Source organism: Acinonyx jubatus, chromosome B1 (assembly GCF_027475565.1).
Source record: "Acinonyx jubatus isolate Ajub_Pintada_27869175 chromosome B1, VMU_Ajub_asm_v1.0, whole genome shotgun sequence".
Taxonomy (NCBI): domain Eukaryota; kingdom Metazoa; phylum Chordata; class Mammalia; order Carnivora; family Felidae; genus Acinonyx; species Acinonyx jubatus.
In genome coordinates this window covers 192,236,869-192,525,226 of record NC_069382.1, presented here as the reverse complement: position 1 = coordinate 192,525,226, position 288,358 = coordinate 192,236,869, and the positions used below count along the sequence as shown (strand labels likewise).

Below are 288,358 nucleotides of genomic sequence, written 5' to 3'. Positions count from 1 at the left end.
TGACAATGTATTTCAATTTTCTGAAGTAATAGGGACAGTGAGGCATGAACCCCCGAGTATCCTGCCTTGATCTCCTCGGTTCTGACTCTACACATGCACCCACTGTGTTTGCTGCTGTGGTATAAGTTACTGTCCCCAGAGAATTACACTGCAGTCTTAACTCCCGAATGTGAGTTTGGATCAGGGGTCTTTGCAGATATGGTCAAGTTGAGATGAGGTGATCCTGGCTTAGGGCCCCCTAAATCCCATGACTGTTATCCTTTTATGGAAAGAGAGATTTGGAGACTGCTGTGGACTGAATTGTTCCCCTCCCCCCTAGGATGAAGCTCTAATTTCCAATGTGATAGTCTTTGGAGATGGAGCCTTTCAAAAACAATTAGACCATGAGAATAGGGCTCTAATGATGAGGTTAGTACCCTTATAAGAAGAGGTAGCACAGAGCTTGCTCTTTCTCTCTTCCCATCACACAAAGAACAGGACATATGAACACACAGCCCAGCCCTCTTCATGAAATCTCCCTTGTTGGCATCTTGATCTTAGACTTCCCAGACTCCGACCTGAGAGACAGAATTTCTGTGGCTTAAGCCACTCATTCTGCAGTATTTTGTTATGGCAGCCTGAGCTAACTAGGACAGAGACCCAGAGACATACACAGAGGCAAGAAGGCCAGGTGAAGACTGTGGCAGAAATTGGAGTCATGCAGCCCAAGCAATTACGAGCATTGCCAGCACCATCAGAAGCTGGAAAGAGACAAGGATGGATTATTCTCTAGAACCTTCAGAAGGAGTATGGTTTTGCCAATACCTTGATGCCAGTCTTCTAGACTCCAGAACTCTGAGACAATAACTTCCTGTTGTTTTAAGCAATGCAGTTTATGGCAATTGTACGAACCTAATACAAAAATGGATTCTCTCTTCCTGTTGATTAGGCCAGCCTTTCCATCCTTCCTATCTTCCCTGGGATGTAGGACTGGAACCTGACTTCACATTTCTCTTGCTACTAGCTCCTTCCTATGGCCAATATAAACACTAGGGTCTCCCATATTTGAAACAACAGCCGCAATATCCTTTGGGACTCTACATCCCTGTCTAGATTAAGTAATAGCTCCCTCTTTTCCTTCACAGCTCAAGTCCACAGTTTAAGAGCTTGCTCTTGCCATCCCCAGTCCTCAACGTCTATTTACTCTTCATCCTGATAAAACTGGGGTTTCTTCCCATTTCTACATTGAAGTCACTCTGCAAAAGCCTTGGATTGCCAAATTCTATAGTCTGTTTTTAGCTTTTACCTTACTTGCCTCACTAAGTAGACTCCTACTTATCTGTATCTTTGTCTTAGTCTGTTTGGGCTGCTATAATGAAATGACACAGCCTGGATGGCTTATAAAAAAACAGAAATTTATTTCTCACATTTCTGGAGGCTGGGAGTCTGAGGTCAGAATACCAACATGGTCAGGCGAGGATCCTCTTCCAGGTCACAGACTTTCTCTGGGTCCTCCCATGGGGGGAAAGGAGTTAGAATATTTTGTGGGATAAGGGCGCTGATCCCATTCATGACCTAAGTACCTCCCCAAGTCCCCATCTGTTAATACCATCACCATTGGAGATTACGATTCAAAGTATGAATTGGGGGGTAGGGAGACACAAACATTCAAATAATAGCACTTTTCTTTGGCTTCTGTACCACTATTTTCACCCCACTTCCTTCTGTGCTCCTGTCTTCTTAGTCCCTTTGTGCATTCTATTTCTTCTACTCTACCCACGTTTATTCATATGGCAGAACATTCTGACATTAGTCCTCCACACTTTTTACTCTATATACTTTTCTTAACCAATTTCATCTATCCCATGTCTTCAACGACCATCTACCTGTTGACTAATCTCCTTAAGAAATGGTCAGTTGGCCATTCCTGAACAGGCTTTCTGATTCTTTTCAATATGGAGAAGCTGAGAATATCTCAAATATTTAAGTTTTATTGCCCTATTGATTAAAAACTCCATGTTTAAATCATTTCTCTTTTCTTACACTCCTATAAACAGGAGAAACCATGCTGTTCCTTCAATGCATCGTCTAGATATTTCCTCAGCCAAATATCCAACTTCAGATCTCTCTAGTTTTACTTCCCACCAACCACCAGGACGACAACACAATTTATCCATATTCTTTGCCACTTTATAACAAAGACTGTCTTTCCCTTGTCGTCTAACAACATTTTCCTTATTTCTCTCTGAGAGCCCATCAGAATGACTTTTTTGTCCATATTTCTACAACAGTTTGTTCAGGATGAGTTAGGGATTCTCTGAAAAGTTTGAGACTTTTGCTATAGACCTCTTCTTTTCCTGATTCACTAGAATCATCCTTAATGGTGCAGTGTCAGCAATGTAGGCTTTCCTAGCATGCATCCCAAAACTCTTACAGTCTCTACTTGTGACCCAGTTACAAAGCCACCTGCACATTTTTAGGTATTTGTGACAGCAGCAGCCCACCGCTGAATGTCAATTTTTATCTCAGTGCTTAGATACTTATCTGGTAACAGTAATGTGGATCTCAGTGTTAGCAAGACTGACACCTAGAGGAATGCCTCCCAGAGAAGGAGAACCATTCGCCCTTGTCAAAAACAATCACCATCTGAGCTCAAGGGAACTTCCTCCTTTTTGATCATGCCCATGGGAAGATGTCTTTCCTTGTTATCTCTAAACCCAAACTCCTAGATCCCAGCATTTCAAGAAGCCACTTTGGATCATACAAATGTGCAGAGGTATTATCTTCAGTTCATCGACACAGTCCATCGGCTGTGATCAGCCTACTGCCCACAGTCGCTTTCAGTCCAAAAGACAAAAGGCAAACCACTCTACACACAGACCAACCAACTGGGAGGCCACAATACCAGGACAGAACTTTTGAATGGTACATTCATCGGACATACCAAGTCCTCAAATTGTACTTGAGAATTCTTGGAGAGCTCCCTATATCTTCCTAGGTATGATGGCACTTTAATCGACTCAAATATTAACTCATAGTTTGAAGACTGAGCTTTCCAACAACCTACAAACACTATTACTGCCAACCATATTCTTGATTTCATAAATGGCCAAAATTCAGAAAGGAAAAATTGATGCAGTTTGGTAAAATGGTTTTGAAACAGTGTATTTAAAAATATGTAACCTTTTTATTCCCTGAGGAACAACTGAGAACTGACCAACGACATTGTGTAGAATATGTCTCTTAATTTTGAACTCGTGTGAATTCCCGAGGAAATGTAATCCCTGTGTTTCAGAATCATTTTCTTTTCAGTATTGCACATATTTTGTGAGTATTGTTTTATGTCCATAAAGTTTTCTCATTTACAAAAAAACCTATCAAAATATATTCCAATTGATCACCGTTGAAATGGAACCCAATCTGGTAAGTTCCCCAGGGGCCAATGCTCAAGTGTGTTATAACCTTGAAAAAACACATCGTCATCTCTGTTGACAAAAAACATCTAAAGTGCAGGAGTGTATTCAAAAATGATTTGAAGGTATGTGAAATAAGTCATTTAAAAATATTATGTAGGTTGCTGAAAAATAAGGCTGTCAGAAAATGCTCACTTCAATTTATCTGATATAAACAAAAAGAAAGATCGTATATTATACAGCCTATGCGTCAGTCTATATTCAGTTGTTGCAATATTTGCAAGCAGTTTTTCCTTTCAAACAAAGACTCAAAGAAATACCCATTTTTAGTTTTTGTCTCTAGAACGTCAAGTTTAGCACCCGGCAGTGGTGGGTATAGATAATCCAGCAACACAAATTGCTGGGGGTCCTGAGCTAAACATTGCTGCTGTCAGGCAGAAGCCATACCTACCTGAATCGAGCAAATAGGCTTCAGGTTTTAGAAGGAAGTCTAATGTAGCAAAGTGCTGTTTCCCAAATATCAGTTCCCCTCTAGCTGATTAGTCTAAGCCCTCTTACTCATAATTCACTTAGGGATAAGCAAGCCTAAGCCATTTCCGGTAGATGAGCAGAGAAGTTTGCTTGGGGCTCCGAGAGAGATGCTTTCTGGCTTTTATCAACATAAGTCAGGTTTACTTTCTCCTCCAAGTCATGAATGAGAAAAATGTATCCTGAGCTATTGACAGGTGTTTCATAACCGTGGCTGAACTTCCCTTAGGACAGAGGGAAAGGCTGACCTGACGATATTATTAACTGCTGGACTGACCAGTCTTGAAGACCACTCACCTCTGATTTCTTTTTCATGTGAACGTACATGTTTCCATAATGTTCACATCCATTTGAGTTTAAACTCCTATTACTTTCTGCCAAAACCATCCTAACAGATATTCTTTCTTTTCCTCTTTATTTTTTATATCAAACCATACAATGGGAAAAGCTGATAAGATTTCAGCCCTCTCAGGAAAATATGGACAAGAATTCTATGCTATTCTCTCCCCTCTATTGGTCCTCTGCATAAGAAGAGTGAATACTGTTTAGGTGGCTAGTGAGCACGAGGGAGGGTCAGGTCTAGAGAGCTCTAGCTCGCTCCTGCACCAAGGGAGAAAGGGAGAACTCCACCCGCCATGTTGTTGTACGATACTGCTGGGCAGGTGTCTGTTCTTCCCACAGGTGGCTCCCAGGTGCCTGACTGAAGAGTAGAGAGAAGAAAGTAGAGCTTTCCTGCTCAAAGTTCTCACACTTGCTGATCAAGCTTCACCAGTAATAAAGCTAACACTATGCATTATAATGTACTCTATGTATATGAGTCCAGTCACAATTGGCTCAGAATCAAGGGAGATTAATTAACACCTTCAAAGCATGGCAGAAGTGTTTGTATCCGAGTACTGGGAGAGGGGGAGGGGGGCCTTCGTTGGGTAACTTTTATACAACTGACTATTCTAAGTATTTTATGCACGTTATCTCTAACCTTCACAAAATACCAAAACATTATTCCTAATCTTAGATGAGCTAAGATTTAAAAAGGAAGCAATTTGTTGATACGTATCAAAGTTGAGATTAGAGCCAAAGTCTATCAAACTCCAAGACCACATTCTTCTCACTCTGATGCAAATTTGCACCCCTTACTTTGTATAGCAAAAACAAAATGAAATCCATCTTTTGAGCGTTGGATCTTCATTTATAACAACTTATTCAAAGTCCATATTTTAAGATGTCATAGTGTCTTTGGAACAAGGGCTGTGCAGCTGCTTCATGTGCGTTAGTCATTTCCTTCCAGTAATACTTCAGTTTTCCCAGTACTAAGTAAGTGGACACAAGAGCGGGAAAATGCCCCGGCAAAGGTTCTAGAAGTTTTGTCACAAGGAGCATGATAAAGGCTGTGGGCTGCAGGCCTAAGCAAAAGGTCTTTTACTACCCAGCAGCCAAGAGTAATCCTTGTCGGCTCAGCACTATTGGAATATGCTTCTGGGGATTTCCACATTTTTCATGCAGCCAGCCCGTGAACTCATCCCTGATGTGGCTCAGGATTTGTAGTCAAAAGATTTGTGCTTGACCCTCTAATCCACCAGCCGCTACATTATGTGACTAGGCGTAGCCACGTATCTTTTTAAATTTCTTCCCCTAAAATACTGATTATGTGAGGTCACAGTCCTAGTTGAAAGGATTGTGGTGAGGATTCTTTAAAATAATATATGTATAAAATCAATCGCAATTCTTGACATATAGTAAGATGCATTAAGATTTTCCTCTGCCTGTGAAAGGTCCATGTGGTGTCTATTTACGACAGAGCATAATGAAAAGTTTTCATTGATTGCTATCTTCCGCATCTTATGAAAAATAGATTCAAAGAGCTTCTAATCCAACTCGATTCAATTAAGAATGTATCTCATTTATTTAACAAGCTGTGAGGAAATACACAAGAATAAGCCAAGTAGACAGTCGCTTAAGTAATTCTAATGCAATCTATCAGGTGCCAATCAAAATCATAAACAATCATAAAATGAGATAGTTACCATCTCTTTGAATTGTTCATAATCCTATAACATTTGAAATAATGGAAGCTATTAGGTTGGAACAGAATGATGTGATTGCTTATGTAAAAAATAATATATTCATAGCAAGCAAATAATAAAACGAAAAGTCATAAAAGAGATTTAGGAAAATGTTTCTATCAAAAATACAAAAAGATTACTATTTATAGCCTTAACATGTTTGGCGTCTTTAAAAATAAATATTAAGGTACTTGAATAGAGATTTCACAGTAAAAGACATACGAGTAGAATGTGTGCTTAGTTATAATTCTGGTATTACAGGAGGAGAGAGTGAATTTTGACAATTGGTCATCTCCACTCATAATCTTAAAGACACAACAAATGTAAAAAAAAAGCATTTTTAACATATATAACATTTTTGTATATATAAAATACTTTGTGTGTATATATATATAAAATATGTATATCTGTATATATAACGTGTGCATGTATATATAGATTAAATGTATATGATCCATTATACACAAATGTTATATATAAAAAGATATATATATATACATACAATATATACACAAATATCTATATCTATAGATCTATATCTATATCTATATCTATAGATAGAGAGTATCTAAGAAGACAAAACAACCAGCAGAATCTTGTATTTTGGGACACTTTACAAGTTCACTAAAGATTTTCATATGTTGCCATATTTGATTATCATATGAATCCCATGAGTAGAATTTAGCTGAGATGACATTTGTTGAGAAGTCTTTAATTGTTGACTTGAAGGGATCGCTAATGTGCCAGCAACCCAGGACTCCATCAATGCCCGGTGTGTTTTGTTTGCGTTCCTGCTGTTGTGCTCTCCCGTGAAAATATGATCAGTACATTTTCGAGCTGTCTTTTCAGAGTTTACAAAAAAACAAAGAAAGACCTTAAAACAGTCTCTTCCACAGAACCAGTTTTATTTTGGTTTCACAAAAAGTTTCCTGTCCTATACCGCAGGAATCCTTGCTTTCTTTTTTTCATCCCTGAACTTCTTGGAGCAGCAAGAAATATGTATTCAGGAACATAACACCTCTAAGCCAACAGAACCTGGTCTAGTTTCCATCCCCAAACCCTATCACCAAGGCTTTAAGTGGTTACCAAACTTGTTCTTTAGTGTGAAAGTTTGCATCAAATCATCGTGAAGGAATTTATCTTTAATTAAGTACACATCAACACAACACATACCCACTAAGCACCTGCTCTGGGTAAGGCCTGGGACAAAGAGCAAGCTGGATCAGAACTAAGGATTACTTTGGCAATTTCCTTCTGTAACAAACATGGAAATCACAGACACAAAACTATGTTTTACTTCTCCCATTTCTCCCCTATTATAATAGCTCTACTGAGATATAATTCACACACTATAGAATTCGCCTGCGTAAGGTGTACTATTCCGGGCCTTCTAGTATATGTGCTGAGATGTATCACCATCGGAACAATCTGATTTTAGAATATTTTCATCAGTACCCAAACGAACCCCTTACCTGTTAGCAGGCACTCCCCGGTCTCTGTCTACTCTCTCCTACCCAGCTCAGGGCAAACCCCAGTGTATTTTGCATCTCATATATTTGATAGATTTTCTTTTTTCTTGGATGTGTACTTAGGAGTGGAATGGGCGGGGTCGTATAGTGACATTTTAAAGAATTGACAAACCATTTAGCAAAAAAGTTACACCATTTTTACATCCCCATCAAGCATGTGTGACTTTTTTTTAACTGAATATCCTAAGTTAGATTATAAAGTTTGTTTGTATTTATTTATTTATTTATTTATTTATTTATTTATTTATTTATTTCACACTGAAAATAAATTTATGAACTGGTCTTCAGTTACTCTGATATTGATTTCCAAATATAATGTCCTATTTTTTTTTTTAATTTTCAATTAGTTTTTCAGGTCTTTAGTTACCCCCATGGCCCAGCTGACTTTTTTAAGAGTAATCATTTTTCTAAGTGTTTTTTGTTTGGGAATTAAGCGTGTTAGTCAGTAGTCAAAACAACGCGTATCTTCTATACTTTGAATACATTGATGTTTTGCTGTGGTCAACTTTTGCAAATAATCCAAGCTGTGTAGTTTGGAAAAGTGAATGTGATTCTTCGTAATGAGCTACAGTTTCTTAGAAAAGTATTAGTTCCATATTATTCATAGGATGATTTCTTCGCCCATTGTTCGTGGTTAGTATTAAACTCATAGTTTATTGGGAAGATATATGCACTAAATCATAAAGGGCTGGGGGAAAAAAGACTGGCATATAGAAACAATTCAGTATCATTAGCTTTTCATATTCAGTCATGTTTAGACAGAAATGTCCTTTTACAATTTGCACCCTTATCTATTTCTTCTTGGGTTCTTCATTGTTTGCTCATGTATCCAGATGTTGTGCTATTTAACTTGTATATAATGATGTCAAAACTTCATAATTGAGTGTCTTTCATTATAATTTAATGACTGTATTTACTAATAATGTTAAATTAATTCTAACTTGTCTGACTCTCCTATTGGCACATTTACTTTCACTTTGTTTTAAGCTGGAGTGAAAATAGAGCTTTGTTCATTAATTTTAGATTTTTCAGAATCACGTTGATCATCTGTGTTTTTCTAAACAAATATTGTTTGATGTAATTTGTTGATCCATTCTAGAAATTAAGGTCTGCTGACAGGAAAATTTAGGTCAATAGTGTTTATTATTGTGACTTTTCCTTGTGCTCTACAATGTCATTCTATGATATGCTGTTTTCTCCTCCTCGATAATCCTTTGTACCATGTATGTTATAAATGAAAGTTAAATTTGTCACGTGACTTGGAATTTTATTTTATGTGTAAGTTGAAACAAATTCAGAAAAGGCAAACAAACAAACAAAAAAAGACTATTTCATTTTTTAAAATTTATAATCTCCTAAAAATTTACTGGCTTTGGAAGCAGCTACTGGAGACATGCATCAAATATATTTATTGCAAATTGCTAGCCAGTTGGGAATGAAGGAAAAATAACCAGAATTTCCCATGAAAATGCTGACAGACACTCTTAAAAGAGTCATTTTCATAGAACTTTTATATGATGGCTGTCTCATAATAATTTGTCATCATATTGACTATTTTATGATAGTTTTCACAGACATCTAGGGTGGTCAACTCACTGGCTCCCAGTAACACTTCAGTTCTTCGTTCACAGAAAGAATTATCTATGAGTTTGGACTTTTAGAACTCAGCTTTCCTGTTAATGAAAATGAAAATGACAAAAATAAATTAGACGATTCAACTAGAGTTGAACAGTTGGTGTCCCCGTGTTCTTAGAACAATGGTTGTTGTCCCCTCTAGAACACAAGGGAAATAATGTCTTTCCCAAGTAGACTTACTAAAGACAATTTGGAGTCATTTAATAAATATGTACAACCTTTATAAAAAAAAAAACCAATATGGAGGTTCCTCAAAAAATTAAAAATAGAACTACCCTATGACCCATCAATTGCTCTACTAGGAATATAGTCAAGGCTAAAAAAATGCTGATTCAAAGGGGCACACGCACCCTGCTGTTTATAGCAGTGCTATCAACAATAGTCAAATTATGGAAAGATTCCAAATGTCCACTGACTGATGAATGGATAAAGAAGATGTGGTATATATATACAATGGAATACTACTCAGCAATCAAAAAGAATGAAGTCTTGCCATCTGCAACAACATGAATAGAACTAGAGTGTATTATGCTGAATGAAATAAGTCAGAGAGAGATAAATACCATATGATTTCACTCATAGGTGGAATTTGAGAAACACAACAGATGAACATAGGGGAAGGGAAGGCAGAATAAGATAAAAACAGAAGGGAGGCAAACCATAAGAGACTCTTAAACACAGAGAACAAACTGAGGGTTGCTGGAGGGGAGGTGGGTGGGGGGATGGGCTACATGGGCAATGGGCCTTAAGGAGAGCACTTGTTGGGATGAGCACTGGGTTTCATCTCATGTAAGAGATGAATCACTGGGTTCTACTCCTGAAGCCAAGACTATACTATATGTTAACTAACTTGAATTTAAATACAGAAATAGTTCTGAATAAATAAATAAATAAAACGATAAAAAGAGACCTGTGAGTAGGAACTGTCAGTTGTCACCAATATTCCTTCTTTCCATGGACATGGGGCAGTTTTAGCCTGGACACAGGGGCCTGGAATGGAGGCCATGTTTGCAGGCTACCCTACAGTTGGATGTGGCCATGTGAAAGAGCCATGTCAGCAGACGTTACCAGGTAAATGGAAGTCATTTATAAGCCCATCACTTGCCACACCCTCTTCTTCACCTCTGGCTCTATACTGCTGTGTGGAATGTGGAGACCACGCCGCACCATGAAAATAGGAACTACTCTAAAAGGAACCGGTGATGTTCTATCTTCACCCATGATGGTTTGCCTCGGGGCATTGAGTAGGGGCAAGAAGGGCTCGGGCTCTGGAGCTGGATAGCCTGTGTTCAATCGTGGGACAGTTAATTTCTCCGTCTCAGCTTCCCCATTTGTAAAATGGAGATAATAAGACCTGTAGGGTTTTGTGAGAATTAAAAGAATCAGCAAATGGGAAGCACTCAGGACAGTGTCTGATACACGACAAATGCTAAAAATGATCAGCCATTCTTGCCCACTTGAGAGAATAAACCTCTATCTTATTAAACACATTGCCTTTCTACTTTCTTTGCTGCTAATCACAGCCAAACTTACTTATTTTTTTTTAATTTTTACTTATTTATTTTGAGAGAGAGAGAGATAAAGAGAGCATGAGTGGGGGGGCAGAGAAATATGGAGAGAGAGAATCCCAAACAGTCTTCCCACAGTCAGCACAGAGCCCAGTGTGGGGCTCAGTCTCATGAACTGAGAGATTATGACCAGAGCTGAATTCAAGAGTTGGACGCTTAATCGACTGAGCTACCTAGGCACCCCCAAAATTAACCCTTCATTAAAACAACATGCAGACATCAATTGCAAAGATAATGTAGGTCTTCATAAACGCATTTTTAAACCAATTGAAGAGTCTATCCAGCTTCTCCAAGGATACCACAAAGGCAATACTGGGAAAGAAAAAGAGAGAGAGAGAGAGAGAGAGAGAGAGAGAGAGAGAAAGCATGTTTAGTATTTACATACTTGTGTTGCTATGAAGATAGATAATAACTTTTCCAAGTCAGATTTTCCTTCTCCATTCAACCTGAGAGCGAAAGCCATTGTGGGCCTTTCTCTAAGCTTTCTAGCCTGGTTATTTATGCTATGCACACACACACGCATGTGTGTATACACACAAACACGCACTTATATGTGTGCAAATATACACATATATGTGTGATCCCATTGTGGCTATTGGTGAGACACTGTTCTGCCTTTTACATTCATAGTTAAAAAAAGAGGAAAAAGACCGAAATCATAGATTCTGGCAAAAGCATGATCAAAAGTGTGAAGTTTCGGTGAAAACTTTTGGTTCTACTCTCTTAGAATGTAAAAGATTGTATTTAAAAATAAATTATTTAATTGAAATTCCAATAACATATTGTTTTAAGTTTTTGGTAACTGTATTGTTTTTGTAATAACAACAGCAACAAACAATGAGCACTAAATACATTTTTCTGTGACCATTTCCCAGACTGGGAACTCATGGAGGGATTTTGTCTAGTTTCTCTGTCTACATGAATCGTGTTGTACCAGTCACATAGCTAGTTTGCAATAACTAAGTATTGATAGAATGAGTACATGAATGGGTTTCATAGGCTCCCAGGGCTGGTAGTGACTCCATTAAACATAAAAGAAAATTAAGGCTCCAAGAAATATGTGGAGTCTTGCTTAACAACTTGTAGACACTTCAGGGTAGAAACAAGACAAGAGCTCTGGTCCCCTGTTCCTTAATCCCATAGAATCTGTTTAACCCCCCACCATATGTCTGAAATTTTAGGAGTGAGACCTTTAATTTTTTTCTCCCATTTTTTAAGTGGTGCTGAATGATGGGGGGAAAGAAGGATACAATTCAAACCAATGGTGATGAATATAAATTAGTAGGAGGCATCTTGAAGGCCCAGGAACTAATAACCATGCATGGCAGCAGGCGTATGTTTTTCCTGGCACACTTGACTCCAAATGTAAGCAAGAACAGAAGTTGGTATTTCGTTACTTTAAGCATTTGTATTATGGCGTTTGTATATGTCAGTGGTGTGTAGGAAGAAAGATTAAAAAGAAATTTCTTGTTATAACATATTTTGAAATGTTCTATAATTCTACAGTACAGTTTATTTTTCACTCCCTTTGTCAGCATGCAATTCTGACAATTTGGAGATAGAAAAATCCCTTAACAGACAAATCCTTTGACACAAATTCTTATGTACATAGAATATCTGACATGGGCTGCCCACATTTGAGTCCTGGCTTCATTCCATAGCTGTGTGACTTTGGCATGAGAAATAACATTCGGGACCCAATTTTTTTTCTCATTTGAAAATGCACTGTTGAAATTTTCAAAAACAATTGTCGTACCTACCTCATCAGGATGTTTTGAGTGTTGAACACGACAATATAGATAAAGCATCGAGCACGGTGCCTGATGCTTTTGAATAGTCTATCAAGAAATTATTTCAAACTACTTGAACACCCAGTGGCTTAAAACAATAGGCATTTATTAATACAGTTTATTGATCCATGGAATGGAAGTATTGACTGACTTGGGCTCAGCTGGGCAATTCTGCTGGATCCTAGCTGGCCTCATGCATGCATCTGAAGATTGAATGGGACCCTCTGTTCTAGCTTAGAGTTGGCTGGAGCACTTAACTGGGGCAACTTAACTGAGGAGACAGTTCTGTTTTCATGTTCCTCATCCTTCTCCTGGTACTTAGCCAGCTAACCCCAGCATGACCTTCTCAAAGAAATGGTGACAGCATAAGAGCAAGAAGCCCAACATGCAAACACTTTTCACAATTTTGCTTGCTTAATTTCTGAAAATGTCTGCTCGGCCCAAAGCACATCTCATGCCAAGATTAGGCTTAGAAATGTATCCCTCCAAACCATGTCCCTTGGTATGAATGAACTGCAGAGTTAAAGGAATGAAGGGGAAAAAGAATTTTGGTGCCAATAACACAATCTATTACAACCACTCAATTGTACAACACTGAATAATACGAGTTCTATAATTTACTTCCTGAATCTTCACACGTAAAATGCCTTATTTTTTCTGAATCTATTGGTTGTCACAGAGTATTTGATCAAACTCTTTCTAATATAATGAGGCCGAGGCTTAATGAGTGGTATAGATAGTCCCCACAGCTCAGAGCAGCCTATGTCCTTCTCAACCATCAGAAATGGGAAACTCAACAGTGAAGCTCTCATTCTCTCATTTTCAGGTGCCTTTCTTTAAGGTCACTCTTTTTTCAAACATAACAGTTGGCATTGTTTTCATGGGTAGAACTTTGAGTACACTCGATTTCTTAGCCTTTCTTTTTCCTGTCTGTTCTTTGGATGGAGTAATTTCTACTGATCTATCTTTAACGGAACTTTCTTCTGTTGAGTCTCTTTAGTAAAGTTTTCATTCTGTTCTTGTATTTTTTAGCTAAAGAGTTTCCATTTATTTATTTACATAGGTTCTGCTTTTCTGTTGAGATTCTTTCATTCATTCATTAAGATCATTCTTTCCTTTAATTCTTTGAGCATATTTTTAACCTTGTTTTTTGAATGTATTCATAATATATACTTTGAAGTCTCTATCTGCCACATATAACAAATGGACACACTTAATGTCATTTCTACCGATTGTCTTTTTTTCCTGAGTATGGATCACATTTTATGATTTCTACGTATGTCTTCTAATTTTGTATTTAAAACTAGATAGCTCAGGGGTGCCTGGATGTCTCAGTCAGTTGAGCATCCAACCCTTGATTTGGGCTCAGGTCATGATCCCAGAGTTGTGGTACGGAACTCTGCATCAGGCTCTGTGCTGGGTATGAAGCCTGCTTAAAATTCTCTCTCTCTCTCCCTCTGCTCCTCTCTCCCACTTGCTCTCGCTCTCTCTTTCTGTCTCAAATAAATATAAAATAAAATAAAATAAAATAAAATAAAATAAAAATAGTTCAGATGCAGATACAGCCACTTTGTATTCTGTTATATTGTTTTGATTATTTTAATCTTTGTTCTAATAAGTCAGCAGTTAACTAGCTTGAACCCAAACCACAATGCCACTTCCATGGTGCATATCAGCTGAAATCACTGCATACTTCATACAGCTTCAAGCTGCCACTATTTCAGTCCCGTCTCCTTGGGGTGTCCCTTTTATGTTTACAATTTTGTCGTCAGTGAAGATTTGGGCGCTGCTCCCAGTCAGATTTTCAGACTCATCTTCTCTCAGTTCTCTTGATTTTGCAAATTCTTCCCCTAATTGCTCTGCTCACCTCCATCTCTGTCCTTTGATGTCTCAAGCTAGTAAGGCTCAGCTTTTTGCTATGTGAGTTATGTATTTGGAAAATGCTTTCAATAATAATACTTACAAAAACAGCACACTCATGGATCTCATATAGTGAAATTCTGTTTTTTAAGGATAGGTTCTCACAGTTCTCTGCTTGCATTTTCATTAAGTCCCTTCAGTCTAACCGCCAGCGTGCATGATCAGCCAAGGCTTTTCACATAGGAATGGTCAGATACTGGGCCCAGTTCTCTTCCAGAACAAAATTCTGTTTTTTGACACCTTGAGCTAATAAGTTTTTGAGTTTCTGCTGCCAACTCATGGGGAGTGCCCTACAGCAACTAAGCCGCAAACTTGCAGTCATTACCATTTACTGTTGGAGGTTTCTTAAGAATAAACTCTCCTCTGGCTTCTGTCTGATTTTGGATACATTCCAGTGCTTTTAAATGGTTGTTTTGTGCCTTTTTTTTTTTAATACTATGTCTAGACTACACAAGGGATTTGCAGGAGGATTCTTATGAGCACTTTACTTCACTACCATACCACAAATTCTCTGCCTTTTGGACAATGGTAACAGTGCTGACCCACCTCCTCCCTAGGGTGTTTTTAAAAAAGATAGCAGCAGGGCCTGAAGAGAAGAACATGGAACCATATGCCAAAGTATCAGTCAATCGAGGGAAGTTCTCAGGAGGTTCATAGATGAAAACCACCATGCTGTTAAATGGCAAAAACCTCCAAGTAGCTGACATTTTAAAAAGAAGACCAAGGAATAATGCCGAGGAACAGCTGTGGGAATCAGGAAGGACACAAAACCAAGCTCTAAATCATGAGAAAGGCTGAGCATCCGTAGGGGGCTGTAGCTGAAAAGCCGTCTTCATAATTGAATTCAGTAAAATGCAGTAAGTTTGTTATAAACATTCTAGGATGTTATAAACATTCTAGGAAGAGAATGGGAAAGTAGCGGAATGGCTAACCATAAAAACTGTTGAAGACAGTGGAGAAGCTGTACTTAGCAATGGGTTCTGGCACCTGCAACCCTCCTCTACCCAGACTCTGTCACTAACTGCGTAACTGTGTACAAGGTATTAAACCTGCTGATACTCATTTACGAGCACCCAGTAGAAACTCAGTGACCAGTGGTTGTTCTTATACTGCGGGAGCAAGAACTCGGAGGCTAGAGGGCAAGATTTTTGGTAGAGAGGGAAAATGAGGGGATGTGGCAACAGGCACTCTTGCAAGGATGCAGGGATTAGGAAGAGTGGATAATCTGCATTGTAAATTTGTAATGGAGCAACCCTAAAGAAGAGAAGGGTGAGCTGGATTTAATTCTGGCACATATTTATGAAGAAATTATATAAAAGTTATGGAGGACTCCCAGGTCTCGTGGAGCAATAGACATTTAGTGAGTAAGCAATAGCCACATTCTTTCATCCCCGCTTCCGTTCCCCAAGCTCACAGAGAGTCTAAATTAGTCAAGTACACCCATCCATAGGGGACACGGAGAGGGGCACAGTGATCAACATCTACTCTTGGAATCTCTCTTCTAATTCTTCTCACTTGAGTGAGGACCAATGCCACTCTGTCTGGCATCATCAGCTTAAGGGAACTGCTATAGGTAGGACCACAGAAACAAACAAACAAAAAAACAACAACAAGGAATTACACATTAGTGAGGTCTAACTAGAGTCTTGAATGCTGGGAGAGGAATAATGGTATCCCTAGGATTTCTACGTTGTCCATCCCAGATCTTCAAAGAAAGAGGCAGGAAGGTATTTGCAGATTCAAAATCTAAGAAGTAACCAATTTGAGTTATTTTGGATGGAGCAGATTACTATATAAACTAAGAGTGTTACAGCACATTAAGGTCTCCCTGCAGCTTTAGTATTCTAGAACAGGAAGAGAGCATGAGCGGAGAGAAGAAAGAGAAGGGTATTCTTTAAAGGGAGCAAGATGTCTTTAGGCCTGAAACTGGCATTAAGATGTTAAGAAGACTGTATGTTTAAATTGCTAAGAGCACGGACCCCAGAGTCCAACACCCTGGGTTTAAATCTCAGCTGTGTCCTTTAGTAATTGCTTTAACTTGTTCATATTATTCAAACTCTTTATGCCTCAGTGTCTTCATTCATAAAAGTTAGATGATAGTAACTATAATTTTTGGTGAGAATTAAATCAATATATGTGTGTGTGTGTGTGTGTGTGTGTGTGTGTATAGAACATTAAGTGTCATATTTTATTTAAAATATGCTTTTATTTAAAAACAGTGAATAAATTAGAAAATCTAGTTCCATTTGGAAAGTTTACTAGAATCAGCATCATAAAGCACAGGTTTGAGGATCAGCCCTTCTGCATGCCAGCTCTATGATCTAGGCCATATCACATCCTCTCCGTAAACCTGTTTGTTCGCAAGATGAATAACTTACTTCCCACCCATCTCGTGAGGTTGTTGTGGAGATCAGATCACATGCTGGGTTTTGCAAGGTCTCTGGAGGCTGCAAAGTGCTGGACGAAATATTGGTGTATCGATAGGGAAAATATTTGGCTTAAGAAATGAATCTCTACTTTTCTACAAGAATTGACTGCGCTGGGTCACACCACATTTTCTTCTCAACTGAAAATTTGCTTGTAGATTTGCTTTATTACTGGAAACACTTGCTCTGTTTTTCTGTGCTGGTTCCAAGATGCCACACAGTAGTTGCCTGCCTTGCGCTCCTGGATTATGTGAATCCTTAAAATAAACCATGTTAGGTCTGATGCTTTAACTGGGTATTTGAAAACATAGAATGGTTTAAGTTTACGTGAAATATACCCAAAAAATGAGAGGAGGGAAAATGAATTCATAAAAATTCAGTAAAAACATTTTTGTCTTAACAGATGACCACATCCTGGTACAGAAGTGCATTCCTAATATTCCGGCACCAGGGGTCCTTTACAGGAATGTTGAAGTGTTTCTTGAAAATCCCTGCACAGGGTAGATACAGTACAGGCATAAAACAGTGGGTTCTTAAGATTCAGTTTTTATAAAGTGCTCAGAATGCCCACAACATTTTAAAGCAGAGATGGAAGTAGACAAAATGCCTTTCTGTTTTTGTGCAAATTCTAACCAATCCTTGTGGTTACGAACCCACATATTAATAAGCAAACTGATCCTTTTCTACGGAAATCCAACATAATGTTTATGTGATGCTACCCTAAGCTATGCTTTTCTGGAGGGATGGTTCCCATCGTGCCACCAATTCCTTTGTGGAAGTCAACGTGGGTTGTTGCTACTGTTTGGGTCCGTTAGGAACGCCTCCAGCTTCGGGTTAACGATATCTGAACACACATAGCCTACATTCAGCTGTTTATTGTTCTGCAATAACAAGAAGTCTGCAAATACATAATGGCTACTAGTGTTGATTTAGTGGCCAATGATATTAGCGCTCAGCATTAGCATTTCAAAGATTCGTGTGATCTCATGACTGCCCCGTGGCCTGCAACCATCCCAAGTATCACATACTTGAAGCAGGTACATTCAGAGGCAAGACTGCAGTGGGAGAGGGGGGTCCAAGGGCAAGCAAATCATGGGACTGCACATTTTTTCTTCACAAAGGTTCTTGTTTTCATGGGGGAGATTTCCCCAAAAGCTTTCCAGTATATTTTATATTTAATTAGCCAGACTGGGTCACATATTACTAGAAGGAGAGAAAGTAGTTGAGTTCACTTTTTCCAACATCTGAACAAAACCATAACTGAAGTCAGTTTGGAGTCAGGCAAACACCAGACTATGCCATTTGGGCTTTTATTTTATGCTTATTTTTTTGTAAATATATCATATGTAACAAAGAATTCAAAGCAAAATGATAGTTTCGGTTCCAATACAAGGGATTATCTAGATTCTCCAACAGTTAATATTTTAGTACATTTACTTTTTTATTCTCACTCTTTCTTCCATCTTAAATGTACACGTATTGATCTTTTTATGAAGTAATTGAAATTAACTTGTAGACACGATCCCTTATAAGTTTAAATACTTTTAAGTATGTATGTCCTAAAAACAAAGAAAAAAAAACCCTCCTACATAACTACATTATATCTTTAAAATCAGGAACTTGACATTGATACTCTCCTCCTAATAATTAGATTCAGATTATGCACTTGGGGCAGCAATATCACAGAAATTATGGTATCTTCTCAGTGTTCTGTTAGGAAATATGTAACACTGATTTGTCCCAGTATTGGCAAGGTAAACTATGACTACACAGTTAAACTGGTAGCTGCTAGCTTCTCCACTCCAAAGTCACTATGTCGTCCTTTGTAATTACAAGGATAGTAAAACCCTGGTTCGCGAGCATAATTCGTTCCAGAAACATGCCTGTAATCCAAAGCATTTGTATATCTAAGCGAATTTCCCCATAAGAAACCATGGAAAGTCAGATGATTCGTTCCACACCCCCAAAATATTCATATAAAAATGATTACAATATTGTAATACGATACAAAATAATAAAGAAAATGCAAAATATAAAGAAAAATAAACAAATCAACCAGCACTTACCTTTGAAAACCTTCGTGGCTGGTGTGAGGGAGGCAAGAGAGAGGAGGGTTATTGTGCAGGACAACTTTCACTTTCACTAACGGAATCACTGCTATCTATTGGCTCAGTGGAATCTTTCTTTCCATGCAACTTTAACAAGGAATCTATCCAGTGGCACTTGCTTTGGCCTCCTTTTGAGGATTTCGCAGAAATGTGACATCGCATTGTCATTAAACAGATTCATCGCTCACACTGCTACAGCCTCATTTGGGTGCTGTTTTCTACAAAATTTTGCACTGTTTCCCCCATTTTACACACGTCCCTAATCTCCTCTGAAGTGAGGGATTTCTCTGTCTTTTTCTCTTCCTCCTCTGCAGACGAGATGCAGAAGTAGGCTTCTTACAAGATCTTGCAATTTCTGCCACTTGCATACCTCGTTCGTACGTACTTCTCGATGATTTCCTTCTTAATTTCCACCGTAATCATCTCCTTCTTTCTTTTTCTTTTTTTTTCTTTTTTTTCTGTTTTTTTGAGAGAGAGACAGAGTGTGAGCAGGGAGGGGCAAAGAGAGATGGAAACACAGAACGTGAAGCAGGTTGCAGGCTCCCAGTTGTCCGCACAGAGCCCGACGCAGGGCTGGAACTCATGAACCACGAGATCATGACCTGAGCCAAAGTCGGCCAGGCAGCTCAACCGAGTAACCCAGGTTCCCCTCCTTCTTACTGCCTTTCTTTTCAAACTTTTTGTTCATGGGGGCCGTTGAAAACCCTCGCACGATGTTGAGTACAGTACAGCATTAATTAACTCTTGTCATATACTGTATTGGATGTAACTGGCAATAAGGCAGCAGAGGAAAGGGTCTATACCTGCAGGCAGCCTGACCTAGAAGGAAGCAAAGCATTCCTAAGCTTCCTCTTACATGGAAAAACAGAGGACTGTCCAGAGGTGCTTTGCAGTGACAAAAAAATACACTAGTGCCCGCTGTGGGCACCTTCCACGGTTCTGAAAAATCATTGATTTCTGCAAAACACCTCACCTGAGACCAAGCATCCGAGCATGGGAGATGACCACCCACAGTCCCACAGCGAAAGGGAGAAAAAAGGAACATGGGCTGAGTTGTGATCGTGTGATGTTTGGCATCGAATACTACTCATATTGCAAGACATCGTTCCTTTAACAAGTTAATAATTATTAGAAATGTTTGCTTGTGCTGCAGAACACTCAATCCAAGGTTTTGCAGAACACTCAATCCAAGTTACTCTCAATCCAAGGTTTTCCTGTACTTTGTTAACAAATACTCTGAGGCTATGAAAATATCCTACCTCTCATTACACTTTCACTGACTGGTTTTAATATCCATTGATGCTTATTCTAATAAGTTAGTATTATGATGGTTATTAGATGGTTATTTTATAACTCTATAACTCCATCTACATTGAGTAGTTTACATGCCACTATTAGGAAGAACGTTCTTTTCTCCCCATTAATTCATTTATATCAATATAGATTTATAGATTCCTTCTTTGTTCAATGGATTAATATCCAATGATATTATTTCAGATGATAAAATTATCCCCTATTTGGCCAGTGGTAGCCCTTCCAAATTGACCTCTGTACCCTTGTAGTGAGGTATTATTATTATTCCTCGAACACTTTTTTTCCTTTCTGTCAAAATAAATTGTTCCATGTTCAACATGTATTTTTGTAGCCCCAGGCCCCAAAGCACCCATTTCTACAAGAAGTCCTCTTTCCTTTTAATGGAGAATGTTATTTGTAAATGTTATTTGTAAACCAGCATCTGGGGTCTACATGTATTCATTACTACTTAGATCTCATTGCTTTCAGTCTTCTTAGTAAAAAGAACTAAGAAATATGTATGCATATACCTATATATTATATGTGTGCATTTACTTTTATATTTGTTTATATATCTATCTATTGAAAACAACGGGCTTACTCCAGAACTTCCCATTCTAATCTAAACTTAAGAATGGTCTAGCATTCCCCCCGTCCAATTTCCAACTCCCCTTCTCCAACAGTGAGAAACACGACTTCATTATCCTTGTTGTGTTAATTTATTTGTTCAAGTCTCCTCCATGTAACCAATGTCCGAGCAAGACTGGTTCTTGGCCATAGGACCACCTCTGTCTCTGGTTCAATGACGACTATACCATAGACTTCCTGTTTACCTTTCACGGCATATTATAGTCAGTGTTTTAGAACTACTTTGGCACAAATCCACAGAAATAAATCGATTGACCCATTCAGTTGGAACAGTCACAGGCTCCTGTGAACAATGAGGAACACTTAAATTAATGAGCAGAAAACTAAAAGCAATCACGAATAACCAAAATAGTTGCTCAAATCTTACTATTTCTTTCCCCAATAGAATGTGGTTCAACATTATACCACAGACATTTTCTTAAACTTTCCATATTTATTTATTTTATTTTTTCCCAAATGTTTATTTAAATTCTAGTTAGTTAACGTATAGTATAATATTGGTTTCAGAAATAGAATTTTATTTTATTTTATTTTATTTTGTTTTGTTTTATTTTATTTTATTTTATTTTATTTTATTTTATTTTATTTTTAAGGTTACTTATTTCTTTTGAAACAAAGGGTGTGTGGGAGGGCAGAGAGAGAGGGAGAGTTAGAGAGAATCCCAAGCAGGCTCCACACTGTCGGCACAGAGCCCAACACAGTGGTCGAACCCACAAACTGTGAAATCTTGACCTGGGTCAAAATCAAGAGTTGGATCCTTAACTGACTGAGCCACTCAGGTGCCCCTCAGAAGCAGAATTTAGTGGTTCATCACTTACATATAACACCCAGTGCTCATCATAACAAGTGCCCTTCTTAATACCCATCAAAGCTTCCATATTTAAAACCTGCATCATTTTTTATGCTGCTATAACTCATTATGCCTACTTTTGTCCAGGCAACATGATACCTTCCATGAAACTGTCTGTTTGCCAGTCTCTAGCCAATGTTGGAGCTCTTGGAAGACAAGAACTGTCATTTCGTTCCATATCAGGGCGTATCCCAGTGGCTAGCACCCTGGTTTTTTATAAACATTTGCCAAATCACTGAGTTACTCAATAACTAAATAATGCCACCATTAGTTAAAATGAATACACACGACCATTAAGTGAATGATCTAATATCTTTCTGGGTTTTTTTTTTCTTTTTGAGACTATTTTGATTGTTTTCCTCTTTCTTATGGATCTTCAATACATTTTGATAAAAGCCTATTAAACATTTATGCACCAGGCCCTGTGTTTGAAACTGCTACTTGAACCCGCTTTCCTATAGCAATCGTTCTGTAAATACCCAGTCTCAACACACTTGACTCAAAAATGAGTCAAGAGAGTCCCAATCAGGTTCCACATTGTCAGCAAAGAGCTTGATATGAGGCTCGGGCCCATGATCCGCGAGGTCATGACCTGAGCCAACATCAAGAGTCAGCCGCTTAAGCGACTGAGCCACCCAGGCACTCCAAATTATCTCATTAATTTTTAAAGTTAATTGCATGTTATGATGCATATGATGATATTTTGATGGGTTTCTGTTGCTGTTTCTTTTCTCTGTTCTTCTTTACAAGAAAAAGTCTTAAAAGCATTGCCTGTTGTTACTGTCTCCACCTACCTTACACTCTTTCCTATACAAGCCCCAGTGAGTTTTCTTGGCAGAAATACACCAAGATCTGAGAATCACTGTTTCCAAAATGACCTTTATATTTCAAAATTGTGTAGTCATGAGTCTGTTTTCACTGGTTTTGATCTCGGCATTACTGGACATAGTTGATGCCTCCATCCTTTCTGAAATTCTCTCTTCTCCTGGCTTGAATGACACATATGCTTCTAGTTTCTTCCTTAACCTCACTGGAGCTCTTCTTTGCTGTTTCCTTTCCCTCTCTTTGCCCTCTGAATATTGCAGGACCTTAGGTTCAGTCAAGGGACTTCGCTTCTCCTCAACATTTGCTCTCTCATTCACCCAGTATTTTAGTTTTAAGCACCATTGGCATTTCAAAAAATCCAAAATGTTTCTTCAAGCCCTGAATTATTTCTCAAATTCATGTATACAACTGCTACTTAGTATCTTTGTCTGGTTGCCTCATGTGCATCTCAGACTTTATTCTCTCTTTCTCTCTTGATCGCCCCTTGGATCCTTCCCATTAATCTTCCTATTTGTAGTAGATGGCCCCACCATCTGCTCAGCTTCAACATCTAGGATCTATTCTTTCTCTTATATCCAGTCCATCAGTGTATCTGACTGATCCTACTTCTAAATCATATCCCAAAACTGACTTCTCTCCATCTTTTCTGGCTGCTCCCTAGTCCGTGTGACCATTTTTTATCACCTAAGCAGCTATAATTGTCTACCAACTAGTTTTCCTGTCTTCACTCTCACGCCACTAAAATATATTCTCCCTATTTAAGGCAGGGCCATTCCTTACATTATAAATCAGATTATTCCATATTCCTAAAGTTTCCACCCCTAAAATTTTCTATTGCCTTATAATAAATCCAAACTCCTAACTCTGGCTAGTCATGGTTTACTTCTTCATCGTCTAAGGCAACTTTCCAACTTTTAAACTATGCTCCAGACAAGCTCTCCTTTTTAAAATTCCTTGAACACAACAAAAATGTTCTTCCTGTCTGTTCCTCCTGTTTCGGTTGCTTTCCCCTAACCTTGCCATGGCTAGCTCCTTCTTTCCATTTATATCTCAGCTTAAATATCATCTTACCAGAGACATCTTCCAAGCGACCTCATCTCAAGTCATAATTAATCACTCTCTAAGACAGCAGCATATTTTAACTTCTTACTTATCCCTAATCAATACCACATAATATTTTCTTGTTCATTTGTCCTTCACTTGTTTGATTCTCCTTGGTATAAGGCAGGACCTTGTCTATGTTTTTTACCAGTATACTCCCAGTGCCCACAACCGTGCACAGACTGGCTACTCAAATACTTTCTGAATGAATGATTCCTTAATCACATTATTTTATTCACTAGCACATGGAAAAGAAACTTCAACATGGGTGCTGTCGGGGACTGTTATCAGGTTTCTCAATAAACTTAATGTTGCATTTTTAAGTCTGGCCGCTTTAGGAGGTAGATATAACTCTCAGTGGTGGGCAATACCTGAATACTTGCAATGTGACTAGTGAAACTGGGAAAGCGAACATCTAATTCTATTTTGTTTACATTTAAGTAGCCACATGTGGCTAATGGCCATGATTCTGGATAGAGAGCTCTAGTGAGAAAGTTCCTCCATTGGAGACAGTTTCTCTGTCTTAATTTATCTCTCCATCTTGAGTACTGAGCAAGTTTCTGACGCAACACAGATGCTCACGAGGCTGAATGAAACTCTTGCAGCAAAAGTGGCACTGGATGGCAAGTTGGTGAGAGCCCTTAGCCTTGCTGGAGAGAGGCAGGGAACCCAAGTGATGCCTCAGTGGTACAGAAGGCTCTCATATGATGTCTCCTCTTCAGTGTAGTCATGGAAATAGTACAGATCTTAGGGTTTGGAGGTAATAATCCGAGATGCCCACCTGCTATTGACAAGCTATTTGACTTCAGTTGAGCTGCATCAGCACTGCTGAGCTTCTTCTTCATCACCTGTAAAATGGTGATGTTAAATAATGCAGCTTATAACTCACTGGATTTTTATAGGAATCCATTGAGGCCAAGAATAGGAAAACCAAGCTGTAAATTGTGAAGTGGTCTGTAAGTATATGGTTTTGTTATTAGTCCCACAGATTGGTCCCGTTGGCAGATAAATATTAGGAGTCAGTTATCAAACATCACATCATCTAGACAGTATTGGCCCTAGAAATGTTGGCATCTGCTCATTTTACCCCATGATGGAAAAAGAATAAATAAATCATAAATGATTAATTTAGACTTCCCTCCACACCTCCCGTTAACAGCTCAAAGCCCCCACCACACAGCAGGCTTGGTGATGAACTGCTGTGGTAGAACCTTCAAGACGGCGGCTAACCCCTTCTCCAAGTACAACCAGCTGTGAAAACAAATTTAGCTCCACCAACATTGCAAAAGAGCAAAGCCTTTTCATAGGTTAGAGATATAATGTTCACCCCATTCAGAGGAACCCAAACCAAATACCAATGGCTTGTGGGGTAAGAGGATATTAAGCATAATAGACAGATTATCTGCTAGTTTACTGAAGGTGAAGGAAGAGACGTTTGTCATAGTTTTCCTAGAAAATGAGACTTTATCAAAGGCAGAGAAGGTGAAAGGTCACCAGTTCTATTGGTGCGATTATTATCTTTACATAGCTGGAGTGGCAAAAGAAATGATCCCAAACAGAGCAAAACAAAACAGACCTCACCGAAGCACTTCAAGATGAGCCCCCAAGAAGCCATCACGCCAGACCTGCCGGCTTCACCTTAATTTATCATCTCAGGTCTTGTTGACAAGAGTTGATTGGGTTTTCCATCTATCCAGGCTGCAGCAGGTTTCGTCATGACAAACCACTTGGTGAACACTGGGAATGGTTATTTTTTAGGAAACACCATTAGAGCAAAAATGGTACTACCATTTTTGAGCACGTACTGCATCCCTGAAACTATTCATCTCAACTGACGATCCACAAAGTAAGTTACTGTTACCACTTTGCAAATGAAGCAACTTGGGCTTCAGCAAATCGGCCCATCATAGCTGGCTTCAGGGAAATTTGTGCTTTTAGTGTTAGTAAATACGGTAGTGAATATCATATCAGAAACAGCCACTTATATAAAGTACCTTTCCTAATGCCTCAAAGATGTGCACATAAGAGACTTGGTAAACAATGCCTGTTAGGTATTTCTATCAACGTATCTTGCTCACATCTCTCTACAGCTTCTTATCTTGGAAAGCTTGGAAATCTTAAGAAACTCTTCTTCTGTTCAAGCTAGTTTGCTTTTGTTCCTCTTTCATCTGATCTGAGTGGTCTACTCTTACTGGTTAATTGCACTGACCCCTCCCCGGCATCTGGTGCATCTGCTCTGTCTAGCTCCTGCCATTTAGCATGTGCCTTAGTTGACCGGTCTGGCTTTTATTTTACCTTCCTCTGAAAACATGGCTCTTTGGAGTTTCCTAGTTCTTTATATTAAAAAAAAAATGAGACTTTCCCACATAGGCTTCTCAGAACCAGGAGTTAACCCAGAACTGCTAGTTCCTTTGACACTTTCCACACACTGAGATACCTCATATTTTATTTCTTTTTAACATAATTTATTGTCAAGTTGGTTTCCATGCAACACCCAGGGCTCATCCCAACAAGTGCCTCCTCAATGCCCATCACCCATTTTCCCTCTCCCCTACCCCTCATCAACCCTCAGTTTGTTCTCAATATTTAAGAGTCCCTTATGGTTTGCCTCTCTCTCTCTCTGTCTCTCTTTCTCTCTCTCTCTCTCTCTCTCTCTCTCTGTAACTTTTTTCCCCTTCTCCTCCCCCATGGTATTCTGTTAAGTTTCTCAAGATCCACATATGAGTGAAAACATATGGGAGATACCTCATATTTTAATGGAAATAACTATTAACTATGATTTAACAAACTCGGATGTTGCAACATGAATTGAAGCTTAAAAAAAATGACGGCAGCTAACATTTCTTGTTTTCTATGTGACAGGTAATTTACTGAGCCTTCACACACAGCAACACATTTAATCATAAAAGAACATAAGGAAATGGAGGTCATGATCATTTTTATTTAACAAATGAGTAAACTCAGGCAGAGAGAGATCAGAAGATTAGTCTAGGGCCACAGAGGGGCCAAGTGGTAAACCAAAGTTTGACTCCAAACTTGAATTCTTATGTGATCTAGAGTGGTAGCATGTAAAAAAGTACACAGACTTTGTAAACCAGAGCCTTGACTCAGGCCATCTCTACCACTCCATGTGGGCCAATCTCCCCACCCCAAGCAAGTTGGCCAACATTTCTACATGGTGGTTATATGCATGAGTTCTGGAACTGGACTATCTGAGTTGGCTCCACCCCTTCTTCTTACCAGTTACTGGAAGCTTGGACAATTGAACTGACCATTCTGTGCATCAGCTTCCTCGTCTAATGATGGTATATTTCCCCACAGATGATTAAAGAAGTTAATACAAGTAAAGTGTTTATAACTGTGCTTGGCCCAGAGTAAACGGGTAACAAATAGTAGCTAGGATTGTCGTTATGGTTGAGATTTGGGGTCCTCACTTGTTAAACCAGGATGACATCTGACCGGTCTTGTCAACGTATGGTGGAAATGGGGAGATCAAAACCACCCACCAGTGGGTGCTATTACCCTTTTGCTTTGGCAGATGCTTTGGAGAAGCCACCGAACCTCCACAGCAATTTTCAGAGAAGGTTTGGATAGAGACATTGTTCTAGGGCCCAGGGGCTGCGTCTGCTTCATTTTTTTTTCTTTTTCCGGATCCTTTACTGACTTAGTTCACCCACAGCCTGTTCACACAGGACAAACAGATGGACAAGCTTTCAGAGCTGGGCAGACAGGAGGGGAGGTAGAACCAGCAGAGACATGAGTCGGACAGCCCCGACTTCAAGTCCTGTCTCCCACGCTCCATAGGCTGGTCTTGGGCAGGCCACCCACACCCTCTGAGCCTGGTCTGACACGTCTAAAACGCAGAGAGCAGCACCAGACTCACGGACTACCATATCATCTTAAATGTACCATATGTAAAGCCCACAGGAGAACTGTTTTCCACCCAACCTCACTTCACCAAACGCTCAGGGTCATGGGCAACTCTATCATCTCCTGGTATCAGCTCAAGAACTATGGGATGGATTTTTCCAATGGAAAAAAAAAAAGAGGGGAAAAAAACCTACATTGTGTGATTAATTTAAGTGCATGAGAACTGTAGCATTGATGGTTGGTTAAATAGAGCTCTGCATTTAGGTTAAGCACTGATTTCCTTTAGGTAGAGTATGCACTTAATTATTCAGTATGAGTAACACTTAAATACAGTAGTATGGATTCGGTTTAAGGGAAGTACAATACTGGTTCAGTTTAACTAAATGGATGCAGGTCAAGTAGGAGCTAAAATACAGCGTCAAGTTGAAACGTAGAGATGAGTCCCCGCTAAGGCAGAACATGAAGGTGGTCAGAAGCGAGACAGGTTCCATGTTCCATGGCTTCATGTTCCAACTGCTTCCCTGTTCCCTCCCACCTCCACCTTCGAGACCACCACTAGGATCCCAAGCTCTTCTAAAATGTTAAAGATAAATATGTAATGAAATGCTCATACGTGTCATTCATTCTAACGGTATTTAACAAGCACCTACTGTATTCCAGGCCCCAGAATATAAGTGCTCAGGGCATAGATGTGCCTCAAGCACATTACTCGATGCACTCAAAGAGATTGAATAAACAGGCAATTTTCCTTGGACTTAAAAAATAAAAAAAAAAAATCATCAGCTATGGATTCCTCTCTCAGGGAATTTTCTGGAGTCTAATAGGTTGGGGGAAGAGAAAGCTGGGGCAGGAGAAAAGCCACTGGCAAAATCCCCCAGAGTTTGGGGGGAGAGTGGCTGTGACTGTGGAAACCCCCCACACATTCCAGGTAGAGAGAAGGGACATGAGGAAAAGCTGGGTGTACAAAAGTCACAGGAAGCAGACTTTCTGGAACAGCCTCACGGGCTCAGTGAACAGAACCCAAGCCACTTGACTTCCACTATTGCTGCCTTTTTCCATTTGATCTTTTCAAGTTAAAGCTCATTTTGTGCACCATTTTGGAGAGGCATGGGAAGGTGCCTCCAGGCACCAGGCACTGAAGCAGCAGAATGTCCTAGAAGAAGCATCGTATTGGTTTTAGCAGGCCAGGCACCTCAACCCAATGCCAGGTGACTGGACATCCCCCCCCCTCAACAATAGGTACTTCTGTTTCCTCATCCATGACACAAGTAGGTCCCACAATATCGCAGACTCCACTAGCCTTCGTATTGTTCAAGTCTGTAAATTCTCCAATGCAAACTGGCCAGGGAGAACATGTCTTCCTTCCTGGCCTTCCACTGTCCCCTTAGAATAATGCATGACCTGGTCTCTTTGGATTCTTGTTTGCCTTCCCAACACCCGAATATGCACGTTGTGCCGAAGCACAAAGTAATGAGTTTCCGCTTCCAAATGTTGTTTGACGCTCGGGAACCCTGGTGAAGGGAAAATATGTTTCAGTGGGAAACAAAGATGCTCTGTCTACTTCCGGCACCTACCCTCACAGGCTCTGGTCTTAGCTCATCCTAGTCTCCAGGTTCTTTGCAATTCTGTAAATTGTTGATAATCTATAGCAATATAAAGTAACCGTTGTCTATAGACATGCAAATTCAGTCCTGTCCTTAGAGGTCTAATTGACTCTCCTCCTCACCTGTGAGTAAACAGTTTTATATTCCAGTAGTCCTGATCTATAAATGTCAGTTCTTCATATTTTCTTTAAAATTAAGGACACACTCTTAGACTGATCATTAACCCTCAACCTTCGCATCATGAAATGGGAAACTCAGGTAGAGTGTGGGTCTGGAGGGGTGGTAAAAGTTCTTTTACTTCTAGCATCTGATACCTTAGACCCTCTGTGGATCTGCATACTACATTATACTAACACTAGATGAACTGTTAGGAATTTTTTTTTTCACTTACAGCAACAACAACCACAACAACATTTTTTTTTTTAATTTTTTTTTTCAACGTTTATTTATTTTTGGGACAGAGAGAGACAGAGCATGAACGGGGGAGGGGTAGAGAGAGAGGGAGACACAGAATCGGAAACAGGCTCCAGGCTCTGAGCCATCAGCCGAGAGCCCGACGCGGGGCTCGAACTCACGGACCGCGAGATCGTGACCTGGCTGAAGTCGGACGCTTAACCGACTGCGCCACCCAGGCGCCCCCACAACAACATTTTTTTAAAAGTAGGCATATCGGTTTGCTAGAACTGCCATGACCAAACACCACAGACTGAGTGGTTCCAACAACAGAAATCTATTTTCTCATAGTTCGGGAGGTTAGAAATCCAGGATCAAGGTGTTGGTTCCTTCTGAGGGCTGTGAGGGAAAGGTGTGATCCAGGCCTGTCTCCTTGGCTTGTTGATAACTATCTTTTCTCAATCTTTATATCATTTTCCCTCTGTTGAGATCTATGTCACATTTCCTCCTCCTCTATGACACCAGTCATATTGGAATAGGGCTCACCCGAATCACCACGGTTTAATTTAAGTACCTCTTTAAAGACCCTATGTCTAAATCTAGTCTAGTCTCATTCCGAAATTTAAGGTTTAGGACTTCGCATATGAACATTTTGGGGTGACAAGTCAGCCCATCACAGTAGGACTGAACAAAAATGAGTATGCCACTTTGCTCTGGGTCACCCATGGCCTTTGTGACTATCTAGGCAACAGAAATAAAAGATATGAGTGCACTTCACCATATCCTCTGCTAGGATGCTATAACCAGTTCCCTAAATGTAACAGTGCTCCAAATGAGAGCTGCTCAATTCAGCAAAGCAAAATATAAAACGCCCAATTCTATTTGAATTACAGATAAATAATGAATTGGTTTTTATTAGTATAAGTATATCCCATGCCACATTTGGGACACGCTTATGCTAAAGTTATTTGTTATTAATCTGACATCCAAATTTAACTGGATGCCCTGTCTTTCATTTGACAATGCTACTCAATGATATACAGATGTTATTATATCTAGAGTTCTCACTTGTCACTTCCACGCACTTTACATAGATAAGTCCTCATCACCTCTTGACTAAATGTTTGTGTCCCTGCCCAAACTCATATCTTTAAGCCCCAGTACCCAACGTGGCTGTATTTGGAGATGGGGCCTCTAAGGAAGTAATTAAGATGAAATGAGGTCAGGAGCATGGGGCCCTCATCAGATTGGATTAGTGTCCTTATAAAAAGAGACACCAGAGAACTCTCTCTTTCCCTTTGTCTCTATGCACACATAAAGAGGCCATGTGAACACACAGTGAGCTGGCCCACAGGCCAACAGAAGAAGGCCTTAAACAAAACCTACTTTGCCAGTACCTTGATCTTGGACTTGTCAGCCTCTTGAACTAGGAAAAAATAAACTTCTGTCGTGTAAGCCTCTCAGTCTATGAAATTTTGATATGAAAGCCCTAAAAAACTAATATAAACCTTAAAACAGTTCACCAGGGACTATTACACAGTGTATGACATAGAATGGAGTGCTCATGACTAGTTGAATGAATGGCAGGTCTATTCATTTTGGATCCTCTGAATGAAGTGGGTACCCACCTTCCCTTTTAGGAATGAATCTGTCTTAACCAGCCTCTGCTGGAACCTGTCTTAATACATTGCTCCATATTGCCAATGCTTGTTCGTTTGCCTGCCTATCACCGGGGATTCTGGAAGACAAAGACTGTAAGCCATTCATTCATTGTTATGCCTCTAACACTAAGCAAAGTCCTTCCCACACTGAATGCTCACGATTTCCAATGGCACACACTCAAGAGAAAAATACATTTGACATGTAATGAAATGTGATATTAGTTGAAGTGCTTGGGACTTGGGATGTTGACAGTAGAGCTAGGGGGCTGAAGTCAGTTTCCGAACACCTCCTTCAAATTCCCCAATTAAAATATCTTCTAACCACGGTGTTTAGAGGCAAGCCACGTATCTGAGTACACATGTCCGGGCACTGCTGGAATGAGATCAAATGTTTCCTGTCAGAGCTGGGTCTCAACAGCCCTTGGGGGGGCTCTCAGTGACCCCTAGAGCCGGTGTGAAAGTGGACCAGCAGCCAGATGGCTTCACATTTCCACATTCCTTCAGCTTGTTTTCCTACTGTGGCAGATACTCAAGAGCATCCCAAATCCTCAAGAGAGATGGTATTTCAGGAAGATCCTTGTTACTTTTAGAAAACAGGAGATCTGAACTCTTGAGCCCAATGAAGAAAGAGAAGATTTTAAACCTACACCAACAGTTTGTAAGCTATCTGCAAGGATAGAAGAAAAATATCCAAATGAATAGTGGTGTTTTTTTTTTTTTCAACATTCAGTTCCACCTGGGGACAAAAGTGCCACACATATATCCACTCCTGAAGATTAAGACAGGTCAGGGATCACAGAGTTGTGGCCACACAAACAGATTATCCTGTTTCCTGAGACATCATTTTATGTTGCAGCTGCCTCCTTGGAGGAAGATCATGAATCACATTGTTCTTTTCTCTTCCATTTGATCCGACACCATGTAAATAAGCAATGTTGAATGGGAAAGAAAACATTTCAGGCAAATGATTTCAATACAGTTGGAACTGCTTACCTTGTGTAAGCAATATGCTTGCTCAGTAACGAGGTCTAGAAAGAAGCAGTCTTTCCAGATACTAGAAAGAGGTGGTAGTCTTGGAGATGAATAGCTTGGATAAATTAATAAGGAAAAATTATTTACCTTTCGATTATGTGACAGGGGTTTATTGGGGTTTATTTTTCCCCACAGGTAATATTTTACTCTGCTACCCTGGGGGTGGGGCAGTGATAATGGTTCTACTTTTTATAAGTTGTGATAAGAAAACATGCCTCCAGTCATTTAATAAAGAGGCAAAGTCAGCCTTTGAACCCTCACCTCTCTGACTCTAAGTAATTAATTTATTACCGCAGTGAACATTTAACTATAATTAGCTGTGCCAAAGATCAATGATTATTGAACAAAGAATGAATAATTTTATTTGATCTCATTTTATCTATTTTTGGACAACTTAAACTGAAATAAAAGAGGTTGAAGAATTGACCTATTTTCACAAGTCTCAAAAACCAGAGGTTTGACCTTTTCTCTCCCATGAAGGAATTGAAAGATGAGAGAAGTCCATTTTTAAGATATAAGATAATATGAGAGAACAAGATAGCCATAAGATATTACAATGTGCCAGTCTTTTGAATAAATTGGTTTGGGATGAGTTGTTTCTTAACGTATTCACATATGACTCTCCTACAAAGTCTCACTCTGCTACCAACAGGATAAAAAGGAAAAAAGTAGAGATCGAGATGGAGATATGAGAAAGATATCTCTGACAATTGGCCACCAAAATGAATGAAATATTTGGTTTGGATTGAATAGCGTGGTAAAGTTGGAAAAGCTGCAGTAATATAGCATGCCTTCAATATGTGTGATATCTTGCCTCAGTGTGCTTCATCTAAAATTTCTCAGTTTGGGGTAGGTCTGAGTGTGTATCCAAGTTCTGCCAAATAGCATGTGTAGACCTTGAGAGACCCACCTACCTCTCTGAGTGCAAAGGAAGGGGTATAATAGTTATAGCTACTTCATTTAATATTATGATGCCTTATGAGATAATCCTTCCAAAGCACACAAAAAATGTCTGACATATAATGTACCTAAAAAAAGATAGAATGAAATTATTTAATGCAAGAAAACCTTTAAAAAACAATATATTTAGGCCATAACATAAAATGGCCTTACTTCATTTTACTAATACCATCAAAATCGTGGTTAGACAACACTAGAGTTTACAAATAGGATTATATCACCATGCCTTCTTTGACCTATTTTCCCTACCAATGACCTAAGGCTTACTTTGCTTAGAACATCATTATTAATCAAAGTAATCAGAAAACCAATAACTATCCAATCATACAGATGTCAATCTTAGTTCTAAATTAGCACCATGATGTTTGTAGAGGGAGAAGGACTAATACTAACCAGCAACAGAACAATGGAGTATTATGGAAAAGCATTGAATTAGTAATCAGCATAACTTCAGACATGTTTTCTTTCGATTTACATCGTGTCTCTGGGTCTTAGATTCCTCATCTGGACCCAAGGGGCTCGAACAAAATCACATGCATGGTTGCTCCCATTTTTCTCAAATGGAAGTTATTACCTTTTTAATGTTGCTTTAGTAATATCATACAAGTATCAGTAACAATTATTATTATAAATAATTTGAGTTCTTCTCCTTCCTGAATCACTGCCTCAGTCATTAAACCCAATTACCTCATTATCTGAATTCACACGGATTATAACCCTGAAAGGCATGTACAAGAATGGCTTTGAAGAAACCAACGTGTCACCTCATGCATTCATAAAATAATCAAAAGTGTTGAGGCCATATGGTGAAAGGCCCAAGGTTCGCTGCCTCCTTTCCCCAATCTCTCCTTTGACTTCCATTTCCATTCCACATTTTGGAGTATTTATTTACCTTAAGCTTAGAGGAGACCCTGCAGTCCCTGAAGGGGATATGGAGAGATGCAGTTCTAAAGAGGGACTTGGGAGAAAACCATATTTCATGCCCATTGGCATTTGGAAGGCCGTCCAACTATCTGTTGGGAAGTTTCTTGCAAAGAGTATAAACAGAGAGTTAGAGGGTGGCCGAGCATTGGACTTCCCATCTGACTTGAAGCTCTCAGCACCTCCAGTTCACCATCTGCAAGATAGATCATCAGAATGTAACAGACCATTTATTCTGATGACCTTGTTTTACTGATGTAGAAATCGGGGGCCCTGAGAGTGAAGCAATGTGCCCAAGGTCACAAAATGAGTTAACGTTGTTCTCAATCAGAGACCACACTCTAGGCGATCCCTTTCCTTCCTTTAAGTCAAGCATGAGTTTGTGACAAGAAAGAATTTGGATAATTGTAAATAACCAGGCACTATTTAGTCATCTTGCACGCTTCAGCCACACAATGAATTTAGTTTGCTGGAGTGGCTTCTCTTTCAAGAAAACCTTAGCTGGATGTTTTTTATTCAAATTCTGTGTTTTTCTTTAGCCTCTGGGTTACCCTCTGTTCCCCTCTTTGTAAAACAAGGATAATAACATCTACTTCATCGAATTGCTGCTGCATTAAAATGAAACATGATAACATTTGCTAAGGAGTAGAACACGGTGCCTGACACATGGTGGGGACTCTAAAATATCCTTTTCTCCTCCTATGACTCCCCTGAACGGTGATCACCACACTTCAGTCCCCAACAGTCAGACATTCTTCATAGAACACCCAGCGAAATGTCATGCAACTGCTACGTTTCAAATATTTTTCTTCTCTCTTATTAGTCACATTGTGGACGGATTCCTACTAAAAATGCTTTGCCAGAGAATGAGAAAGGAATTCTAAAAAATAACTGTTATGAGACTTCCAGTTAAAGGAAACAGAGACAGCACAGGCATACGCCCACAAACACACACTATACATACACATTACTTCTATCTCCCTCCCTAACCGGCTCCTCCCCTCAAAAAAAAAAAAATACATAAAATCACCAAAAGGACAGGTAAGTTATTTTTAAAGGTTTGCATTTGTAAGAACAAAGAGGAGAGAATCACATAACAATTTTGGAAGCCGGAAAGCAGATGCCTGAGTTGTAGTAAGTCACTTAGCAGACGCGCAGAAATCGATTTTTAAGCTGGCCGTTAAGGAATCCAAGAAGCAACTTGATTTACACCACAGAACTCCTGAAATCCTCAGAAACTGAAGCATCATCTATCCCTGAGGATGACAGAGAAGGTGGGACAAAATGCAAAAGGAATAGGTTGAAACGCTATTGAAACAGAATCAGATCACTAGATCTCTCTCCCTTGCCTATACAGCATTCCACTCATCTGGCAGAAAAGGTGAGGGTTATTCCTAAAAAAAGGTAAAATAAAAAGTTTCTGGACAGGCAGATGCCAGGCACATTGGGGTATGAAGATGGGGGGTGCTTTGGTGAAAAAAAGGAAGCACAAGTACAAGTTCACACACTCGCTGTTGAGTCATGGAGACCTCCCTGCTGTCTGCCTACACAGCTTTCAGAGTGCTGGCAGCCACTTACATCGGGGACATCAGAAGAGTCCTCTCTAGAGACCTGGACTAGTCCAAGGGAAGAGACCTTAATGTACTGGCCTCAGAAATTTCTGATGGAAACAGCCAGTTAAGTTTCCCTACGGTGGGAAAACCAACTGACGGAATTGAAACTTCTAATCAGATATCAGTGCCCATCCTTATAAACTGGCAACCAGCTAAGGTCACCTGAGATTGAAAAAGAGCATCTAATAGAAAAGCCAGAAATGAGAGAGAGAGAGAGAAAGAGAAACAGAGAGAAAGAGAGAAATTGCAAGAAAGATGAACCACACAGAAAGAAGAGAACATAGCAAAAATACAGTCTTTGGTATCTTCCAAGGGATAAGAGAATACATCTAATCTACAAAACAAGAACAAAAAGCTATGAATCAGGAACTCCCAAAGAGCAACAAAAAGGGCTCCTAGGATTATGAGAAATAAGAATGAATGTAGAGAAATATGCAAAAACATGAGAGAAGAAATGAAAACCCAACAGAGGCTTTTCAAAATAAAAATCAGTAAATCTCATGGAAAGTTAGAGCAGAATAATAGAGATGTAAAATGAACGAAACAAAAAAAAAATGTGACTCATCCCAGAGATTTAATATCCGCATATCAGTAATTGTTGTCAGCAAAAGGAGAAAATTTGGAGGTAAAGAATTCACCAGAGAAATAACTAAACAGTTTCCCAAGCCTGAAACCCATAAGTTTCTGTGTCAAAGGGCTTAGCACAGGCATGGAAACTATACTACATCAAGGCACACTATCAGAAAGTTTCAGAACATTGGAAGGGAAGAAAAAAACAACAACATTCCACAAGCTTCCAGACAAGCGGCCAGGTATTGCAGAGGAGGGAATAAGTTTTACATACAGGATCAAGAATCAATATAACACTGCATGTCTCAACAGCGACACAGGAAGCAAGAAAGCAATGGAGAAAACCATTAAAAACGATGGGGGGAAATGATTTGCCCCCTAAGACCCCTCTGCACAATCCATTGATTTCATACGAAGACATAATAAGGGTATTCTGAGGCAGGTGAGGTCTTAAAACTTTCTAATCATGTATTCTTTCTCAGAAACCACCTGGCAGATTGGCTTCGCTTTCTCTGAGAAAGGGCATAAGCCAGGAAAGAGGAAACAATGGAATGATCACCAAGAAGGTGACCTGATACAAGAGAGAGACAAAACGGATCCCCGGAGTGAAGGCAAATAAGGGGACGGTCTGTGCAGCAGGCCAGGGAGGAGCCGTCAAGAAGGGCTTACTCTCAGAAAATGACATTTTTACATGCCTGAGGTATTTGTGTGTATTCAAAAGAAATTTATACAACTGGGAAAGAGTTCAGAGTTGAGTCAATAACACATATATAGAGAATGAGCCAATGAAACAAGGAAAATTCATTGACTTCATATTTTGCTGGAAAGCAAAGACAATCACATTGCATGGTATGGGTCGATTAAGAGTAGACCGTGCATATCATAATAACGTAATACTGAATATTAACTAAACAAAATCGCTAGCTAAGCATATGGGCGGATGGAACGATAGGAAATATGGAGGAGAGTAAACGAGATAAAGATGGGGTAGTGGTGGAGGGTAGAGAAAAGAAAGCTAAACCCCATCTTCTATATTGGGAAGTCAATATGTCACGTCCAAAACAGAAAGATCTAGAAGCATAATCATGTCATTGGAAAACATGGAGATAAATGCCAAGGATTTGTCTAAAAAAAAAATTTCCAAGCAGTTGCCTCTGGGAAGAAGGTCGTGTCTAGGGTAGGGCCATGACTGCCATTTTTCTTAAGTCTTTATAACTATTTGATGCTTTTCAAACCCATACATGTTTACTTTTGAGAAAAGCAAAATTAAATTAAAACTAGTGTTTTTGAAGCTTCCTCTGTAAGACTTTTAGCTCTATTAACTGAAAACTGAAATATATTAATTACCTTCTTTAAAGTGCCTCATGTCTGTTTTAACCAAGAACAAACAATATCCATGCAATCACCAAGTCTGATGCACTGTTCCATCAGTTTCTTCCAAGACACGAAAAATTTAAATTAGCAATACTAAAATTAAGAAATGCTCGTCTACATTACCACCTAGAGTCATTTTACTTGAGTTGTCCACCTGTATATACATGCCACACTGAAAGCACCCCAACAGAATCATTCATGAAAGAGAGCTCACTGCCCTGAACTCACCACTAGAGGGAAATGTTGGTCTTTTGACTAAGCATTCAGTCCAACCAGGACCTGCTTCTTTAGGTGATGGTTAAGAATGATAAAACCATGGCTTGTGTCATTTTTCCCCCCCTTCCTAGTGTAAAATACTGGAGTTTGAGGGGACCTTGGTGTCCACCTAGGTCAAGTCTCTGACCTCTCTTTTTCTATGCTTGTAGAAATCAAGGCTCAGAGATGAATAGTGCTAAGGACAGGAGAAAGTGAGTACTAAAGTCAGTTTCCTGATTTGCCTAAACTGGGCAAATCTGAAATTAAACGGGAGAGTGGTTCTATAGAAGTGGCTTTTGAGTGCAAGATCCTTGAGCAGGAGAACACTCCTTGAATGTTGCTATGCACCTGGCATGGGTGATTTACCTTGGGCTTGCACTTTACATTCTTTATTTTTGTCCTGGTTGAGTTTTGTGAGGTAGAAACAATCATTATCTCCTTTCTACAGATGAGGAAACTAAGGCACAGAGAAGTTGAGTTACCTACCCAAAATCACAGGGAATAACTCCCAGAACAGGCATTCAAACCCAGACTGTATAGCTCTGGAGTTCATGACTATGACCGCCATGTTTCCTGACTACCTATGGAAGACGTGGAATCTATCTACAAAGTATCTCTTTTCTCTGGGGACGTGATCCCACTTCGCTTTTTGCCTAGATGGGATGATTTGTCCCGATGGCCACTGAGATTCTTCAAGATCCCAGCCCTGTAGGCAGAGCTGCCTCAGTGTCTGATGTCCTTCTGTTCCCAGTGTCTCTCACAGTGCCACCTAGCTCAGAGGACCGGCTCATGAAATGACAGGAGAGTGAATAAATATAATGCTAATTACTTTAGAAAACATACTCACATCACATCTTACAGTTCATACTGTTTAAGAAAACAGTTAAGAAAACAAAAGCCATCATTGTGCACTTGGTCTCTCTTAAGACTGTGGAATCGATCCAACCAAATTCTTCCTGACCTCCCCCCACCTCACACAGTTTGCAATGCTGCTTTTCAGTCCATAAAATACAGTCGTGTCACCGCGTACATGGGCAGGCTCCTGGGCCCACTGCATTGTATCTTTCATGAGCTGACGTGTCACTGCTTTACAAAACACCTGGAGTCTGTGTCGTTTATTGCTCTGAACCCAGCCAAGTTCTTGTTCTGCCTTTCTCAGAACTTGGAGCTGGTTTACCTCACCATTGCTCAGAACGCTGGGGCTAAGGGGCTTGGGGGCACAGGCTCCTGTGCAAAGATGGAAATCATGTTCAAGGAGGAGGACTTCCTAATGCAGTTTACAGCTAGGGAAATTTCCTCCCAAAGACTGCATGTCTCTGCACAGATTTTCAAACTCCCTGCTGAAGGATCTGAAGTCATTCAATGCAATTCTGGAAGGGTTAAAATGCCCCTGACTTGCGCACCGTCCCCCAATCTTTAATCCGTCTTCAACATATTTTTTTCTTAACATTGACTTTATTTGAGTACATGGTGCTGTGACTTGTAATCTCTGTATAGATTCTTGTAACCGCCACCACAATCACGAGACAGAACAGTTCTGTTACCACCTGAAACTAAGATTTATTTATGGCTACACTCTCTTCTGTCCCTAACCCTGGCAAGCATCGATATATTCCCCATCACTGTAATTTTGTCCTTTTGTGACCATCATATAAACGCAATCATGGGGCGTGTAAACTTTGAGGCTAGTCTCTTCTACTCAACATAATGTTTTTAAAATGAATGCAAATTGTTTTGTGTATCTCTGGTTCATTCTTTTTTATTGCTGAAAACTATCCCATTGTATGAATCTCCCACAATTGGCTTGTTTGATTGATTGTTTGTTCCGATTATTCAGCCACTGAAAGAAATTTGAGTTTCCGTTTGGGAGCAGTTATAAATAGGGCTGCTGTAAACATTCATATGTAGGTGTTTTGTGTGAACATAAGGTTCCATGAAACTAGGATCAATGTCTAGAAAGGGGATTGCTGTGTCATATGATAAGTGTATTTTTAACTTTATAACAAACTGCCCACGTTTTTTCTCTATAGTAGCTCTACCGTATCACATCCCCACTGGTAATGTACAAGCACTCCAGTTGCTCCTCATCTTGTCCAGAACTTCATATTGTCAGTATCCTTTAGTTATTCCAATAGTTGTCTACTGTTTCCTAATGGCTTATGACATTGAGCATCTTGTAACATGCTGATTTGTCCTCTACATACCCTCTTTGTTTCAGTGTCTGTGCAGAGGTTTTGCCCATTTTTTTTAAAGTGGGTTTTTGCTTCCTCATTGTTGACTTTTTTTTGAGAATTTTAAATATGTTCTGCATACAAGTCATTTGTCAGATATGTGATTTTTAAATATTTCCCCCTGGTCTGTGACCAGAGTAATTTAATTTTTTTTTTATAAAGCCCAATTTATCATTTTTTAAAAATTTCCTGGATTAGGATTTGAGGACAATGTCTAGTAACTTCTTGCTTAACCTTAGGTCACAAAACTTTTCAAAAGTTTATTGCTTAATATTTTACATTTAGGTCTGTGATCCATTTGAGGTTAATATTTGTAGAAAGTGTGAGATTTAGGTTGAAGTTCAATATCTTGCATGTAGATACTCAATTTTTTCCAAACCAATTTATTGAAAAGACTATCCTTTCTCTATTGAATTGCCTTTGCATCTTTGTCAAAAACCAATTGGCTACCTATGTGTGGGTCTATTTACAGATTCTCTTCTGTTCCATTAATTTATGTACCAGTCCCTTCAATGCCATGATGCTATGTTCAGTGTAGCTTTATAGTAAGTCTTAAAATCAAGTAATGTGAGTACTCCAAATTTATTCTACCATTTGACAATTCTAGTTCATTTGCCTTTCTTTAATAATTTTAGAAATTTTAAGTATGATGTTAGCTCTAGGTTTTTTTGTAGATGTTCTTTACAAGCTTAAGGAAGTTCCCTTCCATTCTCAGTTGGCAGAGAATTATTTTTTTTAATGTTTATTTATTTTTGAAAGAGACAGAGACTGAGCATGAGTAGGGGAGGGGCGTGAGGGGGAGGGGCAGAGAGAGAAGGAGACACAGAATCTGAATCAGGTCCAGGCTCTGAGCTGTCAACACAGAGCCTGACGCGGGGCTCAAACTCACAGACCGTGAGATAATGACCTGAGCCTAAGTCGGAAGCCCAACCGACTGAGCCATCCAAGCGCCGCTGAGAATTTTTATTATGAATGATGCTGTATTTTGTCAAATGTTTCTTCTGTACCTATTGATATGATCATACTTTTTTTTTTTTCAGGCTGTTAACACAGTGGATTACGTTGACTGATTTCCAAATATTGAATAAACCTTGCATTCTCTGGGAAGATTCCATTTGATCATCATGTATTGTATAGATTGGCTAATATTTTATTGATTTTTGTGTCTATGTAGGTAAAGGATTTGGTTTGTTGTTTTCCTTTTTGTACTGTATTTTTCTGGTTTTGGTATTTGCCTTATAAAATGAAGTGTTCACTCCTCTATTTTCTAGAAGAGATTGATTTGAATTGGTATTAGTTCTTCCTTATGTGTTTGGTAGAATTCAACAGTGTATCTACCTGGGCCTGAAGATTTCTTTTTTGAAAAGTTTTTTTATGAATAAATTCAATTTATTAATAATTAGGGCTATGTTTGAGGTATCTGTGTCATCTTGGGTGAGGTTTGGTAGTTATGATTTCTGAGAAATTGGTAAATTTCATCCAGCTTAAGTTATAAATTTATGTTCACAGAGTTATTCACAGAATCCTTTATTATTCTGTTAATATTTAGGCTTATTAAATGACATCTTATTTTTCATCCTTGGTTGGTAAATTTTGTCTTATTTCTTTTGTTTTTCCTTTTTCAGTCTTAACAGAAATATATCAACTCTATTGATTTCTTGATGTACTTTTTGTTTGATTTGATCTAGTGTTCTGTGTAAATTTCATTGATTTCTGCCTTTATTTTTATTCTTTTCTTCTTTCTACTTGTTTGGGCGCATTTTGTTTTTCTTTTTCTAGTTTCTTAAGGTATGAATTTAGATTATTGTTTTGAGATCTTTCTTTTTTAACATAAGTATTTAATACCATTATTTTTTCTCAATGAACTACTTTAACTGCATCCCACAAATTTCGATATATTTTATTTTCCTTTTTTGTTTAGTTTGAAATAGTTTCTTAATTCCCTCGAAACTTTTTGTTTGACCATGGATTACTTAGAAGCACACTATTTGATTTTCAAGTGTTTGGAGATTCTCCTGTAATCTTTGCTATTAATTTTAGTTTAATCTATTATGGCAAAAGAATAAATTCTGTATTATTTCAAGTATCTTGAATTTTTCACTCTGTTTTGTAACCCAGAATATGCTCTATCTTGGTGAATATTTTGTGTCCACTTGAAAATAATGTGTACTCTTTTGTTATTGGTTGGAGTTTTCTATGAATTTAAAAAAAATCCAGTTGATTGATGCTAATATTCAGTTCTTCTATATCCTCATGGACTTATGTCCACTAATTTTATTGATTACCCAGAGCAGCAGTTGAATTATTGACAACAGAGTTTATATATCTAAATATGATAGTGGATTTGTATCCCACTCCTTTCAGTTCTGTAAAATTGTTTCATATGTTTTGAAGTTCTATTGTGATGACTTATTTTTTTTTCAACGTTTATTTATTTTTGGGGGGACACAGAGAGACAGAGCATGAACGGGGGAGGGGCAGAGAGAGAGGGAGACACAGAATCCGAAACAGGCTCCAGGCTCCGAGCCATTAGCCCAGAGCCTGACGGGGGGCTCGAACTCACGGACCGCGAGATCGTGACCTGGCTGAAGTCGGACGCTTAACTGACTGTGCCACCCAGGCGCCCCTGTGATGACTTATTTTATACATTCATTTATACTTTTTAATTTCTTTATGATTTTTTTTTTTTGGTGAACTGACTTTATTATCATTATTCCATGTTGTACTTTATCCCTGGTAACATTCTTTGTTCCAAAATCTACTTTGGCTAGATATTAACTCTAGCTTTCTTTTAATTAATGTTCACATATATAGCTTTTCCCATCCTTCCACTTTTATTTTAACTTTAATATTATATTTGAAATGAATTTCATACAGACAGGATATAGTTGTATTCTGTCTGATTTTTTTTTCTTTAGAGGTTATTTTAGAATAGGTCTGCTGACAACAAATTCTTAGTTCCCCTTTATCGGAGGATGACATTATTCACCATTATTTCTACAGGAACTTTTCACTTGATAGAGAATTCTGGGTTGACTATTCTTCTCTTCCAGCCCTTTAGAGGTGTTTCACCTCCTCCTGGCCTCCTTGCTTTCCAACGAGAAAGTTCTCGTCATCAAAATAGTTGTTTCCCTAAATAATGCATCGCTTTCCTCTGTCTTAAGATTTTTTCTTTGTTTTTAGTTTCCACAGGTTTGATTACATTGTGTCCTGGTGTGCATTTCCTCTTTTGTTTGTTTCTTTTGGGGTTTGATCATTTTCTTTAGCTTATAAGCTTACGGGTTTTGCCAAATTTGGGAGGTTTTTCCATCATTATTCAATATTTTTTTTTCGTACTATTTCTCATCTCCTTCTGAGACTTTCATATCTCAAATGCCAACTATTTTTGTATTGTACCACAGATCCCTGTTCATTTTTCCTCTCAATCTTTCTTCTGTGTGTGCTTCAGATTGAATAACTTCTATTGATCCCTTTCAGGTGTGTTGACTCTTCTTCCTAACATCTCTATTTTGCTATCGAGACCATTCTATACTTTTTGTTAGTTGCATTTTTGTTTTAAATTTACACCTGGCTCTTCTTTATACCTTCTATTTTTTTGCTGAAACTTTCCTTCCTTCCTTCCTTCCTTCCTTCCTTCCTTTATTTATTTATTGATTGATTGATTGATTTTCGAGAGACAGTGCAAGTGGGGAAGGGGCAGAGAGAGGAGGGGACAGAAGATCCAAAGTGGGCTTCATACTGGCAGCAATGAGCCCGATGTGGGGCTCGAACTCACAAACTGTGAGATCATGACCTGAGCCGAAGGCAGACACTTAACCGACTGAGCCACCCAGGCGCCCTTCTTCGCTGAGACTTTCTATCTTCCCACTTGTTTTAAGAGTGTTCACCTTAACTTGTTGAAGCATTTTCAAAATTGCTGCTTTTAAGTCTGTCAGACGATTCCAATATTCACTCTAGGGTCTGTGGACTGTCAGATTCCCTGTGAGGTGATATTTTTCTGCTTCTTCATCTCTTGAGTAATTATTTAATTGTATTCCGGATATATTGAGTGTTGCATTATGACATTCCAGGGCTCATTTAAATCATACGAACATTTTTTAATATTTTTTCAGTGTGTCCATGCATGTACACAGCTTGAAGTGTGTCCAGACATTCACAAACAAGTTTTAGGGTCATTTTCTGGAACAGTTCCCTCTCTGAATTCTCCTCATAGTTTCTTGATTTTCTAGAACTCCCCCTTTTAGTCCTTGACCCTGAAAACTGAGGCTTTATTTGTTTTACTCTCCTGTTGTTCTCTTGTGACAGCATACGTGTGTGGGGTCAAACCGTGGAGGACACAGAGAAAAAATATAAGTGGAGTTTTCTCACCCCTCTTGAAACAACAGCTTCTCTGATCAGAGAGGAAGTCTTGACCACCTCAGAATTTTAGATGTTTGTGAAGCTATGGGCTGCAGTATGAGAAAATTGATTTTGTTTTTGAGTGGGATGTTTACTCCCTCTACTGGGATGTTTATTCCTCTCTGTCCATTAGGAAATTAGCTCTTATCACTTGAGCCAGAACTAGAGTGCTTCTCCTTGTGTTCTCTCAACACTGAGTGGACCCACACAAGTCCCACTTTCAGGTTCTGGGCTATGTTGCATCCAGGGTCAGGGATACTAGAATGAAAAAGAAGGGAAAACTCACTGAGAGTTCAGTGGTACTTTGAATTCCACTCCTCTTCCTCGACCCCTCTGCTACTATTTCTTTTTTTAGAATCTGAAAAAAAAAAAAAGCTTCTTCATGCATTCGGTCCAGGTTTAATAGCTGCCGTCTGCGGGGCAGCAAATGTGGAGTGAGCCTACTCTACCTTACCCATATTCAAAACTCTTGCATTATTCCAATTAAAAAAAAAAACACTTCCTTGAAGGCCTTCCAAAATGTCTTTCTATGTCTGGCATTTGCCTAATCATTTAGCTCCTATCCAAACTAGAATAAAATCAACCTTCTTGCTGTTTTCCATGTCATTGCTGCAATGCACAAATCCAGAGTTGCAAAGGCTAAAATGTTAATAAGGTTGCTGAAAGTGACACACACAGGCCATCCAATGTCATCAGTGTCTGATGCTCTTAATCCCTCCACCCACATTTGTCTGTTTAACTTTAAGATTCAGATCAAGCGTTGGCTTGAGGTTGAGTTACATGTTCATATTCTGTTTATACCCTGAGTATTCTTGACTGACTGCTGAAGAATGCTTACCTGACCAGCTGTGACTTCTTTTAAGGACTGTGTCTTTTTCATCTGTGAATCTTCAATGTCTGGAAGAAAGTGAATGTTTCATGAATGGTTGTTGAATTAAGGAGGAAAGAAAGGAATTAAAATTTACTGAGTGCTCACTTTATAAATATTTTTCTTATGTAATCGGTACAAGCTTAAAAGAACATAATTGTATTAGACATGTTTTGCAAGTGACTGTCCTTCACACTTCCTGTCCATAAATTTTGCTAAAGGTGAATTGCCCTCACCCACAGTCTCTGCTGTCACAAACAATTGGATCAGGGTGGGCATTTGCTCAACTTCAGCTTCCCCAAAGACTGACTAACATCCTATGGCTGGAAAGAAAAATATGAGCTAAGCCAATCGTCATAAGCTTTTAGGAACTTTAGAATTAGAAAACGAAGAGAATGTAGCCAGCTGGAGCCCAAAAGCCACAAACAATTGGGACCAGGGTGACAACAACCAACCTGATACAAAAAAAAGAAAATTTAGTTTATAGGTAGAAAATAGTGAATGCATGCTTTGGGAGCTTGGGAGAAAGTGCATGGAGAGAGAGAGAGAGAAAAAGAGAGAGAGAGAAAGAAAGACAGGAGATATAGAGAGAGAAGGAGAGAGAGAGAGAGAGAGAGAGAGATTATTTCCTGCTTTCCATTTACAGCTCCCAACAACTGACCATACATATAAAAGTTCTTAAACTTAAATTCTCTTGGGACTCATAATGTACTTTTTAAAAAGAGCTTTCTTGAACTTCCTTGAGCTCATCTCTAATGCTCACAATCTCCTGGTCAAAGCAGACATAGTAACCCAATCTTCCTGCATCTTTTGAATCTGTTTCTGTGTTTCTCCCTCTTCTATCTCTAACCAATAACAAATGGGTGAAAGGGTGGGACAGTCAAGATCCCTGGTCTCATATTGGGGCAAATCTGAGGTCTAATCTCCACTCCAGAATCACCCATCAGGATCATCCGACACTAAGTGGGAATTTTACCCAAGATCGATCAGCTTCCCTTCTTCTTTTTCTAACAAAACCTAGATTTGTTCTGATTATTTTATCCTCCCCCGTGTAGCCACACCCTTCGGAGAAGGTTAGTAGTATCACCAGCCCCAAATTTATTTGGTTGAAGCAAAACATTGAAGGTCCTCCCTTTGCCAATGATGGATTATGGAGGGAAGAGGGTGCACTTCTGGCCAATAAGATGTGAGAGGCAGTCAGCTGAGCGACTTCTGGGAAAATATTTCCTTTAAAACTAAGAGAGACAACTGAGGTGTAACAATGCTCCCCTTCCTCCACTAGACCTTGTTGTTTCTGCATATGGCGCTTACAAACGTGACAGCTGTCTTAAAATCATGACAGGGGCGGAAAGAACATACTGAGAGGGTCAAAATCGAAAAGAGGAAGTTGATGATTTTGATAATGCTGTTTTCTGGCTTCGTTTTACCAAACTGGAGTTGGGCTAGAGGGTTCTGCCTCCATATTATTTAAACCAGCTGAAGGGCAGTTTCCTATTACTTGCAGACAAATTATCCTACTTAAAACACTAGTCTAAAGATACAAATGATTGATAGAAACAGTATGCTGAGCTTTCTAGTTTTTCCAGTTCTAACCAAGACTCAAACCCAAATCTGTCTAGCTCAACCCAGGAGAGGAATGTTAAGCACCCCTTATTTGTAGTGGTCTATTATTATACTGTGTTGACATTTATTTTTCCACAACCACACAGATCTTTCATTAAAAATAATAATAATGCTTGTCAGTAGCAACTGATTAGTGGAGAGTAAATTTCAAACTCTCCATCCTGGCACTGGATCCCCCTGAGTAGCTTGACCATAGATTTATCTTGATTCGCAACTCTTCTCACTCCTTCCCAACCTCTCCATTCCAACCCAATCTCCCTGCATCTTTTGAATCCATTTCTGTGTTTCTCCCCCTTCTATGTCTAACCAATAACCAATTGACTAAAGAGCAGGACAGCCAAGATTCCTGGTCTCCTATTGGGGCAAACCTGAGGTATAACCTCCACTCCAGAATCACCCATCAGGATCATCCTACACTAAGTGGGAGTTTTACCCAAGATTTCATCTTTATTTGGCTTTCTTTCCTTCCTGTCTTCTTTCTCCTTTAAAAAAAAAATTCACTTAAACACAATTTATCATCTCAGAGTCTGTTTGTAGGAAACACACAGACATATTGTATGTTCCAGTCACTCTGGGCTAATCGTGTTGTTCGGACATCCTTGTGTTTCTTTGCCTGTGGTGATGATATTTCCCCCAACTGGGAAAGCTCTCCCCCTCATGTCTGTGTGGCCATACTCTAGAATTATAGGGTACTCAACAATACAGCCTTTGTAGCCAGGCAGTGTTGGGTTCAAATCGTATAGCTCCTCCACTTAGAATCTGTGTGACTTTGGGCAACTTACCTAAGCTCTCTGCACCTCACTTTGTGCACACATAGATAAGGCTTGCCTCTCAGTGGTGTTTGAAAATTCAGTGACTTAGAGAATATAAATGTAAAATCCTCAACTTCCTCTTTGTTGGAACTCATCCTCTTCCTCTTACGCTATTAATAATACTGTTATCACTATTATTATTTAAATTCTCTGCCTAAATTTTCATCCTCTCTGATGTCATTTTCGTTTGCTTCTGCACATACCAAGACCATTACTGACCATGCTCTATGCTTTCGTTCACAATCCTAGTAAATAATGGGTACGTACATTCAGTAATTTATTCAACAGAATTCACCCCTAAGGCCACAAGACCACCTTATCCTTATCTATCTGTCCTATTTTTTTTCTCCCATTGTACATACCATCTTCTCGTTTCTAAGCCACGCCTTCCACCCAGTTGCCCAAAGAATTTGTACTTGAAAATTTCCTTTCTACAATGTTCCTCTCTTGTTACCAGGTAAGTTTCATCAGATGAGAGGCAAGATCTATCACATCGTGTCTTGAACTGACCCTCCCTCAGTGCCATATTCCTCTGTAGCTCTGACTCCATCGGTCTGCTCTCCCGAGCAAGAGTCTTCAAACAGTTGGCTGTCGCTGCTGTTTCCGTATCATCCCTGCCTCTTCGTAGAGATGATTCTTGCGAAGATCAATGGCTTCTGTGCTCTGCTATCAGAGTTCACCATTATTTCCCTCCTCCTGTTTTACAGAAGACAGTTTCTTCCCTTTCCTTCCACCTTATGACGTTGACCTGGTTCTTCCCCCACCTAACTAGCCACACCTTCTTCGTTTATTCCTTGCTGGTTTCTCCTTCTCTTTAGCATTTTGTTGAAAAGTGGGAGTGCCTCTGGGCTCAGATCCTAAGCCCGCTTCTCTTCTATGTCCACACAACCTTTGAAGGCAACTGTAATAGTCACATAAATGTGAATACCTTCCAGAGGTGCCTCCCACCTATTGGAACAATGCGTGTCCTTTCATGAAAACCGGAAACAAAAAGGGTAACTGGAAGTTATTACCTATTATTTTAAATAGAAAAAAATTATAATGTGTTATGTGTCAGTCTCAAACCTACAACCAATTTTCTAAAACCCAATAAAATGCTTATATACAAGTAATAAACTATTAGGTTAAAATAAAAAGTGCTTAACACAGTTTCTCCTGATCTGCAAACCAATAAAATGATTAAAAACAGGTACCTACTTGGTCTTCAGTGGTATAAATTCTCCACTATCTAACACATTATCCAAACACTACACCCATTTGTTAACACTCAAAAATTTTAAAAATATTTGTCTGGGGGCACCTGGGTGGCTCAGGTGGTTGAGCAACTGACTTCGGCTCAGGTCATGATCTCACAGTTTGTGGGTTAGAGCCCCTCATCGGGCTCTGTGCTGACAGCTCAGAGCCTGGAGCCTGCTTCGGATTCTGTCTTCCTCTCTCTCTCTCTACCCCTTCCCCACTTGCTCTCGCTCTCTCTCTCTCTCTCTGTCTCTCTCAAAAATAAATATTAAAAAGTTACAAAAAATAAATATAAATATAAATATATTTGTCTGTGTGTGTGTGTTCTGCCTTCCAGCAATGTCCCTGTACTTCCTACGCCATCCTACATTTGAGTTAAATATCCAACCCTTGATGCTCTTGTCCTCACTTCCTCTCTCTCTCTGTCTCTCCACACGCACACACACAGCCACACCCCTACTTCCTTCCCCTCTAGTCTTCTCTGGCTTAATCAAAGTCCCCATCCACCAAGATGATTGAAGCAAAAACCTAGGCATAATCCCTTATCCTTTTCCACTTACTGCCAATATCTATCCATCAGTAAACCCTGTCAATGGTTTTTACAAAACACATCTACATTCATCTTGTCGCCCACCTTCACTAGAGGTGGAGTGGCCTGTGTATTCCATGAGGTCCAATGATTTTTACTAGTTCAGGTTCCTAAAAAAGACTCCAGACTGATCTCCCTGTGTGGATTCTTGCTTTTCTGCCACATTTCCATTGAGCAGCTAGATAATACAATCTACTTAGAATATCCCAAAGGTTCCCATTTTTCATGGGATAAAGTACAGATCACAGAGCCCACTGTACAGGGGAAGAGGTCCTGAAGCCTGATCCCTCTACACTAGTGTTTACCTCACCTCGAGGCCCCCAAGAAGGTTGCTGCACCTTCCAGAACTCCAAGTCTCCACCAAACCTACTGCAAAAATTCCTGACATTCAATATCTAATTAAAATATAAAAAGTCATTAAAACATTGGAGTGCCTGAGTGGCTCAGTTGGTTGAGCATCCAACTTTTGATTTTGGCTCTGGTCATGACTCACAGTTCATGAGTTCGAGCCCCGTGTCACGTTCCACGATGACCGTGTGGGGTTCTCTCTCACTGCCCCTCCTCTGTTTGCATCCTCTCTCTCTCTCTCTCTCTGTCTCAAAATAAATAAACTTAAAAAGAGAGAGAAAGAGGGAAGTCTGGGTGGCTCAGTCGGTTAAGCATCTGACTTCGGCTCGGGTCATGATCTCACCGGTTGTGAGTTCGAGCCCCACATCGGGCTCTGCGCTGATAGCTCAGAGCCTGGAGCCTGCTTCAGATTCTGTGTCGCCCTCTCTCTCAGCCCCTCCCCTGCTCAAGCTCTCTCTCTCTCTCTCTCTCTCTCTCAATAATAAATAAACGCCAAAAACATTTTTTAAAAAAGAGAGAAAGATTATTAAAAAGGTAAAAAGTTATGGTAAAGAACAATATTATAAGAACACTTACAACATCAAAGATGTAAACCTCCTTAGAATAAATCTAACAAAATTGTGTCTAAGGCCTTTATAGAGAATATTGTGAAATTTATACAAATAAAAAAAAATACAACTCCAATGGAGAGAGACAACATGACCACAAGTTAAAAGATTAAATGTCACGAAGGTGTCTGCTGTTCTTACATGGAAGGATTTTTAAGTGCAATTATGATGAAAAAATATCAATAGAAATTTTAAGCAAACTTTAAAAACTGATCCTAAAGTCAATGGGGAAAGTTACAGCCAAGACAACCAAGAGTATTTTTAAAATGAAGAAGGAGGGATACTTGGCAACCAGATGCCAATATTTTCATACAGGGATAGCTATGAAAATATGAGGCATGAGTGACTAGCTAAAGAGATGAGTATCCCATAGGCCAGTAATAGGCTTGTACGTATGGGATATATGTGGCTCTGCGTAATCGGGCATATGACAGGTAGCTGAACATTGATATGTGACAGATAATTGAACACATGTTTTGTGTACGTATCAACCAACGAACTAGCTGAATAAATGAAAGGGGAAGATTACAGCTCTGTTCATTTTGGATCATCTAGACCACTCTCTATAATCCAAGCTCAGGAATGGCTATCCCACTTAAAATTCCTTCTCTAATAGAAAGGGGACCCCAAAAAAAAATCTAGAGGAGAATAGAGCAGGCAGAGATCGCAAAGAGCAAAGGCTAAGTGTGCAATTGTAGATTTGAGGGCAACGTGAGTCGCTTTACAAACCTTCCAGGGGACTGTGGAGGACTCAGAGCGGAGCCTGCTTTCATGCATGCAACTGGATAGCAGTCAGTTTTGTCACAATCGGTCCAGGGAGTACTTTGTCATATAATTGAAGGCCACATGGACTTAGGTAAACAAGCAGCGTTCGTAGTCAGACAGAGTCGAGTTCACATCACTCTGATGTGACCTACGACTGGTCACTAAACCTCTCTGCGACCTGATATTTTTTGTCCTTAGCTTCAGGATGATAAGAGACAGCAGAACATAACAGTAAGGAGTGTGGATTCTGGACCCTACGACTTGTATTCAAATCTACTTGGTAGCTGTGTGAACTTGAGTGATTTGTTTAACCTCTCTGAGCCTCAGTTTCATCATCCATAAAATGGGGGCAATAAGAGTACCCACCCCATAGGGTATTTGGAAAGATGAAATGGCTTAATATGTCTCAAGCACACGGAGGAGGGCTTAGTCTATAGTAAGCCCCGAAGATGGTAATAATCACAACAGCAGAACTTACCTCCAAGAGTTATGATGAGGGGTAAATAAAATGACATCTGTCAAGTTTTGGACACAGTGCCTAAAATATCCCAAATGCCCTATAAATGTTATTTCCTGCCTTCCCCTTACACTGTCTTCAACGGGAACAAATGTCACTTCAGAGGTGGTGAGTTCCCCATCAGCAAAAGTGTCCAAGCAGAAGTTGGTTAACCGCATCTCCAGAATGTTACAGGGAAGCATTTGAGAGTAGGCACAGATTAGGATTGGGCGATCCCAGAGCACCCCTTCAAATTAAAGATTCCGTGATTAAGTTGGAAACTTGGGAAAGTCTGTCAGAGGGGAATTGTGGGTAACCAAAACTTTCCTGAAATTTCCAGCTCATTTTCCAGGATAAATGCTAAATGCAGCCCCCATCTCCCTAACGCAGCACACCAAATATTACCACACACACACACACACACACACACACACACACAAACACACACATACACGCACACACACGCATGTACACAGAGGCATCATTCATGTGTCGTAACATAAATCTTTTCACCACAATGACCACGGTTGTCAGTGAAAGAAATACTCTTGTTCAGTCCAATGCACTTGGGTAGCCCAAATAAACAATGGTATAATACCCGGCATTTATGCAGCACCCTTTGGGGCAAGGGCTCGCACATTATACATATTTCTCGTTTATCATGGCCACATTCCTGGGAGACAGCCTGCTCCTCAGAGAGGCAATGGCATTGGGCTTTTTTGATTTCAAGCCTGGCTGGTGGGGAGAGCCGCGCTGTCTGCATGTTAGAACGTGTAGTACTTAAACGTCCTTCAGCCTTCTAGGGTCTGGCTAAGTGGCCCTTCATGACAGACTTCTGATGCCCCATTGGGACCCACAGTGCCTCTGGCCTCAGATGTTTCTTGTCACCACCACCACCGGGGGGCTTCTACCCTTGTGGGTTGAGAGCCTTCCGGCTCCGAGGAGAAGCTTTGTGATGTGCTACGGCCACAGCGCCCCCTGGAAGGTGCCCGGGCACTTGCATCCAGTTTGGGAGCAAACTCCAGAGCTTTTTTGGAGGTCAAAATGACTCTCAGCCCGTGCCGCTTACTAGCTCTGTGACCTTGGGCAAACTGCCCGACCTCTCAGCCATCCGACCTAGGCAACGGGCCTCACAAGACAATCTGCTCTGCTGTTATTTCGCTGTGAAATAAAACTTGTAAATTCCCTGGCATGTGTAGAAGCTGAATGAAAGCGTTTATTATTTTATAGGTGTCATCGGTGTCATTTTGCCTCCAGGTTACCGATCTTCCTGTTTCTGTACATCCGGTGTTATGAGCCGAATTGTATCCTCCCACGCCCCCGCCAAAGAAAAATTCATGCGTTGACGTTTGAGCCCCAGTAGCTCAGAGTGTGACTGTATTTGGAGATGGAGTCTTTGCGGAGATAAAGTTAAGGGGTGCCTGGGTGGCTCAGTCGGTTGAGTGTCGGGTCCTGATTTGGGCCCAGGTCATGGTCCCAGGGTCGTGGGATGAGGCCCCGCCTCCGGCTCTGCACTGAGTGTGCAGCCTGCTTAAGGTTCTCTCTCTCCCTCCCTCTGCCCCTCTCCCCTGCTTCCACTCTGTAAAGAGGTGAAGCTAAAATGAGGTTCTTAGGGCAGGCTCTAATCCACTATGGCTGGGGTCCTTAGAAGAGGAGGACGTTAGAGCAGAGGCACGGAAGGAAAACCACCTGAAGACACAGAGGAAAGATAGCCATCTGCTACTGGTCTCCAAAGAAACTAACCCCACCCACACCTTGATCTCAGACTTCCAGCCTCCAGAAGTGTGAGACGATAGATTTCTATTGTGCAAGTGACCCAGTCCGTGGTACTTTGACATGTCATCGCTAGCGGTCTAAAACCCCAGTCTGAGCCAACAACCGTAAGCCCCAAACCTCAGGCCATGAGGTTCTTTGAATGACAAAGGCTTGGGGGAAAGAGCTAAGTCTCAGAAGCATGCTTAAGCAAGCAGAAGTTGTGATTCACACAGGAAGATGGTTGGATAAGCTCCTTGGTGAGAAAGCAAAATGAAAGCCATTTGCTCCACTGGTGGATACCTCAGAAAGATCACTAGCTTCGGGTCAGAGGTCAGAGAGCAAACCCCACTTCCATAAGCGTTCAGCTGCAGGAACTTTGATAATCATTTATTTTACAGGCTTTGATTTTACCACAGTCAATTCACCTGTCGTGCATACCAGAACATCCTTAAGAGTTAGTATCCTTGAATGTTTAGGGCATAGCCCAGTGACCAGTTGATACGAGACAAGATGTAACGTGTAGAACTCCAAGATTCTATTTCGAGTTATTCTCAAATCTTCATCTCACATCAGGTGAAAGGGAAATCCACCTTTTAATGAATATTGTTATTAATACAGAAGAGACGAGATGTAGTGGAATCATGGCAAAGGGAGCGTTTGTCTCTGCATCTTCTACGTACGTGCCTTACACAGGATTAGACAATAAATAATGTTTTAACAAAGAGCCAGATCTCATTCTATGCGTTTTATACACTTCGTGTAGAATAAATGTTAAACTGGAAGATGTACATAATTCTTGAGCCATATATATTCAGGGGAAAAATATCTCTGGATGGGGCGCCTGGGTGGTTCAGCTGAATGACCAGCTCTTGATTTCAACTCAGGTTATGATCCCAGAGTCACTAGATCTAGTCCTGCCTTGAGCATGGAGCCTGCTTGGGATTCTCTCTCTCCCTCTTGATCTCTCTGCCCCTCTCCCCTGCTCATGTCAACTCTCTCTCTAAAATTAAAAAAGAATTCTGGAGACACAACGATGTTTTTTGAGGATTAATAGTTGACCTCACGAAGCACAGCACAAAAACCATACCCTGAAGTCCTTCATCCATGGCAAGAGATGCTAAAACATCTCAAATTTTGTTCCTACCCTTCTTTGCTTTAATATATACCCTCTCCTCGAACTTAGGAAATATGTGGGAGTTATTCTGTTTTTCCTAAGACAACTCTCTGACATTTTGTGTGTGGCCCTTTTATGTGTTGCTAAGAATAAGACCATCTCCTATCAAAATAATTTGCTACCTACCTTGTGAGTTTTGAGAGTTAATTAATGTGTTTTCAGTGCTATAGGTTTCTGAGAGGAAATTCCCAGAAAAATTTTGGGTCGTTATCATGTTTTGATTCAATAAAAATTGTCAGAAACAAAAAAAAAGTGTCTTTGGAGGGCAAGTTTATACCTCTGGGACTTCGTCACAAAAGCAGAGTGACCCCTATCTCACATTTCCCCAGGTATGTTGAAGAATCTCATAGAAAAGTCTCATACAGTGGAAAGGTCTTGAGTTTGGCACTCAGGGAGCTCTGAATCCACATCCCAGGGTGGTGACGTGCTATTTTGGGCATCTAAAGTGACTCTCAGCCTCAGTTTCCATCCCCGTTCTTAATTGGTAAGATGGAAATAGCAATAAAACCAACCTTGCATGACCATGGTAAAAATATAATCATGACTGACAGGTACTGAGTGCTCGGCATGGCAGAGTGGAATGTGTAACTCCCTCCCCATTTCAGAGCAGATCTGTTTAGCAAAAGCCTAGGAATGTCAGCTACTAATCATTAGTCTCTCCTCTAGATACAAAGTGGTGAGTATCCGATCGAATCTCCAAATGTATACGAAGCACTCGCTGAACACCATATACAGCATGGCTGTGCCCTGAAGCTTCTAGATTAGCCCAAAAGGAAGCTGAGCCATGGGTAGGGCCTTCAGAGGTGTGTTGGCTGTTTTAGGCAATGAGGTCCAAGCAGCAAATAAAAATAGACCCCCTCCCACCCCCGCCCAACACAAATACATTAAACCTACCCTTGCAAAGCTTACAGTTCAGTGAGGAAGACGGACATACGCAGGAGAAGTGAATATGACCAACTCTTGATTTCAACTCAGGTTATAGCAGGTCGAGCGGTGATCAGTGCCGAAGGGATAACGACAGGAAAGCGAACTGTGCCGGGTGTGGGTTACAGGTTGCAATTCCAGCTGGAGCAGCCAGAGGTACCTCATGGGGAAGATGGCATTTATCTAAGCGTGTGAAGGAAGTGAGGTCTTTACTCAGATGTCACCAGCTCAGTGATAAGTTGTGACAGCAGCGAGCACCACAAGACATGGCCAACAGCCTGAAGCCGTAATAGAGAGCCGGACACAGGACCCTGTGCCCCCCTTCACAAGGTCCACGTTACATTTACCCACTGTCACCTGGAGAATGGGTCACTGCCCTTTGAGAACCTATTTGCTGTGCTTATCCAGTGGCCAGTGTCCTTGCGAGGTAATAGTGGTAAACATCTTTGAAGACTATGCTCATTTCATGGTCAAAGGATCTGTACCCGAAACATTAATTTTTTTTAATGTTAATTTATTTTTGAGAGAGAGAGACAGAGACAGAGCACGAGCGGGGGAGGGGCAGAGAGAGAGGGAGACACAGAATCCGAAGCAGGCTCCGGGCTCCGAGCCATCAGCACAGAGCCTGACGTGGGGCTTGAACTCACGGACCGTGAGATGATGACCTGAGCCGAAGTCGGACACTTAACCGACTGAGCCACCCAGGTGCCCCAAAGTACCTGAAACATTTTAAAAGCAGACAATTGTGGGGTACCTGGGTGGCTCAGTCGGTTAAGTGTCCGACTTCGGCTCAGGTCATCATCTCACGGTCCGTGAGTTCAAGCCCCACGTCAGGCTCTGTGCTGATGGCTCGGAGCCCGGAGCCTGCTTCGGATTCTGTGTCTCCCTCTCTCTCTGCCCCTCCCCCGCTCGTGCTCTGTCTCTCTCTGCCTTTCAAAGCTAAATAAAGCCAATAAACAATTTTAAAAATCAAAGAAGAAGCAGGCGATCAGGGTGAGGATGTTGAAAACATCAGGTTAATCAGCCCATTGCATGGTTGCAGTCTTAGGTTTTTCAAACACAACTGCGTATAACTTGCTGAGATCAGGAGCCTGGAGGGTTTTGGCGGCGGGGGCAGCACAGTCCATCCGTCCCGATGAAATGAGCTGCAGAAAGTAAGCGCTCAGAAGCAAAGCAACAGTTCTTTCCAGCTCTGCCCTGGAAAAATGTGTGTGGCTCAGACATCCCATCCCATGTTAGACTCGGCCCTGGAGGATAAAACACAAGACGTGAGAGAGCTCGGTTTCTCATTCCTTCGGCAGAGCCCAGGTCTGCAGTCTGGTTAGCTCGTCTCACCTAGGCCTGGAGGAGGGGTGAGAAAGAATGGGTTATAAGAAATTTCCCCTCAGGGTTGGGTGGCCTGTGCAAGCTGGGGTTTCTGTGCAGCATGATCGTGGTTTCTGCTAGCTCTGAAGATTGCCAGAATGCTTGCAGGGATTAAAAACAGGAAATCCAATGATCCACATAAATGATATTTTCCTAATGGTAATATTCCGCGCATTTAAAGGACACAAACCCTGGAATTGTGCAGGGAAACGGGACCCCTCCTGGTCTTCCTTTCATGTCAATAGCTCCACTATGTGAGTCCTATGTCATTTTTTTACACCCACTCAACCTGTGACTGTCAACTTAGGCAACGTGGGTGCTGAGAGTGTTGCCTTTACCGCTTGTCCCAAACTTGTGGGGTCATTCTTTGTGTGACCAGCCGCTCGCATTGGCTGCACAAGGGAGTCATTCCGAAAATTTGGAGTTACACGGCAAATTCGTCACAAGATCACCAGTGTCACGTGCCCCCGCCTAAGAATTCTGCGTCTGTGTCTACGTGGGGGCAGTTAACCAGGAGGGCAGACATCATGCGGCAGTGTCTCCGGGGGCCGAGAAAAGTGGGAAAACCTGCAATCCAACGCAAAATATACACTTCTCTGATAGGAATAAAAACCGGAAGAAAATTTCTGAAGGCCAATTTGTACAAATGACCCAGAGCCTTTAAAAATATTCTTACTCTTGGGGCACCGGGGCGGCTCAGCCGGTTAAATTTCAGACTCTTGATTTCAGCTCAGGTCATGAGATCGAGCCCACACTGGGCGCCGCACAGAGCATGGAGCCAGCTTGGGTTTCTTCCTCACCCTCTCTCTCTGCCCCTCCTCCCCCCAAATAAACATTTAAAAAATATATTCTTACTTTTTAAGTAAGATATAGATAGATAGATAGATAGATAGATAGATATAGATATAGATATATAGATACAAAGATATTCATTGCACCATTGTTCATATCATAGGGAAAAAAGTGAGGAAAAATAGAAATATTCAGTTACAGAGACTAGTGAATAAATCTTGATATATTAATAAGATGGACGATTGCACAGCTATTGATAATAATTGTTATAAATAACATCATATGAAAAATATTAGCATACTAAATTGCACATAATAGTAAGATTTCAAATATCTGTCTTTGACAAAAAATTTGTATGTACATTTGAATATCTGTAGATATACTGAAAAGATGACAGCAGATATTTCCAGGCGGTACTGTCAATGATACGCATCCTATTCTTGAATAGAAGTGTTCTTCTTTGCTCAATACGAAGCATCAAGTGATACCATATGATGTCATAATCAGCAGTCGGCACATTCCAGCTCAAGGGCCAAATCCGGTCCACCGTCGTGTTTGTAAATAAAGTTTTATTGGGTCACAGTCAGTTATTTGTCTACATATCGGCTGTACCTGCTTTTGCATGATAATGGAAGCTAAGTGACAGTGACTGAGGCCACAGGGAACTCAAAGCCTAAAACATTTACTAGATGACCCTTAGAAGAAAGAGTTGGGGGGCGTCTGGGCGGCTCGGTCGGTGATGTAGCTGACTCTTGACTTCGCCTCAGGTCATGATCTCACAGTCCGTGAGTTCCAGCCCCGCATTGGGGTCTCTGCTGGCAGCGTGGAGCTTGCTTCGGATTCTCTCTCCCTCTCTCTCTGCCCCTCCCCCACTCACACCGCGTCTGTCTCTCTCAAACAAATAAAGACAGAAAAAGTTTTCTGGTTCCTCATAAAAATGCAAATCAATGATTCTTAACAGAGGGTATTTCACCCTCATAGGAGCCATTTGTCAATGTGTGATAATATTTTGGGTCGTCATGAGTGAGAATGTTGGTGGGGATACTGGCATCTAATGGGGTTGAGATCAGCAATGCTGCTAAACATCCTGCAATTCACAGGACCACACACCACAAAATCCGGCCAGCCCAGAATGTCAATAGTTGAGTCTGACAGAACCTGATGTGCAGATGGATAGTTAAACCAGTCTAACATCCCCCCCGGCAGATTATCCGATGTGACCAACCCAAGCCTTCTGAGATCCCTTCATGAGGTGAACTTTTCAGTGAAACTCCACAAGTTGAAGCACCTTGCCAGAGTTCACACAGCTAGTGAGGGACGAGGTCAGCATGCAACCATTTTACTCCAAAAGACTGGAAAGACAAACATACTGATAGTTTCAGATGGTTTCAGGGGCCCTTCTAGATGACAGACTGCTCAACGAACCTTCAAGTACTTCCTTAGCTCTTGTGTTTGCCAGCTCATTCTTGTCCATGCACTCCTCCCTTGAGTGCCCCTGTCAGAGACAAAATGGTGGCCCGAGCCCAAGGTGATCCCAATTCAGCATGGCAGTTCTTATGTTCTTAAAGTCTGCCCTGAGTTGAAATTGTTTCACTCTACATGCCTTGCCCTCATTTCAAAGGCTCCTAAGGCCCCCATTTTCAGGTTACAAAAACAGTCCTAAAAACCAACTTCTGCCAAATCGCAAGCAATTGACTAAATTATGCTTCCTAATCACCCATCTTTCTTTGCGTCTCAGCCGTCAAACCCCTTCTCGCGACGTGCTGTGGGGCCCCCAGCTTTCCAGCCTCTTCTCTGGTGTCGTTCTAATTGGCACTAATAGCTTCACTAAAATTCAGGCATCAAAAAGGTCCCGCCAATCAGTTTATCCTTTGACCCTGAGTGCTGGTTTCTCCGTCAAGTTCAGGCATTACTAATCCACCTAGTGGTTAGTCCCGACAGCTTCTTTTGTCTGCAGCTTTTCTTCTTCCACTAAGAGCTAAAATGACGGCCAGCTGCATTCATTAAAGTGTCCCTTCCCCTCGCTGACCCGTAAACCCCGCCATGTGGGGCGGCGTCTGTGACTCCTCATGGCCATTGCTGGTTGTCTTCCCTGGAGAGACCTGTAGAGTGAGGCCATTCCTGTGATTCCCAACCCCCCCCCCCCCGCCACCCCCTGCTTTCTTCCTCACACCTGGAAGGTGAAAAGCCAGACTCCTTTGCTGAGCCTTCGATTTCATCATCTTTGTTTCTGTGCCAGGGTGAAAGATCAGACAGGTGATAAGAGTGAGGTCAAAGCCAGTGCTGTCAGAAAGTGGGAAACTGGGGGGCTTGGAGGGGATGTGCCTTAAGAGGATTTTGTGTGTGTGCTCTGCCTGCCCAAGCTAATCCTCCCTAAGCCACACCATAAACAAAATGTCCCCTTTCTTGGACAAAGAAATGCCCTGGACACCTGAAGGATATTTATTATGGCCCCACTATTCTCTTCCTTGGAGTAGTCAGCCTGCTCACATGTCTGGGAGCATCCTTGACTTCATCCTCCAAACTCAGAGCAGATTCAGTTCTTTGCCAGGAGCATCCAGATCTTTCCACTGGTGTGCACTATCGCTATAATCCCTAATATCCTCTAGGAAAAACGATGCTTGGAAGAATGTATGAAAAGATTACTTTGTCCTCAGAATATTAGCTCTTGTAGTGACGTTTTGGGGTAAAGGGTGCTTTGACCTCTAACAAAGAGTTATTGGCATCCCATGGACTGGAAAGACAGGGATAGGAATCAGGGTCTCAGTTGGAGCCCAGGGGGCAGCGCCGCTCACTGATCTAACATAATCACAGAAGCAATATTTCTTTCTGCTGGTCCCTCAAGAAGGGAAAGCGTTTAGTCAGATGAAACAGGTAAGCGGCATGGAGAAAGGTGTTCAGAGAGAATCATCCCTGTATTACCCATGGTATAATTGAATTATACAGAAGCTGAAAAATGTAGCCAGCATGTGCTGGAATAAGATTTGAATCTTTGTAACGAGACCCCAGCTGGTCCCTCTCCCTACCTCCCAGCCTCAGAAGATGAGTCACATGACGGGGATAAAATAGGAAGAGAAACACTTGGGAATCTGCATCTATCTGGTAATTTCTCTGGTAATTTCTCTGGTTAGACTCCTCCATTTTCACCATACTTTTCTGCTGCCCCTTTCAGCCCTACTAATCCTAGCAACAGTCTTCCCTGCATAAAAAGCTTTACTCTGAACTGGGGTTCAGCTGATCCCTGGCAGGCTGATATTTGTTACGGGCTTAATTGCCTTTCCTCAAAATAGCTCTGCTTTAACAGATGGGAGTGGAGACATAGACACGTATTCAGACTGCGGTTAAGGATCAATCTAGTCAGAACTGTTTAATTAATTAATTAATCTGATTAGATACCCAAACATATGGTGAGAATGAAGAAAATGCTAAGCGTGACTTCGAAAGACAAGAAACTTACAGTCCGATAGGCGGCATGAGGTATATACAGAAGATACACACATGCGCACACACACACACACGCATCCATACAGATAAAAGAGAACAACCTGGAGAAAAGAGAAGTGACAGAAGGGAGGCTGAGGCCACAGCGAGGCAGATGGAGAAACTTTGACTCTAAACCAGGAAAGAGATGAAGTGATGGAAGTAACGACGGAGTGGGGCGGAGTGATTTGAGAGACAATGAGTGTCTGGATGTCTGGGCAAAGGGAGAGTGGGAGACAGACGATGAATGTCACAAGGTTCTGCGTTAGGAAATTGGGTGGGTTCACTGGGAAAAGGGCACAGTTGAAACCACATTCTGGGCAAAAATTGAGGGAAGATATAGTGTGGATGGAAGATGATGAGTTGCATTTTTGACGTCTTAAGCGTGACACAAATTTGGGTGCCCGTGGTGGGGATGTCCTCCAGCAGTCAGATGTCTTACTCTGGACATCAGACACGAGGTCGGGCTGATGATGGAAACATGGAACCTATCAACAAACAAAGAGAAGACTAATTAATGGCTTGAGCCTTACGAACTCTGTTCTTTGGCACTTTCTAGGAATTAGCTGTCTGTTTGTGCGTACAGATTGGCTCCAAGGAATGGTTAACATGAGTGGTTGTCAAACAAAGTGCTTTGCAAAATGAAAACGCCACAGGAAAGCTAGTGGATCATCTCCCTGATGACAGGGACCGTTATGTAAGCCTCCATGCCAGAGGGCCACTGGGCCAACTCTGCTTTTTTCTGCTTAAGTGTGAATCCTCTGAGACCTTTCCAGACAAAGCACATCATCCTGTTTCATATTCTACCAAAGGCTTTTAGCAAATATCAAATTGCCAGACTGAGCGGGGGCAGCCTCATTGGATTTTATAGATTCTTGCTTTCTTTTACTGCCAACTTTTCGTTGCCAAAAGCTTAGCTTTATAAAAATAGTAAATATGGAACATTAGTAATAGTGATACCTAATATCTGTGCTTTTCATGTTCTGGGGTCTGTGCTAAGCACTTGACATGAATTGTTTGATTTAATCATCAAAAAACCAAATGAGGTTAAAGTAGCAGCTATTACCACCACAGTGCTGTGTAACAAATCACCCCAAAACTCAGTGGCTCAAAACCATTTATCATCTCAGGTCAGCAGTTGGCTAGGTTGCATCTGTTGCTCTAGGCTGAGCTTTTCTGGGCAGTTCTTCTCACAGCAGGCCAGGGATCAGCTGGGGCAGTTCTGCTGCCTGTGTCTCCACACTGCAGTCCAGATTATAGGGACAAGAGGAACGGTCTGCAGGAGGCGCCGCCTCCCTTCCACCCACATGCCTATTGGCCAAAGCAAGTCACGTGCCCAAACTTCTGCCTTCAATGGCACAGAAGGAAAGGGTAAAAAAAAAAAAAATGGAGTCAATTGATTCATCTACCACAGTCAGCTACCTGTATCATTCCCATTTTAGAGATAGAATTCTGCAGATACAACTATGAAGTTTCATGTTTCATCCTTTGTTTCTTCATTCATTTATTATTTTCTCTTCTATTAAAAACGATACTGTTGCAGGTAACGTTGCCAAACCTGCCAAACCAGAAATGCATGACACAGCCCCTGTCCCAAAAGATCCCACAGTGTATGCTGTGGGAAAGACGCACCTGTAGACACATTTCTGCAGCCTGGGACAGCAGCTTCTGTAGAAGCCTCTACAAGATGCTCAATTAAAAAATAAAAACAGGGTTAACTCACTCTGCCTGGAAGAGTTGAGAAAACTCTGTGGGGAGGGAGGAGATAAGAGAGGACATCAGAACTTGGTCTTTGAGGAGGAGGACATGTTCTTGAGTATGTGTCTCATAATAAGGTGTCTAAATAAATGAAAAAACTTGAAAGGATAAGCAGAGAAATGATGTTCACGCTGCAGTGGAGAGTTTCACATCTAACAAAACCATTATGAGGTCTGAATGAGGACACCAGCTTTTTAGCATGTGAGCATGCATAGGTGTGGGCATGCACACACACAGACATGCACACGTTCATATACACACACAGGCATGTAGAGACACGCACATTCACATACACATCCATGCATTTGCACACATATACACAGACACACACACACACACACACACACACACACACAGGCCAACAGTCATAGCACAGATATTTTTAGAAGGACGAAAAAACCAACATGGAAGCAATTGTGGCCACTTTCTCTAATTGCTCACCTGCTGGCCCTGTGGGATAGGATTTCAGCCAGGGTGTCACACACTGTGAAATTCACCCTGTGACCTTAGCCACGAAGAGAGAGACCTTCTCTCCCTTTCTCAGGTGTGGTTCAGTCTCTCACTAAAGACCCCCTTACCCTCATCTCTGAGTTCAGATCGGCACTTCTGTTCATAACTGGCGAATTGGCTGTGTCATACTGCCAGGTCGATTTAAAAGGAGGAAGTGTCACCTTAAGGTGCCCCTTCAGGAGGCTGGGGGCCAGCACTGGTAGGGCTGCAGCACCAAACAGGAGTGATGTGAACAACACCTAACTTTGCCAAATGTGTTTTACATGCTGAGTGTGGTGCTAAGCACTGCATATACGTTATCGCAAACATCTCTCACAGGCTAAGAAAATAGGAAAAAATCCAAAAAACAACAAGTTTCAAATGTGTATTTAAAAAAAAAATGCCTACTGTTTAAGTACCCAATTGTTTATTAAGTACCCAATTAAGGCTGATTCCAAAGTTCCAAAATCTTCCATTAGACCAGAGCCATTCCCAAGGGCACATTGGTCTTGAGCCTGAGGGCTTTGGTAAGCAGGCAAAAGGGTTGACTAGAAAGTGGGGTGTTGTAGAAAGCCCGGCTTTGAACCTCAACTCATCACAAGTCTCCTGGGCAATGCTGGGCATGTCCCTTATCTTCTCTGAGCTTCAGTTTCCTGATATCTGAAGCAGAGATCATTAGAGATACTTTTGAGGTTACGGTGGGGACTCAATGAGATGACACATGGAAAATGCCGTCAAATTTTGGCAGTATAACTTGATTTGGGATTTTGGTACACTGTGATTTTCTCATGGAGCTCTTCTTGGAAGAACTAGGAGAATGAGGGAGAGCAGCAGGACAAAGAAGGACATGGACCTATGTAAGAATGTGGTCTAGATGAAGTCTAGCTTCAGCCTCAATCCCAGAGGAGATCGGGAATATAAATTGCACCGCATAGTCTGTCCTGCCTTGAGATAAGAAGATAGGCTGGTCCCCCTGCCCCAGCCAGTCAGTATTCTTTAGATGGTAGGCAAGAAGGGCTCACCATCCAGACGCTTCCGGGCAATACGTCACTGATGGGCAATCTCTCAGGGAAGATTGCAGATGTGAGCTATTAGCTGAAATACCTCCTGCACGTGAAGCATGAGCATTCTAACCAAACTGGCTAAAGGGATCCTGAGAGGTACCTGGTCGGCACCAACAGCATCTATTACGGTCCACCCTTGCAGCATCAGATTCATTTCATACCCTCGTTGGGTGTTGGGTTCGTTACATCCTATGGTGGTGAACCCAGAATTTGGTTGGTCACCGTATACGGTGGGTGGTCTGTGCCCCCACAGCGACGCCTAGAGGAGGAAGAGGGTATAGCCTAAAAGAGTGATTGATAGCGTGATTCAGAAGATCAATGTCTTTGGTTTCAGATACTTGGCCTTGAGGTTTGATTTTCTCTGCTACTTGCTCTATAACCTCTGTGACCTACTTAAGCAGATTTGTCCCTTCATCTATGGAATGTGGACACGCGAAGACAGGGGCAGAGATGGGAGTGCAGCCATGAGCCAAGGAATGTGAGGGTTGATGGCAAACAGCAGAAGCTAGGAGACAGGCATAGAATGGATACTTCCTTTGAAACTTTAAAGGAATCAGCACTGCTAACACCTTGACTTTAGACCTCTGGCCCCCACAACTGGGGAAAGGGAGATTCCTCTGGTTTTAAGCCAACCAGTTGGTGATCATTTGTATCAGGAAGCTGATAAAATAGCCATGAGAGATTGTAATGGGAAATCAACTTAGTTAACATAAGTAAAGTACCCAGGGCAGAGACCAAAGCATTGTGGGAAATTTTAAAGCATTTGCTTTTATTGTATTCATTAGAATCGTATAGACACAAATGCACCCAGAAGTTGTCTAAGAGTATTTATTGCTGACAGTGTGTGCCTATTATACAACCAGAGTGAAAGTATCAATTTGGGAGCCCACACACAATTCCAAGTGGAAGGCTGGCACACATAGACTCGGACATTGCAAGAATACTTTCAATCCATTAAAAGATTTTAACATTTATTTATTTGTGAGAGAGACAGAGAGACAAGGCGTGGGCAGGGGAGGGGCAGAGAGAGAGGGAGACACAGAATCCGAAGCAGGCTCCAGGCTCTGAGCTGGCAGCATAGAGCCCAACGCGGGGCTTGAACCCACAAACTGGGAGATCATGACCTGAGCTGAAGTTGGACGCTCAACTAACTGAGCCACCCAGGCGCCCCTCCTTTCAGTCTTATTAAGTCTCACAATAGATCACGCATTTGCTCTTAGCAATTGTTCACTAAATGTGAAGCCGTCCAACTGGGATTCCACATGCCCTCTCTTTGTTTAAACACAACTCCTTGAGAAGAGTGGCAAGGGTTTGCGATGTCTCCTGAACTAGATATAACCTGAACTAGAGTGCATTTAGGCTTTTCGCCTTATCCTTTCTAAGAATGAAAGTCTACGTGAAGCACATGAGCAATGCCAAGCAAAAGTGCATGTTGATAAGCCAATATCTCCATGGTTCCATATTCTACTCTTTGCATTCTGGATTCTTCTAGAGATGAGGGGCTGAAGTTGGAGAGAATTTTTAAACAGTTTAAGGGAAGAAGAGGTTTCTCTAGGACATCATTTCTGTGCTTCTTTTTTTTTAATCTGCCAAACAGCAATGAGTGCCCTTATCCACTTGCCGAAGTGTTAGAGATTATTTAGATAACTCAGTTACTGGTGGTAATGAAAGTTTCAATTCAAAACCCTCTTTTGGGTGTAGTGATTCAGAGTGAGAAGTGTTATGTTTGATTTCTTCTCACTGTAAAATCCAGATTTTGCACGGCTATAATGTTCCCTTTACAGGAAGGTTGGCAGGGCCAACATTTAAGTCTAGTGCAACCATGCCTAATGCTATATCCTGTCATTTTAATGTTCCCCATTTCTTCCTTTACCTGCCTTTCTACCATTACACTTTGCCTTTTAAGATGAATTGAAGGATCATTCTTACCCTAGGATTTAGAGTCTCTCTCTCTCTCTTTTTTGTTTTGGGGGGAAGGTGGATATGGACAGAGACACTACAGAATTTTTATTTTATTTTATTTTATTTTATTTTATTTTATTTTATGTTTACCAAACCTGTATCATGCACTCCATCAGGCAGTGGGCGCCTCTGTGCTCTTTCCAGAAAATTAAAAACATAAATTAAGTATAAATGGCCAAAGCCACAGAACAAGCAAGGCCTTCTTGGTGTCCACAGAGAGGAGTTCTATTACCACCACTTGCTTTAGAGAAGGGGGAAGTTACCTGTAATTCTTGTTCCCTTGAAGGTGTGTGTTTTATAATAGGTCCCCATTCACCACCCTGCCTTCCCTGAGGAGTTCTTAGCTGCTTGATTTTTTTGGCCGCATAAGAACTGTCAGTGAGAGGCTAGCACATTCTTATGACCCCTGGGGTAGATAGATTGCAGCTCTAGCCAGAGTTTATACTCTCTGTGTTTCTGGATTTTTATTTTGCCTCAAGCTGTATGTTAAAAGAAGTCCAATCTGAGAAAAATGACTCTGCACATGGAGGACCACGCTTCCCTACAGATGCCACGTCTCTATCAGCAGGAACCCGCCTCTTTAAAAAATGTGGAGAAGACGTGAACATTTTTTTAAGGCCCCAGGCTTCCTCAAGCTTCTTTTCTATTACCTTGAACCCAAACAACACAGACTAACATACGTAAAGAAACATCTTGGTCTCTCTCCCTTCCCAGTACTAAACCTTCTTGGAGCAGGAGCGAATGCCAATTCATTTCAACCCCCTCGGCATCTCCTACTGATGGATAGTGGCTGCCTGTTTGAGGAGCAGTGGAGGCCAGGTGCAGACTCAGCAGGAAGGAGTGTGGTGATCGATCACCGCCTTGGGGAAGGGGAAGGAAGTGGCAGTCCATGTGCCACGTATTTGCCATTCCTGGTAAGGACCGTCTTATTCATCTTTGTGTCCCTGTGCCTAGCATGGTGCCTGGCACAGAAGAGCGTTCCATAAATATTTGTTGTACTTAACTGAAGTTTCCATCCAAATCCCTCTTTTTCTGGGGCAGAAGGAATAGTCGTGGCAAGGTCATCATCTATTGGTGGGATGTAATGGTGGTAGGGAGAGGTCCCTCCAAGGGTAGAGTTTTTATGGAGCCAGTAGGTAGGTCCAAGTACCCTATAATCTGTTCGATTACTCTGCCATGGACCCAATGCCGCCCTGCTGTAAGAGACTTTTATGACCGTCAGATCTTTGTTGCTCTGTTTACTTTTCCAAGGAACTAAATTATGGTCTCCATGTACCTGCCTGCCAGGCGGTGTCCTGCTGGGATGCATCTCTCAGTACCCCGACGTGGCTCTGCCTCACTACTGAAAACCAGGAATATTTTGCCTGCATAATCTATCTGTTGGGTTAGACCCTTACAGTCGCTACCCCACTTTTGATCTTGGGACAGGCTTTGGACCTTGTGCTTAAAACAAACCGCAGGGCACCTGCAGAAGCACCCAATTTCTGAGCCCGTTCAACAACCCTGTGTTCTGCTACTTCCTGCATCCCTTCACCCCCATTGCCCCTTCACCATCGTGCTTCCCTTATTCTTTTCTGTCGCTGATGTCCCCATAATGGCACAATCTCCATCACATTTGATATAGCAGTGAAATGAGTTGTTTGCTTAGAGTTGGGAAGTCCTGGGTCAAGCACCGCCCCCCCCCCCGCCCACCTCGATTTTTTGAGAAATAATTGACATATCTCCCTGTATACCTTTCAGGTGTACAGTACAATGTTCTGATTTACATGTGTTGTGAAAGCATCACCACAATAGGTTTAGCTAACACCCATCGTCTCATATTTATACAATAAAGAGAAAAGAAAAAATTTCCCTTTGTGATGACTCTTAGGATCTACTTTTTAACAACGTCTCCACTTACCATCCAGCGGTGGTAGCTGTAGTCTTCATCTTGTCCATTCCACCTCTAATACTTTTCATTTTATACCTAGAAGTTTGTGCCTTTTGACCTCCTCCCTCCAATTCTCGCTCTCTATCACCCACTGGATTAAGTCTCATCTCTTTTATTTAGCATCTGTGTGACCCAAGACAAGTTACTGACCTGCTCTGTGGCTTGTTTCTTTTTTTCCTTTCCTTTCCTTTTTAATTAAAAAAATAATAATAATAAATGCAGATAACAATAGTACCTATCTCAATGGGCTGCTGGAAGGATTAATTAACGATGCATCAATATTGTCTAGCATCTTATAGAAATTCAATAAATAATAACCATTATTATTATGATCTCATCCCAGGATCTATACTACATTAGAATTAAGGGAATAGATGAACCATCAAAAGGCATACAAAAGACCATATGGACAGACATCTAGGTTATCATAGCAAAGATATCAGAAACCCTTTGAGACCATATTTATAAAAGAGCAATGACCACCATCAAAAGACAATCTTAATTTCTAGCAAAAAGCCAGTTGTGGATTATTTACTAATAGAAGGAAATAGAGGAATTAAAGGGATAGCTAGAGAGCATTACATAGCCTTAACTTATATCACCCTTTTCTTTCCATTTTCTTACTTAATCCTCACCACAACGCTCCTGTTTCATAGCTGAGATTATTGAAGCTGAAAGGTCTTAACCAGCTTGCCCATTATTAGATTAGTCAGCCAGTTATGGACCTCAGTCCTGTTCCCAGGTCTCCTATCCAGCCCTCATTCCATCGTGCCATGTTGTCTCCTTACAGAGATGTCTGAAAGGAAGGTCTTAGGGCCCTTACCAAGTTAGTTAGGAAAAGCCTGGGAAGACAGAGCTTGTCGCTCATACTGAGGACTTTCTCTGCTGTTGCACTAGATGTGACAGTGCTGGGTGAAGATTTACCTGCCACAGGTTCATCCCTTTCCATTTGGAGCTTTTGGCCTGAGGGTCCTTCTCAGAGGACCTTGACAATTGAGGGAGCTTGGTGTCATCACATCATCAGGTCACAGCCAGGCTCAGAGTGTCGACCTCTGCAAAAGCACACCTGAACAAGCATCAGGGGAAGGAGAACACCTCTCTCCAACTGGTGTGAAGTGTTTGATGGAAGAAAAATAACAAATGTGTCTGCCATGAGGAGGCAAACTTCAGCTGTACCTGTTAGAGCAACACTGGCCTTTTTCAAAGGCACCAATAGCCCAACACTTGGGTTTTTCAGCAGCTCCTCAGAAATGTGTTTGAAGAAAGATGATTTCTGAGAGGGCAGTGTCTGGAGGCAAGTTGCCAGCCTTCTGATGAAGGGAGATTACTTACCAGCTCTTTTCCACAAGCTGATAACCCTGTCCTCCCTCTACGACTTTCCATGCAGAGTGCCTGGTCTCTTGTGGTTTGGGATCAGAGCTCAAAGGACAGAAATCCGTTGGTTGCCATGGAACAAAACCCACTCAAACTAGCTTCGATTCACGGGAGTTGGGAGGTTGTTGGAATTACTAGACCAATAACAGCAATATCTTATGGAAAATAAGGGTAGGAAATGTAACGGGGCCACAGAAGCCACTGAGCACAGTAAAGGGAATGTTTTCAGGATTGAATGAGATCCGGAGATCCGTACTCTCTCTATCTTCTTCAATTCTGCCACCATATAGTTTGTTGCTGTTGTTTTATTTGTTGTTGTTGTTGTTGTTGTTTTAAATCTCTGCTTCTTGATCTATTCAGCTCTCTCTATATATGGCTTACGTGCACATCCCACCAGTTAAGATATTCCTTAGAGGTTGGTTACAGCCATTGTGAACCATGCACCATTTGTGAGTGAAATCAACTGATGAACCCAGTGTTATTTTTCCGGACACAGGTGCTCTCCTCTTTAGAAAAAGGGAATCAAAAAACGCAAACCAACATAGCCGTGGGAATCACCCCTGTGACTGAATAGTGGATTGTTGTCAGAGCAGGATCATAGGCTTGTGGGCTTCCCAAAGATGATCATGTAGAACATTATGTAATGGGCTCCAGAAGCATATCAGCCACCAATAATGTCTCAAACACAATGGCCTTAAGAAGCGAGTGTCTCTATCTCATAGGCTGAGAAAAATAAGCCTGAGAAAATGAGAAGCTAACTTGCTCAACATTACATACACTTCTAGAGCAAAAGCCATGAAAATCAAACCCACCTCCTTTATTTCTGAAGCTTTCACAGATAATCAGCTACCTGGGTGAATTTAGCTCTGCCCAAACTCTAGTCCTCAACTCACAGGCCTAGACTCAGAACCTGCAAACACACAGAGTAGAGCCATCTCTTTGGATAGATGCACACTTTGGAGCTCGCAGTAACTGTTGAAGCATAAGAAGCCTGTCTACTCGTCTACAAGGAGATGATCCACCTTAATTTATATGAGAATTCCCAAACAGTTTGGATGAGTATTGCCTCCTTACAAAAAGGCTTACATACGAAAACGGATTGTCAGATATATGGAATGAGAATATGGGTATTTCCTATATAATTCAAATATTTCAGCTTATATGAGGATAGTACCCTGCTTGACCACCTATAGAATTCTGATGGACCAGCTCCCAGGTCCCGCTGGGTTGTGTCTCGGGGCCTGGGCACCTCCTGTTCAGTGCATCTCAGCAATGCTTGTCTCGGTGACTCTCCTTTTCCTTATTTTCTGCTAAGCAAACTCCTTTCTGATTGTCAAATCCTTTATCCTTTTTTTGGATAGGCTCACCCCTTTCATCACTGCTTAGACCTGCCTGGGATCTAATCTACCTTTTCAAAACAATTTTTATACCTCTCCTCTGACCCAATTGTCTATCCATTTTACAGCTTAACTCACTGAGTGAAGCCCAATTCTTGGGGTGTGCTTCGTTCTCGCCTCTTGTACCTACCACCAATTCCCAGATCTACGTATTTAAAATGCAACTGAAAATTAAAGCCATTACAGAAGCTTTCCAAATGGGCAAATATTTGCCTCAATTATTCTATTTACAATTCCAAAAATATTTCTTCTGTTGAAGTCTGTGTACAAGAAGTGGCTCCAAAACCATTTTTAAGGGAGTTTTGACATCAATGAAACGTTATGCTGGCAGGGTTAGTGAAGTGCTTGATTAATAAAGAGTCTCAGTGTTTTCAAACACATATTCCAAGCAGCCTCATTTGAAGAAAACCACAAACGGAGAATGCTTTGCTGCTCTCACAGTCACAAGGGGGTTGTGTATTTCATTCCCGCTTACACAGTCCGCTTACTTTGGAGCTTGGGTAGGAAAGAAACATGGCCAGCAGAAATAAGGCTACATTCAGTGACCCTACCCTTCCACCATTGGCCTGATGGGAGAACTTTTTTACCCCTCTTTGCTACTGTTTTCTTAGTTTGTAACCTTTTAATACTTCATAATTCTCTAAAAGACCATCTGAGAGAAAAGAGGGGGATACCTTAGGACTCCATTGTGTGCTAGCATCTGGGGATCCTGAGATTCCTGATTTCAGAATTTCCAGGCAGAAGTGTTGGCGTCCTATACAGAAACGTAATTGACCATGTTCATGTTAATTACTTTGAAGTGCTTTCCTCTTTTCCAGTGCTCTACAAAAACATAGCAATTTAAATTGGGTCATTATTTCGTATGTCTAAGATTCTACTCAGCTACTTAAGGTAACCATGGAAATGTAGTCAGAAGAATTAATTAAAAATGGGTTCTTTTACTTGCTAATAAAGGAAAAAAGCTAAGTGAAAAGTAAAAAGGTGAAATGGAAGAATATATTGGCAACGTAATTACTATAACAGGGACCTGTAATAATAATTTAGAGATCACAAAATAGCATCGTTAAATCCCTATTTCATTCTACTAATATGTTTTAGGTGCCAGCAATGTGCCAGTCATCTCTAGTTTCAATTACCAATGCACTTCATTTAATGCATTCAACAGTCCCACAAAACACAGCACTACACCAACGAAGAACAGAGAATTCGAGTGACTTATCTGAAGTCACATGGTTAGGCAGTGAGAAAGCAGATATATGGACACAGGTCTAAATACTTCCACCGATGCCCCTATAGTGCACCATGTTTCCCAGGAGTGAGATATAATTTAGACATTAATAGCCCACAAATCTGGCTACTATATTTATTTTTGCTATAAATTTTAATCTACTCCTACTAAAACATTTATAAGAATAATTACTACTCTTACACAGCAAATGTGAGTGTATGTGTATGTACATTTTTTTAACTTTTGTTTTTATATTCTCAGCCATTAGAGGATGCTGAAATGGATACACAGAGGTAAAAAAAAAAAAAATTCATTCATTGGTTCATTGAATTGTACAAGTTACTTACTATCTCCCAGTCAACTTGTGCTATTAAAAATCCAGACATGGATAAGACAACCTGGTTAAATTCTCATGGGCAAGAGAAAAAAGAAGAACCAAGGTCATTCAGTTCACTTTTCCATGGTATTGGCCCAGTTCAAGACTTCATCACCCTATAAAGGTCTATGACAATGAAATATCCTGTTTTTCTATCTTTATTCTCTTCCTTTCCAATTAATGAACTAGGTTGTGTTCTAAATAATTAGTTGAGGGTTTTTTTTTTCCACGTGGTGTATCATTTATCTATTGCCACATAAAAAATTCTAAACCTAGTGGCTTAAGACAATAGCTATTTTGTTTATTCATCATCCCGAGTCAGGGATTCAAGCAGAGCTCAGCAGGCTCATCTCTGCTCCATGATAGCTGGGGCTTAAGCTGCAATGAATGGCTTGGGACTGACTTGGAAAGCTGGGTCTCTCTCTTTTCAAGGTGTCACCTGGAGTAACTTGACTGGGGCTGGAAAACCCAAGACAGATGCCCTTCTGTCTGTCATTTTAGTGGTAGATGTTGGCAGATATATACCTTGATCCCTCGCCTCCTGGTCTAGCTCTCTCTCTTGTGGTTTCTCTCTCCAGCAGGAAATCCTGACCCACTTTTCATAGCACGTGGGTCTCCCCCCCAGGCAAAACTGAAGAATAGAAGTCCTGGAAAGACCTAGGCTTGGAAGACCCAGAACTTCATTTCCATCACATTAAATAGAGCAAATCTCATGGTCAGAGGGATTCAGGTTGTGGGGAAGTAGACTCTACCTTCTTAAGAGAGAGCAGCATGCATATACAGGAAAGGGAGGAATCGTTGGCCATCTTTTTACACAACCTATTACACAACACGTGTGCCTATTCATATATCTTCCATGGTTCTTTATTGCTTGCATAATAATACCAAACACCTTTGCCAGGCAATTCAAGAAATTCTGTGATAGAGCTTAATGTCCTGGTTATGAATTATTTATGAATTACTTTGTCCCTGTCAGACCTTCAACTAATCAATTTACGGAGGGTTCCTGGTGTTTCATCTATCCATCTATTTTCTTTTCCCATATACATTTGAAGGCATAATTATACATCAAAACAGTTAAAATCATTTGGGGAGAAATACTTATCTTTTGGGGAGACCCACCTCCCCCATTCTTTATCCTTAAAGTTAGTCATTTTCCTGCTTCAGTGTTAGATATGGGAACCAGGCCTGGCCAGGCAGAATATACCCATCTCCCCGGCAACATCCCTGATGCAAGGATGGTAACATGACTAAGCACAGCTGATGGAAGCCTCTTTAAGAATTTTGTGCAACAATCTGGGGAAGGCATAGCTACAACCTCTGGTATTACACTGACATGAAGTTCCAAGAAATCTTGGAACTTCTAGAGCTATCTTTAACACTTCACAGAGGTAGCCTGCCTGAAATGGGAGCCAATAGAATGGAAAGCTGAGACAAGAGATGAAGAAAGAGAAGAGAATTTTGTCCCAGTCTTAACCCTTGAATACCTTCGAGTCACATGAGCCAATCCATTTTCTTTGGCTAACTTAGCAGGCTTGTGGGTTTTTTATTTTTTTAATCAAAAGAACCATGACTAATATAACATTTCTCCATGTTCATCTGAACTATAGGGCGCTGAAATATTCCTCTGGAAATTTCCCAGCATCCAGGATCTTGATTCTTGATCACCTGTTATTCTGCCCATCAACCATCACATATGGCCCCCATTCTTCTTTCTTAGCTTCTGATCTCCTTGATTGCATTTAACGCTGATATTCAGCCTCCTATTTCTTGGCCCTTAGTGTTTCTTCTTGACTGTAATTTTTATTCTATTGCTAGCTTCTAACTTAACTCAGTTACCCTCCTGTACCTGCCTTTCCCAACCCAGATCTTGCCAGTCTCATCCAAACACTACCGATTTCACCCCACCCCCAATTTAATACATTTTCAAGTTTCTTCTCAAATATTCTCCCCATTTTAGATCTACATGACTCTATGCTAATAGTTTGGTATACCCTTGTAAAATTTATCCTTTCCCTGAAAGAAATGTAAATTATCAAAACTTACACAAGAAGATTTAGAAAACCTAAAGTGCCCAACAACCATAGAATAAGAGAAAAAAAGCATAAAACAAATTACTGTCCAAAAGCCTCCATTTCACATATTTATGTCCCTGTGCATTTGAGTTAATGTTACAGGTTATTTCTACATTTAAACTGGTTCAGAGACTATATAGAGGGGTACTGCTAAATTTATCAGGCTGAACCAGAATAATCTGATATGAAAACACAACAAAATGAGCCTATAATTAAAGATGAAAAAGTCAAACTATAGATACTATCACTTACAAGTGTGATGCCGATTCCTTTCTAAAATTCCAGCAAATTTAGTCCATAGTATGGTAAGGAATAATACAACATTTTCAAGTATATGTTGGGCGATATTTCATGACCATTTCAGAAAACAACTTTTAGTAAACTAGGAATACAAGGATGCTTCCTTAATGTAACCTACTTAAACCAATAAAGGCATTTCTCCTAAAAATGGGACAAGAGGCTAATTAGTATCTTGTCACTATTAAGTGCGTTTGTTCTCAATGGTCTATACAGCGAGAACGTAAGTGATTTTTACACATTTTGATTCCAGAGCTTGAGCTTTCTATATGAGTTTTAGCTCTCAGCAGTGTATATCCTTGTTTTTCAACTAGTCAGATTTCTCCCTTTGCTTCTAATAGTAACACTTCAAAACTTCTTTTAAGAAACCACCTCTTGGGACACTTGGATGGCTCAGCTGGTTAAGCATCTGAGTCTGGATTTTGGCTCAGGTTGTAATCTCACGGTTCGTGGGACTGAGCCCCATCCTGGGCTCTGTGCTGAAAGCTCAGAACCTGCATGGAATTCTCTGCTCCTCCCCTTGCTCATGCTCGCTCTCTCTCTCTCTGTCTCTCAAAACTAAATAAGTAAACATTTAAAAAAAAAAAAAGTCACCTCTTACCTATTACATGTAGTCTTGATGGGCATATCAGCCAAGCTGTCTTGTCCTCTTCCTGGCCAAAGAGTAAGCATGCAGCCAATCAAACCCCTAGCCCCTCTCCTGATTCTGTGCAATTTGTATCTTTAATGGAATGATCACATGTGCTAAATAGTTTAAACTGACTCACTCTGGTGGGTGTGATCTCAGTAAGCTGTGCTTGTATTCCTTGTATCTTGTTCTCTCCAAGATACTACACATTCCTGCTCCTCAACCTAGCAAAAGCGGCTCATCTTTTCTTCATATCATGCAATCCTTAAGCAGTGAAATCTTACTCATATTTAGAGACAAACCGCCATCACCACTTCCTTTTGAAAGCTACCCAAAGAAATGAAAATCCCATCTATTTCTTTTTCCTATCCTAGCCCTTCACCTCTACCTATCTTGCCACTCTTAAAGCTTTCTACCCATGTTTCACTTAAATATAAACACGTTTTACCTTAATTCCAGACATAAGCCAAGCCATGTGTCCTGTTTTCAGTACAATTAGGATAGGAAAAGTGAATCATTAAGCAGGAATGGAAGGCTAGTTCCAGACCAAGATGTTTCCTAAACTCAGCCCATTAAACCTAAGAAGATAGATAGGGTGTGGTCACTGAATATATTTCTGAGAAGGCCCTGTATGTATGAAGCCTTCTTTGAGCTTCTAACTCCATCTGTGAATCGTGTGGTCAGAGCCCAATGACCAATGTGGTCAGCTGAAAGTACGCCCATGGCCACACACATGGAACAGACTGCCAAGAATGAATGACAGCAGCATCATTGTTGAAAGAAGCTAAATAAAAAATGTTCGTCATTCTTAAGGCTTACACTTCTAAGCCTTCTTTGTTTTCTTCGTAGATGACATCTCTCAAACCTCCAAAGGGCCCTAATACCAAAGCTCATGGAACACAGTAGATTAGACACAAGGGAAACTCAGCCTTTAAAACTTGACAAACCCCAGTTTCAGTACTGGTCCACCATGTATTAGTTACATGATTTACCATTCTTTGCCTTTAAGCATGAAATGGGTATACAAATACTAGTTTAGAAGTGCCATTCTGAGGATCAAATGAAATCATTCACGTCTGATGGCTACCACAGCGTGTATCAGTTTTATGAGTTCATGTTAATAATTGTCTTCTCTTTTAAAAATGTGAGGTGGAAAAAATTGGAAGAAAAAGTTGTATTCATTGAGGCTGAGTATGGTTTTATAATAGGATGAATAATCGTCCCAAAGATATCAGGAAACTTTATTTTTTTAATACGAAATTTATTGTCGAATTGGTTTCCATACAACACCCAGTACTCATCCCAACAGGTGCCCTCTTCAATGCCCATTACCCACTTTCCCCTCTCACCCCCTCCATCAACCCTCAGGCTGTTCTCAGTATTTAAAAGTCTCTTATGGTTTGCCTCCTTCCCCCTCTGTAACTTTTTTCCCCGCTTCCCCTCCCCCCTGGTCTTCTGTTAAGTTTCTTAGGATCCACATAAGAGTAAAAACATATGGTATCTGTCTTTCTCTGTAGGGCTTATTTCACTTAGCATAACACTCTCCAGTTCCATCCACATTGCTACAAAAGGCCATGTTTCATTCTTTCTCATTGCCAAGTAGTATTCCATGTATATATAAACCACAACCTCTTTATCCATTCATCAGTTGGTGGACATTTAGTCTCTTTCCATAATTTGGCTATTGCTTAAAGTGCTGTTATAAACATTGGGGTACAAGTGCCCCCATGCATCAGCACTCTTGTATCGCTTGGGTAAATTCTTAGCAGTGCTATTGCTGCTCATAGCGTAGATCTATTTTTAATTTTTTGAGGAAACTCCACACTGTTTTCCAGAGTGGCTGCACCAGTTTGCATTCCCACCAACAGTGCAAAGATGAAGCCAGGAAACTTTAGATGTTACCTCATATGGAAAAAGCATGTCTGCGGATGTGATTAAATTAAGGGCTTTGAGGTGGGGAGATTATCCTGGATTATCCGGGTGGACTTTAAATGAAATCACAAGTATCCTTATAAGAAGGGAGCAGAGAGAGTTGACACACAGAGAAGATGATAAGGTGATCTGATCAGGGAAACAAAACGGAGCGAAGGAGCCACACGTGAAGGAATGATGGCCGCCACCAGGAGATGATAGTCATGGACCAGATTCTTCCCTCAGGCTTGTGGAGGCGTGCAACCCTAAGGACTCATTGGCTTTTGCTCAGCTCACTGTGGATTTCATACAGCTGACCTCCACAGCTCTGAGAATAAACTTCTGTTGTTTTGGGAACTGTTTGTTATAGCAGCCACAAAACTAATACCGATTTTGATATAAAAATGTGCGGTGCTATCAGAGCAAATATCCAAAAATGTGAAATTGGCTTTGGAATTGGAAATGGGTAGAGGTTATAAAAGTATTGAGATGTGTAATAGGAAAAAAATAGATTGCCTTAAACATACTCTTGGTAGAAATATGAAGAAGAAAGTCACCAACGATGAGGTCTCAGAAGACAACAGAGGCATGCATTATTGGAATCCTGATAAAATGTGCTCCTTGTTACATGGAGCAGAAAACCTCATGGAATGTGTCCTACAGCCACGTGGAGAGTAGAATTTGTAAGTGATGAGCTGACGAACTTGGATATTTAGCTGAGATTTCTAAGTGACATACTGAAGGCATAGCCCGGTTTCTTCTTGCTGCTTCCAGCGAAAATGCAAGAGAAAAGAAATGGACTGAGGGAGAAAGAAACTGGTGAGCAAAACAGAGAGAAGATTTGGTGACTTGAGACATTGTCAGTCTGTTTGTATTGCAAAAGATGCTAGCAAATTAGGATCTCCACGGTTAGGAAAGCATGTTCTGGAAAGAAAGATAGCTTGCAGTGGGACAATACACAAACGATGAAAGCTACCATGAAGGAAAGCAGCATCACAAAGAAAGCACCAAGACGGAGGCAGTGTCAGAATATTGAACCTTCGACAGAAATTTCTCCCAAAATCTTCCCGTGAAATTAAGTTAGGAGGAATGCAGGAGAATTAGAAAATCTGTCCCTTACAAGGACAGCAGGGTTAGTTATTTCACATCTGATGATGTGTGTTTTTTTCTGTAAAATGGAAGAGATTGGAAGGAGGAGAGTATTACCTGCTAAAAGCAAGAAGGTGGGCGGCCACGTAGAAAACTCCAGAAATGAAGTCAGGGTCTGAATTGGCTTCATTGGAATAGTGATGATGACTATGATAAAAGGACCAACAAACACCAAAGGCGAAAACTAATATTTGTAACTCATTTACAATGTGCCAGACATAATGTGAAGAATTTTAAGAGTCACTATCGCATTTAAGTAGCACATAAAGCCTAGGAAGGAGATTCCCTTATTATTTTCAATTTTTATTATTATCTCATAGTACATAACATAATACAGCACATAACATCATCTACTACGTATAACATAGTAAATGTATAATACGTGGACATACGTGATATGACATATAATTAATATATTATAAATATACGTCTACTTTTTTGTTACTGTTAGTTTACAGAAGAACAAACAAGCTCAGAGAGGTTAGGTAAATGGACTAAACCCACATACCTGGTACACATCCGACCATGGATTCAAATCATGGTCTGCCCACTGCAAAGTCTGTTTTCTTGACCATTATAGTCACCATCACCATCTCAAGCCCTCTCAGAAGTCTGCATAACTTTCCATAGGTACTCCTTATCTTCCCAAATCAACATCATTGGCCCCTGGCCCCATTTCTCCACCAAAGGAGCTCCTCCCACCATCATGAGGTTCCCCCACCACTCACATACCCATCCTTGCTTCTCTCAGTATTCAATGCCGTGCTCCCCTCTTCTCCATGCACCTCTTCGCTCCATTGCCGGCAATGACACCACACTCGTAGATCCTATTTCTTTTGGTAGAGCCAGGGATATCGCATTTTCCACAAGCCTCGTCTGAAGGTTTCACTGAAGCGAGTATTACCCCAGAAGACTGCCGAGCTGGTCTTCATTCTCACTCTATCACTGAGCTTCGGAGCAGCCTTGGGCACTCTCCATTTCCTCTACACCTCAGTGTGCTCATTTCCAAATAAGGGAGATGATCCAGAGAGTCTAAATCAACTCCCACAGTCTATAATTTCAAGTTCATAAAAAGGACATTGAGAAGGAGAAATCTTGGCTGTCTGCCTCAGGGAAAAAATAATTAAGATATCACTTTGCAAAAGGAGTAAGTGAATTTCAACAGCATCATGCCTGTCTCTGCCTGGAGTTGGCTGCCTCTCCAGGCCTGGACTCCCTTTTGGACACCATAAATTATCCAAGGACATAGGCTAATTGACACAGTTGAGAGGAGAGGGACACAAATAGTCCCAGGCTTGGAGAGTGAGACCTCTGTGGGGAGGTTAATAGAATTGGAACAGCTCAGACTGGAGGAACAGCCGCTGAAGGGAGCCATCATTCTGCCGACACATTCATAAAAAAGATATTGTGAGAAGGGCAGGGATCAGTCTTCGTATTAATCAACAAGGGCAGAATGAGAATTAACAAGCTGTAAGCTGCAATGAGGAATATCGAAGCTAAATATCAGGGAAAATGTTGGACCATGGGGAGCAGTTAGGCAATGGAACACACTGCTAAGAGAAGCCATGAAGTCACTCTAATTGGGGACATTCAAGTCAGAGAACAGATACACATCTGTCACAGGGGAGGGAATTCCAGAGGGAAATTGAGAGCTGACTCTCACAGACCTCAGTGACCTCAGTGTAACCAGCCCTCAGCTTCATTGGTGGACACAATCTGGGGTCCAGTGTGAAGGCCAAGTGGGGTGAGATTGGAGAAGATAAACATAGACTCAGGAGGGTATAGTTGCTAAGACCACAGTTTTTAGAGTTTTCATAAACTGGATTCAGATCCTAACTCTGCCACCTACCGACTTGCACAGTTTTCTTGGCTATGAAATGGGGACCATGATGACTGCCCTGTAAAGGCTGCTGAAGGGTTACATAAGGTCATGTCTATGAACAACTTAGCATAGCATCGGGCACATGGGAAGTACCAGGAAGATGATGTGTATGATGAAAACAGGTGCTCTCTGGGGCCGAAAGCGAGGCAGAGGGAAGGTTCCAGTCCCCAGCTTGTTTCAGTGGTGGGCCCTCTACCTTTGAAGAGGATGGGGCTAGGTCTCCAAAACTGTGATATTCAAACACTGATTATGTCTCCCTTGCAGGAAGCATCAGTGTTGGGAGGAGGGCATGTCCAGATTTGATGGGGCCACATGTGTGGAAGACAGAATGCATTTCTGGCCTGCCCAAGTGTTAGGGAGTACTACTGGAGGCCCAAAACGAGAAAATGAGTTTGGAACCATCCGAAGGGTAGGAATCTCTGCCTGTGGTAGATGTTCTCTGTGTCTCACAGCATGCCCCTTCAGCCCACCTCTGAGTCTACCCACAGTGGCAGACGGTCCCACATGAGCTCATGCTCAGGTTATGACAACGGCCTACTTCTAATGCCAATCTTGCCACTTTCTGCTTTTGAAGGCAGGCTATCCTGAAGCTAGGGGAGTCGGTGCAAAGGTATAACCCAGAAGGGCAGGTTTGTTAATGCCTGAAAGGTACCCCTCAACCAACACAAGTTAGAAGCCAATGGGTATGTCACCCCACCTTCCCTTCCTTCTGGCAGAAATTCTGGGATGTATTGACTCTTCAGAGGTCTCCACAAATCAAAACCCCTCTGCCTGCAGCAGAAATACCCCTCCTATCGGCTTTCATTCATGCTCTGTGTTCGTTTCCCCATCCTCATTCCTGCTCCCTGGGATTACTTTCCGAATAAACTACCTGCACACATTCCTGGGTCAGGTTCTACCTTGCAAGTAAACAGAACTAAGGCTGTGTCTGAAAAAGACAAAAACTCAGAAGGTCAGAAATTCAAGGGACGCTTCAACAGACCAGCTTTGAATATTAGGACTCACTGTGATGAATACTTAGAATATGCATGTGTCCTCAGTCTTTAGTTTTGAACATACGTTGACATATATTGGTGTTTTAATTAAGCATTGCCCCTTATGATATGACTTCCATCCTCCTCACAGATGTGAAACAAAATTTTAAGACTTCCAAATGACTTCTATCTTTCTCTCTTCTCATATCTGTCATGGCCGAGATCCTATCTTGGTCCTTTAATCATTATTTTTATGGTTCAATCTACTGAGGCATTTGCCTTCTGAGATTTACAGACAGCATTTTGAATTCAGAATTAGTTTCCATCCAATTCCTCTCCACTTCATGTGGATATTTGTGTCTTATCTTCCCAAAGAATAGGAATGGACAGAGGTCATGGACACAGCCGGCAGCATATGGTTATCATTTTATTGTCTGGATTTATGCATTATAGCTGCTCCTAGCTGCAAGGGAGGCAGGAAATTTGTTTCATTCTAGAGTGGAAATGATAAGCAAAAAAAGGAGTAAAGAATGAACACTCAGCCAGTGGAAAAGATTTTTTAAGACTTTATCAGATGACAATTTTAATCCCAGGTTTTTATGGAGAACGATGGAGCTATTGAGTTTTATTTAAGGAAACTGTGACCTGTTAGAGATCATTTAAAACTCCCACAGATAAACAGGTGCAGGAATAATAATCATTGTTTGTTTCATACATTATGCTGGTACCCAGTATATAAAAGGAATGGTGTTATTTCTACTGCCGTGAATCTTCCAGTGTATTAGATATGTAAGGAGCTTGCAGCCTCTTGGAAATACACACAGATCACTGCAGTGTAGTGTAGACGGTGCAGCGACTGTGGTGGGCATACAGCATTGTGGGAGCAGAGAATTGGGGTGGGGGCACCTAACCCGGTTCTCTGGATGCCATTCAGAGAAGACTTCCTGGAAGATCTGTGAAAGGGTTTAACAAGTAACTTTGGATTATAGGTGGTTGATTTTGCTTAGAGTGAAAAGCAACCATTAGAGTTATAAGCAAGAGAGGGAGGTAATCCGATGGACCCTTTATAAAAAGTGGTCTGTTGGTTATGTGGAGACTGGAAGTAGGGAGACTGGTGGCCAGTCCCTGCAGTTTGCTGGGAGAGAGAAGGGTGGCCTGTTCTGTAGCAGGAGCTTTGGAGATGCCAAGGAGAGATCAAATCCAGAAGATGTTTTAGAGCTATTATATGCCATTGAATTGAACGTAAAGTCGAAGGGAAAGAGAAAAAAACAATGACACCTAATTTTTTCAGCTATGGTAGTTGGAAACACGTGGGTTTTATTTGCTATGATGGAGAAGACTGAAGAATGGACGACGTGGGAAGGGAGATCTCTCATGTTTGTGTTAAGTTTGAACTGCCCATAAGTTAATGAAGTGGAGATGTCAGGAAGACTGGCTCGTACTTAGAGGAAAGTCTAAAGCCCATGGGGAAGCATGATCACTTCCTTTATGGAAGCTTCCATGATGCGTCCATCCCTAAATCTGATTTTTCAGGGCTTCTTTAGAACCTCCAGCCTAGCTCTTATCCAACTCTGCCACAATTCTCTTTATCCAAATTTCTACCTACCTATAACCTTGTTGAGTTCAGCCACTACACTTTATTTATCTTTTCATTCCCGTCAAAAGATCCACCATATGATAGGATGGTCACAGATATCTTTTGGTGGCAACTATATATATATATATATATATATATATATATTTTTTTTTTTTAAGAATAAATGATGGGGCTCCTGGGGGGCTCAGTTGTTTGAGCTTCCAACACTTGATTTTGGCTCAGGTCATGATCCCAGGGTTGTGGGATTGAGCCCCACCTTCTACTACATGCTGAGTGTGGAGTTTGTTTAGGATTCTCTCTCTGTCTCCCTCTCCCCCATCACGTCCTCTCTCTCTCTCTCTCTCTCTCTCTCTCAAAATAAATATTTACAAAAAGAATAAGTGAACATCCTCATTGAGTAGTAAAAGCATAAATGACTATAATCATCTCATTCTCTATATTTTGCAGGTACTGAATGTGACACGTTAGGGACTCTCAGCCCATCTTCCAATTTTAAATCTGTAATTCTTGCCTGTAGACCATGCAGAATTGACTACATTGACTGGTTCCCATGGAGTCTAAAAAGAAATATCCCCCTTTTTAAAAATGTTTATTTATTTTGAGCTAGAGGGAGGGAGGGGGAATTCCAAGCAGGCTCTGTGCTGTCAGCACAGAGCCAGACGTGGGGCTCGATCCCATGAACCATCATGAGGTCATGACCTGTACTGGAATCAATAGTCATATACTCCACCAATTCACTTTTTAAATAGATTTTTCACAGGTTTTAGAGACACTAGCAGAATACCCATCCCTTGGCAAATCCTGTTGCTTACAGAGGTTACTGGGTAAGTTTTATTAACATTTGATTAAACTGGACTACTGAAGAAAAATGTGTCCGTACTGGGGGATATTACCAATAATAGTCCATACGTACACTCTTTCCATTTCAATGATCATTTTCATTCCTTCCCTTTTTTAATATAAAAGGACTAACCTCTCAGAGTTAAGTCTTTGTGCATAATTTAAAAATGAAGCTAGAATTTGGGCCACAAAATTTGATGTACGTTCCCCTGTAACTTCTCCGAAATAGAAAATAAAAATCTCCATGTTGAAAATGTTATGAAATATGTTGTTTAATTGCACAAACTTGATCCAACATGGTGTAATACGTTCAGACACCAAAGAGTCTCAACATAAATTAGGTGTTTATTTTGCTTTCCTTTCTTTCAATTCATATGTACCCTTAAAGATTTGCTGCTTATGAGTGCGTTGTGATTATAAGCGCTAAAACATGTTATCTGCTTGGGATTTTCAAAGTTGTAACTTCACAGTCAACATCAATCTGTAGCCTGTTTCAGTTACACTCATTTGCAGTGATTAATTAACCTTGTGGAAAAGTTGACACTTCTCCTGGGGATCATTCTTTGTTATTTTTTACCATGCTTTTTTTTTTTGTATTAAACTACTTATGTGTATATCTCCTGAGGCCATATAATTTAATACTTGGTGATTTCAGATAGATTTAATTGGTGGAAAACCTTACATACTATTGCTAATGTAAGAGAAAGGCTTAGGGAAAGCTAAATTGATGTTAGAAATTATCATACCGTGGTGTTTGCAATACCTACTGTAATGGTCTGCTTTTTATTTTTCAGATTATTTTCCCCAAAATAAAAAATAAGTGGATTTCTATGAAGGAAAAGTGATTTTGTGCCCCCTACCTAGAACAATGCCTACCACATAGCATTTGTGTGATCACTTCTTTCTGAATGACTGACTCGTTTATTTAAAAGCTATTCTTACTATCGGGATGATCTTGCTTCTTTTCAAAGTATCAACGGTTTGATCATGTAGTGATGTGGCAACAATACCCAGTTACATGGGTACCGCACTTAAAAATTAACAATGTTGAGGTGTCTGGGTGGCTCAGTCGGTTAAGCTTCCGACTTCAGCTCAGGTCATGATCTCGGATTTCATGAGTTTGAGCCCCATGTCAGGCTCTGTGCGGACAGCTCAGAGCCTGAAGCCTGCTTCGGATTCTGTGTCTCCCTCTCTCTCTCTCTCTGCCCCTCCCCTCCTAGTGCACCATCTCTCTCTCTCTCAAAAATAAATAAACATTAAAAAAAAGAAATCAGTTTAAAAAAAATAAAATAAGCAATGTAATTTGCAATTCTCAAAGTGCTTTCACTCACTGGAAATTCACAGAAACTTCACGAAGCAAAGAGTATTCACATCTCCTATAAACCAAGCCTCCTATAAAAGGAAAGACCTAGACTCAACATAAGTCTGAATTTGAATCCATGTTCTTTCATGTGGACCACATTTAGGGGGTAGAAGACATCATGACATCAGCCTCTGGAAGACTTATGACGTATGTGGGATTAATAAGCCCCATTGTATCTGGATGGTGTCTTGTGGAGCAAGGAGTGGCCACCACCTGAAAGAGGCAATAGTCTACCGGAATGGTAAGAATTAACAAAACTGGGGAATGGAGATGGGAAGGAAGAGAGCTCCAAGCACAGAACTAGAAGTTGCACTCTCCTCCACCATCCCCCTTCCCCCACCCTGCTTGTCTCTCTTATCCCCCACCTGGTATTACTGTTTATACTCATCGACCTCCTCCTCGCCTACTACATTGCAAAGAGGCAGGGACTCTGTGTAACTTATACACCTCTGTCTCCCCAACTCTTGGAAGGGACTCTGGCACATTGTAGGCACTTAATACATTTCTGTGGGGTAAATTAACGTTGAAGGAAACACATGTGCAGGGTACATGACCCAGCAGTGGTCCTTTGGAAAAACTGTAAGCATTTTCATCTCTCCAATAGGTTGAACTGTATCGGATGCTGATGTTTGACTGCTCTTTACCTATTTACATGGAGATTTTATATAGTTCATCTTGATAGAACATAGAGAGAAAATCAGGAAGGGGAGAGCACTTAAAGTTAGAAACCAAGGAAATGACCAAGTTAGGGAGGACTTGGCATGTTGAAATATCAGATAGACTGACTAATGAATGGATCAAGAAGATGAATGGATAAAGAAGATGTGTACACACACACACACACACACACACACACACACACACACAATGGAATACTACTCGGCTATGAAAAAGAATGAAATCTTGCCATTTGCAACAATGAGGATGAAACTAGAGAGTATTATGCTAAGTGAAATAAGTCAACAGATATCATATGATTTTACTCATATGTGGAATTTGAGAAAGTCAACAAATGAACATACGGAAAGGAAGGAAAAATAAGATAAAAATAGGGAGACAAACCATAAGAGACTCTTAAATACAGAGAACCAACTGAGGATTGCTAGAGGGCAAGTGGGTGGGAGCATGGGCTAAATGGATGACGGGAATGAAGAGGGCACTTGTTGGGAGGAGCACTGGGTGTCATTTGTAAGGTATAAATCCTTGGGTTCTACTCCTAAAGCCAAGACTACACTCTATGTTAACTAACTTGAATGTAAATACATTTAAAAATATATATTGGATAGATCCTATGAAAAATTGGTTGCCATTGATGGGTTTTAAGTAGGGGACTGACAAGACCAGAGAGATCTCTCTGATAACTTATAGCAAAGGATTCAGAGGGAGAAAATAGAAGTCAGAAGGTAGCACGGAAGTCATTGCATCATTAGGCAAGAGACGGTTCGTGCCAAAACCCGGTGGCATGAAATGACTCAAATATGTTTGCTCACAGCTGAGACAGGTGGGATTTACTCGAAAACTGGGGATGCATGAAATGGAAGGAAATACACAAAAGCACCTAAGTAGAATTTTCTGATCTGACCGAAGCCAGTTCACTCGCCACAAGATCTCTGAGATCCCACCTCCTCACTCTTTTGAATTCTTAGGGCCTTCGTCCACCGTCTCCCTTAATAAATTTGGGACGCTTTTAAGTGTCTTAAAAGATGCACTATTTATAATGAGCAAACCCCAGGATTTCCCCAGGCAAACTGGATATAAGTCACCCTAGACACAGCTAAAAACTCAATAGACAGGCAGGTCAATGTATCTCTGTCCCTGTGGGTGACTTTTGCAACTAGCTTGCTTGGGACACTTCACCAGGATAGTACAGTGTGTAAAGTCTAAGTGTTTTTTTAGTACAACTGGTTATATCTGTTTAACCATTTACATGCTAAAATTATTCATGCTTGATCCTTCCAGCGTTCAGACATCCGCTTGGTGTCTTCTGGATGTCATAAGAATCCTGTGGTAGACAGGGCTTTGGGTTAATAGGTGCATTTATAGATAAGGAAACTGGGATTAGGGATATTATATCTAAAAAATAATGATGTAAAGGAGACAGAACACTAACCCTAGGGGCACAGAACGTATTTTTGAGCACTGGCCCATCAGCACTGTTTATAGCAGCTCTACTCAAAGTGTGAGCCACAGATGCTTTAACCCGAAGCAGTGAGAGTAGATTATAGAAACTTTTATCACAATTTGGCAGAATTACTTTGTATCTGTTGAGGCTAATAAAAAAAATCAAGCTTCCATTTTATAAACTTTTCTTTCTTAAGTGCATTTTTTTGTAATTCATCTTTATTTTATTTTGCAAAAGCATCAGTCCATGATTAATTGAAAATTTTAAACATAAATCCTTCACTATAGCCCATTTGAGACATGTGGAGCTCCCGGAGATCAGGCAATTACTGAAGCATGCTAGGTTTTAGCCTCATCACTTTTAAAAACTGAAAACAATACATCATTCCACCTCACAGGGCTGATGAAACAATAAAAGACTTAAAGTAATAACTAACATTTGTTAGTTATAGGTCCTAAGGGTAGCGATTTCTTTCTTTTTTTTTTTTTTTTTTTTTTTTTTTTGAGAGAGAGAGACAGAGCATGAACAGGGATGGGGCAGAGAGAGAGGGAGACACAGAATCTGAAACAGGCTCCAGGCTCTGAGCTGTCAGCACGGAGCCCGACGCAGAGTTCAGACTAACAAACCATGAGATCACGACCTGAGCCGAAGTCAGATGCTTAATCAACCTAGTGCTTTTATAACCAACTGAGTCACCCAGGTGCCCCTAAGGGTAGTGATTTTTAATATATTCTCAGTAGTAGCCCCAAGAATTGGCAGAAGCTGAGCTAGTGGAGGATGGGGCTTGGTAAACAATCTCGACACCACCCTGGCCCAACTCCTCACTGTCTTTTCAAGCTAAGTGGGTTTGTTTTCACCTCTTTTATTTCTTTATTTAAAAAAATTAATGTTTATTTTTGAGAGAGGAAGAGAAAGAGAGTGAGTGGGGGAGAGGCAGAGAGTGAGGGAGACACAGAATCTGAAGCAGGCTCCAGGCTCTAAAGCCATCAGCACAGAGCCTAATGCAGGGCTCAAACCCACAAACCATGAGATGGTAACCTGAGCCAAAGTCAGACGCTTAACTAATGGAGCCACCCAGGAGCCCCTCCTTTTTTTTCCAAAACATGTCGCCTCTTTGAAATGTAAGATTTCTGTTCTATGATTGCCATTAAGGAAAGGTGTCCATTAAAAAAAAATTCCAACTCTTCTCTAGAGTGTACAAAGTGCTTTTATACTCATTTCATCTTCACAAAAACCACGTGATGACCAGATTATTATTTCACAGATGAAAAAAATAAATGACAAGCTTACAAGGTGGTCAGCATCTCAGTTGGTAAGTGATGGATCCTGACACAAGCCTGAGCCTTAGGATTTCATACCCTGGTCTCTTCCTGGCAACCTAGCAAATATAAAAAAGAGCCTACGGTTTCTGGTACATTTTTTTTCTTTCCTTCTACTTCTACATTTTTTCTGCAAAGTCTTGGCTCACAAAAAGAACCCTCAAAAAAGAAAAAAAAAGATCTTGAAGATCACCAAAAAGTACATATTGTGCTCAGGAAAATCAAATTTATACTTCCTACATACATCTCCTTACTGATGCTTGCTGTGTGTGTGTGTGTGTGTGTGTGTGTGTGTGTGTATTATGGAGGGAATTATGTTCCTCAAAATTCATATGTTCACATCTTAACCCCCAGGGCCCCAGAATGTAACAGTATTTAGAGAAGGTCTTTAAAGAGCTAATTAAATTAAAATGAGGTCATTACAGTGGGCCCTAATCCAATATGGCCCATGTCCTTACAAGAAAAGGAAACAGGGACACAGACACCTCAGAGAGAAAACGATGTAAAGACACAGAGAGAAAACAGCCATGAACAAGCCAAGGAAAGATGCTTGGAACAGATCCTTTCTCATAGCCCCCAGAAGAAAGCAAAGATGTCGATACCTTAATCTTGGACTTCTAGCCTCCAGAATTGTGAGAAAATAAACTTTTGTTGCTTGAGCCACCTAGTCTATGATACCTTGTTATCATATTAAAAGAATATAGCGAGTGTATAATATTTACAACAGTGTATGGAATCACTTGTTACCTTTTATGTTCCAGGTGATAAATACACATCCTTTTATTGTCTATTCCACAGATTCAGGAAATATTGCGTTTGCATTCCAAGGCAAGTGAGTCACAATTTTGAGCTCCTCCTCTCTTCTTGTTTTCTTTTAAAATTCTGCATTTTCAGAGGAGTGCTAAAGCCCACTGACAAGTATTTTATTAACAGGAACTGAAATGTTCTTTGGAGCTAGCTTCCCAAATTTCTACAGAGATCTCACTGACATCCGTGAGGCCATTAGAAAGGCATCTGTCATTCCCAGACTTAATTTTTCATCTTGAAAAGGGAGGATTGACGAGGATTATCTCTAAGGCAATGCTTTATGGGTGTAAGAGCACTGAACTTGAAGCAAAATTGTCTGAATCCAAGTCCTGATTTTATCACTGTCTAGCTATGTGATGTCAGGTGGTCTCTTAGATCCTTTGAGCTTTTATTTACTCTTTGGTAAAAATGCAGCTAACATACTGAAATCACAATGTGGCTATGAACACATGGCAAGATAATAAATGTGAATATAGTGGGAACATTGAAATCTCCAAACCAAACTTGATTTTATTTTCCTTTCAGTTCTGAAATGCTAGGTCTGTAAGCACTTTGACTGGATTGGATAGTGTCTCAAAACATAATGTGAACTAACTTCTAAAAGCCAAGCAAGATTGCATATGTAGAAAAAGCAGTTCAATCATCTTACGTTTTTATTTCTTACCAAGGTATTTGAAAAGGCAAGAAGGTTGCCTTCTGGACATGACCATGACATGCCAAAGCGTGATGTCAGTCAGTGTGGAAATCGATGGTCGTCTCTTCTAAATATCCCTGCTGCTGGCTGGGAGGTCTTGGATATGTCAGAAGTTATTTTGCCTCATCCAACTTCCTAGTAACAAGCATCTCCCAATGTTTGGCCAATAAAAATCCACTCCTTTGTGCATGCTGAAGTTTAAAATGCTGCTTTGGTCGATTACATTATAAGCTCAAAAACTTTCTGCCCACATTTTCTGCTACTAGATGTGAAGGCAGATGCCTTTAATTTCAAATGAGCAAGTGAAGATACTACAGATTCTCAATGAAATGATAAGATCCAACTCAACTGCATTCTTTTTTTTTTTTTTTCAACGTTTATTTATTTTTTTTGGGACAGAGAGAGACAGAGCATGAACGGGGGAGGGGCAGAGAGAGAGGGAGACACAGAACCGGAAACAGGCTCCAGGCTCCGAGCCGTCAGCCCAGAGCCCGACGCGAGGCTCGAACTCACGGACCGCGAGATCGTGACCTGGCTGAAGTCGGACGCTTAACCGACTGCGCCACCCAGGCGCCCCTGATCCAACTGCATTCTTAATACTCACAGTCAAGCCTGTGGACTATCTTGTAGAGCCTAAAGCAGGTATCAGCAGAGACTACAGTTCTCCAGAACAGTCTGTCCCTAGAGCAGAGATGGAGGTGGAGTTGAGTTAGCAACTCAGAAAGCTGAGAAGGTATTGAATAACTCATCTATTCACTCAACAAATGCTCATTAAACATCTATTAGATGCTCATCAGGGTATTCCTACAAGGGGAAAAAGTAACTTGGCTTTTCTTTCTTGATGAAATTCAGTAAACATGTTGAGGGCCTAGGGTGTAATCTTCTAGAAATAAATGTGAATATAAGAGAGGTTCTTTCCTTCAAGAATTCATTGAGGAGACACACCAAATCACTTATTATACACACAAGGGCCAACAGCAAAATGGATGTTACTACTTTATTAATAGCAAAGTCAGCAACGGACAAAGTGACAACTCATTACAGAAGATGCCTTAGGTGTCTATACCTGAAGCAGAAGGTTAAAGCCAGACCTTTGATCACCCAGGCCCGTGAGATTGAAGCCTTGAGATCTTGCTACCTTTGACCCACAGCAAAGACAGAAGAATTTGTGGAAGCACCAGAATCCACTTCTTTGGTTTCAGAGAAGCAGAGACAGTGAGAAAGTGAGACAGAGAAACAGAGCAAGAGAGAGTGGCAGAGAAATTTGAGAGGTATGAGAGGAATCCAAAAAGAATTTTTGCTTATTTGACCAATCAGACTAATGATTTCTCTTCCTTTACCTGGAAAGTAAAGGAGATCACTGATAGGAAAATGTTGAAGCTTTTCCTTCTCTTACATGTTAGAGGGAAGAAGCTAGAGACAGAAAAAATGAGTTAGAAAGCTATCGGAATTGGCCAAGGATAAGGTCCTCCGATGGACCCTAATGCTGTTAATGATGGAGGTATATCTGAGAGAGTTTGTGTGAGAATAAAGCCATAAACAGGTAGTCTCTGAACAACAACAGCAGAACCTCAAAAGAAACTACATTTTGAAGCCTAATCACCCAAGGTGATGACTACTAATTTACTCAACATTTTAAAGCACTTACTAGGTGCATTCATTGCACTAGGCTTGTTGCTCCATAGATACAGACATAATCTCTTTTGGGTGTTATATGTAAGTGATTTATCACTGAATTCTACTTCCAAAACTAATATTTCACTGTATGTTAACTAATTAAAATTTAAATTAAAAAAAATGTTTAAATGTAAAAAAAAAAAAAATCTTACACTTTCAAGCCAGCTATATCCATAAACACACAACGGGAATACAACATGGCTGTCACCATAAAGGATGAACATGCCAGATGGAATCCTTGCTGTGCCCCAAAATGTGGAGGAAGTCTCCACAGAGAGCAAAGATATGAACTGAGTCTTTGAAGCAGGAGAAGGGGGTCACTGAGCAAGTTGACAACATAAAACGAAAGTTGACTAAATGGCCAAAGGAAAGAAAGCATGGTGGAACACGCTGTGTGCCGAGAACCATTCATTTATGTCTTTTGAGCTCCTGCCCTAGATGGGGACACAAGAGTACATAATAGAGAAAGTCTCTGCTTTTATGAAGATTCCACCGTGGTTATACAGGAGAAGGAACACAGGCAATAAACAAATAAATGATCAAGATATTATTAGAAACCAGCACAAGTGACCTAGAAAATAAAATAGACCAATGACACTGCCCCAGGAGACCTATTTTATTTGGGGAGGGGGTCAAGGAAAGTGTCTTTTGGTCATGACAGTTGCACTCGAATGTTAGGAGCAATTCAGGTATGTGAGGACAAGAGGGAAGAACACTCCAGGAAAAAGGGGGTAACAAGAGAAAATGCTCAGAGACCGGAACAGGTTTGGAAGTTTCAAGGAAAAAGTCAAAGGTCCACACAGCTGGAGCTTGTGAGTAAAGGATCAAAGAAACAGGAAGTGGCCAGATCACGTGAGACCTACGAATATCTGACATGGCAGGGCATAGAGTGGGGAAGCTGGCAGCAAGATCAGATCATGAAGAACTAAAGATGCTCCACTATGAAATCAGGACTCCCACCCATTGTATTAATCCAATCCTGCTGCTATAACAAAATACAATCAACTTAGCAGCTTATAAGCAATTACGAAATGTGTTTTCACAGTTCTGGAGGCTGAGAAATCCAAGATCAATGAGCCGGGGGATTCGGTGCCTGGTAAGAGTTCACTTCCTCATAGATGGTAATCTTCTCTCTGCGTCCTCACATGGCGGAAGGGGTAAGGGAACTCTCTGGGGTCTCTCTTACAAGGACACTGACCTCATGCATGAGGACTCTTTTCTCATGACCTAATTGCCTCCCAAAGGCCCTGCTCCTAACACCATCATTTTAGGGGTTAGAATTTCAACATATGAGTTTAAGGGGGATACAAGCATTCCGTCCATTGTACTCGTAAAATTGGAAACTAGTGAAAAGGAACAAGATTATTAGGAATAAATTCTAATCTCGGCTTGGTTAGCCAGCCCAGTGGGTTGAGGTACCCTTACCCAGACGACATCTAATCTCCCAATAGCTTAACGATGGTCTATAAAGGGATGCTCCTAGCAAGCAAGACTAGGGACTAAGTACAGATAAATTGCCTATGTTACCCTGGAATGCAGAGAGAAGCAAGCACACAAGATTTGGGTTTTTTCTTCTTCTTCTTCCCCAAGCCCCTTAGACACAGAATGTCCTCTGTGAACTAGCCAAGAGAAAGAAACCTGGCTTTACGGTGCATGTAATCTGGAAAGCAGGGAAAGAAACATTTAAGCTGTTACTCAAACAAGTTTCATTCCAATTACTACTTTCCTCTCTGTCAGAATCAATTATTCTCACTTTTGACGTGGCCACGGCTTGCTGAGGTGAGGGAGGCCTCTGCCTCCCTATTTTTCTCGCGATCTTTTTTGTTTGTTTGTTTTTGGCCGCTTTTTGGTTGTGGGCGGTTGTCTAGTGTTGTTGTTGATTTCCCCGCTGCAGCCAGCGCCACAGAGTTGCTTTTCCATGGCCACAAAATGAAATGAATGTACACAGGGAAGGGAGCCTCGCTCCAAGTCAAGTGCTGGACAGCTTAGCTTCACATGCACTCAGTTTCCCCAGCAGAGACCTGTTTGCTCTCATGCCTTCAAGACACAGTGACCGTTTGCTTTGTGACATCCCCGACATCAGCACTGGACTTCGGCCAGACAAGGAGTGACGGGCCAGCTCGGTTTTGCCTCGTGACCCTGGGAGAGACGCTAGTCCCCGACGACGTTGATGGCCTAATTGTAGCAGCACACTGAGTGAATCACGCCACAGTTGGGCGCCTGTCAGCACCTCTGTGACGCTATCAGCTGAGGCTGTTGAGTGTTCATGACATTGAGAAAAGGGAAGTGAAATGAGAACTTAAGTATTTCCTAGGATGGGGCTATTAAATTGAATTTGACCAATGTTCCTGCAGTCAGCTTGGATCCCTTTCTGTTCTGCCGTCTTGCGTTGCTTTGCATCATTCCTTGCCCTGTCGTCTAAAAGTCAGGCACGACTTTCGAAATGATGGCCAGTGTGCGTGTTGGCAGGGACGAAAATTTTTATTAAAATGTATTATATTAAAAAATGTTGGGTTTTTTTTTTTCAGTTTCAGTTTAGAAACATCTCTTAAATCACATGTTGCTTCCTTGTTCATACGCCAATGGACTCTAAGAAATCTGGCTTAAAACTCGGTAGGGTGACAGTAAGGAAGATGTGGGAACATTCAAGGGTGCCCTTAACTTGTTTTTGTTAGAGCATATTGAATTTATTTGTGTCCTCTGCTTATTTCCTGACTTTTATCACATTTACGATTTTGCTCACAGTGTTCCTGGGCTTGTCTTAGTCAGTTCTAGCTTCTGTAATAAATTACCATAGACTAGGCGACTTAAACAACAACTTATTTCTCACGGTTCTGGAGGCTTCTCCTTATCCCCTCATGTGACACAGGGAGAGTTATATGGTACTTAGAATTTAGGTGAGACTTTGGACTTTAGAGTTGATGCTAGAATGAGTTAAGACTTGGAAGCTGTTGGGATAGAAGAATTGTATTTTACCTACAAGAAGGACATCAACTTGGGAGGGCCAGAGGCAGAATGTTATTGGCTGAATGTTTATGCCCCCCACAAAATTCATAAGTTGAAACCCTAATGACCAATGTAAAGGAGTTCAGAGATGGGACCTTGGGAGGTGATTAGGTCATGGTAGAGGCCTCATAAATGGGATTAGCTGCTTCTTCAAAACTTTGCTTAGAAATCTCTTCAGTTAAACATCCAATTTCATTGATCTCAAGATCCACCTTGCACAAAACACTAGAGCACAAATAATTCAGTCAAGTTATTTGCTGCTTTATAACAAGGATAGCCTTGTTTTCACTGTCCAGTAACATGCTCCTCACTCCCATCTAGGATCCTACCAGAACAGTCTTGACCATCCGTATTTCTATCAACATTCACAAATCCTCTCAGGAGACAGTAGCTTTCTTGCAGCTCTCCTTTTTCTTTGTTGAGTTCCCACGAGAATCTTTTTCATAGTCCATTCATGACATCCCTGGCTTTCCCTAGCATGTGCCACAAAACCCTTCCAGCCACTACCTCTTACCTACTTCTAAAGCTCCCTGCACAATTTGAAGTGTTTGTTACAGCAGCACCCTGCTTTCAGTACAAATTACTGTCTTGGGTCATCTTGGGCCGTTATGACAAACACCATAGATCACAGTTCTAGAGGATGAAAAATCCCAGATCAGGGAGCCAGCAAATTCAGCGTGTGGTGAGAGCTCTCTTTCTGGTTTGCAGACGGTCACTTTCCTTCTGTATCGTCACATGGCTGAAAGACAGAAATCATCTCTCTTGTGTCTCTTTGTATAAGGGCTATATTCAATAAGCTAGTGTCTGAAACTCTTTATTTGCCAGATTTGCATCCATATCCATGAGTTGGCTATATTTGAGACACACACCAGAAATATCATTCCTGTATCTGAAGTGCAATCATTTTTCATTCTTCCAGAAGAATATCAGACACAGTAACTCAAGGAGGCAAGAAGTGGAGATCATTTTCTTGTCTGCTGTATACACAAAGAACTGAAGTCGTGTAAACATAAAGTGGTTTAGGGTCTTTTGATGTTGACTGCCTTGTCTGCCTCTCATCCCTTCATCTAGTACTGGTAAATAATAACTGCTTAATTGTTAAATAACTAGCGGTTAATTTGTCAGTCTACTATTAATTGAGGAGAATACAGCATCCTTGACTGTCACAACTGCTCCAACAGTTTTTGGTCTCTAAACACACAACCCTGTGCTGAGTGCACATAGGAACATCCAATAATGTGCTGCCTTGGGTACAGGAAAAGATGGCACGAATGCCATTATTTAAAGACTTTGAAAGTGTTTTTAAAACACTGGAATCATTATCATTAGAAACATAAGAACTTTATTTGATGTCCTCACAATGATCATATGGCTCTGAGTTGTTTATAAGTTACACATGGAAGGCAAGGAATGGCGTCCCATAGTGAGTGTTTTGATGCTCATGGCCCCTGAAGGTCTCTCTCTGGTCGTCTCGCCATGTTCCTCCTTCATCATCTCTTGCTTCCTTTATCCTCTGAATTAGAGTGTTTAGGCTCTTTCTGCCATCAAAGGACCTAATCTGGATTCTTGCAATGCCTACCAACAGCAGCTTTCATGGCCTGGAAAATCTCTGTAAAAACTACCACCAGCCAAGATCGCTCTAAGATACCCACTCAGAAGCCCAGAAGCTAGATGCAGTCTGGTCCTAAGTAAGAGGCAGACCTTCACCCCAGAGGTGTTTATTTTTCTTTTAATCAATTAGTGAAGCAACACAGACATTACAGAAATGCTGAGGGCTCTCTCCCGAAGCACCAGCAGAACGAAGTGAGAGAAGCCCGGAGGATCCCCTGGTGAGTCTGGGCAAAGTTCAAGACAGCCCTGGGCTTTCTCAACTCAGCTCAAAACTCAACTGCTCACCGCAAGGCCTTCTGAGTGATTTTTGTCCCACTGACATCGGGCATTAAAGGAAAAGATAATGACCGGCCTTACTGGCCCCTATGACCTGGAAACGATAGATAAGCGTGTGAGCTGCTGTCTGCCCAAGGTTGCAAAGACAGTGAGCCTCTGTGCTAGACGGTCTCAGAATAGATTCACTGGATGCAGGTAAACCATCTCTATGTTCCCTTTCCCTGGCGGTGTTTTATCCACGACTAAATGACTCCTGTGATGGAATCTTACCACTTTCTAATGTTGCAACTATTAAATTAAATAATTTCAATTGCTGGATATGCCTACAAAATATATCCCAAAGTGATCTTGCATTATTCATTGTTTTGCTCTATGGAGGCAAAATAAACGGGAATGTTTTCCTACTTTCTATAAGAAGTCTTCAAATATCTGAAGATAGGAGGTTTACAACCCTAATTCTTCTTTCCAGGCTAACGCCACTCCTCACTCTACTCCAGCCTGGTTTTTACTCTCACTGAAATTCCTCAACATGGCCACCAATAAACTTACAAATAACTAATCCTGTGAACAGATTTTAGTTCATACCTTACTGAACCCCTCAGATGCTTCTGACAGGCATAATTACTTCCCCCTTGGAACATTTCTCTTGACACGTCTTTCCCAGTTGTACACACACACACACACACACACCGCACCATGGCATGTATTTTTAGTCACCCTTCCGCACTAGTCTTCCCTGCTTTAATTACCCACTAAGTGTTGACATTCCTTGGATTCTTGTCGTTGCCTTCTTCTCTTATCACTGTAGGAACCAGCCTACAGGGAATGCATCCATGCCTGTGCTTCAATTGTCATCTACACATTAATGGCACCCAAATTACACTTTCTGTTTGAGCATCACATGACTATATTCAACTTCACCAAAAAAACACCCCGCTGGGGTCTCAAACTCAGTAAGTGCAAAACTAAGATAATTGCCTTCCTCACAAGAATGAGTTCTTCCTCTTCTGTGTTCTTGCTCTCCTCCCCCCCCGTGCTCCCCAATATAATAAATTGCTTTGCCATCTATCTCTTCAATGACACAGTGAAAACCACCTACAACTTACCCTTGATCTAAATAATTGTATCCACCATTTTCCAACCAATGAGGAATCAAAGCTGGGATTTAAACCCAAGGCTCCTGCCTTCTTGATTTGAAGCCAAATGATTTTCCATATATTTATTTTTGTGTATTTATCTTTGTAATATATCTTTACCCAGGTAAATATATGCAAACACAACTTCTCAGAGAACACTTACTATTATGTGATGAAATTAATTTCAGTGACAGATACAGCATTTATTTCCATTCTATTCCATTTCATGCCATCTTCAAATGGTATGCAAATACAGAATTTGACACATCCTACAATTGGTTGTGAAATCTTTTTCTGTCAAGGAGAGATGAGGCAACAAGGCAAAGTTCACAGCTGAGGCCAGGCACGCTTTGCCAACGGTGAACTTAAACAAGGAGAACTTTGACACTTGCAATAAGGGGAAACCTTTCCATGAATTGCTGCTTTATTAAAACCTTGCCCAGCAGATGCAGTTTAAGTGGAAAGGGAATTTATGCTGCTGTTTATAGGACTGTGGGGTCAGATGTCAACCAGGGTCTTCTTAAGATGAACTTGAGGAGCTTGCCTCTCCTATGTCAGCCTCCATCTTTTACCTGATGACAAATATTTAAGAATTGAATAATTCTGTGAAGGAAGACATGATGCCTTTTACAGCCTGCAACCTAAGGGTTGCCATGGATGTGAACCTCAGCGTTTCCACAGCATTTCTAAATATTTGCAGAGAACCATTTCCTGCTTCAAGAATTACAAAAGTCTAACATGGAGATTAAACACTTTAGGGCTAGTCAATTATTTCAGGGGAGTTGTACTTTGTTGAAACCAACGTTCAAATATGCCACAACAACATCGGGGCTTGGCAAGCTTGCCTAATCTAGGAAGTTCAAAATAAAGGCCGAAGGCTCCATCCTTAGAGCCCTTGGTCAGGGTCGGACAGCACAGTGGGCTGTTACATAGGGGACCATTCTCTTGAAAGCAAGTGGTGGAAATTGGGCATGAAATCCTCTATTCAGGAAAATACAACTTGGTATTATCCTAAAATGTGCATGATTAGGTGAACACATTCAGATAGAATAACATTTCCTCCCCAACCCGCCCTCTGAACCTTCAGTCGCCTCTCAAATGATTTCATTATTCAGATTATAAAATTTAACCTATTTGCCTGCTCTTGCTGCCAAAAGTTTGCAAACTGTTGCTGGAATCTGCTAGATATTCTGAGGTTGAATTGTCCAGTGTCTCATTTTTGCACTCGGTATCAAATATACGCGCTGTGCAGAAGAAAATAGCAGCCACCATTTATAAAATGTCTACCACGTTTCATACTCTATGTGACGCTCTATGTTGATCTTGTCTCCATTAATTTTTGTAAGTATTCTAGGAGGCAGGAGTTATTTTAAATATGTGTCTATTCTTCCTTAATATAAAAAGAATTCAAGACAAAGAAGACGATAGTAAACTTATTCTCTGAAAGAGTGATCTAAATCTCAGAGTACTTAGGTAAGTTTCTAAGGGACATACAGCTAAGGAGTGGCAGAATTGGGGATTTTACTCCAATAGACACAACTCCAAGGTCATGCGGTGTCCACCACACCATCAGTAGGGATTATAATTATTAGCAAATTGACTGGTGGCCTCTAGTGGAATTGAGGGTGGCAGAGCAGAGCATAAGATTCGAGAAGCAGCTGTTAGATGGAAAAATCCAGAACCAGGAATGAGAAAAATCATTCTTTAAATATCTGTGGCATTTAATATCTCACAATGGGAGTACCACAGCCATTTTGGATGAGATGGTTTTTTTATTAAGCAGAACTGCCCCCACGTTGCAGGATGGTGTCCATTGCTCTTTCCAGAAACTTAATGCCAGTAACATCCCTTGTCATTGAGACAAACAAAAACACCCTCTGCATTTCCAGATGCCCTTTCAGGGGGCAGTACTGTTCCCGGTTAAGAATCACTGCTTAGAGGAAGGGGGGGGGGAACCTATGATTCTAATAATTATATGCATTATTATTCTCATTTTTCCAGAAGCGGAAACTCTAAGTTCAAGTTTGTACCTTTGGAATGGAACCTATCACTGAATGGGGCTCAATGTTATTCTCTTAACCCAATGATACCACTGTCATAATTGCCATAATATTTCTTTTCTTGCCAAGATGATAATCTTTTACCTAAAGAATCATTTTGTAGACACATATGCAGATCATTTGTTTCCTAAAGCAGGACACGGGTCTTCTATATTCTCTAGAATGTTCTTCTTATGATACATACTTGAATAATCTGCTTTTTTTTTATTCCAGTATAGCTAACATACAGTGTTATATTAGTTTCACGTGTACAATGTAGTGATTCAACACTTACATACAACACCCAGTGGTCATCACAAGTGCCCTCCTTAATCCCCATCACCTATATCACCAACCTCCCCCCCAGTACCCTCCCCCCTGGTAACCATCAGTTTGTTCTCTACTTAGAGTCTGTATCTTGGTTTCTCTCTCCTCTTCTCTTCTCTTCTCTTCTCTTCTCTTCTCTTCTCTTCTCTTCTCTTCTCTTCTCTTCTCTCTTCCCTTTGCTTACTTGTCTTGCTTCTTAAATTCCACCTATGAATGAGATCTTACAGTATTTGTCTTTCTCTGACTTATTTCACTTAGCATTATATTCTCTAGTTCCATCTATGTCATTGCAAGTGGCAAGATTTCGTTCTTTTTATGGTTGAGTAATATTCCATTGTGTATATATACCACATCTTCTTTTTCCATTCATCTATCACTGGACCCTTGGGCTGCTTTCAGAATTTGGTTGTTATAAATAATGCTGCAATAAACACGAGGGTGCATTTATCTCTGAATTTGCGTTTTTGTATTTTGGGGGTACTGAGTGATGATATTACTGGATCATAGGGTAGTTGTATTTTTCATTTCCTGAGGGACCTCCATACTGTTTTCCACAGTGGCTGCAGCAAAAGGCAAACCAACTTTTGTTCCATTTCTGCTTTGGAGTCTAAACAGGGAAGACTTAACAAAATAAGTGGTGATCTGGTAAACACTAATTCAACATTCAATATTAACTTAATATTTACTTAATATCTAAAGAGTGGTCATACATAGGAAATGGCATCGTGATTGAGACCACAGCAAAGTCTATGACATGGGAAAGCATTCAGAATATGATCACACTTAGCTGGCCCAAAGGGTTCAGGTTATTTCCAAGTAGGAGAGTGACTTAGGGTTTCTGCAGAGCCTTTGGGTTGCACTGAGCAATGGCAGACATCTCTCTCTAACCAGTGTGGCCCCATGTTTGTCCATTTTTGCCCTTGTGCATGAGTGGCAGAAAATGACGATGTCCTAGCTACAAAGCCTCTACTATAGTGTGTGTTTCTAGTGAGCACCCAAGAAAGCATGAACCCCCAATAAACATATCACAAAGCACTAAATAAAAATGCAGACTCTTCAGAGTGAGCCAGATTTCATTAAGGCAAGGAAAGGAATGCGCACCGCCTCTCTGGGACATTTAGTACAAACTTCAAGCATACAATCTGCCATCCAACTTTAACTCCATCTTTCATTAACACCCAAACCTGATTCCCACATCTCTCTTTGCATCGCTTTTCTGATAACGTCTTCTTTTTTTATTCTCAACCAGCTAGCCTATCTCCACCTATTACCACCACCCTAAACTCATGTTTTGCCCTTCTCTGCTCCGCTTTTCCCCTGGAATCAAACTCGCATAATGGAGGGAAGTTTCCAGAGTCATCTCTCCTCTTGCATCCAGTTGGGTGCAGCAGTTGTGAGGGGAGGTTCAAGCAGAAAAACAGAATAAATGTAGAATGTGGTGGAGCACTTATCTCCCACTCCCTCCCCACTGCTTCCCTGACTTGCTGACGTAGTTCTCGTAGTGGCCTTCTTCCTCCTGGACCACAATTCCCATAGGCATTTATTCCTCTATCGTGTGGGGCTCAGTGGGCTTTGAAGGGAACTTTTTCCAGTCTCCGAATGACTTAATTGCCCTTGATGATTCCCCCTGAACCCTGACTCCACCTTGATAAACGGTTCCCCTTTATGAAAGTCTCCAAAGTCGAACCATCTGAGTGGAATTCACTTTTGTTGGGATTCTAACCAGTGTGTCCTTCCTCCATCGTTATCCAGCAGGCCTTGGAAATCCACACCTGTAATCAGCAAGATCCTCTTGATCACTGGCCCCTTCACAGAATGTTCACTCTTCCATCTTGCCTAGAAACCTAGCTGACTCTTTCCAAGTTCACTTTCCCTGTAGCTTTGCAAGTGGATGATCTTTTATCCCACGCCTCATGTGGCTTAGGAGCAGGACTGGCCCATCATGATCGTTCTCTGGCCACACACCAAAAGCAAAGGAACACTTAGAGCTTAAAAGGGTCATGCTATCCTGTTTTATCTCCATCTTTACCAATTTGTTGCTCTCATCCACTGAACTTCAAGTCTCTTCTCCTCATTCATTGAAGTCTTTAGGTGTTAATTCACCTTTCACAGCATTAATCTTGTCTTTTAGTGACATCAACATTTATTCGTTCATCCAACAAATATTTATTGAGTGCCTATTGAAAGACCATGTTGTAGTTACTGGAGATACAGTGTTGAGCAAGACAGAAAGAAGCTCCTACTCACACACTAGTGTGTGGGGGCAAGGGATGAAATTTGGCGTGGATTAATCATTTAAACCTCAGCTTAACCAGTGTCACAGATGACTACTCGATAGGGCCCCAGGTATTGTGCAAGAGAGCAGCCCTGTTAGTCTCTTTATTCCTCCCTTTCCTTACCTCCGAAGACTTTTCTTTCAATTTGACTTTACTTTCTCACTCCCATGTGTCATAGTCACATTGTCCTCAACTAAAACCTGCACTGCCTACAAAATCTCAAATTTAAATATAGAATTCTCTGGTTCATATCTTCTATTCTGGGGCTCACTTTCTCTAGTGACCCTCCTACAAGTAGTTTAGCCTCGCCAGAACCTCCAGTCGATTGATACCATTTTTTTCTCACTATTCCTTAGGTTTTTTTTTTTTTCTGTCTTTAGGACAAATGAGAGAGCTGAACTGAGACTACACATTAAGCCAGAGATTCTCAAGTAGACTGAGTGGTCGCAGCTTACTGGGACTGATAACACAATATCTTCCTTTTGCCCACCAGCCCAAGGGTAATAGCGCTTTTTGATGTGGTTAGTCTCTGGGCAACCCTGTTCAAGTTGGCAACTCCATCACCTACATAACCAAAGCCCTGCAATAATATTCTTCTGTTTAAATTCTTCAAGTTGCTGGGGGAACCAGAGGGGAAGTGGGTGAGGGGATGGGTGAACTAGGTGATGGGAATTAAGGAGGACACTTGTTGTGATGAACACTGGGTGATTTATGACATTATTGAATCACTCTATTGTGCACCTGAAACTAATATTAGACTGTGTGTTAACTAACTGGAATTTAAATAAAAACTTTTTTTAAAAAGAGAGAAAACACCTATATGTTCAGGAAAAAAGAAAGAGTTGACATAGTTATAGAATTATGAAACACATATTTCTACTGGAAATGTAAATTAAACTAACAAATTAAAATTGAAAACAATTTACATCACCTTACATAAGTGGCATTTACATACCTAGCACTTGTAATTCCTAACAATTAGAGAAAATCTTGCCCTTAATACTCTTGTGTGAAGGCTTGTACAAGATTTAACATATTTTTAATATTAATAATCGCAAAGAAAGAAAGAAGGAATCCCAAATGACAATTAACAATGGTATGGATGATAAATTATAAAGTTTAAATACATATGATAAATTATGAAATATATATAATGGAAAAAACTACCTTAGAGAGCTTTAGTGGTTATTATTTACCTGTTCTCTGCCTCAGTATCTTCAAAATATCGCATCTCCTCTTATTATATTATCAATACCAATAATGGTATTATCACACAAAAATTAATTCAGAGAAAGCACAGTATAAAGATTGTCGTGTCCAGTGTGGACATGACAGAGTTTTTGAGACAGCCCCATTATATGAGAAGCAACACTCATTCACGTGGTCAACATCTCAGATAAGCTACCCAAAAGGTATTAACAAGATCTTTTGCTGTATGATCATGACCTTTGCCAAAGAATGTCCAAAATACAAGCAAAGTGGCCAGAAGGAAATAATCTCCTGGTCAAAATTAAAGCTTAAACAGATGTAAATTTATGACGTTAATGAAGTTCCACCTCTATCTCCAAAAAGCTGGGCATTAGCTGAGTCTCACCATATCTTAATTTCTAAGTCTACAATAACAGCTTAAAGACTGATCTCTGCAATCCAACTGCTAGAGATTTTGTCTTGTATCCATTGCCAACTATATGACTTGACATAGTAAACTGTCTATGTCTCAATTTTCTTATATATAAAATAAGGATAATAATGCATAGAGTGATTGAGAATATTACAGCAAATAATATTTATAAAAGGCTTCACCCAGTAGCGGGCACATTCAAGTTCTCAATAAATATTTTGGCTACATTATGGAAAGAGGCTAAATGCCCATCAACTGATGAATGGATAAGGAAGATGTGGTTTATATATACAATGGAATACTACTTGGCAATGAGAAAGAATTGAAATCATGACATTTGTAGGAACATGGTTGGAACTGGAAGGTATTATGCTGAGTGAAATAAGTCCATCAGAGAAGGACAGATATCATATGTTTTCACTCATATATGAATCTTGAGAAACTGAACAGAAGACAATGGGGAAGGGAAGGGTGGGGAAACTAGTTACAAACAGAGAGGGAGGGAGGCAAACCATAAGAGACTCTTAAATACAGAGAACAAACTAAGGGTAGATGGGGGTGGGGAGAGGGAAAATGGGTGATGGGCATTAAGGAGGACACTTCTTGGGGTGAGGACCGGGTGTTATGCGTAAGCCAATTTGACAATAAATTATATTCATAAATATGTATACACATTAGTTATATATAAATAAATATTTTGGCTATAATTAGTTATCTGTCTCCATCATGGTAACTGTTTAACTCCTAGAGGTCACTCCCCATTTATCTTTATGACTCCACATTCCAAAAAATCCAATATATAGTGTATGTTCAATGGGATTTGTTGACTTGCATTCTTGTTGATCACAGAGAACCCAATGAGGTCTTTAGCATTCATGTGAAGCTTATTCAGAAAACCCTTAGGAGTTAATTGGTACTGTGCTCTTGGTAAAACATGGCTTCCTTGGTAGCAAGAGGGGAAAAGTCTATATTTTAAAAGGTTTCATGGGCTGCCAAGAACTGTTATAAAACAATATTTTGATGAGTTATACAGTAAATGAATCAGAAACATATGAGCTTAATTTCCCTGAAAATACATGTGGGTTTAAAAATGAAAGGAAAGGAATCTTGGCACATTTCGCTATGCCAAACCCAAAATGTTAGAAAAACATTTTAAGATGTTAGGATGCACAAATCCTAAATGCAGCTCAATTTGCTCATCCTTCAGTGGCCTGCTCCCAATGTACCTGTTGAGTCTGGTCTGCCATAGTCATAATGAGGAAAACCTAAAAAAGAAAAAAGGAAAAAAAAAAAGCATATTGGCATCAGACAGGAAACCAGGAGTTCCAAGTCTAGGCCTGGCTCTGTCACTGGCTAGCTGTGGGACTCTAGATTAATCACTTAGCCTTCCTGGACCTCAGCTCAAGAAAATAGTTCATGACTTTCAGACCTCACAGGGTTGTTAGAAGCTGCTAGAATAGAGTTTAGGAATGTGTTAAGCCCCGAATGGTAGGGGCCAGACCCCAAAGTGAGATGGTGTCCTCAGGGTGGGATAAGTGTCCAGAGGACCCCAGATCAACATGCCCGAGTAAAACGGGCATGGACATGATAAACACATGGGCAGCTGTTGATAGCTCTTCCGCAAAATCAAGAAGTCATCCATGGTGCATTATCTGAACTCCTCATGCTCACGCGTAACCTCAACTGTCCTTTGCATCTCTTGCCTTTTGCCATACCTGCAGAGAAAAAACCCCACCATCAGATGGTTGGAGACCTCAGGTGTAAGGTCCTCAACATAAGTTGGACTCTCAGAGGTCTTTATCCAGTTTTTTGTTTCCATTATTTCCATTCTGTTGCCGGGTCTGCTCTTTTCCATTATGCTAACTTCAGACCTATCAATGAATTCAAACCCTCTGCTAAAACTACAATCCTCTTATTTGCAGCAAATTTGGGGACAGCAGGCATATGAACCAATCAGCATTACTCTCCCCTCTCTATTTACTTTTGTCAATACCCACCTGTATTATTTAAGTATTGCTGTGCAACATATTGCGCCATCACTTAGCCACTTAGAACAACATGTATCATCCCAGAGAGTTTCAGAGGGGTGGGAATTCAGGCGTATCTTGGCTAGCTGGTAATGTCTCAGGATCTACCCCAGTTTTGCACTCAAGTTGTCAAGAGGGACTATAGTTGGGTGAAGTCTTGGCAGGGGCAGGGGCTGGGGTCTACTTCCAAGCTCTCTTACCTGGTGGTCGGCATGTCTCAGTTTTTTCTTGGGCAAGAGGCCAAGAGGTGAAGAGGTGAAGGTGGTTTTTCACCACATGAGCCTCTCCCTCAGTTTCCTGACATGTTCTCAGGACATGGAAATTGGCTTTCCCTAAAACAAGTGACCAGAGAGGAAGAGAATACACCAAAGACAAAAGCCAATCTTTTATAAACTGATCACGAAGGTGGCACAGCATCAGCTTTACTAGGAAAGTATGAGAACCTGTCACAGCCAACAAGAGGTCATGGAGGCTGTAATGTAGTAATCAGGGTAGGATTCTGGAAAGAAAAGAACATCAGGTCAAAACTAAGGAAATTCCAATAAAGCATGGACTTCAGTGAAAATAATGTGTCAATAGGGTTTCATTGATCATAACAAATGTAGCATACTAATGTCATACGTTAATAATAGGGAAAGTGGGGGATGCCTGGGTGGCTCAGTTGGTTAAGCATCCAATTCTTGATATTGGCTCAGATTATGAGATTGAGCCCTGTGGCAGGTTCTTCACCGAGCAAGGACCCTGCTTGGGATTCTCCCTCTCCCTCTGTCTCTGCCCCTCCCCAGCTTGCACTCTCTCTGTCTCTCAAAATAAATAGACAAAAAAATAATAATACAGGGTCGCCTGGGTGGCTCAGTTTGTTAAGTGTCCGACTTCTCTCAGGTCATGATCTCACAGTTCATGAGTTCGAGCCCCACGTTGGGCTCTGTGCTGACAGCTTGGAGCCTGGAGCCTGCTTCAGATTCTGTGTCTCCCTCTCTCTCTGCCCCTCACCCGCTCACACTTCTCTCTCTGTCTCTCAAACATGAATAAACATTTGAAAAATTAAAAAAATAATAATAATACAGAAAATGGGTATATAGGAGCTCTCTACTACCTTCACAATTTTCCTGTAAATCTAAAACTGTTCTTTAAAACGAAACAAAACAAAACATGTTTCAAAAAGGTGGTCATTCCCATTTTAAGAAATGAACGACTTTTGAAAGGTACCATTTTTTCACACATTCTACTAGCAAAGGATTTTCAAAGGTAGAGAAATTCAGTGTTGCCTAGAAAATAGGTATTCACACTCTGGAAGTATAAATTTGTACAGCTGTTCGAGAAAGCAATTTGTGTTATGTCACAGTTGAAAGAGGAATACAATTTGATTTAGTAATCTCATTTCTAGAATGTATTCCTATGATGTCTAGTGCATTAGTGAGCAATTGTACAAGGACGCTTCTTGAAGCTAAATGCTTATCAGTATGAAACTGGGCAAGTATATAGCACTATACCTGTACATCCGATACTATCCAGCCACTAAAATTATGTACCTGGAAAGGTTGTGCTCATATTCCAGTTTTGGTAAAAATTTGCAGGGTGGCCCTGTTTCTGTAAGTGTAGTATGATCCTACAGGTGTAAATTTACACACACACACACACACACACACACACATCCCTATGTATGTATATAGATGTTAATGTATTAGCAGTAGTTAATGGAGAATGTGGCATATAGAATTATCATCTTTATATTTTTTCTGTTTCTTATTGATTGTTCCAAAGTATTATAAATCTATTTTATGTGTTAAGGCCATATGATATTTGTTTTTAATTTTCAGACACCTAAGGCGTATCTTACCTCGGTGAATGAGTCAGTAACCATGAACCCCCCTTTTGCCCCAAGTTGAATGTCCAGGGATCAAGATTCTCAACGCCCAGCCCCATTTTCTGACTGTAGCTCTTTGTGTGTGTAGTTTTGTTTTTTTTTATTTAAAAAATTTTAACGTTTCTTTATTTTGAGATAGAGGGTACAAGTCAGAGAGAGGCAGAGGGAGAGGGAGAGAGAGAATCCCCAGCAGGCTCTGCACTGTCAGCACAGAGCAGGACTGGGGCTGGATCTCATGAACCATGAGATCTTGACCTGAGCCGAAATCCATAGTCCCAGAGTCAGACCTTAACTGTTCAATCGACTGAGCCACCCGGGGGGGCCCCCTGACTAGAGCTTTTTGGATCTTAACCAGCTAGAGGGGGTGGGGGAAGGATTGCAAGGTGAACAAAAGGAAACTGAAGCCTCTGGCGGTTAAACAACTTGACCAAGGTCATGCTATTAGCAAGAGGCCTCAGCAGTATGCATACGTTGATCTGTTTCATTCCAGAGCCAGTTTTACAACCGCGCACCATTGTTTTGAAAACTGAACGGAAACTTCAGATCTCCACTCCGCTCAGTCTTCCATGCCGATATTGAGCCCCTTTAAGTAATTTCTCAGATCTTTTCCTTTATCACCTGTGAAACTGAGGTAACCACACCCAGTTTGCAAAATGCTGTGAGAAGTGCCAAAGCAGGCGCTTAATAAATACATCTTGCAAAAATGGATAAATGAATGTAGAGATGATAAACATTAACAAACCAGAGTATGATGACCAATTTTGTCGACGTACTCGTAGAGTTAACAGGTTCCTAATTATAAAACATTCTTTACACGGATTATTCATTTTAACCTATAGAATTGTATACATTTTACTCACCACTAAGTGGTTTTTTATCACTTTGATCTTTCTCAGAAATGTTCATTCTTTCCCAAATGCACCCTATAAACTCTCTTGAAAGGTGTTTATTTTTTCCTTTGGAAAAAAAACTACTAATTCTTCTGCTTGCCAAAATAAGGAATATATTATATAGGTAGTTAAAGATAATATATTAAATTGTATTAAAAGCATTTTATCAATTTCATAACTGGAATAGGGTACATTAATTAACAATAAGGATGTTTTGACATTAAGAATCTGTCAATATAATATCTAGAAATATATCCAAATCTCAAATAAAATACCTGGAATATTTCTATAAAGTAGAAAATTTAGGAAAATTTGAAAGTGAAGCTATAGTGCAAACATTGATGCGTCTCATCAGCTAATTGAAATTGACACATATTAAGAAATACTTTGGGATTAGCACTGGGTGTTGTGCGGAAACCAATTTGACAATAAATTTCGTATCAAAAAAAAAAAAAAGAAATACCTCAGCATCAGGATTATTTTCCCCATTTTATGCCAGTATCTGTCAATTACAGGGTGAGAGCATAAATAAATACACATATGAAGATTGATCTTAATCAGGTTTTTTTTTAAATACAAGAACGTAATTTTATTTGACAATTGCTTCTAAAGATTTATTTCTTAAAAATAAATAAAATCTACTTGTTCCCTGTATTTAAGTCTGGTTTTTTTTTTTTTGCTTGTCCCTTTTTTTCTTTGCTTGCTTGTTCTGTTCCCTAAATTCCATTATATTATTCACAATGTTGCATAATGTTTTTAACTATATAATATACATATATAAATATATAACATATTATATATAAATATACATTTTATAAAGTACTATAATGTACAAAATATTGTATATTTTTAAATGTATAATATAATGTAATATAAAGAAACTTAATTAATTAATTCCCACACTATAATTCAGGAAGTGACGTCTTTAACCCCCTAAAAATAAATAAAAATAGAAAGACACTAAAATAAATAAATAAGACCCTCTTTCGAAAAGGAACACAAAGCTGAGAAACAGGAAACTGAATTAAAATTCTTTAGCATTTAAACTTGCCTAAGTCAAGAATTTCCACGGGCCTGATAGGGATGAGCTCAAGGAACCAGTGCTGTGGCTTTATCGGCAACAAGGATGGTTAAAATCCAGGACCTTTATGACCTGCTCAGTGGAGGGTTTACATTGAAACTGTTATAAATTATTACAGAGGTGAAGCCAAGCCAAACAGTCCAACATAAATATATCTGCAGACACACTGGCTACTATATATTCTAAACACTGTCAGTAAATGAATAAACAGAGGTTTCTAAATCATTTAAGAAAATATATTTATTCGCAAAATCAGTAATTTTTATTTTGTAGCCTGAACCCCTCCGTTAAAAAAAAAAAACAAAAAAGACCTACTATATCAAGTATTTTGAAATCTGTAAAATCGCGTGGACTCCCAGGCGGCTCCTTTCCTGCAATAATGGCCAGAACGTCGTGCGTCTCTGAAGGATGTGTGAATGTTTTTCGGTTGGGATACTTGACTAATCGGTACCTGTTGAAATTGTTCCACTGCGTGACACAAATTAAATATTTGAGCCCCACCATTTGGGCAGACTGACTCCGCATCTGTATAAAGGGACAAAGAAGTATAACACGACAGTCTGATTTTCCTGGGGTTTCGGGGAAAGCGGCACCACGGCTGGCTTTGCCCGTATGGGTGAATCACAGCCAACCAGAGGAGACCAAATTTTGTGGTCTGCTTTTATTTGCCTAGTCATATAACTCAGGCCTTTAAGTCTGCACATTGTTGACCAAAACATTAATTGTGGCAAAATAGTTTGTGTCTGTACCGACAGAGTAAAACCAGAGTAACCCACATGTATGACCATGAATTAGTTTAAACAAGGGGATAAAAGCTCCAAACCTCTGAAGTTAAAGTCACTGAGAGGTCTGCTGTTGAAAACAGCTTCAATAGAAATGAGGGGATTTTTGGGGTGGGGGAGAGGAGAGGAGGGTGGGATGGGTGCCTGTTAAAGTAGTAGGGATTGGAAGTCAAAGCCTTTCTGGTTCATATTTCTTTCTCTCTGTGCCCCAGTATTAATCAATGTAATTGTCTTTCTCTGTCATCTGAATTCCCTTATCTATTAAACAGAGCCAACTTGTGATAATCTGCAGCCCACTTTTCCTAAGAATAATTTGCTTTCACTTCTCCCTTTAGATAGGTAGTATCTATGACATTTTGATACAATCAATGAAAATTGGACACGAGGGAGAAAACCAAACCCAAAAGTGTCAAACTGGATGTCACAGGATATGAAAGGTTTCTTCGGAGAACATGAAAGGACATCTCCTAAGACAAACGCATCTAAGTTTAGGATGCAGGTCTCAGTGTGTGAATAAAAGTTAATGCTACTTTTTTTCTCCTTTCACCCGAAGAATGTCCACTTTGAGGCTGAGCTAGAGACAAAATATACCCTCTTCCCAAAGTCTTTGTTTCGTATTACCCAGGCTTCAGGACATCAGCGCGGTAGGTTCGGTTCCCGTAAGTGAGGGAAGACTTTATCTTCTCTTAAATAGCCCAGCACCCCTTAGGGTGAACAGATTTGCCCAGAGCCCTGGCCAGCAGTAACACGTGACAGTGGAAGATTACAAGCATTCCTCACTGAAGGGAATAAAGCTCCAGATCCCCAAATGCCATCCATTCCAATGGGCTAGGACAGGCTTTGTTTGTTCATCGGTTTGTTTCTTTGGGGCAGAAAGTTTTGTAATTATAGGTGAACCACCTTTCCTGGATTTACAATAGAAATTAATGACTCTCCCACCGACGTGTCTTTGGAACTAGCTCATCGTACCAGTTTCCTAGGGCTGCCATAGCAAAGTGCCACGAGGTGGGTGGCTCGGACAACAGTCTGTTCCATGCCTTTCTTGTGTAATGACAGGCAGACCTTGTAGGCAAAGCACTTCAATTTCTGCCTCTGCTCTCACATGGCCATCTTCTCCCTGTTCGTCTACCCCCTCTTCTAGTAAGGACGCCACCTACTCTGGGATGATCTCCTCTTGACTTATCTCTGCGACAACCTCGTTTCCAAATAAGGTTACATTCTGTGGCACTATGGGTTAAATAAATAAATGAACTTCAGCATATAATTGAGGGGAAACAGTTCAGCTCCTAACGCTGATCTATCCATATATCATGCTTCTTCAAGGCTATAAAAGTATTTCAGCCTTAAATGCTCGCACCTAGCAGTTCTCAAAGGGTGGTCCTATAGCCTGCAGGACCTTCTCGAGGAATCTGTAAGGTAAAAACTATTTTCCTCAGAAGTTCAGAATTATTTGACTTTCTCACTCTTATTTTTTTTTCACGAGTCCACGGTGGACTTTGCGAGATTCTTTATAATATGTGATGACACCATCCCTCTGATGACTAACAGCATCGGTGTGCATTATCGTGATTTCTAGAATTTTCTAATGTTGTAGTTTTAGAAAATAAATGTGTACATTTTCTGAGATTAACTCAGGCTTATTCTTTAGTACTTCTGCTGTGGTTTTAGCTTTACTTTGGAAATGTCTGCTTTAACCTTTGTAACCTATTTTTGTCCAAAAATCATTTGTTTGAAATTCCAAAATGACCTTGTGCCAACATGAAAACAACAGGCAATAAGTACACTTTGCTGTATTTATTTTTACACTTGTATTTTAGCATAGATCATTGGCTTAAAAAGGGAGATTGGAAGATTTGTTCTTACGTTCCATCTGCACCATTTACCTCTAAATATATGAACAGTATGCTGAAAAAGATATGCCGAAAACTGTAATATGAGGAAAGCATATAGAGAACTGTAAGTAAAAATGTGACTGTGGAAAAAAACATTTTACTTGATTACATATCACACAATACAACATTTTCTTTAATGTTTTTATTTTTATTGAGACAGAGAGAGACAGAGCATGAGCAGGGGAGGGGCAGAGAGAAAGGGAGACACAGAATCCGAAGCAGGCTCCAGGCTCCAAGCTGTCAGCACAGAGTCCGACGCGGGGCTCAAACCCACAAACTGGGCGATTATGACCTGGGCCGAAGTCAGACGCTCAACCGTCTGAGCCACCCAGGCGCCCCAGCAATGCAGCATTTTTTAATAGTATTAAGGTGCCAGTTAAATTGAGATGTTATTCTAAAATCAAGCATCCAGAGTTGGGGAAACAGAAATGGAATATTTTAAATCAAGGTGCAATAAGCCCTTTAAGCCAACAACTGTTTGTTGCAACTTTTCAAACTAAAGTGGAAAATCCACGGACGCATCTTCCAGGGCTCATTATGGTGCATTGGCTGAAGATGGACAGTCAGTAGCTAAGAGCTGAAGAAAACCTGTTGCCGAATGTCTGCTGAAGGAAGTCAGCAGAAATCACAGCACTGCCACTTTCCTGTGACACAGTAACTTGGCAAATGAAAGATGTGGCTGCAAATATGAAGACTGAGTTAATATCTCTACTGCAGAATTAAGCTATTTTTCACCATTATAGACTCGCAGGGAATTTTTTTAAGTGGATGAGAAAAGCCAGTATTACTTAAGAACATCTTTAATAAAGCACTAAAAGTTATTAATGTTATGACATCGCAGCTCTTGATTACAAGCCACGTTTTAATATTTCGTGGGGCGAAATGGGACGTGTCCATACCGCACCCCTGCTTCAGAGCTCCGTCTTTTGGTCACCTCCAGGACAAACACTGATGCAATTGATTGACTTCCAAGTTGAACTATTATTTGGCGTTTTCTTGTTTTTATTTTTGCTTTTGCTTTTTCATTAAATACCATTTTCATGGGAAAGAATGGCTGGCAAACTATGTTTATTCAAACTTGATTATTAGACAAACATTTCCTGGAACATTAATGAAGTGAGGCCGTGTAGTCAAGAAAAACAACAGAGTGCCGCTTGTGATGCCAATGACAAAATTCAAGCTTAAAAGTGAAAATTAGAACTTTGGAAATCTTGTATCCCCCACCATGAGATAGACAGCTTCCCAATCCTTAGACTTTTCTGATAAGATTGGTGGTGATATTAACACATGGAAATCTTAGTATTACTTTAGATCTGGATAATTTAATGACCTAATGTTTGTTTGTCTGCTTTTTCAAATGACCGTTATACAATGTTACATAATAGGTCAAGATGGACCAACAGATTTTAGTATAATAGAAAACCAAAAAGTTTATCAATACGGTTCCAGATTATACATTGCAACTGACCTGTTAGAAACTACAACTGGCAATTTTATTGCAGTATCCAAGAAGAATATCCACAATTATTTGTACACTTAATTACAGTGCTCTTTCCTTGTTTAATTATACACCTGGGGGAGGCTGGATTACCTACATATAATTCAACCAAAACAATGTGTCACAAGGACCGAATGCGGAAGCAGGTAGGAGAGGAGCTCTCCCCAATTAAACCAAACGCTGAAAAGGCGTACAAAAAAGTAACACAATGACATTCTTCTCACCCAAATATAATGATTTTTTTTATTTTTTTTAACGTTTTTATTTATTTTTGAGACAGAGAGAGACAGAGCATGAACGGGGGAGGGGCAGACACAGAATCGGAAGCAGGCTCCAGGCTCTGAGCCATCAGCCCAGAGCCCGACGCGGGGCTTGAACCCACGGACCGTGAGATTGTGACCAGAGCCGAAGTCGGACGCTTACCCGACTGAGCCACCCAGGCACCTCCGCAAATATAGTGATTTTTCACCCAAGTATGTATGTTAGCATTTCGTAATTTATTATTACTTTTAAACGGATTAATAAATATTTAATTTTTCAATTTAGATACATATAGTAAATAAATATACATACATAACTAACATCCCTTGGGGGTTCCCAATATTGTCAATAGTAAAAGCAATCCTGAGATCGTAAAGTCTGAGAACTGCTGATGTAAACAACCACTGATAATCTTTCTTTACCCGTCCCCTTGCTCTTTGAATCCAACTTGCTTGAATTCAGTTTCATGTTCTTTATTTCAAAATCATAACTCTAACCCCTGCTAGTATAGCCCTGTGAGAGAGAATCACTCTCTGACTCTCCAGGATGCTAGATTAGAAGGAAAAGGGAGATGAAGAAAGGAAGGAGAAAGAAGAGTAGAAGGGAGGGGAGGGGGGTGAGGAATGGTTGGAGAGGTAAACACTCTTTCTAACCCTCCCCCTGTAACAATCCAGAAACTAAAGTATCAATACCCGGGGCAGCAAGGAACTTCCAGGACCCAGACACAGCACTAAAGCAACATCTGTTCTCACCTACGGATGCTATTATCATTCTGACTCAGTTGTTAGGGTGCTTAAGTAATACAACATATGTAAGGGGCTAGCACCGTGCCTGGGGCATAAACAAGCGGGGTGACTGTTACGTTTTGTTATAATTACAATTTCCTCACCCTGCTCCTAACACTGCCTAGCCCTTGACTTGCAGCCCTTGACTCTTGAGCGATGACTATATGTTGCCTTATCTTTTCACAATAGGACATCATCAGTCTTGAGTTATGCAATAAGGGCTGAAAACATCCCCAGAATATTCCAAAACAATATTTGCTTTGGGATGCAACCCAACACCTTTCAGAGGAGCCTGAACAAAGTGTTCGAAGCATATGCATACCTTATAAGCATTGGCTTTCGCTGCCGTTTGACAGTTGCTAAAGGAAAAAGAGCGAACTTGCAAAAATACCCCTGAGACACTTCTTGGTATTTGAGTCTGGCTCAAGGCAGAAAATATGAAAAGCCCTGTGTGAAACCTGTCTCTGGTTAGAGACCTCTGGCCAGCAAAGACTGACCCCAATACTCTTCATAAAGCAAACAAGCCTCTGAAAACCTGGCCACTCACTCCCGAAGCAACTCAAATTCCAACACTGGGAATCGGACTTATTACTAATACAATTTCCTTCATGAGGAGATGTTGGACACAGAGAATATCCCAACTAGGGCAATCCCGATCCCCAATCCTTCCTATTTTACTTAGGCTGTAGGTGTATTTACACAAAAGTTTGGGCAGCTTTAAACCACAGCTAGTCAGAAAGCTCCTGGACGCTCGAACTAACTCATCCTTCCCCACTTGAAAGGCATCTTTTGGCCCTAGAATTAGCCAAAGGAGTTTCCGGTTCACTTGGAATCCAGGACTCTAGCACAACATGGCTTTTTGCTTTTTCTTTTTTTCCTTCTTCCCCTACCTGCTCAACCAACAAGCAAGCTAAGACATTAAGTACTTTTCCACGGCTCTCCACAAATACAAAATTCTGCTTTTGCTCACATATAAATAAGGCCTCAGAGTTTACAAAGTGCTCTCTTACCCGTTTCCTCATTTCATCCTCACAGAAGCCCTGAAAGCGAGGTCGTTGGAGGTCCCCAGTTGTTGTGGGGTAAAATAAAAACAACAGCCTTTGGAGTCAAGGCAACTGAGCTTAAAGTTCAGAAGTGCTGGGAACTAGCCTTGTGACCTCATATCGGTTAAGGATTAGGTAAACCACGAGAGATTAAAACAAAAAACTAACATAATAGCAGCTCAGGTCTACTTACCTGTCATATCACAGAATCCAGAAGTTTACAGTCTCGTAGGGTGAAGTCTAATATTTCGTTGTTCCACCGTCTTTCACACGCGGCTTCCACATCATACCTTAAGACAACTTCTTGGGCTTCATCCATCCAGTTCACATTGCAGCCATCACACAGGAAGAGACGTTGAAGAAGAAAGGGAGCAGAAGGTACTTAACAGATGTCCTCCAGGCCGCCGTATCTGCCTTCTGCTTACATCCCAGTAGTTAGAACTTGGTCAGGTGACTATAAGAACTGTAGTCTTATTTTAGACCATGTGGCCAGCTAAAAATCTCAAGTCATATTGGCAAAAATTAATGAGATGAGTTTTGAGGAACAACCAGCAGGCTCTGCTCTACTCTTAAGCAAGTTACATGGACTGTGTGAGCCTATTTCCTCATTTGAGAAACACAGAAACCCTTATTCACAAGCTGGTCCTTAAGCACAGACCTGACGCATCGAGGCAGATGCTACCTGAATCTGGGACCTTATTCTTGTGATAGGTGAGCTTCCAAGACCCTAGCATGGATTAAATAAGAACCCAGCAAGAGAGTAGAGGTTTACGTGCCAAGCACAGAGAAAGAGGCATTTTTGGGTGAGATAGAGAAGGAAACCAAAGTCAGCGCTAAGGAGGTAAAATCAAACCAAAGATAATGTGATAGAGTGGGAAGGGGAAAGACCTGTGAGATTACTTGATAGCTATTTAGTAGCATTGGATTTCCTTTTATATTAGATGTTGATAAGGGTGAGGTTCTAGAAGAATCAACCCAATTTTGAAGTCTTGTGTCAAAAATAAATAAATAAATGAATAAAATTTAAAGATAAATAAAATCTTAAAAAAAAAAAAAAAGGCAGGGGGGTAGGGCTGCCTGGCTGGCTCAGTTGGTGGAGCATGTGACTGTTGATCTCAGCGTTCTGAGTTCGAGCCCCATGTTGGGTGTAGAGATTACCTAAGAAAATAAAATCTTAAAAAAAAAAAAAAAAAAAAGCTAAAGTCTAGTGTCAGTGCAGGAAATGGTAAGGACTACATGAGAATATTTGTAAACCAATTTTGTGAACTATGTAGTGCCACTCAAATGTCAGAAATGCTGGTAGTGTTACAAATCAAAAACACTATTTACCACATTTTTGTGATCTTAAGTGGAGACAGCACCTTAAATCTCAAGTGTCCAAAGTGTGTGTTGCTGAAAATGGGATTTAGAGCCAGTACAGGCCAGGAACCAAAGAAGCTTCCACCTCGACTGAGAATACAGTTGTCAGCTGCCCTCCAGTCCTAAGCAAAAGGGGCAGCTCTGGATTGAAGTTGAGGAGACCTGGTCTCCTGACCTCATTCCATTCTTCACTAGCTTTGTGGCCTTTGGAAGTCACTTGGCCACACTGACCCTCAGCATACCCAACCATAAAATGAAGTGTTGTGTATCTATCAGAGAGATCCTGGGTCTACATATTAAATAAATATTAACAGAATAATTTCTCTGCGTCACAAGCTTTGCTAGAAGCTGATCAGCTATCATGCACTACCCAGTGTAAAAGCCTCGTTAGGCTGTGATGAGGAGTGTAAGTTTGGAGGCAGACCCACCTAGAACCCTGGCTCTGCTTCTTGCCGGGTGCATTGATTCTGGCCAAGGCACTTACCCCCTCTGTGCTGAACTCTTCTCGTCTGCAAAAGGAGGATGATAGCAATGTGTGCTTCGTAGGACTGCAGATGCATGTAAAGTGCTTCTAGAATAGTTTCTGTTATATATATATATATATATATATATATATATATATATATATATTATATGTATAGACTATACATATAATATATATTCAAGGTATAGTGCTTCTAGAATAGTGTTCGATGTATACTAGCTAGCAGTATTATTGATGTTGGTGGTGGTGTTCCAGCAAAAGCAACTGCTTTGTCCACTTCCATGTACTTCTTATACTTGGCTTCACTATCCAGATGCTCCCATGGATGCCATTTGGGGCGACTACTACCTGACAAGCGATTGACAAAGACACGGAGTTCCACTGTCTGTTTCTTAAAGCAACCCTGGAATTGTTCCTGTTGCTGTAATCAGAAGAAGCTCAGGCTTTGTCTAAGTTCACACTGTTGACAAGCAGTAGCCCTGAGGTCTGAATGAAGTCTCTCTGGCTCCAACAACTGGGGTTTTTCAGCTTCAACCAATTTGATTTTTATATCGCTACCTAATATGTTCCAATTATTTGTTTCTCCCACCTCTCTGCATAGAAGGAAAAGGGATTTTGCTTAATTCACCCCTAGATGTTACTTAGAGCATAAGCCCACAATCTTCACTCAAGGCCTCCATGGGTCTCATTCTCTGCGCTGCTGTGTCATTGACATACTTCCTTCCTCTTAGTGAATTCTGAGCTGCTCTTCAGAGGAGACCTCCCTTCCAATAACCACACGCCTCCAATCTTGCTACATATTCCGCTTTCCATGATTCTCTTTCCTCTGCTCATGCTATGTGACAACTCAGGCTTCTTCTTTAATATTCAGCTCAGAAAGGGCGCATCGTAAGTTATGGAGGGAAGGTACAGTGAGTGAAGGCTTCACTGAAATCCACTGCAACTGGATCTTCATTTATAGCATCTTGCTACTTCTATAGAATGAGGATGGGACATGCAGTTCCTTCATTTTCTGCAAGAGGCAAGCTTCCCCCGGGTTTCCAACTGAAGTCTCATCCGTCAGACATTTAGTGACCTCAGACCCTGACGAACGGACTTAGAAAGAGCGGCCCCTCTGAAGGTGCAATGTATGCTGGCCACATCCCCAAATATGTGCAATTATTCCTGCTTCCCCAGTGTAGCCAGGTATTTATTGAGATAATTTGCAATTTGAATCAGAGCCATAGATGTGACTGAATAGAGCAGTTTGAGGCATACTACATAAATGCAGTCAAAGACCTTCTGTGCATCTTAATTCCTAGTTTGAGCTCACTTTGTTCCAACTGCTCTTGAAAGCGTAAGTTCAGCTGCATCGCATCTCTTGGGGCTGAACTGTATACATGTGCACATAATTATTATGTTCTAGTTTATGACACATTTACTCCAAAGAATCACACACACCTGACCTCAAGCCCGCTCTGGGAAAATGGGACAATGGCAGTCCGTGTATTTGCAGTCCGTGTAATACACGTCCTGGAAGTGAAATAGACAAGGGCAGGCAATTTTGTTAGTCCTTCGACAAAGGATGACTCTTCAAACTCCTGAACAACGGTGATTTTAAAGATCCCACACTCAAGCAATACCTTATCAGAGCTGTGCAAAGAATTTTGTGAAAAAGGTTTGTATTTTAGTTGAAAGAAATCTTACCAGTTAGACATATAAACGGGCTCTACGGAAAAATATAAGCTTTGTTGGTATCGCAGAAAGAACAAAGGGATGGAGTTGGAAATCAAGATAAATTCCAGCTCAGCTACATGCTGGGTAACTTTGAGCAATAACCTTAAACTCCACTAAACCTCAGTTATCTCAGCTGTAAAAATTAGAATAGTAATAATTTGGGGGAGCTTGGGTGGCTCAGTCGGCTAGGCTTCTGACTCTTGATTTCAGCTCAGGTCACGATCTCATGGTTCGTGGGTTCAAGCCCCGCATTGGGCACTGCTGGGAGTGCAGAGGCTGCTTAGGATTCTCTCTCTTCCTCTCTCTCTGTTCCTTCCCCACTTGTGCTCTCTCTCTCTCTCAAAGTAAATAAACTTACATTTTTTAAAAAAAGAATGGAAATAATTTGTAGTGCCTGGAGGATCCAGAGTCATTAAAGGATGTTTTCTATGTTATGACTTTCCTAGGAAAATAGAGTCTTAGAGATGGCTGCAGGTATAAATATGAGGACGAAGAGAAGAAGGCCTGTGCTGTGATTGGCAGATAGTCTGGCTAAAGCCGAGTAACCTCAAGTCCTGGATCTAAGTTCCTGCTCCGAAAGCCCAGCCACCTAGTCACGGCAGCCTCAGAGGTGAACGGCTTCAGTGAAACCAACCAAAATGCACAGCAGATGGAGGTAACTCACAGAATGCTACTGTAACTGGATCTGAACTTGAACCCTGTCATAAAACTGTATTGGGAAATTGCATAGCTATTTATTCGAAAATGGAAGTAGGTCCATGTCAGTCATTATTTCAAAACTTAAACTTAATTGTGGCCAGGCACTGGGGAAGGTTGAGATCTCATCAAAATAAAATGGAAAGGGGTGTGTGTGTGCGTGTGTGTGTGTGTGTGCATGTGTGTATATCCAGGTAGGTTGGTGGATACTTCTCAGAAGAAAGAGTAGAGAATGAGGGAAAAGGATGGCAAAGAGACAAATGACCAGGATGCTAGAAGAAAACAAGGATGTCTAAGGTTTACCTTTAAGTTATTTGCACTGATCTAAAGTGCCATTATCTCAAAAGTACAGGGAATGTTTCCATGCCTACTCTGGCCCTGTATATATTGTACAATTTTTTTTGTCATTACGAAGGAAAGGTTGAATTTCCTGGATCAATGGATAAAAGAACAGCCACAAACCCAAAATGAGCAAAGATAGCAAATTAGAGGGGCACCTGGGTGGCTCAGTCAGTTGAGCGTCCAACTTCAGCTCAGGTCATGCTCTCACGGTGAGTTCGAGCCCTTTGTCGGGCTCTGTGCTGACAGCCTGTTTCGAATTCTGTGTCTCCCTCTCTCTCTGACCGCCCCCCCCCCCGTCTCTCTCTCAAAAATAAATAAACATTTTTTTAAAAGATAGCAAATTAGAGCCAAAAGTGACCCCAAGAATATGAACATGCCCCCTCTATGCCCCCATGGAAAACTCTCAGAAATATTAGGAAGAATATTGAACTTTTCTATAAAGACATTGTGGGGATTGAGATGATCTTATCTAGAACTTAAGGGGTAGAAATAGACGCAATGTTTTCAAAGAGGAAAAAGACCGTATCCCAAGAATGAGATTATTTTGAAATCTTTTTGAGTGTAGGCTCTCTCTGCCATTAAGTAATCTGTCTTGGTCAGAAGGGTTTTTTTAGATGAGTGTCAAACTATAAGAATGGAATGATCTTGAGGAACATTCTTTTTTAAGATAGTTTCTGGATTTTTAGAAAATAAGGTGATCGTGGCAAATTAAGAATGTTAATTCTTACCCAAGTTTTATTGACCAAGAAGCCCTCTCCCCTGGGGAGGAGTGGAACCAACTGACCACATCTTTATCTGCTTCCTTCTCTCGGACGTACTGTTCTGATTACCTTCAGTTGGCACTGTTTCTCTCTCATCATTTTATTAATACCATTTTCTATGACTCAACCTTATCGTGCTCCTGTAGCCCAAACTTTGCTAGCTACCTCCAGATTAGAATAACCTCTTGAGTCCGTCCCCACTGTCATTTTAGGCTGCTTCTTTTAGGCTGCTTCCCCCACCGTGTGCCGACCTTGAAGTTTAGATTTTGGAATGTAATCTTATTTTTTTTTTTTTTTGGTTCCTAAGTCCTTAGAAGACAGGGAACTGTAGCTCTGAGTATAGAAAACTAGTGTCATGAACTTGGCACCCCATCGATGTCCAATACATATTAATCTCCTTTTTTTTCCTTTTTTTCCCTTTTTTTTCACAATCTATTAATGAACAAGCACTTTGTAAGAGCTGGAAGTGAGTAGTGAGCTAATAACAGAGGCTGCTATATAAAATATATTGGCAAAGTCAGTTAAGAAGTGCTGTGTCTTTCACATAGAAGATTAGTAATGTGGATTGTAACTTCAATGCACAACCTATCTTTCCAGTTAAGAAATTACCCTGTCCAGGGGCGCCTGGGGGGCTCAGTCGGTGAAGCGTCTGACTTTGGCTCAGGTCATGATCTCGCGGTTCGTGAGTTCGAGCCCCGCGTCAGGCTTTGTGCGGACAGCTCAGAGCCTGGAGCCTGCCTCAGATTCTGTGTCTCCCTCTCTCTCTGCCCCTCCCTTGCTCATGCTCTGTCTCAAAAATAAAGAAACGCTAAAAAAAAATTTTTTTAAAGAAATTACCATGTCCAGGGAATAACCATATCCACTTTATTGTAATACTGTGTAAACATTCAGCCCCCTTGCTGCCTTTCTTTCCAGGGGCTATTTCTCCTCTTTCAGTTTTGCAAAAGAATGAGGAAATAAGAATTGGAGGTTAGGGGCTTGGGGTTTTGTAGTTCGTTTCATTTTGGGAAGGTTACTCAAGATTTGAATCCTGAAATATTTGCTGCTTATCAAAACAATCCCTCCAAAGATGGGATGGAAAGAACAAAATAAGCGAAGATGTTTGGCTGCGGTGAGATTCCAGCAGCCTCAGAGAATCTTCACTTGTCCCATTGGGTGTGCCGATGCTGCCTACACCTCCGTGTCCACTGAAGGAAAAGAGCATGGCTTCCCATCAGTTATGGAGTAGCTCTAGGCAGCTAGCCAATGAAGAAAAATAGAAAGCAAATATGAGTTCCTGGATGAGGATGAGTGGGAGGAAAATGAACGGAACACGTATTGTGTCTCTACTTTGTGCCGGGTGTTATGGCTAGGATGGTTTTCTACGGTTTGGGTACAATCCAGTAAGAAAGATATCAATATGGTTGCCATTCTAAACGTATGGAACCTGATGTGCTCACAGGTACACAGTTAGTAAGTGTCTGGGATACTTAAGGAGGTCTTTGGGGCTCAAAAATTCTATCTATATCTACTATGCCAGTGTTTCCTGTGTATGTCTGAGTAAGAGAATCACCTGGAGCACTTGATAAGATATATTTCCGGGCCTCCATCTGGAAATCTTGCATCAGTAAGTCTGAGATGGGGGTAAGCATGTGAAATTTATCAATTGTATCAAGGGGTCTATATGACCTAGCAAGGCTTAAGTCCCCTGCTGCACCACGATACCCTCCCAGAGATATCCAAAGTATCAAAATATCCCAGGGTATCAGAATAGCCCAAGACAGATAAGGAGTTAAAGGTTTTAAGTATCTCTATTACCTCCCTTCCCTTCCAGCCTTTGTCTATCCATTTCATTATAACATATATATATATATATATATATATATATATATATATATATATAAATTCATGTCATGTCAACTCAGCTTAAATCACCTCTTTCCACAAACTGACCTGCCAAGACCCCTATACAAATTTTCTGAAGTCCGCTCTGGAGACCACTTAGTTTGGACATCATTCACTCTGGAAAGCCTAGGCAAAAAAAGGGAAGTCAAATGATTGTCCACATGAATGTGGTTTATGGGACCTGAAAGTTCTCTTTCTTAACTCTCATTCCTGTCTCTGCTCTTCTGTCTCTGCATGTTTCTGCACCTCTGTGTCTCTGAAACTTGTATGGATTATCTGCGAATGCCTGCCCCTTGCCACTAAGCTCTGATGTGCTTATGAGCTCGCATTTATTAAGGCAGGGTTTCTAGAACCTTCTCTACAACAAGCTTATTTTGTAGGAATCAACACTTAAGCTGTTGTGAAATATTTCCCTTGAAGTGCCCCAAATGACAGAGGAAAGTTACCTGGGCCCCTGGGACATGTGCGAAGGAAACCACAGCATCCTACAAAAACACATGAGACTCATTTAAAGTTTCTATTTTTCTTAAAACTTCATACTGCCTGGGATTTCCAATATTGAAAATAATTTAATATTAAACCCATTAATTAAAAATTTAATATATGTCATAAAATTGTAATTTGTGTAAAAAATAAAATTATTTAATAAAAATTAAATTAGCTAAATAAAACTTAAATGTTTAGACTTAAATATGGGCTTTCCATGTTTAAGATATATTGCCATTTGCTCTCATTAACAAGCATATTTTCTTAACATGGATAAAATTGAATCTCCATGTAAATATATGTAGATATCTTTATTCTTGTCTCATCTAAAGGCTTTGCCATCCTTGTGCACAGCTGAAGACTCATGGTATTCATCCACCAGCATGCTTTAACACCTCGGCTTAAATAAGTTTACTAGATCAGCTAATTTTCCCAAGACACAATGTGACCCAAGATGGTAGTACCCTTAACAGCAGGTGGGAAAGACAAGCCATTAGCAATGGTATGAGTTTACACATACCCTGATGCTGAGTGTTAAGTAAAAGGCACTCCATCCGTTGACCGGTCAGTCGAGTAGAGGTATCCCTTGGGGTCAGACCGGCTTCCCAAGTCCTCTCTCCCTCAACTCCAGACTGAGTAGCTGTGCCTAAATTGTCTTCCAGATTACATATGGCTTCCCCATGCACCATCATATTTGATCTTCCTGTTAATTACCTTTATAGAATTCACAGAGCAGGAGCTGCAATGAGAGGCGGCAAGATGGCAAGACTTGCCCAGAATTACATAGTCCAGTCTCTCTTCAGGCTCCCATATTTCTCCCATCCCAGCAATATCTTAGACATTTTCATAAGCATGAGGCGCATTTGGCCAATCATGGCTGAGCTGAATTTATTATTCCTATTTAAGGAGATCGGGAGTGCCAAGCTTAGAATCACAGCTCAGTCCTTCCACCCTTCTGCATCTGGGATCATTTAAACACCTCACCCTGCTTGCAAAAATCCTAATGATGAGTTGACTAGCATTTGCACACCTCCCCACAAACCAGCTTTTAGATTCCAAATACGGACCTGTGCACTACCCGACTGAAACATCTCTTTCTGTGTTATTGCTGTAAAATCAAGAGACTATATTTTCAAGTTCCAAAGGGCTAGACTGAAGTCAATATTTGTAAATATTAACTACCACATTTTTTCTTCCAGTCTGATAGCAAGCAATCCAAATTGGATTGGGGTCTGCACTAAAAAAAAAAAAAACAAAAAAAAAACCTCTCCATTTATATGAACTGTTCTCTTTAGCAGAATGGTGGTGGTATAAAAAAGGGCCCAATTCAGCTCAGAAACCTAGACTCTTTATCGCCCATCAGTCAAGGTGAAAAGCTCTCTGAAACTCCAGTGAGATTAGATTTAACATAAACTTCCTGAGCTGAATTCCATTATTGCTAAAATAACTAGAAGGAAATCATTTAAATATTTTATAATAAATTTATAATAAATTTTTATAATAAATTTAATAAATCATTAAATATTGGAGATTTCTTGGCTTTTGGCTAATAGAATTTTGAGAAGAGTTCATCCTCCCTCAAAGTGTCAAGAATTACTTAAGTTTTAGATCTAAAAAGGACATTACAGGAGTGTTAGTTCAACCTTCCTGCTAATGAAAGATATCCTGACAGAACTGAACCAAATTTTACTCCAGATGTCCAGTAATGGGTTCCATTACTTCCCAAGAGGTGTCCTTCCCGTGTTGAACACCAAATTATGTTGGTAGATATAACCAAAGTGACAGGAAGTGACTATAAGGCCCTACTGCTTCCCCTAGACAGAGAAAAGAAATAGGTGATAAGCTTCTTGTCTTCTTATAGCCAGGTGTGATATGGCCATGATGAAAACAGTTAATAGTTCAAACATCTGCTAGAGATCTCATTCAGTTAAAAGAAAGCGTGCAATAACTTCTTAACTCCCCCAGTGATTATTTCCATTTTCGGGATATGGAGAAAAAGAAATACTGTGTGGACAGTATTCGTAAGCAGTAATTACTAGTTATATGGAAATGATTTCAACTTGAAAAAAGGGATTAGTACATTATATTAAATTCATATAATTGAGAAAATCAACTTGGTACAAAATTGGACCTGAAGCGACTTTCGAAGAGCCAAAAATAAAAGTCCGTGTAATTTCGTGATATTCCAATTCACTTACCCTATTACCTTTCCACCAGTTGGTATTCACTGAGCATCTACGTGCGCCATGCTCTGGGAGGCATAAAGGGAGTAAAGATGAATATCTGACTGGAGGAGCTGGCAATCTAGCAGACAAAACAAATAAATCCAGGAACCAGGCCTGTGATCCTAACTATAAGACAAAACGTTGTGTTCTCTTGACTTTACTCTTCTCCTGTAGGTGTAACAGGATTTGGACAAGGAGTTCATTGAGTGTCCTTGCAGCTGTGAGTGGCAAGATCACTGGTGGGAGGGCTCATTCCAACATTCAACTCAAGTCAGCACAAAAGGCTTTAAAGTATTTTTTTATTTACTGATTTGTTTTGAGAGAGAGAGAGAGAGCAAGAGCTCACGAGTGGGGAAGGGGCAGAGAGAGACAGAGGGAAAGAATGCAAAGCAAGCTCTGCACAGTCAGCACAGAGCCTTCACAGGGCTCGATCTCACGACCCTGCGATCATGACACGAGCCGAAATCAAGAGTTGGATGCTCAATCAACCTGAGTCACCCAGGCACCCCAACACAAATGGCTTTAAAACACCTCTAATGAGCATTCTAGGAACATGGGAGGGTGAGAAGAAGAAAGCTAAGGAAGGTAACACTTTTAAGTGCCTAATATTATTAGTTGTCATTACGCTGGGTGTTTTACATTCAATATCTAACTTCACCAAAAGAAAAATTACATGGAGCTAAGTGTTATTATATCAATTTTATGGCAGAGGAAACTCAGGCTGAGTGGATTCTACCATGTGCCTGAAATCACATACCGGTAAGTACCTGAGTAAGGATTAGACCCTTCTAAGTTCCCAACAAAACTTCACATCGTAAGGCTAAGGCCAGTCTGTTTTCCAAGGTTTTGAAAGTGTATTCCAAGTTCTGCTTTTTCGGCATCCCTTATGTGATATCGTCGATAAGACTGGTTGATTGAATTTAATTCAGTGCCGCCTTCAACTCACATTCCAAAAAAATGTATCTGCCAAATTTTGGAGACACAAAGATGAATGAGACATGGTTTCTTTCTTCGAAGAATTTAAGTCCAGCAAAGGAGACAAAATGCTAACACAGAAAGAGAGCGGTGCAGGATGTGTTTGTAGACATTAACCCAGGTGGTGGTGTTCACTGAGTCACAACTAACTCCCTCTGTGATGGGATTCCACTCGGCTCTCTATCCTCTGCCCTCCTCCCTCTTCCACAGGCTCCACTGACATTTTCCCAGCTCCTGGACCTCTCGTGCAGCCTTTCTCCCACTCTGCTTGGGTGAGCTATGGTGAGGTCAGCTGTACATCAAGGGAGGGATACTGGAGAAGGTTTTGCATGTTTGATGCCCATGGTTCTCTGGAAAGAGCACAGCCTGCGATGCAGGGCCACATGGGGAAGCACCGGGGTCACTCATGAAGAAAGGGGAACTGTGGATGGCACCTTTATGCGATTTCCGGGAGAAAGACTGGGCAAGGTAGGGCGAGCAAACCGATTGGATTCTTTGAACAGCTGGAGCAGCACCTGGTCAGGGGTTTGGCCCATGACTCTGGGGATTTTAGTCTGCACTAATTAGTGGTCTGGAGTATGAGATCCCAGCAATGGAGGCAGTGGCAGACTGGACTTCATCAGTTGTTCCAGAAGGGGAACTAACTGGTAGGTAGCCAGGGTCCTCCAACTGGGTCAAAACAGCATTTTTTAAAAAACTATATACACTGTATATCATCTCAGACACCCTGGAAAACTCCTATCAGTAAGTGCATGCTGTGTTGTAATTGCTTATTGAGTTTGTCTTTCCCTCTTGATTAATCTGGCTCCGTGAGGACAAGAACAACCCTAGCATCTAAGATATAGAAGACGGTCTGATAAATGGTTTGCGTAAAAAATAATGGCATTTAGGTTGCGTTTTGAAGGATGAATAGATCTCTAGGAGCACGTGTGTTGGGTAGAAAACGTAGACAAAGGGAGAGTAGACCAAAGGCTTCAAGATATTCCAGAAAGTGTTATTTGAGAATGACAAATGTTGTCAGGTTTTTTAGGTTAGCATTCGGGGAGAAATATCAAGGTGTAATGAGGTTAGAAAAGATAACTTGAAGTCTGATTAAGAAAAGCTTTAAATGTTAGGCTAAGGGATTTTGATGCTATACAATGGAGTGTTATCAACTCTCAGCACTAGAAGATGGCTGGATCAACAAGAACCACGGGTGGCTTCTCAGCATGAAAAAGAAATAGGAAAGATCAGATGTGTCCTACCATGACCGATGTCCAGTGTTTAACCAGCACGGTTTAAGTAGAAATGCTTTTGCCCCCACAGCCAGCCTCCACATTCAGTTCCCTGCAGGGTCCCTGATCAGATACAGTGTCATGTGTTGATGAACTCCAAAAGGAGCTACAAAGAAATCCCTCAGCTCTTATTACCAATAGATTATATCTTGTGTTTCACCTCTTTTCTGAGTGTAGAACGAGTAGATGAAAAAGAAGCCTCCAGAAGTATAGTTAGTGCATATTTCCAAGTAATATGTAATGCATAATATATAATTGCTAAAGTCATAAAATATCTGGTCTCTAAGCAAGTTATATTTATCTAATGACTGTCCAAAGATCTTTAAATTACTGTTTAATAACTATCCTGCTCTCTTGTTAAGGAAAAACCATACATGGTGTGATATTGTACTATCGTTTATTATTTTTCTTCAGACACAGACATGACACCATAACATTAAGAAGTCATGTCTTTGGCCATATTCAAATAAATAAAATACACTAAAAGCCACAATCTGTGAAAGATCGCAGGGTTTCCACAAGAAAATGAAAATGTAGATGCAGACCTCTGATTTGCTCAGTCCCGTCATGAACCCTTTGCAGACTGCTCCGCATGAGACACAAAGGGCTTTTGTGACGCATATGCTGTGCATCACAAATGGAGAGCCCCAGCCAAAGAAAATATACAGTTACCAGAAGAATAAACCCAGGATGAAAAGCACAGAGGTAGCATCAATAGACGTCTAGTGTGCCATTGGCCCCATCTGGTTAGAATCACATCATCAAAATTAGAACTGGAGTAGACCTTCCAGGTCATCCCTGGAACACCTTGCCAACACAACAATCATCTTTTTGAGGACCAGGTCCGGTTCAATATCATGTGTCTCAAGAGACAAGAATTCCACGGATTCTGTGGGCGAGATATTTACCATATTTAAAGAGACAACTGTAGTCATAGTAGAGATTTCAGTCAGTAAAATAATTGCATTCAGCCTTTGAAATATAAGGCATTGGCTTTTTTTTTTTTTTAAGTAGGTATTTTCTCCATAGAAAACAAAGAGCTTGGTGCCTGAAGAATCACAAATGGAATAGACACAAGAATTGCTACAAGCGGTACACAGATCTAAGGGAACCTCAGAACCATGTCAAGGGACCTCACAGAATCAGTCCAAAGAAAGTCTATGTCAGTGTGCAGTCTTCTTCTATGATAAGGAAGGGGCTGATGCAGGAGCTTGCTCAGGGGCTGGAAAAAGACATAACCAGAGGTACAGGCTCTCACTCTAGATAAGAGAGTACCCTCAGTCATCTTTTGGAGCTAGTGGGAGAAAAGAGGACAATTGCATATTGAGACATCCTGTGTGGAAAGCCAAGAGGTAGAATCAGAACACGTGTCCAATTTTCAAAGATAGAGCCTGTGGAGTCAGGAGTTTGGAAGGAGGAAGATAAGATCGAGTACAAACAGTTTGGGATCAAAAGGAATGAGGGGGATCTTCTAAGTGATTTTGTTTGAGTCATTTTAGGGGAGCCTGGGTGGCTCAGTCGGTTAAGCAGCCGACTTCGGCTCAGGTCATGATCTCTCGGTCCCTGAGTTCGAGCCCCGCGTCGGGCTCTGTGCTGACAGCTCAGAGCCTGGAGCCTGTTTCAGATTCTGTGTCTCCCTCTCTCTGACCCTCCCCTGTTCATGCTCTGTCTCTCCCTTTCTCAAAAATAAATAAAACGTTAAAAAAAAATTTTAATTGTTTTTTAGTGAAAGCTTTGGTTCAAATGAGGCCTTACGTGGTGGCTCGGTATATGTGAGACATATACAACATAGAAACAGCAGCCTTTCTGAGGGAGACGTGACGTGGGATCAAATCAGTAATACGGAAGCTCTCATGCCCAAACCTACCTATTTCAATGGAGGACCTTGCTATACTTCTGTCGAATCCCCAGAGTTGATTTAAAACACGAATTTGCAACAGTAGAGTTACTAATCAATTATGTTGAGTATTCTGTGGTGGGACACATCAAAAGGGAGGGGGTATCGTTCTTTAATAAATAATTCTACCCATGGAACTCAGAGATTGTTTTATTTAGGGCAGTATCCTATTACCTCGCATGTCCATGTGACTGAGTTGTCCTCACAAACACCACAATCATATTTGTCTCCACAGACCGAGCGTGTGATGAGCTGCCTGTGAACACTGTCTGTGGCTTGATTTATGTATGCATCAGCAAAGCAGGCCAGACCAGCTTAAAGGGTTCAAGATGGGGAGTGTAGCTAAGAGACAGAATGGTATGTAGAGTTGAAAAGAGAGAAGAGAGAATAGCCAAACTAGAAAACAGGAGAGGAGTTAGAAAAATAAACCCAGGGTCAGTAACAGAACCACCAAGGATGAAACTGGGTGCTGTGGTTTATGGCTATGCCATGAGTATTACAACATGGATGTTTTCCTGAATCGAATGCATAGACCATCCTTCTTTCTTGCTAACAGAAATATGCCTTTGTTTGGATTATATACTCTCCTCCATCCAACCAAGTTTAACTAGATCAGTCATAGTAATTCCTTTCACTTTGCCAATAATTGACTTAGGAATAGGCATATGATGCCATTGTGAGCAAAGGGGAGCTCTAATACACAACTTGTGTGAAGAATTCCCTGCTCTATGATGGTTTAACTCGAGTAAGATGGTCCCTCTTCTTTCCCAGATGGTAAGTCTGAATAACTGAAACTATAGCAGTCATCCTGTGGCTCTGAGATAACTTCCCGAGTGATAATGTTGACACAGCTCGAATCATCTAGGGGTGCCTGGGTGGCTCAGTCGGTTGAGTGTTCGACTTCGACTCAGGTCACGATCTCACAGTTCGTGAGTTCGAGCCCCGCGTCGGGCTCTGTGCTGACAGCTCAGAGCCTGGAGCCTGCTTCAGATTCTGTGTCTCCCTCTCTCTCTGCCCCTTCCCGCTCATGCTCTGTCTCTCAAAACTGAATAAACATTAAATAAAAAAAAGACAACTCGAATCATCCATATTCCACTTCCATTCTACTGAATGACCCAACCTTGAACTTCCCTACCCTGTGGCTTCTCTTTATAGGAAATATTACCTTTTTTTTTTTTTTCATTGCTTAGGTTAGTTGAGGCAGGGGCTTCTGTTAGTTGCAAGCTAAGCATCCTGATACCAGAATATAGAAAGCAGCTTTATAACCCAACCACAGTTGGAATCCCCTTAGTCATTTCTTATACACATTGTTTGATATCTGTCACTGAACTGAATCTTGAAGCAGCAGATATTCACTTAGTAGAGAAGGCCCAAGAATATGATTGCAGAGGGCTGATTTTTTAAGGTGAAGCCACACTTTTATCACAGAGTCCAAATGAACAGTTTGAATGTTTATGCCTACTGGACTGACATAGAACACATGGAAGAAAGAAAAATCTTTGGGAAAAAAGCAAGGAAAATCAATCAACAATGTGTGTACTCTCCCTGAGCGTAGGCACCATGTTTTCTGTATTGTTGGGTATCCAATACTCAGCAACATGCCTGGCATATGGTAGGTTATTTACAAGTGCTGAATTAAGCAATTGAAAGAGACTAGGGATCTAGTAATTAACATTATTCTTTGTTTAATCTCGGCCTTTCCAGTCGCTTATGGCATATTTCAGTAGATAAGGTTGGGCTGGCACCAGGAACTAAATGCAAACACTAGAGCTAGTGAAGCATGAGTTGCAAACGTGGCACAATCATGGGAATCTGAGACAGAGACTGTTGATTATTCATTAAAGTTAAAATACATGTTCATCTTCCCAGGATGGCAGTAAGAGTCACAATGCATGAATCTAAAACCTACGTGCGTGAACATCACAGCTCACAATAATCTGACACGTCCTACCTTCTGTGACCTTTTCAACAATGCTGGGCTCACCCTAGACTACAGTTTCCAGACTCCCTTGCATGGTTTTTCCATGTGAAAATTTCCACATGGAAATTTGGAAAGCTAACAGAATGTAAGTGAACTTGATGGATACCATTTCTGAGCATAACTTTTAAGAATCAAGTGTGCTATCTTCACGTTCTCCCTTCACTATCCTGCCAGCTGGACGAAGACAACAATGAAGCCCGGAGAGAGCACCAGAGTCACAAGCTGGAAGGCACCTGGGTCTGTGAATTACCATGACAAACAGTCAACACCAGCCAGTAATAATATGCAATTGAGATCGTTCTGTTACATATTATGCCATCTTTTTTGGCCTACTTTAAATAATCAACCTGTCCACACCAGTTTGGCTTATAAGCAGAATACCAGCCTTATTGACATCTCCAGGTGATAGAGATAACTCTGTTTTAATTTTTTTTGTGTGAAAATGGATGTGTTATATAGTTCACGATGCTCTGATATACACTAGTTGGTAGTAGCCTCCCAACAATCCCATGAAATAGACAGAGTAGATATTGTTACCCTCATCTGAGACATGAGAAAAATTGATGGTCAGATACTGGACAAATTATCTAAATCTACTGAGTGCTAGATTTAGAACTCAAGAATAAATCCTTTTACTTCAAAGTCTTTGCTTTTTGTATTCGAAATATGCTGAATGCCTGCCTCCATACAAAATATCTTCTTGATGGTAACTTGACTGCAGAAATACTTCCAGGGCATTAGAGATTATTTTCAGAGCTTCAACTCACTTTAATTCTAAATACGAATTTAAATATGGAAAGATTTATAATTCCAGAGGATTTAGCAATGAGGTCGGCTCTACTACAGACTATTTTTTTTTTTTTTTAGATTCTCTCAGTGCCTCAGACTTGGATGGTTCCCACTGAGGTTGTTGACTCATTCTCCTTCCCAAAAAGAAAAGCTTCTGTGATGCATCACTAAGAACAAGTCAGCCCCTTTACTTGATCACCTCTCATGATGGAGCACACACTACCTCAAAAACTTTCTCAACCTCTTGTTAGGGTGACCAGCTCATCCCGGTTTCCAAGAACTTTTATGGTTTTATAACTGAAAGTTCCATGTCCTGGGAACCCCTCAGTTTTTACCAATCTGGAAAGGCTGGTCACCTTATTACTGCTGAACAGTGGAAACTGTTAATTTCCAATTTTAATTGAAATGATATCTGCCTTGCTATAACTTCTGACTAGTTTCTATTATGCAACCAAAATTTGTTTCCTGGTTATATCTGGATTGTCCCTGGTTTTCTATAGCTACCAAAGTCTACAGTAAGACTGCACTATCATAAACTGCAAGACCAGTAGATCAGGGGCACCTGGGTAGCTCAGTCAGTTGAGCGACCAATTCTTGATTTCAGCTCACATTATGATCCCAGGTTTGTGAGATTGGGATTGAGCCCCACATCAGACTCCACACTGAGTTTGAAGCCTCCTTAAGATTCTCTCTCTTTCTCCCTCTGTACGTTTCCCCTACTTGGGTACTCTCTCTCTTAAAAAAAAAAATCAATCGATCATAGATCTAAGCTTTTAATCTTTGGACTAGATAGATAGACAGGGCCTGATGTCACACTATCAATAATCCCTGTCCCCTAAATACATTATTCCCTCTATAAGCCTATAGTGTTACCCTTTTGAAATTGTTTTCCTTGTTCTCCAAGTAGAGTTTTATGATAGAATTAATGACAATGAAAATAAAAATACACCTACTGTAACCTTTCATGGATAAAGATAATTTATTAATTAATAATTGAATCTTAAAAAGAAATTAGTTATTTTCCCACTTCATGTTCTTGAGGGAAAAAATAATAATTGTCTTCTAAGATTTCACCATTGAGCTTACTGTCTGTGAGAATTGAACTTTTTTCTTTCTTTCTTTCTTTCTTTCTTTCTTTCTTTCTTTCTTTCTAAATATAAGCGCACCACTTACTCTTTGGGGAAAGGAACAGTCTCTGTTATTGGGTACTGAGGGACCACCAAAACCAGGAAATTCATGTTTTATGAGTTTTCCCCAAATCAAAGCAACAGGGTTATGGTCAACATCACCCTTTCATTCCCACTGGGTACTTCCAGAGAGGTGCCTTTGGGGGCAAAGGAAACTTTTTGCAGTGTAAAGCACATGCAGTTCATTGCTTTCTTTCCTGCTGAAAATCAAGACTGGGATCCTAAGAGCCCATAAGGTTCTACACCAAGCCAGACGGGTCTCTTTATGCTGTCTTGACTTTCTTGCTACTTATGATATCTGCCACCTGATAAAACACTTCATAAACCCAGTTCTTGAATGTATAGTCTCTGTACGTAGCAAAATGAAAACTAAAATGATGAGTATTATCACAACTACCAAGATGGATCTGAGAATTTTGAGAAGCAAATGTTTTTAGCGAAGATTTAAGTTGACTGTACTTTGGGAAGGTTATAATAATCTAAGGTTATAAGGTTAAAACAATGTAGTCTTGTAAATGGTGTAGGATTTTTGAAGGCTAAATTTTCAAATGGTAGGATGTTAGAATGAAATGGGACTTCAGAGATCATTTAGTTAAACCATCCCTATTCTGCCAAGGGGAAAACTGAGGTCCAGAGAGCACAGATCATCACACTGATGGTCCATGGAAGATTCTGCAGACAACCAGACTGATCTCTCATTCAAATTCAACAAGTCAAAGAGTGATTCTCTACCGTTGGGGAGTGAAGCAGCCCTTTGAGAATTGGATTCATGTCATGGAACCTGCCAAAATGCACATACACTCAAAATTTCTCATGTAATTTCAGATTTATATACCTTGGGAAGTTTGTCTTGGGATCCCCTTGGACTATGCTCTTAGGCCATGCTTGATTTTCCAAGGGAAAAAATCAGGGAATTCCTGAATGAGCTCTATATTAAACAGATACTTAAAATTAAGAATTCAATTGTTTGAAATTCAATACTTTTTAAGAGAAATCAATTTTGGGCTGTTGTTTTACATTCAAATTAAGGCTCTATGCAAGTTTTATGTTAATAGATTGTTTGGACATTAGAATTAAAATCAGAAATTCACTCAAGGACTAGTAGGGTAGGACCTGGGTACGTCACTCAAATTAACACCTTAAAATGTCTAGATCTAATTTTTCTAAATCTAACTGTGATTCAAAATTTTTATAAAAAGTTATGGAAAGCAACTTAAACTTTTTTGCCCCAATTTTAGAATAACCTCTACAGTCCAACTATACTGCAAGTCTTTGATAAACAGTGATAAATAATTGATACTAGTAACTAATATTTGTTGTTCCCTTACATGACACTGAGTTTATGGGTTTTATCTTTTCATAACAGTATAAGTTGGGTATTTATACACATTTTTAACAGTTAAGAAGAATCAAATCTCACAGAGGTTCAAACATCCCCTAAGGTCATCAGCTAGTGCAGTCATCCGCTATTCTGTCCCCACTCCACTCTCAAACCAAGAGAAATTTGGTGATTTCTGGGAGCATTGTTAGTCATCATATCTAGGAAAGTGATATTCACATCCCTTATCTCAGGCCAGGAATGTCACTAAACATCCTACAATGTATAGAATAGACTTCCCTCACACAACAAAAAATTATTTGGCCCCAAATGTCAATGCAGCTGAGGTTAGAAAACCCTAAATGATTAAGTGTCAGATAGAGAATTTATACCTAAAGAATATTAGCCAAGAATGCACACTCAATATTTGCTCTCAAAATACATGTTCAACATTACTGATTTTTCAAAATAATAATAGTCTTTCATTTTGAAAACTTTGTTTGTGCTCACTTGACAGTTTTTAAGTCACAGTTTGTAAACTTTAAGCTACAGGACTGGGTAAATCTGGGTAGATTATGACAACAGTATTTGCATATGTGTGCCACAGGAGCTGGTGAGAAGAATGGAACCTGCCTAAGACAATCTCAGGGACAGGTCCACCCCAATAGGGCATCAATACTTAAATAAGTATCTTGAAGATCACATTTGGGTCACATTTTATTGGGGGAGGTGCTTTGTAGAGATTGGTAAAATTGAGGAAGCCTGTATGTTTAATATTGAATTATTTTTCCCAAGCATCTTTTATACAATGAGCTGGGATTGATACAATTCTTAAAGTTGTAACTCAAGGTCTGCACTCAGGGAGATGTCATCCAGGCTGGCATGGGTTTTAGCTAAGTACAGGTCATCAGTTCCACGCTGTGCTCTGGGCAGAGAGCAAGCTGCTACCTCCTGTCCTCATCCACCATTCCACTGGGAGGTAGGGGCCATGGAAGCCCTCAGAGGTCAGTGGAGAAAGCATGATTTTGTGAATCCAAAGCAGACTGAACAGAGCACTCTTTTATCTTGGTGCAAAGGTTCAGCCTTTGTTCCGGGACTGATTTCTTTAAGTGCAATCATTGACAACATTTAATCAGAAAAAGAAATCCTGAGGATTCTGGCAATTGCCCCACACAGTAAGTCATGGATCTCAGACCCCACTTATTTGCATTAATCCAGTAGAGCATTAGATATGGCTCTAATGGGGCATAGAAACAACTCCTTTGTGCCAGATAGTCTATATTCATTTCACAAGTATTTCGCGAGCATTTGATGTTAATTGCACAATTTTTTCATAGTACATACACCGGTGAAAACAAAAAGGATAGAAGAATATTATTATGCTCTTAGGACTTTTACTCTAATTAGAAAAATTAGACTATTAAAATAATAAATTTGCCATTCATTTTATTTTCCAGACATTAAAAAAGCATCTATCATGTATGAAGTACTATGGTAGGTATAAAAAGAAAGCATAACTGAATACATGAGCCCTCTCCTCAAAAAGCTTATAATGTAGTGCAAGAGGCAGATAGATGTATAGTAAGAAGAGAAAAGAAAGGAAAGGAAAGGAAAAGGAAACGAATTAAGACATAAATAAGGACTCTAACTTTTCCTTTTTGAATCACCTTAGGAACATTAAATGTTCTGAGACTTAGTTCTCCCATCTGTGAAATAGGCACAATTATACCTATTTTGTGGGAAAAAGAAATTTTTTAAAAGTGCTATAATAAAAGAAAGACTATGGGCATTCGCTTGTTCTCAAGTCCAGAGATTCCACAAAAGACACCCTTGACTTCTATAGCAGCCCTAGAGAAGCCAATGCTGGACAAGCTCCTCCCATTCTCCCCATCAAGGATGCTCCAACCCAGAAGAACCAAGGGGATCCAGACCCTGACACCACGAGGCTAGAAGAAAATGGAAAAGTGATTTGACCCAGCCACCAGGTAAGCGAAAGACACACAAGGACAGGGGCAAAATAGGTGGAATTTGCTCTCTCAGAGTTTCCCAGTGTGTTCCTTAGATGACAGGCTTTGACAACATGGGTTGCTAGAACATTGGCGGTGAACACTATCTTCCTGACTTTTAATCTTCAGTCTTGGCTGTGTGTCATTACCATCTCCTAGAGTTTGTCTACAAGTATAGATGCTAAGACCCCACCCCAAACCAGTGAATCAGAATTTCTGGAGGTAAAGCCCAAGAAGCTGTATATTGAAGAAGCACTTTAGGCGATTACGAAGCAAAGTCCAGTGTGGAAATCATGGTACGAGAGCCTTATGGGATGAGGAGAGGGGTGTTGTGGAAAATAAAACCTTTTCACTTCTGATTTAGGTTTGTCAGTATGCGGGAGTGACTCTCAAGATGAATTGGGCTCATACATGAGAAGACGCATTCTTTCTTTGATTATATGATTATTAGCATGTCTATCTGCCTGGATATTGGAACACGCCACCCTTCCCTCCAATGTCCCACCTCTGGGAATCCTAGCTCTTCTTTCTTAACTTCCACATGCATTCACACACCAAATCCTGTTCATCCAACTTTTTCTTTATATTTCTCAATCCTTCTCATTTTCCTCTCTCCATTTATACCACCTTAGTTCGAGCCTTCATCATCCCTTATGTTCTCATTTTGGAAGCCTGTTTTATTTATGTGAATAAGAAGACAAAATTAAACATTAAGGTGGAAAAAGAAAAGTGAAAGGTGGGGGCTAGCATGTAAAGCAACTACTACATGTAAACCTTGTGCTGGGGTCTCCATACGTTACCTATTTTTATCCTGCCAACAATCTCATGAATTCAACAGACACCCCAGACTACTCTATAGAGGAGAAGCTAAGATGATTAATGATTATTTCCAATGCTGCACAGGTAATAAATGACTAGGCAGATTCTTGAAGCCAGTATCCTTCCTACACCCAAAGATTTTAAGAATTTTTACAATAATTGCCAGGTCATCCTTCCCAATGGCTAATCCACATTCCAACAGTTTTACATAAATATCTTTTCATTGTTTTCTTTGCCTAATGGACACAGGGACCAATGTTCCCTGTCACTCATCTATTTGAGTGACCTCTTCTGATTTTTAAGTTAATCAATCAGTCTTTCATACACTGCGTTCAGTTTCCATTGGATTGGCACTGGGGGCTAGAGATCAGGAGGGAGGGAGATTACAAGTTCACTGCCTTTGGAGTACTTAAGTCCAATAGAAGTTTGACAGATGACAACCAGGCAAACCAGTTAAGTGCATTCTCTGAAGTCAAGTCCTGAAATAAATAGGAATGCTGTGTGTGAAATGAGGCAATAGTCCAACAGCCCTCTTACCCAGCTGAGCGACCTCTTAGAGAAATAAACAGCATCCTTTTAACCATCCAGACAGGCTCATGGTTGAGCCCATTTATCTGTACCATCTACAAACAATATTTAACTTAATCTAAGGCAAAACAGGAGCACAAACATTGAGGTCTGGGTCTGTAACCATTCCTCTAGCACCGCAATGTTTATGGGAACATTCAAGGCCAAGAAAGAATATGTGGATTCTCAGTAGACCTGGCCCTCCTTGCTGGATGCCAGGTTCTTATCTAGTGGTCCTTTGGGAAGGGGCTAGGGGGTATATGAAGTCAAGAGTTTGTGATTCTGGGCTGAGCTGTGCTTCTCACTAGTTGTGTGATGTTTAGGAGTGTCGCTTAGTTCACTCAGTCTCTGGTCAAAAGTCCAAAAAGGGGGTTGGGCTAGATTCCTCTAAAAAAGCTCTTCCAGCTTCACAACTCAAGAGTTTCGTATGAATGAGGAGTTCTAAGAGAGAAAGTAGGATCAATGCTTCTTACCTGGGGAGATATAGAAATAAGCTAAGTAGAAAGAAGATCTTGGGGCATCTGGGTGGTCCAGTCGGTTAAGCGGCCAACTTCCGCTCAGGTCATGATCTCATGGTTGTGGGTTCGAGTCTCTCATCAGGCTCTGTGCTGACAGCTCAGAGCCTGGAGTTTGCTTCACATTCTGTGTCCCCCTCTCTCACTGTCCCTTCCCTGCTCACGCTCTGTCTCTCTCTGTCTCTCAAAAATAAGTAAACATTAAGAAAAGAAACGAAAAAGAGAAACAGAAAGAGGGTCTTCCGGCTCCCTCTATCTCTAAGTCACCTGTGTGTGTGATTGCCATTGTTTACCAGTGCTGGCTAGGAGTGGACTGGTGCTTTCTCCTAATCCTACATGTCTGTCCTCTGCACCTTCCCAATGACATACCTGCTAGGGCTGTCTCTTAGGCTCGGCACACCATCATTCCCAGGTATCACACAGTGTGTCAGAGAGGGGGTATCAGGTAACACTATGCCAAAGTACAATCCATGGAGTCTAAGGTGGCATCCTCGGAGATGCCAAGGGGAAATTTGGATAGAGCCCAAACAGAGAAGCAACTTAAATGACTTCTCCAAATAGATTTGGGTCTTCAAAGGCCTGGGCGATATCTATTGTTTTTGCCTGCCCACCATTCATACCTCTCCCTCCAGTAAACGCAGCCCAGTTTCTCCCCTATACTCAGTGCATACAGTTTTGGTGTGGACCTGGGGGCCAGGCCTGAACCAACCACATGGTCTATACCCTGAATACAGTAACTGGCTCAACGATGGGTACATAACCTATCTGGGGTTAGTAAGAATCTTACGAAGGTTGAAGAGAGAATTCTTCTCCTAAGACTACCCACAGTAAGGATGATGCAGCCCCGAAGCTGCCATGAGTTATCTCATGGAATATAAAAAAAAAAAAAAGCCAAAAGAAAAGAAAAAAAAGGAAAGCAGAACTCAGAGAGGAAGAAAACGGGTCATGATGATACTGACTAAATCCTTTGATTCAGCCATGCCTGAAACTACTTTTTCATTTATGCAAGCCAATGGAGTCCCTTTTCTGCTTAAGCCAGTGGGTTTTTTCCCACTTGAACAGAAGATCCATGACTTAAAACTGAATGCAAACATTGGACCTCATATTTGCTTGCTAAAAAAATTTCAATAAATGGTTTGACAGATTCGATGATCTCTAAGACATTTCCAGCTCTATTATTTGGTGGTAATTTTTTTTTGTATATATAACTAATCTGTCTGAGAAAAGCAAGATAGTAGAAAGGACAGCAACTGTGAAATCAGGCTGACCTGAGTTTGAGTGCCAACTTATCCACTGTCTCATTCCGAAAACCTAGTCACTTAGCCTCTATATGCTTGTAAGTTTCTATAAAACAGGAAGTAATTGTATGTGGAATTGAATAATTTCTTTCCAGGATTAAAATTAAAACACTGAGCACTGAATACATTGCCTACCACAAATATGCAGGCAATGGATGACAGCTGTCATGACTTTATTAGTTCATGGAACCAGAAGCCTCATCTAGTGGTGACTACTATGAATGTAATAATTACAATTACAATGGTAATAATTATAATTTGAGGCTCGATATAGTTTACAAAATATCTTCTTACCCACCGGCTTACTCCTCCCACTATCTCATGCTCAGAAGGAGTGACACTGGGTTTGATAACCCCCACTTTAAAGAAGAAACCAAGGTCTTGGATCCAGTAACAAGCAGAGTCAGGACCAAAGTACCAGTATTTTGACCCCAAACTCAGAGTCCTAACTTCTCCACTATGCAGCCCAGCAGGCCTATGCCCATAAAGCACATTCTGTTTCATAGTCCCCACTGATACCCCCTAAATTGCATATATAACAGATTCATAGAGTAACGGAGCTAGAAAAATCATTGGAAATTCCAACCTCCACCCCTGAAGACTTCCACCAATATCATAGTTAAAAGTGTAGGGTGGAAAGTAAGAAAGACCAGGGTTAGAATGCACCAATTTGGGGCTTTGTGACCACAAGCATGTAGAAAAGTCCTGCTGAGTTGTAGCTTTCTTACTGTATTGTAGGGGTCCTCCAATTGTTTGCCTCTTCTGCTTATAAGAAGAATTAAATGGGCATATATTGTAATCAGCATAATGCCTCTCACATGGAAACTATGAATGGCATAAATTATCAAGTTACTAATTTTTGTGATTATTAGTGTTATTATAAACCCACAATTCTGCACTACCTATGCTTTTTCCACTCCCTATCTCTCTATACTATAAACTTTAAGAAATATATATTGCACTGAGGTGAGAGACTGTGTCTCCATTGCCTTTGTATCCCCAAATCAATTCCTATTTCTCAAATGTCACCTTTAGTGAATGATTACCATGCTAAGGCATTTATTTAAGGTATTGTCCTAAGGGAATTATTACCTTTGAATTCTTACGAGGGCTCCTTTCCCCTCACCAGAGAGAAGACCACAGAAGTTAGTAATGGTGAGGGAGTTTGAATCATACATTTTTGTTCTTTCAAGGGTTGTTTCTTTGTGTGTGTGTGTGTGTGTGTGTGTGTGTTCATCTGTGTTTACCCCTTGCTTCTTTACACACCTGCTTCTGATCCAGTGAGGGATAGAGGGGCTGGGTGTGAACCCCATTAGGGAGGATTTGGACTTTATCCTTTGCTTGTGTTCTCCACTTGTGATGTGTATTAAATTCTCTTTGGGACACACGCTATAAAGTACAAGAGGCCTTTTTGATTGAACAGTGAAAGGAGCCTATTAGAAATGTGAAATCATAATTTCTGGAGGTTTGGGGACTTAAAAAAATGTGGACAGCTGTTGGCTGAAGAACTGAGAAATGTTTAAGTCAGGAAAATATCCTAGGTAATGGAGCCAGAGAGCCTAAATCGGTGGTAAATACTGCTAAGCCATCATTACACACTAAATAGTTATTAGTCATCTCTCTGTTTTTAACGGAAAGCTTAAGGGTCTGAAGTCCCAAGCTTAGACTCCATTCTCTCTAACAAATCAAAAATCTCATCCCCTCCAATAACAGAAATCTGCCAAGAGAACATTAAAGGTCAAGCTAAACCCACAAAAGCAAGGCAATGCCGATTTCAAAGACCCTGAATGGAAAAATACAATTAAAAGTCACTAATTCATTCTGAGCAGGAGAAATGATTGAGAGCTTGATTTAAGGTCAGGAGCCCAAGGGGCAATGGTGAAGGGAAGCAGGAACCCCAAGCCAAACCATAAGCAAAGTGGCCTGGAATCTCTCAAACTTGGCGGGAGCCTTTCCCTTTCCAGCCCCCTCTTGGGTGAGTGGGTCACAGTGTGGTTGGAACGTTGAGTTGCCCCCGTGGGACCAATATCGGGAACTGAATGTGAAGACCTGGCCTCCAGTGGGTAGGCCTGTGCTGTGGACCTGGCTCTGTCCCAACTCCACAGTGATTTTCCTGCATTACCCTATACAAATCATTCACCCTGTCCTGCCCTACTTTTACCTAATTACAAAATAATTTCTTCTAATGAGGCTCGGCTTACCAGTAAGCCTGCATTTTGTGGTTTGATGGATGCCAAGAAGACACCGCTGGGACTTGAGGCCCAGCTCCATAGTGTTCACATCCCCCCATTATACTTCTTCTCCCATGTCTGAAATACCACCATTTATAAATATATTTAATCTAAAAAACATCTTTTGAGTGCCTAGACATTTTTTTTTTCATGCCAGGCATTGTACTAGGCACTAAATATACAAGAGTGAATGAAACAAACATGGATCTCATACATGGGCTGGTTGGAAGAAAGAGACTGAATGAAACAGGCAAATGCACATACACATATGTGAAAATTGGGAGTACCTTATAAAGTTACTGAACAAGTTACTCTGGGAAATATTGGAAGTCTGAGTCTTAGTTAAGGCCACCGAGAAGGTGATTTATGGCTTGAACAGCAAGTGGCAAAGGCATTGTCTGGAATCTCTGGAATACAGGTAGATTAGATTATTGGCCTGTAGCCTGAATAAGAACCACCCCAGCCACCCCAGACCCATGTCCCTCATATACCATAATAAATGTGGATGGCTACTAAGTTTTGGGGTAATTTATTATGTAGCATTACTGTGGCTGTAGCTGAGTGCCATGAAATTCAAGAGAAAATTATGAACTTTGAAATGCCAAACTTGAGAGGGATGTGATATTCCTAAATGGGGATGATATCAGTTCAGCAAGTGAATGCACAATTTTGTAAATATACAATGAGTTCTCAGCTCACGATAAACCTTTTGGAGTCTCCAGCATAAAGATTATATTTAAAATCTTTGGTATGAATGACACCATCCAGGGGAAGTGTATAGAAAGAAAGGTCAAGGAGTCCTTCAATATAAAGAGGTCATGAGAAGGATACTTCAAAAAAGACTAAGAAATAAGAACCAGAGAGGCAATAGGAAAACAGAAGAGCATGGGAACCCAGCATCCAAGGGAGAAGATGTTTTCAGAAGTAGAGAACAGTCGCCTATGTCAAAATTTAATATGAAACTCTATCAGTTTTCTTCTGCTGCTATAACAAATAACCACAACCCGGTGCCTTCAAGCAACACAAATTTATTATCATACAGTTTTGGAGATCAAAAATCCAAAATGGCTCTAACTACACTAGAGTGTCAACAACAATGCATTCCTTCTGGAGGCTGCAGGGGAGAATCAATTTCCTAGCCTTTCCCAGTTTCCAGGTGCTGCCCACATTCCTTGTTTCCCTCTCGTACTTAGAAAAATCCTTGTGATTACCTTGAGCCCACCTGGATACACCAGGAGAATTTCTCCATATCAAACTTAGCAGATTAGCAACCTCTGTTCCATCTGCTACCTTAATGCCCCCGTGCCCCATATAACATAATATACTCACAAGGACCAGGGATTAGTAAACACACAGCTCTGGAGGACCATTATTTTGCAAACCGAACACACTAAATAGGATGAGATTTGCTTTTTGGGAAAATGGACAGACATTTCTAGAAAAGTTTAGGGCTTCTAGTATGTTAGTAGTTTTCCAGAATATTAAAATAATATCTCTCTTATACACAGAATTATCAGAAAGACACTTGAGAAATCAGAGAAACAGATCTAACCATAAGGAAAACCCCCTTCTGCTACTTTTTTCAAACAACCAAAGATTTCCGACCATGTGGTGGTGGGGGAGGGGGGGAAGAGCACAGAATAGAAAAATCAAGGAACAAACCAAAAAATTCTAGAATAAACAGAGATAATCCACATAATATGAGAACATTTAAAATTATTCTAATGAGGATTCCCAGAGATAGCTGAGAAAAGATCACGTAAATAAGATAAGCATAACGTGACATGAAAGAATTGATTAGGGGACAAGAAGGTATTCGTGGACATTGAAAACATGGTGGCTGAATTTTGTTTTTTAAATTTAAAAATATGGTCTAGGAAAATACCCCAGAACACAAAATAGAAACAAAGAAAAGAAGAGTAAGATAAAAGTAAAACCTTAAAGGATCAACACAGAAAAGTCATCCTTCACCCAAAATAGTTCTAGAAAAAGAGAAGAGAGAATATGAAGACTTAAAAAAAATCCTGCAAGATAGCAGAGAAATGGGATATATTACTTTGAACTCAGAATTCCATACCTAGTCAAATACTAAGTGTGAGAGTAAAATAAAGAAATTTCTAGACATGGAAGGAATTTGCACATTTGTCTTCAGGTTTCTGGGGTTACAAACAAACAAACTTAATCATGTATTCCAACAAACCAAAAAAGATACAAGAAACAGGAACTTGTGAAATTAACTCATAGTGTTGATAGAGGCTGGGTTCTCCACGTCTCGCTAGGCAAACAGTGGATCCATTTCCCGGCACGCCCCCCATCCACATAGGCCATCTTTTTGCTCTTTGTCAGTGGAATATGACTAGAAGTCACATGTGCCACTTCTAGCCCAAAGAGATTAGAAGCACACATGCCTTCCCCATCTCCAACCTGCCTGACCACTCACTGCCTGACTGCAGAGGCGATGGAGACCTATAAGATCATGAGGCACCGGAGGGCAATGTCCATTTCCAGAAAGTCTGCCTGACCAGAGCTGTCTTCTCGTCCTATTTGGACTGGGATGTGAGTGAGGAATAGACTTTTAGAAAATAAACTTCTGAAATTTGGAGATATTATAGCCTTAAAGATAGCCTGACTAATATAAGAATATAATGGAGGGGGGAGAAATTCTGGAAAAATGGCCCTGCAGCAGGCTTGTAAAGCACTAAGTCCAAATCTAAGCAGAATTCAGAGGACTTCAATAGTTTTATGTATAAGAAAAAGTAAACTTTATTAAAGGATATGATTAAAAAGCCAAGAAATTCTGTGCACATGGTAAAGAGAGTACACCAAGAAAAAATAAAGGGTTTATAATATTTATGGTTTAAGTATAAAGTGAACTAAGATGTAGCATGATATTGAGCAATTAGAATAGGGGGAAGAAAAGGCCTATTTGAGCTTAACTTTGGAAGCGTTTTCTGTCAGTCATAAATGACGTAGAATTACATTTCCTTCACTCTGAGTTCAATCCCACCACTTGGTTCTATGACGCAGTTGCTGTTATGACATTGACATTGTCATAATACTGTAAAGACTAATTGCTTGCTTTCCAATTTTTAGAACCAATTTTAGAGAAAAAAAACAAATATAGTCATAAAAGAGAATGTACATATTGAAACTCTGACATTGCATAAGTAATCGTACAACTGACATCACTTGGGAGATTCAAGGAGGCAGGAAGGTCAAGGGTGTGCGAAGCCTCTAATTTTCTCACTGTAAGCGGTGGGGCATCAGAAAACCCTCTCTAGATTTGATGGAGCAAGACACACAGTTTTAAATACGGCCTTGACCCAAACTGGGGAGTAGTGTATGTGACCCAGTGGACTAATTCTCATCACAAAGGGTCAACAGAAATATATGTCATAGCAAAATGGTTAACATTACTTTGGTAACAATTAGAAGAAATAAAACCATAAATAATCCTTCTAACGAGCTAGACTCTGGAAGGAGGGTCGGAATGGGGAATAAGATTAATTTCTCACTTACTACTGGCATTCGACCTTTCAAAGAATGTACCTATATTACTTTTATGGCGCCATCAACCAAGCCTGGGAAAAGGAGGCAGAGCAGGTGTGCATGAGGATGATAGGAGGAGGAGTGGATGAGGGTTTCAGTTCAAACTTGTTGAGTTACTGATTTTCACATCTTTAGATCAAACGCAAGCATTTACGCTAAACTCTCTGAGAGTGGGATTACAGAAATACACCGATACACAATGGAGGGCTTTGGTGTACTCACTTTGAAATCCGCATTTTTTATTTGGGGAGGAATTTTGTGTTCAAGGTTTCTGTTTGTTCTCAAATGCATCCACTTCTTTGACTTAGAAGAATTTCACATTTAATCACGTTGAATAAAACCAAAACACCAGCAATGGCTCATTCACTCATTGTAAAGATCTTATTTTATTTTATTTTATTTTATTTATTTTTAATTTATTTTTATTTTTTTAATATGAAATTTATTGTCAAATTGGTTTCCATACAACACCCGGGCTCATCCCAGCAGGTGCCCTCCTCAATGCCCATCACCCACCCTTCCCTCCCTCCCACTCCCCATCAACCCTCAGTTTATTCTCAGTTTTTTTTTTTCAACGTTTATTTATTTTTGGGACAGAGAGAGACAGAGCATGAACGGGGGAGGGGCAGAGAGAGAGGGAGACACAGAATCGGAAACAGGCTCCAGGCTCTGAGCCATCAGCCCAGAGCCTGACGCGGGGCTCGAACTCACGGACCGCGAGATCGTGACCTGGCTGAAGTCGGACGCTTAACCAACTGCGCCACCCAGGCGCCCCTATTCTCAGTTTTTAAGAATCTCTTATGCTTTGGCTCCCTCCCTCTCTAACTTTTTTTTTTCCTTCCCCTCCCCCATGGTCTTCTGTTAAGCTTCTCAGGATCCACATAAGAGTGAAAACATATGGCATCTGTCTTTCTCTGTAGGACTTATTTCACTTAGCATCACACTCTCCAGTTCCATCCACGTTGCTACAAATGGCCAGATTTCATTCTTTCTCATTGCCAAGTAGTATTCCATTGTGTATATAGACCACATTTTAATTCATGTTTTCCAATGTCTTCTCGAGTGCTTACATTACTAAAATATTTTATGAAAACACCAGTTTTTTGATTTTGTAGGTTTCCTACCGTACCTTAAAGTCATGTCTCAGGAACTTGGTTTGTCATTCAGTTAACAGGCTCCTTTCTAAGCCCCTTCCTCATGGGCAGCATGTGGTCATTTGTTGGTCTTACCCAAGGAAAAATGCACAACAGAGAGGTGTACATACGTGCCCAGACTTTGGCAGAGACAGAGGTCAGGATGCAAGGGGTGTAGCTGGCGGTGATTGAAGTACTGAGAATACCAGCCATGGATGTGAGATGAATGTGCTTGGGCAGAGAGTAGAGGGAAATGAGATGAGAAATAATGGCCAAAGTCAGGCAGTCCTTACACACCAAGATGCCGACTTAAGCATAAAGCACAGAGACGAACGTGTAGGTGGAGGGAATGGATGCGAACTCACTAGACTATGAGTCACTTTAGGGCAAAAATTGTCATCGCTGACCTTTCATTCTCGAATCTTCCTTTCCCTGATCCCATTATAGACACATCTACACATCTCAAATAGTTATTAAGTGAGATGGCAGAGGAAGAACTCAGAATGCACGAAGATGAAGAGAAAACTTCTAGCAGACCCAAGAGAAATTATGTTTGCTGAACACGATTGTCGCCATAAGGTAGGACTTTGTCCCCTGAGCACGAGCGATGCAGAGCACCTTTTATGTAGGAAATGCTCAGTGGAGGCGGAGGCCTCAAACAGTGCAAAGGGGGACAGAGGATCCCCAGTGGGCTTTGTGCTGACAGTGGAATAAATGAAGTGCAGGGATCCCTGGGTGCCTGAGTTAAGTATCCAACTTCAGCTCAGATCATGATCTTGCTGTTCCCGGGTTCGAACCCCTCATTGGACTCTGCTGTCAGCATGGAGCCCACTTTGGATCCCCTGTCCCTCTTTCTCTCCGCCCCTTCCCCATTCATTTTCTCTCTCTCTCTCTCTCTCTCTCTTTCTCTCTCTCTCTCTCAGTACGGGCTGAGATAGGCACAAAGGGGAAGAAGAACGAGTAGGTCTGTTCTTCTAAGTGAAGGAACTTAGCGGAAACATGAAGTCAGTGTTTTCCTGAGGCCGTCCAATTGGAAGCGATGAATTATTAGCATGAATACATGTACTTCACCTCTTAGGTGCTAAAGCCAGTTTAAGAGTACACAGGTGAAACCTGCTTTCCTCTCTCTATTTCTGTATCCCAACCTATGAGTGTGGAGCAAACTACACTGATATCAGAAAAGCAGCAGGATATTAGTACTGTATTAATCACAAAACTACTTGGCGCATTTTCTTTCCAGGAGCAATCGTTTGATTTCTACACCACAGGTGGAGCTTGGGAGGAACCACTGCTGGTCAGAATTCAGCAGGCTCAGTGTCACCAAGGTAAAGATACTTTCCTTGGAGGCTGGGCCATTCCCAGCCAGTGAGAATTTTCAGTCTACGTTTCTCTATGGGCTCTCGTCAGTTCTTGGGATACGTACATATATACATATTGAGAGACAGACAGAGAGAGCGATCGGTCTTAAATACTCCTGGTTCTTCCAAATCCCAACCATTCAATCCTTTTCTTGGGAGGATGCATGGCAAAGTGCAGTCAATTCTCATTATCTGCAGTAGCTATGCTCTATACAGTCACCACAAAGACTGAGTTAGTGCATACAGAGCCATTGCTCCTAGGGGAAATGGAGGGTTGGGTTTTTACAAACCTCTGGCCACAAAATTTTTAGCAACCAATCAGTATGTAACCTTGTTTTATATGTGTCTGTGTTTAAAGACGTCTCACTTGATATATATTGTTCACTCATGAACATTGAATTCGTAGCCAACGGCACCGTTGCTCATGCCGGGACAGAGCTAATCTGGCACATTCTCTGTAAGGCGCATCACAGTCGCCTTGCGCTTGGGGGCACTAGACAGCACTTCAGTGCTAGGCTTGGGAGCCATTGAAACATCCAAAACAGCACCAAGAAAAAGCACCAGAATTCAGAACACATTGCACTAAGTGGGTACTGAAGAAGATGCTTGTTTGCCATGAAAGGTGCAATAAGAAGGCAGAGCGCGTCACCTCGTTTCATCTCGGAGCAAAATGTGTGCGGCAGGTGACTGCATATGTTCACGAATGACCACGAAAGCACGAGAGTGGATTTGGATGTTACGATACATTTGAGCAATAGGTCAATTCGCAAATACGGGATCCATGAATAATGAAGACCAATCGTATTTTTTTTTAAAGCTGCTCTCTGTTATTCAGTCCCTGTTCTATGCGCTAGGTTTTTACCCCAGGCAGTGCTTGCAAGAACTCACTGAGGTAGGTACAATTCTCAGCCCCAAGTCAGAGATAAGGAGACTCTAGACTGAGGGGCTCAGGGCTGGGGCCAGCATTCCGTCCGCAGCCACACGACCCAACACCTGTGCTCCCAGCCACATTCCCGGATGCAGGGCACAATGCACGGGTCTCTTTCTCAGCCTGGCCCACCCGTCAGCATGCTTTCCTAAGTCAAACAACCATATCCCCCAACTTGAATTAATGTGAACTCTCCCTGAGGGGACAGAACGAGGCTAGGATTGGTTTTTGTTTTAAATGGCACTTGTTTCTTTCTTCTTGCCAAATACAGACAGCAGTTCCTATGCGCAAGGCGCTGGCACCCGGGGGGAGGCGGTGGTTACCAGGGATGTGAGTAACCGGCAGCTGCAAAAGTGATGAAAGCTGCTGAGGCTGAGACCCCCCAGCCCCCGTATGCCCCACTGAAGGGATTCCATTCAAGTTTAATTTGGTGCATTTACTCATCCCACGGCCCTGGACGCACGGGGGTCTCCACACCTCAGTGGCCGTGTCAGTCCAGTGAGGGCAGTCCCCCTGCCGAGCTCTTCCCCACCATGATGGAAGGGGTGGCAAAGAGCCATGTGGGAAGGGTGTGGTTCCCCTGCCTATGCTGCCCATGCCCTCACCACCACGTTCCACCTGCCCCATTTCGCTCCCCACACCCGCCCCACTGTGGCTCTGCACGTGGAATACATATGATTACCCTATATCCCCAAGAGTGGAACCGAACGTTCAGGGCAATCATGAAATGAAGGTAAGGAACAAACGTCCCACTAAAGACGCCGCTGACCTTGAGTTTGCGGGCGTGCAATGACTACGAAGGGATTTCGCGTTTACTCCTCAGCACAGCCCTGCGGAAAAGGCATTACCCTCTCTGTTTTACAAACTAAGTAAGATGCCAAGTCTTAGAGAGGGTCGGTGATTTGCCTCCCATCATCGGGCTGAGAAGCAGGAGAGGAAGAAGTGCCTCCCGGTCCAGGGCTTTCTTGATGCATCTGGCCAGGGCAAGAAGAGAGGCAGAGCCTTGGAGCAGGTGGCACAGCACAAACAAAGGCTCACACACCTGATGCACTGCCTCCTCACACAACTGCTGAGGTCTCTCCATTCATGCCCTCGATGGACACGACCCCCGCAACAAGCCAGGGACAAAATAGACACAGCTTCTGGAGCCATACGAAGACGCACTGGGAAAGCCAGGCAAAGTGAAACACAGCAGGCGTTAGGAGAGCAGGTGCCGGAAGGTCCCAAAATGCCAGGGAGTCCAGGGAATGCTCACGGAACAATGACATCGTGGACGGTACTCTAAACACGGTGGCAGGAAGCAGCTGCAAGGCAGAAGGAGGTCCAGGTACAAGAGGCCAAAGGTAGGAAAGACTTTGGAAAATCTGAGAAGCTAAGAGTCCAGAGAAGAAAGAGGAGGGGGCGGAGGACGAGCAATGGGGCTGGGACAACAGAGCCGGGTGTCGTAAGACCCCCTATTTCAAGGACCCAAAGAGCTCAGTACTGTGGGCCTGCCACTGGGCCTCTCAGCTGTCCAGGGTTCCTGCCTGGGGGAGGAAGTCAAGCCCATTAAGCTCTCTAATCTCTCCCCCCTAGGTCATTTCCTCCAGCTACAAATGAATCATACGGTTCCCTCCTCCCCATCCACATGGCCTGGGTACCACGCCTTGGAACAGGGGCCTGTTTTCCAGGTGCGGTCTCACCAGTGCCATATAAAGGGGGATTATTCCCCTTCCTGCAGCTTGACTCCTCACACAGGCCAGCCCCGGCAGGGCTGGCTTTCCTTGCGGCCAGATCACATTACGAGTGAATATCTAATTTGCAAGTTCTATGTCATACCTCAGTCTCACAGCCCTGCGGCTTCCAAGCGAACATTCACATCTTCCTCCTTCAAAATTAACTGAGTGCCCAACAACGGGAGGAGGAGAATGGAATGTACAAATGGTCGAATAAAACGGGAAGGCCCGGAGTTGCTATCTGACCACGAGGACGTAACTTCATCCCTTAGTTAACAATCTGTATAACGGGGTCCTAATTCTTGCTGCTATTACAGAGCCCAAAATAAAGTGGAACATTTAATGGACTGGAATTCATGTCCTAATACCAGCTTTCCCACCGACCATCCCTCTTGTCTTCAGTCTCCCCATCTGTAACATAAACAAATGGAAATAAATAGACTCTAAGGTCCCCTTTAAAAACAAGGGGGTTTCTATGCTGGGCTGTGTGACTAGTGGCTGAAAGATTGTTCCAAGAGTTTTGAAATCCTAAGAATTAATATCATTGGTTACCTTGTTATATTTTTTAAGCGCCAGATCACTAGGATGTTTTGGAGACGACGGCAGAGGGTAGGTAAGGGTAAACGATCTTTTGGTAGAGTAGTATCATGATCCCAGTTCTCCCCACTCCCAGATCTGTACTATGTAACCTCATAGAACATCTCACCATAGTTTTGTTTTGGCCTTTTTTTGGAACAGTCTGATATGGGTGCATATGATACAAGAAGGCTCAACAACTTTATGCATATTGGGGTTGCTTCTCTTGCCTTCCTCCATAGCCACGCAAAAGACATGCCCAGGAACCCACTGGCCCCAGAAAGAGGAGGAGATGATGGAGAGAAGAGTTAACGTACAGCCACGCAAGCAAGCCCAACCAAATTGTAGCCTCATGAACAATCCCAGCCAAATCCTACCAAGCCCTTCCTGAAAGATCTGATCCCTGCTGATAAGCTAGAAATAAATATTTGTTGTCATATACCACTGAGTTTGGGGGAAATTTGTTACACGGCGTTATTTTAGCAGATGACACAACTCTGAACCTAAGTGCTTCATAATTTCTTTAATCTACAGAAAAAAAACCGTCATCTCTAACTCACCTCTCTGTCTCAATTTCTCTATTTTCATCTGTCTTCTCTCTTTCCTCCCATCTCTCTTAATGGTGTGTCCAACACTGAGCCAACACTAACCCTACTGTCTCTGGCCCAGTCCCCTCCCTGACACTGCTTTATCCATCACCTCATCTGTCAAAATAGTTCATGCATCTTGACGTCTCTAAGCATGACTTTTCTCAGAAGGTGAATTTAAGAAGAAAACATTATTTGGATGAAATAGGTTGTCACAACCCATTTTGTTTGGGGGATTTAAAAGAAAAGTGTCCAGGGCGCTTGGAGGGCTCAGTCATTTAAGTGTCTGACTCTTGATTTCGGCTGAGGTCATGGTCTCACAGTTCATGAGTTTGAGCCCTCCATTGGGGTCTGTGCTGACAGTGCAGAGCCTGCTTGGGATTCTCTCTCCCTCTCTCTCTTGCTCTCTCTCTGTTCCTCTCCTGCCTGTGCTCTCTCTCTCTCAAAATAAATAAACTTTAAATAAATAAATGAATAAATAAATAAGAAAATGAAAATAAAAATAAAAATAAAAGAGTCCATCCCCTGGTAATTCCCAGAGGGACAAAAAGATAAGCATCCTAGAAATAATCTCGACCAGCTCTGTTGGTCTAAGGCTTATACCCTGGGAATGGCTCAGTAGGAGGACTTTGACTATAAAGCAGTATCTAGGGCTGGGCTGGTGGAGGGGGTGGGGCGGTAACAAGTGTGGAAGCTCCTTAGTGAGGCTTAGTATGGAGGGAGGATCATAGAAATCATCATAGCCCGTGCAGGAATATGTCCTCACACATCAGCCTAGGCTGTTACAGAAGGCAAAAGCCTCACGTACGGCGGCGAAGTGTCCAGGGATGTGAATCTCCTGCACCGACAATTACCATCCAGAGATTCAACTCTGGATGAATTGAATCCTGATGAGTAGAAGGGAGTCAGCTTTTTTATGATAATCACTATTGGCTCTTACTCTGAAACAATATAAACAATAAAATAAAATGTATTTACTTATATTTATGCTATTGCGATTTACTTTTTAGAAATGTTAAATATGCTTCCAGAAACTTCTTCAAATAAATTTTAACTTAGGGTTCCCTTGGTTAGGGCCCAGGACTAGAAACTAAAACATTCAGTACACTGCTTTTATTCTTCCCCTTGCATAGGAAACCCTATGTCAAAGAAATTTAAAATAAAAATAAGGGCTCTTAAGGGGGGGGATGTAAATATCTTCTGGGAGGTGGATATTCAGTGGGTATATTGCATATGATTTATAACAGCAAGCATTCAGAAGATGTGCATTAAAATGTGCATGCATTTCATAAAATTGTTTCTAGAATTCCAGCATTGATAGAATTTAAATTCCATCAGACAAGACACTCTGTCACTTATTTGTAGCTATATACTTAGTGCTTCTCAAGGTAAGCTCAGATATTTGTGGAATAGATGGATGGATGGAAGATGAACAGATGAAACATTAAATATATATTAAAAATATATAATATTATATTGATATTATATATATTGAATACCCACCATATGCCAGATATACCTTTAAGCTGAGGGGATACAAAAAAATAGGGATGCCTGTGTGGCTCCATCAGTTGAGCATCAGACTCTTTTTTTTTTTTTTTTTAATTTTTGGGACAGAGAGAGACAGAGCATGAACGGGGGAGGGGCAGAGAGAGAGGGAGACACAGAATCGGAAACAGGCTCCAGGCTCCGAGCCATCAGCCCAGAGCCTGACGCGGGGCTCGAACTCACGGACCGCGAGATCGTGACCTGGCTGAAGTCGGACGCTTAACCGACTGCGCCACCCAGGCGCCCCTGAGCATCAGACTCTTAATTTCAGAGTTATTATATTGAGCCCCACGTTGGGCTCTGAGCTGACAGCACAAAGCCTTTTTTGGATTCTCTCTCTCTCCCTCTCTTTATGACCCTCCCCCCTTCTCTCTCTATCTCTGTCTCTGTCTTTGTCTCTCTCTCTCTCAAAATAAATAAATAAGCTTCAAAAAAAAACCAATAAGACAAAATATTTACCTTGAAGAAACTTCAGCCATCCAGTTCTGATAATGTTTGACAATCCAACAATTAGGCTGCTCTGATTTATGGTGGAATATAACATATATCTTTAGACAAATATGGTTTCACTTGGAACAAAAGCACTTCATTGTGTCATCTCGACCAAGCCATTTTTGATAGAATGTTTTTCAATGAGCTTACAATCTCTGTCTTTGGGTGACTGTAGCCCCCATTGAATAACAGGTCTTTGAGGACCAGAACAACATTCCATTCTCAATTTGTGACAGTTGCAGGTACGTAAGAAATATCCATGTTCATAGAATCTCCAATCGAATTAATGAACGCATCTCCCAAGTTTAAATATTTATAAGAACAAGTCTTCCCATTAAGTCTTCATTTTTAAAATACATAAATGAATGAAAATGAACAAAAGTTTCATGATTGCAGGTCGATTGGATGATTCTTTCAAAAGCATGCACATCATCCTATTTTGCAGAGCTGTGTGCAGACAAAGGACGCTATGAGGTATGAATATGCTGAAACCAGAATAGGTCAAAGACAAGAGGGGAGTGGGGACGATGTCCTCTAGCTCTTCCCTCCAGGAAAGATGTCTCTTTCCTACTCTAGTTCTGAAGCAATTGTACATAAAATAAGGATGTTGGAAAGTGGGAAGTAAAATATTAACTTTATACTGGTAAAGACTAGGTCCACAAGATATTTGGAGTTCCTCACAATAAACCCCAGAATTACACAGCCATCTGCAGGCCACCACAAGCTGTGCTGGGTCACCACAAAGGAGGCAAATCTCTACAAAAACTGTCCTGCTCGTAGCAGAAAGAACGAGGTCTCTCTGTGGGAATCTGGTTTCCAAGAGAGAGAGGGGAGACAGTGGAACAGGGTTATGAGTGTCTAGTTTCTCCTTCATAATTCAGTCATCAGAAGAGCCCTCAGGAACCACCGAGTGAGGCAACATGAGAGGCCAGAAGTGTTACTCTCATGAGTGCTCCCCACCTGGAAGGATACATACGGAGTGGAGAAGCATTCCTGCTAATCGAATCTTAGTCCCAGAGACTTGGGGATGGGCAGAGCTCTGGATCAAGTTCACTTCTGAGAAAGGGTGAACTTGAGAAGTAGGGTCTAGGGGGTGACCTAAGATCAAAACCATCAATGACTTGGTTGACAAGAAGACTCGAAACAAGCCTGGAACTCCAAGGTCTCCCAGATAAGTTCTGTTGTTGCAGGTGCCCTCCATACCCCCTCCCTTTGCACTGAACCCTGGCAGCCATGTATTTCCTCTGTTCTTCTGTCACAGCACTCTGAACACTATCATTCTCCCGTTCTTTTCATAGTCAATTTCATATCCCTGCATGGTGCCTTTTTGTTTAAGTGTCAGAATTTCCTTCCCTGTTTCTTGGGACGGGCACGCATGAAGTGCAGGTCTCGATCTTCAAGAGACTCTTTAATTAATGCTTAATTTACTGTGTGGCATACAGTGAAGAAAGGGGCATATAGCTTCGTGTAGAGTCAAATGATGCCAAGGGAAAAGGAACGAAAAAAAAAAAAGACATCGGGCATTTCCAAAGCCTCGACTCTGAAAGTTGCAGGTTGACATTGATTAAAATACCACACATTGTAAAACATGTGAAAGAAAGTGAACTGGGGCCAGCAAAAATAGTCTGTTCCCTCAGGTGAGTAAAATCTTGGATTACATGAATTGCATGGATGCTAGACCTAGCTGGAGGTTATCCTAATTTGAACAAGGCATCATCTTTCCACACCGCAACTGGCACTTCATCATACGACTGACGTCAGAACGACTAGGAATGGTGTTTCTGTAACATGGATGGTCGTTTCTTAACTACAGCACTGGGCTCTCCGAGGTCACGTGTTTCAGGAAATCACTTGCTTCACTCGCTTTGCTCTGTGCAAGGGGAAGGAATAAACATTCGTTAAGTATTTAGGAGACGCGTATATCCTGCGGGTTCTATTTATCTTGAAGAACCCTCAGTAATACAAGAATCCAACAAGCGTCTGCTGTTTACGGTGTGGGTACCTGCCTTTCTATCTTTCTTCTTCACATCTTCATTGAGATGGTATTCACTGCTAGAAAACATTCACCCTTTTGAAGCGTGCACACCGATGACTTTTAGTATATGCAGTCCATGACCGGAGTCTAAGTTTGGGACACCTTTATCACCCCACGAAGAAGTTCCATACTCCTTAGCGGTCACGTGCCACTCTCACCCCATACTGCTAGCCCCTGGAAGCCACTAGAATGTTTTTTTGCCTCCGCGGATTTATTTGCCTCTTCTGAACATTTCATATAAATAGAAGCATGTGACTGTGGGCTCTTGGGGCTGGTTTCTTTCACTTAGTGCCATGTTTTCAAGATTCATCCGTGTATTAGCCTTTTATCGGTACTTCGTTCCCTTTTATTGCCGAATAATGTTTCATTATATATAGATAACATATTTTGTTCATTCCTTCATCGACTGATGTACGTTTAGGTTGTTTCCGCAATTTGGTTATTATGAATAATGCTGTTATAGGTATTTGTGTGCAAGTTTTGGGGCGGACATATGTTTTCATTTCTTTTCCCCTTAGGCCTACGAGTGGGACTGCTGTTAGAATGTTCCTTGATTTCTGAGCAAGGGGAAGAATCCTTGGGGTGGGGGTGGGGGGTGGGGGGTTGAAGGAGACTCTGTACAAGTAGAACCAAAACCACTGATGCTACCGTATCAGAGTATACCAGCTTCCTCTTGCTGCTATAACAAATTACTACAAATTTAGGAGCTTAAAACAACACCATTTTAAAAAATTTTACTGAAATCCAAAATGGGTCAACAGGACTGCACACCTTCTGGAGGCTCCACAAAATAATCTATTTCTTTGCCTTTTCCAACTTCCTGAGGCAACTAGCTTTCTTTGGCTATGGCCCCATCCTAAATGTTAAAAGCTAGCGGCCTAGTATCTTCAAAATCGCTCTCATGCTCACTCTCATTCTCTGCTTCTCTGTCATTCTCCTCTCTCTCTCTCTCTCTCTCTCTCTCTCTATCCCTCTCGCTCTCTCCCTCCCCAATAAGACTCTCATAAATTGTGGGGTCTTTTAATATCAGGAGCTTTGAGGGTATCATGTCCAGTCCATTGATATTATAAACTTGAATTACCCAAGCATAGAAACTTGAATTAATTTGGGTTTTATTAAACGAGAGAAATACATTTGCTATTCTCATTTGGACAGTTAAGAATATTAGTACCACAGAAGTACTTGATTACAGTGGTTCTATTAGTGGATCCTTGGGTTAGACCTCTAAGGATCAAACCTGAGCTCTATCATTTACCAGCAAAGTGGCTTTGGTAAGTTATTTAACCCTTCTGTGCCTTAGTTTCTTTATCCATTCATTGGAGAATATAAGAATATTATTTCACAGACTTGTTTTAAGAATTAAATAAAATTTTAAAAAAAGAATCATGTAAGATAATGATACATGCAAAGTGCTTAGGACAGTGCCTGGAATGCAGTAAATGTTAATATATGCTTACGATTATAAAACCATTTAAAACTTGTTTAAAAGAGAATCAGTCAGGTGAAACTATATGAAGCCATGAAAATGTGTTTCTATGAGAGAGATAAGTGATTTACAGGAAAGTCTCCAGCTTTGTGTCTTTATAAAAAACTATTTTTCAGGCTACCAGTGTCTAAGACTGAGTCAAGCTGGTGGTCCCGGTGCTGAAATATTTGGATATTATTAGAGATCCTAAGCCTCATAACAGAAAATGAGGCTAGGGGTCTTTAGTGTCCCAATGTAGCTTTAATTTCCCCCTGCAGAACAACATTCATAATTACCATATGGTGGGTAACATCTCTGGAGGACCTACCGTGTGCCAGGAACTGTTCTGAGCACTTAATAGAAATTAACTCATTTAATCCTCACTCCAGCCTGTAAGGTAGATCATAATCTCCATTTTATAGAAACAGAAGCTGAGGTCCAGGGAGTCTAAACATCTTGTTCAATGGTACACAACCTGGTAAGAAGCAAATCCAACAGGGTAAGTTTGATCTCTTGTTCTTAGGGGTGTGGATCTTCCACAAGGGAGACGGTGAACATGGTGAGTGTGGGAGCCGTCTCTGGAGCGATTTTTTAAAGAGAATCAGTTGGGTAAAGTTATATGAAGCCATGAAAATACGTGTCTATGAGAGAGAGAAGTGATTTACGGGAAAATCTCCAGCGTCGTGGAGATTTTGAAGTCTGAGTTTGAAGTCTGGCTTTGTGAGGTACACAAAGCGTGGGCAACCTCAGGCAAATTGCTTAACCTCTCTGTGCCTCATCTGTACATGGTGGTGGACATGACCTCTACTTCATGGCGTCACTGTGAGGAGTAAATAACATTTACAACATTGCCTCACCCACAGCGAATGCTCAATAAGTGCCTCCAAATCAGAATAGGGTTTTGTGTGTGTGTGTGTGTGTGTGTGTAATAGGTTCTGCCTTTTAAATATCTTCAAAGATAGGGGCGCCTGGGTGGCTCAGTCGGTTAAGCATCCAACTTCAGCTCAGGTCATGATCTCGCGGTTTGTGGGTTCGAGCCCCGTGTCGGGCTCATTCGAATTCTGTGTCTCCCTCTCTCTCTGCCCCTCCCCTGCTCATGCTCTGTCTCTCTCTGTCGCTCAACAATAAATAAACGTTAAAATAATTGTTTTAAATATCTTCAAATATTAAAGAAAATTAATTCTAGCATGTATGTTCCATCACACTCCTTGATACTTGCTTTTAAGCTCCTCAGCCTTCCTGTGAATTTTCTTATTCATTTGTTCATTGTCTTATTTCTTCAGCAAAATGTTTTGAGCTTCATGCATGAGCTAAATCCTGTATCAGAGATTCTCACATCGAATCCTTATAAACCACCTGTGCATACGATATTTTTGTCTCCATTTTCTTTTTTCAGTGAGAACATAGAGACTCAGCAATGCTCTGCTGGGTCGTGGAATGAACACACTGAGCAGCCACAAAAGACCATGAGGTTGGCTTCGGGTAGTTGCCAGCTCTTGACCTTTAAAGGCGTATTAAATCTGAGCTTCAGTTTCCTCATCTACAAAACAGAAATGATAATATCTACTTTCCAGCGTTCTGGTACAAGTAGCTCAATATATTGGTACGCCTACATGAAATTAAGGTTCTGATAAATGGTTACTTCTGTTATATCTATTCATTAATTTCTTTGTAAAATTTAGTCTGCTCTAATGAGACACTAGCAGGCTCTTTGCATAGAATGCATTAGGGCAAACTTTCATCTAAGTTTTTTTTTTTTAATGTTAATATAAATGATGAAAAGGTAGCCTGGAACATTTTACACATCTGTTACAAAACTCCTGGGAGTTGACTTGAATCCAAAGCAGGTGGCTGGGCAGGACATACTGGTCTGTATGCAGAGCTGGACTTCCCTCAAAAGCCCACAAACCAAGGAAAAAGTCCAAGAGAACTGTGAGAAAACAGTAATTAATAACTACAAACACAGCTTCTTGTCCTTGTGATAAAGTTCCTGTGCAGAGCCATAGAGAGATCAATTCCACATTTTGAATTCTCGCCCCTAACTCCAAAGCATAACCAACAGGAGTGAAGTTCTATTAACACAGAGTACCAATCATGAGTCAAATGTACTAGGTATTTTATGTGAATTATCTCTTTTTATTATCCACAAAACAACGGCTATGGGTTGAATTATCCACCACCCCCCAGATTCATATGTTGAACCCCTAACCCTCAGCTCCTCCGAATGTGATTTCATTGGGGTATAAGGCCCTTGCAGATATAATTAGTTAAGATGAGGTCATTAAGGTGGGCCCTAATCCAATATGACTTATGTCCTTTTAAAAAGAGGAAATTTGGACAGAGACATACACACACACAGAACATCATGTGAACATGTAGGCAGAGATTAGACTGATGCTTCTATAAGCCAAGGAATACCAAGGATTGCCAGCAAACCCCCAGAAGCTAGAAGAGAGGCATGGAACAGATTTTTCCTTAAAGCTGTCAGAAGGAAGCAACCCAGCCAATACCTTGATCTTAGACTTGAAGCTTCCAGAACCATGAGACAATAAATTTCTGTTGTCTAACCCAACCAGCTCGCGGTACTTTATTATGGCCACCCTAGGAAACTAACACAGCAACCCACAAAGAGAGGCATTGTTGGTTTTTCGGAAACTTACACTTAGAAAATTTGATTGTCTTGCCCAAGGCATCACAGCTGGTGATTGGTAAAGTTGGTGGGACAGGCTGCTAGGCTATGTGAGTTCCATTATCCACTTTCTTTCTAATCTTTATGTAACAACAAGATGTCCCTTGTTGTATTTGCACTGGACAGCTAAACCTTCTCAGAAATCGAGTATGTTTTACAAAATAACTCACATCCAGAAAGACTGTTGACTTACCCCCTCGAGAAACATTCCAATCTTAAAAAATAATAGCAAACATTTAAACAGTACTTTTTGCACTTACTGGTATTGGCTTAGGTTTTCACAGAAACCCCTATGAGCGAATCTTGCCATCCCCAAGGAACATACACAAAGAGGCTGTGAGATTTGCTAAAGTGAGGCAAATGAGCATATGCCCAGGCCAACCCTGGAGCCATAGGTACCTAGTCCGCCATGTTGTCTTCCTACCATGAACAGAAGCTTAACCTGCTTCTTCCACATCTGATATATCTGCTTCTTACCTGTAACCAGGCAAAGTAGGTGGTCAGAGTATGTATCAGAAAAAGCATAGCCTTTGAAATAGGACACATGTGAGTTTAATTGTCAGTTACCTTGAGCAAGACCCTCAGTCTCTTTAACTGGAAAGTGGACTATAGTGAAGATTAAGATAAACTATAAAAAGTATCCCACAGAGAATTCTACTATATAAGTTGTATTACACTATTCCAAATAGCACTTGGCTTAACCCCAGCTTCCTTATTTATTCAGGGCACTGTCTTGAGTTTATGTCCTTCACTTAGCTGTTGACTCATATACATACAGATTGTTGCGTTACGTGGCAGAAATAACACTTTCTAGATTTTTATTTCTATGCACATGCAAGGAATTAATTGTAAGGAATCTAGAGATACAAAAAAAAAAAAAAAAACGCCCAGAACATAGAAGGTATTAAATACATTTTGCTTGGGGTGCCCAGGTGGCCCAGTTGTTTGAACATCCAAGTCTTGATTGCAGCTCAGGTCATGATCTCAGGGTCTGTGGGAGCAAGCCTCATGTCAGGCTCCGTACTGACAGCGTGGAGCCTGCTTGTGATTCTCTCTCTGTCTCTCTGCCTCTCTCTCTTTCTCTCTCAAAATAAATAAATAAACTAAAAAAAATGGATTTGCTTAATGAATAAAAGCTATTACACCCACCTAACCCCCAATATGCAGAAGAACTTGTTGCAATGGACATAAACAGGATCAGTTTCACCCAGACAGTATTTGCACGAGTGAGAAAAGGGAGAGAGCTCCTTTATTCTGGAAAGTTAGAAACCATAATCACTAGTTTCATTAGTAAGAACATCTCATGTCTTGGGTTTAATTCTAACTAAAATGCAAAGTTTCATTAAAAAAAAAGAACTCTGTGCAATTTCTTCTAAGTTAACTGTGAATCTCATTTTAAATCCACTCATCCCCTAATTCAATATTACTACACATAAAACATATTTTAAAGCATGTCCCTATGCAAATATTTCTTAGAAATACATATATGGATTTGTCTTGGAGGAATTCTGATAAATGTGTTGAGATCCTTGTCTAAACTGGGTTTGCTATTTGATAACTGGAGATGTCAGGAAAACCTATCTCATACTTTTCCTTTGGACACCAACCCCAAGTGATCACTGAGCGTTCAAAGTCAATACCTATTAATGCTTGTACATATGGTATTAATTCCACATTAATTCTGTCAAAAGTGATATCATAGTTAGAAGTTCCAAATGATGACATCACTAAAACAACTTGGTTTTCATGAGCGTGGGACCAGTCAGTGCCAAAATCCAGTTCAATGTATTCATCCGTCTATTCTGACAAGTTCAGTTTAATTAGTTCATGGCCTCATAACGAACAAGAGACTGGCTTTCTGTCCGATTGCCAGAGCCATTTCTATTCTCTTCAACTTAAGTGCCAAATGCTTACACTGCTTTGCCCAATTTATACCTTTGCCTATAATTACTGGTCCCCAAGGTGTGATTGTCCTTTTTCATAAGAGTTTGTGCAGCTGCCAACATGAAGTTGTAAATAAATTGTAATACCGTTGCTATGAGGTGTAAAAATCCCACAGCTCATATCCAGAGCCTTGTATAATAAACTCGAGTAAACATTCCATTTCCTGCAAATGATTGTGGTCTGTGACTAGATTTAGAAAACAGGGCAGTAAGTCAGCTTTCTTTAATGAGTCGTTGAAAACAAAGTCGTATCCCATGAAACCAAAACCTGTCTTTGACAAAAACAAATAGCTTATTTGTAAAAGACCCTCCAAAGGGGGATAGATTTTTCTGAAGCTCATGATCTGAGTTCCATTTTTGCAGTTGGAAGAGCTTGAACAATAGCAACCCTGCTCTCTCAACAGCACCCACTGCCAGTGAAGCCCAAGGCATTGGTTTTCTAACAAGGGAGATAATGTGCTATGGGAGGAAAGAAGGAGAGAATCAGACGGAGAGAGACCCAGTTTGATGGCTCACTCTTCTACTTGCTAGCTGTGCAACATTGGTCATTTAAAACCTCTGTGCCTCAGTTTCTTCAGCTGTAACTAGAGAGAATGACCCCCACTCAGAGGGTTTGGTTTGATCACACAATGAGATAATTAAAAGCAGAACACATGTCTCTAGCAATAGTCCTGTCTGACAACAGGTGACACAGGATTGGCAATTTCTTCCTCCTTTTTCTTTATAATAGACACAAAACCTACATTTCTCGATTTCCACAGAACCAACCCTTAGGCTTTGTGTGGAATGGGCTGCAATTAAGGAACAAGCCATATATATATATATATATATATATATATATATATATATATATATATATATATACATTTTTTTTCTAGCACTGCTGTTCTTAAAAGCCTGGATAATGCTTTCTTTTAAAATTGCCTCATCTGTGAAACATGGTCAAGACTGCCAAAGGGATACCCTAACTACAAACTCTATAATGTCTAAAAATTTATTGAGACTCTTGGAATTGTTCTCATTTTATTTTTTGAATCAGAAGTTTCCCTGATTATCTTTCTTGCTTAATTACAATAGAATTTAAGAAACATAGATGCTTTATATCAGAAATTTATCTTATGAAACATAGAAACCATGGCTTCCACTTTACTATGAGGTAAAGTCTGTAATTGAATCAGTTAGGTCAAGAAGCAATCATTGATTAAGGTTATTGTGTGCCCAAGAGCCCAGATCTTTTAGTGGGAAATTAAATTAATCAAGGCTAACAATTCATTCTTGTACATCGCAAAGACCATTAACGCTACCGAATTTTTTTCACATGGTTTCTCCAACCGTGTATATTTCTCAACTTCCTTTGTAGTTAGTTTGGGCCCACTGGACTGGTTCTGGCCAATAGACCAGAATCGAAAGCGATGTGTATTATTTTCAGTTAAAGGAAGTTGAGAGTCAGTGTATCTCCTCCACATCTCTTCCCAGCTTCAGAGACCCTGGAAAACACATACCAGGCGTCATAGTAGAAGATGAAGTAGATAGAACCCGATCATAGAATTTTGTGCCAGTGAGCGATCAGATATCATATTAAGTATGTGGTGGTCCTTCGCTGCAATCGTTTGTATGATCCCGTGCCCTTCTATTAGATCTCAGTTCAGAGTTTGCCTTGCTTTGTGTTCTAGAAAAATCATCCATTTGTTTCTCAGCTTTTACCAGATGCTGTGTATAATTAGGGTCACATGGCTAGTCCTCCTTTAAAAAAATAAAAATAAAAACAAAATTAAGTTCTGTCATTCAGTCATGCTTGGGCTTCCCAGGAATGTTTCCTATTTTCAGTTACCATGGGAAATCCACCATCATTTTGGTGACCATAGCATCCTCCAATGGGGGTCACTTCTCCTGGGTCCTACCACGTCTGCTGGGCACCCCATTTTCCCAAGGCTTCAGTGTCTAAATTGGCTTCCTGTAGTTGCCATGAAGAACTACTATGGAGTGGGTGGCTTAACAGAACAGGAATTTATTATCTTACAGCTGTCGAAGGTAAATTCAAAGTCAAGGTGTTGGCAGGCTGCACTTCCTTCCCTGCCTCTTCCAGCTTCTGGTGGCTGCTGGTATTCCTTGGCTTCCTTGCCTTATATCTCTGTTTCATCCCCACATCACCTTCTCCTCAGTGTGTGGCTTCTCTTCTTATAAGGATACTTTCCATTGGATTTAGGGCTCATCCAGATAAGCCAGGAGGATGTCTTCATCTCAAGATCCTTAACGTAGTTACATCTGCAAAAATCTTTTTTTTTTTTTTTTCCAAATAAGGTAATATTCACAGATTCCAGGCACTGGGACTTAGACATATCTCTTTGGATGCCATTCTTAGGCCTACTAAAATACCTCCTATGCTGATGTGAACAACACAGAACACTCCCCCCATTTATGTTGCCTTCTGACCGCTGCTTCTAAAGCAGAGTTGCTTTGCTTCTCAATGTCAGTTCTCTTTGCAGAAGGATAAAAAGGATATTCCTTTAGTTTCTTCCTTGCAGCTCCCACCTCCCTAGGACTCAGACACAGGCTAGGGGAAAACAGATAAGCAGGACTTCATTAGACACTAATTGTCAAGGCCAGGCCCCCAAGCCAAAGTTTTCCTTGGGAAGAATATTTCTTCCGCTAAAAGACATGAGGGTCCCTCCTCCTGGCTAACCTACCTAGCAGTTCACTCGCTCTTTGCTAGGATTTTGGTTTCTAGGGATACTCAAAATAGAGCCTCAAACCTGCACCCCAAGTATAGTTAGTTTACGTTTCCTAGTTCCATGAGACTCGTAACCCCTAATCCCCGTAACCAGACTTACTCATTTCTCTCTTCTTGTCTCTCACTGTAGATAAGCCTATTGATTTTCACTCAAGGGCACCGAATGGATCAACTAATGTCACATTTCAAAATTAAATTGTCAGTATTCCTATTTAAATAATTAATTGTTCTGTGACCGTACTCATAACATATCAGAACAGAATCGGACCTTAAATCATGTTTTTACGCCTCTCATTTTATAGATGGGAACACAGATCCCAAAAGGGCAAGTGACTTACTCAGGATCACCTGACGATTCACACCAAGTACAATTATTTGTTGGAGTTACCCAAGAACATTGGTTTCCGGTTAGAAAACCAGGGTTTGGACCAAACCCTGGCACTTACTACCTGCTCGAGACTGTTCCAAGGAAGCCACAAGGCCTTTCTCCTCTTTAGCTTTTTCCTGCTCTGCAAAGTGGAAATAGATACCACCCTTCTGACCATCTGTGCAGCTCAAGTAACCTCACACAGGTAAAAACTGTCTTGTGAACACTCCTCGACCAGAACGAGCTTCCTGAGAGCAGAGAGCATATGTCATCCTTGATTGCCACTCCAGCATATAGCTCAGGGACTGACCCAGAAGCAGTGTTCAGGGAAAGTGGAGACAATGACCAGGTGAATCAATTAGTTAATAAAAACTCATGCTGTGAGAGAGGAAATTAGTATTACCCTCAAATAAAAGGAGACTGTACAGAAATAGGGATTAAGAGCATTGGCTCTGGAGCCTGGATGCCTGGGTTCAAATCCACCACTTACTAGCTGTGCTACCTAGGGTAAATCACTTAACCTCTCTGCTTCGGCTTCTCATCTGTAAAAGGAACAGAGTACTGGTACTCATCAATGGAGTTACAGTGAGACACACCAATGATACAAGGCCTGACAGAGTGACTATCAATGAATATTTTCATTGTAAGTGTCATGTTTATACCCTTTCCTGGAATGCATTCTAATCTAGCTCCCCTTTTGTGTTTTGCATCCCATTTCAGCACTCTGCCATTACGATGGGTTTCCACATGTTTTATCTTCGTTTCAATTATTAAAAGAAAGCGGTGATCACAGACATCTTGGTATTAACTTATGCGTGCTCACCATAACAAAAAAAGGCACACAGACTGACAAGGATAATACAACAAGATGACATCTGGAAGCCCTCTGATACTGTGAAAAAAATGCCACTTTGAAAGAGGATGCCAGAGTATTCGACACTTCACCAATGAGATTCTTGGAAACTCAGCCAGGAATGCTACGATTAACCCGTGCTTCTCTCTTGGTCGCTCTCCTAGGGCTCCTTTAAATGCCTTTGTCTATTTCATCTGTCCTGAAGTCTGGTAATACCATGATTTTATTGTCAACAAACGGCTACATGTTTACAACCAAAACTACCACAGTTACTCCAGAGAATCGTCCCCCTCCCCCTCACCTGCTCTCTGTGGCACTCCTGGAACCCACCTCTTCCTCCAACAAACCTACATTTCACATTTCAAACTCAACACAAGTGTCCCTGTCACTTCAAAAAATTCTCTATCCACTCCTCCTCCACACACTTAACTGTCAAATCCAGAAGGAAAGGACCCAACTCTGATGTAAATTTCCATCTATAGTAACATAAGACAGTGCTTCTTATGTTGTACGTACCCAGAAATGTCTTTTTGAATGAATCATAAATTCATGAAAAAAGGATTTTGGGTTAACTTTGATAGGTTGTTTTAACAAGCAGAAGGCCAAAAAAAGAATTAAGAAAAATTTAAAATATATACTTGGAATTAAAAAAAAATACATCTTGATTCTTTTCCTGATAATTGGGGAAGATCAGTAAAACTTGGCATTATTAATCTAGCTTGTGGAATACTGATGTTCTGTAGAAATTTTAAGACCAATTGAATTAAACTATCCCAAACCACATAAAGCAGATAAGAGGGTAAAATGTGGTCAGCTAAAAAAAAGTGACAAATGTTTTATTACCGCAGCTCAAACTCAATCAATGCCTACCCACACTAAGCCACAAAGATGAGAAAAATAATAACTATCCTGTCCTGGGACCTCCTATGCTTTAATGTTTATAAGTCCATTCTTTTTTTATAAATGTTTTTAAAGTTTATTTATTTTTGAGAGAGACAGAGACAGAATGTGAGTGGGGTAGGGGCAGACAGAGAGGGAGACACAGAAGCAGAAGCAGGCTCCAGGCTCTGAGCTGTCAGTACAGAGCCTGATGCGGGGCTCAAACTCACGAGCTGTGAGATCATGACCTGAGCTGAAGTCGGACGCTCAACTGACTGAGCCACCCAGGCGCCCCGATAAGTCCATTCTTTTTACCTTGCAACTCAGACATTATTATTATTATTTTAGAAATAAAAAAAAAAAAACTAAATGAATGTTAAATGAACTACCCAGAGGGACAAAGTCAGTGAGTGGAGAAGCTAGAATTTGAATTCATATGCATTTGATACAAAGCTCATGTGCTTTTTTCCTCCACCTTAGGTTTCAATAGGTTGGAGAGTAGAAAACAACCCAGAATTTGAAAATAATCAGCTACTTGCACAACCCCTGTACAGATCATCAGAAGTTTGAAAATCCATAAAAAAAAAATGTTTTAATATAATGGAATTGTAAAACTATGACATGCAGAGCAGAATAAGAAGTGCTTTATCCAGATGCAAAACTAAAGTCTAGGAAGGTTAAGGAGCTAGTTCAAAGTCATATTACCCTCAACTGTTTATACGTGCTTTTATTAAGCTGTGCATTCAATAACTAACTCATCAAAAATGTTTGAACAGGTATTTTTCTAGTCACTGGAAACACAGGGATAAACAAGAAATGATCCCAAGCTTCAGGAATTTTGTAGTCTGTTAAAGGAGACAGGCACACAAATATATAATGATAACACAGTGCAATCTAATACTCCTAACACAGCCTTCCTTTGTGTATCTTCCTAGCCTGACTTCATTGTTTTTGAGCTCTCCATGGTCCCACATCCAAGAGCTCCAGAGAAAACTCAAAATACTGGAAATACAGATCTACCACAAAGTTAGTTTTATGCATCTAATGACCCTGGCACAATTAGAGAAGAGCTGTAAGTTATGATCTGTCCTCTTCCTTTCTCTCCTCTTGGTAATTACTCCTTCCAAAAGCCTATCACTCTCATAGAAGCTACCAGATAGTCCATGACCCTCTCTACACCTACATTTTGCTACAATTATTTTGGCTAAGTTGGCTACCTGTGAGAAAACTTCCCTGGGACTTTGGGTCTTGGTACCAGGACCAGCAAGATTAGCCCCCCTAGGGCAAGTTATTTGCCCTCTCAGGGCAAATGACGTGAGACAAAAATATCAGGGGCCATCAGTATCACGTGATGGAACTATCACTTTTGGAAGAGAGCCGATCTATATCTGGAATCCCTAATATCTGACTACCTAATTGCCACCACTTCTTAGATATCTCAAAGCTACTGCAACTCAGTATGTCCAAAGCAAACTTAGACTCTTTGCCCTAAACCCAGGCATTTGCCAATATTCACTGCTGCAATGAGCAATGCCCGAACCCGCTTAGTCATGCAAGCCAGAAAGTTAGCATCTACCTTAGGCCTTTCCTTCTCCAACACCCTTCATAGCCCACCATTTCTTGCCCTTATCATAATCACTCCTAAATAGTTCTGTTTTTTACCCACATATCTCCATATGTATCAACCATAAGCCCGAGCTACAAAAAGGTTGTAACTGATCTATCACCATCCACTGCTGAACCCACAGTCCATTCTTCAGGAAATGGTCAACTTCAAATATTCCAATCTTGGCTAAAACCCTCCAACGTTTTTCATGTACTTCTTTAAATAAAACGAAAGTCCTATAATACTCTGGTCTTTGTCTCCCGTCACCCTCTCCTCCATGCTCAAGAGGACCTACTCAGTCATGAGATGTTTGCAAACAATCTTAACTCCTACTTCTCCACCCAGGAATCTCGCCCTCAGGGGAAACACCTGTCACCCCCATGACCAAGCCAAACCCCTCATCATCTGTCTACAGCATCTTGTATCTTTCAGAAAACCAAAGTGACCCGACCTCAGCTGACAGAACGCAACACAGCTATGGTACTCCACCGTGTGATTCTCTGAATAAGATGAATTTCTTCCACCAAACTCCATGAGGTAAGAACTGAGTAGGCAGAGACCAGGTTTGCTTTCTCTCTCCATTATGTCCCTAGACTCTATCACAGTACCCATACAATGAAGCCGAAATATTACACAGTGACCCTTAATTTGTTCTCATGCTTTGCTCTGGCAACAGTAGAAAATGACAAGCAATTTTAAAGGTGGAAACGGAAGCGAAATCTCTTCAAACAATTACAATTTACAACTCCGTAGACAGAAATCTCTGCTATGCTTTGAGAAATCTATGCAAGTTCTCTTTCCCCCAGACGGTTGATTCCATGCCAATCCCTGCCTTGCTCAGTCCCAGGTAATTCTACTGAGCACCAACATCCAGGAATTCTTGCAGAAACCATCTTCGCTTCCCTAAATTCTGCTCAATGCCACGACCACTTGGGGAGTGCCTAGCACTCTAGGTGAGGAGGACTCGGGATGGAAGCCTTGGCCTCGGTCATCAATATGCTCCCAGTCAGTAGTGCTCCGGAAGACCACTCCCTCCAGGCTCCTTTCTCAGGTACCTGCTCCCATTTCCGCTCTGTTGCTCAGTCAGTAAAACCTGCAATAAAAAATACTGTTGACACAGACGCTTCGGTGGGAACTTAGCCAGCACTGGGAGCTTTTGTAAAGCAAAAACAAAAACAAGCATCATTTGGGCAATTTCTCTAAGTTTTCCTTTAAAAGCATTAGCATTCTTTTTTTTTTTTTTTAACGTTTTATTTATTTTTGAGAGAGACAGAGACAGAGTACGAGTGGGGCAGGGGCAGAGAGAGAGGGAGTCACAGAATCTGAAGCAGGCTCCAGGCTCCAAGGTGTCAGCACAGAGCCCGATGCGGGGCTCGAACTCACGAACCGCGAGATCATGACCTGAGCCGAAGTCGGACGCTTAACCGACGGAGCCACCCAGGCGCCCCCATTAAGCATTCTTTATTCATGGATGAGCTACATGCTGCCTCCAAAGAACAATCACTGAGATTTGCAGAGACAATAAATAGTCCCCATGACTCCTTACAACAACCTGGTTTGGCAAGGGACAAAATGGTTACCTTTATGATCAGTTTTAAGTGTTTCTGACTCAACCCTAACACTATATCTGACTGACAGCCATCATTAGGTACATCTTCACTGAATAAATAGAAGAGTGAGTGAATGGGTGACTGCTTTGTCCTGCTCTCAAGAGGTGTATGTGCCACTGTAGGACTACCTCCCGATTCCCAAAATCTCTCCGTGAACCCTATGTTGATATTGAGTAAACATACCTGGAAAGAAGCAATTTAGGGTGGTTTTAAGAGCAAAGATCCTGTTCCCAAACTTGTGGCTAATTTTATGGCTGAGAAGTTTTCATGGGATCCATTAATAACCTATGTTTTACCTTTTGAAAAAAGAAATGAAGGGTTTGACCTGACTCACCTTGGAGAGAACATCCATACCATCCTGACATTTTGAGACCATGCAAATGCTTTCATTTGCCGCAGCCTTCTGGCTCCTCCACCATCTGGAACGACAGCCAAATAAAAACATTAATTCTGTTCTTCAGAGATGCTACCAATAAATTACACGTGAGAGCTTTCCAGAAAGGACAAAAGAGCATATACATTTTATTAGCAGGCAGTGTCCCATCTCCTGGAGGAAATGTACTAGGAAGAGCGGGGTAGAGTTGGCCTTCAGGGTGCTTGCTGTAGTGGGAAAAGCAGTGGACGGAAAGTCCAGACGATGTCAATTTAGCCCTGGCTTTGCTGCTAAGGAAAGCAATCAACGTCCCCATGCCTCAAATTCCTCTTCTCAGAATGAAGGAGTTCGATCTCTAAAACCCTTACAGGTCCCACCCTCCACGGCTTTCAAACCTCTTTGATATTGGCTGCATTCTAGCTATTTCGTAATTAATATGTCACATGTCCCAACCCAGTCACCAGGTAGAAATAGACATGTAACTTGTAAATTTCTGATTGTCCAAAAGATTGTTCTAAATGAAATTTGACGTAGTTGATCTTAAGATACCACAAGACATTTTTGAAGGGAAAAAAAAAAAAGGCTGAAATCCTGTCTTGGCCCGAAAATATTCATAACTAACAGACTTTCACCCAATATTGAAAATGAAAGTGGCTGGGCCAAAGTGTGCCACAGACTTGGGCACTTCCCCAGAGCTTCGCTTCATGTCATAGAAAAGTCGGCTGGTAAAACATGGCAGAGATCCCCGCTGATAGTCCCAAGAATAATAAGTGTTTCTACCTGATAGTAGTGAATAGCGTCTTCCAGTTGGCGGCAAGCATTTCCTTTCTAAATAGCTCAAAACCTAACGTGATACAGTTTGTAGATTTTGGGGGCAATTCTTGGAGTCTAATAGAACCTTGCCTTGGATGGTTGAAATACACTATAGTAAAAGGATCCAGGCTCCTTTCCGCTAGGAAAGGGCACACCTAATGCTATTTTAAATGGCCTTGTTTTTTAGGAAATGGTCCTGTCATTCAGGTTGAAGGATTCAATTGCGTGACTAATTATGTTTTCCTTTGCAAACTAGTTCACCATCCATTATGCAAAAGACTTAATGAGCTATTTCTAGAGAGGGCAGGCTGCATTCAGTCTTCTCTATGAAAACATTCGCAGAATAAATTTAGAGCAAAAATGCCAGCTCCAATACCATCTTCTCCAGCGGCCCTTCTCATTGGTAGAATTAATCTCTCTTGTGTAACGTGCTATTGGAACTCGTTGATTGTTCTTCTACTCGTACATTTGGGTAAAAACGAATACATTTAAAACACAATAGAGGGGAGACCGCAACTCACTTGGACATGCATGGCATGGCATCTCTATCTTTTATATTAAAAACATATGAATTTTATCCCACCACAGAAAAAAATGCAACAGGACTATTGATTCACAACTGATCAACCTGATTTCAGGTACTGCTGATGGTTATAGGAATCGGCAGACTGTTCCGTAACTTTTTTTTTTAACTCTAAAAGGCGGAATGCTATATTGGCATCTTTATATGATGTGAGCATGTGGTAAAGGGGCAGAGTGGTGCTCTCCTCTGCCTTCCTCTGTACCCCACGCTCTAGTAATCTTGGATCATATTTTAGTTATTTTTAACAGCTTTATTAAGGCATATTTTACATATTTCATGCCCAGTCATGGTAACCCTCATCCCTACCCCTCGCCCCAGGCAACCCTTAATCTACTTTATGTCTCTATAAATTTCCCTTTCTAGACACTTCATATCGATGGAATTCTATAGCATGTGGTCTCTTGTGTCTGGCTTCCTCCACTTAGCATCATGGTTTTGAAGTTCATCTACAATGTAGCATCAGTAGTTATTCCTTCTTATTCCATTGCACAGATACGCCACATTTTGTCTATCCATTCCCCAGTTGATGGGCATTAAGCTACTTCTACTCTGGGGCTATTATAAATAAAGTTCCTGTGAACATTGACTGGTGCACACATCAGTGTGTGGATGTTTCATTCGGGTAGATATCTACAAGTGACTTTTTACTGTTTTTATTCAATTCTTGCACTCGCATTAACTCATTGGCTATGGGTCATATAAGTAAACCCTCCCCTGTGGAAGCACATTAAATGAGTGAAGTTTATTCTCTTGCAGGGAAAATAAGACATGCACAAGGAGAATATAAAGCGACGTCCTAGAGAGGTAGATTTTGAAGGAGGGAGATAGTGGGTTCGGTAGAAAAAACAGAAAGACTTGCTGCATGAAAGTCACACTTGTGCAGAGAATAAATGAGATTTCAAGAGCTGGACTTTCTCCATGCAGACCACTTTCTTTTATTAATTTTTTAACTTGTTTTATTATTTTTTTAATTTACATCCACATTAGTTAGCATCTAGTGGAACAATGATTTCAGGAGTAGATTCCTTGGTGCCCCTGACCCATTTAGCCCATCCCCCCTCCCACAACCCCTCCCATAACCCTCAGTTTGTTCTCCATATTTATGAGTCTCTTCTGTTTTGTCCCCCTCCCTGTTTCTCTATTATTTTTGTTTCCCTTCCCTTATGTTCATCTGTTTTGTCTCTTAAAGTCCTCATATGAGTGAAGTCCTATGATTTTTGTATTTCTGTAATTTCACTTAGCATAATACCCTCCACGTAGTTGCAAATGGCAAGATTCCATTCTTTTTGATTGCTGAGTAATACTCCGTTGTATATATATTCCACATTTTCTTTATCCATTCATCCATCGATGGACATCCGGGCTCTTTCCAGACTTTGGCTATTGTTGATAGTGCTGCTATAAACATGGGGCTGCATGTGTCCCTTCGAAACAGCACACCTTTATCCCTTGGATAAATGCCTAGTACCACTTTCTTTTAAATGCCCCATATTGCACTTACTTACACCAAGTGTGAGGAACAACAGTCACACTGATTTCAGGGTCAGGATGTATGGCCTCTGGGCTTGACTCAGTCTCTCTCTAAGTGTGCGTCTAGATTCTCTGGGTTTTGTGGTTTTCTCACCATTCTCTTTTTTTTTTTTTAATTTTTTTTAACGTTTATTTATTTTTGAGACAGAGAGAAACAGAGCATGAACGGGGGAGGGTCAGAGAGAGAGGGAGACACAGAATCTGAAACAGGCTCCAGGCTCTGAGCGGTCAGCACAGAGCCCGACGCGGGGCTCGAACTCACGGACTGCGAGATCATGACCTGAGCCGAAGTTGGCCGCTTAACCAACTGAGCCACCCAGGCGCCCCTCACCATTCTCTTTAAGAATCACCCCTTTCCTCTTGAACCATTGCTCCATTTTACCTCTGACCTGCACAGGGTTGGAGGAAGATGTCCTTGAGATATTGGATAGAAGTTGCTTCTTCAAAAAAGTATAAGTTTTCCTCCAAATCTATGCACAATCTCTTATAGAAATGGACTGACATGAGAAATAGCTCACAAGAAGAGGTCCCCCGTATGCAAGCTGACAACAGGGAGCTCAGCTGTATTGTAGAACAGCTGAGTGGGCCCTACCTGACTACCAACAGGCATATCTCCCTGATCTAGCGGGTACCAGTCTGCTCTCTAGACATGTGAACCTAGTTGTGCTACCTTTCTGCTTCTTTAGTATGTCCAGTTACATATCCTGTTAAAGCCTTTGAATTTACTATTTCCCCCTGCTCAGAACGTTCTCCTTCCTATAATCCAAAGAGTTAGCTCCTTATTATTTTTCATTATCTACTTGTAAAGCCGTCTTCTGATGGAGACCTTCACTGACGACTCCAGGCAAGAGTGACATCGATGTATGTGGTGGACCCAAAATGTAGTAGGTGCTCAACACATCAAAGCTAGAATTAACCATTGATATTAACACCAGTAGTTTGCTAGGACTGCAGTGACAAAGCACCACAAGTGATGGCTTATACCACAGAAATTTAGCTCACGGTTCTGGAGCCTAGAAGTCCAAAATCAAGGTGTCAGCAGGTTCGTTCCTTCTGAGGGTTGGTTGGCAAGGACCTGCTACAGGTCTCTATCCTTTGCAGACACCCACCTTTCCCTATGTCTCTTTATTTATTTTTTTAATGTTTATTTATTTATTTTGAGAGAGTGTGTGTGAGCAGGGGAGGGGCAGGGAGAGAGGGAGAGAGAGAATCCTAAGCAGGCTCTGTGCTGTCAGCACAAAGCCCAACATGGGAGTCAATCTCATGAACTGTGAGATCAGGACCTGAGCCAAAACCAAGAGTTGGATGCTTAACTGACTGAGCCACCCAGGTGTAAGATCATGATCTGAGCCAAAATTAGGAGTCAGATGTTTAACCTACTGAACCACCCAGGTGCCCCTCTCCTATGTCTGTTTAAATCATCTTCCCAGGGTGCCTGGGTGGCTCAGTCGGTTGAGTGTTCGACTTCAGCTCAGGTCATGATCTCACAGTCTATGAGTTCAAGCCCCACGTCAGGCTCTGTGCTGACAGCTCAGAGCCTGTAGCCTACTTCAGATTCTATGTCCCCCACCTCTCTGTTCCTCCCTGGCTTGTGCTCTCTGTCTCAAAAATAAATAAAAACATTTTTAAAAATAGTAAATCATCTTCCCTATATGTGTATCTCTGTGTCTAAACTGCCCCTTGCTATAAGGACACCAGTCATATTAGATTATGGCCCTCCACCCTGATGACCTCATTTTAACTGATTACCTGTATAATGACCCTATTTCCAAGTAAGTGCAGACTCTGAGGTCCTAGGGACTACACTGTCCCAAGTAAATTTTAGGGAGACATAATCCAGCTCATAACACACACTATTAGTCAAAATCCTATCAAAACGACATTGCTCCAAAAGGAAATTACTGTTGGAGGAGCACCAATGGAGATGAAAGCTGGACAACTCTAAGCAAAAAGCAGACAATTGCGTGGGAGGTCTTGCCCATTGGATGAGACGTACACTCAAATGCATTTGACTGACCTAGACTGCTCTTCAGTGGGGCATGTCGCTGTCTCAATAAAGCAGACATTCTCCTGGTCAGGAAGACTAGCCAAACCAGACCGGGTTTTCAGTAAGGAGCTCTAACCCACCCGGACCACTCTCTCATGCACCATGTAAAGTCAAGAATGCATTTAAGCCTGTGAACACTGACTATTCAAACACTAAACTAATCAAGAGTATGGAGACAAAGACAACAGAGTTAGCTAAAAGAAAAGTCAAACCTAAAATGTTTCTCTGTGTTATAATTCACTCATCCTGCCCTGGCTTATCTACTTTTTCCTAATTGAAGGTCATTGTCCATTTACCAACAGCTTAGGTCTGCTACACAACCTAATTTTTTTTTTTTTTCTGACCAGTGGAGAGGATGCAATTAAAAGAAGGAAATGAGAATTTCAATTTTGGATAAATAACAAAGCCTCTGATGTGCAAATGATTACTTGCTCCTAGTGAGGTAAAGTAAGTGTGAATGTGTAATATTTGACATATCCCAAAAGAATTTGCATTTTAATGCTACATCTTATGAAACAGGTTGAACAAGAGCTATCTTAAAGTCAAAGGAACTAATACGGAGATCAAGAGACTTGGCCAAGGCCCAAAGAGCACTTGAGGCAGCAATGTGTGGGCTGACGTGGGGGCTCCAATCCTGACTTCTAGTCCAGCACCTTTCCCAGATTTTATGGCTTGAGGAGAGCTACAAGAGAAATGTGGAGGAAAGGACAGGTGTACTTTGTTCCAACATCAGTCTTGGCCACCCCAAAATTTATGGGTAAAGTTGTCTCAGGTCACCCAGTGGGTGGCATGGACAAACATCATTTCATGCTCAAGAACACAATATGACTACTCAAGGACTTGGACATTAAATTTGATGCCCTTGAAATATTCTAGGTTCACTACGTTTTTAAGGGTGTGTGTGTGTGTGTGTGTGTGTGCCTGCGTTTATGCTTTAAATATCAATCAACTACCAGAAAAATGATCATGGATAAAACAGGTCAGGGAGAAGCCAAGGACAAGGAGAACATAATGAACCCCATGAGGATGCAGTTACCAACCTCTTAGGTAACTGCTGCTCTAGGTTTTACACTTGCGTCTCTTTGGCCCACGAAGAGAAAAAAAATCCATATGGAAAAATGTAAAGACATTTTGCAGAAAATTAGAATCTGGGCTTAAGAGAGATGAAAATTTCTTCAGAGGCTCTTGCCAACGCACCTCATAGAGGACACATGGAAACAGACCAAAGCAGCCTGTCAGGCGGCCTCGGCCAGGGAACATATTTTTTAAAAAAATATGTTTGTCATTTATCTTAGTAATTACAATCCAAAGCTGTAGCGCATTATGAAGGTTAGAAACTTGAAACATGGTGGAGGAATAGAGAATATGTTTCCTTTTTTTAAGTTTATAACTCAGGAGTTGAGCATCTTGATGTCCAACTTGCTATGACATCAAAGGAGTTCAGCATGGGAAATGGAGAATCCATTCCCCACCCAGCCCAGCTGCTCCAGTGTGCCTTCAGCTGCTTATTCTTTTCTGCTTCCACTAGAATTTTCTAGAATATGTGTCAGTTAAGAGCTGCATAGCATCCATATTTGTAGCAGATCGCAAATCATCGTATCGCAAATCATCGTATCTCAACTTTTGATCAAGGAAGTCAGTTAGGTTTTCTGAACCTCAAGGTCCCTGATTAAGCAGTCTAGTGAAAAGCCACCAACCCCAGAGGACAGGTCCTTAGATACAATAGAGGTAAGATACTTCAGGTGGTAACCTCAAATGGAAGGAGATACCACCATCTATGGTGCTGAGCATTAACACTGGAACCCAAAACCTCACAACTGACAGAGGTTATGCCAAGTCTGTCCCAACCTCAGGAACGACTTTGTATGACAGTCACCTAGGCCTTTGTGCCACCACACCTCAAGAATGTCCTTTCCCCTCTGCTTTGGAAACCAGGCCCTATGGTCTCTTAATGCGAAGCTCATTTAGACTTCTGTATCTCAGCTCAGACGCACTCAACAATTATGTATAGAGTCTCCGTTGTGTGCCTGAAATTTAGCTAAACGTTGGTCAAAGTCAAGTCTTAAAATACGGAGATACAGGAGGTAGGGCATGGAGGGCCATGCTCTGACTGTGGTCAGATCAATTTTTCCAAGGCTCACAGTAATGAAACCAGTCATCACAAAAGCCTGACAGGTGCCCGGTGGTGCTCTCCGTGCTGTGCATAAGCAAAGCCGGTGGGGGGGGGCCCTTTGAAGAACCATCCCTGTGATCTATTTAGACCACACGCATTCTGCTAAAAGGAGAAAAACACTCAAAATCATGGGGTAAAAGCCACAGGAAAGGTGGGTGTGAGGTGTTAAGAACAAAGAAAATACTTACCTCTGTCTGGGACCTCAGGGTGTGGGGCCAGGTACAAGTTTCTCTCTGCACCCACTCCCATATGAGTAAGGATTAAATTTAAAACACGCATAAAGGTCCTCCATGAGTGTAAGCCCTTGTACATGTCCTAGGACTATGACATTATCACTCCCAGAGACAATAGCTCTTATCCACCCCTCAGGAATCAGCTCAGGCCAGAGTGACTGGGTGACTCAGTCAGTAAAGCGTCTAATTTCAATTCAGGTCATGATCTCACGGTGCGGGAGTTTGAGCCCCACACCAGGCTCTGTGCTGACGGTGTGGAGACTGCCTGGGAGTCTCTCTCTCTCCCTCTCTCTGTTCCTCCCCTACTCATGCTGTCTCTCTCCCTCTCAAAATAAATAAATAAGCATTTAAAACATTTTAATAAAAAAAAATAAAAGACCCAGCTCAGGCGTAGTGCCATCCACTATGCCCCCCCCAACCACCCCTACCTAGGTACATCATGCCTCCTTTTGCACTCCCATAATACACCACGTCTGCTACATCCCAGCACCTGCCCTACTTCGTTGAAATCACCACTGTTGCCCTGGGCTCACCCTCTGTGCGCGCCCCTAGGGAGCGGAGACTACATTTTATTTTTCCTCACATCCCAAACTCAGGTGCAGGGCCCGCTACAAAGCAGCGGTTTCGTTATCGAGTAAAGTGCCCCTCCATAAATATTTGTTGAAAAAAATAATTATTTACATAAAATGGTAATGAATCAAATTGGATTCCTTACTGAGAAATCTGGGGTGATCTCAGAACCACTGGGACTCTGCACCTCGGTTCCAGAAGACCCCAGAATGCCACGCCTATGGCTGTGTGTTCTCCACAGACACATTCACCCCACTGCTTCCCCGCAGGCCTACCCCAAAAAACAGTATTCATGGTAGGGGGTGGTTTATTTGTTCCAATTAATTGAGAAAATACTATGTTTAAACGTTTTGTTTTGATTTGATTTGTCTCTACCAGGGGATTTCTCAGCCCAAAGGCCTGCGGAGTATGGGAATTCCCAGTCATTTAGTCCAGATGCCATTTTGTTGGGGAGCTAGTCCTTAAGGACAGGTGCTTTCCTGCAGGGCCCCACACCTGGGCAGATGGGCAAGACAGCAAAGCAAGTGCTGTGTACAGACGTCCCACCCTCAAGAAAGAAGGTCCAAGAAGGAGCCAGGGCCACGAACTAGTGCCCCTCAAGGTGTAATGAGTCAAAAATCATTAATAATGATACAAGCAACACCATCTGGGGGGAGGAAAGCTTGATCATTCATGTGGGGGAACCACAAAGAGATTTTGTTACAAGAAAGAAAAAGGTGAAGGAGCTAATAGTCAGTGGCAGTTGTCTGATGGTAAGCAACAGAAATCAATTATTTATAGCCTAAGAAAAAAGTTACTAGAAATCCAAGGGATGGAAGAACTCTAGAAGAAAGGGTTTCACAAAGACCCAGGACCCAGGATGGTTTCTGGAGATCCAGGTAGGGAGTCCTGATGGCTTAAAGCCACCATTGTCAATAAGAAGAGTGCCAAGTGACTCTCAACAGTAGCCAAATTATGGAAAGAGCCTAAATGTCCATCAACTGATGAATGGATAAAGAAATTGTGGTCTATATACACAATGGAGTACTACGTGGCAATGAGAAAGAATGAACTATGGCCTTTTGTAGCAACGTGGATGGAACTGGAGAGTGTGATGCTAAGTGAAATAAGTCATACAGAGAAAGACAGATACCATATGGTTTCACTCTTATGTGGATCCTGAGAAACTTAACAGAAACCCATGGGGGAGGGGAAGGAAAAAAAAAGAGGTTAGAGTGGGAGAGAGCCAAAGCATAAGAGACTCTTAAAAACTGAGAACAAACTGAGGGTTGATGGGGGTGGGAGGGAGGGGAGGGTGGGTGATGGGTATTGAAGAGGACACCTTTTGGGATGAGCACTGGGTGTTGTATGGAAACCAATTTGAGAATAAACTTCATATATGGAAAAAAGAAAAAAGAAAAAAAAAGCGTGCCAAGTGTTTCTGTCTTGGGAGGTCCCTCCCCTCAAGACTCAGATCTCAGGGAGAGAATCTCTGATTGGTCTCACTTTGGTCACATGGCCACCTATTGGCCAGGAGAAGCAGGTCACCTTGACTGACTGTCTCTTCACAGAGATGTCCAAAGTACAATTGCATTGCGACTCCCAGAAGGGGGACGGGTTTTAGGCGGCAATAACAATAGCCGATTGTTACATTCCTTCTCCTCTCAGCCACCATATGAAATACTATGGCTCCCATTTGATCGAAGGAAAGAGTGAGGCTCAGAAATTTAAGAAACCAGCCCAAGGAATATGAATAGAGAACTTGCCTGAGTTTAGAGTCCAAGGGCATCACTATTACAATACCGCCCCACGCCCCTCACACACACACCGGCAGCAAACTCTAAGGTCTTTGCACTGCAAGCAAATCGAGCTGGGCCTCGAAAGGTGCGCCGAATTCCAAGTGGCAGAGACATGAAGGAAAGTGGGACATGACCGCGCCATGTGCTATGGCATGCATTTGATATTTGCAACATTCCCTTCTGCGAGAGAAGCCAGCATCCTTTGTAAATGCTATGGTGAGAAAAAAGCATGCTCCGAGTTTCCTCGGAGACTCACAAACATTCTACTAAAGGGAAAGCGATCCAAGGCAACATTTGTTTAAATTAAAAATAACAATAAAAAGAAAAACTTGACATCTATTCCTGGCCAAAAGGTTGAGCATTAAATAACATTTAAATTTGGCTTTGATAAAAAAAAATGTATGTTGTTTTGGATAGCTATATTTAAGCAATTTTTGCAAGCCTCAGAGGGAACTAAAAATGCCTTAATTGCTTCCTCATTTTTACATGTTCCATTATATGGAAACTCAGCAGCATCTGTCACCAAATTACCAGTATTACAAAAACATTGTATATTTTATACATGGAAGAACCCCAAATACCTGAAAATACCTCCAAGTGTTTGAGGAGTCAGTTGAGTATTTTTAAAAATGTATTTAATTTCTAGTTATGCCTGGGTGCCTGGGACACACCCAAAAGCCTTTGTTTTGTTGTTGTTTTTGGTTTTTTTTCATTCACAATAAGGAATTTTCCATTGAAATTCTCCTTAGTAGACTTGCTTATGAGGATAGTAGCTGTGCATCTTCTAAAAAGCAAAACATAATTTACTTGATGCTTTAAAATATGAAACCTTACGTTAGTAATTAAAAAGACAAAGTGCGTGGTGAACGGAAGCTAACATTTCAGGAACACCTGCCATGGGCGGGCAAGTCTTAGGCCTTTTCTGTTCCAAAATATCAGTGATCCAAACACCAGCACATGCCGATAATGTCCATCTCATCCAGGAATATTGCCCTTTAGAGGTGAGGGGACTAGAGCCGAGAAGTAATTTGCTCCAAGCCACATCATAATTTAGTGATGGGATGGGGTTTTAACCTCAACAACGTATGAAACTAATGTTCTTGTCTTTTTTCTTTTTTTTTTTTTTTTTGACAGAGAGAGAGAGACCAAGCAGGGGAGAGGGGAAGAAGGAGAGAGAGAGAGAGAGAGCAAGCGGGGGAGAGGGGAAGAAGGAGAGAGAGAGAGAGAGAGCAAGCGGGGAAGAGGGGAAGAAGGAGAGAGAGAGAGAGAGGGAGAGAGAGAGAGAGAGAGAGAGGGAGAGAATCTCAAGCAGGCTCCATACTCAGTGAGGAGCCCAACATGGGTTTTGATCCCACGGGGATCATGACCTGAGCCAAAATAAAGAGTCGGTCACTCAACCAATTGGGCCACCCAGGCATCCCAAGCTCTTGTCTTTTTAAAACAGAAGGTGCATTTTTATAAGGCCAAAGGCCTTGGGCTTCTATCCCTTCCCCATTTTAAATCATCAGGATGAAAACAAAAACAATAAGTATTCGATGCTTTGACTCTTCGTTTGACTCCCAGCTTTGCCTCAGAGGCCCAGTGACCACCATCATCTCTCAGTGCCATGGCATATTTGTCACTAACCCACATCGGTCACAGGATTGCCGCCATGCCACTATCTCCCTGGAGCGCAGCCGCTCTGGAACTCTGAGACTTTGTCCCTAATCCTTCCCTCCCCGGTAACCCCCAACTCATCACTCAGATGAGTGCAATTCCATCTGCATACCTCTCCAACTGGCCTGCTGGGGCAGGGGCCAACTCTTATTCGTCTCTGTGCCCCACCCCTAGCACAGAGCTCAGTAAATATTGGCTAAGTAAAAGAATAAATAAAAGGAACGAACACATCACATACGATAACGTGTAAACCCTCCAAAAGTAATAACAGAGCAACAAACACAATCTAGCGTTATTGACTCCTTCTAAAGTCCTTTTTACTCATATGCCTTTTCTGTTTCTGGCTGTTCCCTTTGCTCCAATCAGACACATTCGTTTCCCTTGAGTTCACCTTTCGCTGCTTCCCTGATAACTTGGCTCTGTTGTTATACCTAGAGTACATCCAAACTATAATTAGACATGTATCACATGCATGGGCCCTCACAGCCTGGCCCGAGCTTTCCTATATAAACAACTCTACCCAATGAACTCTAAAAGCAAGACAAAAATAGTCACTATTAGATTCTCTTGGAATGCCCTTTCTTTTTCTTGGTGTGGTCACTGCCTTTTGGATTCTCAAGGACTCGTTGATAGACACTCCACTATGAAGACTTTTCTGACCCGCACCCCCAACACTGGTTTCTTCCACTAAGACACTTACTTAAGGGGTGCCTGGGTGGCTCAGTCAGTTGAGCATCCGACTCTTGATTTTGGTTCAGGTCATGATCTCATGGTTCGTGGGATTGAGTCCCACATCAGGCTCTGTGCTGATGATGCAGAGCCAGCGTGGGATTCTCTCTCTCCCTCTCTCTCTCTCCCTCCCCTGATGTCCCTCTTGGTGTCTGCAACACTAAGTATGTCTTCACGTGGATCTTTGGGAATCAATTAGAGGAAGAAGAAGAAGGAGGAGGAGGAGGAGGAAGAGGAGGAGGGGGAAGAGTGTGGTTATGAATGAATAAGTGTGGTAATATTTTCAGATAACACAAAGAATCTTCCAGTCTGTAGGTGGATGTGCAATCTGCTGCCACTTGAAAGCCTTAGAACTTCACCGCTGGCTTACGAACTGTTTTCTCTGCCCTCCTGCTCACACATTACTGTTCTAAATCCCTCTTACCTTTTTTTACTATTCCTTCCAGGCAAACAAAACTGCCATTGCATTGATTTCAAACGCTTTATATATTTTTTTGTTTGATTGCTGGGTATTCATTTTAATTACTTTGTATTACTTTGTTACTTATGTAACGGAAATCCTGAGTAAAGCAGCTCAAACCACTAAGGGGATCTCATGGAAGGATGTCTGGAACCTGATGGGATCCTGGAGCTGGGTTATTGCAATGGGAGATAAGCAGTGCTGGGGCTGGCGCTGTGCAGAGGGCTCCAGAGTGTCCCCCCCTCCCGCCACTGCCCTGACCTTCTTGTGCATCTGCACTCCTGGCCAGTGGGATGCCCATGAAGTTGCTTCCTTCCCTGCTCTCATGTCCAGGCAGCTGGAGAGATACTCATCTGTTTTGATTTCTAAATTCCTGAAGAAGCCCCCCGAGTGGCTCAGAGTGAGCCTAAGTCAGGGACTCCACAGCAATATATATTCTGAGCACAAGTAGTCTCAAAAGATGTAAGGAAAGGGGGCTGCAGGCTGCAGGCTTTTAGAGGGCCAAGGTGCACATTAGCATATTAAAGGCTCTGAGAAGTCCTGCAGATTAACCCAGCATATGCCAAGTCTATGTGAGCACAGGTTACCTTCTCAAAGCATTAATTAATGTCTCCCCCAAACACTTGAGACTCACTGTGTTAAACCAGTCGGCCTTAATAGCGGGTGCTTCCAGCTCTCAGCCCAGGGACCAATTTCCTCACGCAGGCTCCGTGAAACAAGCAAGGACAATCTTAGGGTCTCCTCCCTGCCTTTGAGGTTTCTATGTGTTGTTTTTTAATTTTTAATTTTTTTTAATGTTTATTTATTTTTGAGACAGAGGGAGACAGAGCACGAGTGGGGGAGGGGCAGAGAGAGAGGGAGACACAGAATCGGAAACAGGCTCCAGGCTCTGAGCTGTCAGCACAGAGCCCGGTGCGGGGCTCGAACCCATGAACCGTGAGATCGTGACCTGAGCCGAAGTCGGACGCTTAACCGACTGAGCCACCCAGGCGCCCCATCTATGTGTTTTTAAATAATTTATGTCCTGTCTATGTAGTCAAGACATTGACTTGCAATTGGGTCTAAACCCAATGGCAGTGTGGACCTGACCCATCCACCTGCCCTCTCAACATGGTCACTCACACATTCTGAGCCAATTTCATTCACTTCTAGGAGGAGATCATAACACTTGAATCGGAAAATAGACACTCTGTAAGGTCGTAGGTGCAAAACATCTAGGAGAGTCCTTGGCCAGCAAGGAGCCTTCAAGAGATGGGAGTCGCTTCCCTGTCATTGTCCTAACCTTTGGGGAAGGGTGAGTTGCCAGAGAAAGAGCTAGTTACATTCTCTCTCTCTCTCTCTCTCCCTGTCTCCCCGTCTCCCTCCCTCTCTCTCTTTCCTTCCCTCTCCCTGAATATAAAATATGGATACACCATTTGCAACTTCATTTCACTGAATTCAAAATTACCATCCTTTCCTCTCCTCTTCCTCTTTCTTTCTCTCTCTCGGTGGCCTCTCTCCCTCGCCCCCCTTCTCCTACTTTATTCTTCCCCTCTCGCTGGCTTTCTTCTTCCACATCACTAGAAACCTGCCAAGTATCTGCAGCCTGAGGAAGAATGTCAGTTCATAGGGGTTGGTCTTCAAAGGATTGGGGTGGGGAATTCAGTGGATGGAACCCGGGGCCCAGAGCAAACAGGATGTCTTGTGTATTCCCGAGACTTCTAAGTGTCAGAGGACATAGCATTGCTCAGATGTTCAGGACATGCTTGATATCTACGACCCATCTCAAGGATCGATCGCGACTCAACTTTCAGACTCTCTCCTGGCAATATTGTCCTTTTTTTCCTCCTCCTTCGCCTCAACCTGCTTCCTCTTCTTTTTTCATTTTTTAAAGAGAAACTAGCCACAGGAATGTTAGCTCATGGGGTCTTAGCTCCTCCCGCCAGGAAGTGATTCAGAAGATACCACTCAGCTCCATCAAAGTCCCTGCTTCTCTCCTTTTCCCTGCTTTGATCATACGCAAATTAGTTTTAAAAAATCTATGAACTGTACTGGGTACGGGTTGGCAGGATTAGTGCTTTGGGGTGATTTTTCTCTGGGCACTTCAGGGTATTTATATATTAATGTAATACTGGAGAAATAGATGTGAACAACATTTCTGCGTCTGTAGAGTTTGTGTCTCTAGTAAAAGAGGCATTACGAGAAGACCCTCACAGAGGTAACCATTTCTTCCTGCAGAGAATGAAAAAACGTGGGTCTTGGTTTCTTTTTCTTTTTAATATAACTTATTGTCACGTTGGCTAATATACAGTGTATACAATGTGCTCCTGGTTTGGGGAAGTAGAGTCCCATGATTCATCACTTACATACAACGCCCAGTGCTCATCCCAACAAGTGCCCCCCTCAATGCCCATCACCTATTTTCCCCTCTCCCCCACCCCCCATCCTCCCTCAGTTTGTTTGCTGTATTTAAGAGTCTCTTACCTTTGCCTCCCTCCCTCTCTGTTTGTAACTATTTTTCCCCTCCCCATCCCCCATGGTCTTCTGTTAAGGTTCTCAAGTTCCACACATGGGTGGAAACACAGGATATCTGTCTTTCTCTGGCTGACTTATTTCCCTTAGCATAATACCCTAAAATCACCTGGAAACATTGTTTCTATGTCCTAATTTTCAGCCATTTCAGAATCACAAACATTTTAGCCATACTCTACACCACACGCTTTAGGAGAAGCCCACGTTGTATTGGAGACCATGCTTGTTTCTTAAGAAACAGACTGAGTAGGGGCACCTGGATGGCTCAGTTGGTTAAGCATCCTCCTTCAGCCCAGGTCATGATCTCACGGTTCATGAGTTCGAGCCCCATGTCCAGCTCTGTGCTGTCAGTGTGGAGTCTGCTTGGGATTCTCTCTCTTTTTCTGCCCCTCCCCCACTTGCATGGGTGCTCGCTCTTTCTCTCTCTCTCTCTCTCTCTCTCTGTCTCAAAAATAAATAAACTTAGAAAGAGAAAGAGAAAAAAAGAAACAAAATGAATGTGATACATTTCCCAAGAGGGCTGGACCTGAGCTCTCCAAGACCGAGAGACGAATCCCGCCTCCTTTAGATGTCCATATTTGTCTCTCGGGAGTGTTTCCAGGAGGGCACCGTGCGGTAAAGGGGCTGAAGCTATTCAGGGCGGGAAAACACAGGAAGGGTCAAGTGGTTACCTCACCCCGGCCCACAGACACTCAGTGACCTCGGTGGAGTGTACTGTCCTTCGCCGGGTTCTGGTGGGCGCATGGCCCACATCTCCACCCCGGGGGATGCTGGGCTTGGCTGGGACACAGGCCCGCTCGATGTGTGCTTCGGTTATGCAAAAACTATTTCAAATCCATCGCCGCTTTTTTGCAGGCTCTCGTCTGCTCATCTCTCTCTGCCATGAAAACAGCAGGTCCCCAGCAAAAGCTGCTCCTTTTCCCTGGTTCCTGGACAGCAGCCTACCCGAAGCCAGCGACATGTGAGAAAGAAATGCGTGCCATTACGGCCTTTGAGATTTAGGCGGAGGGGGCTGTTAATGCAGCAAAAAAACACAAAACGAATACTACCAATCTTCCTTCCTTTCTTTTATCTCGTAGAAAAGCATTCTGTAGTTGTGAAACTTCTCTACAGTATTCTGCATTAGCCTGATAGTAACAGCTGTCACTTGTACAATTAATATGGTTTTTTTTTTAATTTATTTAAGGTTGAGTCAATGCCTCTGTACCAGCGGATTTGTGTTTTCCGGTTTCTATAAGAGGAGAAGTGGCCCAAAAATTTTCCCTGAAAGAGGCCAGCTCCTTCTCTCATCCATTCTGTGACAGTTACGTACTTTTTATAAGTGTGGGTTGCACCACTGAAGGCTAGTAAGTACAGGCAGCAGAATTTAAGGGACACACTCTGGGGAAGACCTGAGTTCTGGGTGGAGTCAGTACAAATACATTCAAAAAGTGAGACACATTTTTGCTCCGGTCGACCTCTCCTTGTCAGACAGCAAAGGGGCTGTCCTTTCCTTTAATGAAATTCTATCTATGAAATTATTTCAGTTCACCTAAACATGTAAAAACAGAGCGGACCCTAAGATCCAGAAGACCCTTTTGTGTCTGGTTCATCCCAGGTCTCCAGTGTCTATGCGAAACGAGGCCTAGAATAGTTCTTGCTGAATGAATGAATGAATGAATGAATGGGTGGGGTGCCTGCCTGAAATGCATATGGAACATTATTCTGTGCGTGCACAGTGCTAGCCTCTCAGATCACCAAGATGGGAACGATACAGTCTCAAGCGTGAGGAAAGCACAGATACACTGAGAGCCGTCCTCAGCAAAACACAACGAACCGTGCTCGGCACAAAGTGACAGAAAAGCCGACAGAAGAGCCATCAAACTCAGCCTAGCGTCAGAAAAGGCTTTTCACTTCTCCAAAAGGTTTGCCCTCTGTTGGGAGTAGTTTCAGAGGCACATTTGAGAAGTAGCAATTTAGAGATTACAAAATATCAGTCAGGTGAGATGGGTCCCCTGAAGCACCATATAAAAATGGTTCAAGAAACTTAAGAGAGGCAGGAGGATCATGAAACCCACACTTCCAGAAATTGGAAATAATGAAGAAAACAGAACTCTTCGAACAACTGCTCTGGAGACATCTTAAGAGATAGGAATTTAAGACACGAAAAGGTTTTGTTTTGTTTTGTTTACCTGTGGGTGTGAGGTTTGATCACCATGTATGAAATAAGAAATCAGTAACACCATATTTATAAACTGTGCATGCAGCTCTTTTCAGGAGGGCTGGGGTAGGGCCACATTCCAGTTAAGAAATGCAGACTAAGGGACACCCGGGTGGCTCAGTCAGTTAAGCTCCAACTCTTGGTTTCAGCTCCAGGTCATGATCTCACAGTTCGTGGGTTCGAGCCCCACGTCAGGTTCTGTGCTGACAGTGTGAAGAACTTGCTTGGGATTCTCCCCCTATCTCTCTCTCTTTCTCTGCTCCTCCCTAGCTCATGCTGTCTCTGTCTCTCTCAAAATACACTTAAATCTAAAAAAAGAAAGAAAGAAAGAAAGAAAGAAAGAAAGAAAGAAAGAAAGAAAGAAAGAAAGAAATGCAGAATAAGACATGAACTCCTGTTAGCCAGTGGTTTCAAGCACCATTATTTGACCATTTCTGTATTTAGAACTCATTCAAACTTATACAGCATATTACATTTAATTAATTGAGTGTTTATGCGTTAAAGAGTTACTTGCTTGGGACTATAGTGAAATTCTCAGGATTTATGACGGGAACATTTCAGAAGAGCAGCGTGTGTTTCCCCCCAATTTGTATAGCTTCATTCATTATAATTTTTCCTGATGTTTTGCCTACCATATTATTAAGTTCCCCAAAGCAATGAAATACCAGCTTGTCTTCATACGGCAGAGAAATGAGACGAATAATTATGAACGTGGAAATCCCAGTGAAAACATGCTTCTATTGAAAGAGGCTAGCGGTCCAAGAAGGAGCTCCCTGGATTTATGGAGACCATTAAAAGAAAAAAAAAAAAGCAAACACACAGGAAAACAGATACATTTTGTCATCTAGCATCTTGGACACCCCGTATTCAGGGAAAAGAAATCTTTTATATGTATTTTTTATTTATATTTATATATGTGTGTGTGTGTGTGTGTGTGTGTGTGTGTGTGTGTGTGTGTGTATATATATATATATATATATATATATATATATCTTATACTGGACCAGAATTTACATTTTACTATAAGTTATAAAGTCTGAATATATCATCAAGGTTTCAAATGCGTGCCATGCATAAATATTTAATCGCTGCAAAGTGTTCTTTTCCAAATATAAGAGTTTGTAAGCACAGTGTTTGATGTGTAACTGACTCCGGGGGTGGCACCGAGATGCAATGCTCACAACCCACAGCTACTTAAGGTCTTACGCTGATGGGGTTGGGGGGGCACAGGGAGACAGGGGAAGGCCCACCTGTGTGCCTGTCAGGGCAGAGATGCGGGGTAGTCTGGGAAATCAATTCTGGCCAGGGCTCTGGGTCAGTGGTCATTTTACAAAGAGCAGGGCTGACAGGACCACCGCAGTCATTCGTGTTTATTGTTCAACCAGGTGCTGGGGGGCCATCCAGACCCCACCAGGATCATGTGAAGAAGGCAACGGAGGAGGGGTGTGGGGAGAGAGGGAGAGGACATTGAGGACCCAGGACAGGGGGAGAGCAGGACAGGCTGGGAGGCAGCCTTCCCTCCTATTCGGGATGCTGTTTGTATTATGACATCCTGCTGCCTCCATTGTTATCTCTCACAACATCATGGCCCCACCATCCCGGTGGCCTCTCATAAAAGGTCAAAAAAAGAAACCCTTGATTTACATTCTCTCTGCCTTTCTACTTGCCTGTTGCCCTGTTTTCCTGATATTTCACTTTGGTTTCCATGACCCTTCAGCTGGATGGTGGTGGCAAAGGTGTATTCACTAAGGGGAAGTTTCGGTTGGAACACAATTCCCAATCTCAATTCTCCCTTCCAAAACCTGTGCCTCAAAGCTGCTCCACAATTTGAAGTTATTTCTATCTGTGTAAATGTGGGAAAAAGAAGGAAATCTCCAAAGTGAAGGGAACTGGCCCAGGGTAGGTCGCTTCGGTGATGAGGTTGGGATAAATGCATTTTATTTAACAGCTTTATTGAGAATGTAGCATTACCAACCTTTGTAAAACTCAAAGCAAGATTTGGGGGGTTCAAGAGTCCCTGATTTTCAGTGGTTTATTTTTCAACCCCCACCTTATACAATCATTTTCATGATTGATTGACCCAAATTCACCATTTACAACCACCTAATAAGTGGGGCCAAAGCCAATTCTGATGTTAACACCCATACCAAGTTCACTATCGAAACGAACAATCCAGATGAGGCAGAGAGCAGAGCAGTAGCTGACCTCATTAAAACACTGGTGCAGAAGATCCCAAGGAAAAAGGGCAATATTCACTACAAAATAAAGAATCCACTTTTATTTTAAACTTAATCATTCTCTGATTTTTGAGAAGCCACATGCACTACAGAATTTCCCAGAAGAACATATGAATTTGTAAATTTTATGTTGAGTGACCAACTTTGCGTACTTAAATGCAAAAAGCATAACTGTATGATAGACATTATATTTTCAAGAAGGAAATACCCTTTCTGCAATCAAGTCTTATTACATTATAAGATCACTTGTCTGGCAACTTTTGTGCAAGAGTCACATATCACGGTGCTATGTTGGAGATCACTTGACTTCATGTCCCCATTTCTCAGAAAGCAAGGATCTAGTGAATGCCCTAATGTTCAGAATATAAACAAAATATCATTGTGTAAGCACCTGCAAGATGGTCCCCAGGGATGTCTGCCTCCTACTATTCAAGCTCTTGGGTTATCCTGTGTGTATCCATTACAACCAGTGACTTGCCTGCTTGTATCTCACACTGTGGGGCAAAAAATGTTATGTTCCAGATTAAAACATAAAAAATCTGTAACGTCCACCCTCCTCCCCTTTCTTATGACTTTCATTCCCTCTCTCTCTCTCTCTCTCTCTCTCTCTCTGTCTCACCCTCCTCCCTCTCTCCTTCCCTTTCTTTCTCTGCCCTGGAGCCCTTACTCTGGGAGAATATAAACTGCCACCCTACAGATGAGCCATGTGATGTCTGTGACCCACAGCCACAGAGACCTACAAACAGGCATGCAAGTGAGCTTGGGAAGCCGGTCCTCTGCTACCCTACCAGTCAATCCTAGAGATGATAGCAGCCCCAGCCAATATCTTGCCTGCTGCCTGTGAGAAACACCAAGCCAGAGAATCCAGCCAAGCCTCACCCAGATTCACTCACCCACAAAAACCATGAGGTAATAAAAGTTCGTTTAAACTACAGAATTTTGGAATGATTTGTTATGCAATAGCACATAAGTAACATAATAACTCTCTTCCCAACTTTAAGATGGTTCCCCGTAAGTCACTGATGATGTACACCCTAAACGCTAGCCATTAAAACAAGGTCATTGATAAAGAAAAATTGCCAAGCCCAAACCACAAACCACCTTACCAGAATTCACTGGCACAATCTTCTCCAAAGTTCTACGAAACCACTAAACCTCCATGTTCTTCATGCATCTCTTATCCTCTAGCACACTGTGTATAAAACTAACATATTTATTGTAGTTATTCTTTATTTTCTTTCTGTCCTATTTAGAATATAAACTGTCATTTTTTCCCATTCGTATATCCCAAGGACTAAAGCCAGCACTAGGCCCATAGGAATTTCCCCCAAAATGTCTCATGAATGAATGAATTTAACATGGTGCAACATCAAATTCACAGTCTCCAGCCACAAGCCACGAACCATGCTGTTCCCCGGTCACACCTCCCACTTTCCTAAATTCTCTGCCTTCCCCAAACCGTTTGTTCCACCCAGAATGCCCTGTGTCTTGGGTTGTGTGTCCCAGAAACACATTGCGAGACAAGAATTTGTGTGCAAGCAATTTATTAAGAGAAACCAGGAAGAGTGGGGGAAGCATGACGGTGAAGGAGAAGCCAGAAGAGGGTGTGATTTCAGGCAGAGTCCCAGAGAGGGTAACTTTCTCGTAATCCCATTGGGGAGCTCTCAAGTGTAAATTACGCCTCCAAGTTGTCCAGGCAAGAGAGTTGAGCTTGCAGACTCCCATGCTAATTAGTCATCAACGAAGGGCTGCCCCAGGGATGTAAACTCCCAGGTACTTCTAGCTGTCTGCAAGTGTGGGGAGAGCCAAGGGCAGCCCGCCAAAGAAGAGACACAGGTGCAGGCTTTGGAGGCGAACAAGCACGGAAGCTGAGAGAGAGGAGCAAAGAGCCAGGAAGGGAATCCAAGAAGATCTAGGCGGAGCCCCAGCAGTGCCTGCTACCTCCACGTTTCCCAGTTTATTTTCTTGAAATCCTACCCATCCTTCAAATAATTCTCTAGTACTTTAGCACTACTCTAGAACCACACCCACTGCTTCATTTTTTTTTCTCCCCCATTAACTTTCCCTCCTCTTCCCTAGATCCTAAAATCCATCAAAACAGAGATCGTATGGTATATGGCTGTGTGCCTCCCACGCTGTGTCCTAAAGAGTTGCAAAGCCACTGAGGATAGACACTAGACTCCATGGCAGTGTGGATCAGGGTTTTCTATCACCGTGTATCCAGCAACTCTCGCCAAATACAGGCACTGAGATAGCATTTGTAGAACAAATGTTAAGACGTGTACAGGCTACAGAGTGCTTCCCTGTACGCAGGGGTACACAAAACCGCTATGATTACCTCATTTTCCAGAAAGAAAGTCTTAGCGATACAGATTCCCCAATGCCTCGCTGACTATATAGGCACTGAGTAATGCTTCAGAACGAAATCCAATTTCAAGTCCTATTTGCTTTCCCCGATACTGATTGATTGATTGACTGCATGAGCAAGTGGGGAAGTAATCGAAAAATGTTCAACCTCATTTCATCAAATCCCATAAAATAAAATGGAATGCAAATGTTTAGCTCGGATTAAAATAGATTGAGACCATTTAAAGGACAGTGCATCTTAGGGTGTCTTTTACTCCTTGATTCATTCCCTATATTTTGGCTAAAATTGAGGGTGTAAGCAGAAGAAGGGAGGAAAGTTGTGGGCAGGCTTAGTGACTGTAAATTTCTGGCTGTAATTCATTAAGAGGAGTCAAGTAACCTGTAAACAGGTCAGACCTCCAGAACTCCGCATTTGAAACTTGTCTGAAGCCATGTGAGCTTGCTATTTCTTGGGCAGTGTTCTGTTTGCCCAAACACGTCACCTCAACTCCATCCCAGCAAATGGACTGCTCTCCTCCATGTTCCGTCCTTAGATGTCATGGATTAGACTCACACAGTCTAGTCCACACTAAGCTGGGAGGGACTGATAGACAGCAACTCTGACACACGGGTGCTACCTGTGCCTCACCCAACACCCCTGCCCAGGACGTGCCCAACAGGGACCCACTGCAAACACTGCTGACTTTCTGTCCAAGTGACTGGCCCAAGCAAGACCGGAAGAGAAAGAGTCCATGGCCCCAGGGAGCAGCTGTCAATCAACGACACCTGGAAGTGAGTGACAACCTCCCCAACTTTATTGTCATTCTAATGGGTCAGCTCTGACATATATTGGCCACTTCCTTCCCGAATTCCCCGGGAGGCCTTGAGCCTCAGCTGTCTGTAGTGGATGCCTTTTCAACAGGTTACCCTCTCCGGGTTTTCTCATCTTCCCCTGTTTTCTTCGCACTCCCACACCAGTGCTTCCCAGAATCATCTCCAAAACAAACTGCTTGCACTCAAATCCTTTTCTCGGAGACTGCTTCTAGGAGAATGCAAGCCTGTGCTGTGCTGCTCCATTCAGGGGTGTCCCTACTTTCAAGGCAGATAGCAGGACTCACAGCCCAAAGGGTTGACCCGCTAATGAGGGAGTTTTCATACATAGGACAGTCACGTGGGGGGAATAAATCTTAACAAAGAGCCTTCCCAGCAGCACCTCTGGGGTGGCCGCCTTGTCCATCTACACAACGGGCCGGCCGGCCCAGTGAAAAAAGCAGTGAATGTGGATTCTAATGTGGTCACTGACACTGGCTCACTCCTCATCATTGTCATTCTCTCTGATGTTCAGGGTTTCTCTTCTGGAAATTTACGGGATTGGGCTGTTTGATCCGAGGGCCCCTCGGGGCTCCCGATCCCCATGAATCCGTGGAAGAAGACGAAGTACATGGCCCGTCTTTAAAGGTATGTTCCACCAGTAATTAACAAACAAGCAAACTTTCCACACGGTACCGGCTGTACGAGGGACTGTTTAATTAGGCACACGAGACGTTCCACTCCGTCTAGACAGGCTTCTCTTTTTCCCCAGGACGCCTTCAGCCATGCTTGCTCTGACACTGTGTCAAGGTGTCCTTTGGCTTACAGACGGTGATTTTGTGAGGTGATAATTCTAATGCCATAGAGTCAGCTGGGGAACTTTCTTTAGTTCTAAATGCTGTTTGTCTTTCCAAGTGGAACTGACTGAGGAGATTTACCCAAGAAATAGCCGGGAGAGGCAGTTTCTGCAACAGGCGTCACCAAAGAGTAGTTTCTGGTGTAGCCCCCGTGCCCATCTGTCCATCATCGTTAGTGGGCTTTTTAGTTATCGCCCTGCTCTGAATCCCTGCCCTTGGGGAATGAAGTGTCCAAACGTCAAAAGGGAATTTCCAAGTCATTCAGTGGACAATCCCCCCGCCCCACCCAACCTCGCCCCAAATCTCTGGCAAAGGCTTAGAACAGAAAAAGAGATTCCTTGACCCCCAGATTCCTTAACGCTATGACATGAGTCTCGTGACAACTCTGGCCAGCAGACTGTCAAACCCTTGCTCTTCCAAGTGCTGAGACCTTAAAATGCACGTGGATAATATTGACAGAGCTCATCTGGTCCGAGGACTGGAGAAGAAATACACGAAATCCCTGTCAGTAGCTAAAGAAAATTTTCCAGAGGGCGGTCAGCCGACTAGACAGATGCAACTCACCAGACGTCATCAAAAACACGGAGTCTTGGTCTCTTAGGGTCTTTTTCGAACGTATTCGGAGGCAGAAAATGAAAAAGTGTCAGGAACCCTAAGTTTTCATTTAATTCCAATGGTTCTACGACCATATCAAGTCACAAAACGCAATGTCAGTTCAGTTACTGGAAGGGTCTGCCCAAGGTACTGGTCACATTGCAATCTTCCTTCAAGGCTAGACTCCTCCTATCCCGCCCTCACCTAACGCTAGGTGGATGGCTGTCCTTAGAGGAGGCTATGTTTGACTTCGGCACTCTTTCTCTTCCATTTCCTCCCCCGCTCACTGGCTGCTACTCCACACCTCATAAAAGGTAGAGAGGGTGGGTTGCCAAGGAGAAGAGGGGGAGAAAAGGCAGTTTGGGCTGGCGTGAGTGGCTTCCTGCTCTCCGGCCCTGGCAAATGACAGCAGTAGCTCTTTCCTCGTAGATGCTTTGGAAATTGTTCAGAAGAGGCCCCTCCGACTCCAGCTCCTCGGATGTGGACGGTGTGTCACCTTTACCTGGCTGCTTCCCCCACCCCAGATCCTCAAAGATGAGGTCCACATCCATTGTGCCATGGGAGTCCAAAGGCCCACTCCCGGGTGGTCCGCTTGGGCAGGACTTGACATGGCTCCAGGCTGCCTCTGTCACCATCTGGTCCGTGAAACACGCTCTTGTACATCTCCCTCCTCTGGTTACTTGCCAGCCACCGCGGTCTGCTGTCTCTGGCCTGTCACGGGTTGCTATAGTTTTTCTTTCTTTTTTTTTAAAAAAATTTTTTTAACGTTTATTTATTATCGAGAGGCAGAGAGAGACAGAGTGTGAGCAGGGGAGGGGCAGAGAGAGAGAGAGGGAGACACAGAATCCGAAGCGGGCTCCAGGCTCCGAGCTGTCGGCACAGAGCCCGACGTGGGGCTCGAACCCACGAACCGCGAGATCGTGACCGGAGCCGAAGTCGGACGCCTAACCGACGGAGCCACCCAGGCGCCCCTAGTTTTTCTGAGGAGACAGTATGTCTAGGTCCTTAGTGTCCACCAACTGCAGGGAACGTAACTAAAGCTTTGTGAGTTCTCCAAGCATGAAACAAGCTCTCCAAGCACGAGAAGGACGTGGCACCCTTACCCCTTCACTCGTGATCAGGAGAGGATTGGAATTGACACTTAAGAGAAACTCTTCACAAAGGAAAACCCCCACTATTCTTTCTCTCCATTTCCTTAAACATTTATATTCTCAAGCAGATGATAGACCACAAGAATCATGGCATCAGATCTTGACCATTTCCCTAGAAAGATTCTCCCAAGACAGTCTGTCTGCTCATGTTATCTGAAATCTACCCTAGTTATTACATGTGTGTGCCTCAATCAGAATTCGGGTCTTAAAACTCTATTTCTAAATAATATCAGTGACAGATTATTTTCACTAACTGCTTTAAACAGTAGCTAAGATCTTGGGGCACCTGGGTGGCTCAGTCGGTTAAGATTCCGACTTCGGTTCAGGTCATGATCTCACAGTCCATGGGTTCGAGCCCTGAGTCGGGCTCTGTCCTGACAGCTCCGAGCCTGGAGCCTGCTCCGAGTTCTGTCTCCCTTTCTCTCTGCCCCTGCCCCACTCACACTCTGTCTCTGTCTCTCTCAAAAATAAATAAACATTAAAAAAGAGTAGGTAAGATTTTTAGAACTGCGCCTACAACGTAGAAGGCATTTAATAAATATCTATGAAGGGAATTTACTAATAAGGTATTTTTGCATTATTGGCTTTGTTTAAGAAACACCTTGGGCTCTCTCTTGTTTGCAGCTGCTTTCCAAATTCTTGGAACAGAGTTTATCACATAGTAGGTACAAAGTAAATATTTCTTAAATGAATAAATTAATGAAGTATTTTGAAAATCCTGCAGAATATTTATGTGAACGTATGCGTGTTTCCTGTGCCGTACAGTATTGAAAGAGGGAAGAGGGGAACATGAGTTATCATTTCTCATATAGTTATCCATAGAAAGGGTTAGTCTGGCATAGAAAAAAATCATAGTAGATAAACATGATAGATTATTGTTATAGGACTACCCTCCCATCCTAAACTTTGAAATCAGCAGGAAACACATGAAATAACTCAGACGTTGGGCAAGAGGCAATGGAGGACCGCGCTGCCTAAGGTGGACGAGGGGCATGTGAGGAATGGCCCACGTTTGCACAGCTTCCTTAATGGAAGAATGTTCTGGCCTGCAATGCAAGGAGATGAAACCCAAGCAGCGCATGATCTCGCTGAGCTGAGGAGGAAGAGATGGAAGGAACAGATGACCCTGTGCCTGGAGGGAGATCCAGAAATATTCTGAGCAGTCTCCTCGAGTCCTCGGTGATGAGTGAGCTGCGTAAATACTAGAGGGCAACTTTGCGAGGTTTGGTATATTCGTTTCCTAGGGCTGCTGTCGCAAACTACCACAGACTACGTGGCTTAAACAACAGAAATTTGTCTCACAGTTCAGGAAGCTACGAGTACAAACAGGATCAAGGTGTGGGAAGGTTTGGCTCCCTCGAGGGCTGTAAAAGAAACGGATCTGTTCTCTATTTTTTTCTTTTCTGCTTTTTTTTTAAATGTTTAGTTTTTTGAAAGAGAGAGAGAAAGAGGGCGCAGGAGGGGCAGAGAGAGAGACACAGAATCTGAAGCAGGTTCCTGGCTCCAAGCTGACAGCGCAGAGCCCGACGTGAGGCTTGAACTCACAAACCTTGAGATCATGACTTGCGATCGAGCTGGACACTTAACCGACTGAGCCACCCAGGTGCCCCAGAAACGATCTGTTCTGCGCCCGCCCACTGGCTTCTGATGGTTGCTGGCCATCTTTGGCCTTCCTTGGCTTGTAAACACATCATCCCAATTTCTGCCATGGTCGCCTGCCGTTCTCCCTGTGCTCATGTCCGTGTTCAAATTTCCCCTTTTTACAAGGACTCTGGTCACGCTGGGTGGGGTTCCTACCTTACTCCCGGATGACCTCATCTTAATTTAACTAATTAGATCTGCAATGATCCTGCTTCCAAATAAAGTCACATTATGTAGTAGGTTAGGAGTGCAACATAAGAATGGGAGGCCTGGGGGACGGTGAATGACACATCTCAACCTATAACACCTGGCAAAAAATATGACCAGGGATTTATGGGCAGAACAGATTTCAGGGAGAGATTTTACAGCTCCAGCCAGACTGAGTGCAGAGAACTTGCTAAACCAGCCAGGCCTTCAGCTGAGACACTAGAAACATCATGTGTGAGGAGGGGTGCCTCCGCTAACACTAAAGTAAAGGACTCCCCTTACTCTAACAAATCTTTAAAAAGTCCTCGAGTCCAGACAGGTCCACAAGTACGTTAACTGGCTACCAGATCACAACTCAACAATGCTAAAGGGACACAAAATCCAGGCATTCAACTGTGAAGAATTCACCATCTCCAGAATAAAGTACAACGTTACTGGAAATGCGGAAAAGCAGGTAAAAGTCAAGTCAGGAGAAGCCAGTGTGTCTATTTCTATTTAGCAGGATCAGATTTAACAGATGGGGACACTAAAATAATGATCATAAAATGTGTTCAAAAGATTTAAGGAAAACATGACACAATAAAAACAGAAAACAGAATATAAGATAAATGGAAGCTGTAAAAAAATTTTAAAAAACTAAATAAAATCTCTAAAACCAAAAATAAAATTATAATATCTAAAGTAAAGAATTCAATAGAGTGGTTTAGTGACAAATTGGGTGCTTCTGGAGAAAGAATCTCCAAGTGTCTTGGAGATAGGGCAACAGAAACAATTCAAACAGAAGCAAAGCACAGGAGAAAGAAAGGCCTGGAAAAACGAGCAGAGCCTTGGCCGAACAAGCACAGGTAACCTAAGAGGGGTGTGATTGGGTTCCCTAAGAAAGGAGGTCAGAGAAATCTGGACAAAAAAATTGACCAAAAGAACACAATGAAAATATTTGGTCACCTCTTTTCCACATTTGATGAGAAAAATATAAACCAATAATATTATCAGACCCAAAGAAGGAGATAATACATCTAGGCATCTCCTAATAAGATTGCTAAAAAACAAAAAAAAACAAAAGGTGAAAGGAACAGCTTAAAAGCAGCTGTAGAAAGAAATGCATTACCTGTAAGGCAACAGATGTGACTGCTAGACTCTCGTCAGAGACACTGTTATCCAGAAGACAATAAAACATGTTTAAATTGCTTATTTTTTCAAAAAAAGTAGAGTTCTATATCCAACAGAAATACGCTTCAAAATAAAGGGGATATAAAGATATGCCTCATAAAACAGAGAAACCATCAGCAGAAGACCTAAACTCAAAAAACAGTAAAGGAAGTTCTTCAGGCTAAAGGGAAATTATACCAGATGAGTACTCAGAGGTACTCACACACACAAGTACCAGAAATGGTAACTCTATGGATAAACATAAAATAATTTTGATTTTGGTGCTTAATTTACTTAAAAAGATAATTGACTCAAAGCAAAAATAACACGTAAATTTAAAATATATAGAAAAATAGCACAGGGGCACCTGGTGGCTTAGCGGGTTAAGCATCTGACTCTTGATTTTGGCTCAGATCATGATATCACAGAGTCGCGAGCTCGAGCCCTACATCAGGTTCTGTGCGGACAGTGTGGAACCACCTTGGGATTCTCTCTCTCTCTCTCTCTCTCTCTCTCTCTCTCTGCTCCTGCCTGCTCATTCTTCCTTTATCTCAAATAAATAAATAAACTCAAAAAAGAAAAGAGAAAAGAAAAAAATAGCACAAAGGATAGGAAGAACAAAGAAAAATAAACGTTTGTAAGGACTCTTATGTGAAAGACATGGCCTTAATTAATTCATAGTAGACAAAACAAATCAAAACCATAGATTAAATTTTAAAATATCTTGGGGCACCTGGGTGGCTCAGTTGGTTAAGCGACCGACTTCAGCTCAAGCCCCGCGTCTGGCTCTGTGCTGACAGCTCGGGGCCTGGAGCCTGCTTCGGATTCTGTGTCTCCCCCTCTCTCTGCCCCTCCCCTGCTCATGCTCTGTGTCTCTCTGTCTCTCGATAATAAATAAAAACGTTAAAAAATAAATAAATAAATAAATAATAAAATAAATAAAATATCAATAATCATGTAAATAGACGAAGAACACAAATCAATGGTAGAAATTCTCAGATTGAATTAAAAACAGAAAACAAGATGCAATCATATGCTATATATTTTTGGTACACTTTATATTGGAAGACAAGATATATTAAAGATAAATAATGGAAAAACAAATATCATACCAACACTAATTATAAGAAATTTGAATGTCTATATCAGTAACAGAAAAAATACACTTTAGACAAGGAATACGAGAGATAAAAGGAGACATTTTTAAATGATAGCATAGTCAATTCATCAAGAAGAAATAGCAATATTAAATATATACTTACCAAATGAAAAAGCCTTACAATACATGAAGCAAAAACTAAATAACTAAAGGGACAAATAGATAAACATAAAATAACCGTGGGAAAGCTCAATACTACTGTCTCAGTATTTCATACCAGAAACAAACAAAAATTTAAGAATTATCTAGAATATAGGAACAGCCCTATCAACTAAATTGTCCTTGTTGGTTATTTACAGAACACAACAACCATCAGCTCCAAAATTATACATTTTTTTCACTTCTCAATGGAATATTTACCAAGATAGATTTGGAAGGAATGAAATATACAGAGTATGTTTTCTAAATACAACAGAATTACAACAGAAATTAATGCCAAAACAAGTGTCATGTGGAAAATCTCCAAATACTTGCAAACTAAGCAACACAAACACTGCAAATCAACTGAGGTCAAGGAAGAATTAGCAAGCTAAATTAGAAAATATTGTCAGGGTACCTGGCTGGCTCAGTTGGTTAAGCATCCAACTTCAGCTCAGGTCACGATCTCAGGGTTCTGAGCTTGAGCCTGCATGGGGCTCTCTGTTGTCAGCACGGAGCCCGCTTCGGATCCTCTGTCCCCCTCCCCCTGCCAGTCACATTTTCTCTCTCTCTCAAAAATAAATATTTTTTAAAAAAGAAAATTTTTTCAATGGAATGATAATTAAGACATATCTAAACATGCGTTGGGAGGTAACTAAGGGGAAATTTTTATAGCTCTAGATGCTTAGCAAAGAATAGCAAAGGATTAGCAGAGAATAAAGGTTTAAAGTCAAGGATCTAAGCTTCCATCACAGAAGCCAGAAAAAGGAGAGGAAATTAAGTCTAAAGTCAATAGAAGGAAGAAATAAAGTACAATAATACACACTAATAAAATAGAAAATAAGTAAGTAGAGAGAAAATCAGTAAAACTAAATGTTAGTTATTTGAGAAGTTCAATAATATTGATAAATCTCTGCCTAGGTGAAATTATTAGTATCAGGAATGAAAGAGGGAATATTACCATAGATTTAAAAATATATATTTATTTATTGTGGGGAGAGCGCAATTGGGGGAGGGGCAGAGAGAGGGAGACAGAGGATCCGAAGCAGGTTCCTTGCTGACAGACTGATGGCACAGAACCCAATGTGGGGCTCTAACCCAAGAATAGTGAGATCATGACCTCAGCCAAAGTCAGACGCTCAACTGGCTGAGCCACCCAGGTGCCCCTACTGTAGATTTTACAGACCCTAGAAGAAATCGAAAATCTGAGTAGCCTTATATTTATTAATAAAATCAAATTAGTATTTTAAAATCATACCATGAAGAAATCTCGGAGCCAAATGGTAACACTGGTGAATTCTATTAAATGAGTAAAAAATTACAATCTTGCACACTTATTTTTTGAGCACGGTATAACCACAATCGCAAAATCATTCAAAAACACTCAAAGAGAACTAATGGCCAACATTACACATGAATATAATAGAGAAAAACTATTTTTTAATATTAGCCATTCAAATCCTGCAATATATCAAAAAGGCAATGCATTATGAATCAGAGGGGTTCATCTGAGAAATGAAAAGTAGGCTTAACATTCACAAATCAATCAGTGTAAAAGTTTTCCCCTAAGGACGGGAACAAGCAAGTTGCACACTCCTACTTACATAGTCGGTTAAGTTTTGATAAAATACACAAAGCAATTCAACGTAAGAACGTTTTTCTATCAGTTCTGCCAAAATAACCAGAGACGTGGGGGGAAAGAAGGTGTAAACTCTCCCCTCACACCACACATAAAAAAATAACTCAAAAAAGATTATAGACCCACAGGTAAAAGGCAAACTGTGAAATGCTGAAGATCACCGCCCTTGGTGTAGGTAAAGATTTTCAGAACCGTGAAAGCACTAAAATTAAAAAAAAAAAAAAAAACTCATAAAATGGATTTTATCAAAATGGGACTTCGATTCATCAAAAGACTCCCTTAAGAAAATGACTGGACAGGCCAAACAATGGGAGACAATATCTGCGGTATAAGTCAAACAAGGGATTGTATCCATAATCTATACGTACTTACAACTCAAAAATTAAATATCAAGAAATCTATATAGACACGGTAGGGGTGGGTGGAAAGCAAAATACTTGAACAGACATCTCACAAGAAAAGATAGATGAAGAGCCACAAAGTACAGGACAAAGTGCACAACATCTTTAGTCGTCAAGAAAATGCAAGTTGAAACCACATGGAGATATCACTGCTCACCCACTAAAATGACTATAATTCAAGATTGAAAATACCAAGAGGAAGTGGGGATAAGGAGCATCTGGAACTCTCTTACACGGCTGGTGGGAGTATAAAATGGTACAATCGTTCTGGAAAGTTAAACGTACTTCTACTCTCTGATCTATGAATTACACTTCTCTGGATTTATCTGAGAAAAATGAAAACTTATGTTCTAGGTCCTCAAAACTAGCGGTCCAAGGATGTTCAGAGCACTTTATTCACGAAAGGCAAAATCTGAAGAGAGAAACACAAGCGTCCGATCAGAAAAATAAATGAACAAAATTTCGGGCTATCCAACGATGAAACAAATTTCAGTATATTTACCTCATGGAATATGACTGGTAAAAGGATAAGATGCGTGCAACAATATGGAATGAATCTCAAAACACTGTGCTAATAAGTACATAAAAACAAGCATGAAAAGGCACACGCTGTATGATTTCATTTATATGACATTCTAGGCAAAGTTAAACCGATGGTTAAAGAAATTAGAACAGTGGCTGGTTTGGAGGAGAAGAATGCGCAGGAATTGGCTAGAAGGGGGCATGAGGGCATTTCCCGGACAATAGAAATGTTCTACAGCTGAGAGAGGTGTGGGTTAGACAGCCTGGATGCATTTGTCAAAACTAATTAAATTGTATAGTTAAGATCTTTCTATTTCTTTGAATGTAAGCTATTATCTCAATAAAATATGACATCTTACTGATAAAAAAAAATGTTCCAGGGCGAATATAAGTGGTTATAATAGAAATGAGTGACAGGAACCATGGTGGCACCAAAAATAGAAGTGGTCAGACTTGGCTGGGTGAGGTGGGGGGGTCTGAAGAGAAGAACGAGATCTGGGACTGGATATGACACAGAGGACAGAACCCAAGTGCAGGATGGTATTTGGGCCCAGGAATGTCCTGGAATGACTCAAGCTAGTAATTCAGGAGAGACAATACAGCTAGTAGTGAAGAGCTTGCTATCTGAAGCTAATCTGCCTAGGTTTATATTTAGTTCCACCACTTACTAGCTGTGAGAACTTGGACAAGTTCCCTAACATCTCTGTGCCTTGTGTTTCTTACTTGTAAAGTGGGAAAAACATTACTTAACCCAAATTGTTATTTGATAATATGACACATTTGATACTATGTTTTTTTTCCATTGATTGTACTTATACATTTATTCACTCCCCTATTCATTCACTCATGTGTGAAAACAAATGCATAGAGGGAACTCACAGTTGTTTTGATGCCATGAATGAAATGGAAATGGTAGCCCTTCACACTCTAGTAGGAAAGTTAAGAACTGCATGGATGACTCACGGGCTCTTAAAACTACAAATCCATGATGTTAAAGATGTAATTTACAATCTGTAAACTTGGGGAAAAGTCCTAATTGCGTCACATTTAGTTTGCCATAATACCTTCTAGTTATTTTACATATACATGCATGATTTTATTTATTTTTTTCATATGAAATGTATTGTCAGATTGGTTTCCATACAACACCCAGTGCTCATCCCAACAGGTGCCCTCCTCGATGCCCATCACCCACTTCCCCCCCTCTGCCACCCGTCATCAACCCTCAGTTTATTCTCAGTTTTTAAGAGTCATGGTGTGCCTCCTTCCCTCTCTGTAAGTTTTATTTCCCTCTTCCTCTCCCTCATCGTCTTCTGTTAAGTTTCTCAGGATACTTAGAAAAAAATCTGGTGCACACTTAGTGCTCACTAAACATAATTGTCATCATTATTATGTTTTCCTGAAGACAAAGAATTTTGACAATGAGTCCTGGGGAGAGGGCAGTGGTAGGAGTTAAGAAGAATGCAGAAGGTAGGAGGTTGTTGAAATATTGTGATTTATAAATAAATATATATATATATATATATTTGAGATGCCTGTGTGGCTCAGTCAGTTGAATGTCTGACTCTTGATTTCAATTCAGGTCATGATCTCAGAGTCATGGGATTGAGCCCTGGATTGAGCCCTGCAGCAGGCTCTGCACTGAGCAGGGAGCCTGCTTGGGATTCTCTCCCTCTCTCTCTTACTCTCTCTTTCGCTCTCTCTCTTTCTCTCTGCCCCTCTCCCCTGCTTGCACACTCTCTTTTTAAAAAAATAAAGTAAATCTTTAACAAATATGTGTGTGTGTGTGTGTGTATGAACATTCAGATGATCAGATACATATTTCATATATTCTCATATATTCCTCATATATATCTGGTCTTCATCCACATTTCCTGGCTCACCAGGTCCCAAAAACCCTAGGAGTTTCCTAAATGATGAGAGCAATAAAGGGGCCTTTTGTTATGTTAAGGAGGTGACTTTTGGACCCTACCTAATCTGGAGGACTGGTCACCAGGAGAAACAACCTGGGGATTAGGAGGTTGGAATTTTCAATCAGGGGACCTCCTCAGAGGGGGCAGGGGCTGGAGGTTGGATCAATCTCCAATGGCCAATTATTTAATCAGTCATGTCTATGTAGCAAAGCATCCATAAATACCCAAAAGTCCATGCTTCAGAGAGCATCCAGGTGGATAAATACGTGGAGATTTGGGGAGAGCAGCACATTTCGATTGGGCACAGGAGCCCCATGCCCTTTCCCCATCTTGCCCTATGCATCTCCTCCATTTGGCTGTTCCTGACTTACATCCTTTATAAGAAATAATCAAGTAAATAAAATCTTTCCTGAATTCTGTGACCTGCTCTAGCAAATTAATTGAACCTAAGGAAGGAGGGGGTCATGGGATCCTCTGATTTGTGGACAGTTGGTTAGAAGCCCAGATGGCAACCTGGACTGGGGACCAGCATCAGAAGTGGAGGTGGGAGGGGTACTCTTGAAGGACTGAGCCCTCAACCTGTGGAATCTGATGCTGTCTCTGGATCGGCTTAGAGTCAGAATCGACTTGGATTGTAGGACACACAGATGGCGTCCCAAGGATTGCTTGGTGGTGTGGGGAGAATCCCATCCCCCTCCACACATTGACATGGGGTGCTCAGAACACAAAGGGATTGCCTATTCCCCGATCAACCCAGTGAGCTGAATCATAACACCTATGACAAAGGCAGTAGAAGTCAGAAAGATAAGATGCTGTGTAGGACGACTTTATCAGATTTCAAGGCATTGTTCCATTGCCAGTGATGAGGTAGGACCCGCAGCTGGAGAGAAGTCATTCTCACCCCACAGAGTTGCCACCAACAGAGTTCTATGCAGTGGGACTAACTAGGTCACCTGGAAAAGCTGTAACTAATGAAAGTGACAATAATCACCATGGATGGGGAGGTAGGGGATCAATTCAATCAGTCCCTTTGGACACCATTTTTCATACTTTGACAACCATTCTGAAACATTCTCAGAGAAGCTCAATGAAGCAGAAAAAGCGTGGGCATCAGGGTCAGACAGTCCCCCATTCTGTGTGACATTTATTATCTATGGCACTCTCAGCAAATTACCCAACTTCTCTGAGCTTTGTTGTTGCTGTTGTTGTTGATTTGTGAAAATAATAATATCACGCATGTATACTGTTTGCTAAGTGCAGTTTAATATAGAAACTGTATTCTGTCTTGCATGTTCAAATTAACTAGCACCCATGACACCCCGTAAGGTAGGTCCTGCCATGACCTCCACTTTGCATTTTAAGAAACTCACGCACAGGACTGCATCATTTGCCTACAGTCCCAAAGCTAGCAAATGGTGGAGCTCAGAGAGAAACCAGGTCATCAGAATACATATTTGAACCTCAGCACACATTGGGTTGCGGTGAGGGCCACATCAGATCATGTAAGCAACAGGTGGGACACATGGTGGGTGTCCAGTGCTCAGATGGGATAGGGAGAGGATGTTGTTTGCCATTCCTGATCTTTCCTTCCACATAAAAGGAGACCTATCAATGGAGTGTTCTCGGCCCCACCGCCCCTCACTCACTACACCCTAGTGGAAGAAGAAAGACATAGCCAATGGGTGACTTTTAAAGAAAATTTTAAAAGGCAGGCCTGATCCTTCTCTCCATCCTCTTGGGGACATATCCATTACAGGGTACATTTGTCCTCTGGTGTCTGATACCCCAAGTCTCAGGATCTTGCCTCACCTATGACTTAGGTCGTCTGTTTGGCTGCCTCACCAGATATGTGGTCTAATCTTGCCACTGTCACTCAAAGGTGGCATTTTGAACTTATCTGCCCGCTCTTTTATCCTATTTCTCACTGCAGATAGTGATGCCAGAGCAGGGGTCGAGGGGAGGTAGCATTTATTGTTCCTCCGCATCTCTTGAAGCCCCGTTGGCCCTCTCGTCTTCTATTTATCTGTAATGGTCTATGAGATTTCTCCTGAACTGTACATCTCAGTCCAAACTTTTATTTTTTAGATATCTAGGAACCAAAATAAGGCTCCTATGTAAATGAGGGTGACTTTATTTGAAGGTAACTTGTTTGAAAGGCGACATCTTGCTGCCTTTCTGAGTGACTTCTTTCAAACTTTCTTACCCAGTGAGCTGCAACATTCCTCCATGAATCAGCTAATCCAGGATGGCCCTTGCCTAGCCTTCCCCGGCCAACAAACACACTCCATTCCAGAGAGGAAACTGTCCAAGGCACCGTGAATTTGGAGGAGCTGGTACCAAGATGATTCAAGCTGAGAGATATTTAAAACAGACTGAGCCTCACAGGGCCTTTCTGAGCTCACGCCATTCAAACCTGAGAGAGGCAGTTTCTTATTAATGTTGCCAGCTGAGAGTCTCACACAAATTATTAAACTCCATCCTTCCCACCCTGAGAACATATCCAGTTCTTGGACTGGAAATAAAGACTCCAGCTCCCTCAGTTGAGCTGCTGATGTTTGATGTGCTCTCCAATCTCATTCTCTTGCTCTGCCAAAGTGAGTGCAATATTTCCACCACTGTCCCTGAGGCCATTATAGCACATGGGGTGGGTCCAGTTGACCCATATATACGTATAGTTTAATGGGGCTAAATTTGGAAATGAAAAAAGAACTGAAATGCGACCAGATGAATTCTGTTCATAGAAAGCTTAGGACTAGGAAAGTGAGTTTTATCCCTCCTCAGCGTGGTTCCTGGATCTAAATGCATGTGTTCATTCATTCCAGAAATACACTTACTGTGTGACAATGAGGGTAGTTAGTATCAAGAATATACTGGGGCGTCTGGGTGGCTCAGTCAGTTAAACGTCTGACTTCAACTCAGGTCGTGATCTCACGGTCCATGAGTTCGAGCCCCGCATCGGGCTCTGTGCCGACAGCTCGGAGCCTGGAGCCTGCTTCGGATTCTGTGTCTCCCTCTCTCTCTGCTTCTCCCTCTTCTCTCTGCTTGCACTCTGTCTCTCTCTGTCAGAAATTAAAAAATAATAATAATACATAAAAATAATACAAAATCCTTTCCCCCCAAAGAGTTTATAGTATAGGGGGATTGACAGAAAAGCAAATCAGTGACAAACAAGCATAATCATATATGGTAAATTATAATATTTAGCGCATCGAACACGTACATGATGGAAAAGAAGAAGCACAGAGTGTGATAAGAATGGAAAGGCTGCATCTAATCCCAACCTCCAGCTAAGGAAATGATTTTCTGGTGAGGGGACCTCTGAATTAGACATTAAGAATACCCAAGGGTTGACCTGTCAGAGAAAGAAAAAAGGTGGTTCCTGTTTGAGACCAAGAACATGTGCAAGACATGGAAGTGTTAAATTGCAAGGCATTAAATTACATTTGAGGAACTATAAGAACATTTCATGACTGGAGGGAACTGTGTGCACACCGCTTATCCACTATCAGACATTCGGCATCATTTAGTATCCAAAATCTTATACAAAATAGTTTGGAAAGATACAGAAGAGAGGAAGATTTTGTGATCGCCATTTTTTCAAAAGACAACCATTTCGCTGGGACAAATGCTTACCGTCCATAAAAACAATACTCACCGAGACAACATAGAGGAAAGGAAAGCAGAACAGCCAGCGAGAATGAGAACATAATTTATCAGGATACTTCGCGAAAGGGGATAATGTGATTAGCTGCGTTGTTTTCTGGTGAAATCATCACCTCTTTTTTTTTTTTTAGCAATACCCTTGAAACTTCTTAAAATTTGATGCCATGTTTTCTCTTAAATAAACACGAACTTAGAATGCCGTCTGGTAAGAGCAAGTATTACTTAGTAGTGGCTGTAGGAATCGTGGTAGAAAGTAGTTCCAGTAATAGTAGCCATAGGGAGGGCAGAAATAATGATAGAGCAGTAGCAGAAGCCATAGAAATGGTGGTAGGGTGAGCATAAAAGGACAAACAAGATACAACTTTGCTTTGTTGACCCTGAAACATGCAAAAATCCCAGAGTTCCTGTTAACTGTAGTATTCCTCTTTGGCCAGGCCCACAACAGAAATGCTTTGGGAAACTATAACCTAATCAGAGAAGTTTCGAGTCAAAGAAGCCAGGTACCTTGACGTTAGCTTTCAAAGTATCTCTGCTTTCCACGTCGTCACTCTCGCTCCTCGCCTCCTCCCCAGATGCCCTGAATTTCTACTCTGGCAGCAGCCCCATTCCCTCTCTGTGTTCGCGAAGCACTTTTTACCTGAAAAGCCATACCGTGTCGTAATTGCAGAGGTCTCTGTCTTTCCTCCTGACCGCCGCCTCCTTGAGACTGTACTTCGTGTCTTGTCCCCATGGGCGTCTCAGGCACTCAACAGAGTCGCTGGGTCACAGCGAACGTTCAATTAACCAACACGACACTTAACGGACTCTCCTTGTTAATTGTCTCATTCTACATGTAGAATGTAAAGATGAAACTCTGGTGAAGCGAAAGTTCAAATGACTAAGCTCCAGCCATTGAAGCTTTGCTCTTCTGAAGGGATGGACTAATGGAGCCCACCCGTAGCACACACGGAAAACATGACATCTTAGTGCTCAGTCGTACAGTTCACGTAGTATGGAACTCCAGGGAAGGCCTGACAGTGTTCGAGGAATATCATATTGTTTCAAAAAATATATATATCAGAAATTAATTTAAAAGAGAGAACATCTCAGTGTCAGGAGAGAATGCCCTGAGGGTGTTGGAGTGTGAGATCCTTCGTATCCACTCAAGAGAAAAAGGAGGAGGACCCAGGGCCTGGCTGTTTACCCACCAACAGGGCATGGCAGGAATGAAGAGGAGCGTTCCAGCAGGGGGGACCACAGGGGGCCATTGCTGAGCAGCAGGGGATAGTGGCCACAGTCCACAACAGTCACCCAGCCAGTGTGGCCTCACACGAGCTGACGAAGCAGGAAGCAGGGAGGGAACAGACCACAATGGGGAGTCTGGGAGGCTTGCGCATCCATCCACGCAAGCGGAGATGGCCACCCCCACAGACTGAGCTGCAGGTCAGCGATCCCCTGCCAACCTGGGTTCCAGGGAAGAATCCAGGCCCTGGGAAGACAGGCAGTGGGAGGGATGGACAAGTTGGGTAAAGGAAACTCTAAATGGAAGGACAGTCATTACCCGTTTCATGAGCACTTGTCATCTCTCAGGTGCTATAGCAGAGGTGGAAGGACAGTCATTACCCGTTTCATGAGCACTTGTCATCTCTCAGGTGCTACAGCAGAGGTGGGGGATACAGGGTAAACACAAAGCCAACCTCAGCATCACAGGTACACCTCAAGTAAGCCAGCATGGACAGTGTAACACGGTAAGTTCCCCCAATAAAATGAAATAACTAAACGTGTTGAATGCTTACTACGTAGTAGTAACTATCTAAAGAGCTTTATATGTAGGAATCCACATAGCCTCACAAAAACCCTATTCAGTAAAGAAAATAAAGCCCATTCCAATAGTTCAATAGAAAGAATTTAATGCAGAAATTTGGTTCCAAAGGTCCTGGAAAAGCTGCAAGAACCCAACAGAGAATGGTAAGGCAACCCAAAGAAGAGCAGAAACATGAAAATACAACCACACCTGTAAGAGCTAGGTGGAGGGGACACAGGGATGGGGTGAGGAACCAGGGTGACCAGAAGAAACTTGATCCACAAATGACTACCCAGAGGGGCTGGGGACCCTGGAGGAATGACTCCAATCACCTTGCTTCTCCCTTCCCTGACTTCCCAGTATCTTGCTAGTGTCTCCCATTCACTGGACACAGGTGGGAGGCAAGAGGTAAGTTTTCAGAAGAAAAGAGAATAATGGATCTGAGCGCAAACTGGCAACACCAAACCAGAGAGGTGGATGCTATTGTAAGGAATGCAGATGAAGAAATTAAGTCACAGAGGAATAAAAACACCTGCTCAAGATCACAGAGTTGAACCCCAAAGCCCACATTCTTATCCATCCTGCCACACAGCCACTGATAGATAAATAATGGAGTTCAGTGGGAATGCTAGTTCAGCTGGGGTGGGCAGGGGGGCAGGGACAGCTTCCCAGGAGACCAAAGAAAATACACTTGATCCCAAGAACAGGATCACGGAAGAGATTCAAGCTCAGAAAATGTGCAGCCTCAAGAACTAGCAAATAGCACAGTACCTGCTACATATAGAGGGTTTAACAAATGAATCTATTAAATTTGTAAGTGGATGAATGGGTCCCTTAAGTTGAACAGTATCTGGGGTGGAGAATAAGCCAACCCCAAAACTAAGAGGGACGGCTCGCCATCACCAAAGGGCTCTGTGCCCTTGTCAGTCTAAGAAGGAAGAGAAGACTGGGGGTAGCAGTTGGTGTTTATTGATCCCTTGCAGCATCGTGAAAGTGTACTAAGAGGATTGATTATCTCATTTAACCTCATGCCACAGGGACTATCATTATCCCCATTTTACAGATGAGGAACCTAAAACTCCCAGACTTAGGTACCTTGCCCAAGGTCAGCCAGTAACTAAGAGAGCCAACATTCAAATCCAAGGTCTTCTAATTTATCCCAAGTCCTTCCTCCTTCAGTATGGATTAGCCAAGGAACTAGGGTGGACAGAGGCTACCTTCGGGAAGGGAGAGGATGCCAGGGAACCTATTTACAGAGAACTGAGGAAGGAAGGGGCCGGGGAACCAATGGGGTTGCAGGTTGGTAGAAGCCAAATAATGAAAAATGAAATTACTCAGATGCCAACAAAAATCTTTTCCAAATTCTACCTTTGCAAAGGCAATTCCACTTGTACTTTGATCTTTGACCCGAACCCATACAATTAATTCCACATCATATTTCTGCATATTGCTCTCCAAGGAGAATTGAGTTTACACTTCCCCCCAATCCAAACCATAACAGTACTTAATTAGGTGATAATTTATGTAGTACTTAGCATGAACTTTTGGCACTTGCTGGAGAAGGCTGTACAAGTGTATACATGTTATCACCTGACTACATCAAGTAACGGGGCCCGGGCATTGGTGAGGTGTCTTGGGCTTTACAAGGTATCAAATGACTTTATAACCCTGTAGTACCTGGCTTTCTAGTAGGCAGAACTGTCTCTGGTGTGTATTAATATACTGAATATTATGCCCACATGCACTTAAAACACTGATCCTGAGCACTTCAAAACGACAAGGAGGCTGGAAAATCGGAGAAACAGATGTTGGATGAATAGTCAGCCTACTCAGGGTCTATCATTCAACTTCAGGGACGTTGTATAACAGCCGAAGGGGATCTCTCAGACCTTCATAGTGGAAAATAAACAGAACATTCCCTGCTGGCAGACATGGTCCGTGGTGATAACGAGGCTTTGCTCGCTCCAGTCCAACACTCACGCCCCAGCCCTTGTCGACAGGACTGACCCAGAAATGGCTCTTTTTTGGAACATCCCATCAGGCCTGAGAAGGTCATGACTGTGTGGCCCCGAAACATTGCAGATGCTCATTTACATAACACGTGCTTGTCGAGAGAAAGGAAATCCTGGGAAATGGCAGATGCCTGAACTTCAGTGAGGATACAAGCTTGGGTCCAAGCCTCTGAAACACAGAACCTAGAAGATTGCTTTCCAGTTGTCCCTAATTCTCCTTTATGCTCGTGAACAGAAGAAGAAAGAAATAGAAAGGGACATTATTTTGGCTCCTGGCTACTACATTGCATCTGGCCTCGCTCAGAACTCAAATCAGTTCAAGAGAAAGTACAGTCCCAGACTTGGCCCTCTTCTGTTGAGTCCAGGAAGAAACAGAAATATGAAATATGTCCTGAGGACCACCAGTTTCTTCGAGGCCCATGGCCCTAGGTGCACTAGAAAAGTAGCTCATATCTGAGCACCTAAGATAGAAGGGAATCCACAAAGATGACTCACGCCGTTGAGTCATGGCCCCCACACACCACAGACAACTGTTCCCAGCAAGTTCAGATCCCCCTTTAAGGTCATTCCCTCTCTGAGGTCCACCTGGCACATCACCCTTGGGTTTATCTTATGGCTGGGGCCTTGATCCCGCTCCACGGATGGGGCTTTCGATGTGTGTCCTGAAGCCCTGCCCCTCTGCAGGCCCTAAGGACTGCATCTTGAGGCTGTACCTGGCCTCCCCCCCCCCCACCCCTTTAGGCCTCTCTCCACCACCTCCTTGTACTGGCTTTTTAGTTTATCTGACTCTCTGCTTGGACACACCCTCCATCCTCCTGCGGTCAAAAGGAAAGCAAGCAGAGGCTTCAAACTTCAGCTATGAGATTGAAATTTAACATGAACCCTCTCTTCCCTTCCTGGTACACTCCAGTCAAAAATAGAAGTATTATATTCCTAGCTCCCACGCCTACACAAATACTACAAATCTAGTGTGGGTCTAAAATAGTGTTGAACCAAGCCTATAATTGTTTCATAAACCATATGCCTGTTCTTTCTCCAAGAATTCTTTTAAAATTGAAAATAAGGAAAACATTGTTCTGGGTGCTCTGAGGAAAACAAAGATGAATAATGTGCAATGTCCTTATGGAGTTTACAACCCAGCTCGAGAATTAAGACACAAGAGCCGTGTGGCTCCAGCAAATCCAGAATCACAGATGACTGAGATCCCCGGACTGGAAGATTTCTCAAAGAATATCCAGTCTAACAGCCTGTTTGCCTCTGCCCGAGCATCTCCAGGGACAGAGAACTTATGACTTTTCAGTTCAAATCCTTTCATCTTTGAACAGCTCTGGACGCTGGACGTGTTTTACGTAAAACTGAAATCTATTCATCTGGGGCTTCTGCCAATAAGTTTACACTGGAATCTCTCAGGAAAATCTCAGTATTCTCTATTCATCATGGTGGACATCAATTACTCGAAACTGTTTCTTATATCTCCACCCTGTAAAATTCTTCTTTTTTCAGACATGATATCTCTAACTCCTGAATCATTTTTATGCTGCATTATGCTTTTCATAATTATCCTGTTCAATTTTCCCTTAATTCTGTTCAGGCTGCTTATCCTTTTGAGAATATGGAACAATGTTAATATATGACATGTGGTTGAATTACAGTAGAGAAGAATCAAGCTCTTGCCCCTCTTTCCTTTGGTAATGTATTTTAGTGATATAACATTCAAGTTTTTTGAGAGCCACATCATACATATCAAACTTACAGCAACTCTGATCCTCAAGGGTGCCAATGGAACGGGACGACATGGTTTATCTACCTGGTTGGTTCGGGGAAGCCAACCACTGAATAAGTTATCTCAGGCTCACTGCTCCAGTTTCTCTTACTAATCCTGGATCCCTGCTCCATCACCCAGCAATGTAGGCCATATGCTCCAGGCAGGTCTTGCGAACCTGTGTGCTTCACAGATTGCCTGCTGTGGATGTAAATGTTAGTGAGAACCAGGTTAAGGACAGAGCTCTAAGACACCCTGCAAGGACATGTCCTCTGCTCTGGAGCATGCCTTCCCAGAACCTACCCCCCCCCATACCACCTGCACCTCCCCCACCCTCACTGAAGCGATCTCCATATTGCAATGGGATTAATGCAAACACAAAGTTTAACACTTGCCCTGTCTTCACCCTAGCTCCCCACAGTCTATACTCAATAGCACAGCCAGACTCTGTTAGCACCCAAGCCAAATTACCTATGCCTCCACTGCTGATCCTCCAACAGCTTCCCACCCTGATCCCAATAAAAGCCTTTAAATGGCTGATGAAATGTGATATTGAACCCTCTCCGGTCTTCTGCCTCCCCTTCTACCCCTCTCAACCTGAGGCACTCTTCTCAGTCAAACTGGACTCCTTGCTGATCCCCAAACACACTGGGCAAGCTCTGGCCTCAGGGTCTCAGCATTTGCACTTTCTTTTGGTCCTTCCATCAGATACCCCATGGCTTACTCTCTCATCAAGTCATTTCAATATCACCTGCTCCTTACATACCCTGACCAATCCTCTGGCACACTCTCTCCCTATGCCCTGCTTCACTTTTCTCTGTGGCCCTGATCAATATCACCTTCTGACCTAAGATCAAATTCACATATCTTTCATGGTTATTGACTCTCTCTACCAGCATGTGGAACGTTGAGGTAAGTGACTTACTGATGCTTCTCCAGTGCTCTGTGGTACATGACACAAGGTAGGCATTCCTTATACATTTGTTGAATGAATGAATGAATGAATGATCTTTTAGTGAGATGTCTCAGTAGCTTATTTGTATTGATAGGTTTCACTATTCATTTGTTTGGGGAACAAAGGATACACTCAAAGTTGGCAGGGAAAATCAGGGTCTCCAAGTTCTCAGGCTCCACGTTGCATCTCCATTCCCAAACCATGGGGGCAGTTCACCTCTCACTGGCTCTCCCATCTTGGCTGAAATGACCACCCTCTACCGTCAGCCCCAACCCATGGAAGCTGCAGACACAGACTTCCTTTATGGGCTATTGCCCATATCCCCAAATCCCACCCACAAACTTAGAGACCTACCTTCTCTCAATAGCCTCATTAACCAGGCAGCACCTTGGAGAAGGCAAAGGAAAGGCCTCAGGCAAACTTATCCTGTGCTTTCACTGTAATTTCATTTGTACAACAATTAAACCATAGACCTAGACCTAGAACCCCACAAGGAATAAAGGTGGCCTTATTTTCCATACTTTCTGCATGATTGTCAATGGAAGTCTTTGTTCTGTCTACCCAAAAGATCTTGGAAGTCTAGAGATGTCACCTTAACCTTTGAACCTCTCTTTAGTAGATACCAACTGATCTGGGATAGTAGTTATGAGCAGGAAGCCCATCATCACGTGTCTGGGGTTCAAGTCCCAGGCCTACCACTTTCTACCTAGATGATGCAACTCAGGTAGTTCAACCTCCCTGGACCTCATTATCCTCATATGAAATCAGTGATGGTACCTACATCACAGATGATTGAAATTGTAATGCCAGATAGTGTCTGCGACATAGGAAGCATTCAATAAATATTAGCTAAGAGTACAAGTCTATTAACTTAATATTTAATAGATTTTTAAAACAAATTGAATGTTTTCTGTCTTGAACAGTGCTATGTTTGCGAATTATGAGGAGAGATGAGTCATAGCTCATGCCCCCAAGGAGCATGGAATCCAGGTGGGTAAAGTATCAGCCGGGATCCGGGTAGGAAGTGGACAGCATGCTCAGTAGGATTTGTGAGGCAGAATTTAAAGAGACTATTTACAGAGATATGTCCAGAGCTAAAGAAACCATATGAGGGGCACCTGGGTGGCTCAGTCGGTTAAGGGTCCGACTTCAGCTCAGGTCATGATCTCGTGGTCCATGAGTTCGAGCCCCGCGTCGGGCTCTGTGCTGACAGCTCAGAGCCTGGAGCTTGTTTTGGATTCTGTGTCTCCCTCTCTCTCTGGCCCTCCCCCGTTCATGCTCTGTCTCTCTCTGTCTCAAAAATAAATAAACATTAAAAAAACTTTAAAAAAAGAAACCACACGATGTGTTGAGGCACCAAGAGATGAACAATAGCAGGAAGCTGTGACCATACATGGGCTTGAAGAGGCAAGAGAGGAAACAGTTCCACTGGAGTGAACCAGGTGAGATCAGAACCCTGACAGGGGTTGTCTGACACAGTCAGAGCACCTTGAATCAGGGATGGGGAGAGAGAAATAAATGCATCACCCTCCATCTCCTCTTTCTCTCTTATCCCTTCTCTGTGTTTCCCAACCAGAGGCAGAGAGCAAACGAGCCTGGGTGGAGCAGCTCTTAGAGGGAAAAAGGGGGATTGGGTATAGCGGTAAGGGGATTGAGAATAAGTGGTACCAGAAACAAGCCACTGTCATTTTACTATATATCAGTGCTCACACTAATTGCTTTGCATAAATAATCTCTAACAGTCAAAACAAAACTGAAGGAAGGTATCCATTTTCCTTCCACATTTCTCAGAAGAGGAAGTTGAGACTCCACGAGACCAAGTGGTTTTTCCAAATCTATACTGTCTAGTCTAGTCTCTCCATGGGTGTAAGGAGTGTTCTTTCCATTGGGCCATAGTGTCCCCTTCACTCATTCAACAAACATTTATGGTGTTCTGTAGCAAAGACAATAATATTCACCAAATATTACATCTTCTCCTTGTATTTCCTCCTTGCACAGTTAGGTGTAGCCATGACCTGTAACCATTGGTTATTACCAATGAAACATGAGTGGAAGCTCCATGTATCATGTCCATGTTGGGATCATGAAGAGGCTATGTATAAATCTTGACCGTCTCTCTTTCTTCCACTGACATAGCACTGAAGAGATTACAAACTCCAGATCATAAGCTAGGAGATGGTCAAGCCTCCCTCAGCCTAGACCCCTAAGTGACTGTGTGGAGAAGCACCTCCTGCTGTCATTCATGTTACATCAGCAAAGGTAAGAAATAAACTGTTGTGTTAAGTCACTGACTTTGGGGTTATTTGTTACTTAGCATATTCTAGTCTGTCCTAATACATGTGCTAACTTTATGTCAATTTCTTTGTGGTGCAGAAAGCACAACAGTAAACAATGGCTCCACTGCTCTTGGAGTTTCAGTCAATGCCATATGACAACTGCATACAATGACAAGTAGATAAAGGAGGAATTATTCCGCAGGACTAAAAGAAAGAATAGGCAAGGTGCTTTAGCTCTCTTGAAGGACACGCAGAACTTTGCCAGCAGAGAAGGGAGAGAGAGAACTTTTCTGGAAGACAGATGGCAAGGCAGATACTTGGAGATTTGCAATATCAGGTGGCAAGAAGCTGGAAGGTCCCGCCATCAAAAGGAATCCACAATTATACCAAGTTTCTTACATGATTGGGTCTAGATCACCAAAATACAATCCAGAGGGGAAATGGATAAAAAAGGAGGAAAACCTGTAATCAAGTAAAATGAGGAAATAAACTGTTACAGAACTTGATTTCAATAGTACAGGAGAACCAAAGCTCTACCTGTGATCGCATGGAAATGTAGAAATTTAAGGCGGGATTTGAGTGTGTGGAGCCACACAAGCTGATCAAGGGTTTGCTGTTGGCAGTGGCAGTAACAGTGGGAACAGTGGCAACTTTCCTCCTTAAAGAAGTCACAGAGCCCAATAGTAACAGAGCCCTGACCCGTGTGCATGTAAGGCACACATGACTTATATGCATTATTATTGTTTAATTGACTTATTTAACAAACTGTGTGCCAAACACCATTCCAATTACTTTCCAAACTATTCAATTTTCATAAGAACCTTAGTGGTAGATATGACTATTATTTTTATCCTTTTTTTTTTTTTTGCAGATGGAGAAACTAGAACACAGAGAGGTTCCATAACTTACCCAAGGACACACAGCTAAGGAGTAGCAGACCTGGTCTGAGGCAATTGAACTGCCATCTTGAGAATGCTGCTTTATGTTTTCATCAAATCCTCACCATCAAGCATTTTACTGTTGTTACTGTTATTGCCTCATCTTACAGATGAGCAAATAGGTTCAAAGAGCAGTATTTTTACCAACATCTCGTGGCTACTTTATATCACAGCGCAGCTATAGGCCAGACCTACGGACCCCAGGGCCCATGCCCTGTCCTTACATGGCCCTTCCAGTGGAGGCTTTGGCCTTCTGCATTTTTCATCAAGTCATACAAACCCATGTGGGCCTAAATTTATTTTCAAAAAGCTTTGCTTATTTAGGTGAGGGTTTAAGGTCACGAAAATCCATAAATCAACAAATGGCCACGGAGCACCTACTGTGCATAGGACAAAAGTAAGAAGTGTATCAAGCCATATAAGCTGTCCCTGACTCAGGATCTTACACTCGGTTGGAAGTAAGGCACACTTTCTAACTTCGTAAAACAAACCCGGTAATAGTCTGGAGCAGTGCGTAATAGATGGTGAGGAATTTCAGAAATGTCAGAAAGGAGTCCAGGAGGAGAACACAGAGAATGCATTGGGCCGTGGTCAATGGGAAGGGTCTGAATGGATAGAGAGGAAACCATGGTGTCACTCAGGTTCTGAATCCAGAGTAAAGGAGGAAAAGGCCAGAACTGGTTGGAGTATAATTGGTGAGGATCAGGGACGGGGCGGGGGGTGGGGGGCAGAATTCCAAGCTAAGGAATAGCATGCTGCTCTGTGATAAGTAGGTCAGTCTATTAAGAAAATAGAACCTTAACCCAATGGGACTTGGTGTAGACACCACTGGGAGGTCACCAGCCTAGTCGGCAGCTCCTTGGAAACACTGCCTGGATGGGGAATTATTACAACATCAGTTATTCTGCCATCAGAACGGCCTATTTGTGAGCCACCAACACTTAGGCCTTAAGGAGAGAGAGAGAAATGGAGGAGGAAAGGAATGGGGGAGTGGAGTGAACAAAGAGAAAGAAGCTTAGAGCTGAGACAAAGCCCAGGTTATATCTGCCCATGATCAACCCAACCAAAAACTAACCTTAAAACAAAGTTGCTCTCAGAATGCAAGTTAGTATTATTGAATTGCTCCATTACCATCAGGACTGTTTTCATTTTTAAGCACGTGTGTGGTCGCCTCCACATTGACGGACTATTCACAGCCAGGGAAAACACCCCCAAAATCATTTTCCAGGGCATCTGTGCCCTTGTGGAGGCTGCCACGATGTTTTAATTGCATTGGATAGAATTTCAATGGAAGGGGTAGAAGCAGTGCATTTTCAAGAACTAATAATTCTGTAATTTTGTAGGTGGGGCATACTTTTTTGGCACAAATAGGCAGGAGGCATCTGCATTTCTCTACAGCAGGCGTTCTCATTTGGAACAAGACCAGGACTATCAAAAGTGCACGCTGTTTCTTTCTAACTCCCTCAGAGGACCCTGGAGAAAATGTGCCTCAAGAGGGTCCTGCCTGATGCGAGAGGTCCCGGGAAGGTTTGCTGCAGGAGAAGCCAGGAGATGATGGTTCAGCCTCATTGAGTCCTTGGTTTCCTGGTCACCTTCTCAGTGACATCTACCCTCTTCACTCCTGGGCTATTTGTCTCCACTGCATCCACCCATTCTCCTGGACCTGGCCACACAGAGAGACAGCGGGTGCAAAGAGAAGCAAAGAGCAGTGGACTTTTGCCAGGAGGTCCCAGTATAGCATCTCAGAGGAGAAAGAATTATGGTGTGGGTCCCTGAGTAAGTTAGTTCACCTTTTTGTACCTTGATTCCTTCTCCCATGTGATGTCTAAGGACCTTCTGACATCCTGTGGTCTATGAGCCCTTTGTACGTTATTCCAGTCTTCCCACAATAAGACCAGAATTTACTTATCCTTGGATCCAACATCATATGGATGCTCCCCCTCCCGCCCCCAAATCCACCCCTCGATTTGCTTCATTGATTCTCTCCTTTTGCCACAAACTCCCACTGGACTTTCTAATTTTGAGGTAAATTTCCTTCTGCCTCCCTAAAGCCACTTTCTCTTCCAGTCTCCTGCTGGCTAGACGTCAGCAGCCAGGGGCCCAGCAGGGAGGGAAAATTCCACCACTCTGAGAGTCCCCTAAGCATTGCCTTATGCAGCATTGCATCCCCAGTGCCTAGGAACAAACTTGCACATAGACTTTATGGATTCATCTGGAGCTCTGTTCTCTAGGGTGGTGTGTCTGAAACACGCTGGGTCCTGGGCATACTTGAGGATCTTATAATAGCTGTGGAGGAAACTCCTCCCAAATAAATACACATGCAAACTGGCAAGGCCACCCAAGCAGGTGCGAACCATGATTTTCAAAGAGCATGGCTAACAATGATGGGATTCAGAACATTCTCATCACCGGGAATCCAGACGTTAAAGTTCAGTGCAGTGCAGACACTAGATAAGGTGTTCGTATTGTGGAAACCTGCCATTTTTTTGGTCTGGCTTTTCTTTGGGGAATTGTCTTTTCCTTGTTCTGTGTGATTCTGATGTGGCTCTCAGTCACGTGACTCTACCTTTCCAGCTATCAGAGATACAGCTATGATTGGTCAAGATGGGAATAGTGATTGGTCTTGGGCGTGGGGGGCAAGTTGGGCCAATTAGAGTATTTTTAGGAGATCAAGACAGTTGACGGGAAACAGAGAACCACATTCTTCTCTCAGGGTTACTATTAGTTGAAATGTTATAAGCTTAGAGCCACCAGAAATTATCTGTACTGCCATGATATAAGAGCAGTAACGCGCACCTGACAGACCACTGTGATCTTGACTGGCCACTGCAAAGGAACTAAGACAGGGAAGAGTGGGTGGAAGTCCAGTTTGTCAGAATGGCCAGACAGCCGGAAGGGGAAGAAGGGCTGTGATCCATGGTGCCCACTCGCACTCCTGCTCTGCCACAGCAGTGGGCTGAAGAAAAGACTGAGCAGAGGGGAGCCCAGCAGCTATGGAGCCTCAAAGTCTAACCTAACAGTAGAAGCAATGCCCACTCATTGACAGGCACTGGACTTGGGCTTCCCATGCATTGTCTCATGTAATCATTGCCATAAAACTTTGAAGCATTACAGATACATAAGTTATATATATGTCCATTGTGATGTGTGCATATATATATATATATATATATATACACACAGTAAAACCTTGGTTTGTGAGCATAATTCCTTCCAGAAACATGCTTGTAATCCAAAGCACTCGTATATCAAAGCGAATTTCAAGAACCATTGGCTCCGTTATGATCACGTGACATTGGGTGTCACATACTGCTCGTCTTGCAAGACATGGCTTGTTATCAAGTTAAAATTTATTCGAAATGTTTGTTTGTCTTGTGGAACACTCACAGAACAAGTTACTCGCAATCCAGGGTTTTGTGTGTATCACAATGGACATGTATAATTTATATGTGATAGCATATATATCATGCGTTAGACCACTATATGTGATATGAGACATATCACATATCTCCATCTCAATGGAAGGGAGGTTTACGAAGGCGAAGTGGCACAGCTGTGGAGCCAGCATTGACAGCTGTGGGTCTGCTGTGTGTGATTGCACAGCTGAAACCCTTCATTTCCTTTCAGCTTCAGGGCCTGGCAAGGAGAGTGGCAAGTTGAAAGTTAAGGGCCCAGAAGCTGAGGCTACATCCTCAAGTGGGGCCCAGAAGCTGGCTTAGCTGCCAAGCGCCCCAGACCCAGGAGTAGGGGGAGCGAGGTTGGGGGTGGTGGCTGTACAACACTGACTCCCTCCAACCCACTGCGTGCAGGACCCCAGGCAGAGCACAGAGGGGATACACAGCAACCCTGGCATTGCCCCCAGGAAGCTTACAGCCTAGACTCTTTGGGATCTGAGCCCCAAAATCTTACCTTATCTTTTAAATTATCTTAAATGGCGGGGTGCCTGGGTGGCTTAGTCGGTTAAGTGTCGGACTCTTGACTTGGGCTCTGGTTGTGATCTCACGGTTTGTGCGTTTGAGCCCTGCATCAGGCTCTCTGCTGTCCGTGTGGAGCCTGCTTTGGATCCTCTGTCCACTCCCCCTCCCTCCCCACCCCCCTCCCCAGCTCTCTCTTTCAAAATAAATAAACATTTCAAAAATAAATAAATTGTCTTAAATGGCCTTTTAAATTTTTTTTTTTTATCGTGTATCTGGTACACAGGGGACTGTATTCCCTGCTCTGTCACCGACTATGATCCCGCGTACTTCTCATCACTCCAACAAATCATGAATGCCTGAGGGCTGGAGTCCCGTGTCGGCCCCTGATGTTCCCCACAGGGTAGTGCAGTGCTTGGGAGGCTTCAATAAATATTCCTTGGAAGAGTCAATACCACACAGCAAGGTGCCACTTTTCCCCCCTCTATTGTAAAAATAGGGCAAGAGAAAAGCATTTATTGTACTAAATTATTTGTAGCAGTGTATTTAACTCTAAAGAAATCAGCAAGCCCCTATTACTCTAGGCCTATGGCCAGGTCTTTAAAATATCTTTGTTATAGTAATATTTTTCTAACCATATTTTCTATAATAAGATTTGACCTTAATTTGTTCTTTTACCACAATTCAAGTCCACCAATTATAGGGCTAGAAGTAGCCAATCAAAGGAACTCAAGAAATCAAGACCATCTACGCTAAAATTCCATTCTTAGATGTTAATAGATGCTACACACACACACACACACACACCGCGGGTTGAGGTGTGGGAGGACTGTATAGATCAATGTACGACTTTACTTATTCCCGTTGGTGATTCACAATGTGCCTTAGCATATCTGAGAAGTCCCAAAGGAAAGAAAATGATCTCTGAGCACTTAGCAGTTCTCAATTTATTGCAGCAAAACACCAATGAAGGCACAGACAAGCCAGCTGCTGCATTTGGAACGCCAGCTTGAGAAACCGATCTGGCATATCCTCCTCTTTAGAGAGACAGGGAACTAGAGAGAGCGCAGGACCATGTGCAGCCTTGGGGATCAAATAAGCGGACACCGGACACTAGATTCCAATGCTACCACCTCAGAGTTACTATCTGACGCAGGCAAATAAAAAAATTCTTGCGTCCTCTTCCAACAAGAATTGGTTCAGCACCTACCCTGTTCCCGGCACTGTCCTTGTCACTTGGGATATATCAGTAAACATGAAACGACCCAAATCTATACTACAAAGTAGGGACAGAAATATCTAGGGAGATACATTGGGGGAGACAGGTTTTGAAACACCTGTCATGATGTTAATTAACGTTTAGTAGCTGGTATCCTGATGGGGAAACTTGGTTGAAAGAATGACCTACAATGAGGAAGAATCTGAAAGAAGAGGTGTGAGGGCCAAAAGAAAGGATATTAGAAAAGCAAATGTCACTTTAAAGAAAAAGTAGAAGAGAGTGACTCTCTCTAGACTGAACTGTTTTCCTGAATATTCAAGACCAAATTTTCAACTAACTCCTAAACAGCTCTACCTGAAGCTCCTCAAGGATCCAACCCTGACTCCCCAAACCAAACGTCTCACTTTTTTTAATGTTTATTCATTTTTGAGAGACAGAGAGACAGAGTGCAAGCAGGGGAGGGACAGAGAGAGAGGGAGACACAGAATCCGAATCAGGCTCCAGGCTCCCAGCTGTCAGCACAGAGCCGGATGTGGAGCTCAAACCCACCAACTGGGCTCATGATCTGAGCCGGAAGTCGGACACTTAACCGACTGGGCCACCCAGACGCCCCCAAACGTCTCACTTTTTTAAAGCTACTTCTTCCTTTTCTGTTACCCACCAAGTTAAACAGCATTACAGTGAAATGAGTTGCTCCAGCATTCAGCTCTGTGTTTGTTCTCCCGACTGTCCCCGGGCTTGCACCAACCAGAAGACGAATGGGAATTAAAATCGGTGAGACGGGAACCGCTTTGGAAACCGGTCTGGCAATGCCTGCTAAGCACAGCATTAATATATGTGGAAATGAATGAAGACCAACCAAATGGGAAAAGCCAAAGGCTATTTATTCAGAGTTAGCTATAGCAAGGGAGTCAGCCACTACCACTTGTGCTTCGGTAGAGACTCAGAGGAAGGTGGGAAAGCTTTACAACGGAAAAAAAAAAAAAAAAAAAAAAAAAAAAAAAAAGGAAGGTTGCAAGTACACCGGGAGAGGAAGCTGGCGACACGAGGGAGCTAGAGGCAGGCTAATTAGAAGCGGGGCACCTGTGTGATTGGTTAGGGGCGCCTATTTGGCTTTCTCTGGTTGGTCCTACTTGGAAGCCAGGACAAAATTCAGGGAAGCTGTCAGTTACCAATCAAGTCCTGATCACCTGGGGTCAATTTTTACAGCAGTTGTTACTTAGATTCCTGGAGGGTTACTAAAGATGGCAGGCTGGCTTCAGGCAAGCCTGACTTCCGGCAAGCCTGACTTCCGGCTTTCTGAGCTGTTTATTGCAGATAGGGAGATGGATCTGTGGGCAAGTTGCTGCAGTTTATGGGTCTGAGTGCTGTTTTTGTGTATGATCCGGACATTTTCCGTCTGTATATTCGGTCTGTCACATATGACTCAGAAATTCTACCCCTAGGTATTTACCCAAGAGAAACTAAAACGCAAGCCCTCAGAAAAACTTACCCCCGTGTTTACAGCGCATGACTCACAATCGTCTTAAAAATGGAAGCAATCGGAACGCCCGTCAACTGATGAATGGATAACCAAAATGTAGTATGTCCACAAAACAGAATATTATTCAGCGATAAAAAAGACTGAATTATCAATGCATGCGACACCATGGATGTACTGAGAAAACATCATGCTAAGGGCTGGAAACCAGACACAGAAGGCTGCATATTAGATGATTTCACTTACATGAAATGTCCAGAATAGGCAAATCCATGGAGATGGAAAATAGATTCGTGGTTGCCAAGAGCTTGGAGGGACAGAATAGGGAGTGACTGATAATGGACACGGGGTTTCTTTGGGGGTGATGAAAACACTCTGAAATTAGATAATGGTGATGATTGCACAACTCTGTGAATAGACTAAAAACCACTGAATGTGTGCTTTAAAGGGATGAATTCTACGGTATGCAATTATATCTCAATAAAGCTGTTAATGTTTTAAAGTCTGTGACATGTGTCTATGTTCCATTGTTCCCCAAAGTCTTTCATTAGTTTTGCCAAGTGTGTATTAGGTAAAGTGCCTTAAAATTCAATAAGCCCCCATTGCCTTTCCTGCTCTTGTCTTAAAAGCAGTCCAGTTGGAGGAGTTATTAGCTAGATTCCAGAAACTGACTTTTGCCCACGGTCCTAGAAATACCTCACATGTTTAGGATAAAGAAATAAAGGCACAGAACGCCTTCCTGAAGTGAAACAACAACAACAACACAGGAATCTGAGGAAAGAAAGGATTCAATTATGAACTGTGATAATTTATCAAGAATGTGGGTAAATCCTGAAAATTCTCTAAATAAAGTAATGAGTCCGTTAGAGATGCAGAGATAAAAGGATGAGGTCAGAGGCAATGCCAACCATCTCCAAATTCGAGATTAGCCAAATTGCCATAAACTTCAAACTAATTCCACCCCATTAATTTCCAAGTGCTCTGAGCTACACTGACTCTAAGAGACAGACTTCTGCTGGCAGCAGACCCAGCTGGACTCAATTACATGTTTTGTTTTCATTTTCCCTTTTTGTCGCCACCAGTATTTTCTTTCAAAAAAAAAAGAGGAGGGAGCCTTCTGATCAGTTATCTTCAGAGGCTTTTTTTAACCTACGGTGCTGCGATTCTGACTGCCCATAGTGTCTGTTCTCACTTACGGCAGAGTTCCAGCCTCCATCCGTGGCAATGTTCATCTGCAGGTAGAAACAGGGAAAGCGGACCACGTTGTAAGGGGCTCTGCCAGTCAGGATCCTGGAGAGGGGCTCTGGAAGTTTCAGTGGAACCAACATACAGCATCTGTGTCCTTCCGGGAGCTTACTGACGAAGCTAGAAATGAAAACAAGAGTGAAAACATACCACAACAAAAACAGAATAGAACGTCTACAGTATACTAAGTGATAGTAACAGCGCTAGGTAGTGAGGCACTTAATATATTATATTGTCAAAATTAGAAGTAATTACCATACTTATTATAATATGACAACTGTATTTAGTGAACACTTGCTATGTGCCAGGCACTGTTCAAAGTACTTTCTAAATGCTAATTCCTTTAGCCCGTGAAGTACATATTTTATTATTCCCACTGTGCAGATAAGAAAATGAAGGTTCACCGAGTTTATGCAACGGGCCAGAGTCACAGAACTCACTCACAGCTCTTTTCACAATATCTGCTGCAATTGCCAAAGCTCATTTCCATTTGCCTTGCTGGAGACATTATCTAATGGGCACATTAACTGCAGTTTTGTTTTGTTTTGTTTCGTTTTTGGTTCAAAAGGCAAGCTCTTGCAATGTAGAAGTGGTTTATCTAACTAATAATATTTAATCAGAAAGCTCTGAAGCTCTAGAAACTGGAAAAAAAAAAGAACCTAATCAGGTAGATTAGACAAACATGTATTTAGAGGATGTCTCCATTCATTCATACATTCATTCACTTATTCAGTACACAATTATTGGGTCCCTAAAACATAGCACCAAGAGAAATAGGCAGAAGGTATCATGATGAAAATGACAGTCCAGTGGGGAGACGAACTGAACTTTTAAACAGATATTCCCAAAACTTAATTGTTTCAAAAAAATTAACACTTAAGATATATAACACGTGAACAATATTTCCACACATGTATTGAAAATTTAGTATTTGAAAAGGAGGAGGAGCTCTAAATGTTTCCTAACTATTCACCTACTATCGTCAAAACACATTCCACATCTTAGAACGAAGGGTACAATGTTAACGTGTTGAACATCCACTTCGTGCCGGGACCTGTTCTAAGCTCGTTACGCATTTCAGCCCATCCTCCCAACCAGATGAAGTAGGTCCTACAATCATCTCCATTTTATAAGAGAAGAAACTAAGGCACAGAGAGGTTAAGCAGCTTACCCAAGGTCACACAACTAGTAGCATAGAGTCAGCATTCTTGTCCAACTGAATGTGAGAAAATGCGTTACGAAAGAATGCAAGTTGACACGCAAGGTTCAGAAAGAGATGTGCTTAAACCCTCGGAAACAGTCAGGGATGGCTTCCAAGAGGAGACCGCATCTTGCTCTTTCAAGATCTTTGGGCATCTGTTTCAGATGCTCTTAAACAGTCTGCTTGGAGGGAAAATGGATGAAGGCACAAATCTGATCGTGATATTCACAAGTCCAGGACTTGTAGCTAGTCCAAAGACTCTCCATAGTTTCAGCTTAATTAGAGAGAATTTTGGATGAAACTGTAATCTGCTGTCTCACGTGACATTTTTATCGCCTGCTTAACATTTCAAATGAAACGTTTTACTGCATTTGATGTTAGTTAAACACTTAAAGTGTACTCTTCATGGTTACAATTCGCAGTGTGTTCTGACTATATTAAGCAAATATTTAAGAAACATTTGGACTGTTTTTCCATTTTTAAGTATTTAATCTGTAATAAACATATAGTATGTTAAAAATACATTTCTTGTACAGTATGTGTTAAGTGTTGAGAATATATTTTTGAACTGCCTTATTTGAGCCCGTCAGACTTTCCATTACAACCCCCTAATTTAAGGGGGTTTTAAACCAACCATAAAATCTCTTCATGCTGATATTTCAGGTAAAATATCTCTCCTTCCAGAAGTCTTTTTTTGGTAGTTGGTGGGTTGTTTTTTACTATTGACACATTTAAAGAAAAGTTGACTTGAGGGGCCTGGGTGGCTCAGTCGGTTAAGCGTCCAACTCTTGATTTTGGCTCGGGTCATGATCTCATGGTTCGTGGTGGAGCCCCCCATCGGGCTCTACACTGACAGCACAGAGCCCGCTTGGGATTCTCTCTTTCCCTCTTTCTCTGCCCCTCCTTCACCCATGCTTGTTCTCTGTCTCTCCCCCGCCTCTCAAAATAAATATTTTTTCTAAAAAAAAAAAAGAAAAGCTGACTTTACAAAATTGGGTATAAAGCAAAGATCCTTCTTGTAGGATTTTAGTGTGATCTTCTCTTATGCTTTTTAATAATCCATATATTAAAGGCATATCCTTAAAAATCATAGATCTAAGGTGCCTGGGTGGTTCAGTTGGTTAAGCATGTGACTCTTGATTTTGGCTCATGGCATGATCTCATGGTTTGTAGGATCAAGCCCCATGTCGGACTCTTCACTGACAGCATGCAGCCTGCTTGGGATTCTCTCACCCTCTCTCTCTGCCCTTCCCCCATAGAAGCGCGCTTGCTCGCTCTCTCTCTCTCTCTCTCTCAAAATAAATAAATAAACATTTTTTTAAAAATCATAGATTGGGGCAACTGGGTGGCTCAGTCAGTTAAGTGTCCGACTTTGGCTCAAGTCATGATCTCATAGTTAGTGAGTTCGAGCCCCACGTCAGGTTTTCTACTGTCAGCCCAGAGCCCACTTTAGAACCTCTGTCTCCCTCTCTCTCTGTCCCTCCCCCACTCACATTCTATGTGTGTGTGTGTATGTGTGTGTGTCAGTCCGTCTGTCTCTCAAAAATAAATAAACATTTAAAAAAAAATTACAGACCTTACCCCAATACTTTGGAGAGAAACGAAACATGGCTGAGATACTAATATCTGTATATTTCCAGACTGTATTAAATTTCAGAATCCAGGGTGTGAAATAAGACTGTGGACACTTCGCCCAGAATCCTAGAAAACTTCTCAAGCATACAATAATGTAGCCACTTTAGCATATTACAGTTCACACTTGGATCTCACATCCTTCCTCTTACATGCCCTTCAGGAAACTGAGAGGAAGAAGACTCTTGTCAAATTCCCACCAATCTACAGACAGGCAGGCGAAGTTCTGGGAGAAGTAGAGTGATTTGCACTGAGTGTGGAGCCTGCTTAAGATTCTTGCTCTCCCTCTGCCTCTCTCCTCTGTTCACATGCACTCTCTCTCTCCCTAAAAATAAAAATAAAATAAAATAAAAGATGAGAAAAAAATTTAAAGCATTAGACTTTGAGTAAAGCAGATTATCCTTCGAAAAAAAAAAAGAAGTTAGTGCTTTGCCCCAAATCACACAGCCAGTTATTAGTGACGCTGAGGCCTGAACTCAGATCCCTTTGATTCCTCCATGTTACTTATGCCCACGGGTTGCCAAAGATTGGACCCATACGTGACTTGGTGTTTCCATGTAATTATTACTTCTTGTATCTGTTGAAGACCTTGAAGAGTTCAATCCCCTGTACAGCTAAATAACTGGATTTGTTTTTTCTAATGTTACTTTTCATTTTAAGAATCGAGGCCATACCAACGAGCCAATTCAAGAAATGTTTCTCTTCCTCGTTCAAGTCATCAAGACTCTGACCTAAAGAAAAGAGGCATTCATCACATCACACTGGAATATCGTAGCTAACTGTGTTACAGAAGGGCTTGAGAATCTGTGTCTCCATCCCACTTGGTTCCAGGTTCTTTGAAAGCCAGGGCTTGTCTTCGTTGTCTTTGTGTCTTTCTCTCTCCTGTCCTTACCTGCCCAAAGACTAGCACGGTGCCTGGCATATCATAGGGGTTCGATAACGTCTGCCAATGGGAGGAATCTACAGAACTTCACAAAAACAGCTTGTATTTGTGCGATCTCATGGAATGTTTGAGATGATGGACACCTCAATTACCCATACCAGCATTTCTCAAAGTGACTTCCTTGTTTCATAAGTTCCACCAGACTACACAACAAAACAATGTCATGAACAGATATGTTTGTGAAATGCTCCCTCCCCACAAAACTAATGCCATAGAGCTTACCGAGAAGACTCTTTAGAGCATTATTTTCTTCTTTGGAGCAGAGTGACTGTCGGGAGCCAGTGACCTCTGCTGTCACCAAGGAGTCCCACCCTACTGGCCAGGTGGAGACTAGTTCTGTCCACTGCACTGGTAGTATGGTAATGTCTAGCTTTTCCTAGGCTCAGAACTCTTCGGCCCTTGCCCTAAGCAATCCCAACTCTTACCAGTAACTAAAGTGATATTTTGGCCTATCTATGTCAAATTCCTCATTTTTTTTTTCTCCATTTGTGCAGAACATAAAAGGGGGTGAGAAATGCTATTTATTTTTGGTACCCATAAGTTCCAACAGAGAAAATTACCTGAAGTCCTCAGCCGTCAATTGCTTTTCTTTCAAACCCATCTTCCTTCCAAGTGTACCAAAAATATCCTCAGGCCTTCAGAGTAATTATATTTATGATCATTCATTTTTTCATTAGTCTAGAGCAAATATTGTGGGAACCAAAGAAAGACGATGTTCCAAAGTCAACCTCAGGTTTGGAGTTGTGCGAAAGAACCACAGATGGAATTGGAATCAACTGAACCCTGGATACTCTCTCTCAGAAGAGCTCTGCACAGGAACCACATATTATACTGTCTCAATATACAGCCTGAGGAAGTTAGGTGGGCTGGTTCCCAAATCATACCTATGAGACTTTAGCCGCAGAGGCAAGGAACAACGCTCCAGGACCCAAAAGGAGAAAGCAAGATTCAGCAGAGGCATCGACAACCGGGTGGAATATTTGAATGTTGATTCCTAATTCAGACATAATGTCAAATAGTAAAAATGTCCTGACTTAATTAACTGGCTCAAAAAATATTTACCGAGTGCCTGTTATACGCCAAGCACTGCTAGAGGCATTATAGATGCGGCAGCGAGCTCAGAAGACAAAAACCCCTGCCTTCGTTCGTGAAGCTTAAAATCCAATGGAAAGAGATCTGTAATAAAAAATAACTGAGGTATGCAGAATGTGAGAAAGTTGACATCCTGCAAGAAAAATAAAACAGGGAAGGAAGATAGCAAATGCAGGGGTATTGGGTAGGGAGGAGACTGCTATTTTCAATGGGTAACTAGGAGAAACCCAACTGAAAACCTGACATTTGCACACACACGTGAAGGAGATGCCAGTAACTGGATTAGAAAGCATTCTCTAAATCGGGACAAGGAAATACAGATGGCATAAGAAGGGGTATACTTGGCATGTTTGGTAAGTAGAAGGGAGATACCTTAGTCAGCTTGGACGGCCATAACAAAATGTCATAGATGGGGTGCCTTAAACAATAGAAAAAATGTATTTTCCCACAATTTGGGAAGCTGGGAGCCCAAGATCAAGGTGCAGCAGATTTGGTTTCTGGTGAGCTTCCTTCCTGGCTTGCAGACAGCCCCTTCTCACTGTGTCTGCACATGGCCTCTAGGGGCAAGAGCAGAAGCTCTCTGGTGTCTCTTCTTATAAAGACACCAATCCCATCACAAGGGACCTCATCTAAACTAATTACCTCCCGAAACCCTCACCTCCATACACTGTCTCACTGGGAGACTGGGGGTTGAAGCACTTGAATTTTGGAGAATGAAATCTGGCTGCTAGCTGGGAACTAGTCACCTAGAGCTGGAGATGACAGTCACTACAGTCACCCCGTCAAATTGTCCTCAACTTCTTGCCCATCTCACTACATGTTGACTCATAGGGCCTCTGCCCTGAATATACGCAGCTCTCCCCTTCCTCAGTGGCTAGAAAAAATCACAGAACCATGTTCCCTGAACGTATTAATGCCTAGCCCAGTTCCCTGGGCATTACAGTCCACTCTCCCACCCTCCAAGACAACTTTGGCCTATCTTCTCTCCTTTCTCCTCCAAACCCTAACAACTTCCTCCCTCCCTCTTTAGCTTGCTATTTCATGGATAAAATAAAAGCAGTCAGAAGAATATTCATACATATACTCTCTTATCCACCCAAACCATCATTTGCCGTCACAGATGGACTGTGTCAGGCCAGCCTCTCCTCCTGAATCCCAGACCTCATGTTCTAGAGCTCAAGTACATCATTAGCAACTCTTCTTTCTCTCTCCCACTCCATCAAGTTCCCATCTTGATTGGATGGTACCCATCAGCTTTCAAATTCCTCCACAGCCTTCCTTTATCTAATTAAAATAAAACCCTCTTGAATTTACTTTCTTTTCAAGCTTTGACCCCATTTCTCTGCTCACCTTTAGAGCAAAACCCCTGAAAAGAGGTGTCTACCCTCACTCTTTCTAGTTCCACTACCCCTCTTAGCTTGTCCTTTTTGTGACCACTCCCAGTATCTCTTACTTATAATTCATATACAATAAAATTCACTCTTTTTGAAGTACCTTTCTCTGAGTTTTAACATACGGACACAATTGTATAACTGCTACCACATTAAGATATAAAACAGCTCTGTTGCCCCCAAAGATTACCTCGTTCTCTTTTGAGGTCCCATGTACCCCATGCCTAGGGTGGCAACCAGTGACGTGTCCCTTTAGATCTGTCATATAAATCAAGTCATACCATCTGTGGCCTTTTGGGTCTGTCTTCATTGTCTTCAATCCACTTTCACCCCTATGCCTTCTCCAAAGCTATCTTGTTAAAGTGATATCAGTGCCTTTATATCTGATGTTTAAATCTCAGTGCTGATCTCACTTGCTCATCTTCCAGAAACATCTTCCTGGCCTGTCTTCCAGGACTCTACACATGTGTGATTCCTCCTCCTTCACCATTGCTGCCTGCTCATCTCCTCAACTTCTTCATTTTGGAGAGCACTAGACCTCATTCAAAGTTGTTTTTCTCTTCTCTACCTACATCCAGACTCGTAGATTTTTTTTTTCAACGTTTATTTATTTTTGGGACAGAGAGAGACAGAGCATGAACGGGGGAGGGGCAGAGAGAGAAGGAGACACAGAATCGGAAACAGGCTCCAGGCTCTGAGCCATCAGCCCGGAGCCTGACGCGGGGCTCGAACTCACAGACTGCGAGATCGTGACCTGGCTAAAGTCGGACGCTTAACCAACTGTGCCACCCAGGCGCCCCCAGACTCGTAGCTTTAATCTATATTTGATGACACCAAAATTTATATCTCTAGTTTAGACCACTTCTCCAACTCTAGATGACCGATCAACTGCCCACTCAACATGTACCTCTATCTCCTATTTATCTATCCCTCCCTCCATCCATCCATCCATCCATCCATCCATTACCTCCAAGAATTAGCATTTCCATAACTGAGGCCCTGATGTTACCTCTCCCTCTCCACTCCCCACTTCTTTTCCCAGCTTTTTTCTTCTCACCTACTGTCAAGTCCATTCTTCCAGTTTGCAAGCCTTGAATTCATCCCTGACTCCTCTCTTTCTTTCACACACCAGGACCAGTTCTACAGACTTTATCTTCACAATATACCTCTGCATTTTTTAATGACCTTCATATATACTTGAAAATCCTGCTACTAATTTTTAAATGGCCATTCATTTTAATGGGAAAATTATGATGCATTGCATCCCAACCCAAGATACCAAGCAATTTTTACAGATCAAAAAATACCTCGGTGAAAAAACTGAAAAAAAAATAAATTAAAATTAAATTAAAATGTTCATATAAGCAATACAGAGTAATTTGAAAGTAAACAAATATAGTTGTAGATGAAGTGTAAAACAAGGATAGCTTATTGAACTCTTTGTAGGGGGAAATGAAGTCTTGATAGTTTATGGGGAAGGCAGATGAGGTGCTGGGGATCATTCTTTAGGAAGTGCACTCTTAGAAGCACTATTTTATTCATTAATTTTTCAACTTTCCCTTCAACTTACACTTCAGCTTAAAAATAAACTTACAGAATAGAGGAACACTTTTAAGGCAGAATAAAGAATAAATGTTTTAGAAACACTTGTAAATAGAACATGCACACAACCTTTTATGTATGAGCTCTCCATCCCATTCACAACATGGTTTGGGTGTCTGTGGCCATGAACTATAGTTCTAACTTTTCCATATGATCTTCTCTGACTAGAGATTATTGGGTTGAGTACATCACTGAGCATGCCTTTGCCTGAGATGCGATGTAGCAGCATCACTATTTAACACGTGTTTATTTAGTTTGTTTTCAAGTAAAAAAAAAAAAAAGATCAAAAAGAAGGAGTCAAGGGAATTAAGAGCACACTTATCTTGATGAGCACTGAGTAATATATGGAATTGTTGAGTCGCTATATTATACGCCTAAAACACTGTATGTTCATATAATGCTGTATGATAGCTACCACACTGGAATTCAAAGTTTTAAAAAAGGAGTCACGTAAAAAATGGAATTCTTCATCAAGAGCTTTTATGGTAAAAAGTGGTAAGGTGAATAGTCATATTCAAGATGAGACTGAATATCCAGAGTCCAACCCCTTCCCATTGCCTCCTTTGCTGACACCATTATCTCTCACCTGTATTGTTATCATGGTCTCTGCTCAGCATAGTAGATACATCATGTCCTCCACTCTGAACCCTCTGAGGGACCCACCTCACTCAGTACATGCCAATGTCCTTACAGTGAACTGCGAAGCCTACAGGACCTTGCCTCTAACATTTCTATGACTTATTCCAACTCTACCTTCCTCACTCATGCCACCTGGCCCTCCTGGCCTCCTTGTAGCATCTCAAACACACCAAGTACACTTATACCACAGGCCATTTGCATTAACTATTCACTCATTGCTGATATGGTTCATTCCCTCATCTTCTCCCCATCTTTATTCAAATAATACCCCGTAATGAGGACATCTGCTATTATTTGAATGTGTATGTCCCCTCCTACACCACAAATTCATATGTTGAAATTTTAATGCCCATTTTGTGATGGCATTAGGAGGTGGGATTTGGGATTTGGGGAGGTGCTTAGGTCATAAGGGTGGAGTCCTCATAAATGGAATTGGCACTCATAAAACTGACCCCACGGAGTTCCTCAGTCCCTTCTGCCATGTGACGACACAAGAAGTCTGTGAGTAGGAAGAGGACCCTCACCCAACCATGCCGGTACCTTGACCTCAGATCCACAGCCTCCAGAACAGCGAGAAATAAGCTTCTGTTGTTTAGAACATCCTGAATGAACAAAGACAGCATCACTGACCATCCCATGCATAATTTTAGTAACCCCTCACCCCTAATACTCTATCTCCCTTCCCAGCCTCATTCTCCTCTACTGCGGAACTCATTGCCTAATATTCTATAGTATTGATTCAATACTTCCAGCTAGATTGTGAGCTCTTCAGCTTTTGTCTGTCCTGTTACCTGCTATGTTAGTATCAATCAGTGACATTCTCCATCCACAGCTCTGAGGCTCACCGCGCTAATGACATCACGGGCCGGATTGTCCAAGACTCTGACACCTTCCTCTAGAGAAATTGTGTCTTGCTTAGAGCAAATGCTCCTTAGCTCAGTGCCTTCTTCGATCCCATCCATGTTTCCTATCTGCTTCCACTTACGCTGCTTTTCTCTTCCCCGTTTTACCTTTTTTTAATGTTTTCTGGTGAGTTTTGAGGAAAAGGATAGGGGCACAAATGCTCTTTCATCTACTGAATTTAAAGCAGCCATATCTCTATTTTAAAAGTATGTACATGGATTTTACATGGATTTTATATATATATAAATTTATATATATATATATTTATATATATATATTTTTATATATAAGAAGTAATAGGTAAATCTCTGGATATGTGGCTGATTATAATATAATATCGTAGATTGATTTTCAAACTTCGTTATGCATCAGAATTACCTGGAAGCCTCGCTAAAACACAGACTTCTCAACCCACCTCCAAAGTTTCTGATTCAGTAGGCCTGGGATGGGACCTGAGAACTTGAATTTCTGACATATTCCCAGGCGATGCCAGTGCTATTGGTCTGGTGACCATACTTTGAAAAGCACTGTGATAAGAAACTATTTTCATTTTAGCTGTGACTAAAGGACTGAAGGTGGGGAGACACTGTAAAACATTCTAAGATCGGGGCACCTGGGTAGCTCAGTTGTTGAGCATCCAACTTCAGCTCAGGTCATGATCACACGGTTTGTGAGTTCAAGCCCTGCATGGGGATCTGTGCTGACAGCTCAGAGCCTGGAGCCTGCTTCAGATTCTGTGTCTCCCTCTCTGCGCCTCGCCAGCTGTGCTCTGTCTCTCTCTCAAAAATAAATACAAACATTCTAAATTTTTTAACAAAATAAAACATTCTAAGAAAAAAAACATTCTAAGAATTCATAAAATCTTTTAAGAATGATAGCAGGCCTACCATAACCAAAATGAACATGTACAATATTTCAGAGGGGCCAATGTCATGCAGATTCCCAGGCCCTCCTGACTTCCTCAGGATATGGATATAGTCCTGCTTCACGGTGAACCAGCCCTGTAACTCAGAAAAGTCGTGCTTATGGCCTTCATGCCTGTAGAATGACAATCTGAAACCATATGGTCTCAGTATAACTGTATATATAGATGCGTATGTTCATGCACTTTTTCAAACCCTTTTGCTAAATACAAGATTATTTTAAAGCAATTGTGCAACAAGATAGCCAACTAATGAACATAAGACAAGAGCCAGGTAGGTAAACTCGAACACTTCGGGGTAAATGCTCAGATTTTCATGCTTCTCCTCCCCAGTTCTTTGGTTTCCCACCTCTCCATCTAGCTGGATGCCAGAAGAAACTCTACAAAAGTATGAAATCAAGAGAGGAGTATCTGAGCTGTGCATCATCCCTCCTTGCTGGCTCCCGCTCACCTCTGGTTTAAGGGAAGTTCATACTTCCTGGTTTGAGGTCATTTTAATTCTAACCCCTGGCCTCTGCCCTCAGGGCTTCTGCAGAGGAAATATCGGCTGCTCCTCTAAGGTGAGTGCCCCTGGAAGCTCAGCCATCTTCCCCTGCTGGGGGACTCTCTCTCTGTGCTCTTGCTGGTATGGTGGACCCTCTGTCACCACTCACTGCCTTGTCCCTCTGGCTGGGTTCTTTGGGCTTGTCCATCCTGCAGCCTCTTTAACAGAGTGCCAGGCGCAGGTCTCCATGAACTTGTAAATTATCTCATTTCTTGCTACCTTCTTGGTTCCATGCAGGGTCACCTTGGAAAATGTAGATTCCTTCCATGTCACCTGCCCTGTCTGGCTTCTGCCAAACCCCGCTGTTGCTTGACTATGATCACCTTTTCTGTATGTTGGACACTAAAACTTCTCCCTTTGGAACTTCAGAAGCAAGCCCTCTCCCCTTTCAGCTTCTCTCAAGCTATCAGTGAAATGTCCAGCATGTTGCCCAACATGAGTGGCAATCCAGACCGTGAAGACACCAGGTGACACTCAACAAGCCAGCAGCATCTTCCTTCTAGCCGCCCGGCTCTCCCGGCACATTAGCAGAAGCTTCCCCTTCCTGTTTGAAACAAACTTACCTACATATTCCTCCTTGTCTTCTCCGCACAATGGCTAAGGGCAAATAAAGCTCAGATACTCAGACTTGTTTGTTTTTTTTTTTCCAATAAGTAAATGGAAATGTGGGAAAACTTAAAGGAAAAAAAAAAAAAACCTCTTCTCTCTCCATGAAACATAGGCTGACAAGACTCCTATCTGTGTGCTTTAAAAACTCTAGTATGAAACTCAAGATCGAGCAATGAATTCTTTGTTCTAGTTGGTAGCCCAATCTCCCCAAAGCAATGAATGGCATTGATTCATTACACAGAAGGAATTGCTAGGCAACATAGTTTATGGGGAAGGAAAAATATCTTGTTTTAATATTTTTTGAAAATATTATCCCTACTTCTAGCATACTTGAAAAGGGGGAACAGCAAAATCCCAGAGAGACAGAAACAGAAAGTTTTAACTGTGGCTAATGCCAGTGGGGAGGCACAGAAGATAAAGAAAATAGAGAATTAGGAGGGGTGAATATAATGGATGAAAACTCTGGATAGTGGAATCCGGAGGGGAATCTGTACTCTTCTTGCCAAAAACAAACAAATAAACAAACAAACAACAACAAAAACAGAAACCAAGGGTCCCAAAAAATCTCCTCCCCTACAGCGTTACCAGAGTATACCACACCTTGTAGATATGTTAGGATAAAGGACGGTACTAGGGGATGAGAAGCATCTCCCCAAGGAACCCACAGTGCTTGAACAGTGAATGGGTCCAGTCACAGAGAATAAATAATTAAGAAATTTCCAAGATCAGATAGAAGCTTAAAATATGGAAACCTCTGGGGCCAAATGACTCTCTTCCCTCCTGTTGGGCTATGCAATTTATGAATATATGCACACATGCAATGGAAAAGGGACCTCATTGTGGTGGAAGGATTTCATCATCATATCTAGTCCATAAACCCAAAGTTAATTCTGTATTTTCTCAGAACATGTTTCATCTTTTCACACATTCCAGTCTCTTTGGGGCATAGCAGACCCTCTCAGGTGAGACAGCAGGATGTTTCCTGGGCCTCTACAGGCATCACCATAGATATGGAAGTAGCATGATGCATTTGAAACCAAGAAAATTTTCTTACCCACCTTTGAACTTCTAGTGCCCAGTTCGGTGTTCAGGAAACAGCAGGTACTCTGCAAATGCTTGGCAAAAAAAATCACATTATCTGGAAGCTATATAAAAAATAGCCTATCACAGGCTAAAGAAATAAACTCCTAGATTTTGAATATCTGAAGAAATTCCAGGATGCATCTGGAGATATCCAGCCACCTCATTTTAAGGACAAGAAAACTGAGGCCCAGAGAAATTAGAAGACTTGGCCAAGATCTCCCAGGAGAGAAGTGGATAGAATCAGGACTGGAACCCGAGCCTTTGACTCTTATTTCCTTTCTCTTTCTTTCTCTTTCATTTCACTGCTTTAAAATGTAGGTTTCCAGGTGCCTGGGTGGCTCAATAGGTTAAGCAGCCAACTCTTGATTTCAACTCAGGTCATGGTCTCCTGGTTCATGCATTCGAGCCCTGCATCAAGCTCTCCACTGACAGTGTAGAGCCTGCTTGGATTCTCTCTTTCTCTCTCCCTTTCTCTCTGCCCCTCCCTGCCTCTCTCTCTCTCTCAAATAAGTAAATTCATTTAAAACATTAAAATGGAGCTTTCATTATTATTCAGATATGGCCAGGCCAACAGATATGGAGGCAACTGCCATTGAAAAGATAATTTGTCAGGGCAAGAGATCCAAAGAGGAAGGGGCAGGCCATGGCTTGGAGTGGGGGAGTCAGGGAAGTCACACAGGTAAACACCAGGGTGGGTCAGGAGGCAGAGGGAACAGGAAAAAATGGTAAAGAGCCTTTGGTGTGCTTTCCACGGGTAAGACCAGGTAAGGCAGAGTCAGTGGGCTGGGGATTGGCTAATTTGAATCACTTGAGGGGGCTCTGGAGCACAGGGGCTGGCCCTGTTGTCTGATCCCTGGCCCTGGGGGGATAAGGTAGGGGGACAGTGACCCAGAGTGTGAGAGCCGGACAGAGGAGGTAGTAAGAAGTATGAGCTCTGGATCGGTCACTGTGTGTATGTATGAAACGACACTCCCAGCTGAGATGTTTACTGTCTCTAAGAATTAGTTAACCCTGAGGGGGGCAATCCCTCCAGGATCAGCACGGCCTCAGATAGCAAAGCATCAAAATACAGAAATAAAAAGGTGTGCTGAATGTACTCACCACGCTGAGGTCGTAAGTCTTCGCTGCATTAAAAACTCTGCTTGGGCCTTGGTGGGTGTGTCTGCCTTCTCTTCAACACTGTGCAATAAAATAATGAGAAAAGCGGGCTTCCATATGAAGTAAAGGATTCTGGATCCTCAGAGCTATGAAAAATGGCTTTTGGATCACAATCTAGACAATCTTTTTTGATTATTTATCTAAAACTAAAAGCAGGAAATGATTCATTTGATTCCTGCCAATCCTGGCGTATTGCCACTTTCGGCTCAGGAAGAGCCGGCTTCCCTTGGCAGCCCTAACTTGCAGGATGATGAATGAAGTTCTATGTTTGGTGCTAGCTAGAATTTTATAGGGGCTAAAAAAGCAATTTATACATGCTTCGGGAGGTGGCTATATTTTTTCTTTTTTAGATAGCTCTTAGTCACAGCAGGGTACTTAATATACATATATCATATCGAGTGGCCATTTTACAGGAGAAATGAAACTTTGCCCTGTATGTTGATAAACATGTTCTGGGCCTCTACAAGCCTTATGTCTGCTCAGAACCCAGCAAATAGGTATTAGCTGAATTCTGAATTTTCCCAGTTATTGTCACACCTCAAGAACCCATGACCTTCAATGCAATATTAGGGAAAAGAGAAATCGTCAGGCCAACGAAACATTTCCCTGGTTCCAAAAGTCAGTGTTGTTATTCACAAACAGGCGGGGCCAGTCCCCTCCTCTTGGGAATCTCAAGCATGGGTGGAATGGTCTTGCAGGCTAGCCAGTCAGTCGACTAAGTTGTCAAAGGTCAAAGCCAACTGGAAGAAAGTGGCCATGGGCCAAACCACCCACTTACTCTAAGTGATGAGCAATGTAAACACTCACAACCCACCAAGCCTCATCCATACCACTTTTCATTGAGTTTTTGGTTTGTTTTTTCTCATAACTATGTATCTGGTTTGAAACATCTGAGCACTGGTCTTTCTTAGTCAAGCTTCAAGATACTCTCGAGATTATCTTTCCAGTTTACATCAAGGTAAGGGTTTGATTAGCTTCTTCCTTTTGCATTTCTGAATGCACGTCCTTACAGAGCACTCTGAAAGAAGTCTGGATAGGAGGGCTGAGGACCAGCACTGCCATATACTGGCTGAGGGCCTCAGGCGAATGACTTTGCCCCCACCATCCTCCTCTGTAACATAGGAACATAATATTTATCCACTCCTTAGAAAGATTATGTAATAACATGGGGAAGGCTTATGATTATTTTTAGTGAAAATGTAATCTATAAAATATGTATTTAGAGAGGAATTTGAATTTGTGGAAAGGCTGCTGCAAGTTCATTAAAATCCCATCCTTGTCCTGGGCTCTCAACCATACTACATTGTTCAGCCTTTCTCGGGGTTAGTTGTAGCCACATTACTCACTGATTGCTTAGCATAATACTAACCTCCAGTGAAGTTTTAGGTAAATAACTACAAGAGAAACTGGTGTGGCTATTTCTAGGTCTTCCTAGAAAACCTTTCCTTGAAGATCCTCCAGTCCTGTTCCCCCAAGTCAACATTTTTGGAAGCCCTGGGTCAAAGATGGAAGAGCCACAAGATGGCAGGAGCCTGGGCCTCTGAATCATCACTGGGAGAAGAGATTCCCCCAATTGGAAATGTCCACTTGAACTTCGCCTGAGGGAGAAATAAAATTTTATTGTGTCAACCTGTTAATATTTGGAAGTTTCTCTATTACCGCACATAGCAATATGTTAACAAATATACAATAGTCTTTAAAGTGTATATACAAGAAACTATAAAATATAAAGTCAGAGGGGATTTTATCAATGTATTTGGGTGGTAAGACAGCAAGTGTATTTCTATTTTCTTAATCCTCTCCTTATTCTGAATTGTTCAGATCTTCTCTAAGAAATATGCATCGATATTATACTTTCAAAAAGTTACCTAAAGGAAAAAAATAACCTCCCTAATCTGGCCATTGTCTGTGCAAGTATATTCTCATTTCACATTCAGTCAACAAGTGCAACTTGTACATTTACCTGATACCAAGTGCTGTGCTAACAGTTGAGTTACTAAGATTAATAAAATATTACCCCAGTAGGCCTCAAAGAATCCGCAGCATATCAAGGATTACAGCACACAGTGAAAGATCTAGCTACCCTGGGAACACACAAAGGCACTGAACCCAAACCAATGCCGTATAGATAAGACTTTCTAAATGGAGGGATACCTGCGGGAAGCTGTAAACAGAGTAAGGTGCAAAAAGGCATTTAAAAAAAGGCACAGCACTGACAAATAGCATGATGTGTGCCAAATAGGTAGCTATAGATCCCGCCTAAAATTCCAGCCGAAGTTTTAGACCCCCAACTTTTATTTAGTTTTGTTTCTGCAGCGCTTAATACAGTGCCTGGTATATAGTGAGTGCCCCGTAAATATTTGTCGAATAAATAATTAAAAACGGACATTTCTGCCAAGTGGTTATCCAGGCTCTTGCTTACACATCCCTTACAATAGTGAGCATCTTGTGAGGCTTTCCACTCCATTTCCAGACGGCTCTGGCCACAGAAAAGTCGTCCTTGTATTAAGCCAACACAAAACCCCATTGTACCAGGGAGCATATTTACATAAGGGAGCAGGGTCAGTGGCAGTGTGATGGTCTAAAAAGGTGAAGGGTAAAGGGATTGGACGTGGGGGGAAAAATACAGAACAACGGGTCTCCTTCCACTTTGTTCTTACTTAGAAGGATTCCTGCATGCTTCTCACATGAAGCTCTGTCGCGTATTGGGCTTGTGTGTTCAAGCTCGCCAGCACCTGCTAGATGTTCGACCAGCACCTTGCCTACTTGATCTCTTTTCTGCCTTTTCACTGCTTGCTGAGCTCTGCTCACGTGGGAAAATCCACGTCTGATGGATAAGGAAACCAAGACAAAGAAAGACTGAGGTGATCAGTTAGTGATACAGCCAGGATCTGAAGCTCTGTTTTCCTGCCCCAGTCCACGGGCTACCAGACAGCCTTTCCTCCGAGAGCCATTTCGAGCACTGCTCCATGGGAAACTTTGGGCAGATGTCTTTGCACCACGTAGACTCTGCCTGATCACGAGCTGAACTGAGCAAGCTGCAGGCTCTGTGGCTGGTGAAGCTGGTCTTCCTCTGGCCTGCCACTTAGCAAGACAGTCCAGCGCTTTAACTCAAGTGGGAATGACGGAGGAGTTCAGGCTCCACAGCAAGGCCAACCAGAAGGTAATTATGGAAAGGGACATAGTGACAGGGCTCTGGGTGCAAGAGTTCAACTACTGAGAGCCTGGGAGTGCTCTTATTACAAGAGCCACGAGGCAGGGCTTATTCCTGGCAAGGTCAGGAAGCCTCACTTGATGTGGGCTCCTAAAACACCTAGAATTTTGCTGTCGAAAAGCCCGACACTTCTGTTTTCAAGGACTGAGAGCAGAACTGACTGGTCAAGTGGCTCCAGCCGTGAGAGCAGGAGGCAAGTAGTGGCAGGGAGCACGCCGCCATGGGCTGTGGCTCGGGAACCCCCAGTCCCCTAAAGTCCTAGTCCTAAAGCTCACCTTCCCCAGCGTTCCTCCAATGTGCCCTTCCATTTGGCATAAAATCCCACCCTAGTTCACAGCCCGGCAGTACCCGCTGGCTGGGAGAACACGGTCAGAGTTAAGAAACGTGGGGTTGCCAAGACCTTCTGGAAGAAGCAGAGCCCCGGTGTGGGCTGCAACCCCCTGGTCAGTACCTTCCATACCAAGAGTGGAAAGCACAGTGTGTCTGAGAGTGCACAACTCAGCAGTCACAAAAAATGAAAGGGGATCATATTACAATCATGATAAGCCCCCACGCTTGCAGAGGGTGCTTGAGTCCGTGATAACGTCCTCATCCACTGTCTGACTTGCTCTTTCATACATGTGGTGGGCAGAGCAAGTGTTTTCATATCCGTTAGATAGATGTATACACTCAAGCTGAGAAATTAAATAGCATGCATTTTTTATCAATATAATTTTACTTTTACACTACGTTATGGCTTGAATTGTGGCCTTTGAGAAAAGACATTCTGAAATTGGAAGCCCCCAACATCTAGGAATGGGACCTTACGTAGAAATAAGGCCCCAAGGGCACTTGGGTGGCTCGGTCAGTTAAGCGTCCGACTTTGGCTCAGGTCATGATCTCAAGGTTCGTGAGTTCGAGCCCCACATCGGGCTCTGTGCTGACAGCTCAGAGCCTGGAAGCTGCTTTGGATTCTCTCTCTCCCTCTCTCCTTACCCTTCCCCTGCTCACACTCTGTCTCTGTCTCTCTCTCTCTCTCAAAATTAAACATTAAAAAAATAAAAAAAAAAGAAATGGGGTCTTTACCTATATGATTAGTTAAGATGAGGTGAGGTCATACTGGAGTAGGATGGGTGCCTAATCCAATATGACTGGTGTCCTTATAAAATACTGCGATGTGAGGAAACAGATACGCAGGGGAAGCTGGCCCTGCGGAGACAGAGGCAGAGACCAGAGTCATGCCGCCACAGCCAGTGAGTGCCTGCGGCCACCCGAAAGTAAAAGAGGCAACGTGTGACCTTCCCCTAGAGGCTTTGTGGGGAGGCATGGCCCTGTCCTGCCTACACCTTGATTTCAGACCTCTCACATCCGGGACAGAGAGAGAACACGCCGAGGAGTCGGTACCAAGAGGAAGCATCATCAACACCATCAAATATCACGTCTTTAACGGGAGAAGACAAAAAACTGAAAATCTGACCTTTGGGTCGGGTGATTAGGGGTCTGACAACGACCTTTGCAAGGCGACTCGCAGTGGAGTAAGAGAAGCGCCTGCCTCCTTGGAAGCGAGTGGGGCGAACGAAACGTGAAGCGGGAGAGCCACCCAGTGACTGCTGACTCCTTTCCAGAAGGCTCCCTGTGGAAAGAGGCAGGGTGACGAAAAGGAAAGTGGGGAGACAAGGTGGAGAGGCATGTAGGTAATGACAGAAGTGCACACGCAGTCGGAGGGTGAAGCCATCGGTGCACTGCGATGAAGTGAGGTCCGGGAGGGGAGGCTTTCGGCGCAGCACCCGGGGGGTATGGGTGAGGGTGGTCTCCAGAGGGGAGGCAGGGTCAGGACCAGCCTGTGAGCCTGTAACCTCTGCAGTTCAGAAGGACCCTGCGCTTTGTTTCAAGCTCTGTGCTTGCGGTCTTCAAATCCCTACCAATGGCATCCTTGATTTTCTGTTTCGCAAGGGGAGCATGTTCTGGGGGCACGGAGCCCTCACCTCCCTGGGATGGACCCTGAGCCGCCCACTGGGGTCCCAGGTGCCTCCAGGCCTGTCCCCATGCATCCCCCATGCACATTCGCCTGCCGCACAAGGTGGAGAGCTGGTTGTGTTGGTAGGGAGTCCACATTTGCCATCACCTTCTCATCCCAGGGCAGCGGCCAGCTCTGACCCAGGCCAGCAGCACCAGGCTTTGCCCGGTGGACGACACAGTGAGGGCCCCTCGTCCACCCCGACCAGGCATTAAGTGAGTTCCACCGTGGAGCTTACCGTCACTTGGGGGTCAGCTGTCCACTGTGACACCTGTCCGCGGGCCAGAGGAAGGGGACGGAGACTGACTACCCTGCCTGGATTTTCATTTTGCCCTGTGTCTTGCGAAGCCCGTCGCCAGCCCTGGGTGAAGGCAGGAAGGAAGAACATTTTTATCCTAGGATTCGAAAGACAGAAGCCTCGGTGGCCATGGTCTGCATGACGAGAAATGCCCACCTGCCAGCCTCTCTGGTCTCTCAGGTACAAAACCAGGACGATGGCTGCAGCAGGGTGTTGGGTGGAAACAGGGTCCCCAAGCTGAGTGAGGACTCGAGGTGAGGGATCCAGGCACAGGTGAAGCGGCCACACCTCCCCCAGGCCTTCGTTGGAGCGTCAATTCCTGAAAGAACAGAAAAAAAGGCTACTTTAGGGGAAAACAAATAAATTAAAAAACCAAGGCTTAAGTATCTCTTTATGTACACACAAAGCAGGTTTCCAACCAGCTTTACATGCCAGAAACTTCCTTTCAGTGTTTAAAGGGGCCAATTCTTTTTTTTTCCCCCTCTGAATGTTTTAAGGGAATATTTAAAAATAATTAATCATAAGGCACACTGGGTTTCCCTCCCTCGTATATCAGATGTTCCATAAATATCTCGGTAGGTTTTGTTGACAGATTGATGGATCCTGGATTGCCAGGGGCTAAGCTCCCCTTTGTATCTCTCTGTCGTGTGCCTGACTGGCAGCCCCAGGAGGTAGAGAGCACAGGCTATGCGCTCTCTTGCGCAAGGACAGGAGGGGAAAGCTTGGATAGTTCCGTCTCAGCCAGGCCCCCCACCCCCATCCCCTTGCCCCCTGCCTTGCCCTGTAGACTCCTCTATGAGATCACCAAACTGCCTTCTGTCTGCACGACTTGAGTTATTAGTCCCCTTGCGGTAATTTGCGGGAGTGGAGGACGTTCATGGACACGGGCGGGGGCGGATTCTCACTTCAAATAAAGCATATCTTCTCTCAATTAGAAATGGAAGCAAAAAAGGGGAACGTATGTGTGACGGGGACCCGAGGGCAGGGACACAAGTCTCAGGCCCCCAGCTCGAAGGATGAGTCATGCTCCCTGAGCTCAGGAGCTGAACGGGCTCCAGAACCTTCCCCGTGGGCCGCCCCTCCGTCTTCATTAAAGTCTCCTATGTTCCTACGTGGAGGGAGCCAGGGGGCCGCTCATTAGCGACGTCAGGGTGGGTGTGCGCCGGGCAAATAGCAATCCGGTTACAGGGACCCTGGTGCTTGCAGTGTAATCTGGACGCTGGCTTGGCCTACGCTTCTCGCTGCTGGCACCTGCTTGCGCTGCCCTTGGGTCGTTCCCTGGCTCCCTGCTGCGGGTAGAGCCAAAAAATTAAGCCTTTCCTACGGCAGGCTTGGCCGCAGGGAGGCCGCTGGCATGAAGTCACGTTCGCCAGCCCTCCCAGGGCATTCATTCCTGGTATGAGCGGTGCTTCAGGAAGGAACCTTCAGTGATAAGTTAATTCTATTGACAGGCGGCCAGAAAATGGGTCAGGCCTCCAACAGCTCCTAGTTTGCTGGAAACGCTGGCTGTGGGTAAGTCAGGGGAGGCTCGAAGTCCAAAGGGACCTCGGGAGAAGGGCTTTGTTTTGTTCAGAAAATCGAATCGCAGAGAGGTTGTGCGACTTGCCAAAGTCACACAGCAAGTGACTAACTGTCCGGGTTCAGATGCAGGCACATCCGATTCCAAACGCAAAGCTTTTTTCTGATGATGGGAGAGTCACAGAAACTCATCTCCTTAGAGTGTGATGCTAAGTGAAATAAGTCCTACAGAGAAAGACAGATACCATATGTTTTCACTCGTATGTGGATCCTGAGAAACTGAACAGAAGACCATGGGGGAGGGGACGGAAAAAAAAAGTTACAGGGAGGGAAGGAGGCAAACCGTAAGAGACTCTTAAAAACTGAGAACAAACTGAGGGTTGATGGGGGGTGGGGGAGAGGGGAAAGTGGGTGATGGGCATTGAGAAGGGCACCTGTTAGGATGAGCACTGGGTGTTGTATGGGAACCAATTTGACAATACATTTCATATTAGAAAATAAGCAAAGCAAAGTAAAGCAAAGCAAAGCAAAGAAAAGAAAAGAAAAAAGCAAAGAAAAGAAGAAACTCATCTCCTTAAAGACGCTTCAGGGATTTCAGAAACAAAGTGTTTTCCATCAAAAAACTAAAAAGATCTTTTTATTAAAAATTTTAAATTACTTTTAAAAATCCAGTCACAAATAACCGTATCGCCTATTTTCTTAATTGAGATTCCTCATCATTTCTTTACAAAGATGTTTGAATATTATTATACTGAACCGTGATATCTGCACGTTTGATGAAAATGAAAGGAATCAGTAGGTTGAATTAGAACTGGCCAAAAATATGGTAAAATATGAGAAGACATGGCTAGTTTAAGGTACAAAAACTGGGATTTGTCTCCCCTAGAAGAGGAGGGGGCAGTGTGGCCCCCCCCCAGATGCCCCCATCATGTTGGAGGAGAGTTGGCTCTGAGATCTCACAGCCTCAGGTGCAAGAGAGATGCTTGCCCAAGGTCACACCGTTTCCTGAGAGGCAACTCCTGTCCCATCACTGGCCTGGTGAAGGGGAGGGGCGGCTCTAAAGTGCCAGCCCCGCTCCAATCCCTGTGGGATTAGCTCAGACAGCCCACCTTCTTCCATTCAGTTCCCCTCCCCCACCCCACACCCTCCCCTAAAACCACCTGCATGCAAAACACATTCTCAGAGTCTCCTTCCAGAGAACCACACCTAAGACAGGACACAGGGGGGACTGTATCACTTAGAACTATAAGATCTGTCATTAAAGGACTGTTCTTAAATAGAAAGAAAGGTGTTAAGTACAATATACAGTGATTTATAACAATAAAAATTGTAGTCGAGTAGGTTATTTAATCAATATACATCTATCTTTATATATGCACGTCTATTTATTATCGATCTTTAAATTATATCAAATGCTATATCCTTCAAATATGTGTGCACACAGCATTCTAGTTTTTAAGCTGAAACACATAATTTTGAATAGACGCAAGAATTATTTTTTTTAATGAGATGATACTTTTTTTTTAATGTTTATTTTGAAAGAGAGACAGAGACAGAGGGTGAGAGGGAGACGGGCAGAGAGGGAGGGAGACACAGAATCCAAAGCAGGCTGCAGGTTCTGGGCTGTCAGCACAGAGCTCGCCACGGGGCTTGAACTCATGCATGGTGAGATCATGACCTGAACCAAAGTTGGACGCTGCACCGACTGAGCCACCCAGGCGCCCCAGACACTAGCATTATTAATTAGATTGTGTCTTGTTAAGATCAACGGTCACACCTGAGAAAATGTTGTGTTTTGGTTCACTATTAGCCAACACACCCCCAATCACCACACGGCACCTATATAATGCCAAAATACATAATTTTTAAGAGTATTTACTTCCAAGCTGGATCCCAGCATTGCAGCAATGCCCATAAAACAGATATATGACTTATGATCCTGCCATTGACATGATGCCCAGCATGTCACTTGTCACCAGCTCTCATCACCCCAGTGTTTTCCAGATTGCAAACAGTGTAGAATCACAAGTTGGAGATACAGTGTCCCTATGAAGTGGACTGCTCTTCTCTCCTGTATCTTCCCTATCTTTCCTCCTTTCTTCCTTAGAAATAGAAACCCCGATAGTTACTGAGTACAAGGCAGCCTGGAATAGATAAACTTTCCCCCACTCCTTGAAGCTAAGGGTGGCCATGTGATCAAGGTTTAACCAATGGATACGTGTTGCTTCCTGGATGTGTCTTCAAGATGAAGACATAGCCCTTTCTCTTTTTCCTGTTGGTTGGAATGAGGAAATGGAGTTCATGTTGCCATCTTGGATAGTAAGACGCCATCCTAAGAACAGTGAAGTGGCAAGACAGAGAGTTGTGGTGCCAGACAATTATGGTGCATGAGCCCTGGACCCGAGTCTCTGTTTAACGAAATAAGAAAGACTGGCTTATCTTCATAAAATCACTCCATTTAGGAAATTTGGGGTCATCCGTCTTATGTAGATGAACTTAGTCATAATAAAACTCACCACTAAAATCCCATCATTTCCAGATTGGGCCACACTTAACTTATTCTGAGAGATGACACAGCTTTAATTTGAAAATGTCCAAAGAGGTAGAAATCACAAACACACGCTAAGTAATGCACTTAATCATCATAAAATGTGCTTTTGTCATGTGTCCCAGTGACTCAGAATCTGGGAGGTTATCATGTAGTCACATGAATTATGACTTGTTTGCATCTGGGTACATGGGATGGAGTAATGTAGAAATTAATAAAACTGCCTGTATCATTATCGTGATTACTTCTTTTTATTTAACAGACCAATTTTTCACACCAGATCATGAATTGCTTGAGAATACAACTAGCTAAAACAAGGTTTTGTGCATGATAAATGTTTAGGGGATAGTTTTAGATTATTTATAAAAGGTCTAATGATATTGTAGAATTCAGTATTTAATAAGTAGACTTGGAATTTATTTTCAACATCCTGCTCAAAGGATTGAGCAACTTCGTCAGGTCACTAAAAGCAAAACATAGTCACTTGGGTTAAGGAGAAAGACGATGATTCTGAATTTTAGTAATATCACACTAGCATGTAATTCCTCCTCATCCCCTAACCCCAGCTCTCGGCCAGAGAGTAAGAAGCAAGATTTAGCCTTCAGGTAAAGATCGCAGACTGAACAAACATTTAGGATACCTTCTTCTGAACACCTCACTAAAAGAAAAAAAGAAAGTAATATTTTAAAGGATCCAAGCACAAGGATAAAGAAAAGTAGAAAAAGAAAACAATAGCCACAGAATTTTGGGAGTCGAGAAACAGAAGAATGAGTAGTAATTGACTTGAAAGATGCCATGGTACCTCTATAAGGATCAGGAATTAGCATTGCAGGACCCCATGGAAATGGGCAGAAATGTGAAAGTAAAAACGGTAGGTAGGTTGAAAATCTCTTCGTGAAGCCACTGGACCTCCATATCCTCTTCACCATTCCAACTCTGGCAGTAAATGAAGGTTTATTCTCTAGGGAATAGAGAAGTGTACCTTCTAAAATAGAAGGTATATGGACCAGGGGGCACAAGCTAAATTTAGATTTGGTTCTCTGAAAGCAAAGAGATTACATGAAAGTTGCATCCTAATTATTACCCTATGGTCTAAGGTCTCTAGAAGCCAGACTTTTATCTTCCAGGCATGACGCTAAAAGACTCTCTTTAGGAAAACTGACCATCCCAAGAAAAATTATCTAAAGATACTCATATCAGAGACCTCCACGCCTACAAAAAGTCCAGCTATTATTAGGAGACTGAGGACCAGGGTCAGGTAGTCAAGCCATGTGCCTCAAACCAATCCAAAAATGAATTAGGTATCATATTGCTCAAGAGGGACTCCTGAATCTGGAAGAAAATTGGAGAAATGTCTTCAAATTGCTCAGGGAAAGTGATTTCCAACTGTGATGGTTAATTTTATTTGTCAACAGGACTAGATGATAGGGTGTCCAGTTGTTCAGTCAAATGTTATTCTGAAGGTTTCTGCAAGGATGATTTTGGATGAGAGTAACATTCAAATTGGTAAACTGAGTAAAGAAGATTGTTCTTCCTAATGTGGGTGGGCTTCATGTAACCAGCTGAAGGCCTGAATATAACAAAAAGGTTGACCCTCCAGTGAGTAAGAGAGAATTCTTCCTGTTTAATTGCCTTTAAACTGGGGCACTAGCTTTTTTGCTGCATTCAGACTCAAACTGAAACATGAGCTCTTCCTGAGTCTTGAGCCTGCAGGCCTTCAGATAGGAACTATACCACTGGCTCTTCTGGTTCTCAGGTCTTTGGACTCAGATGAACTAAACCATTGGCTTTTCTTGGTCTTCAGCTTATCGGCTCACTCTGCAGATCTTGGAACATACCAACCTCTATAATTACATGAGCCAACGTAATAAATCTATCTATCTATCTATCTACCCATCCATCTATCCATTATCTCTTTATCCATCCATCCATCCATCCATCCATCCATCCATTCATCCGTCCATGTATCCATCCATCCATTATCTATCCATCTATCTATCTGCACTTCCTACTAGTTCTCTTTCTGTAGAGAACTCTAATATACCAACTTAGGCAATGAAATATCAATTCAGTGTGAACAAAGAATAATGACATGTTAGATCCCCCCCCCAAAATTTACCTCCTTTCTCCTTTTCTCAGAAACCTAGAAAAGTAGGGCCTTCACTAATGAGAGCAGACCAAAAATGCAGCCATCATGAATATGGGAAACAGAGACACCAATACAAGAGACAAGGTATTCCTAGAATGATGCTTTAGGAGGGTCCCAGTAGCAGTTCTAGAAAGCAACTAGTCCACTTGAGTAAACAAAAAGGCTCCAACAAAGCTGTCTCACAGGTGATAAAAATTCAGTTCTCCACTTGTTTGATTGTGTTGAGAGGATATTCAGCAAATTACAAGAGAGTTTGAGGAAGATTTATTGATAAAGTTTTTATTAAAAAAACCAACCCATCAAAGAAACAAAAGTACCAATAGAGGGAAAGTATTTGTAATTGCCAAATGGCTCAGCTATTATTTTATCTCAAATTATGGCATAACTACAGGTTATGAAGATACCAATGTTCAAACATTTTTCACCAAGAACAATGGCAATCTCATAGAGTTCAACCTAATGTAATGGAAAGTTATAGATGGGTGGATAAGGTTAGAAATGTAGCTCTTGGCCAAGAGGAGGCATGAAAGAAAAAATTATGTCCTCATCTTCCATCATAGGGAATCAGTAAGACCTGAAACTGACAAATCCAGAAACAATAGGGCAAGCTTATTTTCTGAATTTATGGAAGAAAATATCCAAAGGAAACCAAAAAATGGTGAGAGTTTCTATAGTGGGGAAACCACACTGTCCCTGTCCCATTTAGCTACATGCATCTTCAACCTACACTGTCCACTAACTGTAATGAAAATTAAAGCCAAAAAAAAAATGACTAAAACCAGGAGCCAGGGAAAGATAAGACTCTTGCCTCTAACACTGTAGCAAAGCAATTAGAGCCCTTCTGCTTGGTAGATCCAAGGAAGATTAAAGTCCACAGACTTCAGATTAGCCAGAGGATCAACTCTATGAATTCACTTCAATTCCTTCTCATGACCTTTTGTTATACATTCAAAACAGTCTTGCCTATAAAGGGGCACGTGTTTATATATCCAAGCAGAACTTTCACCAAGAAGTATAAATAGTTTGTGGTTGTTGAAGGAAACATTCATAGTTAATAATTAGTTAAGTCAAAATGAAAACCTGAGCTAGACTAAACAATGATAGAGAACGCTAAAGGATCTGTGAAAACAGATCATAATTCTACAAAAGTGTGTTTTCCTGAATATTTTGTTTTAAATTGGGTGCCCCACTTAAATATATTGTTTGTGCTAATATTATAATTTCTGTGCTTAACTCCTTTTTTTAAGAAAAAGCACAATTGAGTGTTAAAGCAGTCTTATTGATTTCCCCACTGACCAAGATGATGATACTTCCACAGATTCACTTTACAGAACAGTAACTAAGACAAGACAAGAGAATGTATCCAAATTACATGCAAAATGTCCAGTAGAAAACAGTGTTCCCCCTGAATGGACAAGCAAATACAAACCTATAAAGAATTGTAAAATGCAATCAATGTAAAAGTACTTCAATAAGTGTAACATGATGATTCATTGGTCTACAGAAAATGTCTCCTTGAGGAGAACATTTTCAGTGGAACAGTAGAGGCTGAAGCCAAGCTCCAGAAGGCTACTAATATGTAGGCTATGAGGAGTTTATATGCCAAGTACAGAGAACACTTCATGAAATTTTACCATAAAAGGATAAGCAAAATAATAGCAGGAGGAAAATATCGGGTCAAGAAAGTCTGTTTTTTACCTCTCTTGTTTTAATTTTAAGATGAATTTTCTTTTGTTTAAGATGAATTTTCTTTTGGATGCATTTAAACTCAGAAAGACAATCCAAAAGAAAAAGAGTGAGTCAACATACATTGGAAGGAAAAAGGGAGAGAGAGGTAAGGAAGGGAGAGAGAGAGAGCAAGAGAGGGTAGATGGATGGAGTTTTGAGCATTTACCCCAGGTACTGGTAGGCATCCGTGTTCTAGATGAGGAAACTGAGGTTGGGAAAGAACATGCAGTAGCCAAAACAGGATTTAAAATCCAGTCTGACTCCAAGTAGACCATGCTCATGAACCCCATGCCTTTGTATCTCACAGGTACACAACAATGACTCAGCTGGCACTCAGATCTTTTGGAAGTAAGGGAAAATTTGAAGCAGATATCAATACTACTTGTCAGTTATCCAACTAAACCATTTCTAAAAAGCTAGAGTTGAATGAGAGGAGTTTGGTCAGAACTGACCATATAAAAGGGTATAAAAACCAGACAAATATGCGGGGGAATGCTCCTAACAGCCCTTCAAGCAGCTCACATCTTCACAGCAAGAATGCACACATTTACTTAACATATAGGAGCCCCTTGGTGTTGGTTACATTTCTACAACAAAAGGGAAGTCAGCACAGACAAAAACTATTAATGCATCCGGCAGACTCATTTACTTCTGCATTTCTGGGCCGTTCCTTGGCCCCTGCTGAAAGTGCCCCTGAGACATCTCAAGCAACACAGTGAAAGGTGAAACTACACACAGCAGATTTGTTAAACCAGGCTAGCACATTCAGAAGGAAATATCACCCCCAAATAGCATTGCCATTAGCAAACAATATAATATTTATTAAGCACTCTACTGCCTGGAATACCCTCTTGTAGCCAGTAAAGATTAGGAGTTAAAGGCCATAGGAAACATGAATTTTCCTTTTGTAAATGCAGACAGGGAGCTCTTTATAGTTTTGCATAAGCCGGAGTAGTGCATGCTCTCTCGGAGAGCTATCATTTTCCACATCACCTCAACACCGAGTCATTCAAGTTCCCAGGGCCCTTGGGAGATGTCATTCTGGCTCTCCTATTCTTCAGGTATTTCTCCAAATCTAAACACAAGTCCCCTTCAGGAAGTGGAAACAGTTGGAAGTGAGTTGGAAGTGAGTGGAAGGATGTGTGTGCGGTTCAGTTCTATTCCCAGCACCTCCAGAGAGCAGTTGGCCCCGCCTGGCACATGGGAGGTGCCTAATAAGTGCTTGTTGAAGTTACAAATGAATGCTTCAATGGGTCAATGAATGGAAGTCGTAGCGTCGAGAATGGAGTAGAGATAAATGCGGAGCAAAGATACCTGAGAAACAAGTCAGGAGATCCTGGTTCCAGCCACATCAACTCAGTGAAATCAAGGAATTTGAACTTAGTTTCTTGTTGATGTCTAACAATCAAGGCAGGCCAGGTGTATGGAATCCGCGTCACCCCCCAGAAGCCTTCAATCAAAGACTGATGACAGATGATAGAAAAATACTTTGGTTCCGTGCCACCTGGGTGGCTCAGTGGGTTGAGCATCAGACTTCAGCTCAGGTCATGACCCCACAGTTTGTGAATTCAAGCCCCGCAGTGGGCTCACTGCTGTCAGCACTGAACTCGCTTCAGATCCTCTGTTTCCCTCTCTCTCTGCCCCTCCCCGACTTGCACACGTGCTCTCTCTCTCTCTGTCTCTCTCTCTCTCAAAAATACATACTTCAGTTCCATCATCCCTCAGATGTGAGGTGCCCCATCCACTTATATGCTTCTAACCAGCATCCACCTAGATATCCAAAGTTCTCTCTTGAGCTTCCAGGTTTACCTCCACCATGTGGATACCTCCACTGGGATGTATCAAAGGCATTTAAAATTTAACCTCTAGGGGTGCCTAGGTGGCTCAGCCGGTTAAGCATCCTACTTTAGCTCAGGTCATGATCTCGCAGATCGTGGGTCCGAGCCCCACGTCAGGCTCTGTGCTGACAGGTCAGAGCTGGAGACTGCTTCAGATTCTGTGTCTCCCTCTCTCTGGCTCTCCCATGCTCATGCTTTGTCTCTCTCTCTCTCTCTCTCTCTCTCTCTCTCTCTCTCAAAAAAATAAACATTAAAAAAAACTAAAAGAACACTCCACCTCCAAAATCAAACTATATTTCTTTCTTTCTTAATATTTTTAATCTCAATTGTTTCACGCATCATTCAGTCACCCCTCCAACACAGAAAATCAGGATTCATTCCTGACCTTCTCCTTTTACTGGCTCTGTGCTCAGCCACACTATTCTTTACGCTGACGCCATGCTCCTGACACCTCTTAGGGTGTCTCTAGATCAGCCCCTCTTTCTCCATCTTTCCTACCAGGAACATCATCTTGATTTACCTGGATTACTGGACACACCCCCAGCTCTGTTTCCTGCTTATGGCATTGCTGCTCCTCCCACCCTCCACCCATCCTCTGCTCTGTGCTCCTCACTGATCCAGTGCTTCCTCCTTCCCCCTTCCCGCTCTTTTTGCCCACAACTGAGGCCCTCTGTGGGCCAGTCCCCAAGCCTCCTCGCTACAATTTATGCTCCAGTAAATACTGAGTTTACAACTTGTGCCCCAGCAAATATTGAGTGATTTGTTGTTTCTCTATCCCACAAGGTTGTTTGTTTGTTTGTTTTTGTGCTTAAATATTTTGTTTTCTTGGCTAGAATACCTTCCCATCCTTTGTCACCTGGGCATGATCTTTACTCATCAGGATTCAGAACATCCATGTTTCCCTTGAGAAGACCTTTTTAACACAGACCCGATGCTATATTGGGTTGCCATTCCTCTATGCTTACATAATAGTCTAAACATCACATTAAAATGACCTATTTCAGGGCACCCAGGTGGCTCAGTCAGTTAAGGGTCCAACTCTGATTTCGGCTCAGGTCACAATCTCACGGTTTGTGAGTTCAAGCCTGATGTCAGGCTCTGTGCTGATAGTGCAGAGCCCACTTAGGATTCTCTTTCTCTCCCTCTCTCTCTGCCCCTCCCTACTCACTCTCTCTCTCTCTCTCTCTCTCTCTCAATAAATAAGTAAACTTTTTTTAAAAAGGGAAATTACCTGCTTCCTCAACATGACCATGAAATGCTCAGATCTAGGGCCATTGTGTGCTTAATCTAATGGTCACAACATTCCATCCCATGCACCCAGCAGATAATAGGGAGGCAACAAATATTTCTTGAGTGGAGATAAACTTCGTCCAGCCATGTCATGAAAATATTAGTGTCCAGCTAGGGACTTTGGGCTGTATCCTGAGAGCTGTGGGAAGCCAATGGCATGATCCAATCAACATCCCAGGAAGTCATTTGGTAGCAAGATGGTGGACTGAAGAGAAGGAGATGGTCTTAGAGATGGCATTTTATTCTGCTTTCCCTTTTATGATTATGATCACAATGTATAATTTTGTATTTATTTGTCTTTTAACTTCTGCCTCCCAGTGGCCAGTAAATGCCATGTCTCTGCACAGAATATCCAGTGCCCAGCACAATGCCTGCTACAATCACTGGCGCAGGCCTTTGGGGTAAAGGAAAAAGTGCGTAAAATAACTGAAGTTTTTGTTTTCAATGACAGTGGACAGTAAAAGCATTCATATAACTGCCTGCAACATATATTAAAATGTGTCAAAAAATAATAATATGAGGACATCTGGGTGACTCAGTCAATTAAGTATCTGACTCTGGATTTTGGCTCAGGTCATAATCACAAGGTCATGGGATCAAGTCCCATGTCAGGCTCCATGCTGAGTGTGGAGCCTACTTCAGATTCTCTCTCTCTCTCTCTCTCTCTCTCTCTCTCTCTCTCCCTCTCTCTCTCTCCCCTTTCCCCCCTTTGTGAGCTCTCTCTCTCTCTCTAAAATAAATTAATGAAAAAAAATAAATAGTAAATAAATAATACGGATTGATTAATGGGTAGTAGAGACAGATGAATAGAGACATGATTAAAGAAGCAAATTGTTGATAGAATCTAGGTGTTCAGTGGACTGGATTCATTGTGAAATTCTTACAATTTTTCAATATGCCTACAGATTTTCATAATAGAAGTTAGGAATAAGAAGACATTCATGATAAATATTGACCATTCCCAAATGGAAATGCATGACGATGAGGAACGAGATCAGGGAATGATTGATTTTCTCTTCTGGTATTAGAAGCAATTCCCACTCCCGAGCCCCTCCACAATCCCAGCTGCCATGTCACTAAAGATGGCCTATGAACCATGTGTATCTATAAGCCACTGGTGGCCCCACCTTTCTCTGCTTCAGATCCAAATACATAATGAAACAAAACAGTCTATGTCCTATCACATCAGTAATCCAGAGTTTCTTGTGTGTGCAAAGCAGGTCAGAAAGCTTGTCTTTGTTGAATCTCCTTGTTATTCTTGAAACAGGAAGTTGAACTTCTTCACCTGCAGATGAAACTAGAAACTTCTTCTCCCCACCCCCAAAAGAACTGAAAATGGGGGGACGTCTTCAATTGGGAGAACTTTTTGTCAAACACACAGAATACTTTTTTTCTTTCTTTGGACTTAGCAAGAGCATCAACTTTCTCTAAAAATGCTGAAAAGATATCTAGGAAAGCTTCACAATTGCTCATTAGGAGAAAAATCACATCAGTCCTAAAAAGAGGTTGTTATGTGTTGTTTTGCAATCTTCTGAATATTTTGGATTATTAAGAGTTCTCTTCCAAAAATACAACCCAAGTCAATGTACCTATTCTCCAGGTCCTGAAACTTGTGGACTTCTCATAACTTCGCAAAGAGAAGGCAGTTGTTTGCCTGGCCTGAACTGTACACTGACTCTTTCATGCAAATATATCTCTCTACCCCTGTGGCCAAGTACCTTTCTGTTATTGCCGCCTGTTTGTTCAAGTGGTGAGGAAATATTAAATATCACACGTTCTCAGCAGAGACCGGACAGTAATTATCAACAGATGGCAGCGGTAGGAGACTGAGAGAGCAGGAGAGTCCTCTCTGCAGGAAGGCTTGCGCCAATCTCCAGGCAACTCATTGGTCCTAGACCTGCGGGGATAAGATGAGGTTAACTACCCATCCCTCTCCCCGATTTTCACATTATCTTAACGTTTTCTAGGCCTCCACCCTGAGCACCTAATTCTAGGATCCCTCGGAAGTGGCAGAGGATTTATTTGTGTGCTGGGGTCACTTACCAGTCCTCTGAAAAAGAGAGGCACCATCAGGAGGGATTTTGAGTGTTTCAGGAAATGCACACAACATAACTTGAAAATGGATATAAGTCAATTCAATAAGTACATATCGAAAGCCTGCTATATTCTCTACACTTGCCAGAAATATAATTAGGAACACAGAATAAAAAGATATTGGGGCATCTGGTTGGCTCAGTTGGTTCAACTCTTGATTTCAGCTCATGTCAGGATCTCACAGTTCATGAGTTCAATCCCCACATCAGGCTCTGCACTGATAGTGCAGAGCCTGTTTGGTATTCTCTCTCTCTGTCTTCTCTCTCTGTCCCTCCCATGCACTCTCTCTCTCTCTGTCTCGCAAAATAAATTAAAAAAAAATTAAATATGTGTTTGTGTGTGTGTGTGTGTGTGTGTGTGTGTGTGCATAAACCTGGTCCCTGAGGAATCAACATTTAGTGAGGGAGACAATTAATTACAACACACTGTACTAATTGCAGCCATTCTACTACTGAACTGTGCAGTTAAAATTAAATTTTCAGGATTTTTCCATCTTATTTAAGGCAACATATGTATTTTTCATTTATCATTTGTATTGGGATTCTCTGAAGAAACAGAATTAGTAGGATATATATTTAAAAAGAGATAGACAGATAGATAGATAGATAGATAGATAGATAGATAGATAGATAGATACGTACGTATAAGAGAAGATTTAGTATAGGAATTGCCTCACATGATTATGGAGGCCAAGAAGTCCCAAGATCTACCATCTGCAAGGTGGAGAACCAGAGAAGTCAGCGGAGTAACTTAGACTGAATTTGAAGGCCTGAGAATGGGGGCTGATGGTGAAAGTCCCCATCTGAGTCTGAAAGTCTGAGAACCAGGAGCACCAACGTCTGAGAACAAAAGATGGATGTCTCAGCACAAGCAAAGAGTGCATTCTCCCTGCCTCCATATTTTTGTTCTATTCCAGCTCTCAATGGATTGAATAATGCTCACCCACTCTGGGGATGGACGTCTGCTTACCAGTTCAAATGCTAATTGCTTCTGGAAATACCCACACATCTGAAATGTTATGATCAGCTATCTGGTGCAAGCCACCTGGATATCCCTGAGCCCACTTAAGATGACACATAAAATTAACCATCACACCAGCCTATTTCTTTACTTCTTTTGTCCTTATTTTTTTGCCTCTCTGAGATGTCTATATTCCTTTCTTTTTTCATTGCTAGCTTGCAATTTGTAAATCGTGGTTCTGTTTTAGAACTTAACGTTAAAATTTTATAATTTGCTAACAAGTCTAAAATTATTCACTACTTTTTTCTTCTTACAAACAAGTTAAGGACTTTATCATGTTTTAACTATCCTTCTAAAGCCCTATATCTATCCTGTGTTTTGTACTACCTAGTCATTTCATTTTATATTTTTGTTTTTTAAGCTATTTTTTCACCTCAAGTAAATACATGAAGATATTTTGTTACTTCTGTGCTATTTTTACTTGGATCTATTTCTTCCTTCTGGGTTTACTTTCCTTCATTTTCAAGTACATCCTTCATTGGTTCTTTTGGTAAGAGCTATGGATGGTAAATTCTCTTAATCTTTGTCTGAAGTTTTCTTTATTAACCCTCCCTCCTGAATGACAGTTTACTTGGGTATAAAACTATAAATTGACAGTTATTTTCTCTATCACCTCAAAGATATTATTGTATTGCCTCTGGCATTTATTCTGATAAAGAGAAATCACTATCAGTATATTTGTCACAAGTTTGTTGTCAACAGGCCTCTTCTCTCTGTTAGCTTTAAGACTGAACTTTTTAAGATTAATGTTCTACAATTTGACTCTGATCATTTAGGGGTTTTATTCTCTCCTACTCAATCTCCCTGTCCTCCTCAACTCTGGGAAATTCATAGCCATTAGATCTTCAAAAATCTCTTCTCTACCATTCCCACAATTTTTATTTCTTTATAGTTCCTTCTATATTTTAAATAAATAACTTAGTGCTATCTTTCAAATTATTATTTTTTTCATGCTTGTCCAATCTGGCATTTATTCTATTTGAGCATTTTATTTCTATGATTATATTTTTAATTACTAATTTATTTTTTGAAAAATTTAAATATTCACATGTTCTTCATTCACTAATAGCCTATTTTTGCTCATTATACTTTCCTTTATGAATCTCTGATCAACCCTCATATATTTTTACAAGTCTTCTTCAAATTGTTTTATTAATTCTATTGCATGTGCCACGATACATCTAGTCATGGATTTTCTTGTCCACCTTTCAATTTTTTCATGTTTTTTTTTTTATAAATTTGGTTTGTAGGCATGGTTTGGATAGAAAAATTGTTGTTTTTCTGTGGTGGAGATGGAGGGTTGAATATGTCTGTATCCATTTACTCTTCCATGTCTAGCCTTTTCTACCTTCACCTGGGCTTCTGGAACTCAGGGCCAGAACTAGGTCCCAAATGGGAAACTAGAAGCTCTTGCCCCCCAAAGCACTCACAGATACAATCACTGAGCCAGGAAATTCTATTGGCCCATAACTGAAAGGTGTATAACTTCATACAAACTAAAAAGTGGCAACTATTCACACCAGTGGGGAGAACCACCTCCTAAGGCTGTTGAAAAGCAGTGATCTTAGCACCAATAGGGCATCTTAGTCCCAATTACCCCATGAGGCCTCAACACCAAGCCTCTCCTGCCTCCATGGGAATCCAGAAACCATCAGGGCCCCAGCACAGCTCTCAGATCTGTATTTCTTTTCATTTTTCTGAACTGCAGAGAAAATGTGTCCTATATTTGAACTATTTGGGTTTTTTTTTCTCTTTTGTTATATATTATCATATATCTTCTGGGACGCGGCAGAGCTGAGTGGCCTCAAAACATAAACTTTCAATCTCATTCTGACATGTTACCCATCCTTCAAAAACCAGATAAATGCTCAGTTTCACCTCCCCACTGTGGTCTACAATTTTTCCTCTGCTCCAAACACACACCAGTGTTTCTGCCATAGTAGTTCTTCAAGACACAGCTCAGCCTCTTCTTTTTCAATAATGCCTCCATAACAGTGTCCACCCTTCTCCCCCACCCCTTTATTTGCCCCTCGCCCTCAACAGATTGTAAGCTTCCTGAGCATAGGTTGGATTCCTTTCATCTCTTATCCCCTCTTAAATTTCATTAGGAGTGCTTGATCAATATTTAATGAATGCATACTTATTTGAGTTTTAGAAAATCCAAATGCATGGGGACTTATTTTGACTTTTCTAAAATCAGCCAGCAAGGCTAAAAATAAAAAATAAAACTAAAACAACTCTTCTCTTAAAGACATCTCAAACTCCTATACTCAGATGTCCTGAAAACGTGTAGAGATTTTACAGTCTTCCAACTCCATGAAACCCAAAACAGTTTGCTCTCCTTGCCATTTTGAAAGATAAATAGGATTTGTGGAGAAATTATGCAAGCTTTCCCTGGAAAATGAAAAGATTTCTACAAAACCCACAGGCAAACTTCTGAAAAGCCAAAATCAACCAGCTTCATTTTACATGTAGGACTTTCTACACCTCAGTATAAAATAATGTGGATGATTAAATCTCACTAAAATTTAAGAAAATCAAGGTACCACACTTCACCAAAGAATATTAATATATACATATATATGTGTACATATTGGCATATGTGTGCATGTATATATGTCTAGACATACGTGAACAAAAATAGCATCTTCGTGCAACTGAATGAATAATTGCATGAATGAGAGAATTTAAGCAATTAACATCATTTGGATAAAGGACACTTAGACTCTAAAGGTAGAAACACCTTATAGTTCTCCCCCAACACAACTTGCTCCCAAGACCCCTGAATTTGCAGTACTATCCTTGATGGACTCCTCTATCTTGATTAACTGGATAAGTCTCAGCTTAAATCCTACCTCCTCTGGGCAGCCTTGACTCCTGGCATACCCTCATTGCCCCTTACACACCTCCTTCAGAACAAGTATCAGAACTATTTCTTCACATGTCTGCCCCTCATCACACTGTAGGTCATCTAAGAGCAAGGACCAAGTATTTTTATCTCTGAATCCCAGTCTAGCCCAGTGCTTGTACATGGTAGGTATGTAATACATTTTTGATAAATGAATGAATGAATAAAACCCATGGGTAGAACTATTCTGCAATATATTTTTCATCAAAAAGGAAGCAATAAACAGCTTCTGCTTTATCAAAGAGTCTTCTGCCAAACAAAATCTAAAGGGGATTCTGCAAAGGCATTGCTAACTTTCGGTGTGAACACCATGGTCCTTCTAAAATTAAAGACCCTTAAAAAAATCTCAGCCATTTTACTCCAGCAAATAAACACTCGAATGACATGTTTTTCTATTAAAAACTCATGGGCCTTAAATTTCTTTTTAATCACAGGATTTAGTATTATTACACGTGTTCCATTAACAGGCATATCCAATGAATTCCCTTTCATAAACACTAGTAAGTTTAGTGCAAACCAGCCAGGTGATTAATTTATAATTCTTGACACATTAGGGAGGTGGGTTGGAGGTAAGAAAGAAGTAGCAAGCAAGCCTAGGATGGACTGCCTTTTATGCCAACACGACGGACACACACCGACAAACACCTGAGCACACGTACACACGTGCATGCACACACACACACACACACACACACACACACACACACCGTCCATGAACACCCACTGTGCTGAACTGGCATTGGCTCCAAATTTGACAAACCAATGCCTGAAGGCAAATAGCTGAGCCTAAACTGTTGCAGGTTCCTTTTCCCATAAAAATAATAATAACGAATAAAAATCACTGGAGCTTGGCCAGAGCCTAATGCAGCACAATTGCTAAATTCAGCATCCTCCTTCCCCACACACACGTACTCCCCACTTGCTCACCACCTCCTTCTTGCCTCTTTAGGCAGGTTATTCTACCTCGAATAAAAAGTCATTCAATAGCTGTTTCAATCCCGAATGCCTAATGCATTAGACTTTCTCCCTAAGGGGAGAAGCCTAAGCCCCAGGGACAGAAATTCTTTCTGCAGGAAGGAGAGGAGCTTCTGAAGAGAGGAGCTTCTGAATGGAACACAGCAGTAACTACCTTGCTGTGATTTTAGGATAGTCAGTTTCTCTCTCTGAGCTACATGAGTACATTTCCATGTGAGTAAATGAGAAGGTCAGCTGTGATGATTCCCTTCACGTCCAACTTTTTATGTTGCACCTGAGAGCATGCACTCCAAAGCCAGACTGATGGGATTCAGATCCCAGCCCTTCGTCTGTTAAATAGTGATGATGATGATGATGATGATGATAGATGGGTAGGTGATAGATGATAGACAGATAGATAGATAAATAGATAGATAGATAGATAGATAGATAGATAGATAAATAGATAGATAGAGCTGCTACTCATAGCTATGGTTATAATGAGAGTTAAATAGCATATTTTATATAATGTTTAAAAGGCAGCCTGGTCCATAGTAAGCTCGATATACAGGTTAGTTGCTGTTATAACAACTAAGAAGGGATTTCCAAAGGTTCTACCATTAACACTCCCTGTCTCATTTCTCTATTTCAGAATAAGAGAGTGATGAACAAAAGCCAAAACTTCACATTTGCTTCCAGACACATGAGGGGAGAGATGTTCCAACGAATCCCTAAGACCCATAGCCCTTGGGCCCCAGGTCAGGTAGGCCTGCAGGGAAGGGGGGATGGTCACTGGCCCTGCCGGGAGGATGGAGGATTGAACGGGAGGAGAGCCACAGTCAGGAATAAATCGTGCTGGCAAAGCAAGAGGAACTCACACGGAGCCTTGGCCACACAGCTTTTGGCAGCATCCAGGCCTCTTCATCTCTCAATTTCATGGTCACCAAAAATCACACATAAAAAGCCCAGTGACTAAATGAATATGGAAACGGAACAGCCTGAAACCCCCAAGATGTGGTCAGTCTGGGTCACCTTCAAGACATGCGGTGATATCCAAGGACGATGGAAGGTGGGTCTCGGTGACCTTCACTAGGGCATGAGAAGCGGATGAAAATGATATTTTAATCCCCTGAGCTATCGGTGCAGACACTTTCACAGGATCGAAGTCCAAGACAGAAAAACAAACATAGTTCAAATTATTCAATCTTCCAATATCCAAGTTCCTAGGAAGATTTCCTCCTAAATGAGTCACTGGAAACTGCTATTTAAAAAGCAAGTATTCATTTTCCTTTTTTAAAGGCTTGAATACATTGCTGAGTAATAATAACAAGGGAACAAACAACAACCATGTAAACTGAGGCCAGAGGAATGGACTGCAAAATGATTATCCTTGATTCGTGCATTTACCTGGAACCCAATCGACAATGGGCTCTCTCTTTCTTTATTCCCCTCCTAACAGAGCCCAGAAGCCAAGGATCTCATCCGCAGAATGTCCACTGAAGGGCTGTGTGTCGCCAAGAAATCTCTTAGCTTCTCTGGGCTTATGGCATCATGTATTCAACAATAACATTACATCCATCTTAGCCCTTGTTCCCAAAGGTTTTAGGCCATCATCCATCAGTTCCCACCCTCCACTGGGAGAAGGTTTCCCCATGAGATGCTTAACACCCTTACACATGCAGGTTTCCACATGCATTCATGAGAATGCAGGTGTCCCGCAGGTGTCCCAGGGGGTTGATAGGCACAAGAGGTGTCTAATATATCACTCCTTGTAAAACTACAGTGTACCGATAGAACTGTAACTTAAATTATAGACCTTAGTAAATAATTATATATCAATACCAGCTCATGAGTTACAACACTTGTAAGATATTAATAATTAAGAAAACTGTGTGCAGGGAAAGAAGGCATATGTGGGAACTCTCTGTACTTCCTGCCTTGTGAATCTGTAAACCTAAAACTAATCTAAAAAATAAGCAATTAATTTTTTAAAAATAAACAAACAACAAGACACACGCGCGCACACACACACACACACACCAGTTGTAGTTCTACCCATCTCCAGCACACTTAACAACATATCTTGTATCAGTCAGCTCAGGCTGCTATAACAAATAGCCTTAGACGGGGGGAGTACAAACAACAGAAATTTACTTCTCCCAGTTCTGGAAGCTGGAAGTCTAAGACCAGGGTGCCAACGTGGCCAGGGTCTGGTGAGGACCCACTTTCAGGCTGAAGACATATGACTTCCCTTTGTGCCCTCACATGGAGGAGAAAGAGCAAGCTAACTTTCTGGTCTCTTCATTTAAGGGAACTAATCCCATTCACAGGGGTTCAATACTCATGATCTAATTACCTCCCAAGGGCCCCACCTCCTGTGCCATCACATTGAGGATTAAATTTCAACATATGAATTTGGGGGGCACACAAACATTCAGTCCATAACATTCATCTTGCCCACAATGTTTATTTTTTCCCCATGGCACTCATGGCTGATATAGCATTATTATAATTATAGTTATGTTTATTTTGGTGTCTACCCCATTCCGGACACAGACACAGTATGGAATGCAGCATCTATGAGGATAAAGGTGTTTCTATCTTATGTTCGCTGATATATTCGTTCCCCAGTATTGCCTAGTGCATAACAGACATTTGAAGACTACTTTTAGGATAAATTAATAAATGAGTGAATAAATGAATACATGAACAACCTTAGCAATCTCAAACTCCTTGGCAGACTAACAGGAGAACAGAGAAACCAGTAGAAATGGGAAATAACCCATGGGCAAAGGAAAGGGATGGTAAGGTTTACACTGGGCTCATCAAGCCCCCCTTCCCACTCTCCACACCCATGAAATCAGCAAGAAGCTAACCTGGAACCATCAATCATCTAGAGCCAACTGGGAAGCCCAAGTCAATGGCAAGAAGCACAGATTATCAAAAGGTGGCCTCTTAGGGGCAAATTTTAACCATGCCCCATTTGAGGATCAGACAGAAGCCCTGGGATTGTGGCTCTAAGGGGAGTTATTCCAGCCCCCTGGATTATTTGCAATCAGTGTGCATGGGGAGGACTAGGAGATGAACAAGTGGTGATGCTGAGGATTAGCCAAGTGCAGAGTTAAGAGGCCAGATGTCGAGGGCTTACTCTATGTGCTCCATTTGGACTTTCCTGTGTAAACTTCACAGCATCTCTGGGAGACAGAAAAACTGTTACCCCCATTGTAGCAAAGACAATATCAGGAGTTCTCACTGCTGTGTTTTATCCAACACACAGGAAGGCCTCCCACGACCACTTGCCTGGATTCAGAAAAGGACCCTATGCCTGGCTTCTGGCTAGTGGAATGTAGGCAGAAGGGATGCACCCACTTTCCAGTGTGGTTCGTCAGAGATCAGCATTTTGTAGTCTTTCACTCTCTCCCTCATCAGACAGCAAATGAGGAAGGAAAGAGGGAAGGCAGAAAGGAGGGAAAGGAGTAAGGGAGGGGAGGAGGAACAGGAAGGAAGGAAGGGAGGGAAGAAGGGAAGGAACAAGGGAAAGAAGGAAGGAAGGAAGGAAGGAAGGAAGGAAGGAAGGAAGGAAGGAAGGAAGGAAGGAAGGAAGGAAGGAAGGAAGAAGGAAGGAAGAGTAAGTGTGTCAAACTACTGAGAATTGCTCTGTTACCACAGCTGGAATTATGCAACCATTTTACACAGGAGAAAACTGAGGCACAGTTGTAGTAATTTGCCTTAGTTGGTATTGCAGCTGACACTTGAACTCAGAAAGTTGGCCTGAGCCTATTAGCTTCATCCACTACAAGTGTGGGTTCCAGGGGGCCTAAGTTCCTTTCTTCAGTGCTGTTCCCTCACAGTAGGCGAGCCCAGAGGCCAACATCAGGGAACATCTCACACTTCCAGTAGGGGGACGGGCAGAGCAAACAGGTTCTACAGAATGAGGTCGCCCAAGAATTCCGTGTCTATGCACAGGCTACCTACTTAATTTTGAGACAGATGGTATATGGCATTTTCTGTTCATTAAATTCCTCAATATAACTTTATGGTAAGAATGCTTGTCTTGTATTTCATATAGTCCCAGGAGTGCTAGGAAAGGGGATTAAGCCACCCAGCAACACTGCATGAAATTAATTAACTGGCAGAATTCACAAATGCTCACTACATTACGGTACTACATGCAGAGGAAAAGAAGGTAGTGGAAAAGGACACTTGATGATCTCTGGGAAGAAGGAAGGAAGAACCCGTGCACACTCACTCTGGGGCAATCTTGAGAAGGAGTGTCTGTTTACTTTATTTCATTTATTCCATCATCCCGCCAACACTGCAAAAGAGGCATTATTGTCTCCATCTATACAATTGTATAGGGACAATAATTATATAATAATTATTATGTTGTATAATATAATTATAATTACAGTTAATCTCTACCTTAAGGTAGAGAAGAAAATCAACACCAGCTCTCACTGGCAGCAGAGTTCAAACTTTTTCACTACAATCCATGGCCCCTCAACAAGATTGTTTTTAACTGAAATAAGTTCTGACAGAAGAAAAAGAGCCACCTGAGATGGGTTAGGGCATCTCCTTTCCTGGAACTGTTCCAACAAAATTGATCCTAAAGCCAATTTCTATAAAGCAAGTTCAAATTTCGTATTGACCCTCAGAGTTGGGAAAATGAGTTAACTTGTTTTATAGAACAAGGTAGAAAGACAATAATAGCTGATTTCTACCAAATGCTTACTAGGTGCTCAACACATTATGTGTGTTATTTTTGTCACATTCCCAACAAATCTATGGGATATGCTGTTATTAGTCCCATGTTGACAGATGAGAAAGTGGGGAAAATCAGCGGATAACTCATACACCTACAGCCACACAGCTGGCCTCAGCCAGAATGGAAGCACAGGTAATCTGATGGTGGAGGCAAGGACCCCTTTAAAACCTACACCAAGCCAGACACTGTGCAAAGCATGTTTCACCTATCAATTTGTTTAATACTCAAAGTAATCCTATTGTTACCCCTATTTATAGATGAGCAAACCAAGGTATGGGAAAAATTAAGTAAGATGAAGTATCCACAAGTCTACACAGCTTGTACACGGCGGAGCCAGAAGCCAGATGCAGGTGGGTTGGTTCCAGTATCTATTCTTGTAACTGCCACTCTGTACTATCTTATTCCAGAACCTACTCACAAATACACTAACTATAATTTTTCCCTTGGCTAGAGGCCACAACTGCACAAAGGGAGTGTCTCCGCTGTATTTAGTGACAGCACGATTCCTCACCCTCCACCCCCAGTCACCTGCCCCAAATTTCCAATTCTGTACTGTTAAAGACTGAATGTGAGTGCCCTCTCTACCAAATTTGTATGTTGAAGTCCTAACCCCAGTGTGCTGGTATTTGGAGGTTAGGCCTTTGGAAAGTAATTAGAGTAAGACACAACCATGAAGGTAGGGCCCGCAAGATGGTATTAGTGCCTTTATAAGAAAAGATACCCAGTAGGGCACCTGGGTGACTCAGTCAGTTAAGCATCTGACTCTTGATTTTGGCTCAGGTCATGATCTCACGGTCCTGAGATCGAGCCCTGAGTCAGGCAGGCTCTGTGCTGAGCATGAAGCCTGCTTGAGATTCTCTCTCCCTCTCCTTCTGTCCACAGCACCACCCCCCCAAAAAAAAACAGAAAGAAAGAAAGAAAGAAAGAAAGAAAGAAAGAAAGAAAGAAAGAAAGAAAGAAAGAAGGAAGGAAAGAAGGAAGGAAAGAAGGAAAGGAAAGGAAAGGAAAGGAAAGGAAAGGAAAGGAAAGGAAAGGAAAGGAAAGGAAAGGAAAGACACCAAAGAGCTTGAAGCCTGCTTGCTCTGTCCTGCGACTCCCATAAGCCTGTGAAGACTCAGCAAGAAGACAGATATCTGCAAGTCAGGAAGAGGGCTCTCAGAAATTGAATCAGTCAGCACCTTGATATTGGACTTCCCAGCTCCCAGGACAGTGAGAAATAAATGTCTGTTGTTTAAGCTACTTAGTTCATGGCATTTTGTTATAACAGCCAGAGCTGACTAATACAGGTATCCATACCTATACCCTTTTGAGAATTTCTCCTGAACCTGACAACTTCAATTGCATCAGGACTGCATCTCTCAGTCTCCTAGAATTTAGTTCTAGTCTCCCTTTTCTTCAATATTTCCAGGAGCATGATGAATGAAAAAGATTTGAAATGAATTATTAAAATTTCCTCTAGTACGAAAACCTCAGCACACCTCCCCAGATGACGTCTCTCCCCTTCAGATGTACCTGAACAGGAAAGCGATCCATGTGAGAGGATCCAGAATGGATGAAATTACGGACATGTCATGTTCCTTCCCTGTATTCGTTCCCTACCGCTGCATGACAAATTAATCCAAAACTTAGAATTAGCTTTTATTATCACATAGATTCTTTTGACCTACAATCTGGGCGCAGCTTATCTAGGTTCTTCAGTTCAGGGTCTCATAAGCATTGGCCAAGGCAGCCTGAGTCATCTCAGCTCAACTGGGGGAAGGAAAGGGGGTACAGGGAAGATTCACTTCCATACTCATTCATGAGCCTTCCAGAGACATCAGCTTTTAGTCGCATGAGCCTAGTCTTAGACCTATTCCCAACACAAAGTTTACATCCCCCAGAATAAGGTCTATGAAAAAGAGATACAGAGCAGGTACCCAAGATGGAAACTATAGTCTCTTTGCAACCTGATCTTGGAAGTGACATCCCATCACTTCAATTATATTCTATTCATGAGAAGTGAGTCTGCAGGTCCAGCCCACCCTTAAGGGAAGCGGGTTATATAACAGTGTAAATACCAGAAAGCTGGGATCATTGAAGGCCATTTTAGAAGCTGCCTACCACATTCCCTACATTGAAATTCCCTAGAAATTAGAGCTACTTATAGTAATCTGGCAGTTTACTACAGCTGATTATGATGAGTTATCTATCAGATGAAAATCTTAACTTGAGTAATAGATACTCAATAGAAACAGGCCTAAACAGTGTGGAAATGTAGTCTTTCAATAACTACTAAACTGCTAGGCTCTCTCCAATAAGCTTGCCAAACATGTACAAGATTCAGCATTAGGTGATTTAGGGCTTCATCCAGATCATCAGAGCACCTCTCTCTCTCTCTCTGTCTCTGTCTCTCTATTGCCTCTACCACATATTACGCTCACTGTACCTCAGGGCTATCTCCCCTCTCCATCAAAGATGGCTGCCAGCAGCCATTTTAGGCTCTCCAAACTCAATTCTCGCTTATAAAGTGAATGTGAAATAGATGCTTATCTCATTATTTCCTATAAAATTGTTGTTGTTGTTGTTATCATTATAAACATAAAGGAAGGTTCTACTAGGTCCTAAGGAGTGAGGAGTCCTGGGAAAATCATAATATTGGATCCAACACAAATTGAAGAGCATGTCAATGAGAGCCTTGCAGAAGACAAAAATTGTGGTATGTGGATCAGGGTGTTTTATTTATTTGCATTGGTGGGGAAGGGACAGAGAGAGCTGGAACTATGGATCCTTATATGAGTCTACCTTGCCTACTTTTTAGTGAAAATCCTACTTTTGAGTGGAAATCCTTCCTTCCACTCTGGCCTCTGTTTTCCTGAGTTATAACACTGTTCTTTATGACACTATCTTGCTCTAATTTGCTCACACACTCCTCTCCTTTAGTAGATAAGTTCCTTGAGACTAGAGGCTATGTTTTATTTTATAGGTATATCCGACACCTACCACAATGCCTCTACTAGCCAGAGTTCTCCAGAGAAACAGAACTGAGAGAGAGAAAGAGAGATTATAAAGAATTGGCTCAAACAGTTATGGAGGCTGAGAAGTCCATACCCAGGAGAGTCAATGGTACAATTCCAGTCTGGTCCAAAAGTTTGAGAACCAGAAGAGGCAATGGTATAAGTTCCAGTCCAACTGTGAGTCCAAAGGCTGGAGAAGACTGAAGTCCCAGCTCAAAAATGGTCAAGCAGAGAGAGAGAATTCTTTCTTACTCAGCCTTTTATTCTATTCAGTCCTTCAATGGATTGGATAAGGCCCACCCACATTGGGGAGGGCAATCTTCTTTCTTCAGTCTACTGGGTCAAGTGTTAATCTCATCAAGGACACTCTCACAGACACAGTCAGTACCATATTTAATTATCTGAGCATCCCTTAGCCCAATCAGCCATGACATAAAATCAATCATTGCAATGCCTGACACATATATCAAAAAATTGATAGGGTCACTTGGGTGGCTCAGTTGGTTGAGCATCTGACTCTTGCTTTCAGCTCAGGTCATGAGATCGAGCCCCACGTTGGGCTCTGCACTGACAGCACAGAGCCTGTTTGGGATTCTCCCTCCCTCTCTCTCTGCCCCTCCCCTACTCATGTGTTTTCTCTCTCTCTCTCTCCCTCAAAATAAATAAATAAAACATTAAAAAATAAAAATAAATAATAAAAATTTTTAAATGGATAAGTATGGTGAAAACATCTATCCCATTGCACTCCTGATTTTATATCTAATACCCACTCACTAGACTCTCTGGTTCCCAGCATCACCTCCCCAAGGTTTCAAATTTTCTTCTAAAAAGAACACTTGGGTCCTCATCATACACTAGTATGGCTGAGCGAGAACAATGTAACTATCAGCTTACATAATAATAGCTACCAATTCTGTGAGTGCTTTCTACATGCCACAGACTGTATTAAAAGGTTGACTAATTTAATGTCTCATTTATTGTCACAATAACCCAATTAGGGCAACATAATTATTAGCCCCTGTTTAACGTATAGGGAAACTGAATCTCAAACATGGGAAACAGGCAGATACTACTCTGAACTCCAAGAATGAACCTCAGAGTCAGGATGGTGAACCACTCTGTTGTGGTCGTTAACAGGTTCAGGTTCTGTCTGGCCAAGGTCCACCAGTTGAGGAAGAGAAAAGGGTGGTGTGGGGAGAAAGGGACAGCTCTGTGACCAGGGGTCTTAGAGTCTTAGGGAGTCTTAGAAAAGTGAAAGTTCTAGAGTAAAGAGTAATAGAAATAGAGCTTACTGTGCCTGAAAATACAGAGATAAGGTGGGAAGTCACTATTCCAATAAGAGAGGGAGATGTGGAGGCCCAGGTGGGGCTGGGGAGAAAGGGCAGAATCCATGAGGACCCTGGAGAGGAAGCAGTGGTACTTCCTTCAGAAGGAAGATGTACCGAAGCAGTTGTCCCCATGGGTGGCTGCCCATCAGCAGTGAGAACTTTTGAGCTTTTGCTCATTGCTCATCTCCCACAAACCCGTTGCTATATTAGGCTTCGACACCCACACGTGGCCTCTGCGGGTGGTGTTATCTCCAGTTTGTGGATGAAAAACTGAGTGTTTAGAGAGGTTAAGAAAATGTCTGAGATCGAATGAATAGGTCGATTGCAAGACAAAAGCAAGACATCAAATCTCACAAGGCACTTTTGCGAATAGTGTGATGTGCACGTGTGCATTTCAACAACCCAGCTTGATGGTTCTTATCCTCTGGCAATTCGGGAAACGCCGAGTCCATCTGTACGGACACACATCTCTGACTAATCGGCCCTGTGCAGCAGTCAGCTGGAGGCTGGTAGCCGGGGGCACAGAGCAGCGGCAGATTCCTGTTGGGGGTGGGGGGGGGGGCAGAGGTGCAGATGGTTTGGGTGTCAGAGCAGGGACCGACATGGGTAGGACAGCCTTGACAACGGTGTCGACAACCACCAGGAAGGCAGCACAGTGATGCCCTGAGGTGAATGTTGGGGGTCTGACGTATCCGGACCAGGCTCCCTTTAACCAGCTGTGTGGCCCAGGCAGGTCACTCGAACTTTCTGAGTCTCAGTGTCCTCACATGTAACTTGGGGCTCGTGAGGCCTCCCTTGCAGGATTACCGTGGGGACCACCCACCCTGTGTGAAGCGCCAGGAACAAGGTAGCTGCTCCACAGTGGTAAATCTTATTGTCGTCCACTCCATCACAGGGCCCAGACCCACCTTTGCAGTGTCTCAGTCCAGTGGCCTAGTGTAACAGGACACCGCAGCCCGAGGGCTCATCACAAGCGTATTTCTTGCAGCTATGGAAGGTGGACATCCACGGGCAAGGAGCCAGAAGATCCAGTGTCTGGTTACAGACTGCCAGCATCTTGTCTTGTCGCGTCCTTACATGGTGGAGAACAGAGTGAGGGAGTGGGTTCGCTGGTTACTCTTACGCAGGCCCTCATTCCACTAGGGGCACTCGCCCCCTTGCGGCCGCATCTGATCCTAATCGCCTCCCAAAGGCCCACCTCCTTATACCATTGCACTGGAGAGTAGGGCTTCAACACACAAAGGGGGCAGGATGGGGCAAGCATTCGGTTGATAACAATGAAGAAGCTGGAGGGGTCAGGATTTCGGAAACGATAGCAACAGGAAACCTTGCGTGCACCTGTTGGGGGGGGCACATGTATGTGTGTGCACATGTGTGTGTGTGCATGCCTGGGCAGCGCTGTCCAACAACGTCCACCTCCGATATCCAACTTGGCCTTGCAAGGCCCATCCTGGCAGCCTGTGAGGGGCCAAGGCAGGGACTGCCTTCGCAACTTCCGGAAACAGTGAACAGAGGTGGACCCAGGTGCGGGGAGCTGCCCCAGGTTTCCCAGCGGGGACGGAGGGGTCAGAGCTAAGAATGCAACCTTCTTCTTCCAGCAATTCATCCACAGCACTCTTCCTGGGGCTTGAATCTGAGAAGCTGGGAGGCCTCATTCCCCAACAGGTGGTATTAGAAGTGGGAAGGCAGAGAGAAGGAGGGAAGGAAACGAGGCAGTTACCAACTTGGACAAGGGCCCCCGATCTCTACGAAGTGATTGACGTGTTGCTTAAGTTTGTAAGTGGATCAGAGAGAAGCCCAGCCCAGCTCCATCGCTGAGTAGAGCTTATTGGCACTAACAGTGCGTTTCGTGCCACCTCCTTCATGCAGATGCACAGTGAGCCTCAGCAAGCCAAGTGTCACCCTTCTCCTTCAGTCCCTTTTCTGGCTGCCCGTCACGAATGATCCAGAAGCCCGGTCACTGGCAAAGCCCTGATCCCCAGGGTCAGTTCCCTTTAAGGGAGTTGCAGGGGGTGGGGCGGGGGGCAGAGAGTGCTGGTCCACTTCAGACGTGGGCTCCTCCCCTTTCTCAGAGCAGACAGATTGGCCAGGCTGACTGAGCCTCGGAGTCCTTTCCCAGGAAGTGAGGGAGGAAGAGAGAAGAGGGAGAAATGGATTCAGCCTATGTTTTATCATGTATCTGCTCTAGTGCTGGGCACGACCCCACATTCCAAGAATGCAGCAGTCAACGGGACAGACGCTGGCCTGCCCTCCGGGGGCTTAGGCTCACATGGGCCATACGTGGAAACTGCTTGGAGTGAGAGCCTGCCATCAATTCCCAAGAGATTTTACCTACCGAAGGAAGGTCAGGGAGCCAACAAAAGCACAATTACTTGTTTCCTCCTGTTATATTCCTTCCCCCAGACTTGATCTCTTCCTGCTATTAAGAACGGCTAGAATTAGGGGCCCCTGGGTGGCTTCATCGCTTGACCGTCCACTCTTTTTTTTTTTTCAACGTTTATTTATTTTTGGGACAGAGAGAGACAGAGCATGAACGGGGGAGGGGCAGAGAGAGAGGGAGACACAGAATTGGAAACAGGCTCCAGGCTCTGAGCCATCAGCCCAGAGCCTGACGCGGGGCTCGAACTCCCGGACCGCGAGATTGTGACCTGGCTGAAGTCAGACGCTTAACCGACTGCACCACCTAGGCGCCCCTGACCGTCCACTCTTGATTCCAGCTTAGGTCACCATTCAAGGGTGGTGAGATCGAGCCCCGAGTCAGGCTCTGTGCTGAGCATGGAACCTGCTCGGGATTCTTTCTCTGCCTCTGCCCTTCTCCCCTACTCATGTGTGCTCTCTCTCTCTCTCAAATAAAATTAAAAAAAAAAAAAAACAACCCAGCTAGGATCACTTTAGATTTACATTCAGGGCAACAGGACAATGAGAGGAATACAAAGTAATGGGAGAGGCCAATACGGTCAGCATATAAATATCTCTTTCAGCTTTGTATTTGAACTTAGGGCCCTACAACCCTCCATGGCCCCCACCTCCAGCATATATATTAATAACTAATTCCCCCAAAAGGAAATGTCTGTTAACTGGACCAAGGATGCCACTGTAGCAGGGTTCAGCCAACTTTTCTGTTAAGAGTCAGATAGTAAATATTTTTAGGCTCCGTGGGCCAAGGGAAAAATGGAAGACATTAGGTGGTTACTTTTATCACAAGAAAGTACACAAATCTCGCCAAGCCTGTTATTGATGAACTCCAAACTATCATAGAAATGGAGCACTTTTTCCTAATATATTTGTGAGGAAAATCCAGTTCTTCGAGGGATGACATTTTGCTTTACTGGGGTGCGAAGCTGATGTTCTCTGTCATCAAAATTGATCTCAAATGTCATCTGTGAATGTTTATCTGTAATGTCATTTCACACATTTCATCTTTGAAGATGTATTCTTCTTGTGATGTGTTTTGTTTAGCTATTTTTTTTAATTTTTTTTTACTGTTTATTTAGTTTTAAGAGAGAGAGAGACAGAGACAGAGCATGAGCAGGGGAGGGGCAGAGAGAGAGGGAGACACAGAATCCGAAGCAGGCTCCAGGCTCTGAGCCATCAGCACAGAGGCCGATGCGGGGCTCGAACTCACAGACAGTGAGATCATGACCTGAGCTGAAGTTGGACGCTCACCCGACTGAGCCACCCAGGCGCCCCTTGTTTAGCTATTTAAAATGCAAAAAAAAAAAAAAAAAAAAAAAATTCTTAGTTTATTGACCATTTAAATATAGGCAGGGGTGTCTCCCACGACCCCCACCCCAGGCCCTCCCCCATCTCTTCCTACTTTGCTGATCTATACAATGTAGTTACAGGGCCTGTCTGCTAGATGGGGAGTTCCTGGTTAGAAGGCTGGCATTTTCACCACCAGCTCCTGCTGTTTCCTTCCTCAGTAAGTAAACATAATAAGCAACTTTAATAATTACTATTCATCAAGAAGGAAGGAAGGAAGGAGGAGAGACAAGGAGGGAAGAAGGAAGGAAGAGAGAAAGGGAGAAAGGGAGGAAGGGAGGGAGGGAAGGAGGAAGGAAGGAAGGAAGGGAGGGAAGAGAGAAGGAAGGAAGGAGGAGAGAGAGGGAAGGAAGAAGGAAGGGAGGGAGAAAGGGAGGAAGGGAGGAAGGAGGAGAGGGAGGGAGGGAAGAAGGAAGGGAGGAAGGAAAGGGAGAGAGAGAAGGAGGAAGGAAGGAAAGAAGGAAGAAAGGAAAGGGAGGGAGGGCAGGAGGAAAGGAGGGAGGAAGGAAGGAAGGAAAGAAGGAAGGGAGGAAGGAAGAATGGAAGGAAAGAAGGGAAGAATAGAGGGAGAAAGGAGGGGAAAAGTATATTTTTAAGACCTACTGTGTTGCAGGCCTTGTGCTAAATATTTTATACATAATATCTCACTGAATCCTAATAATCCTCTAAGGCGCATGTTATCGCATTGTACAGATAAGGAAAGTAAAGCTCAGAGAGGTTAAGCAGTTTGACCTAAGTCACAGAGCAAACGAGTGGCAGAGACCAGCTCCCCACTCAGGCAAGGGTTAACTCAGAAGCCCTGTGTCCTATCCACCTTTGACCGCTTCCCTGGAACCTGTCAAATCCACAACCCAAAATGCAGGTCCTCAGTGTCACTGTATTCTTGTTGGTTGGTCTCTCTGTTTTGGAGATGCACACAGATAAAGCCCATTTCTGCAGAAGCCACACCTGGGCGCATCCAATCTTTTCCTTGAAAACCAGGAGAAAAGAACAGTTTCGAGTTCGAGCAGCGTCCTGGCACGGCGAAGTGTTTGAAAAGAAAGGGCCCTTTGTCGCTGGTGTTGCACTGTGGACGTAATCTCATTTTCAGCTAATCAATTCATATACAGTAAAAAGCCTAATGTGATTCCTCATTAGCCGAGGGCCATAAAGAAGCCGGTTCCGAGGCTGCACTAAATCCCAAAATGGCTGGCACCTCCCTGCTTGGCGATTATCAAATTGGCTGGCATTAATCATTTTTAATGGCCAATCTGTGTGTGTGTGTGTGTGTGTGTGTGTGTGTGTGTGTGTGTGTGTGTGTGTGTTATTTTAAAAAGAAAAAAAGGGGGGGGGGGAGAGTGTAGCCTTGTCTGATTACTGGCGTAAAAGAAAACAAGCAGGCTTAGTAAAATCTCATTTTTTTTTTAAAAAACATAGTGGGAGAGAAGCAAGGGGAGGCAGGGAGCCCGAATCACTTGTGTTGGGTATTTAGCTGTGACCGGCAAAACAGACCATCAAGAGGGGGCCTTTCAGCAGAGGCCTGCAGGGGGAGGCCGTCAATGGCCCCTTTATTTGGGAAAGATGGATTATTTTAAATAAATTACAGAGCACTTTCGCTGAATAAACAGCGCCTCCGTGGCTGCGGTGCGCTGCACATGCTTAATTGCGCCACAGAAAATCCTAAGTGACTCTTGAGCCTGGGTCCCGCCTTTGATTTTGCTGATAGGGCCTGAGTCGTCTGGTCGGGCCCAGATGGTTCCAGGCTGCAGGGCAGTGCCACGGAGAAGAAAACAGCGAGTCTGATCGGAAATATATACTTAGAATATTTCGGAAAACCAGAAGGACGGAGGGTTCCCAAAAGTGCACAAGGCTGCCTCCGAAGCGAGCCGTCCGAGTGTCCTTTTGACTTGCGTTTGATATGTTAAATGCCCCCCACGTTTACGGCGTGGAAACCCACTCGAACGTCTCAGAGATTCTTTGGCCAAAGCAAGAGGACCTTCTCCCCACGCCCTCGCCCCTGCTGGCTCCCCTCCCCCAACGCACACCTCCCCCCCCCCCCCCCAGACCCCGTTCCTGTCCTTTCTCTGGGCCAAAGGTCTACCGTGAGAACTGCACCCAAAGAGAGATTTGTAAATCCTTTTTAAGAAATGCAGCACAATCTGACCTTGTTTTAGAAACAGGTTAAAGTGATTTATTATGTGAGGACCCGGAGTGACTACAGGCGGGAGTCAGGCTAATGCCAGGAGGAGGAAGGGGCATTTGAGCCCTTCCCAAAGAACCCAGCCCCAGGCAGGGAGCCTGAATAGGAGGGATGATGAAGAGGCCTGAGCACAGGCCAATCAAGTCAGGAGAACAGGTACCCTATGTTTTGTGGGAGGCACGGAGTATTAATTTTGACAGCCGGTATTACAGAAAGTAAAATGACCCTCACTTGCTAATATCCCCCAAATTGAATTGCAATAAGCAAGCGGCTACCAGTTGCCTTGATGAACGGCAATCAAGGAGGGGGGGAGGGGGGTGGGAAGAAAGATGGATATAGTCAAGCCTCACAAAAATCGTAGAATCTGGGCTTCCTCTTGAGAGTTTCAACACATACTACTTTAATAAGGGACTTACCACCCTCCCCCCGAATGTAGCTGTGAAATTCTTCCCCAAAGGTGACACAATTAATTGCATTTGCAGTTAACACAATTAAAGTGTAGCTGAAAGCCTGGCCTGCACCTAATAAATCTTCAATGTCAAGAGGGATAATCGAGATGATAAATCATCGGGTTATACCACCTGAGAAAGTATATAAAAGCCCAGTATCGTGGGAAAGGATGAGCAATTAACTGATGGATAACAAGCTAGTCCGGCTACCTTAATTGAGATGCCACAATTCTTATCAGACCTCTTCTTCTTGTTTAGTTTTGCATAGAACCCTAAAGACGGCTTTACAGAGACTCATTGCAAACTTGCTGTTCATAAAGTCCCCTCAGAAGATGGTTTGCCAGCAACTTGGACTCGGTGTGTTGATTGTTGAGCTCCTAATCTCTCTTCCATAAATCAGTGGAATTTAGTGAACAAGGAGGCTGACCCTCAAAGGACTTATAATAAGAGGGGGAAGCAGGACATAATACAAAAGGAAAATTAATCCATCCAAAAAAGGTGCCCATCAAACTCTGTAAAATGGGTATAGTCTCGAACAAGTTACTTAAATTTCCCAAGAATTAGACTCCTTGTATACTAACGAGGAGACTACTGGGGCGTCTGGGTGCCTCAGTTGGTTAAGCATCCAGCTTCGGCGCAGGTCATGATCTCATGGTTTGTGGGTTCAAGCCCCATGTCAGGCTCTGGGCTGACAGCTCAGAGCCTGAAGCCTGCTTCGGATTCTATGTCCCCCTCTCTCGCTCTCTCTGCCCCTCCCCCACCTGCACTCTGTCTCTCTCTCTCAGAAATAGACATTTTTTTAAAAACGAGGAGAATACTATGGGATTCAAAATTCAAATGCTGTTTTGAGGACTAAGAAAAAAACCAATACAGTGAAATCTGTAATAGTAGGTGTATAATAAATATCTGGATTTTTTTAAGTAAACAAAGGCCACAGGGGTGAAGGAAAGCATGTCTGATAATGAGACACAAGTCTTATTCAGAGTTCTAGGTGATTAGGAAGACGTGTGTGGCAGCAACAGCTTGCTTCCAGATGATAGAAGATCTTAAATACCAACTGTGGGCTTTGTCCAGAGAGTCAAATGGAGCTATGGATGGATTTTGAGGTTGGCAGTGGGTGGTGTTACCAAAGCTGGCATTATCACAGGAATCTGCCCTCTACAGAAAAGGAAGGAGAACGTGAAGTAGGGGCAGAGGTACGGGTGTTTTACCACCATCATGTAGACATGAGAGAAAGAACTGGGTGGGGGTGTTTTCAGTATGATTGAAAATGAGAGCGCAAGAAGCAACAGAAGGCAAAGAACAGGGAAAGCCAAATCTCAGTCTGAAACTTGATTTGGGGGAGACTGGAAAAATTCATTCATTCACTCATTTATTGATTGATTCCAAAACACATTTAATGAGCATCTATTATTTCCAGATACTGTGCTAGAGAATATAAACAAAGAAGAGCTCACATTCTAGCTAGCCTGATAGTCATGTGAATAAACAAATGTATGACACGTCTTATAATCAGTACATGTGTATAATGGTACATAAGGTTAATACGAATGTGCCAGCATCAAACTCTACAAAGTCAGGAAAAGCCCCCCAGGGGATAAGGTGATGTTGGAGCTGGATCTAAAACTTTCCCTAGATAGAAAAGGAAGGAACAGCATCCAGGCAGAAGCAACAACATATGCAAGAACACAGAGATGTGAAATTGAATGCTCTGTTTGGGAAACTTGGAGAAGTTTGTTCCAGCTGTTAAATTGCATGGTCAGGGAAATGAAGCTGGAGAATGTTGGTGGAGGCCACCTCATATAGGTCCTCATACATTATGACAAGTTTCACTTTTACCCCATAGGCCACAAGCAAGCCAACAGAAGCTTTCAGTGCTGTAAGTAGGCCAATGTCGTTAACAGAAACAGGGGCCCTCCAGATGGAGAACTAATAGCAAAAGAAAGACGCTGAATTTGATGTCAAGCATGCTGAATTAGGGGAGACACCAGGTCATCTATGTGGAAATGTTCAGTACGTAATTATGGAAGTAACTCTAATCTGTAGAGAAGTAGCCAGGTTGAAAGAATTTTCAAGTGGCTGCACAAAGGTGACTGGTAAAGTTCGTAATGTTCCAGAAGGGTACAGAGAGAGAAGAGAGGATCCTAAACTCAGTTGTGTAAACCCTGAGCTCCCAAAGAAGGAAGACGAGCCAGACAACAAAAGGTAGAAGGAGAATGGCTCACTGGAGGAAAGGGAAGCCCAGAGGAGAAAAAAATCAGCAGATTCAGGATAATCCAAGGACAGAGACGGGGCTAACAGAAGCAATCCAAACAACCTGCCGTTGTTGGCACAGGGAGAGAGACTCCAAGAAATGGGGCACAAAAAGTAGAAAACATTCCTTGCCTGATGAAACTCAATATTTATTTGGAAAAGCAAGGTTAATCTTCTTTTTAAAATAGCAAATAATAAAAGACAAGATAAAACTCACTCCGCAGTATGTGGTACCTTACATAAGAGCGATTGAAAATCTGAGAAGGGCAGGTTGGTGGATGGGCTGGACTGACCTTGGCCTTGAAGGACAGGAAGAAACTGGCTGGAGAAACAAGATTACAATAGGCCATTCTTGTAGGAGGAAATTCCTGAACTGAGGCCGAGAGTCAGGAATGAGCGTGGTGTTTTGTCAGGACAGCTAGAGGCCCAAGCTGTCGGGCTGAGAATCTGAATTTGAAAAGAGTAGGAAACAAGATAGGATAGGTTGGAATGGAATGGAATATGAGGGCCTTGAAAGTCAGGTAGAGAAATTTGTGTTTGCCGACCCGACCTTCAGTAGAAGTAGACAGTTGAGCACATATCCTCAGTTCCATCCAGTTCTGAACCAGCTCACAGGCTTCCATTCATTCATTCTTTCATTCACTCCTCCACTGAGTGAGGGATGAGCTGGATGCCAGAGATGCAAAGACCAGTAATGTTCAAGAGACCCAGACAATCACCTCCATTCTTCCTTCCATTTTCATTTGTGCACCAGCCCCAGTAACACACTGCACTAGGATCTAGGTCTACAAAGGCCAGGACAAGCCAGTCTGTCATCAGTAAGATGCCCTATCACTGAGCTCCTTCACCTGTCTCTTCTTGTAGTGGCCACTGAGAGGCTCTGGAACTACTTTCTCCATTCTTCCATATTAGCTTCTGGCTTACTCTCTCTCTAGCATGACTGCTATAATTCTTGGCAGGTATTTTCACAAATAATCCTTCTATTAAGGTGGCTTCTCAATTCCCTTGTCCTCTTCTCCTCCAATGATCTTACCTTCCACCTACCTCAGTCATACTTGAGAACCCATCATGATCAGTTACTGTAGCCTCTTCCTAATCTCAATTTCAAGCCTCCCCCTTCACCCCTTCTCCCAACCTTCAGCTCCGGTGATTCTTCTGTTTCCTCAGTCCCTTCTTGTCTGAATCAGATTCCAAAAGCTCTGGAAGAAGCCCTCAATCCCCTTGCTTCTCTCTTCTCCACTATGCTCACTAGAAAATCTCAATGAGATTGAATTCCGCTTCTGCCTTGGGCGTTTGAATGTGCCAGGGAAAATGCAATCTGGAGTGATCAGTATCACCCTGAATGTATGACAGCCATTCTCAAGTATGTCTTTAGTGCTACCTGGCAAGCCTAGGACATTGATCTGTGATATCTGTCTCTGCTATGTCCACTCCTTGCTTCTGAAATCCCCAAACCCACTCTCAACTAATAATCTTACATATCAGATATGGGTGAGACTGGAGGTACTTGGGGGTAGGCAAAATTCCTCTCCAGCTGTGAAACCAGATAGGTTATGTACTTTGAAAATACAATGGCAAGACAGGCATAGTATAGGAAAAGAGGTGACAGTTCCCTTGGAAATTCAAAACCTAGAAAGACAAGTATCATCAGACCTCAAGTCTTGAGAATAATCCTCTTTGACTCAGAGTTCTGCCTTCTGGACCCACTAGGGCAACAGTTTCACCCTCAGGAACCCCTGGCTGCACCAGGCAGAAGTCACACCCCACAGCTCCCAGTGGTCACTGTCTGGCCTGTTGAAACAAAGGAAGCAGTATGCATGATTTCTCAATCACCTTCAGGGTCATCATTCCCTTGTCTGGAAGAATAGGGTGCATTTCAACTGAATAACTCTGGTTCTGTCCTGTAGAATTTAAAAAGTCCTCCGTTTTATCCTGCTTCTGTCTTCTTCAGTTCAAACTGGCAGTGTTTCTACTGCAGTGGTTTATTACATCCACTGTTCACACCCATACGGATCTCCTTAACAAATGACTGTTCAGCCACACTCTTGGTGTTCTCTATAATGCAGATAGACTGGCTCCTCTTTAGTTAGCAATCCCTTCCCGCATCCATTTCTCTCCTCTCACACTTTACCATAAGCAGGCAGGAGGAACCAAGCTGTTCCTTCAAAACTTTGCTGAGCTACCCCAGCTTCATCCCTCACAAGGTTGACCTTCCCTTCCTTCCAGAACACACAGGTCAGCCATGTTACTTTCTACTTGGTAACAAGAATTGCCTCTTCTCCATTGTCCAATACAATGCTCCTTGCTCCCATTGAGGACCTCACCAGAATGGCCTTGACCATCATTATTTCTGTCAACATTCAACACTTTCTGTAGCATATGCCACAAAACTCTTCTAAGCCACTACCTCTTACCCAGTTCTAAAGCTGCCTCCACATTTTTGGGTGTTTGTTACAGCAACACCCCACTCTCAGTATCAGTGCCAATTGCTGTCTTGGTCTACTCAGGCTGCTGTGACAAATACCATGGATTGAGTGGCTTAAACAACATTTATTTCTCACAGTCCTGGAGGCTAGGGAGTCCAAGAGCAAGCTGCTGGCAGATTCAGCTCTTGGTGAGGGCTCTCCTCCCAGCTTACAGACAGCTGCCTTCTTGCTACATGCTTACATGGCCTCTTCTTGGCACATGCACATGGAGGGAATCTTTCTGTCTTCTTCTTTGGAGGGTAACTGTCTCATCATGAGGGTCGCACTCATGATTTTATCTAAACCTAATTATCTCCCAAATACAGCACCTCCAAATACCATCATGTTAGGAGTTAGGGCTTCAACATACAAATTTGGGAGGGCAGGGTAGGGAACACCCGACCTATAACATTTTATCTCTTATTTCACTGAAAAAATAGACATAATCAAAAAAGAGCGTCCACACACCCTAAGCTAATCCACCAACCTGCTGGCATATATACCCAAGTATTCTACTTCTCCCACCAGTTGTGAAAATGACTTGACCATGCTCCTGGCTAGGGTTAAGCTAGGCTTGGAACAATTACACCAGACTCTGGCAGTTTGGGGACATTTCCTCTAGGAGATAAGATGGGGAAGATAGGAAGGATTTGTCAGTGAGGGTAAAGGATATGCAAGCACACAGACATGCTGGGCCTGTTTGGGGAGTTGGAGGGTAGTCACTTTGACTACAGTGTGCCTGGTGGCCTCCAGGACAGTAGAGGACAAGCAGATCTGTGTTGCGAAGGATGGAAGTATTCTGTGAAAAATGGGGATTGCCTTAGCATTGTAGTCAAACCCAATTCCTTTCAAGCCTCAGCTCTGCCACTCACCAGCTGACTACTTTAGCAGAGTCTTTCCACCTTGGAGCACAGGAACACCTCTGTTACTCTGTTATAGGAGTAACAGTACCCTTAATTCCCAGTACCCAGCGCAGCTCCTGAAGATATAGCAATGGTGTTAAAGAACATGGAATGGTGTCTCAAGTCACACTCGGTTTGGGCTCTTAATGCCATACTTTACTAGCTGCGTGACCTGAGGCAAACTGGTAACTGGTCTAAGCTTTAGTTCCCTCATCCACAACACAGAACTAATAACAGTATTTCCCTTATAGGGTTGAAGGTTGCAGAACCTAACCTATAGCAGGCAATTAATAAATGCTAGGTAATGATATTATTATTTTATTTCAGGGCTCTGTGATTATACTCTTTCATCAAGTGGTCATCAATTTCTTTCCTATAACACATCTTTCAAAAGTCCTACTTCTAGGAGTTTTGAGGACAAATGCTTTGTATGTAAATAGGCTGAACTTGTCACATAATAGGATCTGTTTTATCTTGCCCTGCCTATCATGTTTTGCGACTTAGCCACAAAGCAGTGGCTGAAATCCGCCCGTGTGGGTGGCAGGCTCTTGCTCTGGGCCCTTCCCTGAAAAACAAATTTCTCCATCTCTCCTTTAGGAGGGTCCCTGCTGTTCTCGCTCTTGCTTTTTTCCTTTCCTTTGCTGCCTTGTCTGAGCATGAGCCTCGGGTGGGGGTCTTGCCTTCAGCTCCACTCTGGGCTCTAAGATTACTGTTTTCATTTCCCCGACTGCTTGGTGACCGCGATGTGGCCCTCAGGGTGAGGGAGTCTGGGAGAGGGTGTGACCAGCGGGGATCCTATTAAAACACAGAGCAGTCATGCAGACCAGTCTGTTTGGCTCCTTCCCGCCTGCTCTTGCCACCCCGCCCCCAAATATGATCATAACAGCACAGAGCTATAAAGTTGCTTTTCATAGCACACATTGCCCAGCTCCCTAACAAAGTTCTGACTGTCAAGAAGAAAAGGAGGACATTGTGAGGAGAGGATTAAAGGAAGGGGTGGTGAAGAGAGGCAATGTGGCAGAGCAGAAAGATCTCCAACCCAGGAAGCAGGACCCAGTGATTCCTGCTGCATTCTGCAGCCAGCTCACCCTCTGATCAAAGGCAAGTGATTCCTTGTCGGGTCTCAGTTTCTCCATTTATAAAATGAGGATAGGTCTAGATTGTTTGCATGTCCTTTCCAGCCTCTGGAGGCTGGCAATGCTGTTTCCCACCAAGCAGAAAAGGAAGATGTGAATGCCTGCTCACATCACAACCTGTGGCTCCGAAGTGCAGCTGACCCTTAAACAACATGGGTTGAACCGCGTGGGTCCACTTATACATGGATTATTTTTTAATAAATACAGTGAATGTATTTTTTCTTCCTGGTGATTTTCTTAGTAACATTTTCTTTTCTTTAGCTTACTTTATTATAAGAACAGGGTATATAATACACATTTAACGCATACAAACTATGTGTTAATCAACTGTTTATGTTACTGGTAAGGCTTCTGGTCAATGGTACGCTACTGGTAAAATTGGGGGGAGGCAAGAGTTATACATGAATTTTCAACTATGCAGAGGTCGGCATCCTTAACCCCTGTGTTGTTCAAGGGTCATCTCTACTTGAGCTTTTAACCAGCCCTGGGATTTGGGGTCTGGAACGAAGACAAGCCATGGATTTTGAACCGGAGGTGTCTGGATCATCTTGGTCTGCCTTCGTTGTCACTGAAACACTGAGATCATCTTGGAGCTGGTTTACCACATGGCACCAGCCCCTCAAAGATGATAGTAAGATATATTAGTAGATGTACCATCTTTAAGCATCTGCTTCTAATACGTAGATATTTACTGAATGTACAATGAATTTATGAATGAACACGTGCAGTAGGATGGGACAGGGTTCTTTTTCATCATTCATTATTCATGTGCTCATTATTTGTTGAGTAATCATTATGTGCAAGAACCTGGAGATGCATTAAAGAACAAACTGATCCAAGACCCTGCCCTCATGGAGTTTACATTCTCATAGGAAGACACAGAAAATATATGAATGCAAAAACAATTATAGTGCTAAGTGCTAGAAGAAAAATAAAAGAGGGTGAGGAGAGAGGGAATTAAGAAGGCCAGGGTGCCATTTTACACACAGTGTGATCAGGATAGGACTCTTTAATAAAGTGACATTGAAACAGAAACCTCAAAGAAGTGAAGGAGTAGCCAAGGCAATATTTGGGGACGTTGCCTGCCATGAACAAATGGTAGTAAATACAAAGTCTCTGGGTAGAAGTCCACTTGAAATTAAGAAATGGCAGGGGGGTCTGTGTGGCTGGAGCTCAGTGAGCAATTTAGAGGCCCATGGATGATGATGTCAGGGTTGGTGGTAGACAAAGATTATAGTGAAGATTTGACTTGAACTATAACAAAGATTGGCATCCAGGGGGATGATTTATTGCTGAAGAGAGACAGGATGTCATACATTTTAAAAGGCAAACTTCAGCTATAAGAACTGGCCAACGTGAAGGAAGAATATCAACAGGGAAGTCAATTAGGAAACTAATGAAATACAGGTGCATGGGTGACTCTGTCATTAAACATCCGACTTTGTCTCAGGTCATGATCTCACAGTGAGTGGGTTCAAGACCCCATTGGGCTCCGCACTGGCAGTGTGGAGCCTGTTTGGGATTCTCTCTCCTCTATCTCTACCCCTCCCATTTTCTCTCTCTCTCTCTCTCTCTCTCTCTCTCTCT

The 288,358-nt window shown here is 42.0% G+C and overlaps 1 long non-coding RNA gene across 1 annotated transcript; it reads right to left on the bottom strand.

The window, feature by feature from the left end:
* Positions 1-112,724: 112,724 nt before the first annotated feature.
* Positions 112,725-242,574, bottom strand: LOC128314590 (uncharacterized). Its single transcript, XR_008296417.1, has 8 exons — positions 242,354-242,574; positions 240,928-241,005; positions 227,217-227,385; positions 171,933-172,017; positions 126,651-126,756; positions 120,008-120,079; positions 116,918-118,592; positions 112,725-113,816 (listed from the first exon to the last, which is right to left on the bottom strand). It is a non-coding gene; the product is annotated as an uncharacterized LOC128314590 (long non-coding RNA).
* Between the last annotated feature and the right edge of the window lie 45,784 nt (positions 242,575-288,358).